The following is a 245,425-nucleotide window of genomic DNA, read 5'->3' as shown; positions in this document are numbered from 1 at the left end:
CACTAGTAGCATTTCCAAGGAGCAAACCACAGAAGTCAGTGTGTTTTGCTACCAGCCTCCTTCCTTCTGGCAACCACCACATCTTTAGACTGAAAGTAGGAACATTTTATGGAGCACCTGTAAAATGAAAGGGGTGAATGTCATGGTAAAGTTGCATCACCACTGCTCTGCTGGAATTGGTGCCCTCAGCCAGGTGCAGGACATCACAAAGACTCTGCAATTCAAGGCAGACAGCCACTCAAGGAGCCAGGAGATAAGCAGACTGTTAGAAGAAACTCATCTTTAGGCATATACAAAGCTTCAGCCAAAATTTGCTTCGTTCCTGAACAAGTTAGTCTCCTGCAAGATTTGAAAACAGACAGCATGCCAAATTCTTATCAAGATCTCCTGCGTTCTAGCAGCAGAGGTTATAACTGAGTGCAGTCCATTTTATTTAGTCATCTACCTGTCCGGGTAGCAGTGAAGAGATAGAGCACTGATGCTTGCTTACCAGGTAATGCCTCATAACGGACTATCCCTCCTAAACCAGCCATCCTGCCAACAGGCAGTTTAATGTCTGCAGCGCTCTGGAAAACACCACACTGAAATATAAGGAGAGAAATGGGTTTATTGGTTTGTCGAAGTCTACTGCTGCTGCTCTCCTCTCCCCCCCACCCCCACCCCCTCTTTCTTTTTTTTTAATATTCAGGAGATGTCATTAGTTTTGGTAGGGTCTGAATGGCTGCTGAGCTCAAGTAGCTTCTGGTAAAACACTTACAGGCTCTGTGCAGAAATATGGTTTTGGAGAAGTGCCCACGATTCACAGTCCTTATGACTATCAAGTTTCTTCTTTTTGAAACACACTTAAACAAGCCTCCAAGGGTGTATGACAAAATGAGATGCTCAGAAGACACACTAATACCCCCATACAACCACCTTTTTGTCAGCAGCCCCTCCACTAGCAGACAGACCCGGAGCTGAGAACTGCAGGAAATACCAGCTCCAGGAGGACCCTGAACACCTCCCCACAGACTCAAGCCCGCACAACCTACTTAAAATGAAGTAAAAGCCTGTAATGTGCCTGTTAATTCACTGATGTTTGTATGCCTAAACGTGATCCTAGGAGGAGAACTTTGAAAAAGCAGTAAGAATGTATTCTTAAATGCATCGCACAGCACAGAGAAGTCTTTTGCAACAGAAATAGAGGAATGACTCATTTCCTCTGGAGCTGCTGCTCCAGCACTTCACTTGCACAGGCAGTGGAGCGGGTCCCTGTGCCATGCCAGCAGGAACTGGGAAACTCAAAAGCACTTTCCAGCATGTGTAAATCTAGCTGAATTTTGACCAGGACTTGTTTTTAAAACCAGTGATCCGAGATTGTCATCTGGGATAGCACAGGAGACAGATTCTCAAACTGTTTCCAAATGCTCCCTCCCTTGATGGGAGTATTGTATTTCAGCATTTTAATTTTGCACAGAATAAAACATTGGGAGAGAGAGCCAGGAGTTGCCTTCTCTCTTGCCCTCCCCTGAAGGGTGGCTAGTAAGCACACTGATTTGCCAGTGAATTAAGCTCTAAGTTTCTCTTCTCTCCTACTTGAAACTGGAAAGGATCAGACTGAAATAGCAGTGGAGAAGTGAGCTATGTTGTTGGATTTTGCTACTGTTCTTCCTCTGTTTCTACAGCTAGCAGGTTTCTATCAGTACAGTGGGACTCTTCAAAGCAACTCATCCACTTTCTCCATGTGGAGGCCATCATAAGGGTAATTTTTCTTCTTCAATTCAATAGCTAGTAACCTTCACAGCATAATCCATGTCACTCTTCTCTTCTCCATTCCTTACCTCCCCTCCTGTATTTTTTTCCCTGCCCAGATTATTGTATGGACTTTGTGGCAGTGATAGAAGCCAACAGAGGATCACAAGTATCACAAAAATACTAGCAAACCCTAATTACATCCAGTCGGGCCCAGAGGACTGAGCATTCTCTATGCAGCTTTGGTCCTGGTTTTAGGGAGGAGGGGGGAAATTCCCAGGGGTCTCAAGAAATGCAGCATGTAACTTGAGTGCACAGAAATTTTCTGAGTCTCTGAGTCAGCACTGCTATCCTTTAAGAGGGAAAAAATGAGGCTTCCTTAACACAGAAGACTGGTACACAATGACATTTGATGCATACGCGTTTGTAACAACCTTTAAGTTTGGCGTGTAAATTGTTATTTGAATCCTAACAGACTGTCGCACAGATACAGAACATACGTTATCTATAGCTCTGTTGGTGATTGAGTATTACAGTGTTTTGACTCTCTTATAAAGCAGTTGCAAATATGCCAATTCTTAGTTACATATTTAAAAAAGGACACTGCAGGCACACACAGGAAAGTACAGGTAGTCTCTTAATTAGGCATACCATATGTTTGAGAAGCCCATGATGGTAATAGAATGTACAGGCAGATCCATCTACAGTCAGCCCTCCATAGCCTGCTCGTTTTAGAGTTCGGGGCTACTCAGACCCCTTCAGCAAGCAGAGTGCTGTGCTCTGAAGCATCAGCAAGCACTGAAGGCGAATCCATGTGCTTAAAGGGATGCAGGTCCTTGCCCCTACATTGACCACCAGCTTCCCTGTGCTATCAGCCCAACAAAAGCAGGGCTGGCTGCTTTTCTGCCAGCTACTCAATTATCACCAGTCAGAATGTCACTTACCTCAGAGAAGACCCATCCAGCAGACATTTAAAGAGGTGACACAGGAAATAAACCAGCCTAGAAAGCAAATTTCTCATGTCTGTACTCTTTTGGAACCTTATGAAAATGGAACGCACAAGTCCCTTCCCCTCCAGGCAGCTTTAACTTGCATTAGCAATACTTAATCAGCAATTCACTACTGACCTTGGCTGCATTACAAGGGAGGTATTTGCACAGGGATGGAAAGATTTTAAACAATTTATCCAATGGGTTGGATGCAAACAGGCTTTTCTTTAAATACCAAGCATGAAGGTCCTTAGGCCAGTTAATTTTTTGTTAACAGATTTATCACAAAAGGAAACTTCTGTGTTTCTTTAATGATTTTCTGCTGAACAGAAACTCGGGCTTCAAACAGAAAAATATTTCAGAGCAAGGAATGAATGGCGACCAGAGGATAGTTACTGATTTTAAAGGAAGCCATTAATAAGAGATAATGTTATTAAAGAGGTAAAGATCTAAATACATTTCCTCCATGCTGACTTGGGTGACTGAGTGTTGACACTAAAGGAATGACATTCTTCCAGTCTTTGCCGGCGAGAAGCCTGTTAGCCAGCTGGGCTGTCTCAGCACGGTACCAACAACTGCTGCCCTGCCTACAGAAGCTACTCCCCACAAGGTAAGAGGCAGGCACACAAAGATCTGGAGATAGTTATTTTCAGCCTAGCTTTGATTTAATGATTAAAAAGCTAGGGGCCTTGCTGTTACTTCATTCTTTAATAGGGAACATCAGCACCAGCCGTGAGTGTGTAATTCTGGCATCTTACCAAAGACTAATAAAGGACAGGTAACTTGCTGGCCCATCCACAAAACTCCTGCTGGCTTCAGCAGGACTTTTTCCATATTTAATAAAGCATGACCTATGCGGTTTGGCACAAAGACGTGTCTGTACATGCCACATTGAAAAGTTCACACAGATACTGTGAAATTAAGTCCTAGCTTTTCATTAGCACCTAAAGAAGCATATTTTATACAGCGACCTGAATCTGGAGCCAGGGAAGCAAGAACCAAATCTTTCTTAACCTCTGAGCAAGGCAGCCACAAACTCCAATGTGCTTCATTCCAGAAGTCAATGCCACCACAGACAGTGCCAGCCATGCTCTGGTCTCTCTCCTGGCTCTCCTCCCGTATCCCTCTGCCCAAGTCCCAAGGCGTGGACCTCCTGCTTTCCCTTGGCTTTGCCTCCTTAGGAATCTCCTCCTCAAGAGCATATAAACCTGCCGATTGCAGTTTTGTGGCTGCAGGTAGCTTTTACTGAGAAAAGACAACAAGGAATTTAAATCTTGAGGCATAGATGCTTTCAAACAGCTGTTTATTACTACAGTGAAATATTAAAACAAAACCAACAACTTTTTATGGAAACAAAAGTGCAAATGTATTTAGATATTAAATAGGAAATGAATTTATAAACTTTTAATTAAAATGGGCTGACACTTTGAGCCTACAAACACTTTTCTTTTTTAAAAACAATAGCAGCTGAACACTTTAGTTTAATCTTTGGTCTGATTATTAACCAGCAAAAAATAGTTGTACCAAGAATGTCCATTACAAAGAGACACTTAAAATTTACATTACTCTGCAGAGATTCAAAATCAAAAGAGGAATGTTTTCGAGATATTTAGTCAGGTAAGAAATAATGATGTCTTTGAGAAATACATAGCATTTTTCAATACAAAACAAGGTCACATATACATGTTTTGGTACTGTAAATAAACTTATTCTCTTGCAGGTGTGACTCCTCTTCCCAATCAGTATTCAATAAAAACAACTTCATTTGCACAGAGTCTCTGCAAAACTAGGTTGCAGACAAAGAGAACCAAGAACCCACATTAGTACTAAATAACACTTTCTTCTGTGTTTGTGTTTCAGTTTACACACACAGAGGCAACCAGGATGAATCTATGATACATTATAAGAGTTACAACCTTAACAAATACCTATTCATAGCCCTGTTCTGTGTACAGCATCCAGGGGTTGGGAGAAGAGGGAAAAGGCAAAAGGCCCGTGGGATTACTCAGGCAGGTCAAGTTCTCTATACAGCTTCTTGCAGGTAAGGCCCTATAACTCCAGCACGCCCCAGGTAACAGTGCTGGTACATTTGTTGTGGAACAAGATGAATGCCATTACAGAACCCAACTTTTATCAGCTCCTTTTGTCAATCGTATTCATGAATGCACGCTTTATAGCGGATAAAGAAAATACACTCAATATCTCAGTTGTACAACAGAGCCACAAGTTAGTCTGAGATTTTCTCAGACCTCAATGCACATTGCCTTACTGGCAGGAAGCCCCCTCTTCTCAAGAAAGCTTGCCCAGGCCTCAGGTTAGAGCAAATGCATACATATTACCCCATCACCAGCCATCAAACACTCAAAATGCCTTGCTGAAGAAGTCACACTGAAGATCTACCTACATGACTAATCAACTGAGGGTTTGCCTCACTGTTCAGCCCTGATGGATTCAACCACTTTGAAAATATTGTCAGAGCAAAACCCACTTCAGTCTCTTACCTCTACACTCCAAATACACCTTGCTTTCAATAGCTCTCCTCCCAATTTTATCCCCATGTCCTGTGGTTTGTTTGCAGTGTGTCTTCACTGAGAGTTTACCATCATTCCCACTCAACTCTCAGCCCAACTTTCATTTTCTAAACTATTTATATTCTCCACCATCTCTCCTTGTCATGCATTTCCTGATGCAACTGTCCTCTCCTGGCATTACTGCATTTTAGTGAGAAAGCCCTTACCAAGTCTATTACAGATTTCCACGTATTGCAGCAATACTAAATACACACCACATGTGCATCCCCTTTCAGTGAAAAGATTGCTTTTCAGACACAGGGATGCAGGGATGTAAATGAACCGGCAGCTTACTGAAGTGGTTATGATGCCAGAATTAACAGCTAGAGGGTTTTTATGTCATGAGTTCAGGCAGCCACAATACCCTGGGCTGATCATCTAGTCCTTCTTTGGGCAAAAGATTTAACTGCCTTGATTGCAGAACTGCATCTTATTTCAAATACCAAGTAACACAAGACTGCAAAAATAGTATGTATCATGGTCTACTACCAAAAAAAAAAAAAAAATCAAAACACTAAGGTAGCTCATTTAGCCTTAAATACCATGTGCAAAGAACATTTGATCAGACTACCTATAAATACAATATTTGTATTTGTAGAAAGAAGCACAGTGCTTCATATGTAAAAATAACCCAACTTGCGGGTGTGACCTAGGCTACAATTACCTGAAAATAAGACTCCAAGAGCAGTTAAAAAAATAGACAGAAGTAGGCAAACATCTGCCTAGGGAGTGTTTCCATTTAGAAAAATAGATTTTTATAAAGCTTCATAGGTTTCGAAAATGTTTGTTTTGTGCTCTGATGCATAGAAATGTGAATAAAGCACACCGGTATCTCTATGTACATCAGGGAGAGGAGGAATATATTAGTAACTCCAAGTTATCCTAAAGCTTCCCAGAAGTTACACTTCATCAGTTATAATTAATTTTGGACAGCCCACTTAGAACACAGTACAGTGGGGTAATAAGGCACACGCTCACCTTCCTGAGCACCAGCAATTCAGCAACATATTTTGGGTCTTAATACATCAAATACTTGAGCAGTGACCCAATAAAGCAAAGATTTGAAATTCTGAATTTGCTGACAACCTGGGACATGTCAGGTTCCCACACACCAGGTACCTGCACTGGGAGCTAAGGACACCTGCAGCGCTGGCTGCATTACAACTCGCCAGGTTATTTGAGCAAAGTTATGGGATATAACCAGGCATGAAGTGGAAATTATCTGGATGACATTTACATTTAGAGGACACCAGAATCCATAGCCTAAGACTGCCACTGTACCATGAATCAGTGCTAAATAATTTTGAAGTACCCTGAAATATTTCACTTCCTCCTCCCCGCAATAAGATAAAGATCTGCTATAGCACAGCATGAGAAAATCCCATCAGGTTATTTGGTCAAAACACTGCCACGAACAGACAACTGGTTAGGCAGTCATCTAAAAATCCCACCAAACTCCTACCAGAGGGCAGGAAGGTGCAGCAGTCAGTTTACAGCACTGAGATTTGAACTGGCTTAAGGTTTGTTCCAAAAAATAATACAGAATTTGTTTTGTTGTTGGTCCTTGAGGTAAAGCAAGTTCTAAGAAAATAATACTTGAAGACAGAAAAAATTAATAAAACTCAACAAGAACCCACAAACAAATGAACCTCCATGTATTTACTTAAAAGGTTTTCTTTGGGATAATTCAAACGCAATTCCTTTAACAAAATACTAATGCCTCCTCCACAGCAATATTTAGTGCAGCCAATTATCCTAAAAAGAAGGCCTTTGTAAAAATAAAGTGCTATTTGTTTCCTTTTCTCTGTATTTCAATCCTTCAGTATAACCTTCATTTGAACATGGAAATGTGCAACTAGATTCTTCATACTGTTATGGGAGAGATTTTGCTTCTTCTCTCAATTTGACATTAACACACACACTATATTTCTATTCAGCATAATATGTTTGATTGCATGGGCAATTTAAAGTATGTCGTTGAGCATTTCAAACTCTGACCCACACTCATACTCCAGAGCTTATCACATTTTAAGAGCATCTTGGTACATTTTGGGGGGAAGGGTGGGGGTGTTGTTTGCATTTAGAGGATTTTTTAAATCCCAAATGAATTTTGTATCATAAAAAGCAGATTTCAGAGAAGGGTCAATTTTGCTGCTAAGACAACAAGTTAACATGGATTTCTAGAATGTCAGTCTGAGCCTGTTAAATTTGGGTTTGCAGCCAGCCAGCTGAACATAACACTTCTCGACTGAGGCGCTTCCCCAGAAATTTCACAATTTTCCTATGAACAATGAAGAAATCTCATGAACATGAGATTAAGAAACAAACAAACAAACAAAAAAAATCACAATTTCATTTCAGTCCTGGCCTCTGGTTTCCCAGTATTCTCGGGTCAGGGACAACAAATGCCACCGAACCACATTTAAACGGGTCCCACCTTCCTTGGGCAGACACAGGCTCCCGACGGCCCAGCGGGCTGGGAGCACGCGCTGCCCCGGCTCGCCCAGCCACTGGCTCACTCTCCCGGCGGCTCCCGCCTGGCTTCGGCAACATGCCGGCACAGGGCGGGCACTGGTCGCAAGTACCGGGGGCTGCTGTACATCCTGATGACGTGCGGGGCCTGGATCCAGGTGTTGATGAGCTGGAAGGCAGCCAGGTCCAGCGTGGGCCCGTCAAAGGCGGCCAGCAAGTTCACGGGGGTGGCTTCCTTGAGGAAGCGGGGTAGCGCCACGGCCTCGGGGAGGCTGGCATTGCTCAGGAAGAAATGCATCAGCACCTGCTTGCGCAGGCAGTCCCTGAGGTACAGCACCAGGTCCTCCAGCCGCTCCACCAGGAACCGCTCATCCCAGGCCTCCAAGGGCCCCTGCAGCAGCAGCGAGAAGAGGGCTGTCTTCAGCACATAGGAGGAGAGCACCCTACCCCACTGGGAGCAGAAAGGCTCCTCCAGGCCCTGCCCGCGGAGGTCCCGCAGGCCCTTGAGGATCTGCAGGCACTTGAGGTGGCAAGAGGAGGCCGGCACCTGCTCCTTCAGCCAGCTCAGCAGCCGCTGCTCCTGCCGCGACGTGTTGAGGCCCCAGAGGGCCTCTGGGGCCGGGGGGGCCCGCGGGCCCTCGGGTGGCAGGGCTGTGAGGTAGAGCGCGTCGCCGAGAGGGATGGCAGGGATGAGGCGCACGGCCATGGAGATGTGGCAGCAGACGTAGTCGGAGCAGGGCAGGATGTGCAGCGTGGGCGGGTGCCCGGGGCAGGCTGAGAGGCTGATGCGGCAGCGCTCCTGCAGCCGGTACCGCACGGCGCCCAGGCAGCGCTGCATGTGGCCCTGGAACCAGCGCAGCACTAGCCCCGAGGAGAGGTGGCTGCGGCCCTGCAGCTCCACACAGAAGCCCTCGGCGAAGGGCCGGTGACGGCGCGGCCAGCCGGCCCTGGCCCGCAGGCCGCAGACGAAGGCACCGCACGGCCCCAGCCCCTCGGCGCTGCGCGGCTGCGGCTCCAGGTGCGGCGGCAGCCGCAGGGGCACCAGGATGTCGAAGCAGTCGGGGCTGCGCACCTTGTGCTGCTCGTAGGCGCTGCCGATGCGCACGAAGTCCCCGCGCAGGCTGAGGGCCAGCGGGCCGGGCTGCAGCCCCTGCGCCTTGGCGGCGCGCACCAGCTCGGCCACGACGCGCCCGACGTGCGCCTTGCTGTGCCCCAGCACATGGGGCGAGAGCCGCAGCTGCCGCGCGTAGAAGCTCTCCAGGGCGCCTCGCCGCGCCCCCGCCGGCCCCGCCGCCCGCTCCCCGCCGGGCCTCGGGCCACCGCCCGCCGCGCCGCAGCAGCGGGCCAGCAGGCAGCCCAGCAGCAGGAGCGCCGAGCCCTTGAGGAGCGGGACGGAGCCCGCCTCCGCCGCGCCCTCTCCGGCCGCACCGCCCCGCAGGGCCTGGTAGAGGCAGAGCAGCGCGGTGCAGAGGGCGGTCAGCAGCGGCCAGAACACCCGCACGTTGAGGGTGTAGACGGGCACGGCGCGGCGGGGCCTCGGGCCACGGGGGTGGCCGCCGCCCGGCCCCGCGGGCGGGGAGCGCCCGCCCCCGCCGCCCCCGTCCTCCGCCCCGGCCGCCCCCAGCGCGGGCCGCGCCGCTGTCCCCCCCCCCGCCCGCTCCCGGCACGGCGGTAGCCGCGCACCCCCCTGCCTGCCGCCGCCGCTCCGCTGCGAGCCTTCCTTCCTCTTCCGAGGGAAGCGGCGCCGCGTCAGCCGCCCAGTGAGCTCAGAGGAAATGCCGCGGGCGGCGGGCCCGGCCGCGGCGTGAGGGCCGGGGGCGTTGTCCGGCCGGGCCGGGGCCGCCCGCGGGGCGGGGAGCGGCGGCGCCGCCCGCTCCTTCCCGCCGCGCTGAGGGAGCGCGGCCGCGGGAGGAGCGCGAGGACGGCCGGGCGGCGCCTTCCCCGCCGCTCCCGGTGCTGGCCCCGAAAGCGAAGCGTGAGCCGCACTCTGAGCACCAAACACACGTTCCCCTGACCCCCTCACCGCAACGGGACACTGCAGGGCGGGTATTTGGGTGTAAAACTGAGTGTTTCTGTATCCTCACGTCAGGGGGACAGCTGTGACGTCGGGGAGTGCTGCTGCCCGGGCAATGGTGCCATGTCACAGGCTCCACGTCACACATTCTTCCTCAAATAACAGTGCTAAGGGTCTGTCCTGCTGCAGATGAGTCTCTCGCCTTCACAGCTCTGAATAAGGGTCTCAGTGCCAAAGGGACAGCATAGTCATCACCATTAATTCACCAGCATGCGTGTGGTCCGCTGCTGTACTAAGAGCTGCTTGCAGTCAAATCATTCAAGAGCCTGTTGGTTTTTTCCCATGTTCCCAAATTGTTCAGATGCTGACAAACTAAAAGGAAAGAAAGAACCTTGGGAGAAGTTACTCATGTGTCACACAGGGACTTCTGGCCTTACCTGTTATATGAGAGCCAGTATGATATCAGGCCCACTGTTGTCAACTGTGACTGTCGCGACACTTCTGCCCACAGCATCACCCTCAGCCTGAACCAAATGGAAGAACTGAGGATCCATCAGAATTACACACCCAGCACTACCTCAGGCGTCACCCCAAGCCCATGAACAGCAGAGCCAAACATTCAGGTCAGAAGACAAGCACAAAAACATCGCTGCACATGCAAAGCCTCCAGGCACTGCTGGGGAGTTGAGCAGTCACATCAAACCCCATAGAAACCACTGGGACTTGTCTGTCACGAAGACCTCTTCACCCAAACTACTTAACCCAAACTGCTTCAGGGTGTTTCAGACCTGAAGAGGCCTTTAGGACCTGCATTTTCTCATATGTGTCTACTGCATGTTGGACACAACCTCGCTGCAGCTACGCTGTATTTCTGGATGTGTCTCTGTGTATCAACTAGCTTTAGCTTGAAGAGCCCTCTACCATGGTGATGATGATTAAACTTAAGAAATTAGCATTATAAACTCCTGCCGCTGCAAGCCTTTGAAGATTCCAATTACCTGAAAATGAAAAGGCAGCATTTCAAATTTAGAGAAGAGGAAAACCGTGCTGCATAGTACCACATAGATCCAGTCATCAAGGTGGTCTGACATTTTTCCTGTTCAGGGCAAGACTTCTTTATATAGCATTTGACCATCACTGTGTTTCTTGACCACAGGGCTGGATTGTGCATTGCTCTTGTTTTCTTTCTAGCATTCATCCCCCCTGCGTTCTGCACAGGTGCTTAAGATAATTTTTAAACAGGTATTTTGCTGGATGTATGTTAGTTCTGTTGCAGATGTTGATGGGGACAGGATCATCCTCTTCAACTTCTGTTTAATAAATGTTTACTGAGTTTTGAAGACTTTTGCTGAAGTTTAAGGGGCATCCATGAAAGCATTCTGTTGTGGTTTAATTTCAGGTGATCAAGTTACTACTGCGTTATTGCAACTTGCTGCATGGGTGGCCCCATGAAGGTGAAGGAGCAGTGCTGGAATACAAGAAACTGAACCCTGCAAGCTGAAAATGCTGTAACAAGGAATGGGTCGGAGAACCAAGTGCAAGAGAAAGGCTGTACAAATGTTTGGTTATGTAATTTGTCTTTATATGAAACAAACATAACTTCAAGTACGTAAAAAACATATTTCACAGAAATAAGCCTATATTTTATAGCTCAGATGCTGCACTCAAAGTCAAACTACGTAACCAAGGTCGAGCAGCCTGAATAAATTCACAGGCAACAAAACCAGGGTGAGTCAAGAGTACACTTGAAAGCTACGAAGAGATGTCCTAACCACGCCAACACTGACCCTTGGAGTTATCATCAGAAGTGTTGGAGGGGTTTTTTAAATTAAAAATAAAGCAGGTGTAAAGGTAAGAAACCACAGGCAATTTTATAACATCTCAACCAGCACAATATTCCGTGCCCCAGGACCAAGAACATATTTCTGACAGCTGTAGATCAGCTGAAGCCACAACCTTGCTACTCAGAAATGTCATTCCACAACAGCCATATCTTTGAAAACAACCAAGTGAAAAGCATCTTTCTTCCCCACTCCTTGTTTCATGTTTTCCTGTATTTCTTCACAAAGCTGGAAAAGAGGACAAAAACATTCATCATGTTGCTTATGATGCTCTCTTTTCATGCAAGGTTGATTCGATTAGCTGCATGTCCGCGCTCAGGAGACAGCCAGCCACATCTGCAGGAGCTGGCACGGCCCTTCGTGCCTGTCAGGCAGCTGCTGCCCAAGAGGTGACCTGGAGCTTAGCAGCACGGCAGTTATCCCTGTGGGACCTGTGGACAGGGGACAGGCTGCAGCCTCCCAGCCAGCTGTGGGCCCCACAGGCTGGAGAACATGCAGATGTCACCCCAGGCAGTGGGACAAGCCCAGGGGCCAGCTGGCAGAAAGCGTGCGACCGGCCACGCCAGACCCACCAATGCAAACACCAGCTCAGCACGTGCTTGTATACACGCCAGACAGCGCTGGTACAGGCTCAATCAAGCTGCAGAATAACAGGTTGTATGCTAATAACCATGACCTCAAAATCATGACCAGAGTGAATCCACAACATTGATTTTTACTACCGCTGTTTAAATTACCAGCTAGTCCTTTCTCACTTCCTCAGTCAGTGGCAAGATGAGAGCTGTAGAGCCTGGGCTGATAAAAGATGGCCAATAGCCTATTTTCCAGGACCTTGGCTGCTTCGTGACTCCCTGAGCACAGGCTGGCTCTCTGGGAAAAATGCTAAATACACCCAAGGTGAGAGACTTCACAGCAGTCTTCAGCTTTACTATCCAGACCTTACTTGGAAAGGGTCAACTGAAGAGCCACTCCGTCTATCTGCTCGCACGAGCTAAGGGCATTTGATGGCTGCTGTACCAGAATTGAAGTGGTCATAAACACAAAACTGCTTTCAGTTACCAAATAGCAACAAGCATCATTCCTCATTACCCATCATTCCAGTTCTTCTGGAACGGGATGTTGCAGGGGCTGTATTTACTTTCCAATGGGTACAGTTCATCCACATTATCACAGCTTATCCGTAGTTCACATTTTACAACCCATCACAGAAGAAACAAACCACATTATCTTGTTCAGAGTACTTTGCTCCTCTTGTCCCTTAGCAAGAATATGTTGAATCGGAGAACAAGTTGCAGTGATGCACCTCACCTTTCCTGCATGGTCTTCCACCACTTCCCAGGAGCTGGACCACATGCAATAATGCTTACTTCTGTGGTGGCTATCAGATTTGTTTTCCTCTTTCTGTGTCTCTCAAAGAAGTAGCAGTTCATTTGTTTGGATTGAAATATCTATAAACTCCACTGCTAATTTTAATACTGATGTTCCTTGGTTTTCACTTAAGCAGTGGTCTTGTTCCTGTTTAAAACAACAAAAAAAAAAGTTTATGAGGTTTTTAATAGCAATTGCATACTCCAGACAAATAATAGATTGTACACTAATAACCATGACCTCAAAATCAGGACCAGAGAGAATTCACAACATCAATTTTTACTACAGTTGTTTAAATCACCCATTGTTTAAATAGATGTTATCTAAACACTTGCTTCAGAATGCTCCATAACCAGGATATCCTGTTCACTAAATAAGGAATAATGTTATACTTATTCACATATAAGTCTGAGCTAAAAATAGGTATCCCAGTATATATGATCTGCATGATTTCTCCGGAGGAGATTTGCAGAGGTAAAAGGAAGTCTTGGGTATATATCACCCATTAAAGTTTCTCCACAGTTAACAGTATTTCATACAACTGTGTAACTGATCTGTTAATGCTACAGCATGTCAGACACTGTCTGAGATGTAGGACAAGCACTCTGCACCAGCAATTTCACCATCCAAATAGGTAGAAGAAAGTGGCAGAAAGACGGAAGGCACAGACAAGGGATGGCATTTGTGTGGTGCTTTCACAATGTACCTGACACACAAGCCTCAGACTTCTTACCAGCTATCCCAGGCTGGTATCTGCCCTGGTGAACCAAAGCTGCACATCGTCTATTGCAGGTACAGGAGGAAATATATGGGATCCCTTCCTGCACCTCTGCTCTTCTACAGCGAGTGGATTGCACCTCCAGCTTATCATAATGCACTATTAGACAGACTATAGCAGAAAAGTACAATAATCAATTGCAAAATAATACAAGTCTGAAAGATTGGTCACCTGCCTTCATACCCCAATCATTACTTTTCTAAGTATTTCCTCTGAAATAAAGCTGCTAGCACATCTCCTCCCCCAGCCCACTAGGTGGTCCTGTGAGGGAGATTCCATGATCAAAATAAACACCCTTCACTTGCCATTCCTCTGACCCCCAGGTTTTACAGGATACTATTCATTACAGCACCAGCCAACACGACTGGGCAGACATGAGTCCATTTGGTACTGTGGACTAGTGAACCTCTGCCAGTCACAGCAGCAGTGTGACTGAGTCCCCATTTCAGGACGGGAGAAATGGAGAGGGTGTCTTGCTACCACAAACAGCTGAGGAGACTCAGCAACCCAGGACTGAGGAGAGCCAGACCTCCAGAGCACATGCAAGGACATGGAGGAGTGTAAGGATAGGGGTGTTACTGCACATTCTCTCTTAAAATATTTTTTATTTAATAAGTGGGATGTTCTTGCCACCTCTGCCAGTCTGTTTGCTCAGTAGCTATCAGTAGGGTGTAGCACTTCTTAATCAGTGAGCCTGCAAGCAGACCTGACTGCTACAAACCACATATAGCCCAATACAGGATTTCCTCGCTGTAGAAGGATGGCTTCCTGAGTAATTCATACAACACTTTCTTGCCCGAACCTGTCCATATCACAGTCAGAAATACTCTGGCTCTACACTGGTGAACAATACCAGCATCAGCTGGCTTATCTCCAGCTTGTCCCACATTGTTAGAAAACCCTTGAGGATTTTTTTTGCATAGAAACTTGTGTGAACAGGGCATTTATGCTTGCCCATTACACTGGCATTCAGGAAGCTGTGCCTGTAAGTTTCCAGCTAAGCAATGAAACAGGAACAAAACTCCCCAGCCTGTCTCCATTAGTATCGGCTGGCATGCCGAGTTCTGTCTGACAAGCTGGTAGCATGGGAGACTGCCATCACATGTTCTCCAGAAAGCTGAAGTTGCTGGTATTGTGGAGAAAGCCAACTACAGCACCCTGGAAAGGAAACACCCTTCAGCAAGGGGAGTGCAAGTATACAACCATCACACAGAAGGGGAATCAGCAGTAATTGTTTTTTACACTGAAAGATGTTTCTTTCAATCAGGAGAGGTGTTTCTTACATTGAAAATGGAAACATACACTCTCCCGCTCAAGATCATAAGTCTTGCACTTCCTCTTTAAGTTCAGTATTTGATGTGATCCACGTATGAATGACAACAGTCATGCTGGTGTATAGCTTCCAGTGCTGTATCTAAAGGCTCCAGTAGACAGTGCCAATCCTCCCACCACCCTGCTGAGTGCGGTGCCAAAAATCAACCCTGTGGCCATGCCTTATCTGTGGCAGCTCAGGGTCTTACTCAAGAGCTCAGGTGGCAGGACAAGGCCCCAGCATGTCACCCTCCCCATGCAGGGCAGTCCCTGGGGTGCAGGAGCCTGCTCAGCCCTTCCTTTTCCCCACCACCCCCAGGGCTTAGCAGAGCTTGTGGGTCTGAGGACCCCCAGGATGGAGCCAGGTAACCCCCAGGTTTAAAAAGCATCAGGTAGAGCCAAACCGTGCACGTGCTTGTGTTAAACTAGTTTAACAAAACCCAGCTTAATACCAATCTAATTAAATCTGGATATGTGTGTTCAAATGTAAATTTAATCACTGACTGAAATGGCTTACCCTAATTAATGGTAAATCACTTGACCATGTATTTGTACCAAAACTTGCTAAACTAATAAAAACTGATCACATAGTTGAGCCTTAATTTGCTGATTAAAGTGAAGTAATTTAAATAAGGGTTGTAACAGTTTCATTATACCAGTTTGGGGTTATTGTGCCATTTGATTTATTTTAAAATCAATTTAGCAAGATTGGACCATTCTAAATAGGTTTGGATCTTTAATGCCTTTAAAGAAAGGACTTGGGAAAGAGAATTTAACGCAGGTTTCAACTTGCTACTTATTGTTCACATTACGGGAACACACTTTTCCCTTTGCTTTCCAAGGAAGCTCCGCTGCTTGTCCAGCACTCCCCCTTGAGTTAACTTTGCAATCAATTTGGTCGAAACAGGCCATTGGGAAGGAGAGCAGAGGTCCAAAGCATTAATGTATGCAATTTCATACAAGAAAGATCCTGTTAAGGTCCTCAGGCTGCAGCAGTATGTCAGTGCTGCCTGGCCATCTCACTCCAATTGAGAGCAATAAAGCCAAAACTTCATCAGCTGCTCAGAGAATCACCTGTTCTTTTCTAACTTTAAAAATACAAGTTTTCACAAAGCAGGTTCAAACTTCCCTCACCTTCACCGCTACATGTATAAATCCTGTCTACCAGCATTTGTGAATTTATCCTAGTGGAGAGTCTCGAGTCGGGCTCATCTCACAGCTTTCCGCTGGTCTCAGCAGTGCCGTGTCTGTGTCACTGATGGCTTTTAAAGAGCAGCAAAGCATCAGCAGCCACCTCCCCTCCAGTGACTCTCATTACCAGGTCCCAGCCAGGAGCCTGCTTGGTCTCCACATCTTTCAGCTCTGGGCTTGCGTACCCCTAAGCTTGCCATGAAACTAGAGAAGGGGCTTTGTGCCTGACAAATCACCTGCAGCAGCAAGCTGCAAAGATGAAGCTTCATCACAAAGCGATGAGATACAGCATGCAGAATCAAAGACGAGCGCACAACAGGGAACAAACTCTGTTACTGGCTTACAGTCTCAAATAATGAGATGATCCTGGCTCAGCTGACACTACTCCTGATGAGCCTTGGCTGGATCACCTACCCAGGGAAAAGGAGGGGAAAAAAAAGCCTGAGAGGAAGCCTGAGTGAGGGAGGATCAGTCCCGGGAAAAGGGCTTATCAGCACTTGGCAGTTAGGGTGGGAAAAGCTGATGCTCTGGTTCACAGCACCCGTTCTGCAGTGCTGGAAGGCAGTAGTAGCTCTAGGAAGCCTTGTCCTAGACCCTTACCTCATTCTGTCAAGGATAGAGAGGGGAAAAGCTAATGGCTTAAAAGGAAAGTGGCCTGTAGAGAAGGAAAAGCAACCCTTAACTGCTAATAGGGTCTGAGCCAAACCTGTTTGTCACCCCTGTGTTCTCAGAGGGATGGTAGCAGGGGTCCTTGGGCTCAGGGAGGTTTCACCTCACACCTATGCAAGGAGGCCAGCAGCAATCCCCAGGTGGCAGCATCTCCATTGGGAAGTGCCACCCCAGTTCCACCAGCCCACACAGGGCAGTGTCCTCTGCACTGCTCCTGGCCCACCTGATCTGGGTGGAAAGATGCTGGGGGCACTGCTAGTCAGCAGTTGAAATGGAAACCTTGCAGCACAGTGCCTGGTTATAGATGTCTGCACACGTTGTTTAAATCGTGCCTAAAACCCCAGCCTCACTCGTGTAATCTTCCTGCTCCAAAGGAAATTCTTTACCTGCTCATCTGCCCTGTGGGGGGACCAGCATTACAGCACTGGAGCTTGAAATCCCATCAAGACTGCTAAACCTGATCTCTCCCCAGCATCCCTCTGCACCAATTCCTCAGGCTGCACCCCTTTAAAATTAAACATTCCAGAGATCGATGCAAAGCAACACAATTACTTTATTAGTAAGACAGCAAGCATGGCATATACTTCTCTTTGTTTAAGGCCAATCAGATGAGCATATTAAATGACAGCTATTTTTACATCTGCTGTCATAGGTTTCCTTATTATTACAGTGCTGATGCCTTAAACAGAAGTAGGATCATCTTTCATGTCCTATGTAATGCAATTTAAATCTATTTTTTTTTAAATTTATGATACAGAAGGCATCATATTTGCGCCCTGGAACTCCAAAATATGAGTTGTCCTTCCCATCTCACATAGATAAAAATGCAAAGCAAACCCACCAAAACAACAAGATCCGTACAGGCTCACCTAACAGAGACTGAGGTCAAGCGCAAACTGGTTTTACAACAAGTCAGTTCACGGCTGCATTTTATTTCTTACTTTACCTCCAGGAACACATTCTGCCTCCTGTTCCCTTTGCCATCTCTGAAGTGATACCTGCAAACAGGGGAGGAGAACAGTGAATGCAAAAGGTTGGGTTTCCCCTATCTTGGCAGCAGTGGGAAGGGACATGCCTGTGACCCATCTGAGTTCCTACTATTGCAAGTGAGTGGATCCCTCACTGGGGGTTTTTACAGTGCTCAGAGAAACTGGTGGGAGGTTTTACAGATGGGACATGAGGGCACCTTCCAGAGAAGCAAGGAGGATGCTGAGACGTCCTTGTCAGCATTGGGCTCATGTTGCAGTGCCCAAAACCACACCCTCCCTAGCAGCAGAGTCACCAGTGCCTCTGGGATCTGTGTGTCTGGGTCCTCTCTGAATGGAAAAGAACATGCTCATAATTAAAGACATAAATGTTGGAGAAAGCATGGAGCAGTAAAAGACCACAGAAAGTGTTAAAGTGAAACACCATCAGACACCATTGCAGCATCACATGTTAGGGACCACGGACATGGCACTGCAGAGTGGAGATGTCGCCAGTCACCCTCACAATAATTTGCTGATCCTCACAGTAGCAGAAAAAAGGGATACCCATAGCGGCCAAAGAATTAAAAGCTTAAACTGATAAATAAAGAGGAATGGTTACCTATCCAAAAACACGACTTCTGCTCAGATCACAACTCTTTACATGACATGACATTGTCCTCATGTGACTGTATTATTCCCCTTCCATCTCTCTGCTCTGTCTGCTGCCACAGCATGACAGATGACAGAGGCTTGGGGAGAGATGCCTCAGGCTGAACAAATTTCAAGCTCTAAGAGCACTTTGATATTGAAGGTTATACATTTGAAATTTCCATACCTTTCGCTCCACTGCGGTTACACTTCTTCTGGGATTTGACCTGATGGGAGCTTTAACAACTCATCCCTGAGGGAAGATTTTGAGTCATTTAAGAAGTATGAAATACCATGAGTTGCATCTGAACCCACTAAGAGATTTCAGTTCACACAATTTCAACACCGGACTTTGGCCCTGGAATAAATAACGTACCCTCTTTCTAGATCAGTTTTTTGTCAGGTTTATGAATTATAAGCCTAGGAAATACTTTTTAAATATCACTCCTAAACATATTAGAGTACAATGAATTATTCATGATGATTGAATGCTTCATTGAATTTATTTCCCTTGTTTTAATGAATCATTCATGGCCTTTTGGACATTTATCTTACTTGAAGCTGTTCATCAAATACTTTGAATGAGCAATTTTGAACCAGCAGATTTCCTAAACACAATTTGCTTCCAGTATCCTCTGTCATTTGTAGTTTGTGCTGTGTGTACAGCTGCATGTGTGCTACAGCACTGATTTAGCTGCCTGAGTAGATAACTAATTAAATAATAACGTAAGACTAATTGAAGGCAGGTATTTGTACAAAGAATAGGTATCTCCCAAACAGCCAGCCAACAAGTCCATTTATACCCTGACCATTGATCAAAGAAGGGAGGGGAAAAAGAGAAAGAGCAGAAACGAACATAATTTAGTTTTAGTGATCATCTTTATCCATCAGCAAAAGGCAAGCCATTCAGGTCAAAATATACCTGAACAGGGCCTAGTGGTTCAGTATGTGGAGGCTTAATGGCAGCCAGGTTGTCCTCTCCTGGCCTCCAGCCACCTTGCAGGTCATTGTAACAAGAAACCACCTCTCCTGTGCTCCAGGGCAGCCCAGCTCCTGCTCAGCACTGTGACCACACCATTCACCACCAGCTCACTTAGAAGGGCTGGAAGGCTTTGAGTCCAGGAAAGGCATAAATATGCCTGTGCCCTCTCTCCATCCCAGGAGAGCCAACGAAGAGCACCCAGCAAACTTAAAGGTGTGGCTAGTAAAACGGTCTTACCAGCCCTCCTAGATGTAAATGGCTCCAACTACAGCTGTGTTCCAGCTATCACCTGTCCACTTGTCACCTACCCAGGCAGTCGACTCCACACCTGAACATGGCTCATTACTGGTGATCACAAGAGGGCTGTAGCAGCTCTTATCTTAGTGAACACTCACTCCGAATAAAAGGCACATGGGTCATTCCTCAGCTCAACAGAGATATATAGCATTAGCAAGAGGCACACACTTATGTGCATTTGTATAGATACTCTCACCCACCCATCAATAATCAAAATCAGTTGTCATGATAGTATTTGCACTTGTAACCTTCAGCACAAGTTTGATTCTTTCTGTAGCCCCCTGAAGCAGAGCACTTCTGGATAAGGGGCACAGCTGGACTCACCCAATAACCTAATGATTCAAATCAGAAACACCTTATAAAATAATTTTAGAAGCCAATGAAAGCAAAGCCTGCAAAAACATCAGACCAATCTTATGCCCAGCAAAGCAAAGAAAAATTAAACGCCTAAAATCCATTTAAGAAGTTGCCTTTGCCTGATTTAAGGCAAATACAGATGGGTGGTGGATACAACTTCTGAAACTTCACAGCATGCAAGTCTAAACAATGGGGCAAAAAGCAGGGGCACAGGTCCAGCTCCAGAGACAGAAGGGACTTTGATCCACTTTGGATTCTTTATCCTTAACAACAAAAGAAAGCAAGCAAAAACAGCTATTAAATCAAGTCTACGATGGTGTGTTGTAGCAATTTCAGATTGGTGACTGTTTGCATGAGAAACAGATTAGTATCTTGGTATGTGGGAAGAACTCAGGGTTGAGTAAGTGTTGCTTAAGATGAACAGGGTGAACATTGAGTAAGAGCAGAGTGTGGCATATTAATTACCAGATGCGGCAAAATTTATCTTTGTTTTTACAACATGGATGAATATTTTCTAGGAAATTTTTTCTCTAAACTTTTCCTCTTGGCTTTATGCTACATTTTCATACCTAAGACATGCAGCTCGTACATAATTCATTCTATTAGTTTCTCTTGACTGCGACAGTAAGATTTCATAAGTGAAGTGTTTGGGAGTTTGGGTTTTTTTTTGTCAGTAAATCAGAAAGACAAGTGTATTGGAGTTCTGCTGATTATTCTTAACTCATTACAGCTCAGCCTGGAATAAATACTCAGAAAGAGATGACATACAGAGGGTGTATTATTAACACATCTTCTAAAAACAAAGCCTGTATCAGTATCACATACATTTTGGTAAGGGCAGAGAAGATAAAAAAAGAGGGAAAAATATAACCATGTATTTTCTGGTTATAGGAAAGTCATTGAAAACAAGACCCAGGGCTTTCACCACTCTGAGTGGTGAGTTATTTCTGTTTGAATACTAAGTCTATGGAGAGCAATGAGTCGATTGGAGAGAAATATTGAACTATCAGGTCATGGTACAGGTCACATCAAAGCACAAGCTTCAAGTAAGCATTTTTATCCCAACATTTTTGCAACATCATATCCAAGCAATGTATCAGGTAAGTCCGGACGGCTGCTTCAGCAGTTATGAATTGCCAGCCATGCCAGGCCATACTTTGCCTGCTCCATCAGGGATTTTTTCCATAGATTAGGCAAACAATACCTGGGAAGGCTCAAGGTTACTCACACCATCTTACTAGAATAAATCCTCTTGCTGGTCATCAACCTGAAACATCCAGTGAGCATTACGATTCATGCCACATCTGTTGAAGAGGAGCATATGTTCCAGCTTATGCTGTACTAGTACTTTGTGCTGCAAGGCTCCACATTTATGACAAATGATAAGCAAATACAGCCAGCTCTGGAGTCTGTCTATAAACACATGTATCTGTCATCTTCCTTTGCAAGGCTCAGCTCCCTGAGAAGAGAGAACTGATTTCTCATGCATTATCCCTCTAAACATATGCCTGATGTCTTACTAGATTCTCACATTTTGTGCAAACAATAGCACTTGTGTCACTTAAAATTGAAATACAATTATTTCTCATTAGGAAATATTGATGCAATATTTGGGTTGGAGGAATGGAAAAGCAGACAGTTGTAATGTTTTTTTAACAATCACAACATTTCAGGCACCTTCAAAGTCTTCAAAGTAAACTTCATTTTTCCTGCTAAAGACAGAACAATGAGGGCTGACAAGATGAGATGCGTAAGACAGCTCCTCATCCATCACTAGCAGTTAGCTTTCCAGGTCAGGGCCGGAATTGAGCCATTAAGCTATACTTTCACAGAACAATCTCACCAGTGATTTTTAAGTCCTGCTGCTGTTCTTTTGCTGGATAAAAACACTTAAAAGCAGTGAAGTCTGCACATTTTTACCAGATACCAGGAGTGCTATATGGTTAATACAGACACCTGGGAGGTTCAACTCCTCTCAAATTGTATTTTCAGTGTATTTCTGCCACAGACTTGCTAGATGGCCACAGCAAGTCACTAAATCCTCAGAACAAGTTTAGCCTGGAGCATCCAATTATCCCTGTTGCTCTTGGGCTTAGACCTAAGCATAAACTTACACTGCTGGTAGACGTGTACCCAGTAGCCTTCTCTTAATCAAGCCCTAGTGCAAAGCCCCTTTCTCATGAGAATGCTGCGGGCTGCTGGAGGAGATAAATTTGTTAAATGTGATAGTGTCACTGCTGAGAGGAGAGCAGGAGTCTGCTGTGCTTGCCTGAGGACAAACAGCCATCGGTGCGGGGAGACTTGGGACAACACATCCAGAGAACAGAGGCCTCACTGTGTTTCAGCATTTGGGCACTAGTCCTGGGAAAGCAAGTTGTGTATGTTCTCCTTCCTCAGAAGCTGGGTGTCATTGCTGGAGCATATCTCTGCCCCCACAGGAGGGAGGAAACAATCTATCAGCAAAAGATAGCTTTAAATTAGACATAGGGTACTGTTTAAAGAGGAAATTTACTTTAATACAGGAATAGCAACAAAGATCAACATTATTGAGTCATCTGCCTTGGCAACGCATGTCCATCTGCTCCTATAAGCAAGTGCTTTTCACTTCACTAAATGTTTTATCCATTTGCATACACAGTTAGCAGCCTCTGACTATACAGCTGCCCTCAAACAACAAACTTGGGAGAAAATCATGACAGCTTGCTAACATGCAGCTGGAAGAGCTTGCCTTCAAAATGCATCACAAAAATCTTCAAATCTTCCTCACCCACTGCTGCCTCTCCTCTGACCCAAGCAGTCCCTGGCAGGTGGCTGGCCAGAGGCCACAAAGACAACAGAAAAGCACTTTAGTACCAGAAATAATATTTTTATTCTGCAGTCCAAAACATATATTTTAAATAGGAAAAAACACCCACTCTGTGTGTATGACTTGCTTTCATTAATACCTTGGTCTATGTGTGTCCATCTGTACCATCAAATCAATAAATCCAACTGTCCTAGGCACAGGTAACATTAAAAAAGGAATCACTGACATGCAAACAGTTGGGTAGAAAATACCTGAAGGGAAAGAAGACAGCTTCAGGTGTTTATATGAAGCCTGGAGTCTAAAAGAAATAATGAGGCTGTCAAGGTGGTCAGTAGATCCATCTCCTACTTTCCTTTGTGCCTGGTCAGGAAGCAGGCATTGCAAGGAGAGCTACAGCTCTGCACCTTCCTTTCTGGGGACACAGTCCCACCAGCAGGTACCTTTCTCTGTGAAAGCCATGACCACAGTGCAAATGCAGCACGAATGATGCAGCCATACAGAGGAGGAGAGGTGTGCACCCCAGTCCATGCCCCGTTTCCCCACCACCTTGCTCACTGCCTCCCAGGCTGCTTTTTTTGCACAGGGCTCAGTGGAGGTTATGTGCACTGAGAAGGTGAAACCTGAGTGATCTAATAGTTGCCTAAAACTACTCAAAGAGTATTTACCATGATAGCGGAGGCAAACTCTACTCCATAGTGCCACATGACATAAGCAGCAGTAGCAGTCACAGTCTTGGAAGGTTCAGGATGGATATCAGAAAGAAAAAAAGGCATCACTGGTAGGGGTAAAACAGCACTGGAATGGGCTGCCCATAGAGAGTGTGGAATTTCTGTCCATGGAGGTTTTCATCACCTGGCTAGACAAAATCATGGCTGACCTGCTTTAGTGCTGGCCACAGTCTTGCCTCCAGACCTCCAGAATTCCCTTCCAAGCAACACTGCGTGATTCCTGGGCTTCCATCAGAACACCATTTCCTTCCAGTTAAGAACAAGCACAAATAAAGACAGTGCCACAGCCTTTATTTGTGAAACAAAGATATTTAACACCAAAAAATATAATCTTCTTAAATATAAGCATAGGTGTATTAATCTGCATCTTAACACGATGAAACGATACTGCTGCAGTAAGCTGTGTTACTGGACACAGAGGTGCCATCCCCTGGTCTGCTTAGGTTTGGGTTCTGCTCTGTAAAACTGTAGTATAAGGTGGTACTTCTCAAAAACACCTGGAGTGAACATGAGGCTGCACTTACTGAAAGCACCTAACAGCAACAAATGGAATTTTCCTTCTAACACAGTCAAGCTGGTTTAGAGATGTTACCTACTGAACCTGTTCCAATTAACTGTTAATTCACTTACTCAACATTAAATCAGCTCCCCAACTCTAAACAGGAGTGTCAGCAACCTTTCTTTAACACAAGTTAGGATCTGCCACTCTGGCAGTACAACTGCAAAGCTGCTGTCATTCCCCTAAATCTATCCAGATTTTTCATCTTAGCCACTCTGGGAAAACTGAATTAACAAATAGAAAAAACAGTCCCCTTAAACAATCTCCTCCCTTTCATACACATTCCTCCTTTAAACTGTCCAATATTTTTGACTTAACCCTTTAAGTTTCCCAAGCTGAAAATCTGTGCAGAATTCAATGCAAGTGACATGCCACAAGTGTGAAGCTAGTGACAAAAAATGACTGACACACCATTTGAAATTTTATCTTCCCTAAAGTCAAGAAACAAGGCAGGCACAATGGATTGTATAGATCAAATAACCCCTGAAATGCTAAGAGAAAATTGAGATACACAATCCACATCATCCCCTGCATAGGAATTGTATGGCATATCCTCAGTCAGTCTATAGCAAGCCTAGCTCTATTATGCTCGAGTGAGCCACACAGATTTCCTTCAAAGATCAAGCCCATTAGATCCGACATGTCTTCTATCTGTAATATTTATTATCTCAGACAATGATTTAGCTCTCTGCCAAACAACCTTATGAGTCCCATTTTACATAACTCATGGCATAAATCCATTCAGCTTATGTCAGCATCACCACATTAATCACAGCCGTGGGGATCTGATTTTTGCCTAGCCTAGCTGTGACAGCAAGAGGCTGAAACACGTACTGGCACAGCCAGCCCTACACCACTGTGGCATCACGTCTGCCTTGCCACCCTGGTAGCTTTCTAGAGATGTTACTGACAGGATACAGATCTTCAGAGCTGCTTTGAATTTTCATAACCATCCTTCTTGCTTTGTGAGACAGAGCTGCTGTTGCCTATTTGCTTTCCTTTGACGGGCTTTCCTCCTCCCGGGACAGTGCAGTGCCTACAGACAGTGCGGAGATCCTGCTTCAGAGCTGTCAGAGCATCAGGAAGAGCCCCAGTGCTCAGCACAAGGACCGCACCATCTGGCTGTGTCACTCACCTCCAAGCACCATTGTTGCCTTAATCTCCAACTCAGAAGAGCTTTGGAGAATAGGGGCCAGATAGTCCCCAGAACTGACTGCAGGAGCAAACAGTAAGAGGCGAGAAGCTGATCAAGGAGCAGATAACAGCCCTATAGTCCTACACACACTCACAGACACCCGCTGCACCTCCTCACTGAAAAATAAAACTCTCTCCTTCTAGAGGAGAAAAATCAGGATCAAGCCCTTGGTTATCACAGGAGCTAGAAGCAGCCCTCATTACTTTGAAGGGAAGAGTTTCATCCCACTGCATACTACAAGACCCAAATTATGTGCTTATCTTATAGTCCAGAAGGGTGCCCGAAAACCCAAAGGCAGTGAAGACCCTTTCATCTTCGCCATTCCTTGTTTTGAAAATGCAGCATTTCACAGCTTCCCTGTCTAATCCAAGTTCCTTTTCCTCTGTCAACACAGCTGAGAATCACTACCATAACAGACTTGTATAAGCTGTATACTTTGGCCTCTGCCTGTAATTAACTCCTGCCAGGATAGCTGACATCAGTCAGCTTTAGTTCTGCCTCAAAATAACATAAAAAAGAAACTACAGCTTTGCAGCAGCTGTACAATAGAAGTTCTGTATAGCACTTGAGCATCTCTAGTCCTTTTGTAGTCTTTCAAAATCTGAAAGAGGCTTTTAAACAACAAAAAAAGAGTCCATTTTGCATAAGAAGAATGAAAAGCAACTCCATTTTCTATGCTCACCCACACTTTCATGACAGGCACAAAAAAGCTGCTCCAGTGAAGAGAAGGAACAAATCCTGATTGGGAGCATAAAGCAGAGTTGTTCTCCCGAATCGTATTTTATGCTCACGGCTAGAGACAGTATTACTGCCTGACAGCCTACTCAAATGTGCAGGATGTTTTCAGCTGCTGAGGACAAAGAACTCGCTGTGATACTGTAGACATGGCCAAACACACTGACCTTATATGGTGATTTCCTGGTATTTGATGTTCCCAGCCTTTGGCCAAACTAAATGCATTAAAAATTAGATCTGTCTCTTAAAAGTTGTTGCCTCAAGTGAGCAGTGTGTGATGGTCTTGGAGGCCACCCACATCTTGGACAGCATCACATGAACATATCTCTGTGTCAGCAGCAAATCCCACAACTGTTAAACACCACCTCAGACATCTTGAGAATCTCTAACCACTGTCCTGGGGAGTGCCAGGCTTCAGCTGAGCACTGTCTATCTAGGAACACCTCACAGATGCCTTGTCCAGTGTTCAATCCTGATGTAACAGCTGAGTGACCAGGAAACTGGTTCAGTTTCCAGTTTACTTCACAAGACCATTGTATGCATGGGTGTGCAACTTTGTTTTGAGTTGAAACATACTGTGCCCCTCCCTCTCCAGCTCTAATAATGGACTTATAAAAGACATTGCCTCTGTTATTAAAGACTTTACAATGGATTATTCATCGAGCAATCTTTTTTATTCTTTTTACTCAATTATTGAAGTCCATGACTTACATGACTGCACTGCATGTTCTTTCAACACCACTTGTAATCCCTTCAGTCACTTTAATTAACTATTCTTTTGTGCCGACTGCTTTTTTCTTCAAATTACCTAGAAATTTTCCACATGCCAGCCTATCAAATGCTTTAGGGAAAGTAAGGCAAGCAATCTGCTAGACGTAACTTTTGTTCAGAGAATTGGTCAAGGAAGACATGTTAGTCTAATATGACCTTTAGTAAACTCATGTTTACATGCACACTGCTCACAAACGTCTGGGGCTGAGGCACATAAAAGGAGAATCTCTTAAACCTGTCTTCTTACTACACAGTCACAAAGAAACACGTGATTTATGTGAGTTCCTCAAGTCAAGTTATTCCAGTGGGCGTGGAAATCAGTAACAGGTACAGAGCCAAACACTACCATGTTTGGACAATATAAATAGCATCAGTAGTTTGAGTGTAACCAGGCCAGACTTGCAGTGGTGTGATATAAATTCTTCCATACAAAGTATCAATCATAATACAGAAACTCTTGTATGATTTATTAAGATTTAGTTTCCAGTCTAAGCTCCTTCACAAAATAAGGGGAAATAATCCTCTTTAAGAAGTCTTTCACATCAAGTTACACACCAGTTAGTACCCACAAACACTAACAGAACTACTCAAAAAGGTAGACTCACACATACCTGGATTAAAAGCTCTCCAAAGCCTTACCAAGCTCCCACAGGCTTGGATTTGAGATGCTCCGAATGCTCCCACAGGTCTTGGACTCCTGGTGGCAACTCTGCACTTCTTATCCTCCTCTGGTCTCAAAGCAGCTACAAAGTCAGTACATAGCGCTCAGCCAGCACAACTGAACTGGAACAAGCACATAGCAAAACTTAATCAAATTACTTAACTGGCCTCAATGTAACTGTAGTTTTGCCATATAAGGTAGAAGACTAGCAATGTTGACCCCATTTCTCATGACAGTGATGGGCAACTCTTGCTATTGTTTTAATTTCTTGGTTTCCAATTCTTTCTTTTTTAACCATGTTTATACCCGTTACATCCCACATCCATAGCTGACCTGTTCAATTATTTATACCCCATTGCTTGGGCTAAGAAATACTCATTTCTAAAACATCATAGCTTTTAACCAGAAAACAAGATGCAAGAAGTTCTGCTCCCTATTCTGTCAAGCTTAACTATTCTTAACAACAACAACAACAACAAAAAAAAAAACACAAATAAGCAAAACAAAACCCACAAACCTATAGAAACTGGAAAAAATGTAAAATTGGGAAACAAAAGTTTATAGCAGTTAAACAAGCTGCATCTCCCCAAAGTTTTAGAAGCACAGATGTAAGGGGAGAACCATGGATATGTGGTCTCTGTGTGACCTGCAATATTATTCAGAGGATTTCCCTGCCTTGAGACATCTCATCAAAAGATCATGCTTCTCAGCTGTAAAAATAGAAGTCTCTCACAGGAACTTTAAATGTTTATATCATGATATCAGCATATTCTGTATTATCCTCATGCATTCAGAAAGTTAGCCCATTTCCATAATGACGCAATATGAAAAGAATCGAATGATCAGGAAACTTTTAGGACATAAAGAGTGAAGGATGCAATCTTGCATGAAGTCCCTTTCACCCCTATCGGTTTAAAACACACTAATTCCACTGCTGGACTTTTATCATCTTTGATTGGTGTTTAACAGAACAGACATGCACAACCTTGTCTTTTTTATTTCTATTGCTCCACGCCAGGATGCCAGCAGAAAGTGTGAGGAAATCGTTCAAACATAGACAAAGCAAGAACATCTATATTCTAGAGCCACTAAAGACAATAAGCAAAGTAAGATAAACTTGAGAGCTCTAACAGTATTAAGTGCAACTCCACAGGCACTCCAAGCTGCTCTTTCCACCTGCTTTATATCAGGGATCAATTCCCTACACACACTCAGGACAAAGAAAGAATATCCCAAAACCCAAAACACCAACCACACAACAAAAAAACCCAGAGGAAGAAAAATTCTTAATAATATTTAAATAAAGAATTCAGAATTAAGCCTAAAAAAAAAAAACCAACCAAAAACCCTAAACCCACCACAAAACACCAAAAAGAAACCCCCCAAAAATGCCAAAACAAGTCTTCAAATTAAAGCCTTATAATACCAATTTTTATTCACACAGGCTCAAAATAAATACTATTACTTCATTTACTTAGCCTGAAAATAGAACTCAAAAATATCCTACTTAGTCAGTATTAACCATTTTAAAACAAGCTGATGAGCCCCAGCTCATTTCAAGTACACATAAATTTGAAAGCAAAAGAAAAAATATTTATAATTTTTATATGTGTGTATACATAAATACACATATTATATATACAAATCATGCATATACATACATATTTTGCTGCCACCTTGTGAACAGTCTCTGAATATGGAGGTTAAGTTCATACAGACCCAATTCTGCTATCTTTATTCACATTTAGCTCAACTGACTTTAACATAGATACTTTTTGAACAAGTACTCAACGTGACAAAGGCTGGCTAAATCAGATGCTTAGTGAAAAAAATTTTAAAAGGCTGAATAACATAAGTGTAAGTCTTCTGCAATTTTCATTCACTTTTGTGCCAGTTTATTACCGCAAACATTACAGAAAATACCACTAAATTCTTTCTGATAAAAATATTGCAGCTTTGCATCCAAGTTGTATAGCTGTCTTCAGAACTGAGTAAGCCGGTGCCTGCAAAACAGAGAATAAAAGATTAAATACATCTAATGAAGTGTTTTGTTTGAACCAGATTGTGGTAAGGAATAGTAAGCATTACCTAAAAACCAAAACCACAAAACAAAGCAAAAAACAAACCAAAAAAACCCCACCATCAAAACACACCTGTATTTGTAGCCTAATCTACCTTAGAGAAAACTAAATCAAAAATGATCAACTTGACAGAATGTTTCCATTTCTCCACAAATGGAAGTCAAGAGGAGAAAAAAAAAAAAAAGGTCATACATTCCTCTTACAGTATTCAAGGGAGCAGAGTTTAGTTCAGTATTTCACACTTTCTAACATGGTTGTGTTCCTCTACCAAAATGATGCCTCAGGTTCCCAGCTGTATGGATAGCACTTATTAGCCTTATCTTAAAAAAGTATTAAATCCAAACTTAAAATAAAATTAAAAACTGTGCAGAGGACACCTCTCAGGAAAACACAATCACTTTAATTTTTCTAGTACAGAACTGAATCTGTTGGAACTCATGTCAAGTATTAAAGCTATAATATCCAGTGTTTTCTTATATATTTATGCATGTATTTTTGGCAAAGACTATCAAGCACCTTATTTTCTATTTCTCAAATAAAGAGCATCACAATCACTGGATAAGTGTCCTGGTTTCAGCTGGGACAGAGCTCGTTTTCTTTCTTAGCAGCTAGAATAGTGCTGTGCTTCATATTCAGTATGGGGTTTGGTATGAGAAGAATTTTGATAATACACTTATGTTTTTAGTTGTTGTTAAGAATCCAAGGACCCTCCAACTCTCCATTTCCTATCTGTGCACAGGTGCACAAGAAGCTGGGAGGGAGCACAGCCAGAGCACTAGATCCAAACTAGCCAATTAAATATTCCATATCATGTAACATCCTGCTCAGTATATAGGAGAGGGTTGATTGGGAAGGAAGGGACTCTCCCTTGTTTCCAGGATTGTGGTTTTGGGATCTTGGCTTCTCTGGGATCGGGCTGGGTATTGGTCATCAGGTCATGCGCAATTGCATTGTGCATTACCCATTTGTACTTTCTATTACTGTTATTGCTTTATTCTATTTCAGTTAAACGTTTTTTATCTCAACCTACAAGTTTCCTTACCCTTACCCCTCCAATTCCCTCCCCAATCCCCTGGGCAGGGCAGGGTGAGTGAGCAGCTGTGTGGGGTTTGGCTGCCAGCTGGGTTTAAACCACAGCAGTAAGGAAGATAGGACTATCACACCTACATCCTCACTAACAGTGCCCATCAGTTAGCATTGTACTTACTGCTTCTGCATCATGCTCAAGCCCAATGTCATGATGCTCCCGTTCATCATCCCGAAATTGTTTTATTATCTTTAAAAATAACAGTTAATTAGTAGGTCTACTTGACAGAGAAATCAAGGCAACTAGTATACAAAACTACATGCTGTTGACCATTGTATGCACCAGGACAGGCATCTGAGGTCCAGGTCTCTTAAAAGCTTCTCGAAAACCCGAATCTCCAATTAAGCAAGAAATGAATCCTTTACAGCATTTCCCAAACCTAAATTTCTTTTAATATGCTCAAAAAAGTATTTAAAAAAACCAAGATGACGTTTAATATATCACAATGTTTTTCACTGTTTTGAGAAAATCTATAGTCATAGTAACTCGTAACACTGATTTTCACACATACAAATTATTCTACATTTAAATAATCAAATTAAGGTCCCCGGCTTGCTAGACAATCCAAAAGGGTGTTTTCCTGTAAGCCAACAGGGCTTTTGTCCGTTCTGGCATACTCTAAAGAACACTATTTTTCTCTTCTAATTTTTAAACTGGGACAAAATGGTTTTAAGAACTTTCCCTTGAGATACCTGTAGATAACTAGGATTGCTTAATAAAGTGCTCAGAGTTTACAGACATCCAAGCACTGTCCCTACCCAACTGATTCATATCACTTTTGGTTTCGTCACTAGGTCTCCTCATATTGGCAATGTGAATAACCTTGCTGCTTAGCTTCTTCTCTTTATTTTGTGCCCTCTCAGTTTATAATCTATTTTCAGGGGTAGTACTTCCTTTGTGCACATGTGAGCACAACCGAAGTTATTTCAGATACTATCTCTGTAACAGGAGTTACCAGAGTAACTGGATTAACCAGACCTGGCTACATGTTAAACTAAGCACCACTGAACATACTGTTGGTCAAAGATGGAAATGAACATGTGGGCCCTAAAACAAGGTCCTATCAAACAGCACAAACAAGCTCCATGTGCTGCATGTGGAAACAAGTCTGTCTCTGACAAGCACCCAACAGGAACATATCCCAGTCTGATGCCTAAAATACTTCGGAAATCATTTTCTTGCAGAGCTAATAAACATTAACTCCCTACATGCTCTGAATAATATTAAAGACTAGAACTATATAGTCATATCCAGTATAAACAAAATGTTACTACACATTCCCCTCTAAACCCTTTCTTTCAATTAGAAGTAATCAGAATTCAAGCACAGTTCTCCAAGTCAAAAGGAAAATACTGAATTACTAGAAACATGCTGAAGCTAATCCATCACACATTTTCATTTTGATGCTTGATCAATTTGGTGCTGCTGAAGGAAAAATCATCCTTCTAACTTAAAGTTTCTGTTGACTTCAGCATGCTAAGCGTTAGAACAAAGAGAGATCTACTGTAAATTCTCAGAGCATATAATTTTTAGAGACTGAAGTCTCATCAGATGATTTAATGAATTTTTTTAAACTACTTTTTAAGTCAGCTAAATACCTGCAGTAGTTCTTTGTACTTGTCTGGGTCTTCTTCCATAAGAGTTCGGATCTGGCTATTGTAGTGATTGGATATACTCTCCTCCACTGCCACTGTGCAAGCCATCGCACCTTTCTTTCCAAGTAAAGCACTTCCAGCCCCTGTTGTTGTGGTACCAAACATAGGCAAGCAATTAAGTCTGAAGCAATAAAAATAATTTACATATTTGAAGACTTTCTAAAACAACAGAAACAGTAATACAAACTCACCTAAAACAAAACCTGCTACATTCCAAAAAGGCAATAAAACGGTAGGTCGAACTCTGTATGTAACCATTAGTTCATTGAACTTTTTCAGGTGGTCTTTTTCTTGATTCCACATTTGCTGCAAAAGAGCCAGATCACAGTAAAGTAAAAAAACAGAAAAATTAGACATTTCCAATAAGACTAATAAACCAAAGAAAACCAAAACAGCTCTGGCCCTTCACACTAACTGCAGAGGTAACACGATTCACATCACAAAAAGAAAATGGTGAAGGGCTGATGAGGATAGTTATAAATAGGCAACATAAAAACATTTACAAAATAAGAGTCTTTGTGACAATGCTAAAGAAATTGTAGTACTGGTAACTCCCTTATCAAGTAATCCCACCACTCTTTATAAAGCCACATGTTTAAGCATGTTTAGAAAAAGACGTACCGCTCTCATCTTTCAACTTCATCCCACCATCGTTAACCAAAGGCAAATTAAACAGAAACACAGCGATCGGTTCTAGGGTCACTAACCTGGATGATCGGTCCCACGCTTGATCTACCCAAGACGGCCATCTGCCCCGCATAGATGCGGTTCGCCCCGTACTCTCCCGCGTGGTCCACCCGGATGATGCGGTCTATGACGGGCTTGTTGATGCCCTCAAGAGTTACCCGCGTGCTGCAAAGCCTGAGGGAAACCCCTTCGGCGGGCAAAGGCCGCCTGCCCCGGAGACCTGCCGGAGAGACAAAAGTGACGCGAGCTCTGCCGCCGCCGGGGCCTCGTCCGAGGCGGGCGGGCCCGGGCGGCGGTGCGAGGCCCGCGGCCAATCGCTCAGGGCAAGCCCGGCAGGGCGGGTGGGGGGGGGGGGTGGGCTGGCGGGCGCGGGAGCCGACCGAGCCCCTACCCGCCTCGCAGCGGAGAGGCCGGTAATGCCGCAGCGAGCGCCGCGCAGCCGGGACCACGGCGGCGGCCGCCAACTCCATCCCGCCGACACGGCGCCTCCACCGGCCCGGCGCGCTGCCGAAACGTCATCAACGCGGGCCGCCCGCGCCGGCCCACACATCACTCCCCCCCGCATCGCGATCCCGATTAGCTCCCCCGCGCCGCCGCACTGGAGAGGGGAGCTGTCAGTCAGGGCCGGCGTCCCTCGGCTGCCATGGTGACGGGGGCGGGTTACCAAGAGGACGCTCCATCGAGCGGAGGCAAGAGCCACCGGCCACCGTCCCGCCCACGGTGACATCAGCGCCTGTTGGCGCGAGCGCTGGGCGAGAGAGCTGAGGGTCCGGGCCCCGGCAGGTGCGCGAGCTCCCGGCCCGCCCCCTCACAGGCAAAGCAAATTATTTTGCTTTTGCCTTTTTTTTTTTTTTAACTACAACGTCTGATGATCTTAACAACCCAAACCTTTAGTGAACGCTCATTTATTTAAAATAAAACCAGAAAGGATTCCAAAACGTTATATAAAAAGAATAGTGTCTCATACAATTAACTAGCAGTATGCTACTGGAAAATTTCAAGTAATAAACACCATTCTGTACAGAAAATCCTTAAGCACAACCTTTAAATAAAGGAAACAGTATACTGTCTACTTAGAATTACTGTTCCCTCTCAGTCACACAGCTCCATCATTTCATTTAAGCGAGAAGAAACAAAATTAAAGGGTTTCAGAATGCTGTATTTCCAAACTATAACTCTCAAATATTCACATTTTAGAACAAAGAGAACAGTAGTCAAGGTGTCTGTACAAGAATAAAACACAAGTAATGCCCTAACATTTAAAAAAAGGAAAAAAAGGCTACTGCACAGTAGTGAGGTCGATACCCAGGCAATAGCTTTCCCTGCAACAGATGTACACCGTTCAGTGACCTGACTGGTGGTCTCTTCCTATTCCCAGTGTTTATTCAGAACTCTTTTTATCAGCTTGTTTACTCAGCCATTTTGTGAAGTTATGCAGTGTTCAACTGCACTTGATATTTCACAGCAAAATAAACATCAAAGTACCTTCTCTAAAAATATTTAGAAAACTGATTTCAAACCCATGCCATATTTTCCTCTCCTATGTACTATTTCTAAATACTGACATATATCTCTCTTGGTTTGGTTTTGAAAGAGAAGTGAGTTGGAAACATGTAAAACCACACCTTTTCGCCTCCCTCCCGATTCTTAAAGCGTAATTTGTAAAAACAGTACAAAGTCTTTAAACAGAGTTTCAGTTCTGATCATATTTTACCCCAAATCCCTGAAAAAACAGGGACCTAAACTCCTACAACCCTGAAATTGCAGCAGCAGTGCAGCATCCTACCATATAAATTTTTGAACAGGTCTAACAGTATAAATTAACCAAATTTCCAGTCTTGGAAACTTTGAGGCCCACTAGCATACACAAGACTAAGATCATAACATCCATTACACGGACCACAGTGCCAGGGTGCTCAGTTTTTAGGTGCTGCATATGCTTCTGCTCTTTATCTAGTGGTTCTGCAAGTTTCAGGAAGTCAAGCTCTTGTGGCTTTTCATGGTTTTCAAGGATGTCTCTGAGCTTCTGTTATCTTTTTAATTAGGAACAACTTGTCACAACCCACCTGCAAAGACAGAACAAAAAGTATACTCTAGATGAACAGAAGTAGTACAAGTTAACTATGAACAGCTCATTTCTTTATTAGAAATAAATAGGTGCACTCACCACACTGTACTCTAATTAGTGGCTCCCAGAACCCTCTGAACTGCCTGAATAATTTTAAGTTTACTGTAGTCTTGACTTCATTTATCTCATGTGAGGTTACATATTAACAGTTCTGTGCTGAGCCTAGTAAAAGCATCTCAACACCTAAAAACTTAAAACCATACTTCCAAGAAGCCTAACAACAGTGAATGAAAATAAAAAGCATGCAAGAATTTTCAGAATTCCTTGCTGACTTGGAAACCCCTGAAAAATCAGTAAGGCTTTTGCTCCTAAATTCCTTACTCTTCAAAAATCTCTTGCCTGCAGAGTGTTTTTCTAACGATGGGTCATTAAATGCCATATCTAAAAGCAGCACACACCAAGAAACGGGCTACTTCCCAAGAAAGTGAGAAGTCTTACTAGTGAGGCCAAGTTCTGGCCAGAGCAGAGTCTGACAGACCACAGTATATGTATGCTGTCAAACATGGCAGCAGCTTTTGATGGCCACAAAGCAGCATATCTGCACTGGCACCATTCTCCAAAGGACTAGTTAGTGGTGACTTGCTCCACTGAGTACCTCTTGCACGCAGTGCTGGGACCTGAACAACCTGATGCAGTAGAAACACAGGCCTGCAGGGAAGGGTAGGGAGATGGGTGCCTGTTTGTGAGACTGGAGGAGGAAGAGGTGAGGGTTGGGTAAGATGGTGGAGGGGACAGGAAGCACAAGATTCAGGTTCTTGTTTGGCCATAAAAAGCCATGCAGACAGGCAGATTTAAGCAAGACAACAGATGAAGAACAAGGACACCACTTCTCACAGGCATATCTCATGCACATGTGTTGTCTGATATAACCAGACCTCACTGCAGTTGCAGCTGATACATAAGAAAACCAACTACATTGAGAAATACTATAGCGCTTCAGTTATTTTTCCTGTGTAATTTGTAAAACATTCTTCACTGCCTGTGCAAACACCAAGTACTCAGAAGACTATGAAAACTGTTATTCCTCTGCATGCCCAATTACTGTCACAATGAAGGAAACTTCAGGAGTACAGAAAAGTGGATTAAATCTTACCGTAACCAGTTGTTCCCTCAGCTGCTCAACCACTTGTTTGTGTGCTCTAGCCAAGGCAATAAAATACAACATGATGAGGCTGCAAACAACAAACCAACATTGTATGTTATTGCAAAACAGAATTAATCAGAAAATGGCTGTTATGGGCTAGAGGAATTGTCAGTTTGTGCATTTGCTTTGGATGAGAAGCTGCCGGAGGTAAAAAAAAAAAAAAAAAAAAAAAAATCAATATACAGCTAGGGTAGGTTGGGCATAGCTCTGCTCAAAAGCATCCGCTGAAATACTTGTGCTGCCAGCGGGCAGGGACAGAGTGCTAAGGGACACAGAGGCACAGCCACCTTCAGATGTTCTGACAGATGTTCTGCGTTCTGACAGCTGTTTAGACTGTCAGTTCCTGCCCTGCTCAAAGTGTACATGTTGAGGGGTTGCTCCTCAGAAATTAAATTTAATGAGGTTTTACTGCAGTAGCTCTTTGCTCCCACTGGGATTTCTAACTATGGTGAGCAGCCAGAGATCAGTATTGCAGCCATTCCTTATAGCACATATTCCAGATGTAATCTGTGACCCAGGTTATCTGCAGTGCATTACATGATGAAGAGCAGCAGCAAGAACTAGAATGGCACAGATGCCTATATAAATCATGTATTTTCTTTTCCATATAAGTAGTTGGGTAGCAGTTCAAGTCATCCTCTACCTCTTACACAGGCTTTATGATAAAGGAAAAAAAAATGAAAAGAACAAACCAAACCAAACCAACAAAAAGGACTTGATATTTCCTCTGTATACAATAACAGGTTCCATTGAGGAGAACACATAAATGTGTTATGGATGAAAAGGCTGGGTGGAGTCTAGAATAAAATGCATGATTTCTCAGGCATCTAAGTTGTAGAAGATATGGGGTAACAAGGCTCCAAGATCTGAAAAAAGTTGGGTTAAATTGAAATGCAAGAAATTACACTTAAACATAAGGAAAAAACCCCAACTTTTTACTCCAAGTGACCAAACACTGGAACAGATTACCCAGAGAGGTTGTGGAGTCTGCATCTTGAGATATTCAAAACCTAACCGGACATGGTTCCCAAGCACCTGCTCTACTTGACCCTATTTTGAAAGGAGGGTTGGATTAGATGATCTCTACAGGTAACTTTCAACCTTAACAGTTCCGTGATTCTGTATTGAATTTTATCTTACAGAATGACTGTTTTGAGGGTTTTGTTTGTTGTTGTTTTTTAGGGTTTTTAAACCAATGTTTATAGATAGGATTTGTGATCAAATGGCTTACAATACTGATTTGCAGAATGATTCATAGTTAATACTTTCAAGAAAGACAAGTGTGGGATATCGGACATGCAAGAGAAAATGGAATAAAGCTAATGAGTGTGAACACACAGGCAAAGACTTATGAGCTGAGGATTCATATGGGCTTTGATGCTTTTGACTGCAGATGGAGAATCTGGTCTAATAGTTGTTCGGTATCAGTTCAGTAGGGAAGGAAATGAACCATGCAGCTGCATGACTGAATCAGGTCTCCATGTTACTCACCAAATGACCATAAAAAAAGGCACTGCAAAGGCTTCTGATGCTATGACATAAAGGACCTGCTGCAGACCTGTCGGAAACTCAAGTATTGTAGCTGGAACAACTGCCCATGAAGTGTTAAAACTCCTGAATGGCCCACATGCCTTGGAGGAGGGGATACTGCCAAAGAAGAAAACCAGAAAGGAGATGCTACACCAAAATGTAAAGATAAAATAAACCAACACAAGCCCAGCACTATTTTGATGATGGGGTGAAAGTGCTCTTTGTCTTTAAAACTGTAATTTTGTTTATATGAACTAAGCTATAATTTATTATACACTATGTATTTTATTCCAATTTATCATTCCAAATTGTGTGCCTGTTTGTAGGGAACTGACAACCTTAGAACAAATGTCAACTTCATAGAAGTTAAACTGTCACTTACTGTGCTATGCTGATTCCCAAAGGAATAAAAGCCAAGACGAGCCCAATCAACAGCACCACCAAGAAGAAAAAATTGGAACTTGATGCTCTGATAGGCCTAGCTGCAGGTTTACATGTGTGTATCAAACTGATCTGAAGAGGGAAAGTGAGCAAAACTGTTACCAGTACATCTAAATACATACATCCAAGTATACTTTCTCCACCAACTGAATTCTTCATTCTCAAACATGCTACCAGCTACCACATAACCATTCTTCTGTTGATGTACACGGACTGAAAAGGGCTAAGACAAGAACGCTTTGCATTTTGATATAAGTCAATGTCTCCTATTTTGAGTAAGAATTTGATCCAGAGGGCTCCATACACTTGCAGAGAGTCAACTGACATAGTGATCTGGTGTATGATCAATGGCACAGCCACATTGTTCTGTCACATCTCCACTGGATATACCCCCTCTGATAAGAACTAAAGTATCAGTAAGAATTTGACGTACATACGTTTAGACACACGTATGACTGTGTGGTCATAAAGCAAAGCTTCTGATATGCAGAAATCACATCCTGAATATTCAACCCAGCCTGGACTTTCCACTTTGCTTCCAAATTGTTAGCAGCCTGGCAAAATTTTGTCTGAGTTCTAAGCTGTGTTGCTAGTAAATAGACTATTGCAGAAAAGCATTATAAACTAGCTTTATTACATAAACAAATTTTATTAACAAAATAACTGAAGAGATAGTTATTAAAATGTTGGTTTGCTTGATTTCAAAGCAAAATTCCACCTTCTCTTAAAAGCAAAAAACCTACAGAAAATTGAATGCCATTACCTCATTTTCCAGTACACCGCATCCTTGGGTGTTTCTAGGGTTTTTTCTTTGTTTTAAATTGATTGCATACCTATATTAGAAAACCCACAGAGATGTGATCAATTCTGTTTGTTTACCACACACCTTCATTACCTTTTTAATGTAAAAGATGATGAAGTATTTTATAGTTGCTACTGCAGGGAGAAGTGGTGAAAAGAAGGTTCCAATCCAGCAGATAGTCTGCCCATAAATGATTTCCAGGACATTGTCAGAAATTCCAAATTCCTGCAATCCACACCACTGAACTGGCTTGCAAGAGCAATGAGTAACCAAAAGCCTAAAACCAAAGAATACCATTAGTTCTAAATTGAAGTTACAAAGCTTAGCTGAATTCTAACACATTTGGAGTGCACTGATATTTAGCATTTAATTATTAGACAACATAACAGGAAAACGTCTGAAGGAAAAAAAAAAAAAAAAAAAGACTCAAATATCAAAAACTACACAGCCACCTGAAGAGCAAACAAGTGCTCAAACCACCAGAAATATGTTTATGTTTTATTTTAAAACTGGTAATCTGGTGAGAAATATGGGGAATTAATAACAGAAAAAAGAAAATGTGTTTCATATGTCATTTGCAAAAGTATGCTCAAAAGGCAGAGATACTTACTTTCTAGGAAAGTCCACAAACACAGTCACGGCAAGAATTATAATAAAATCAAATATCATCAGTTTATACATTTCTTGCCCAACTTCAGATTCCCAGCACTATAAAAACAAGTCAGGAAAAACAAGATTAGGAGTCTAAATAACAAGTGAAAAATAAGTCTGTCAGTCACTAAAGCAACAAACATCTCAGTGAACACCATAAAGTTCAAACTCTATTAACAGTAATTTCTAAAATATTTAGGTGTTTCAGAGCTTCCATGCCAAGCTTTTTATTTGTTTGTTTTGTTGGGTTTTGTTTGGCTTTGGCTGGTTGGTGTTTTTGAGGAAAGACCATTTGCTGTCTCCAAAACAGAGCTACCTCAAACAATCCTCATGATAGTCAGAAAGTCTATGCTAAACGATAATCTGCCACCAGACTAATTCTAATCAGAGTTTTAGACAAACAAAAGATATAAATAAGAACTGTACTGGTTTCCACTGAGCAGGAAGAATCAGCACCGGGTATAACATGAACAGCAACCCTAGGTCTGATTCTAAACACCTGCAGACGAGCAAGTCTCATGGAAAACAAATCTCTATTCACAAGTTCATATGATTAAAGACCAAGATAAATCTGCTTACAGGATAGAGTTCGTAATTGTATCCACAAGCCTTACACATGTCGGTGGCACAGTAGGAGATCTGACTCCACAGTGAGAACAAGAGAACACCGATATTGGCCAATCGCACAAAGACACACCTGGAAGAAAGGCAAAATCCAATTCCAAACTTGCTGAAAAAGAACCATTCTAACACCTGGCTCAACTTGCACAGGAGTCCAAGGAAGGCTTGAAATACAAAAGGGTTGTACAGAGCTTTAATGGAACAGCCAGCTAGATAATAAACACATTTCCTTCCTCAGTAGTAAATTAAATCGCTTTTCACCTTCCCTGCTTTAGGCTACAGTCCCTTGTTTCTTTTCTCAGTATTGTTCCTAGATCATCCACTTCAGTTGTAGACCTTGATGCCACAACAGGCTGTGATTCTCTCAAGTACAGCTTGAGAGGCCAGGTGACATCTCTATGTGTAGCATTTCCCTCTCAGGCGGCTTCAGGCCTTCAGAGGCATGTAGCCAAATCAGAAATACAAAGCACAGGGTCTTGCAGAGTTCAGGTGTGTCAAACTAGATCTTACTGCTTTAAGCAGCCAAATGCCAAGTCTTAATGCTCTCACACTGAAGTATCCTTTAGCTCAAAACTTTTTACTTCTGCTTTGAGCAAAGCTGTGCTTCAGTCACTGCTGTACACACAGATTTTTTCTTTCAAGGGACTGTTGCACACAAAGTGGTGTGAATCCACAACTCTGCAGCCACCACTTCTTCACTGACTATTTATTCAGATTGTTGAAGATGTCCAGATTACACAGCTAAATGGGAGTGAGAGAAAAACTTGGACACTAAAATGACTGCACTGTACTGTCATCAAAACAGGAGATTGTTTCCAGACTTAAAAATTAAGTTTCCAACTAAATGCAAGTCAAACAATGCCTGCTTGGCTTCCAGTGTCCAGGGCCTCCAGAGCAGAGAGTCCAACCTCTCTGACTCCTGATTTTCAATGTTTACAACACTTATAACCTACCAAGAACAAGCTGTTGAAACATCCAAGGCCACAATAAAAATGTCTTTACCTCATGAGTGTCAGCCTGATTTCAAAGGCTGGTGAATAATCTTCAAATCTGATCAGAAATGAGAAGATCTGAGGAGCAATGAAGTTGGCCAATGTGATCACCATGGAAGGCAAATACTGCACTAAGAGATTAGCCTGGAAGTTCATATTGTTGACCTCCTGTACAAGAAGAGATGAAAGAAAGATAATACTCAGAGAAACACACCTTCCTGACATAGTGCTCCCTCCAGCTACCCACCAGCCTCTCTCATCCAGGATTCAGGTAACATCTTTTACTCTGTCTTCATACTCTACCTATATTTGGAACTACAAACCTGACCACTGCTATCTCTGCAGTCTGCCGCCACACACCCTTGCTTTCTCCCACTCTCTTCACCAGTAACTCCCTCCACCTCCAGGTATGAGTATTTTTTTTTTGACTTCCCCAAAGCTTCTGTTTGAAGAGGCTCATCTCACCAAGGCTTGTGTCTGACCGTGCTGTCTAACCCAGCACTAAGGCTACCAGCTTGTACACCTATGTCAAAGTGCAGACACTTTTCAAGTTATTTTCACTGGTGCCAAGCAGCTCCCCTGACTTTCCTACCATCTTAACAAGGTCCTCTACCTACTCATTTAGGCAAGGTGAAGATACCAACCCTTATACATAAAGCCCAGAGCAGGTGAAGCTGCTTTTTGAGTTGTTCAGTGTTGTGCTATCCTCTTTCTCTGTCCTCAAACAATACCTCTGACACAAACACTTCTTTAGTCCCCATTTCCTACTTCTCTCTCTGCAATCTTGACAGTTTACAGAAGTTAGGTCCACCATGAAGACAACTTTCCTCATACAGAGCCAGTATCCATCAGATCACCAATGAGCAGAGGGAAGAGAAAATGTGTGGTCTCCATTCACATCAGGCTAATTTAGCCCTGGAGTCCTACAGAGAAGTCAATTATTGCTGCAAAACTGTTGAAACTGTTGTCTGTTCTTGTTGCTCTGCTTCTGAACAACTCTTCCCATTCACTTGTCCTGCCAGAGGTGAACAACCCCAGCCAACCCAATTCTTTCCACTGCTGATGCAAGAACCTTCTCTTCTGCAAAGTGCTCTGTGTTCAAAGCCTTCCTGTTTCCCCACACAGCTGTAACTCAAGACACAATACAGATCATAATCTTTACTCTCCCCTTCCCTCACGGTTTATTTTTGCAGTTGAGCAGTGAACCAGATCAAGAAACCAATCACAACAACGTTTGTTTTAACCAGATCAGTTCCCCCAGCTAGCTCACTGCTCAGACACACAAGCACTTGTACTAGCAGATCACAGTGAGGTAAGAACAGTTACACAGGAAGGAAAGTGAAGGCTGCTTTTCTTGTCAGCTGCATTAGCTCCAAGGAACACAGCACTGAAACCTCTGCGAAGGGAGGCATCACTGGGTTTTTTTTGCATACGGTTCTTGATCTTCCTTGGTCTCTCCTACTAAAAAAATTCTAGGTCTCTAGAAAGCATTTTCAGATCCCTTGCATGAAAGGTGCTATATTAAGATACTTGACGCTTTTACAATAGTTCCTCTTGCTGTAATCACCAGCCCCAACTGAATCTGTCCCAACATCATCTCTGATACTTACATTGGAGTTTTCTTGAGAGAAGACAGTTGCTCTATAAATAGAGTAAAAACATCCTGATAAAACTGCAATGACAATTATATTTATAAATATCCTCAGAGAGTAGATGCGTAGCTTTTCTTTCATTGTCCTGTCAGCTATTTTTCGCCTCAGTCTTTCTTCCTCCAAGTCTGTCTACAAACAAAAGAAAAAGGATGTATAGTTTTCTAGTGCAGCATACAACACCTGACACCATGTCTTTTACCTCTGGGACGTTGTCCTGGTTTCAGATGGGATAGAGCTAATTATTTTTTTCCTTCTTAGTAGCTAGAACAGTGTTGTGTTTTGGATTCAGCATGGGATTTGATATGAGAAGAATGTTGATAACGTACTGATGTTTTCAGTTGTTGCTAAGAAATCAGGGACTTTTCAACTTCCCATATCTTGCTGGTACACAGGTACACAAAAAGCTGGGAGGGGGCATAGCCAAAGCCATGGACCCAAGCTGGCCAATTAAATATTCCATATCATATAATATCATGCTCAGTATATAGATAAGGGCTGATCAGGAACCTCAGTCTCATTTCTGGGATCAGGATTTCAGGATTCTCTCTTCTCAGGGTTTGCTAGCTGGGAACAGGCTGGGCATCGGTTAGTGGGTGGTAAGCAATCACACTGTGCATTACTTGTTTGTATTTTCTATTATTACTATCATTATTATTTTAATTTTACTTCAATTATTAAATTGTTTTTATCTCAACCTACCCTTACCCCTCTAATTCTCTCCCCCACTCCCCAGGGTGGGAGAGGGTGAGCAAGAGGCTGTATGGGGTTTGGCTGTCGACTCGGTTTAAACCACAACAGATATGCAAATCCATAGTCAGCTCTAGGAGGGTCACTCTACCACCTGCTCAAGCACACTGAACTGAGAGTGCCTTTTCATTGACACGAACAGGCCCATCCAGGAGTGGAAGCCCCTGTGTACTCAGTCTCCTCTGGCTGAGGGCCCTGTAGCCAAAGACAAGTGTCTCATAATCCTTTTATCTCTACTATATCAGCAACGCATCTCCTTGAGGACAGAAAGACAAGTTGCCTGTTTATCATGAGAGCCTAATCTCAGATAGCTTGGTACTAAACTCTAAAATGGGTAAATCAGCCCACTCATCTCCTTACTTCTGCAGGTAAGTAACCAGTCCTCACCACTACGGCTGGAATTCCCTTCTACTCTTTGTAAAGGAAAATTAGGGGATGGCACAGAAAGAAAGTACAGTCTTGAGCAGCTTGACACATTAACTTGGTATGTTACACTTTAGCTGATGTGAAAATACAGTATCGTCTGTGAAGGCAATTTAACCAGAGAAAACTCACAGAATAGCCAGTTATTTTCTGCGGATTTATTTGCATGAAACAGTAATATTTAGGGGCAAGTTTTTCTAAGGTGTGAGTTCTAGAGGCAAAAGGTAAGCAAAGGAGACTCTGGTTATATGATGAAAAAAGATGACTGAACTTTACTAGAGCAGAAAGCAACTCATTGTAATTTGTGAAATCTGTAATTACTGCTTTGTGGTTTGAAGTGGAAGTATCTTTTCAAAGGCAATTTTCACTTCACAGATCTCTGCTTCCAGCGTACAGAAAGCAAAAAGAAGGTACTAGTTTCACCAAAAAAGCCTTTCAGACTCTCTTTTCAGAGAACTTTATGATTTGGGAAATCTACTAGCTGCATCAGCATTTTCTATGTGCATGAGTTTCCAAGACACCTAGTGAAAAGCTTTCAGTATCTTACTGCAACAATGCTCTCAAATTGTCTGAAGAATACAATCTGAATTTTATTCCTCCCCAAACTACTGCCTACCACATTGCTGACTTATAACCCAGTACACTCAAACTAATTCCCAACAGTATGAGGGTTTCGCCCACAGCTGGGATAGCTTTTCCTGTTGGAATATGCTGAGACCAACACAGGAAGCAGGACTGGAGTGTGAGGAAGAGGCAGATAAGACAAGCAGCTAACAGGTTGGCTTCAGTCCCCAGTGGATGGGGGTAGGGCTGTCAACCTCCATACCAATCCTTCTCACGTTGCACCACAACCCTAGCTACCTAGAAATCATGCAATAGGATGTGGGTTGCTGTGCCGCTAATATAAACTACTTCAGTCCTTATCCTTATTCCATTATCTGCAGAATTATACACCTCTCTCTTTTAGCCATCTAAACTATATGAAACCGTAACCACAGAAAAATGGAAGTTACTCACCTGGAGCTCATACTGCAAGCTGCGATGTTTTAGCTGTGCTGCATTTGGATCTGTAATGCCGAAGTCCCAGCCTGCAAAGACTTTATTACAGTAACTCTGAAATTGATCACTGCCATGCACCAAGTTCTGCCTAAATCCTTTTCCAGACCTAGAGAAAAATGCAACTTTACTTCATTCATGAAAAGACATTACTTTATCCACAGAAAACAAAACAAAAAACCACACCTCGAGCAAACTGGCTTATCAAAGACTAAATGACTCCCTGCTACGAGCAGTCACATTTTCTTTATATCAGCAAGTCTCCGGGAAGCTTTCAGTGTGAGGTTCTGCAGCAACCAAAATCAGCTGAAGCCATGACTGATACAGATTACTTCCCTCTGCACTCAGCCCACAGTCATACCTTCTCACCTCAGCCAGGGCTTCTCTGATTCTGCAAGAGCTGTCTTAGGAAACTGAGGTGATAAAAAAAAATCAACCAAAAAACCCAAAAGAAAATCCTCCAGCAACTACTGTATAGTTGAAGATCTTTTTTTTATATGTATGCATACATATGGAAAACTAATACTTCAAATTTATTTATTTTTATTTTATTTTGCTGGCTCAGTTTCCCAAACACAGACAAAAGCTACTGTGGCACTGTTCTAGAATGCAGCATGTTCCCTAAAAGCAAGAATGCAATGTAAACTGTGCAACAGGTAGCAGTAAGTAAACTATACCAACATCTTTACCTTGTTATTATCCAGAGGAGACTTAATGCAAGGTAGGCGAATGTAGACAGCAGATATGCTAGTGACAAGTCGTACTTCAAGACACCGAGCCATACAGCATCTATTGTGTAATAGCCATAAAACAAACTTGTCACTTCAAGGAACCCCTGTGAAAACATAAAGTTTAAATAGAATTCGTAACAGTAGTAGAAACAGCCCAGTTAAATCCAACCTGGTATTAAGCAATCATTTTTTAAATTTAAAATTACTATGGGGCCCCCAGCAAGCTACAACAGTCTGTAGCTTCTAAATACTGCCATTGTCTCTACCAAACTGTAATGCAGACACTACATGCTTAAAACCCCTCCCCTCTCCAATCAAAGAGCCCTATGACAAGGACACCGAGACCCTACACAGACAGCACAATAAGCAGTGTGCTCCAGAGTACGTAACGTTCAGCAGCTGGGGCAAAGAGGCGCAGGCTGCAGCACGTGGCCAACAAGGCCTTGTGGACACTCAGTAGCCAAGTTTGAAAACTCATCTTCTCACAGATAATAAAGGCTAATTTTACCCCGGTGATCCATATGCCTTATAATTTTTCAAAATTATCAAAGTTTCATTCCTCAAGTAAAATTTTTTCACATTTTACATGTTGTGCAAGACACAGAAACTTAATTAAAAAAAAATATAATCACTTACAGTGCCACTGAGCAAATCTTTGAGGTAAGTATAGAAGTAAACAAGTCCCTTATTACCACTAGGTATATAAACTGTGCAGTGAGGCTCTGTCAAAAGAAAGGCAGGAAAAGTCACTCGAATGGTAATACCCATTGAACTGCAAGATCAAGTTAATTCAAGCATGGCAAGTTCTTATAAAAAAAGCATTTCTTTGTCCTGGGAGGTGGAGGAGAAGCTGAAAGGGAAAATCTTACAAACAACAGCAGTACACAGAGAAAATGTTTACCTATGTTCTGTGGAGGAATTTTAGCAAAGCTACTGTTGAACATTCCATATTTAGAAATGATGCTGGGAAGGGTAACAAAACTGAACATCAGGATAAAAATTAGAAAATTCAGCAGAACCAGAAAACGCAGGAAGGAGAAGTAGGACTGGATGCCAGTACCAAATTTCCCTGGGAATAGAAGAAACATGTGCCAATAATTAAGATGATAAAATTATTGAAAACATAGAATGAGATTATCATTTCAGTTACACTGAGTTAACTGATAAAACATTACTAAAGCTAGTTTTAACTACTGCAGGCTTTCAGCAATGTAACTAAAATGGAAATGTGACTGTTTAATAATTTTCTCCAGTATAGTTCCTTCTAACCCATCACGGATTTTAAATCAGCAATAATAAAGGAAGCAGGAAACTTCTTAAACGTACACAGTTATATCTGAAACTATGCTCACACACATAGAACTACCCATAACAGAAGCAACTTGAAAGAGGAGAAGTTTACAGAAGACAGTAAATACCTTCTATGCTGTGAATATCATGTCGCCAAAGCTCCAGATAAGATAACAAGTCCTTGACTTCATTGAGGACTTTTTTCAATGATTTTCTGCTAGCTCTTCTCCACTGCTTCCATCCAGATAAATATGTTATATCAGCCTGCTGACAGTCCCTAAGAATCAAGAAATACAGTTACTGAGGACAAGAAATACTTTTTCACTACATGTTACAGGGCCTAGCACAACTCAGCATGCTCGCAGTCTTCAGAGGGATAGCACGGTGCCAAAGTTGGAGTAACACAGACTAGCTGTCCCCATCTGTTTCTCCTGATAACTGCGACATCAAGTTAATTCACAGAAAGCAAGTCCTCTCACAGAAAACACTTGCCTCTCTTGGAGATAAAGAAATATGCAATTGACAGTAGTACACCACAGAAAAAATAGACAGCTGAACTCCCCAGTGGGATCTCAGGGCAGTTGCCATTAATGATTTCATATTTACAAATAGCCAGAAAAGGAAGAGAAGATTCTTTCCTAAAAACTTCTGACCAGAGCATCTTCACCAAGAGGCTCTTCAAAAATTTCTCTAAAATATTTTGCTTTCCTCTTTTAATGTTATAAATGCAGATGTTCGAAACAGAAAATTATTATTTTGTAGAAAATTCACAGATCTCGAGATCAGAATGAAATGTCAGAAGATGTTGGGGGAAAAAAAAGCAAAAACCATATAGAGTGCGCTAAAGAGGCTTAAATATTTCATTTGGATTTTATAACTTTTGTGTCACATTCCAGTATATAACAGAAAACAAATGTTATTAAAATGAATCATTTTAATATATCAGTTTTTATACCATTTTGAAAAAATCTCTGGAAAGTGCCAACTCAATTAATTTGTCAACATGTGTGGGGGTGTACTGTTCTAATAAGCTGCAAACAAACATCAAGGATGTGCCACAAACTGTCTAGAATTTTTAATCACGTCTCACTTATAGATTTTCATACTATATTCATACATTTGCATTTTTAAAATTGCTGCATGGTCAGTGACAAAATCAAGGTGAATTCTGAGTGACTCAGAGTTTGCATTTCATTTTTTAAGAAACCTTAAAAACAGACAAAACTTCCCAGAAACATAGCTTGAAGGTTGACTTGTATGCTGCAAACCCTGTTCCAGCCTCCGATGTCACTGAAGAAGGGCAGCAGTCAAGTAGCCATGAGAATACCATGCTAGAGTAGAAGCTAAAGGTTTCAATTTTACAAGACTTTGTACAAAACTCTATTTAAGTGCCTAAGTGACTCACTGCCATGCCATGCCACACTGCCATGTATGCTGTATGTTGACAAAGCTTCCACACCTTCTCAGCTGAAAGTAGAATTAGCATTTCAGCAGGAAGCCGAATTACACTCTATAAGCAACAATTAAACAGGCAGCAGATGACCTCATCTTTAAGTGAAAATACAGATACTCTCAAAAGATTTCATTTTGTGGGAACTACAGGCTGCAGCATGTAGTGTTTTAAACAGACACTTTGGAGAACTATCTGGCCCGTGTTTGGTCTGCATTTTAAATAGAGGCGTGGGCTGCATATTCATCTGTGTTACAGAAGTTGAATGTTCAGCTTTCAGGACATTTGTATCAAGCATTTTGTGTTGGCAGCTGCTGCACAATACATACAAATTACTGATCTGTACAAGTGCCAAGAAGCCCCACCAGAATCTCAGCATGAAAATGTGTAAACAAGTGTGGGACAACCCAACTCCGTTCCTAACACGCACTGTGGCCAAAGGACTGCAGTTCCTTTTTCTTGAAGAACTGAGCTTTAAGATACCCAACTTGAAATAAAAATTCTGTGTATTGAGCACCTTCCTTAACCATGACCTGTTCCTTGTATAAAGGATGCAGGGTTAAACACAACGCCAAGGTCAGGCTGTAATCCGTTTCCCACTGCTCTTGCAAACGAGTAACTCTTGCCCTCTGTGGAGCACCAGACATTAAATGTACTTTCACCTCTCTCCTGGTTCATAACCACAACTACAAGGTACCTGATTTAAAGTTGCAGCCGTTCCCTGACAATGTAAAAACACATACTGTATCCTATCTCCTCAAAGGAGCTTTCAGCATAGCGGTAAAACCCGAGACAACAAATAGAAATACAGGCAGGGCAAAGCATGCTCTTTGCAATCCTCTCCCTGCTGGGGGTTACCACAAGAGGGGCAGGAACTGCTTACAGCTCACAGCAAAGAGCAATTTTAAAAGGAATATAGAATAATAAAAAAAAATAGTCCTAGAAAGCTTCTTTCCACGTGTATTGAGCCACACCAGAGAGAGTACAATGTGTTTTGGAAGAACTGCTGAGAAGCCTCAAACAACACTTGCATAGCAGAAAGCGGCTGCTGGTAACTGATAACCCACAGTGAACTTTAACAGCACAACACCCCGAGGCGAAAAAAAAAAAAAAAAAAAAAAAAAAAAAAAAAAAGGAAGCCAGTGAGAAACGTGTTTAACTGCTGCATGTAATTCCCAGGTTTGACTCATTTCTTCCAATTCAACCTATTCCTCCCCCCCCCCCCGGTTAGCTACTCCCTCATGACAGCCAGGAGCACCCGGCCACATTCCCGCAGCTGGAGGTGCCACTGGGAGCCTGCCACGTTTTGGCATGAGTACCTGGGCAACTTCTTGCCAACATGCTAGAGGATGAAACAGATACCAATGAGCCCAATTCTGCTTCAGCCTTCCATCTCACCTGTGTTGTGTTTAGGAAAAGGTAATTAAACAAAAAAAAATTAAAAATAAAAAAAAAAAAAACAAAACGTGTTAAGATTAACCTTAATCTCCTCTTCTCCGCGATACACACGGGGTGTTCTCTTATAGGGCGAGTAGTCAGTTCGCCTCCCTCTTGCTCCAGCCCCAGGGCCTGTGCAGCGCGGAGCCCCGCGGAGCCCCGCGCAGCCGCCCGCCGCTCCTGGGTGCCCCCGGCGGCCCCGCGGCACCTCAGCGCCGACTGGTAGCTGGGCAGCTCCTGCAGGAAGCTCACAGGTGTGGCGCCGCGCGTCTCCTCGGGGAGAAAGACCTCTGCGAGAGGGAGGAAGCACAGGGGCTGTGGAGTGGGGTTCGTCACAACATGGCAGCCGGCCGGCAGCCCCCACGGCCGCTCCCCCGGGACCCCGCCGCGCTGAGGGAGGTGAGGCGGGCGCAGCACCGCTCCCTTCCCTCCGTCCCTCCCTCCCGCCGCCACCTGCCAAAGGCGCCCGCCGGTGGGTGCTCCCTCCCTGCAGCGCTCGGTGATCGGTACCCGCCTCCCCCGCGCCCTTACCGCTGCTGCCCGGCGGCTCCGCGGCCGCCCCGAGCCCGCTCATGTCTGCGCGGGGGAAGCGGCGCTCCCCCGTCGGCGCTGCCATTTCCGGGCGTTACGGAGCCGGCGGAGCTGTGGGGCGGCTGCCGGCGGGGAGCCGCGGCCGCCGGCGGGGCTGGGGCTGGGGCTGGGCTCCCCGCTGGGGCCGCCTTCCCGGGGCGCCTCGCCGGCAGTCGCCCTCCACCTCAGCCGGCGGGCGGCGCAGCGGCCGGGGCCGCGCTCGCCCCTCAGGCGGGTCCGGCGGCGGGGTGTCGGCCCCTCCCCCGGGGGGGCACGGCTGGCCCCGCCTCGGCGCGGGCTTCTGGGGGCCGCGGCGTGCGGCGCCTCGCGGGGAGGGGCTGGGGCGCTCCCTACTGCACCGTATCTTAGTCCTGGATCCCCTTCCTCCATGGCATCGCTTTGTATCCTTGGACTCGTAGATTTAAAATAAGAGGTTCATGTTTGGGGATATCAGAGCCTTCCTGTTCTTCTTGTCCTGGGCTTTCTTTAAAAATACCGTGAAGAAAGGCAGCAGGGTGTAAATGCTACGAGCAGACCACCCTCTCGGTTTGCATGAGGCAAGGCCCAAGCACCCCATGTGCAGGGCGGTGGGGTGCTTGGACTGCTGGGCGTTTCTCACAGACGTTTGGCTTAGAAACAGGCTTTGTTTCGGTGTCTTCAGTTACTATTAAATGTCCATGCTGGTGTTGGGTGCTATAAAAACTTCCTACAAACTCTGATATTTGGTCAACTCCCGTTAGGTTGCAGGCCCAAACTTCCTACCTTTTTCTGAGTGAGTGGATCCAGTGACATTGGCTGCAGTGGAAACAACACAGCTTTACCCTTGAATGTGAAAACAGTATGAAATGAAACGTTGCGTGGATCTCTTTTTTTCCATCTGACAGGGTGTTTTTTGTGCTAAGTTGTAGTAAACACCCCTGAGACACACTTCTTGGAATAATTCTTGCCTTTAGTGTGAAAATATCAGCATGCGTGCTGAAATGGAAAATGAAATCTCCAGTAGTTTCAACAGTATTACATGGCGGGGGGGGGGGGGGGAAGCATTTATAGCATTTTTTTACTTTGTTCTACCGGTAGTTAAATCGCTAAACAGATTTTTCTGAATGTTCCTCATCTACTTGCTGCAGTACTTTTAAAAATAAGTCATCACTAGGTTTCAGAATGCTGAATCAGACATAAATGAGTATATTTCTTCTCTCAGCTGTGTGTTAGCATCTCAGGTACGTGATTTTCAAATTGCTTTATTGTTAATAAGAATCTATGTGGATAATCAGTTTTCATAATCAAACCATAAAATGTTATTGAAACAAATGTAAGTTCTCTAAGTAATTTAGAGGTACGTGTTTATGATCAGTAAGTTGATGTATTACTGGCAGAGGAGAAGGATATCTTAAGGGAATTGTGAAGTACAGACACATGGAATTAAAGCTCAGGAAGTTCCTTATTGCACTCCAGCATGATTTTTCCCAGGTGGGATTTTTTGTATAGCAAAGGCTGATGCTGCATGACTGTCTGCTGCCCTTCTGAGAGGCTGGGCTGTACCTCAGCTTGAGAGCATGCAGGATCGGCCTGTTTGTAACAGAGCTGGAGACCTCAGTGAAGCCCACTTACACAGGTGATTTTGTTTCCTTGGTTGAGTGTCACATTTAATGGGCTTCATTTAAACAACTTCTAGCTGATCATTCCTGAAAATTCAGGAGATGGAAGTTGAAACCCCTCGGTAGCGTTCCTGAAAAATCATTTAGTATTGTTCAATGTTCATGCTAAGCGTGTGATTCATATGCCAGATAGGAATGTGTATTGCACCACCAGAGCCGAAGTACCAACTTTTATTGGTCCCTCAAAGCCAACCAAGCATGGGCCATCTTTGTGTTTGGCTGTGAACATAGAGCAGGGCCAGTTCTGCCTTAAATATGAATATTTATGGTGTAAGACTTCTCTAGGGGGTATCATCTGGGGTGTCGGTTTTGCTTTTTATTTATGTTCCTTTTCTTACCACTAAGAATACAAAGAAGAAAGGTAATACACTTGCTGATTAATTAGACTCTGAAACTCCATGTACTGGAAAAGTATTGGGTTAATGACCCCGTGAGAACAAATTTAAATAAAGATTGGAGGAATTGAAACAAGATTGACTTCCACAGGAATTCTGTGAGAACATTTTCAATTTTTTTTTTTTTTTTTTTTTTTTTTTCTTTCTCAGTTGGGAAAGCTTTCGAGACACTTGGAAACGTTTCAATGAATTTTATGGATCACAGCAATCCCAAGTGGGAAAACAGGAAGACAGGCATGCTGAGGAGGAGAAAATGGATGGTTCTGCCAGAGCCTGACAGTCACATTCAAGGAGTGCGGTAGGTTCCTCTCGTGCATTTTTTGTCCAAGGTACCATATTGGCAAAAGCAGCAGTTTGCAGTCTGTGCTGAGCATGGAAGCCAGTGCCATATACTGGTTCCCGTGATGCTGGAGATCTGTTGCATTTAGTAACACCATGCATTTCCAGAACACTTTTTTATTTTGTATGGTTCCTCTTCGCCATGCCACAGCTCCAAAACGCTTCTAAACATTCAGGGAGGTTTTGAGTGATTGTTTTGATTCTGGGTTATCTTGCGTTTGACTACCCCTGTGCTTTGACCTGTGGCATATGCAGTGTGCAGGCAGCTCCTGGATCAGTACAAGAGATCTGCAGACAAGTCCTCTGCAGTCATGCCAGGAATGTTGCTTTGGGCAAAACATAATCTTCAAGTAGCATTAGGAAACTTCACTTAAATGCATGTTGAACGCGTCTGGTACAGGATAGACATGTTTTACCCAGTTTAGGAGCTGGAAAAGCACTAGTCATTTGGTAAAAGTGATCCTCAGCCATTACAACAGCACAGCTTTTGAACACAGCGTGGATTGATTTGTTACTAGTTCCACACTGGCTAGGGAGAGTACCTTCAAGCCAAAGGTTGACAGGGGTGTTTTTAATTCATTTGGTGTTTAATCTTTCTGATCAGAGAAGTTACTTAGGAATAGATACTGTTAAAATGTGTGTGTTTCTGGGGAGATAAAATATGCCAAAATGGTGTAACAAAACGTATTTAACGCAAAAGTGGCTGGGGTTCTATAATTCTGTACAGTATCAGTAAAAAGGGAAAAAAGTAATGGGCAGACCACAGGTCTGGGACAGCAGAGTCAGTCTTGTCCTTACCTTGTTTCTGTTTTCACCAGTACCTGTCCAGGTGGTGGCTGTTGGGTCCCACCATTGTGTTTGAGGATGCTTCTCTGTTCAGATGACAGCATTAGCCTTTGGGAAGGGCACTGGGCACCAGCCTGGCAGTGACTGTTATGTGCTGGGGTATCCCTCAGTCCAGCTGCTATAGAGTAGTTAAAGTAACAGAGGCATCTCAGCTGAGCTGCTTTGGGACAGAAATTTCCACAAGAGGCACCACCCCAGTGCTTCATTGGCTTCTCTGCATTGCACCCCGCTGGTGCTCAGCTGGAGCTTTGGCCAGCCCATACCTTTGCCCGTGTCTGCTTGAAATGAAAAAGGTAGTGAGAGGAGGAAGACAAGAAAAATCAGTCTCTCAGTGTCACACTAAATGAGAAGTAGTTCCTTCTGGTCCCTACGGAATACAGGAAGACAAGGCTGGTATTGAATTCGCCATCCAGCAGCTGCTAATTACTGCCTGTATTAGCATGAACTATTTTTTTTTTTCACCCCTAGATGAGCCTTCCTATAATACAGGTAAAAATGTGTGAGGTCAAGATTGTTCTTTGCTCTACAAATGATTAATCCAGGGATAAAGGTAACATACTGTGTCTGAAAACCATTTCTGTCTGTCCTTTTGTTACGGTGTTGTGGCGATCCATGCCAAAAGCAAAGCATGTTTAAACTCATGGAGGGTCGGAGACTGTCTTGCAGATGAAACTGCAACGGAGCAACGTGTTCTATAGCGTGTAACACGAGGAGGACTTTTTGTTGTTTTCCTTTCCCTCTCTGAGCAGCAGGAGCTTAAGCTCCCCCGTTCCGGGGGGCGCAGTGAGTGCACAGCCCGTTCAGGGGGAAGCAAAGCAAAGCGAAGCGGGCGGCCGCGGCGGCACCCCCCATCGGGGCTGGAGGCGGCCTCGGCGCACCGGGAGGAGCCTCCACCGCCGGGGCGGGGTGCCGGTTCCCGGGCGGACGCCGAGGCACCCGGCGAGCCGGGGCCGGGCAGCCCTCTCCCGGCGGGCAGGCAGGTAAGGGACCGGGGCCAGGCGGCGGCGGAATCCGGGGCTGCCCCCGCGCCCTCGCCGCTGCGGCTCTTCCATTTCGGCAGCGGTGGGTAGGGTCGGGGTCGCCGGGGGCTGGAGCGCGCCGGGCTCCGAGCAGGGTCTGCACCAGCTCTCGGACGATGTGGGGTTGGAAGGTGGTGTTGGCGTGCAGCTGGCCTGGGGGAGTCACCCGAACTGCCTGGCGGGCGGCTGCAGCTTAGTAATGCTCGCGGTTAGTGACGACTGTTAGGGCCGGACTGCGTGCATGTGGTCCATCGGGGGTGTGCTTGGTGTCTGCTCTCTGAGAGGTAAATAACCACACAGAGCGGTGCCTTGAGCTTGGCGTTAGCCCTGCTGCATGGCACCTCACAGCTTTATCGCCCCGTTACTCACATAGGAGCTTCTGCTGTTGTCAGCTGGAGGGATTGGTTCCATGGGGAATTAACAGCCACATCCTTCCCTGATGTATTTAGCCAGTGTGCCACACTTCAGCCTGGGAAGTGTTGCAGCCGCCCTGCTGGGATCGGTAGCTTCAGCGTGACATCTGCTTTTGCTTTGGTGTAGGTTGTGTATTGGAGTCTGCTAACTAGTGAATGAGCGTGTCACTGCATTTTCCAAGTATCAGGTTGTGACTTTTGTATGTTACCACAGGTAATGGGAAGCCAGAAGTATTTTTGTATTAAATAGGTGGGAAAAATCTCAGGTTTAAGTATTCATGTTCGTTGTGATTAATCATTCTGTCACTCCTTCAAAACACACAGGCTTACTATTTAAATACTACTCTCTCTTTTACTTCACTCTCAGCATTACTTTTTTTTTTTCCTCTTTATGCCCTAACCTACAAAAGTTGAAACATTTCTATGCAGAAGATTAAATATACATCTAAAAGTGAAATCTTTACATTTACAAGATTTTATTGATGAATCTCTGTCCCTGTTAGTTAAGCAAACCTGCAAGCACTCTGTGGTACTGCATGGGAGCTGTGCTAACTTCTGCTTCCACTCTCGTGTCACTATGGTCTCCTCTGCCAGTCCTGGGACTGACGGCAGCCTGATCCTGCTCTGTGTAGCAGAAGCAGCCAGTCGGTAGCTCTAGAGCCTAGTTCAAGTTGTGATGCTTCAAGTGTGGGTGTCGTGTCAGTCCCTGCCTATGCGACGCAGCCCTGGCATAGGATAAGGAGAGCAGTGGGCTGCCTGAGCTGAGCAGTGTCGTTGAAATGGCAGCTGTTCCGGGCTGATATGTCAATACTCCACCCAAAGCAATGGATTTCAGTTTCTTGGTTTAGGGTTTTTTATTTGTTCTATACCCTTCCCTTTACACACACACGCACCCACCCACCCAGCTAAGCTCATTAGGAGGATTTTTATTCTTGCTATGGAAGTAGTAAAGTGGTGAGGTAGTGTGGTATGGCTGTATGGGCTGATATAACATGAACTAGCACTCTACAGCAGTGTCTCCTTTCACATTTTTTGTGAAAAAGCCTCTGTGACTTGTATAGTCCATAGCTTCTGTATGTTCAGTGTAGAATAGAAGTCTAATGTACTAACATTACATGGCGTTTTAATGTAGCTGCATTTTTTCTGAAAAAAAAAAAAAAAAGTATTTGGTTTGTGTGGAATTTTTTGTCCAACAATTTGAAAACTGCATCTAAGAATTTTGAAGAGTAGGAGAAACGTGTGACGCAACTGGTTCTCTTTCCTTCTGACTGGTTCTCAACCATTTTCTAGCTTCTTAGTTGGTTTGCTAGAATATTTTGAATAGCTATTGTTTTCCCTGAGGGTCATCTTAAATGCTGCTTGTGCAGCTAGTAATGACATGACAATATCCTAACAGGAAGTTAAGCTAGAAATTGCAAACAGAACAATGCCTCTTTTTCAGTTCAGCAGCAAGCCAGTTGTATAAAATGACCATATGTGTAGTTTCTCATAAGCTTTTCCAGTTGAACTTGTGAATGAGACTCCTGTAAGTGATACTGCTCATTAAAGTGTAATTTGGAGGTTGCATTTAAACTAGATAGGTATCCATTGCAAGTTCAGAATAAACAAAGCTTTCTTTTAAGGCAAAATGTTAGAACTGTTATAGTAAACAATATCTTGTGCCTCTAATAGACCTGGTGTGGTAGGCTGCCTTTCCATGGAAAGCAGAAAACTAATTCCAAACAGGTACTCAAAAAGTGCTTTTTTTTTTTTTTTTTTTTTTTTTTTTTTTTGTAACCAGACATTTCCTTCACATACAAGTAACTGGTAATGTTGGTTAATCAACAGACTTTAAAAATGTGTTTTGCAAAGCAAGGTTTAGTCCTAGTATACACAAAGAACAGAATAGTCTGCAGTTTGGAAATTTAGTCACAAGACTGACTTGCACTGATAGGAAGTGATTCTCTCCTCAGCCTTTTTTTCCCTGTAATAATGCGACTATGAGCTAGGTAATGTCTTTCAAGTGTTAGAGAGATAATGCAGAGTTCTGGTCAAGGTTTCTTATTCTTGTTAATCTTTCTGCCCTCTGCCAGGTATACTGTTCTTACTCTTCAGTTCCCTATTTATAATTTTAGTGGTTATATATAGTTGATTGTTCCTCTTTACCCAATGCTCATAGTTCTCCCAATGGATTAAGTTTGCAACTTGTGGTCAGAGTTAAGAAAATAAAAAGCAATACAGCAAAGGAAGAGAGACTTGCTCTCAAAGGGGTCTCTGGGGAAAGGATTAGATAATGCAAAATCACTGTGATGTGTACATCATTCCACAAGAATTGTGATTCCTTAGGGCCTTTTTGGGTGGAGAAGCAGAGATTTGTATGGTAGATTAGGGAGAGTACTATAAATTTCACAAAATTAATATAGTATCTGAACTTTTATCTGCTGCCATTAAGCAAAAACATTGAAGAGTGTGACACACCTTTGCAACAGTTTATGGGACACTAAAATTTAACTATATGTTGTAATGATTTTTTGAATGTTTCAGGAGCATGTTTATAATAAAGGTGTCTGAACTTTGGTGAAGAAGTAGAATTCTGCTTGAGACACTGCAAACACAAAGTAGTCGGTAGTACTCCAAATGGCTTATCTAAGCAGTCACAGGTGATGGAAGGAATTTAACTTGCAAACAAAGTGAACAGGATGAAAATATTAGAGTCTTACTATATTTGGGGGGAAGGGGGAGTAGGAAGAAATTGCAAGAGGAATGTTAAATGGAAAAGACAAGGTAAACAAGAGAGAAGGTGCAAAAAATGGATAAAGAGCAAATAAGGAATAGAGCTCATGATGCTGAGGTAGCTGGAGGCAATGGGAAGAGCCAGCTGAGGACAGGGATAGTTCAGCAGTAGGATGTTCCCTGCATCAGACAGACACTATTCCACCTGCTTCTGCCAGCCTGCCTGGCTACTCTCTGCACCCCACTCTCACCAAGATGGGCTGGGGGACAGGGAGGATGGGATCTGAATTCTGGTAGGTAGCCTTGCACTATAGGACTAGGAAGTACCTTCCTTTGTGAGCTTGAGATCCAACAAGTTGTTGGGAGAGACAGCAGCATTGCAACTGTAATGGGGAGGCTGTCACTTTCCTTTCCATTCCTAGTTTGGTTGTCTGCCCCTTGCCTATGCAGTAGTAAGCAGGTAAGTCTTTAGTGCTACCACATCGCTTGCACTGGGAAGATCTTTTGTAGCAGAGGCACAATTTACATTGCTGAAATTGATCAAAGGTCTAAAATAACAGAGTTGACGTTGGCTCCTGTAATGGACCCTGCTGATAGATAAAAACACAATGGAAGGCCAGTAAGAGGTGGTGTTTGTCAGTGCAGACTGAGTACTTTGGCAATATGCATAAAAGGTAAGTGACTTTCACCTCTGTGTATGAGTCACGCTTGTTTCATAGCTAATATGTCAATTAAAGATCAGGTTTTATTGAGTGTAGTGTTTCATTAGTGTCAATTCACAGGCTCTTTAGATTTTCCGAGAGGCTTTCCTAGTTTGTTGCAGAAGTGTTGAAACTGGTGGGATTGAGATAGTGGAAGAGTAGTGGTCAGTACTGGAACCTAGTTGCTGAAGCAGCATGTAATCCAGTTTTAAATCTGGTCTGTGTCTCACACTCACTTTTGGCTTCCAGCAATCAATCTGATTCTTTTTCAGTATGAAGCTGTGTAGAATGTGTTAAACAGGACAGGGTTTTCATGAATGAAAATAACTTGAGTGACAGTGAAGCAAGCCCTGACAAGTTATACCCTAAAAAACTGGGAGATCCTCATGGAAATAGAGCATATTCAACCTTCTGAAGCAGTTCTGTGAGTTCTAGTCTCTTCGTTCACTGTTGTCAACTATGATGTAGTTCTGGAACTTACTATTTCCATTCCTCTTTGAGACTTGTGTGTAGAATTTACTTTATGTAATCCTTTTTACTGAGGGATTCCAGGTAAAGGACTTGAAGGTCTAAGTGGCTTTCCTGAAACTTGATACCAGGACAAAGTGTTATTATTAGCAAGACATTCATGTTTGATTTGTGTTCTAAATGGGGATTAGTGTCTATAGCAGATAATTGCCTGTATGGGAATGGATGAAACTTACCTGGAATACTTTGTCAAGGCTGCTGGTGTGTGATGTGAAAGCAGTTATATTTCTGGGAAATGATCCAGAAACATGAGTCTGCACTGCTTGGAGCTTCCTATTCTATATCATTACAGTGTGTGTTGAATGATTTAAGCAGAAAGCACCCACTCTCCACCTATTCTGTAACTTACTTACATATTAATGATTATTAAGCCCACTGATCTTAAACAGTTCTGATCTCCGGAGGGAAAACACAAGATTTGTCTAGTTGCTTGCTGAAATCCAAAATGTCATCCAACAAATGGACACCACTTTGCAAAGGGAAGATTTGTCAAGCTCCTGCTTTCTATCTTTCACAAATGACCTCTGTTCTCCAGCTATTTTTTTTCCTTCTGGAAAGCAACTCTTTAAAGGGAAAGCTAAGTCTAAATGTCATATCTTTTCCTAGAGCTATGGTCTACTGCGTCCCATCATTGGTCAAAAAGAAGAAAGAGATGGTTTAGCTTTAGCGTTACCTGCTTTGGGTTCTTTCCAGTGAACTACGACTGGTCAGAAATTTGTAGACTGCCAGTCCATCAAACCCCAAACCAAACTTATGATGTAGACATCTGACTTGATAAGAAGAGCTTCTCACAATCTTTGGGTTTGGGAGGGAGGAAGTGGGTGGATTGGTGTGCTATCTGCATACACCCTTGGCATGCTATGTGTACACCCTTGGCATACCACCTGTACAGCCTGAGCATGTATGCTCATACACACCTCCATCCCCACAGCATTTATGTACTGGGTAGCACAGTAATCCTTGAATGACTACAGCTTCAGTCAAGAAACATTTGGGTTATCCATGTTCACATTCTTGCTCACTCTGAACGCATCAATGTTTGGGTTCTGGTCTTCTCAGGTAGTAAGAGGAAAATCTCTAGCTTTTTCAGGAACAAATGCAAAGACTTGAATTTGCCTCAGTGTGCATGGGGACTTTATTTAAAATCCTTAAAACTTTGGGAGTGGAGCAAAACCAAAGTGGCCTCAGACGCTGGGTTCAGTGTTAGAATGTAAATGTCCTTGTGAATTTTCACAGAAATCCTGGCATAAAGCGCATCTTAAGACTCAAAGGAGATAAAGTGGATAATGATGGAACCAATAAACAGTCTGTCTTGGGTGTATTTGAGTGTCTTAGCAAGCCTTTATGGATATGTCTAGAGGTCTTTAAAATGAGTAAGAGAAAGAAGTGATGGCTGTATTTTTCAGTCAGGCTGATCTGTTTCGTCTGGTTGGTTGCACTTGAGGCTGCCTACCAGCTTGCTTCTGGGCAATGCGGATTCTACACAACCCATACATTTCCATCAAAATATACATTCTATCTACAGTTTGAATGAAGACCAGGCAAGTTGATGAGCTGTTTAGATCTGTGCTCAGCTTTCCAGCTGCAATGCTGGCAGGCTTCCCAGCTTTCTGGATGGCTGAGTCTAAGTGAGATGGGTTCCTGTTCAACTGGGAAACCAGTTGAAAAATAGAAAAATGTAATTTTGCACACCCCTCAAAGAGAATTGTCTGAGAATTTTCTTCCCCTGATAAAGTAATCTTTTCCTCTTCAGCATTTCATTACAGTTTGAAATGTGAAACACTTTTACAGGGGGAAATCTAGTTTTCCAATCAACTCTGCAGAATACCATGTTTATAATTTTCAAGAATTGTTTCCGTGCTTTTTAATGGAGTATAAGGACAGAATGTACTAATTCCCGAAGTCTTTGTATAAAACTTCAGGTATATTATAATCTAGTTCCTGAAAAATCACCAAGAACTAAGTGGTTCCTGTGAAAGAAAAACTTACCTCTAAGGAGTCACAAACTTCCAATGACTTTTATGTAAGAAATCCTAGATTTCTGGAGTGTTTATTAGCTTTCTTTGGAGATAAGGGGAGTAGGCTCTACTAGTTACTTTTCTGAATACATGAGGATCTCACTGTTTTTGTAGGTGCGAAGTTGTTGCTTGAAACAATACAAGTTTCACCTAGGAGAGACTGTGTTTATAGTTTCTCGTTGACAGTAATCACATTCCACTATTTACAGAAGGGATGGGTGACGCAACATGTATTCAAATTGCCCTGTGTGCTTTTTCTTACTGAATGTTTGCTGAAGATGTGGGCCTCATGGCATGCTTCATTATGCTATAATGAAAGCGTAGACAATGTTCTGATTAAAATGTAGGACTTTGGATTCAATCAACCACCTGTGCTTATATGCAAAGCTCTTTGCAAGACAGTGTGCAAAACCTGGGCAGCATTTTACAAGTCTGTGTCACACTGCAAGATTTTAGACTGTCTTCCAAGTTCCTTAAGTGTGTAAATGTCACAATAGTAATCTAAGAGCTTCTTTTGGCAAAATGAGATTTTGATAAGCCTGCAGAAACTAGACGCTGTACAGTTATCCATTTTGAAGATACTTTTTTTCGTGTGATACTTCCTTTACTGCAGTAGAAGTTGCAAATAAAAACCATTGCAGACAGAAAAGTTGGTTGAGACTGTACCATTAAATGAGATTCAGCTCTGCTTGTCTTAAGAGTGGAGCTGAAGTAAAAGCAGGGCCTGATAGGTTTTGCTGGATGTGTCCTTTATAATTTATTTTTTACCTTCCCTGTTGTTAAATAATGTGCCAGCTGATCAGACTTGGCATGGTGCCTTTAAGAACAAATGCTAAAAATTGCTTCCTTTTTGAGTATGACTTTTGATTAAATAGGCAGTCCTTGCAATTAATTAGGATTCTGCTTTTATAATATAAGGTTCCCTTTTCACAGGTTCATTAAACTCTGACCAAGTCTGGTTTGCTTAAGACTAAAATGGAGCGCTCTGTGAGAAATAAAGCTAAACCCAAACCAATTTACAGGATTGAGGCATTAAGTCGTTAGAAGACTCCTCATTAAGAGTAGGTCTCTAAGTAATGTCAGCTCTGTACATAGCAGTGGTCCTGTGGGTCCATTGTTCACAACTAAGGTTTAGAGGTGCCACTGCTCATAAGGAAGTGGGCAGACTTCACCTCTCCGTTGGTTGTGGAAACATAGTACTTGGAGAAAGTTGGTGTATTTGGCTTTTCCTGTATGAGGAGGAAAGAACTTATGCTTTTAAAACCTGGCTTCATTGTCAGTGTTGGGGAAGACATCATGTGGCACTCCAGCTCCTTAGTTTGGTAGAGAGCTTACTGTATAGAGTTCCCATTTTACCTGCAACTTCTGGTGGACCTTTACTTCCAGATGGTAACTAGCATTAAATTAGATTTATATCTGTGATTTATATTGTTTCATGTTATTTGTTAGCAGGGTGACAAAACCTTCTAACTAAGGAAGATTTCATCCCTCAAACCAAGAGCTCGTCATGTCTTATCATTACAATGAAGCCTTTGAAAATCCTGACTACCACTTCTCAGAGACACTGGAAATTGATAGAAGGTGAGTTAATTTAATTTTGCTGTTGTGACTGTGCCATAAGAAATTAAATTCTCTATATGCAGGAAAAACTTTTTTTCCCGGATTTTAATTCGTAGAATTCTTCTAATCCCTCCTTTATGCTTGCATTCAGACACAGATTTTTAAAGCTGTTATCAGGAAGGCAGCATTGAAGAGAAATTACATGTTTATTTTTTACATGTTAGATAAATATATCAGCTAAATGTATTTTAGGATTTATGGCATAATGTCATGGATGTTTTTGAGTTCCAGTAATTTTCATAATGTGTAACCTTGGATGTCCTCTTTTTCCAAGCAGTTATGCCTGTTTAATTAGAGTCCAAGCTAACTTTAGGTGGAGAAAAGTTTTAGTCTTTCTAATTCCATTGATGACTAAGTCAGAATTGTGATGTTGGAGTTCTAAATACAAAATACCACTCAGTATCAGAGTTTGTTTTATAATGTACTCAAATTTGGTGATAATAGGTAACAATTTATTAAGGATCTCTAGTAAGAGTTTTTGTGGCACTCAGGGTTTTTCTTTTTGTTGCTCACACAGGAGGAGTTCTCAAAAGAATCTGTTCTCCCACCAAGCCACTGATTATTCTTCACTGCACGGTTCCTACGGAGATGACAATGAAAGAAGACAGAATTACCCTTACCCTCTGGCCATACCAATGGCCTCCATGAGTCATGGCCCTGAACACAGAGAAGATTTACAAAGGGTTAATGTCCTAAGAAGAAGTCCATGTAGAAGTTCCATGGGTATGTAATTTCTCATATGAACACCTTACAGAAACACTGGAACAAATAATGACTTATTCTGTCCTGAGGGAGTCCTCAAGCCCTGGAAAGCTCAACTCTATATGTTTGTACATAGTGGCAGTGGGGCTTTTTACTTTTTTCCTAGAAGTAGTTCAGATGTTACGCGAACAGATCCATGCACTGTCTGTTGTATTAACAAATCGGTAAATACCAACTTGTATGGGCTGCCTAAATCGAGTACTAGGATGTACATCGCAGTGAGGTAAACGAGTCTTGTTAATGGAATATATTGCTGTGTTTGCAGTAGGTCTGTCTTTGGTCAATAGGGCTGATATTCTGTGTGGTAACTGATCCACAGCAATATACAACTTTCTGTGTAATTCTCATTGCCTTCAACAGATAATCTTTCCTTTGAGCCTGAGATAGAACTGTCATACAGCTTACCTTCTACCTTCCACCTGCCGGATCGCCCCTATGCCTACAGAAATTCCAATGTATCAGAAGGTAAGACATAAAGATTGTGGTGCATCAGAATATTGCATGTCTCGCCCTCCATAAAATAATAAATATTTATAAGCCTTCTGGTTCAACTATGAAGATCGTCCTGTAATAGAAGGAATCATAAGACATGAATTCTCTTTTACTATCCTACACCGTTGTAGCTGATCTTTTCAATATCTTTCTGAAGGTCATGATTTTTGTTTCTTGAGCAATAAAAGATACATTGCTTACCCATTTAGACCTAATTGCCCTATAAGTGGGTCAACATGAAACAAATTTACACAGTTATCTGAAGAGACTCATTGTAGGAAGAAATAAGGGGAGGATAAGATGCGTTTTTGAGACTGTCTTTAGTTAATTTTTCACTATATTTCCTCCATGTAAATTCTAGACTATAATAGTAATTAGAGATTTATATTAACTAAAATACCAGGGGTCTGGAATGGCATGATCTGGGTTCTGCTTTAGGCTAGCATAGTAGTTTATTGTTCATGTTCTGTGTAGGAACTGTTCTTCCCATATTGTGTAATTTTTCCTGTTACAATCAGTTTGGTTCCTTTCTGCTGCTTCTGGAACATAATTAAGAGTTCTTGAATTGTTACCTAGTTGCACTGAAGGAACCATCTCTCTGTGTCCTGAAAGTGAGGGTTCTTGTTTGGTTGGTTGTTTTTTTTTCCTCTCGTTTTCGTCTTTAAGAACATGGTCTTTAAGTTAAGATCTTATTTGGCAAAATCCCGTGTTTGTATTAAAAAACAATGATTTTATTGGTACCTGGGAATGCCTCACTCCCTGAGTGACCACAGAAATAGGACATTCCCAAATATTAACTACTGTGCATGGTTTTAATACATGGTAGGAGTATGTATTTCCAACACAGTCAACTAGAGGATAAATGTCTGGGTGCTGAAGGTTCAAGAAGTACTTTCCACAAGGAGGCACAGATGTTTTTCTTTTTTGGATTCTTTTTAACTGCTGCAAAGGAAGTTGGCTCAAAGTGGAAATGACACTAATGTCAGAGAACCATTAGATCTAAATAATAAATATGGTGAAGGAGCCTGTACAATGTTCATTAACAGGCTCATCAGTCAGTTGGGGTCTTCTGCACCAGAGGATTGAGCTCAAAAAGGTGATGTAACATTGCACAGACTGGCCATTAGCTTACTGGGAAGGTGAGGCAAGGAAATCTGTGGCTAAACTCATATGCTTTGTAGCTGGAAGGCAGATGCATTTAAGGAATATAATCACTCATGTTTGTATAATTGGATGAAAGAAGATTGACAGAACAGTTGCATTTTGGCCCCAGGGAAATGGGAGTCTGGTACATATCAATTATTCAGCATGATTGAGTGTGATTCTAAAACAATCCCTCTGAAGTCAGCAGAAGACTTTTTGAAGAAAGGACCTGCCTTCTAGGAAAAAAGTCTTGTGTACTTTTTATGAACAGGTTAGATGACACAGTTCTCTATGACATCTGAGGACTGGGCTCAGAACCTCTTTTCCAGCATGTATCTGAAAAATTGCATAGGGTCATCAAGCATAACTGGAAAGAAGTGAGTGGGGGAGTATATATTTGCATGTAAGTAGTGAGATTGAGGAGTATACTTTTAAGTTGTTTTTATGAAAGTGAAATTTGAATTTCTTAAGTCAATTTGTTGGGAGTATCTGGGCTTACTAAACAGTGCATGTTATTTAGACAGCTTTATTCAGAGATGCAACAGAAGACCACCTGATGAGATCTTCAGTACTTCTTCTAGCCTTGAAACAGATCCAGTGTGCAATGGTAGGAGGTTAGATAAGTAGTTAATATTAAATAGCATCTTGCACAAGGATGGTGTGGTTCGTACTATTCTTGGTTTGTCACCAGAATTGCACATACAGTCTTTCTGTGGTTATGGGAACAGCCTGGGTTTGTGTTAATGCTAGTGATTAATCTTTTATACTCTACTAGCACACTAAAATCCCATGATAAATGAAGTACGGTGCCATGTGAATATGTGTTAAATTGTAGAAAGAAAAGCTAAATGCTTTATTAGAATTTGTTTGACCAGCTAATGGATTGTTTTCAGCCACTGTGTCTGGAATTAGCATCAAATTCCAACTACGCAAAAGCAGCCTGATTGTCAAGTAATACAGTTCTGTCTGTTTCATAGCCAGTGCTAAGTTTGGGTACTGACATCAACTAAAATTGTAGGATAAATAAAACAAAAGTTTAGCTTTCAAGTCAACATATAGCATCATAAGAATGTAACTTGGAGTTTGTCGGTATTTTGTTTTCTGTTGTAGCTCTTTGTATTAACATTAAACAAGCATCAGACAAGTTACACTTATTTTTTTAACATTCAGTATTGTACTACTTACACCTGTATTAGAGTACTGATGGACCTGAGGATATTCTGGGGAGTATTACTAGGTCTCAGAACTTGCCATATATTGGTAGCACTGAAAATGGGGAATGTTGTGATACCCGTTTCAGATTTTTGCATATGATACTGTATTATTATGCCAACGTTTGGATTTTTCATGGGTTTTATGCAGAGGATAAGTTAGTTGGAAATCTTGCAAGTATGCCCAGCAGTGAAAGGATTAAAGCAATCCAGAAGATGCCAGAGACCATGAAAAAGAAGAGAGAGATCAGGTAAAAATAGAAGTTTATCTGTTTAGTTTTACACACACTACACTTTCAATATCTAGCTATCAAGTATGGGTGTTTGCCATCTGCTCAGCTTTGGTTTGTCACTTTGAAAAAAAACTGGAAGTATGTTTTAATGCACTTTTTAAAGTTAACATCTTGCAAGGAAAAATAATTTAAAGATAGTTCATTGTTCTTTCTTTGAATGAGAAGAATCTCCCATGGCAATGTAAAACAGAGTATCAAGGCCTTGAGATTTGATTATGAATGATGACTTGTGCTTTCTTTCCAAAGGAAACTTGAATGTTGGCGATTGAAAATTGAGAAGGGACCACATGGTCTCAAGCATCCTTTTGTCTCCTCACAGAATATATTTAAATTTTGTTCCCAAAGTGAGTTAGTGGAGGGGTTATAACATGCTGTCATAGCATGGACAAGAGCCATGGTATCGGCTGATAGAAGAAGAACTGTCAGAACATCTCAATGTTTTATTAACTCTGTTCATGTGCAGATGTGTGAAACTGTATTTGCAACAGCTTCTTTGGCTTCTTGTTTTAATTACAACCCATACTGTAATACTTGTCACTCCCTGTCCTGCTCTTCCACAGGAATAAAGTTCTAAAAGAAATAACAAAAAAATCAAGGCATGACTGTATTCAACTTTCCTGCTGTATGGAGTGTCTGCAGGGAACAGTAGTGGTAAGTGTTAGAAAAGTCTGTCAGTCACAACAGAGTAGCCCACTTGAGCTGCAATTTTACGGCTGTTTCCAGAGGTATGTTGCTTTATGTTAATTAACAAAGAACCAATTAATTGCTGCTGTGTTCATTAATAATTATTTGCAATATGGTAGCACTTAGGAACACCAGTTAAGCAACTTATGGTGCATGTAGTGGAGGAAATGTGTTCTTACTAACAAAATGGTACTGTAAAAAATGTTAGGCTTTATTATGTGAATTTGAGTCCTGTTTAAGACTGCTTGCTGATATTCGTCTCTCTCTCCTCCTTTGCACTTAAGGCTCTTCGGCGATTTGGAAATAGCTTGTCAGAGTATTTTCACCTACTGCAATTGTGGCACAAGACTCTGAAGATCATTGGTGCTGAGTTTGGAAAAAGTGTTCTTTCTTACTTTATTTTCTTGAAGTGGCTGCTAACTTTCAACCTCTTCTCGTTCCTCATAAACTTCAGTTTCATCACAATCCCTCAGCTTGTTGCAGCAGAACCAAATAACCTTTCATTCACGGGTCTGGAACTGCTCACTGGAGCTGTAAGTATGTAACAACAGATTTGTATTAGTACTGTGTACAGATCTACTTTAAAAACCAGGATAGACTAAAAAAAGTTAGTATTTATTAAGAGGTGGAGTTATAATTTGATGTGACTAGAAACAGTATTTAGTATGTATTTGAAAAAGAAGCTGCAGCAAACATTGTCTCAGTGAGATGAATGGAACTCACTCTGATGCATTTGTCTCGCTGCAAATGATTGCTGTGTTCAGTAATATTTTGACTTTCATCACTCAGAAAGCAGTGGAAGAGACACAAAGGAAGCCAGACCTTCCAGAGATGGCTACAATAATCTTCAGTGGGACATTTTTCCCATACTAATTTTCCTCTGAAAATACAGTGCAGGTTTCCATATGCGATCCTGTGAATTTTGCTTATTTCCAAAGTTTTATTCTTCACAGGAGCACACAAGGAGATCTCTCTCAGCAACCTGCTGAACTTCATGGGGCCTGGAAACAGGAGGATTTTTTCATTGTGTGGAGATCTTTACACTCAGCAAATAAAGTACCAGACAGTGTTTAAAGGAAGATTTTGCACTGCTTTAATTCTACTAGTATTCATCAACTAAATGATCTGAGAAGACAACTTAGGCTTTTTTTTTTTCCTCCTGTCTTTGCTGTAAAAAACTTGCCAATTTTATTGTTATTAAAGGATTTCTCTAGTTAGTAAGACTCTGCTCTTACTAATGCTTAGTTGAGAGATCTTTTTTAAGAGGAAAGGTGTCAGCCATTTCCTTCTAAAATTGCTTTTAAAATGCTGTGTTTTGTAGTAATGTTGTTCAACTTTGCAAAGTACAGTCACCTTTGCAGGAGTTCAGCTATAATGTAGTTACTCTAGCATTGAATGTTATGTGCTTCCTTCCTGATTACTTCATAGTTGATACAATTTGTCAGTACAGAACCTTGCTCCTGAGAAAGAAACAATTAAGCCTTTCTCTCCTCAGGAATTTTCAGAAAAGACCAAATCCTGCAAAGTTGTCGAATGCTCATGGCCATCCCACATGAGTCTCAAGGAGGATACAGGTCATTTACATATCTGTAGAAGCTCTCAAAACTATGGAAGATGTTTAGCTGATAGAAGGAAAACAAAGGGCCTGATAAATAGAAATTTAATCACACCTGTGATTTCACAGTTGGGAGTGAGAGACCTCCCACTTCCATTAACTGAGCTTCAGATGATGACACTCCCCACCATGTGCAAGTGATAGGAAACATTCTGAATTATGTCCCTATCTTTTCAGGGTTATTTTCAACAAACACTACTCTACTATGGCTTTTACACCAATGCTACAATCAGTAAAACAGAGAATGGTCCATCTTACAACATGCAGCTGGCCTATATTTTCACCATTGGAATATATTTTGTCATGTGGTTTTTTATCTTGTTGTTCAGGTAAACTAGCTATATATTCTTATTTCACTTATATTAAGGGGAAAAAACAAACAAAAAAAACACCAACGAGAAAAACTCTACCCTGTTAGTGGTTGACAGTAATAATTACCTGAGTATGTTTCTGTAAGTCTTTATTTCCAGGTCTAGAGTTTAAGTAGGAGGTTCTGCTCAGAAGTCAGTCTCCAGAAATCAAACCTTTATTAGACAAGTGAAGAATAACTGCAGAATAGTGAGGGACATGCAGAGAATCCTAGTTCAAACCAATGAATATCATAATCTCTCTTTTGTAAGCTGTTGCTCCTAATATCTTCTGGTATTGATGTGGTTTTCCAGAGGTAAAGATTGTCAGCAACAACTAGGAAAAGGAAATGTAAGAATTGTTGCTTGCATTTACTTTCCATGTTGTCTTACGTGACGTGATCTGACATAGGTCCAGTAACCTTGGCATGGGATAGAAAAAATTGTAAATCTCCTTTCTTGCCCTGCTATACAGACTTGATGTATTTCACTGTTATGCATCTCACAAACCTAATTTTCATTGCAGCATGGCAAAATCCTTCTGCAGGAACTTCATTAACCCTCTGACATACTCTGGAATTTCTAACAAATTTCTCTGCACTTGGGACTTCAATATAACTAATGAAGAAGCTGTGAAGCTGAAACAAAAGAATCTCAGCATGCAAATAAAGGTACAAACCACAGGACTTACAAAAAGATAGAAATATACAAAACTAGCATACATGAGTCACTCTGCCAGAGACTTACCTGTGCATACAAATTTCTGTATAAACGTACAAGTCTCTGGCAGAGTGGCTCAAGCATGCTAGTCCTGTTCTTAATAGACTTAAGACTTCCTGACTGTTAAGTTTGATTTGGTTTAACTCCTCAATTGGCTTAGCTACTTGTTTTTCTTTTCTCTTTAAGCTACATATAAATATTTGTATGCTTCTGTTGTACTGAATGAATTGCTGTGACTATTAAATATTTGCCAAACAGAATATTTCTTCTGGTTTTCTTTCCTGTTATTTAACCATTTTGTAAAAAAAAGGCAAGCTTGTAATATTTGTGAAATACAGTGTAACTGTCAAAAGAAAAGACTTTTAGGACAGGAACACAAAGTTGTCCAGTAAATGCTCCCAGGCTATTACTCTGCCCATCTTATAGAGAAATAATCTTTTATTCAGTCTGTCAAGTAGTTACTTGGAACAAGTTTTGCTTTATGATTGTGACTAAGGAATTCTTCATTAGGAATTGTTTCCTTGCAGGAAGACCTTGCTAAAATAAACAAAGAAGTTCTAAATTTTTCTGCAACAGAGAGAGTTGTTCGTATTGTTATTCATCTTGTTTCTTGGGTTGCTTCGCTGGGAACAGCAGTAGCTGCTTGTGCTGGTGTTTACTTTCTCTCAATTATTAACCTAAAGGTAAGGACAGATCTTGCAGTCTGTTTTTGGGGATGTGTTTTTCCACATGGGTATCTTACACTGAGTGCAAGCAGTGGTCTGTTCACCACTAGGACCATAGGAAAGCATAGCTGTTGTTTCTGTCAACGCAATCACATATTCTCTTGTACCTAAAAAGCTGGTTTGCAAAGGCTTGCACCACTGCAGACTATGGCAAGAGTGTAGGAGCTGAGGGGTCTGAGTAAACCTGCCCCCTCACCCAGCAGCTGCCTGCCTGGGCTCATGGCTAGCTTAGGGGTAGTGCAGCTGGTCACCGTGAAAGAAACAGCAAGAAGCCTTAGCAAGGCCTGCCTCTCCTTTGCCTAGGAGCTGCATTTGAGCTGGGGCTCCCACCCTTGATCCCATGTAATAATGCAGGGGAAGGGGAGAGGGTTGCTGTGCTGCTGGACACGGGCCCATAAAACGTGGTAGTCTCTAATCTGAGAACATATAGGGAGGTGTGCCAGGTGTCTTCCCTGTGGACACAACTCGAGGCAGCATTTTGGTTAAAGGTCTAAGTTGAGAGTGTTCTGTTGTTTTGGGGTTGTTTTTTTTTTTTTTTGTTTCCCTCTAAGGTGTTTGTGAAAAGGCATAAAAATGACCTAGAGAGCCAAGCTGCCATGTTGGTGCTACCTGTTATCGTATCTCTCCTCAACATATTTATCCCATTCTTCTACTCGTGGCTTGGACACCTGGAGAGATTTCAGACTCCCGTATACCAGATATATGTCACTATTACCAGGTATTTGTTGCTACTACCTCTTAGTGCCTTTTGCCTGAAATTATCTGCCTCTTATTTTTGACAGCAAGCTGTGTCTAGGTGGTGTGGTGGGTAGTAGGGAGCTAGGGAGGAGAATTCATCTTTTCCAAAGGCTTCTGTACACTCTTCCCTCCATGTTTTGTTTGTATTCTGTGAGCCTTATGGCATGTTACATCTCTGCATGAGGACAGGGTATGGTTTCCCTCTCAGTTAGGCACACTGTGACACTGGGCATGGCTTTGTTTGTAGCTTCCCTAGGGCTGTTGCCCCCCCAGGGAAAGGTAAAGAGGAGTGAGGAAGTCTTAATTAAATACAGATGCCTGGAATTAACACTGCATAACCCCCAGTGCCCCTCAGACCTTCCTCCCCTGTGGAGCCTGCAACACCCAACCCAGCAGCTTGTTTAGCAGAGGCTTGTGCCAAGGTTGTTGTGCCCAGCTCCCCTTCTGCCAGAACAATAGAATAATGTTGCACCTAAGCTAGGGGAAGAGCTGCTGCTAGTTCTGGCACTCTGCAGTGCTATTGTTCGTATAAGAGGAGGTAATAAAGTGTAACCAACGGTCTTGCTGCTGTCTTTCCCTCCAGTGATCTGAGGGACCAGCTGTTGTTATGACCCAGACCGGGAGCCCAGGGAGTCATAAAGGTTCTGTGATCCCATCAGATTAAATTAGGGTGAAATGACACCAAATGTCCAGTTAAAATGTTTTGCTTGCAGTAGAAACAACTTAAGCTTGGAAAAGGATAATAAGCAATGTGGTCTCTTACTGATAAATCTATAAGAGAGAGAAAAGAAGGGAGAGGAGAGGGAGAGGAGTCTAGTTCACCACCCAGGTTCCAGCATTGTCTCAGGTTGAGTTAACTTGGGTAGTGGGTGCACACATAGCAAAGTTTTCTGTCACCTTTTAAGTTCATCTTTATCAGCTGATTAGCATATTATACCAAAAGAGGCAAGTATTCCACAAACACATTTCCATGAGAGATAAGGAGCCTGGCTTCTGTGCATGCATTGAGGGGGAATGGGGTGCACCAACCCCATGGTCCTGCTCACCCCTGCCCCTCCCCCCCCTTATTTTTATCTCAGTTTTTCCTTGGGGCATTCTGGTGCTGGTTATTTCTCTCTCTTATCAGTTCTTCAACCTGAACATAAGGTTTCACTCCATCCACATTTCTCTCCTTTGAAACTTATCTAAGGAGTTTGGCAGTATAACCACAAGCGAGTGAAGCTGTGCATCCTTCTGTGCTTCCTTGGGCAGTATTCCTTAGACAAATCACAAAGGCCACAGCTTGTCAAAGTTTTCAGTGTTGATGAATGCTTGAGGCATTAACTCCTTCAGTTCCTTACAGCTGTCAGTGCAGTTACTGTTACTTTTTCTTTTTAGAAATATCATCCTGAAAATATCAATTGTTGGAATATTGTGCTACTACTGGCTTAATATTGTGGCTGCATCAGAGTCACAGGTAAAGTTTCAGCAATACAAATCTTTGACTTACAATGCCAGGTTAGGAACCACTTTGAGAGGCTTGCTCCAGCAAAGAGAAGTACATGTAGTGTCTTGGAAAGCTGAATTTGCCACCTCAACATTTTTTATTAGCATCTTTAGAGAAGTGAACTTCAGGAAAAAATGAATCACCCAACTCGGGTCTCAGCTGGTTTGCAGCACTGTTCAATGAGAGGTCGACTATGATTAGTCAGGCTGTTAGCAAATCTTTGATCTGTAGCCCAAGTTTTAGATGCCCAAGCATTTGGGAACAGTGTCAGAATTGCATGATTTTTGACTTCTACATATGCATTTTTATGTTTTTTCTTCTCTTTATTTAGTGCTGGGAAACTTTTGTTGGCCAAGATATTTATCGTCTTGTTTTAGTTGACTTCATATTTTGTTTGCTTGGCTCTTTCTTTGGAGAGTTTTTACGGAGGTGAGTACTACTTTTCTTATCTTATTTTTATTAACTAACTCAAAGACACGGTCTTTTAGTCCAATGTGAAAAAAGAAATCCAACAGAAGCATGGCTGTGGCACCACTGGAGCTTCCTTGGTTGTCTCTATCAGGTGTAATCTCTGGGTACATGCCCTGCATATAGTGTAGCTCCTTCTTGGGAGGAGGTTAGAGTGTGTACCATTCTACTCTCCCAAGGTGTCCTTTTTTCCTTTGGAGATGGAAATGCAGGCAGGGAGGAAGCCACTGTACTCCAGTGGATCCCCTGAATGGGGTGACAAAGGACCATGTGTCTCAAGCAGAAAACCTTGCTTTTCTGCGTATGCACAGGCACACTGCTGGCTTTCCTTGGTATGCCTCCCTGTAATTTTTTTTCCTCTTACAGCACTCTATAGAGTGCACACAAATTTAAAATCTTATTTTAATCAGTCTTATTAAGGATGTCGTATGACTCTCAAGTGTAGAGTTCTGCAGCGTGGTCAGTGAGAAAGCATTTTTAACTGAATGTGAATACAGCTAAGCATGTAAGCAATAAGTTATTTACTTCTGACATCTACTCTATGTAGCTTCTTATTGCCAAACATTATTTATGACTTAAGGTAGAGTATATAAGTGCTTGCCAGCTCTTAAGAGCATTTAGGGTTCCTGGCACACTTGTGTAGGAGATCCATTGTTTGCCCTTTGCACATGATGTGAACAAGACTGGTGTACAAGGTCGGACTTTGTTAACTTCATGTTAACTTAACAGAAAACAACATTAAGAAGTCCTTGAAGACTTTCCCTCCACAGGTCTTGTCAGTGTACTTTAATCCTCCTGTTCTTGTGCTGTTCAGATAGGAAACCACCTCCCAGCAAAAGGTCACAGTACGAAAACTGCAGTCAGCTGTGACAGATGTCTTCCTCTAAGCTGTGCAAAAGCACCCGTTTTACAGCCATGAAAGATTAAAAGTATAAGTGTTCATATTTATTTGTATGTATTCAGAGTAACTCCCTGAAATATCTCAGCAAGATGAGATAGTTACCAAAACCTTTCTTGTTCTTGCTACAACAAGCAGAAACTCAATCTCCCCAGCTCAGGAAAAATGAGGTGATAAAAAGGGGTTGTTGGTCCTCAGTAGGAATTGTCTGAGTAGTTACCTGTGTATGTCTAAACTGCTTGCAACCTCAGTTAGTTTGAAGTAGAATATACTCTAGGTTATTTTAAAAGGATCAGTCTACAAGATCTAGGTTCTTTTTAAAGGATGAAAATTCTCAGGACTCAGGAACTGAAAAGCTGGTACAATTTTGTACTGAGGCAACTTGCCATTTCAACTGTTCAAGCATAAGCATGCTTTTGTGATATAATTACAAATCCTTTCTTTCCCCTATTTTCTGGGTGTTTTTTTTTGTTTGTTTGGGGTTTTTTTGTTTTGTTTTTGAGTTGCATGTAAAGATATTGTAGGATTTATTTCAATCCTGCTGTGTGCAATGGGAGTCTGCGTTTGCCAATTTCTATTTCATTTTTGACGTGCTGTCTAATCAATGAGCTGTGGCTGCTTTGCATGACGTGATTAATGCAGCCCCTAAATAATTTGTCACCGATGCTTGAATTCAGGAGGTCATTTGTAGTGATTTCTAAAAAGGATTTTATCGTTTAATAAATTCTACTGTGCTGTGTTTGGTTTTTTCCGCCTCACCCCCAGAATTTTTGGAACTATAGTCTTTGTGAACCTGGGATTGCCAGTATTTGATATCGGACGAAATGTTTTAGATTTGATCTATGCACAGACTTTGACCTGGTAAGTGTTACCTTTATAGCCAAGACTTCATTTGCACTTAGAAATAATGTGGAACATTCTTATTCTGACATTTCTGGGTGCTTCTCATCATGGGGGGAAAGAGCAGGATAAATGCCTGAGAGAGATGATACATTAAGTACCTTTGTAAGGGCTGTGACTTGCCAGTTCTCTTTGTACTTACACAGGTGATAACAATAACCGTAGTCAGTAGTTTGACCTGTGGCCACCCTGTGGTGTGGGAGAAACCTGTAAAAGGAGCATTCTAGAGTTTTGATTACTTCCCCAGTGGAATGGTGTTGAAATAGTCTCAGTACTAAACCCTAGAAAATATGCCTTATTTCTCAGAATGAGTATGTTACTCCAATTATATATGAGAGTTTTGCAGATGTGTAGATAGATATTTATGTTTGCATTTGCATATTCTTAAAGGTTGATTTACTGTTATAGGATCAATGTTAATATAAGTACATTTCCAAATAACCAAACACTAACTGTATATGAAGTTAGTGTGATATTTTCTGCTTTCAGTGCACTGAGAGCTGTGTGGTGAATAGTCAGGATTTAACTTCTTTCTTACAAATCCTTTCTTGTAGGATCGGTATCCTCTTTTCACCTCTGCTGCCTGGTATCCAGACGATATCATTTTCTATAGTATTTTATGTGAAGAAGGTAACAAGCTTTGCATGTATTCATCATAAACTTACATCGTTTGAAATCTGGGCAGAATTTATTGTGTTAAAGTGCTGGTTTTGCCTGGATGTTGTGGGGCTTTGAATTTAGGGGAGCAGTTTGGTTGATTGTTTGGTGTTTTCTTTTTTTTTTTGGAGGGGGGGATGTGCTTTAAAGGAACACAATTTAGATACACACCCTTGAATTAACAAACTTGTAACACTTGAGAGGGGGGAAAAGTATGGAAGGGTTACAGGAGAGGTTAAGAGCACAGTTAGGGAGGGAAGAGAATGCAGCAGTAAAATTACAAGCTGAGGAGTTAACAGTGTACAGATGCTTATGTCAATACAGACACTCAGCCTGTGGCTGTGACTTTGTATTCCTGCTTAATCCCCAGCACACTCCAAGTTACCTAAGTGTAAGCAGGGTGATTCAGCTAAAGAGCAAGGTGGAAATTTCTTCTTTTCAGAATTATTTGTCTCAGTAGTATGACTATATGATAGATTGTTTGTAGGGTCATTAATAGTTTGTAGGGTCATTAAACAGTTTGTAGCGTTGGGTTTCTGTATCCAAAAACATATTTCTGTATCCAACGAAGCCAAAGCTAGACAGAATGATTCGAACTTCCCTGAATGGTGGGTTTGCCTATGCTACAAAAGCAAACTCTACCCAACAGAGTCCTGAAGAACCCATCAGAACCTCATTTTGCCTCTTACTGTTTAGAGACTACATTCTTGAAGTTTTCTAAAACTACAATATATCTATCAAATTCATATAAAAGAAGTTCTTGAGAACTTGATAGATGCTACTCCAGCAATTGCCACCAACAGTTTCAGTGGGATTAACTTAAACCGAGTTGAAGTGGCAGGTAACACTATTCCAAGAGTCAGTGTACTTTCATCTCTTTAAAGGTCAGCCTGATGAAGAATTGCCAATCCCCTCGCAAAGTCTGGAGATCTGCTCAAATGACAACATCCTTCATATTCCTGCTGTTTTTCCCTTCTTTCGTTGGAGTTCTGTCTGTCATTGCAGTCACTGTCTGGAGGTATGGAAGATCACTGGTATTGAAGCCTGCTATATTATGCTGTGTGACCTGATTCCAGGCAGAGGAATCTGCATTTTTCTATAGAAAAAAGCTAGATTACTTGATAATGGAAGGTGTCAGATGTCCACGAGATTCTGTATTCTGAAAACAAGATGTAGTTAACGCAGTAATTTGTCCCAGAAGAAAGTAGGAGGAGAAACAAAGTTACCTTGAAGTTTTATTTAAATGTCACAGCAAATCTGGCTTTTCTTCCTCCTTAAAAGTTTCTGCAGCCTAGTCCTAGTTCCCGGACTAGTTTATGTTATGGGCCATACTGGGTCTGCAGTGGAAGAACACCTGGAAAAACTCAACTGAGGTTAACTTTTGGTTTATTTATGAAATTCAGAGGCCCTTTTTGCATGGAGTGCTGACCTCTGCAGTAATGCATCTTGGTTGTTACCAGTATTTTAAAGCTGCTTTGTTTGTGTGCATGTTACTCTGGTCACAGTAATGAGGGCAGCATAGATACTCTTTTTCTTTTTCTTGGAAATTCTCAGCCACGTGATTTCAATATTTAGTAAGACAAGTGGCTGCACATGAAACCAGGTGGGACGAACTATTTCAGAGCAAACATTTCTAGATGGCAAGTGGGAATTTCAAACCGGAGTGGTTCATTTTCAAAGCAAACATCATTTTCATATTTCAGTCTACCTGGAAACATTAATTCTTGCTATGGGCTGCCTTAGTTCACCACATCCTGTTGTTAGAGAAAATCTGTAGTGACTCATGTCCTCGAAGACACGATGAAATAATGGTTCCTTTAAGCACCTGTGGTGAAACTTTGAAAAATCCAGATTTTCAGTTTGCTGTAGCTTGCACTACAGTGATTGACTTGCTACATTTAGGTCAAGATTGTGCTCACAGGGTTTGGTACCGATCCATTGCAGTGGGGTCTCTTATCTCTCGCGGCATAGTCTGGGGTGGGTTGTCTGATGGCTGGAGAGTGACCCAAGTTAAAAATCAAACGTAGATCATGGAAGTTCCCTGAGGGTCCAAAGAGAACAGAGGGCTATAGCAAACTAATGAGCATCTTGATGTACAAAATCACAATATTAACTAAATCACTGGTTAATATATGAAGCTTTAAGTAGCTGTTTTCTCACACTTTCAGGTTAAAACCTTCAGAAGAATGTGGTCCTTTCAGAGGTTTGTCTTCTATGTATGCTGCAGTCTCTGAGTGGATAAAAATACTGGAAAATTACACTACCTCAAAGTGGGTAGTGTGGATCTACTATAACTTAATTACAAATGAACTTTTCTTCTTCATCCTCTCCACGTTTGTCCTGTAAGTACCTGCTAATGAAAAGCACCAGAAAAGAATCTGAAGTGGAAGAAACTGGCTGTGCCATAGCCATTCTTCATTTAAAAAAAAATAAATTGTAAAGTGCATTTTAAAGCATCGGAAATGGTTAATATATTGGAAATTCATGTATTTGAAGTACGTAAGTTACAAAACCTATTCCTTTTATGTTAGGATGTCAGAGCTCTTTACAAACCAGCTTCATGCAAACCCTAGGATACGCTGCTTTTAACTGAGTATTTCTAGTTTACTGCTACCTATGCTCCAGATCTTATTACCACTGGCACACTTAGCTTTAGGAACATCAGAAAAAGGGAACATGCTGCATACAGCTGGCAGAATAAAGTGTCCATTTTTTTTTTCTTCTTTTTTTCCCCCAGAGGTGAATAAATCAGTAGGGAAAGAGCAAGCTTCACGAGCACAGGCAGTACAGGCCAGATCTATACTAGAATCCTGAGCAACACAAAAACCAGAAGTTTGGGAGATGGTTGCTTTGTCTTTTCTGACTATTTCTCATCAGTGGAGTCTTTAAAGGAAATTATATCCTGTTAAGAATAGCTGAACTACTTGGGGACGCTGCAGTGGAAGGGTGTGGTGGTGCACAAGCAGCATGTTAAAGTGATTGCACCGTATGGGGAGATGCTAGTATGTAGGTTGCAGTCTGCTTCCAGCTCATCTCAGGTAAATTCACATGCTGTCCCCTTGGATGAAGTAAGTTATTTTGGCAAAACCATGCATATTAATCTGTGTGCCTACTGGTAGGGCTTGATATTGTAGCTCTACTGCTTGATATTTCTAGCATGGGCCATGCACAGTTAAGAGCCCAAACCTGTTCTCATAAAACAAGTTCCCATTCACTCTAGTGGTTCCAGGATCGGCCTGAAAGCAGTAAGTGCTCAGTGGTGTGATTTAAGGTCTGGGCATGTGTCTAAGAAAACGACACAAAGTTGGATAAGAGCATAAGGTTCCTCTTTGTTATCTGAAAAGCACCTGGTATTGCTGACTGACTTTAATTGTACCTCTTATCTTGAATACAAGTCCATAAATTTTTGTGTCTTTCCAAGAGAAAATCATAAGCAGTTTCATGTGTTTGCTATTCCTTGTGTAACTCTAGACATGCACTTTTTATATATGTGTCTGTATATATATGTACAAACATATATGTATACATATGCATATATATATATATATATATCTTTTAGTGGGTAAAATAAACAAGATGACTTTATGTTTAGCCAGTGACTAGGAGGAAATACTCACGGGTATGAATGCTCATATGTTGGGCTTTTTTTTTGTTTGTTTGTTTAGAGTTATTACTTATCTTTACTGGCAAATAACAGAAGGAAGAAGGACCATGGTCAGACTCTTACATAAGCAAATCCATAATGTAAGTTTGACTTTCGGCTTTATCTTTTTAAAAATTTTGCTTCCTTGTTGATTGTCTCATCCTGCTATTGTGGAGCTGTAATCTGCTTTTTCTGTGACAGTTCAGGGGAGGGTGGGAGCCCTCCCCCATGTGAATTGCAGAGAACTTAACTCACAAATAGAGTTGTTGCAGAATAATTTTACTTTCAAGCTGTACTGCTGCAGCTGCCTCTCTAGACAGATTATTTATAAATAAAAGATATTTTGATGATTATTCTGGACAATAGTTACTTGTAGGCCTTGAGCTTCTCAAGAATGATTAGTCCATTCCAGCTAATGATCAAATGTGTCTTGACCATAGGGAATAAAAGATAAAAAGTTTTTACTTGAAAAACTACGGGATCTGCAAAGGGGAAACCAAAACCCATCTGTGCCAAGAGGACAAGGCCAGCAGGTCAGTTTGGTAGTTCAGGTACTGCTGTTTCTATTACATGCTTGGTATGATTCCATGGGGTTTCTCTGGCCTTGCAAATAGGCTGCCATTTTCGGATAGGTCTGTATTTAAAAGTTCATGTAAATTGATTGATTACTGGTTAACTCCAGACAGTAAAAGGATACTGTTGAAATTCCCTAACTGTTTGCTGCAGACTGGAATTTAGCCCAGGAAGGATATAAAAAACTCCTTACCTGCACGAGACATTATTTATGGTTATAAAATTGCAAGAAAACATTCCTAATCTAGGAGGTACAAATGGGGAATCAGAATAGCTGTTGGAATACTCACACAGACCTGCTTAAGATCTGGAGAGTACGATTTTGTTCCAGGTAACTGGTATCTTTTTAAATGCAAGGTAACAGGCATGTGAGGGAAACATCAACCTAAGTCTACTTGTGAATTTTGTTTTCAGTGCCCTGATGCTGTTGGGATCTTGAGGGGGACTGGCTTCCCACTAGGTAAGCAACAAATGCTAAACACAGAAAGCAGCTCTTAGAGGCTCAGCTCAGTAAAACTGTTTGATACAGTACAGACACAGCATGTAACAGCTTGATGGAAAAGACACAGAATTTTAGCACCTTGTATAAAGAGAAAACAAAAAGACTGGGTTTCTGGGGTAAACATTATCTATAGGATGTGCTTATTATTAGCTTGTTGCAGTATTGATGGTGACTTCTGAAGATTGATCACAAGTTTCTGTACACCAGAGTTTAATTTCTTTGGGTAAAAGCCATTTCATTTTATTCTTGCCTGTGGCTGCTCCCGTATGACATGACATTAGAGATATGCTTCACATCTTGGTGTGAACCTCGGAGAAGGTTATTAATGGTGTAGAGTCCCTGGAACATCATATGTCTGGAATAAAAAACAGCTATGGAAGCTTGTGTGGTAGCTGGAACTTCTCATGGTTTACACAGACATGTAACTTCATTCCAAATACTTGACAGATGAGACACTTGAACGGCGTGTGGGGGTGGGTGTACCAGCACAGATAACATTACTTCCTTTCTGAAAAACAGATTCAGAGGCAGCCCAGCCCAGTGGCAGGCCAGGCGTGTCTGAGGCAGTGGCGCTCGCTCTGCGTGCTCGAGAAGCAGCTCAGTGGGAAGATGAAGATGACGGCAGACTTTTGGCCATGAACAGGCAGAAACAATACTAAACGTGAAGTCATTGGCTGATGTTCTGCAGAAAATGATACTCATTTGCACTGATAACACTTCTTACCCCTAAATGGAAGGAAAAATAGAAATGCATCTCAAATGTAATTTATTGTTACGCTGGGGAATATCCTGTGTGTTTGGTTTGTTTTTGAAGCAGTGATATACTGGTGACAGCCAGCTTTCCCCAGGACTGGCCGCTACCTCGACACAATAAGGGTCCCTCCACAGCTGCTCACTTCTCCTTGAACATAAGGGAACTTGTGCCTATTGTAAATAAAAGCTTTGGTCTAAAAATACTGTTATATCCATTATATTGTTCAAACTGCTTTTATCTGATCTAAATCAGAAGTGACGTATTGGTCAAATAACAATAGAAGGAAAGTAAAGTGTAGTTGTTTTTAATGACAAGAGACCTTGTAATGGCTGTAAAGTAGCTTGTGTGAACCAGGTTAAGCTTCTGTTCCATTTTCAATTTTCTGACCTACCTGTACAGTTTTACAGTTACTCAGAAGCACCTTTGTGTTAAGAGTTATCAGAACCCTTTTTTACGAGTGCTTATCAAAATTTCTCATCTGTGTAAAACCAGTGCTTGTGAACAAAAAGTTTATACCTATCTTTTCCAATAAAGGATAGATTGGAAATAACACAATTGAGATTATTTTTTTTTAATTATATCTGACTGAGATACTTGATGCAGCTTCTTTTTATTCAGAGCCACAATTTTGCCATGATGATAGGTTTTTTTTAAAGCCCATTTTTCTAGTACTGCCTGCTTTACTCCTCCCTCATTGCTTTGGGCATAAAAATGCTTCAGGAAAGAGGCACATCTTTTCCTCATGCTCATAATTTAGGTTAAACAACCCCAAAACACCACCAAAGGGACAGAAAAAGGACAAACTTCACATACAATGCAAGACCAGCGATTCAATTTTATTATGTCTTTATGTATGTAAAGTGATGGAGTCTGGCTGTGAGTGTTGAATATGAGCCTAGTTTTGGCACCGAGGCTCAGTGCCAGCAACTCAAGCAGCAACAGACAATGGACCTTTGGAGCTGAGATCATTTGCCATGATGGGACATGTGCTCTTCTGCTGGCTGCTCTGGGAGCGCCTGCTCAACACTGCAGCGAAGGCAAAGGCTGCAGCACTCCTGATATGGCTGGAGACCCTGGTTGAGGGCATAACGTACACATGGTATAGGGTATGCACCTATAGAGATGGTTGGTTCTGCAGTGCAAGGTGGATGAGTGATGTGAACCGTCATCCTGACAGGAAAACCCACCTCCTTATTCCTAAGTTTCTTTGTGCTTACGATACAAGCAAACACTCCCTTACCCCTTGCAGAAGGTAACATTAATCTGCTGCTAGTTGAGAAGTTTGGACTTAACTTGGTTGGGACAATTGTGGAGTTCTTCCCACCATTGACTGATTTTTTTTCATTACTAACCTTTTGCCTCTTTTATAAAGGTTTTTTAGAAGTTTCAGTTGGGTCTGTGAATAAGAACTAATTCTAACTTTGAGGCATAGTTGCCCCAGCCCCTCCTCCAGCCATCACCAGGGTACGGTGCAGCACCTCACCTGAAACAGCACTGCCCTCACAAGGGAACACTGAATTCCACACCACTGGCGCAGCACAAGGCACGACCTTACTAAAACATGGTTACACTTCCCGGGCAAATATCCAAATCCCTACACGGTGCAGCCTGAGGTATCTGGGGAGATGATACCTGAATAGCCTGCAGCCCGTAACCAAGCAGTTAAATGTTTAAATTCCTCATTTCTGTTGAAATGAGTATCACATTCTTCTGAAATTAAATTATTAAACTTAGTAATTCCATTTATTGGCCATTAAGAAAAGGTGAGCTAATTTATATCAGGGCTGGCTGCAGTTTTCTGTTCTTGCTAATCTTGTAAATCCTTGCTCCTTCCCGAGCAAAGCCAGAATTGTTCATGGCCTGTTGACAGCTGTGATGAGAACACCCTGGGGGTTTTACTTGTTAGAAAAAACAGCAAGCAACGTACACTAATTTTGACATTTTACATCAATCTACAGGTGTACAGCTGATAAAGAATACCCTACCCCTGAGCAGTCAGATACTTACCTATTGTAACTGCAGACTTTTTTGATTTCAAGTTAAGTCTGGATTAGTTTCCCACATATCCTTGTGAGTGCCTTTCAGTCATGAAAACAATAAGCAAAGTAAAAAGACAGTGCAGCTCTGTTTGTTCTACCTCTACCAGCACTCATTATACAGCTTTCTTTGAAAAATAAATACATTCATGTGCTGCAGAATTAGAAGAATATATCCTCCCTTGGTTCTTTTAAAAAGTCTGAAAGAAGATACTCAAGTTTTATTCATTAATTCTCACAGTCTTTACATTGAACATGGGACGTTGGCTTTCTTTTCCTCATCAAGATGCAGCACGGTCATATTTCAGTGCAGTAGGAGGGAAATACACTCACTGCTGTTTTGGCACCATTATTTTCAGCTTCTGTTGTGAGAACAGTAATGTAAATTTTTTAAGATGCCGTAGATCAACCTCAAATTATTATATAGTTGTAGAACAGCCCATTTTAAATTACTAAATTCAAGGTATGTTTTTAAATTTTACTACCAAAAATTGCTGATACGACTTTTTAACCAAGATGGAAACAAAGCAGAGGAACAGTGTGAGAACTAAGGCGACCTGAACATACAGGGAATTGCCCAGTTAGCTTGTCAAATCTGCTCCTGTTACATTACGGCACGATCTCCTCTGACTGCAAATGGCTGCACCTCAGCTTTGTCCAGTGTTGCAGCAGAGGGTTTTTCTGCATTTGAAATCTGACCATACAGAAGTAAGCTACTGCTCTTCCTTTTCCCAGAACTATCATTAGTGGTCCCACCTGCACCAGTGGATACCCGCTCGATGGAGAATTCAGACCTGCCCAAGTAAGATAGTTTATTCAGGTTGGTGTCTACCAAGCACAGGTCTAGTAGTGAGGGTCACAGTCTTCCACCAAGCTGTCGGTGATGTAGCTGGATACAAGGACGCTTTCATAGTAGCTTTTTTCTGCAAATGTGTTCACTGTCCAGGCAACGACTTGAATTCCTTTTGAAGACCAGTGCCTCACATACTCCCTGCAGGGAACAAAGACACCGTACGAGGAAGGCTGACACTACCCTATTTAAGGCAGACAGTGCTGAGGCTACAACTGAGTTGTAGTCTTATATCAGTAGCACATCAAGAATAACAGCGCATCATCTTTTGCAACGTCATCTTTTTGTGTTTTGTTACTGTAAACAGGCAAAAGCAACAGTTTTCTTCCCCTTTGAGATTAAATCTAGGATCTAACATAAGATAAAAATACAGATTGAAAAGATAAAGGCTTAAAATAATAAAATAGCATGTGGTTAAAGAAACAATCTAATGAACCTTACACAACACTAAATGGAACATACTGATGAACGTACACTGTTGTTAACTCTATACTAACAGAATGCTATTGCCCCCCTGATACATTAGCAAGCTTTAACACTTACTGAGAAACAAAATTTTTCTGTATGAGGAAAGCTGAAACCCCACACAACCGCCACAAGAAAGCGTGTAGGCTCCAATCTAGAATGACATCCATCATCATATACAAATAATGTTTCCAGGAGGAATTGAAACGGGGTGTCCCATCTCCAAAATGACTCAGATGCCAAGGCCTGTGTGTTAGTGCTGTTACAACATTTCTGTCAGCTTGTCTCATCTGTAAGATCAAAGAGAAAAGACTGTAATTCATACAAAAGCCAAGCTGTGTTAAATATAAACTGGAAGAGGTTAGATACAAAGTGCTAGCTTGCATTTGCAGCTCTACCAGAATCCTTCTCCTCCTCCCCCTCAATCCTTTTGTAACTCTTTTAGAAAGCAGTTTATGATATTTTACTGTTTTCTATTTAAAACCTACTGAATAAGCAACTGCTCTTCTGTTAAAAAAATTGCATAACCATCAGGCAATAGAATAAGATACATAGTAAATGGACTTGGCAATGAGAATTAGGAAACAGTTTTAAGAATTGTCTGCTTTTACATCAAAATATGAAGTTTATTTAACAGGTACCTTGCCCACAGATACCTGGCCATATGCCAGCTGTGCACTTTTTTCTATGCAGCTTTCAGAATGGAGAGAATTGCTGTATATTTGTATGTGCAACTAATGAGGACAGAGTGATCTAACAAGGTTATGCAAGAGACTTATGATTTATGCTTCATTTTTCAAAAAAAAGTCTTGGCAATTTTAACAACCCGAAAGTCACCTGGGACTGGGAATTGTATATTTTACTGAAATTCCCAGACAGAACTAAAAAAGTCCAAAATAAACTTTTAGGAAACCTCACCTTATAAACAACATCTGGCATGAAAGAACAGACTACGCTGCTGTTATACAAACGTGGAAATTCCAGATACAGTTGTTTCAGGGCATCAACTGCCTGCCAATTAGAAATACACACACGTTATGTTCATACATTTGCTCATATAGACTTTACATTGCAAAGTCATTTTAGAATAATCCCCTTTAAAAATATTTTCTTGTTTTGTGTAACAAGATTGAAATGGAAAGGGGGAAGAAGAAAAACAGCATCTTGTTTATACCATTAACACAAATGACATTTTGGGTTTTTTTTTGCAACAGAAGTCCTTTTTGTGATTCTGTTTACAGCAGCAAGTGGCATTCTCAGTGTTTGAAATACCTTTAAATATATTGTGGATTAAATTCTGAAGTACTACACAGGGTTTAGTTCAATATTTGCATAAAATGTTAATGATTGGTCATTAGTTGAAGGCTGAAGATGAGATACTAGCTTCCCTTGGCACAGGCAGGGAATTCACTTGGCTTTGTTTCATCATGGTGCTGGGAGCTGAACTCGACACTCACAAGCCTCATGCTAATTTTAAGTTGCAGCTTCCCAGGACAATGGAATGGAACGAGGAAACATATATTTGCTTTGACAGCCCAACTTTGGGTGACACAAATATCAGACCCAGTCTCACTTATACTAGAGAATGGACTGTAGCACACATATCTGTTTGAGACCAACAAAAAAAAAGCAGGTTAGAAACCCAAAGAAAGGGTGAAGGAAGCTGTCTTAGTACAGTAAGTGGTACCTGATTTGCATGGCCTTTGACATCGAAGTAGATTAGAAGATTGTGATGCATAGACTCCACAACAGCTTCTCTCAGAGTTGGTACCGTTTCATCCTGGAATTTGCTCCTGCAGAAACAGAAAACTCCTCACTGGAATGCAGTCAAGACACACATGCACACACACGGACACACACCTCCCCCACTATACAGAGCTGTTTCCTAGAGATTACTGAACATAGTTTGCTGGTACACTAGTATTAGAGGTGGGATCAAGCACCACGAGCAATAGCAGTGAGGCTCTCTTCTCCCAGTAAAAGGCTGAACATGTAGAAGAGTATGTGCCCATCTCCTTTGTCCCCAGGATCCCACTAGACAATGATATCCTTCCAAATTCAAGGTCTAATCTGATGCTCACTGACCCTCTGTCCCACACCAACACATTAACCTCAGTTCTTCACCTCCTTTCTCAACTACCACAAATAAGCATTCGGTCCCAGCTGCTGACCACCTTCACCCTGCTTGGACTGTGCTCCCTAGCCCTGAGCCAGGAATGCAGATCCTGACAGAATAAGCAAGACAAGCTGAGGATGTAGGAGAAGCAGCTTCACACATCAATAAATTATTCCTGATAGGGTGGCAGTGAACAACAGCTGATCAAGAGTAACTGCCCATGTGGAAGCTCTTGCTGAGTGGCTCAGGTGATCACCTTTCCAGTTATAGCTGGGGAAGATGCTACTTGTTCCATACTCAGAGGTGGTACATTTATAGGAATCTGGAAATCCCTAATGCAGTGTCTCAGAAATGCAAAGAACACACATTAGTTCTTCTAAAATGGATTCACTTATGATATTGTAAAAGTTGCAGTTTCATCTAAATTTTAGTAGTATATAAAAATATTTTTCCCTGCTTTCAACTGGGAAGGGCCTGATCAGTTGCTGGGGTCACAGCTCCTATCTAAGGCTACCCAGGAAATCTGTCTGGCTCCTTTTCAACAGTATAATCCTGATGTTTAGAGTCCCCAAGGCTCAGTCAATCAAGAAATATATGTAAATAAAATTAATTTTTGAAGTAATTACTCAAACCAATTTTTACATACTGTGAAACTCCCAGCATCTTTGGGGTCCTGCAGTCAATTCAGGGGAAACTTATGTAGAGATTAACCTGTTTCACAAGAGATGCCTGTGGATTTTGTCCTTGAAAGCCAATTAGCTTGACCCAGCTTCACTGTTCCTATTGCAAGGATGGGTAAGGAGATATAGTCTCACACACCTCTAAAATCAAATGAGAAGTTATATGTGGAATTAAGTTTTAAATTTACAAAAATTTTCATCAGTGATAGATCAAATCAGTTTTATTTATCGAGAATGCTTTTCACTGTTGAAGCAGTAGTTTCAGAATAGCAATAGTTCATTTACCGTAGCCTATGTTTTGCAGATGGATTAAGCCTCCTAACTTCATCAAAAGTCAAGTCACGCAATCTTCCAGACCCATCAGTTGTCCTTTCTACAGTTTCATCGTGCATTAGAATGGGAACACCATCTGCAGTAAATTCAAGATCCAGCTCAACACCCGTTGCTCCATTCTCAGCTGCCTTAAATAAAATAAAATAAAAAAAAAAAATCACATACACAACATAAGAGACAGATTTATCAATTTAATACAGATACAGTTATACCTAGTTTGTGTTCTGGTAAAAAAAATAAACTATGAATGTTCTTTTCAGTAAGCTTGAACTACGTTTTATCCAAGTTACTATAAGAAGCATCCATAGATCAACTGAAAGCATATAATCTATTTTGCAGATAAAAGCATAGTGATAATGTCTTGGTTTTGGGACTGTTTCAGGATAAAAATGCAGAAAATAATCCTGCTCTCTCCTTCTGGTCTAATGACTCCTAAGCCCTAAGGTTATGTTACTTTCTAAAAGAGAGGGGAAGCAAATGCCAATAGTTTAGGTAATGTATAGAGTAACACTTAGAAGCCAAACTCAGAGCAGGCCATCAGAGCATGAAGTCCTTGCTTGCGCAAGGAAAAGCTATCATCTTTTTTTTTTTTTTTTTTTTATGGTACACAGGTGCAATATTTCTTGTAAGACTCAGATTTGCCATTCATGTGCAGTACGGTTGATCCACCATATACGGTAGATCAGTAGATACAAAACTTCCCAGAAGCACCTCTCACCATGCTTGCACTAAGGAGTGGATGTGTGTAAGCAAATCCCTGATCCTAGCTGAGGAATCCCTGTATCAGAGAGCATTAAGCAGCTGGGCTGCCTTAGAACATTTCATAAATCCTGCTCCTGCCCTGGCTCTTTCCCAGGAACTCATCAGAAAAGCACCTGAGAGAACTGCAAGCAAGACTAATTATTCTGAGCTCCAAATGCCCCCCTGGGAAAAAGGTCAATGCACCAGAAGGACAAATAAAAGGTATGCACTAGAGGTTGCTCTAGAGGTATCTCGCAAGTAAGAATCCCTATTGTGCAGCTTCAGAATTTATTATAACAAAGAGCCCTGACTCGCCCAAAGGTAAGAAACCATCAGAGCAGAAACATCATCACAGATACACTACATTTGAGAGACTGCTAATCACAGTGCAACTAATTCTCAGAAACAGATTTTGAACTCTGGCTGCTGCTGCCTTGCAAATGAGGCAGCAATAAGCTTCATGGCAGGGCTGTACACAGTGAAATTCTCACAATACCAGATTTTCTCATAACTGGATTCTCACTACAGTTGCTGTCCACTCTATATTCTGTTGCAACATCAGCAAAATACAGAATTTTATTATTGCTACACTGCTAAAAATATCCACCAGCACCAAGGATATAACACTTCCAACAAGACTCGGATCTGGCTGAACTGCTCCAAATCGGCGTGGGGATGAAGGACTGACAAGCCACACAGCTTCGTGCGGCAAGTCGGAAGAAGCTGGAGTTATTTGGGGTGACGAGGGTTTAGTGCCTACTGAAAAGGCAGATTATCAAAAATAACCCACAGACTCGCATTACTGCCTGCCGATTTCAGCCTCACCTACCAGATCCAAGGGGAGACAGGCTCCCCAAGGCTCGCTCCCCACGGAGCATTTGGGATATTTCCCTCACCCTTCTAACCTCGCCCCAGGCCCGGCGCGTCCCTCGGCGGCCGGGCAGGCCGAACGCGCCTCCAGCGCCCCGCGGGCCACGGCCGGCTCTCGGGGCCGGGGAGGGGGAGCCCGGCCCCGGGGAAGCCTCTCCGCGCTGACCTGTCGGATGGCCGCCAGCGTGTTCTCGGGAGCATCGTGCGCGCCGCCGCGGTGGGCGATGCGGGCGGCGGCGCCGCGGGGCCGCAGAACGCGCTGGGCGCTCTGAGGCGGGACGGGCTCCAGGCTGAAGAGGTGCAGCACCAAGTAGAGGCCGGCCGTCACCAGGCAGGCCAGCGCCGGGCTGCGGCTCAGCGCCAGCACCGCCCCCAGCAGCGCCGTGAGGAAGCTCAGCACGCCCTCCCCGTGGCACAACATGGCGGCGGCGCCCACCACACCGGTACCGGCACCGGCATATAAGCCTGGCCGCCTCCACCACCTCCCCTCAGGCCGAGAGCAACGTCCGCAGCGCTGCGTCCGGCGCCAGCCAACGGGCACCCGCCCACCTGCCGCCGGCAACCAATCGGCGCCCGCCGCTCACCCGCTTCCCGCTAACCCGCGGTCGGCGGCTGTCAGCGCCAGCCAGTCGCCGCTCGGCCCCGCCCGGCCCCGCCCAGCGGGTGGCGCTGAGGGGCGGGAGGGGGCGGGGCCGCGGCCGCGGAGCCGGCAGGTTGCCGGGCTGTGGGACCCCCTCAGGTGAAGACCAGGGGAGCGCTCCAGGAAAATGTGGGTTATTCCAGATGACAAATGGCGCTGATAAAAAAATATGTGGTGTTTATTGAAGGAAAAGCATCTCTACTCAGACAGTCGTGGAAGACCAGCGTGTCTGGAGAGCGTTGAGGGGTTTTTCGGCTATGTCAGCTAACTAATTAGAAATATAATAGTATTAGTTATTTTCCAATTGGTTATTGTATTTCTATATACAGTGCTCTACACTGTATATATTACATAGCTGGCTAGCTATATTATGTAGCTAACTCTCTACTGATGCCTGCTGGTGCCCTAAGCCCGAGGCCAGACAGTGCTGCTGTGAGGAGGCCTGAGCCGCTGTGGGGACGGCGGTTCCCCCCTGCCCAGCTGAGGCTGCTGCTGGCAAGGGACGTTTGCCGCTCTCAACCCAGGCATGAACCATTGGAAAAAAGCCAGGGTAAAGAGCAACAAGAAGTTGGTGAATGTTGAAGAAACCGGGTTACTTTGGTCTAGAAATAGAATAGCAAAGCACAGGGAATAGCAGTTTGTGTTAACATAAATGAGGATTTTGCCCTTTTTTTTTTTTTTGCTGGTGTTTTCTGTGGGAAGGATGCGAAGAAACTGACTTTGCAGAAAGGAAATCTTGCCAACCGGAGGTGGGACAGGCACCAGGAAATCTTCTAAACTGGATTTAAATTATTTTTTTTAATAGCCGAGATAAGTATTTGTCATATATTGATTAGCTAGTTCTGAGTATTTCAGATATTCTTTTCTGTGTATGGTTTTGTGTTTCTGCTGGGTGTACCTGAAGAAAAATCAGACATATATATGCAGACACATAACAAATCCTGGAATGTCTAATTAAATGTCTCACATACTTAAAAATCTTTTGATAAACAGCAGCATTTGTTAAGATTAAACATGAAGATTTCAAAGCCCATTAATAATATTTAACATATTGAAGACGTAACAGATGAAGGTGTTGTTTTTTGAAACAACAGCTTCAACATCTCTAAATGTTCGCTGGGAACTAGGTGTTTCCATAAATTTAAATTAATTTTCCCTGCACTGAATGCTGGCAAACAAGCTTGCGTTTTCCACCTGACCTGCCTCACGGGTCAGTATTCTCTGCTCCGCGGGTCAGCTGGACCGGCAGCCGGCTGCTGCTCAGGTGGGAGGGATAGGATGTCTGCGGTGACACCGTGATGCTGTCCTCACAGAGCGTATTAACAAGTTCTCATGTTTATCTTTCTCATCACAGTGTGTTCAATGAAACGGATACCAGCTGGCGGCACATTTGTGGTCCTGACTGTACAAGGACCGCACTGCCATATGCTATTTAACGTGCTAGAGCACTTCACCTGTGCTCGTAGGGTGACCTATGGGTGGAAGTCACTGGGAATCAGAGCAACAGCACAGCCCTCAGACCCATCCCATACTGCTGAGACCTGGAGCTACCAGTCCCACCTCATACCGCTGAGAATTGGAGCTACCAGTCGCATCTCATACTGCTGAGAACTGGAGCTACCTTCGCCGGGGAGCTCGCCCAGAAATGCCAGACGCGTCCCGCGGGGCTCAGACACGCGAACAGGTTCGTAGATGGAGCTCACGTCCTTTCCTAGGCCGAACGAAGCAGCCTACTTCCTCAATTCTCGGCCCCAGTGCAGGCGGAGCGGCGGCGGGGCCGCGGTGCGCGCTGGGGTTTGTAGTGCCGCGGGCGGGCGGGGCGGTTGCCGGGCGGCGGCGGGGCCGCGGGAGGCGAGCGGGCCGCGCCGGGGGCTCCGGGCCCCGCGCAGGTACCGAGCGCTTGGCCGGGTGCGCCAGGACCTGGGGGGGGGGTGAGGGGGCTGTGCGCCGGGCCGGCTACCGCGGCTGCGGTGGGCGCGGAGGGCCGCGGGGCCCGGGCCCGGCCCCGCCGGTGCCGCCTGCCCCCCGGAGGTGGGTGTGGGGCCGGGGCGGGGCGGGGCGGCCGGCGGGAGAGCAGGGGAGAGGCGGGGCGTCTGGGCCCGGGAGCGGGGGTCCTGCCGGGCTGTCTGGGGAGGGCTCGGTGCGCCCGGGGCGGTGGGAGGAAGGCAGAGACCAGCGAAGGGGTGTGCGAGGGGAACAAAAGCGTTGGCAGGCCTTGGCAGCCGGTGCTTGGCTCTGAATTGTGACTCCGGTAGGGATGGGCAGTGTGAGATATGTAGGCTCTAATGTATTCTTTTGGTGGAAGTGTTGGCGTCTGTTCATACAGGGATGTGTCGAGGAGGGTCATTGGGAGCAAGACACAAATTCCTCTCAGCCCCCTAAATATAAAAAGCTAGTCTTCCTTTAATACTAGCTTAATTATATATATAAAAAAAAAATTAAAATGGGCTGCAATTTTTTTTTTTTTTTTTTTTTTTTTTTTTACAATTGGTAGGATCCATCTGATAATTGTGGGAGACCTTAAAGGTTTAGTCCTTGATGGAAATGGTTAAGATTGTCTGTATCATGTGTTGTAAATCTTGATTATCTCAATGCTTTCTTTCTTCTCAGTGTACATCTATTTTTGCTCATATATGCAGATTTTATTTTTATATGGGAAAAAACCCAGCTTTGCAGCTTTTGTTAATGATGGGGAAAAGAGAAACTTAGTTCAGTTTTCTAATGTATAATTTGTTTCCTAGAATATAGTGATACAGAATTAGTTGTGATGATGTTTTCTCTGCATGGTGTTGGAAGCACATGGAAGAGTAATGTTGCTATTCTTTGCAGCTTAGTTAACATGAAGATGGAGGACTATGAAATATTCTGTAAGAAGCATCTTTCCCGATTCCAAGAAGAGGCAATAAAAAGAGAAACCTCTTTCACTCTTCAGCAGAAAAATATCTCCCTCATTCAATTCCATGGAGTTCCAGTGCTTTCCCCTCTGGTAAGGCTTTTTTTTTTTTTTTTAGTTTTTCTTTTCTTCCCTGGTGTGCTAACTGTGCTTTTGGCACTAGCTTTGATGTCCACATGTAATGATTCTACAGAAGGTACAGCTCAGTATGAGGTATCATCTGGCCTGCTGCTTAATGTATTCTAAGCATTCCTAGCCTTAATTTTACAAAGGGATAAAATGTACTTTTTTGCACATAGACTACATTTGCTTTAATTTCTTGAAATTTGTTATCATCACAATGGGAGTAAAAATATTTGTGGTATTAAATAGATTAATGTTATTGCTGGGCTTAACTTCATGTAAAATCATACTGACATTCGAAATATTGAACGTGCAAGTTTGTTTCAAAGTGTCAACAAAAAAGAAAAGTGAAAGTACGAAATACTGTGATAGTTACAAAGCTTTTAAGTAAATTTTTTTTCACGTGTATTTGCAGCTTCCTCTAATGTATTTCATAGGCTCATCAATTATGTTAAGTCATTCTGTGCTTAATGCAAACAGACCCAAGCAGAAGACTGTAGGGAGTTTGTGCAGTAATGCAGCTGACTTCCTTGTTTCAGTGATGAGAGGTATGAATGGAGAGACTCTAACAAAGGTGTCCAAAAATCATGACACTGATATACATTGGAGACTAAATATTTTGTAATATTTTTCATTTACAGATGGATGGATATTTCAAGGTTTCATAGAAGAAATGCATAATTTGACTTGAGACTATTTAGTTTGGTAGAACTTTGTGAAACCAATTTTTGTAGATGTAGTTTTATAGATTTAGTTTTGACTTTTATCCAAACAACATATTCTAAAGTAGTAGTTCGGAAGATTTTCAGATTCTGATTGTTGAAAGAATCCAGAAGACTGCTTGCGTACATTTCTGTCTTGTTGTGAAATTCACCTCTGGTTCAAGAGGGCAAGTGTGAGCTAGTCCTTCACAGACCTTAATAGCTTGAGTATAGGTAGGAAGATCAGTCACAGAGGGCTCTACAGGATGCCCAAACCTCCCATCTCCATAGAGGACCAGGAAAGACCTGTCCTGCGGTTTGAGTCCTGTGTCATTTGAAGTCCATACTATAGTATGTAACGTTCATGCAAATTTTTTATAAATTATCTTTTAAATTCATGTTAATTTCCATGTGTGTCAAGAAGGTATTTTATTCAAGACTTTCCATTTTAAAAAAGTGTAATTGGTTAAAAAGAAGCTGGCATTTAAAGTGTGTATAAAGTCTCAACTTAGATGATGATTGTTCTTCTATTATTTCGTTCTGTTGTTTTTCTTTCTAATTTATTTCTGTAATTCAGTAGTGAAATTTGCTTTTAGTGGTATAAACCATCTTTCTTACACTCTGTTTTGCAGCTTAGCCTTGAAAAGAAAAAGGAAATACAGCAATACAAACAGAAAGCACTGGACCTAGAAAACTGGAGACAGAAATCCCGGAAAAGAGCTTTGTTGAATTGTGTACAGGAGATTATAGAAAATGTTCAGGTAGCGTTGGTCCAAAGCTGCCTTACAGCATTTTATAAAACTTCTGCTTCAGTTCTATAGACATTTTGAGAAAGTGCTGAGGTTTAAGTATTCATCAATACAAACATGAAATTAATAGCAGTTAACTATCTGGAACCAGCGTGTGCTAGTATTTTGTGCTATGTGACCTGATAGTTGATTATTTAGTGATAACATCTATGTTCACTGTCATGCATAGGACTTGCTTTTCACTGCTTATTTTGGTATATTCAAAAGACAGACCACACCAGATAACTGACAGTTGCTTTTGTAACTGTTTGAAACAAATGGATTGTAAAAACAAATGAACAAAACACCCAGTGTTAGAACTTGCTTTATTTGCAAGCTTATAGTTTAATCAGAAAATAATCTATATTCAACCTCATGATTACAGAACTAAAAATACCTTTGTGATAACTTGTAATTCTGTCGTGTGCTTTATAATTTTACTGCAAATATTTTGTTTTCTTTGCTGCTTCAATGATGAATTTAATAGAGGTTTAAATTGAAAAGAATATTAAATACAACTAATCAAGCAGTACTATTTGTCTTTTAACGACTATTGCAACTGTTTCAATTAACCTCTTGCTTAAACACGTACAGTTAGTACTGGATTTGTTGAGTTACTGAAGTGGCAAACAAAACCTACCAGTTTGCATTGTTTACTGGAGTGTACATGGCAACAGTCATCTGGCTTGGGATTTCAAGAGCAGAGTATGTATGTTCAATACAAAAATAAGTTAGCTTTTTTTAAAATTTTTTAAAAAGGTGTCCCCTTGATAATTGAGTTGCATCACATAGGATAACCTATAGGATAACTTGAGTGTGAAAATCCTTTTAAACAAATGCTGGCTAGAGGTAGCATTTAATTCTCACTTCAACTTGGTTTTCCAAGTACTTGACAAATGAAAACTTGTATTTAACTGTCACTGGATTTGTAAATAAATGAACAAATTATTTTATAGTTCCTGTATTTTTATTATGAGTTTTGTTGACTTGCTCTTAGTCATCTATAGGTTTGTCTATATTTCATGCTGAAATTTTTCAGTTACATTTCTTATTAAACATATTTTAATATTTTAAAAGGAATCTTGCAAGATAATTTGAAGCCATAAAATTATTTGAATATATCCAAATTATCTTATGAAAAAAAGAGTGTCTTCAGTCAGATACTTGGTATCAGTAAAATTGCCAAGTGGACCATCAAGTTTATATTTTAATTCCAGTAACTTTTTCCTCATTGCAAAGAGCTCTGTATTGTAAGTAATTTGTAGGAAATCAGTAACAGTTGAACTGAAAATGTTTATTGGTTTTAAGGTATTAGCATTCTTTTTTTTTAAATTCAGGTGAAGCTTGCAGGAATCTGAGGAGATTTCATTGAAAATACATGACTGTCTTCAATTTTTATTTCCAGACCAGGAAGGGAGCTAGTGTGAGTGATGTGAATGCACAGGAGGCTGAGAACACTTGTCCTGATTCAGATTCAAAAGCTTCGACTGACTTCACAGCTCTGTCAGACATCAATTTGACATGTTCTCCTGAAAGGCATGGTTCCACAGAGCTAGAACTTACGCCAGCAGATACTACTGGGCAGGTGACATCAAATGTGACAGAAGCAGTTAAAGCAGCAGAAGAAAATGTTTTTTCAAAGCAAAGTGAGAGCACCTTCTCAAAAGGCATACCTTGTCCAAGAGTTGCGCCTCCTGACAACATGCATAATAAGCTTGCGTCACATGCTTTGCAAAAGCAAGAGGGACTAGGAGTGCCACCGTTGGATGAGGAAGTCCAGGATCCATATGTAATGAGTCTTCAGAACCTGATGAAGAAATCTAGGGAGTACATAGAGAAAGAGCAAACCAAGCGTACTTCAAAAAGTAATTCAAAGAGAAGTATGAGTGAAAGTCATTCAGATAAAGAAAATGATGGCATTAAGACAACTGACTCTGTGAAAGAAAGAGTAAAGCTTACAGGCAGAAGTTGCACCTCTCTGACACTTGATAAACCCAGTCTTAATAAATCAAATACTCTTCTCCAAGGTGCCTCTACTCATACAAACAACACAAGTATGTCAACTTTATCCAGTTTTTCTAAAGTGGACATACCTATGAGAGTCGGAACGCCCCCACTGGTGGATTCAGATTCGGATGAAGAATTTAAAAAGACTTCTATGTTTGATCATGACAGTAGCATTGTCAGGAGCCTCACAGGCTCTTACGCCAAATTGCCGAGCCCAGAGCCAAGCATGAGCCCTAAAATGCACCGAAGGCGCCCAAGACCTTTATCAATGGGACACATTGTTATAAATAACCCTGTGAATGCTTACGAGTTAAGTCCTAAAGGCAAGGGTAGAGCAATGGATTTAATCATGCAAGATATTGCTGATAAAAATAATGTTTCTGAGTCAGTGCCAAAGTTCATGGTGGACTTCACTATGGTTTGCCCTAGCAGAGTTCCTGGTGTCAACAGGAATTCTTCAGGTCCTTGTGATGGGTTGGGCGTTGGGAAACCAAATCGCCGTTCCTTTGGGCACTTGGAAAGTAAAGGAACGTTATCGGCTACAGTGGAAGGACAAGTAGTGATGGACAGCATAGGGCCATATAAAGTAGAGACTAGTACTAATATTGTAGCTTCAAAACTGAATGAGCCATTTGCCAGCAGTCAGTCTACAGTAACACAGAAGCTCCTAGCTGTGAATGAAACCAAACCATCTAGTTTGCTAGAAAATACTAAATGTAATTCTCCAGTAGAACTCAATAAATCTTATGATGTAGAAAACCCATCCCCACTACTAATGCAGACCAAGAATGTGCAACAGCAGATGGACACTCCAAGTGTTTCCACAGCAAATGAGCAGCTTCTAGAAAACAGTTTTGAAAAGGTAAAACGTAGACTTGATTTAGACACTGACAACTGCCAAAAAGACAACAGTCCCTGTGTTCTAACAGTTGGAATGGAAGAACAAGAGAATCACTGGTTGCAAGAGCAGAAATATCCTGTGGGATCCATTTACATTACCAAGAATACAGCCCCTGATTGTATGGCAAAAGGTAAAAGATTTTGTGTAGTTGAGGGGTTTTCTTAAACTTACTTCTCAGTTTATAAATCTTTTAGAAAAAACCCCAATGATCATTAGTCATCGATGTTTCTAGGTATGTATATATATATCAAAAGACTAAAATTTTATTTAGTGTGAATTATTTTTTTTTTCAGTAACCTCATTATTTCTCTAATTAATGACAAATTCTGAAATTTAACTTGCTACTTGAGCTGTTTTTAACTGCTACAGAATGGAGTAATTGCAGTCTTAGGAGTCAATTGGAGTCAGAAGTCTTAGAACAGTTATTTGTAACAAATACTTGATTAAACAGTTTATAAGGAAACATCAGCTAAAACATTGTGTATCAGTTTTGTGAATTCTGTATTTATTCTCAAAGGTATCATTTGACAGCACAAATATTAATCTCCAATTTGAATGTAGAAATTGGAATTTAGTTTTATTAAGAAAATTATGTCTAATTCCATGATGTCTCAATAAGACTTCTAAAAGAAAAGATAGCCTGTGAAAATTAAAAGAAAGTATCTTTCAATGGGTTGCAAATCACTATAGGTATTTTCTTCGGATTCCAGACTGTGTTACGTCTGTCTGTGTCTGCCAAATCAAGCTGAAGTTGCATAAATAATTTTAACTCACTCAAGCAAGTGTAGGTATACTGTTCTTAGGGCTAGACTTTTTATGTTCTTCCTTATTTTAATAGAGGCTCTGTTGGTGTTACTGCTGTTCCATTCACATGCTTATCCCACAAATGCAAACATGCAAATATTTTGAAGGACTGTAGTAACTGATGAGGTTCTTTGCAATACATAATGGAAACCTGATATCAAGGTTCTTTGCAATACATAATGGAAACCTGGTATCAAAGATATGTTGCACCTTTTTACTGATGACGCAAATTACTCCTGTTAAAAGCATGTATGGCTGTGGCAAAGATCATACAGAAATTATTTAATACTTGATTCTTTGTAATGTATCTTCTCAGAAGATATTTTAAAAACTAAAATGTTGGCCTTGGAAGAAATGAGGAAGAGACTTGAAGAGCAGCATGCACAACAACTGTCAATTCTGATAGCTGAACAAGAGAGAGAACAGGAGAAATTGCAGAAGGTAAGGTAAAAACGGAAAAAATTCTAAGCAAAGGGCATATGTGTTGTATTGCAGTTTGTCAGGAAGCAGTTGGTTTTAAAATGTATGTTCTGTTGCTTTGCAGAATTAGAAAAATAGTTTCATAGTTGATTCTTTCTTTTGTAGGAACTGGAAGAGCAGCAGAGAAAGTTGAAAGGAAAGAATGTTGCTACAACGGAAATAGAAATTTCCAAAGTGAATATTAACAGTAGGATGGAGTTGGAGTGGAGGAAAAAAACAGAAAGTGGCTTGCTGGAAAGTGTGCAGTCTCAGCTGGAGACAGTCCATAATGCAAACTCCACCAGTATTGGTAAAACTGAGAGGATAAAATATAGATTAAACAATATGATATATTTTGCTCTGCAGTGCTTGACTGGACCAGCTGCCCCACTGTATTGATAAATGCAGTGTTCCTGTCATAGGGCACTTGTTGGTCAGGATATGTGGGCAGCTGCTGCCTTCAGCTGACAGCATATGTAAAACGAATTCTGTGTTGTGTCTTTGTCTATCTGGCATTTAGCAGTTCCAGCCATCCTTGTAGTGTTCCATGTATTGCATTTGTTATATAATTGTTATAGGGCATATTTGAGGGAAAACGAGCTAAGAGTAAGCTTATTTGATCAAGGATGAGGATGTGGATTTGCATCATGTCACAGAAGGTTCATTCTCATGGCACACAGCTGAACAGCTGTGGGCCAGGTGTTCTCGTTTGTGTAGGAAGATTAGAGGGGCTCTGCCCAGTGGTCTTGACTGCAAGGATGTACTGCTGTAGCTGATGGAACACCTCTCACCTGTTCCAGACCATTACGAAATGCTTTGTTTTGTCTTCTGTTCAGCACATTTTGCTAGGAAAGGAATTAAAAATATTCAGATTCCTTCTTGCCTATAAGCAACCTTGTAAACAAACCTGCTACCTCTGAGCTGAGTGTATATGCATGCATAGTCATTACTTTATGGACAAAAGTGTGTTTTGAACTGTACGTTCTTCTTTGTGTGCAGGTTTTGCTCATACTACAACACCTAACACCTTTGCTTCAACAAGTGAAACTTCATTCTTTCTCTGGGGACCATCGAGTAGTGGTGTTATAAAAACCTCAGTATCTAGGCCAAGTAACAGGATCAAAACTAGGTGGACTCAGGTAAGTTAAAAAAAGATTTATTTATAGTTTATAAATCCCTCTATTTTCTTTAAGACACTGGTAACTTTGTAATAGCTGTGCAGTAATAAATCTCACAGAAAAGTTTTGTATCCCTTCCTATATTGTCTTTGATTACATGAGAGAACTCCGGAAGATATTTTTCTTATTGCTTATATATGCAAAATAATCATATCACAGTATATTGCTTCTGCTAAGTGAATATGGTGAGTACTTCTGGCCTAGCCAAAACATTTATCAACAGCTTGTTTCTTACTTGAAAACTTAAGTCACATGATTGATGTTATTTGAGAAATAATTCATAATTCTTGCTTTTTTATCAAATGTTTAGAAAACAATGTGTTTTCTTTTAAGGTTTTCAGTTCAGAGATACAAATGAAGTTTGATAAGATCACTGCTGTGGCCAGAGGTTTTCTCACTCGTAGACTCCTGCAAACAGAAAAACTGAAACATCTTAAGCAAACTGTAAAAGTAAGATCAGCATTTTTATATTATGCAGCTTCTCCTGTTTGTTTTTGTTCCTATCTTCAGCTGAAAGATGAAATAATGCATTTTCTGCTTTCAGAGGAATTTGTGAATGTCTGTCATGTAAATATGTTTGTTGCGTTGCTTAGAGTCATAAGGTCCAGATCAGACAAAGAATATATGTCCTACATGTATAGTTTGTAATGATTGCTTTGTTGTGAAGGACTGTGCTTGGTGCTTAATCTTATTTTCCCATCTTCTCCAGGATACTATGGAGTTCATAAAAAATTTTCAGTCTGAAGCCCCATTAAAAAGAGGAAGTGTTTCAGCACAAGATGCATCACTTCATGAAAGAGTAATGGCTCAGGTGACACAATTCAAACCTTTTTTTTTTTTTTAATTCTTTCCTATCTGTTCTGCTTTTGCAGTATAAATACCTAAAACCTCCACAGTGACTTTGTTGAAAGTAAAAAGTTTAAACTATGGCTGTGAAGATTCTACTTCTGTGCTGACACATTAAGAAAGATTTCAAGATTATCTTCTCAAGTGTTTTGTTTAAAATGAAAGAGAGCTTAATGATCAAAACCATGTTAACTTGACTGAATATTTTATTAAAATTTTAATTATTCTTTCCAGCTGCGAGCGGCTCTGTATGACATCCATGACATCTTTTTTACGATGGAGGCATCAGAAAGAATGAATATTTTGCGTCATGATCGTGAAGTTCGTAAAGAGAAGATGCTCAGGCAAATGGTGTGTTATATTTAAGAGAACTGGTTTAAGACTTTAAGTATTGAATCATTTTGCTTTTAAGAGATTATTTCTCACCCAGTAGAAAGTTTTCAAAATCTCAATTGTTGTTTAATTATGCTTCTGTACGTAACTTTCTTCAAATAAAAAAAAAAAAAAAAGAGGTCAGTGCAGTAGGAGATTATTATGGTGAAACTTTTAATGTGTAGATATATAAAAATTAGAATGAGAAACATGGTGAAAGTAATAACAAGAACTCCATAACAAGAATTGGTTATGGCACACTACCCTTTTAAATCTGTTATTATAAGGAAAATCCTTTAATTTTAAAAAAGAAAAAACCCCTTGAATTTAGTCTGAATGTGAACTTAGTACTGAAAACAGTGTTGGTTTTGTTGTTGGGGTTTTATTTAAACTTTATTTCTTTAAGTAGGGGCATATCAGATGGGGTTAAGCTCAATAAGAGCAGTAACTAGTGTTATTGTTGGTTCTTTTGCTTTTTTAGGATAAAGTAAAGAGCCCAAGAGAGAGAGCAACACTTTCAACAGCTACACAGAAATCTCTGGACAGGAAAAAGTACATGAAGTATGTGCAGCTCTCCCTCTGTGGTGGTGGGGGTGGGGGTGCAAGAGAATGAGTAGTAGGCATTGGAAATAGTGAAAAGTTTTTGGAGTAACAGCTTCTTTGCAAACTAACATCTCTCCTAGAACGGAGTGAATGAAAAACTGTCTTCAGGTGTGTGGTATCTTACTAATAGTAGTTTGCTCTTACTTTTGAGAGATTTCTTGTTTGTATGAGAAAAAAATACTTGTCCTTGGGTTGTGTATTTCTGCTATATTCCAGTGGTGAGCACTGTTTATGGTTGATTTTTTAAATTGTAAATAATGCTCCAAGTTATTTTGTCAGTCTTTCTAAAGTGCCCAGCAATAGAGATACTTGATAGAGTATCTCTGGCAAAGATTTTTGGAGGGATGGTAGCAGTCATTATCCTGCAACACAGTGGACTGAACAGTTGCATTTTACTTGCTTATGAGTAAAAAGTGATAACCTGTAGTACTGCTCTGGCAGTATTACATGTAGATGTAGATCCTCTTGTAGGTTTTCTCTTATTGTTTCTGTTGAAGACCTAGATAATGATTTTATAATTCAAATATGTTTCAATACTTTTGTTTCTCTAGGGCTTCAGAAATGGGAATTCCCAGTAAAAAAATAATAATAAAACAAAAAACTCCTGAAAGCCGGTGAGTGAAGTTTACTTGCATTAGGATGCTTTTAAGAAACTGTCTTATAATGATAGGTTCTTTGATCTGTGTTGCTGGTTTGCCATCAGTCAGCTCAATTCCTGCCACTTATGATGGATGGTAATGAAATCTGATTTAGCATGGTCTGAGGAGGGTTTTTTTTAGCTTATTAGATAGAAAAGGTTTATTTTCTTCAGAGTCAGTTCTGAAATTTTATCTTCAGAAATTATTTATGGCTTCAAATCTCTGTGCTCAGGTTCAAGGTTTTTCTCTGAGATACACTATTAGTATGTCTTAAGCTTCAGTGTGACATTACTTTTCTTAATACCCTTTACTTTGCAATGTAATAATTGATATGCTTATCTGTAGAAAGTTGTCAGAAAAGTGGCTTTCTGTTGTGAGGAAAAGTTCTTGCTTCTAGATCGTGTGACTGCTTAAATCACAGAAATTAGTCTTCAGTACTTGCTGTTGAGGAAGAAAGCAGCCTTTCTCATATGAGGCCTATCTGCACCTTTCTAGTATAAGAAGTCAGATACCTGGCATCCTTTAAAAACAATTTTTATCCCATGCTTACCCAAATGCTTTGAAGACATGCTGTCTACTAATATAGTTCAATCTTGAGTGACTAAAGCGATTCAGTCCTTTTTTCCTGTATGTTCTTATCAGTGACTAGGAGCCCAAGGCACTATTGAGGGAGTTTTATCAAGTTCTTTTTTATTTCTTTGCTTTAAATAGCAGAAGTAGTAATCCTATTCTGGAATTTTAATTTCTGCCACTTCTGCCTGCGTGTCATCTGCATTACAGATCCTGCTAGCCTTTCTGAAATTTGTTATGTGAAATAAATGCATAATTCCATATTATTTATGAGATATTTTTTTTTTAAGAAAGGAAAAAGCGCTAATAAAATTTTGTGTTTTGACAGTGTACTTCAACCAAATCAAGGACAGAATGCCCCAGTTCATAGACTGCTTTGCAGACAAGGGTAAGGGCACAGCTTGTTTATAGCCTAAAGATGGAAGTAAATGCAAAGTGCAAGAGCACAATGATTTTTGAATAATATTTACACATGCTGGTGCAGCTGTTGTTCAAAGTAAAAATAATTACTTCTCACAGTATTCTGAGAGATTGATGAAGCTTTGTTTACCTTATTCTGCAAGAAATATTTAGCATTCTCATCCTCTTGTGTATTGTCTCCATTTACACTGTGTTCCAACATTTCTATTTGTAACATTCATTCCATGAAGCTTTGCTTCCACTTAATGAAATATGTATATTTTTATATGTAGACTGTAATGCCAGTGTCTGAACTGAATTAGTTTCTTGAATAGAGTTTTAAAAATCTGTTCACGGGGAGATGTTCTCCTATTTAATGCATCTATGTAAGCCATAATAATGTCAATAGGAATTGTACTCAGGAGGAGGCTCTGTGGGAAACTAAAAATGTTTTCATGCCAAACACAGTTTGATAGTGTCTTTATATTTTTGGATACAGCCTTTCAACTTTGTTGCAAGTGACTTATTAATTTTTTTATATTTAATTAGAACCCCTAAGACCTCAATGAAGGGGGTTGAGCAAAATAGAAAGAAGGCCTCAGAGAGCAGAGTGTCTAACAAGGCTGTTTCAGGTGTGTAGAAAATTGGTGCTTGGATTTTATAGTAAATAAGTTACTAGAATCCAGAAAAAGTAAATGGGTGATATATTGTTTTCCTTTTGTTGTGCACCTGCTTTGCTATGTCTTAAATCTAACCTATCTCTTTAAACAAACATGTGCTGGTAACTTAACCATCCACTTTCAAATTCTATAAACATTGTATATAGAATGTACTGCACAGCTCACTTGCTTTCCCTCACCAGATGCCCAGTCATAAGAAAGCTTGCCAGATATATTCACTGTAGCTATTTGAGAAGGTAATAGTAGTCAAAATAGACGTGGATTAGAGTCTTAATGTCATTTGATTCTTCATTCTGTACACACACGTAACTTGTCTTCAGCACAAAGCCTATTGAAAGAACAGGAAGGACAGTTTCAGACTTACTGTTGGGAGTTCAGTCATGATACAGTCCTAAAACTATATGTATTACTGTAGAAATTTACAGAATGTTTGAGTATTAATGACCTAATTTTAAAAGTGGAGTATTCCTGTACGTACATACAGATACCACCGATTGGTTACCTTTTATTAAAAAAGTTTGATAATAATGCCAAACCTCTCAGTTTTCAGCCTGTTCAGGCACAAAGGGAATAAAAACCACTATGAAACATCTTACACAATTTCCGTTTTTTTTTAATCAGATTTTAAATGTAAGTAACAGGCCTTAATTTATCAAAAGGTAAGGTGATTTATAGGTTTTAAAACTGTTTAAGATCTTAATTACACTTTGCTCTCAAAGTGGAGTTCCACAACTCAAGTATAAGAATTGGGAAATTTGGGGCTCAATAAGGCAAATTTACAATGTGGTAGGATTTCAACTGTTTTCCATAGTCATCTGAATTATCTTTATGTATTAAGTATCAAACCTTTCCTATAAGGGAAATTCTCATTTATTGCTGCCCTGGAGCAATGCTGGCAGGGAGCATCTGCAAATTTCATTGCAGTGTGTGCACTGTTTAAATGTGATGTTTTCCCAGAGTGTTTGGTCTTTTAATAGTGCTTCGTGAAGCCAAGAGGCCATAGAAGGATGTATAGTAAAACTATGCATACACATCTGTAGTATTTCAGATTGAAGAGTTAAAAAAAAAAAAAAAGGAGGGGAAAATACAAAAACAAACTATGAGATCACAACCAAGGTTTGTTCATTTATTCTTCTGTTGCCAATTCTCCTGGCAGTGCTGTCACCACTAAAGTGGAGCAAGGCAGTTGTTCAGCTGCACCCAGTGACACTACAGAAAAATAAGCAGAGGTAGTAAATACTCTCTCTGAAATATGAAGAAGAAAATAAAGGAAGCAGTATAATTTTAGCAACCAGAGGTAGCCATTAAGGCAAGTATTCATCTGCAAGTTTGCAAAAATGTGTCTGGTATTAAGTAGTAAATGAAAGTATTGAAGAACAGGGACAACAAAACACTTAAGACCTCTATGAGTTACACTATTACAGAGGTTGTAAAAGAGTAGTGGTCGTGTCAGTGTCAGGTTTAGCACTGATTTGAGATTTGGATGCCATCCCCAATCTCCTGTAACTCATGCTCAGCTCGTAATGATCCACAGTGGTTTTTACATTTGCGTTTGGCATCAGACATCCAATTAAAGCATTCATTCTCACTCTTCTGTGTTGGCAGTGTGTGCTGCTCTAAGTGCCTGAGTCATAATTATCTAAGTCGTGACAGCTGATACCTGGCAATGAAAATAATCCTTTGGGATGTATCTCTAAATTTCTCTTTGCCTTTCCTTATTGCTATTTGTTGAATATCTGGAAAGCTCTTTAATGCCTTTTGTGGTGGCCTTGGAATTTATAGCAGATGTGTCTAAGAAATTGTATGGTGCCTAGTTCTGGTTGCACAACATAACCTCATTTAGTGTTTGGACATTGCATGTTTTTCCATGTAATACTAGTACTTCTGTATGCTCCTTTATAAATACCATAGACTACTTGTACTAAATTAATAGTGAATTAATTCTGAAATTATTAGATGGGGAACACTTGGAATGAAAGAAATAATCTGCATAATTTTGCAATAATGAAAAAAACTCAAGTTGAATTCATTTAAATAAAACATGGTTTTCTTTATATATGGATAAAATGTGAGTAGTGAAAGGGTTGCCAGTATGTTGAACAGGGGGTTTTTGTTATTTTTTTTTTTTTTAAATATGGTGTTTTGAAGTAATAGTCTTTTTCAAGAGAGATGCTTCTCTTATTTTAGTAGAAGTGGTGTATGTCAGAAAACAAAGACTTGTAGCAGTGGCTTGGTCTAAGCAATACAGAGATGTATTTATATCTGCAATGATACCAGTCTGCTGTATGCCTAACCTGTAATATTGTTATTTAATTTCTTGTCTTCATTTATCCCTGAATCCCAATTAAATTCTGCTTATTAAAGGGGCGAAAGGGAAGGAGAATTAGTAGAATACTGTTATTTTTAATATATTAAAATTAGGCATGAGACAAACCCTCAGAAGAAAACAATAACATACTTATGCAGCTTCTCTTTTTTTTTTTTTTTTCCCTTCTTCTGATTGTTTTAAATTCTGTCTGCAAAGTGCTTTGTAGCTTTAATACCACTCTTGTCTTTTTCTGCCAAGAAGGCATTTCGCTTTGGAATCAACTGGTGATCCCAAAATTAGTTTTTGTTGTTTTGTACTCTTTCAACCCAAAGTTCTGTGCTAAAGAAAAAACCACAAACTAATAAATCTGTAAAGAGTCTTATTTGTTGAATTTTTTTTTTTTTTAATTATTTTAAATAGGACCAAGATGTTTAGTCAATAGCCTGCAAACTATGCCAGGCAGGGCATTTAATGTCATCTGATTGTGTTAGAGAGAAGGTGGTTGAGATCAGGCAGCTGCTACAACTAGACCTATTAATCTCCTTTGTTTCTGCCCAGTCTGAGTAAGTGTTGTGGAAAAGAAATATGGGGCATGAGGCACACAGAGTATTTGGGTGGCAGCAGCACTTGGCCAAGCGTGGTCTTTCCTGCATGCCTGTCCAGGCTGAGCAGGGAGCAGATTGCCCGTGTGAGATGGTGTGTGCTGGCATTCAGGCACTTCGGGAGGGTGTCAGACCTGCTATGTGTGAATAGCTGGTCAATGGTACATCACAGGAGAGGCCTCACGTAATTGCTCCCCTTGCCATTGGAAAAGGTTGGTTGATAATTGTGTTCAGGAGGGCTGTAATGTTTTAATAAAATTTGGCTTCTTCAGTTCCTTAGCCTAGATTGCTGGGATTTTTAATGCTTCCCTTTATTGTTCTATTCTGTATGTGAGATTTTGATACAACTTGGAGTGCACTTGAGGAGAGTTGAGAGTTAGTGTTAAATCACTAATAAAGCATCATGCCTGTCAGCCTGGTTGTTTGTCCCAGAAGATCACAAGTGAGCTGAAGAGTACAGCACTGGAGTGCTGGGCCAGCAAGAATGCCTTTTTGTATAGTGGGAAACAGTGTTCAGATGTGAGGGATCCTGCTGTGGTAAGGTCTCTGTGGGCATTTCCAAAGCTGCTTTGCACTGTGCTGAATGTAGCCCTTGGGCACCTGTAAGTAACCATTGCAACTCTGCCAAAGAGTAACTGAAGAGCCAAGAAAGGACTGGCACTGAGTTTGTCACATTCATTTAATTGCCTGGTAATTATTTCACTTCCATGGCTGTCTTCCATTTCCACTGCTCTGCACCATGCGGTAAATGTTTGCGCACATTGCTGGACACTCTCAATAACTGCCTGAACCTAATGAATGCTGAATTGTGCTACTTTTTAGCAGTCTGCAGTGCTAAAGCCTTGTTACTGGAAGATACTTGTGCTATGCATAGTATAATATGACTTTCTAAATATATATATTATATTTATCCCATGTGGAGAGTTATATTTATTATGATTTTTATACTTGAGCAGCTTTCCTTTTAAAAGGGCTCTGTCTGATGACCTTATTCATACTGCGCTTTTAATTCTGGTTGTGTATATCAACATATGGAAACCTGCAAATGTCTCTCAGTTTATTAATGTGGCAGCTGAGAAAAAAGAGTTATCTTAAATATTTGACTTGTATTATATTTTTTAATTGATAGTTTGTTTGAAAGTAGTACATGGCATAGTTAATCTGTCTTTGTGATGTGACAGACTTTTCTTTTAAAAAATTGGGAATTGTAGATGGTTCAGAGTAACCGACAAGAAGATGAAATAGTTACTGAGGAAGGAAATACTAAAAAATGTTGTTATTTTCAAACCAATAGGTAATTTTTGTAAGGCATTTTGGGTATAATGTTATGAAAACTGTAATTTAAAAAGTAGCCACTGAATATATGATACTGCTTTAAAAAAAAAATTTGTCCTAAACTTTTTCAGCTATTTTTGTTGGATAACCCCGTTACAAAACCAGTACTGATAATTGTAAAATGGTAATGGTTTTACTTCATTTTTAGGAGCATATGCAGGAAGAACCCAAAGAAAGAAGCCAAATGTTGTGACAATTTAAGAAGACAACACTCACTGGGATAAGATGGCTCTTTTTAAATGATGGCATTCTCAGCCCTGGTTCAAGTATTGCATCTTCCATATGTATATTTAGAAACGATAAACATACTTTGTCATTTCCAGACAATGATACTTTAATACAATCATACTGAAGTAATAAAAGGCTGTGAAGCTCTAATACTTGTGGAAAAATTGCATGTTAAAACTTATTATATATTCATACTGCTGTACACTTAAGATTCATAATCTTATTTCAAGACCGCCATAGGGCAAGATTAAGGTGATTTGTGACTTTTTCACACTCTCCAATTCCTGTGTCTGACATACGCTTTTTGCATTACTTAAACTTGCAGTTTCTGTGTATGATTGCTGATATAAATAAGTCGTGTATATATATATATTTAGTTTCATACCATGAAGTTAAATCAGTTAAATAAGGAAAAAAAAAAATTCAAACAAAACCGAGCTCTTAATCAGTGAACTTGTCAGCAGCATTTTTGAATGTACTCTCTGTACGAATGAGATTAACCTCAATTTTAATATTGATGGCCTAAATGTTTTGCATTTCTGCTGAGTTGGACAGACATGGATCCAGATTAACTCCTGGGCAGACAGACATACTTTCGATGACTATACCAAAATTGCTCAAGTATACATGTGGTAAATCAAACCGCTGCTGGAGAAGTCCTAGGATTTTTTTTTTTTCTCTTGCTGCCTACTGCATTTTTTAATGGAAACTACTTTTGGCCAAGATGAAGACAAGTGTATCTTCTACAAAAATTTCAGAAGGCAAGATTTTAATTGTTTTACCATTTCTGACTTACAAATGCTTGTCCATAATAATAATTCAGGTATCTTGTGTTTCATTGATGACAGTTGCAGTTTTTTAACCAGTTTTTCTTCTACTGTGATCTAACAGGCCCTTGTACCAAAATAATGAATGTGGGGGTGGGGAGGGAGCAAAAATTCCTACCAAATCCCAACAAGCACACTTATTTTTATTAAAATCTAACATTAAAAGATCATGCTCATATTTTGCCTTGGTCTTCATGCTGATGGATATTATTCTTCAACTTGAGGGGAGCAGAAGTCTGTAACTTTTGTCTTTTAATGAACTTGAGACATGACGTTAATATTCAAAGATTAGCAGAGAAAAGCTTTACTGCCTTCTTTGCAGAGCTTACTGTTGCTCTGTAACAGTAATAGTAGAGAACTGTCTACTGGGATGTGAAAAGGCTAGTATTTTACTGCTTTGCCATTGTCGATACAATGCAACACCCTAACTTTGGAGGCTTTGTAACATACTGACCTGGGTGTAGGAGAAAAAGACTGACCGAAAATTTCTTTGTGTTAAATAGTCAGTGTGAATGAGGACCATTAATGGTGGGATGAGAAGAGTATCTTCATGGGGAGTGACGAGTGAATTGACTTTGTTTATGGCACTGGTTGTGGCTTTTATCTACCACCAAATCTGTCTTCTTCAGCTAGTGGCATAGTCCAAAACAAATGTTTTGTACCATGCAGTAAGTTACCCAAATTGCGTCTTGGAAAATGGCAAAAATGCTGCCTAAACACTTGGAAGAATGACACTGCTCAGTGGCTCTTTACAGTGTTGTTCATTTGAAAGCTTGGGGTGGTTGGGGCTCCCCTAATGATGTAAATTTAAGTGTTTACACCAGTGGCTGACCTGCCTCCTTCCTATAAATGCTATGGTTCTTTAAAAATTTGGATGTAATGCAGAAAAGGCCCCTCACCCAATAGGCATTAAAGCTCCATTTTGGTTCCAGACTTTCCTTAGGAGTGGAAAGCATCTTGAGAGGGGGAAATTTTACCATGTCAAGAGTAACCTGGGTCACAAAATCTGCTGTTGATATATCAGTGCTAAAGATTGATGTTTTCAAAGGATGTTTTATGTGCTGCATTTATTATTAGCATAGTCAATATATTGATGTAAAAATAGGTTTAGTTTAACCGTTAGTGAAACTGAATGCTTACCTTCTGTTCAGGTTTTACATCTAGACCTCTTCCTTTAAGCATGCTTCCAGTATGTGTAATAAAACATTGTAGCACAAGGGTTTTTTAATTTTCACAAGGCCTTTGACAAGTGCCAGAATTTGGTTTTGTACTTGATGTTTTGTATTTATACGTTTAATCTTTTTATTTTGTGTGGAATTGTAATATCATAAAAGTGTATTTATTTTTGTACTTTATTTCATGTTCACCAGTCTTGCTTTCTACTTAAAACACACTGCACGATAAAGTTTAAATCTTTAACAAGAACTGTCTTTCTTTTATTTTTCTGAGTTGAAGTGTCACTTCATGTAAAATTAGGAAAAGGTCGACCCTAGGGTGCAAGGCCTTCAGCCTCACAGCTCGCTGCAGTTCGTGTTGGTTAATAAGGGTTTTCCGACTCGTCCATGGAAAGTTCTGCCTGCGGCGTTCTCCCGCTGTGGTGTTTTACAGGAGACCCCAAAACCCCGGCCCGGATCAGGGCGCGGTGGCGGCCGCCGCTCCCCGCCCGCCCTGAGGCGAGGCGCTGCGGGGCGGGGCGGGAAATGGCGGCGGAAGGCGCTGCCCGGCCGCCGCGTCATGTGACGGGGCGGCAAGATGGCTGCCTTCCCCTGGTGAGGCTGCGGGAAGAGCGGGCGAGGGCGCCGCGCTCCTGGCAGCCCTGACGCGGCGGTGCGGGAGGGCAGGGCCGGCTCGTGGGCGCTGGGGGGGCCGCGGCTTCCCGCGGCTGGGTGAGGGCAGCCGGGGGCGGCGCGGAGAGCGCCCGAAGGTGCCAGCGGGGAAGGGCTGCGGGTCTGGTCAATCCTCGCCCTCGGGAAGCGAACACGCTCGCCGCCCCCGGGGCTGCTTCCTGCGGGGCTCGGGGCCGCTTGGCCCGGAGGGGCTGGAACCTCCGCGAGTGGCGGGAGGGAGCCGGGGCGCCGGGTACCGCGGCTCCGCTGGCGTGGGGCCTCAGCCCGGCGGTTCTCTTGGCGGCTGTCTGGGGACAGCGGGAAGTGGAGATCGGATTTACAACACGCTGTTTTCACATGAAGCTGCGTGGGGTGCCGGGGCGGTGGTACAGTTCTGCACGACGTTACGTGGGGTTCCCGCGCTGCAGCGGGCCCTCGGGGTCCGTCCGTGCCGCCGAGCCGTGAGGGAGAGCCCGGGCGGGAGAGGACGGCCGCTTGTCCTCGCGCGCTGGCGTGGGTTTATTTTCCCCACACTAAGCAAGCAGGTCACTGCCGGGCTGGTGGCGCCGGGTTTGCGGTGTGGGGGTGTGGGGTGTGCGCGATCCTCCCGCCGCTCCCGGGCGCTGTCGGTGAGGGTGAAGGTTTCCTGCAGCGAGTCTAAGTTTACAAGCACGGTTTAGCTTCTGTTAGTTATCTTTCACAAGCTCTTTAGAAGAAGGCACGGTGTTTACAGGCTGTAAACTGAGGAGGCTAAGTCGGCTTCTTGCGACATGCAGTAGTTCTACGGGAAAACTTGGTGTACAGCTGAGGAAGCTGCACTGCACTGCATAGGACAAGGAATAATTTACAGCCTGGTGTTTGTTATGGAAAGGAAGGGTAATGTAGGCACTCTTTCTCAGAGTAAGGGAAGATATGTTAATAGTTCATTTTTCTTCAAACTTGTTATTGTTTGCGAATGAACTGATTTTCTGTTTGTGGAAGACTTGCTCTCCTTAGGCTGTTGTTCTTTTAACACATTGAATATATCAAACTTCCAGGTTTTGATGTGGCTGATGGGTTATAGTCCTGAGTAAACTAGAAATCAAACCTAATATGGAATCAAGAAAAGTAATATGCAGCAGTTAGAGTCTATTAGAGCATTAGGATGCCAAAAAGTTTTCCCCTGATATACATTGTCATGCCTCACTCTTTCATGTATGTGTGAGCAAACTTTCACGTTTAATAAAAAGTGGAAATAATTGGTGAATTTAAAAGTCATTGTTAATGAAACCAGTTGAGGTTTTATAAAAACATCAGAGATATGCTTTTAAAAATAAATTCACTGGGATATGAAATGCTTTGAAACTTGAATTTATGGATCTAAGAGGGTGTAAGATGACTCTAACACATCAGTTGGCTGTGGGAACTGTTGGTACTTACTCTAAGTGCAGTAGTGTCAGTGGAAACAGTGTCTGTGGTCAGTGACCTTGCAGAAACAGAAAGGAATGAATGTGGCTGCAACTTTTGAGTTTCTAGCAGTACCAAAATATTATGAAAAACTAAGGACTGCAGCCACAAAGCAGAGCAGTAGGGATGCTGATAAATTGATTTTTATGTGATACAGCAATGAGGTTGCAGGCTAATAAGTAGGTCTGGTAACACTGATGCAGAAGTGGCCGTGGAGAAATAATGAACCAGAGTAAAATGTTTTAATGCATGTTTTTCTGTAATATGGAAGATACTGTCATGCTACAGGGTTCAGTAGAATGGTAGCTATTTTTATGCATTGTTGGAGGCTAATTTTAAAGAGGTGTTTTGCTGATTAATTGTCTGCATACTCATTAGTCTTCATACAAGGAAAAAAGTAGCACGTGTTGGCACTGAATATGAGCATCTTGTATTAATATAGTGTTCTAATTAAGAAAAATATTGGTTTAAAATTTGTTAGAGTAGTAAAAAGAATTGTCAGATGTATGAAGTAATTTAAAACTTAGGGCTAGAATTCATGGTTGTAATAGCAATGTGTAAATATCTAGATATATTGTTTGGATTTTATGTTTAATATTCAAATAATGATAGGGACATTCACTTGGGGGATGCACTTCCTTGTATGATCAATACCAATATATGTATATGTTGTGTTGAGAGTCTTTTCCATTTTGCATGCCTTGTTTGTGCTCCCTGTAAGCTTTTTGGAGCCCTTGGTTTAGGATAAGTGCTGGCTCCAGGTGGGTGCTGGGTGCCTGGAAGGTGTCATGTCCAAGAAGGGGAGCCGTGCAGTGCAGGATGGTGGTTCTGCTGCGCAGGGGCTGGCTGCCTGCTGAACCTGGAGCGCGAGGGAGGCACCTGGGTTTATAGGGTGTGCTGGGTGCTAGAAGAGCTTCATTAACTTAGAGGGTAAGGAAGAACGGTGGTCCCAGGAAAAAAGATTGTTTACCGGGAGGATAAGAAGGTTGGCAGTCTGGCAAGTGTCAAATGCATAGAGTGGTGGCAATTGCAGTGATGCTTATGTGTGTAAAAAGGTTGAACCCCCCTGTTAAAACAGTACAGCAGGGGTGTAGTAAACACTGGGAATGAAACCCTGGCTTGGCTTGAGTTATTTTTATTTACTCTTGGAAGTTGGCTACACTGCTGTGGCTGAGACAGGAATGCTTAATCTCCTTTCCCTGGAGAGTAAGTGGAACATAATGTCAGAGCAAGCCTGAACTTGTCTCCCATATTAGCTGTGTTACAAGCTGTCTTATCACTTGAACAGCCACACTGTAAATGTACTTTTTAAAGACTTATTTGCAAGGTGAACAGCTGCTCTTCATTCCCACGTGTGTATAAGATATGTACAGTTGCCCAGTAATGCCTTACATTTTAGTTAGAGTATGATTGATTTTTGGCCTGAGAGTGGTATGCCAAGTGTGAGCTGTCAGTGACATCCTTCTTTACTGCTGTTTGGAAATATCTGTAAAGGAGAGGTGTGGAAATGCTGACAAAACTGTAACCGAGTAATAGAAATGTTATAATTATGCAGCCAGAAAGAGTTTGAAAGATTTTTCACCCAAATGCTAGTTAACCCACGAAGCAAGTGAGCAAGGAGAATCATTGAATCATGGGACAATAGTAAATTAAAGCGATTATTCATATATAAATAAAAGGAGCTGGAGGTCAAGAAAACAAAAGGAATAAGCACGTGGATTTCACTGGACTCTTTCTCTTGCTGTATCTCATTAGATGTCAAAGCTTCTCCTTGGAGTAGCACAACTGTAAATTAAACTTATTCTTAATTTTGTTTATTAAAAGGAATCTGGGCTTTTTTGGGGGTCCATAGTATCTGTAGAAGAGCTGGCTGCTTGGCACTGCTGAAATGCTTCCTAATGAGTTAGGCCTCTGAATAGGAATGGAATTCTTTGAGTTTGGATTAGTTTTTGTGGGAAGCACGTGTATTATATGGGGAAATGCTGTTTGTTTTCGTTAAGAGTCTGATTAAAGAAACCTTTGTGTATCCACTAGTTTTACTCATTCAGCAAAGGCCTTAGTGTGTGCTATAAACATTCAGGGTCCTGGATGAAACAGGAAAGAACAAGTTAGCTGCTCTGCATGTTTCAAAGACTAAAAGAGAAATCAAGAAGTTATGGAGGGTAGAATGCAGAGAAAACATTTTCAGATATATTTTTCTAGATTTTACTTGGATCTCTTTCTGCCTTAGTACCTAACTATTGCTACCACTAAAGGAAGGTACCATGTGGTGTCTATGATGGCAGTTTTGGGAAGCAACTGTCCTATGTATTTTTGTGAGTTTGTATTTTTATTTCCCTGTTTAACCATTACTACTACTCCATACAATTAAAAGGAATTATTTTAATGTATTGATGTGTTGTCAGAGATATTAAAAGGTGTTTGTAACTCTTAAATCTATTTTGAAATTGTCATCCAGTGCTAGTCAGGGAAGTTTTATTCCCCCCTTTTTTGCCTTCCTACCTTGTCAAATGTGCTTTAAAAGCCTTTTAAAATATAAATTTATATTTGAGCAATTAAAACCAGGATGAATGATCTATCTTAATAAAAGAGCAGTGTCCTTAAAGTAAGATTGATAAATTAGTATATGTTACTGTTAGTTCCTAGTGGCAGTGTTGTTTTACTCAAATACTTATGTTCTTTTATGGAATTAAGTCTTTTTTAATTAGATGTGGAGGCCATAGTTCTCACAGTTATCTCTTCATATCAGATTCAAAATAAAACCTGAAATATATATATTTTTGTGATTTATTTCACTTAATGGCATACTTAATTTTCATAGGAGAGACAAGGCTTTTATACAAGGATTTATCCCCAATGCAAACATATGAGTATGGATAGTTTTTTCTTATAATTTGACTCTTGCAACTGTTGTTATGAGTACAGTGAACAGATAGAAATAGATTTCTCAGGGAAGAGCTTTGCAGCTACAGAAGTTATTCTGTATAGTCCCTCATTATATTTGTGTGTGGTTGCTTTGATTTTTCCCTTGTGTTTTCACTCTTAACTTTTTCTTTCACTCTGACTATTCAGTTTAAAAGATGTGTTTGATAATCCCCATCAGCCTGCCACACATACAAATACTTGGTTAAATTGGTCTTTTGATGTCCAATGCAGTAGAAGAGAGTCCAGCTGTAGAGACAGAATACAGTTGAATGACTGAAAGTAAAATTTTTTCAGTTTTAGTTTATGTATCTCAATAGAGAGAAAAATTTTGGTCTTTACCTTGCCTTATTTTTCAACATGCATTTCTTTTTGTAAATATGCCTGCATCATATAGGCATAGGATACGTTTCGCTGTTCGTCAGTATGCATGTATACTTTCCCTTTACCCTTACTTTTTAAGGCATGCGAGATCAAGAAACTATGTTTCAGAATCTGAAGTGTGCAAACTGGAATCTGTACCCTTGGATTTTGGCGATTACCATCCACTAAAACCCATTACAGTGAGTTTCTTTTTGTGCTTTTGGAAAATTAATGTGAATTAAAACTGTGTTCCCATTCTTACTTCCACTCCTTTACAATTAAAAAGCTTTGAAGTTGTTGGTGGTACTAGTGAAGTTTCTTTCTGTGTTAGTAGCCTGCTATTTTAGAGGCATCAGGGTTTATTTTGTTTGTCTTTTACAGAAATTGGTGGTGCTGCTATGGGTCAAAGAGAATCTCCTCCTGACTAATACAGCATTTCAACTTGTGGGTTTTCTTGGTTGCATTAAATGCTGAATAATGGATAAGTTTAAAATCAAATTGTTGCAGTACAAATAACCTGCGTAATTGCTTGATGTAAGATTTGTTTTTGTGTTAACTTCCAGTCAGCTGTATGCTTTAAAACATTTATAACTTCTTTAATGTATGAGAGGCTTTTAAAAATGTGGCTGTACAAACAAATCCAGCTTCAAAGAGATGATAGTCATACATTAATGAATGATAAATGGATAGCAGCTTCTACACAGGAAGGTCAGTGGGGAGATAAGATGAAGGCCATAAGAACGGATTTGATATTTCAAGCTTGAGTATTGTACAAGAAAAGTAAAGATGAGACTGTTAGAGGAAATCAAATAGCAAAAAAGAGGTTGGAGGAAAGGGAGAAAGACAATAAAATAGAGGTGGGGTACTAAAAAGAAATTTAGAATGGTTATTCTTATAGTTCTTTAGACCCAGAATTGGAAGAAAAAAGAAAAAAAGGAATGGAAATGCTAGTGCAGAATGCCTCCAGATTCAGGGGAAAAAGAGGTGCTTCAATTTAAATGGGAATGCTGATTCTAAGGAGTTTCTTGTAGGTGGGTCCTTGCTTTCATTGCAACAGGACAATTTATGTAGTACATATTTTGATGATTTATTAAAGAAAATAGGGGAAAGAGAAAGTATTTTTGTTTAACAATTTTGATGTTTTTCTTTCAGGTTACTGAATCCAAGACCAAGAAAATGAACCGGAAAGGAAGTACTTCTTCTACCTCCTCCTCTTCTTCTAGTTCTATGATGGATCCATTGAGCAGTGTATTGGATGGCACAGATCCCTTGTCATTATTTGCAGCAGCTGCAGATCCTGTGACAACTACTCCTACCATGGTAACGCTGGAGGGCAGTTATCTCAACTAAATAAAACTAAAAACCAAAAACAAAACCACAAAGCCAACCCTGGATAAAATATATTTGTTTCCCCAGTTTGGAAGTTAACACAAATAGAAAATACACTGTATTAACAGAATAAAGTATTATTTCTTATTTACCTGTTTTATGTTGACATGTATTTTAAATATGGATTATGTTTTTTTAATACTGTAACTTTTTGGATCAGTAAGCACTTGAAATGTTAAGTTGACCTCTATCAGCATTCTTTTTTTTTTTTTTCTTATCTATATTTAACATTTGCACTTGTACTCCCACCATAGGATAGTACACGAAAGAAACGGGATAAAGATGACAGCTCAGCAGTAGGAAGTGACTTCGAACCATGGTCAAGCAAACGTGGTGAAATCCTTGCTAGATACACAACAACAGAGAAGCTCTCTATTGTAAGTGGCAGCTTCTCCAGTTTTATTTATTTGTAGTAGACTTTTAATGGATTTTGGTTGTTGCTGCTTTCCATGAGTAAATACTGGTCCTCTAAATTTCAGTTTTAATGTTGTAGAAAGCTGTAGCACAAGCTCTCACTTATAATGACTGTTTTGGAGCAGAGTCCAAAAGTCTGTTGATACTTAGAAGCCATCACTGTGTCTTTTTGTAACAATACATATAACTTCTGGTCTTACGGCTATTTCAAAATTATTAGAATCTTAATTAGCATTGTAATTACCCTGTGCATTCTTGGAATGCCAACAAGTACATGTTTTCTAAAAGTCTGCTTTTTCTGTTTCTTCACAGAATTTGTACATGGGGTCTGAAAAAGGTAAGCAGTTTCTTTATAACTTAACAGTAACAGATTTTGCTTGAGGTAGGTTGCAGTGACAAGTTTGTGGTCAAGAATAGTTGAAATGCTATTTCCTCTCCTTCCACCTTTCTGACATATAGTTGGATTTATGGTTTTTTTTGAGAGTAAGGCTTCTGCTGGATTTTTACTTAATTATTGAAAACAAAATACCCAACCACTTTGTCTTGTATGCCTTGTAGGCTAATGAATTTGTGATTATGTGTTGTGGAAGGAAATGGGATTCACTGCCTTGCACTGTAGCTTGAAACTTTCTTCCATTTAAACTGAGCGATGATATTTTGAGGATCATGTTTATCAACTCTTCTGCTTGCTAGAAGGGAAGGCAAACAAGTCCCTTGGGAACTTTTGCAGTTATTCTCTTTACATGAAAGTGAAATGATTTCAACTGTATGCTGAGTGTTCAAACAAAGAACCAAATATTAAATATTTCATGTTTTCTAGTGAAGCAAATCCAGGCTTAAGTAGTCATAGCTGATTGTATAGTAAATCAGAATTTTTTTATGAGTAAACGTACTGCATTTCAGCTTCTGAAAAAAAAACAAAACAAAATGAACTTTTTTTTTGAGAATGGTCATACACTGGAACAGGATGTCTATCGAGGGTGTGGAATCTCTATCCTTAGATATCATTAAATTGACTGGATGTAACCCTGTGCGACCTGTTAAAACTTAAAAATTGGACCTGCTTTGAGGAGGGGAGTAGGACACAGTCCTCTGCAGGACTTTTCTAACCTAAATTTTTCTATGGTTCTATCCAGTGGTTCTTTCATATCCAGCAAAACTTATAAAAAAATCCATTTATATTCAGTTTTACTTACTTGTCATTCCTTGTTCAAAGTGAATGAACTGTAGGTAGTTTTAAATGAGTGTCTTCAGGAATAGCCATCAAATGGATCAAAATGGTCTTCTGTCATGGAAGCTGACCAGTTGTCTGAGTCTGTCAAGCTTCTTTATGTTTCTTTCCCTTTAGAGAGTCCATATGTCTAAATGTTAAAGAAACTCAAACATCTAATTCTTTATAGGAAAATCTGCAACTACTGGCTCAGCAGTTTCTGAAAAAGTGAGGACAAGGTTAGAAGAACTGGATGATCTGGAAGAGGTGAGAAAGTTTTCTGATCCAATTACATCACCATTTTAGAAGTGAAATAAATTTGTGAAATAGAAACATTTTATGAAACCTTTTAAGAAGGTCCTGGTTCTGCATGTGCTTATGCAGTGCTTAGACAAATACATAGTTTCCATGGGATGACTTCAGTAATTTCAATCCTTATTGTTACAGAATTCAGGCAGAAGCATATTTTTGTAACACTAGAAACTGTGATTGAAAGTTCACCTGATCTACTGATGTTGATTTACCTCAGTACTGTGTAATGTCTGCAGCTGCTATCAAACTTCATGGAGCCAAATAGTCTTAACATCTGATAATTTTGTTTGCCCCTGTTGTAGAAGCTGCATACTGTCTACCTGAGCTTAATTAATGTTGCATTTATGTGCTTGGTAGAAGTACTGAGTACTCAAGTTATTTCTTAAACTGCAGTATTTTACTGTGCAAAGATGAGGTGTTCTGTAACTTACTTTCCTAAAACTTGAATCTGTGGGGTACTTCTAGAATTATTTTGGGTAGTGTTGTTTTGAAATGCCTGCCTCTCAACTAACTTCAGATTGCCTGTTGCCTGAGCCAGCACAGTTCTAATAGTTGCATATCACAAATGAAGGATTGAATTATTTTAGTAGAAAAATAAAATACCCCTTATCGTAAGGAACTATGCAACCTTGTGTGACACTAATTGCATTTTTGCATTTGTATTTTATCTCTTCATCTGTGATTGTTTTTACTGATGGTTGTTTCTAGACTCTCATATTATAAAGTCTGTTTTGTAATGCAGCTTAATAAACTCATCAAAACTAGTCCTGAAGGTAGTTTTTAATGTCACTCATACTGCTGCTGAAAGCTGTTCCAGAACCACTTTCTGATTTTTCTAAATGCATTTAGAGCCACTTTGTTCCTGTGTCAGTTTGGTTCTAAAGCTTAAACAATTATTTCTGCTTCCAATGTTTCACCAGTTTATTTTTGATATATAATGTTTTTATAAGGTCTGTAAGATCTTCTGAAAAAAGATCACAAGAATGCTGCAGTACTGAGCGTGAAATGAAGATAGTTTTATTTTCTTACTGAGGGTGAAGCATAGCCAGATTTGTTTTGCTGTCAACAAATTTCTTAGGACCTTGCTGGCAAACATTTAATTTCTTGCTGATACTGCTTCTACATAGATGCTAGTATGCTTATGTATAGTGTTAGTGTCTTGACTATACCACAAGTACAATACCACTGAATTAGTCCAGCATTTCTGATCTCATGGACAACTCTGGGTACTAGCATGTATGTCTCTTGAAAACCAAGGCAGTTGTGATGCACTCCTGCGCCAAACACCCGCGATATTGATGCTGCAAAGATAAGAAGGGAAAATTAGGTAACTCTGTAATTTTTGTGCATTCCCCCTGCTCCGGTGATTTGACTTTATAATAACGGCACTCTCCTTCCTTCCCTCTCTTTCTTTTTAAGTAGACTTGTGTTTTCTTGCCAGGGGTCACAGAAAGAGCTGTTGAATTTGACTCAGCAGGATTACATGAACCGAATTGAAGAACTAAACCAGTCTTTGAAGGATGCTTGGTCCTCGGATCAGAAAGTAAAAGCTCTGAAAATAGTCATCCAGGTCAGTTTTACATTTTTACTCTGTACAGAACTGGTGAGCTTGGTGGTGTGGCTTGTCTGATTTCTTTCTTGGGGAAAGAAGACTTTGTTATTTTTTTGACTATTTTCTTCTGTTCTTCACTGAAACCTATTTCTTTCAGTGTTTTATGACTTCTGAAAATGGTTGGATTTTCAACTTCATTGTTATATATGGATTTTGACTAGGGTATGTGGGATGGAATTCTCATTAAAGAGAGTGGCCAAGTGACAGATATGGAAATTTTACCTGGTTAGGGATAATTACAAAAATAACATGTAGTGATGCCAACTCTTTCTAGGACATATAATTTCTTGTCCTCTCCTCTTCCCCCTCTACCCCCTTGCCTCCATTCCAAATAATACCAGAATGAGTTTTTGAACGTCAGTGGTTTCCCCATCCAGACTTACTAAGTCAAGTGAATAATCTGATTTAGGACCCTAGCAAAGTACTGAAAACAACTCCAGATTTTGTAAGTGTTTGTGTTTGTGTTTGGGTTTTTTTTTTTTTTTTTTTTTTTTTCCTGTTTGTTTGTTTGTTTGTTTTGTTTTTATTTTGTTTTTTAAATTTCTCCACAGTCTTCCTCTGGCTTGTTTGGGGTGATGGGCTCTGAGGCGGGTGGGGAGGAATAGGGAAATTAAATGCACTTCTGTTTGGCTTGGCCTTTAAAAAAAGGCCAGAGAGAGAGTGCATCAGTGGACTGAGGAGATAATGACATCTGTAAAAGTTGTAAAACTAATGTAATGCTAATAGTCATCAAGTGGGGTTATATAAAGTCAGGATTTTTTTTTTTTCTCATGCTCAATATTCTTGTGAACACTGCAATAGTTTCAGCTTAAATTGTGGTAACGACAATAAAAGAAATGAAACATAAATGAAAGGAGATCAGAAAATGATATGTGACTTAGCGTGACTAATGTTCTATTGTAATATGATGAAATCAGCACTGTTATCCTTTAAAAAAAAATCCATATATAGCATTGTGAAGTGTGAATATCTTGGCGAAAGAGAATACAATATTAAAAGTATGGAGGAGGAGAAAAGGGACATGGATTTACAGTGCACATGTATATATACAGTGTCTGACATGCAGTGGTAATCTATGCATTAATACTTTCATGTATTCTTTTACAAATGGTTTCACAAATGATTTTGAAATAATGTAGTTTATAAGATGGGATTTAGTGCTTTCTTTTAGGTGGTATTAAAATTGCACGTTTATCTCTCTTAAAGTGTGGTCTGTGTATTGTTCAATTTGCACTTGAATTTCGTGCTGTAGATGCTCATCACTAATTGAAAGACGAGGAGAATGAAAGAGGTGTTTGGGTAATTGACATGAATACAAAAATCTTTCATAGAGGAGACTAAGTAACTAATAATTCTGTACTTATAAAGCAGGATAGGGTAGAAACTTGACTGAGCATTCCTTGTTGTGGTTCTTCCTAGTAAATAACATAATTTAAGAATGTTGTATCCTCTTAAAGAGCTAAGCAGTTTTCTTGATGTCAGGCTGTGATTATATATGTAGTCTATCATTATTAGTACCACATATGATTTAGTGTGCAATAGGAGGAGTAAGTTTGGCTTTTTTTTTTTGGCTGTTATTTTCAGAAATGTATACTGGGCTGGAGAAAGCAATTTTTATCTGAATGCCAGAATTATCTTGATTTAACAACTAATGATGAAATTAGACAAGATCTTTCATTTGGACATTGGGAGTGGAGCCTTCATTCTCTGTATGAGAGTTTTACAGAGCTTGAAGTGCAGGAAGAGTTCTGGTTATTAAGGCAGGCTCTGAATTTGTAACGTGAATTCCTCAAGTACGCTTTTACAAGATACTTTACTTGTCAAGATGGCATAATCTAAGCTACTTAGAGTAACCTGAAGTAAGTTGATGATGTACGTGAGCTCTAAGAAAAGTGGTAAGTGTTCATGGTGTGTGTAGGTCCTAAACAGCTACTGAATTACCTTCCTTTGAAGGTGACTGATCTGCCACTCAGTAGGGAAGATTCTGCTTTGGTTGCAAGATGTGAATACTCTCACCTGTCTTTCTGGTGCACTCTTAAAAGTTTCTTCCTGAAGAATAAAGCAAAAAGATTAAGTGTGCCATTCATTTAAGCATGTTCAAATGTTGTTATTTTCTTGTGTAAACAAAGCAGTCTTGCAGGGTACCAGATTGCTTCCTGGAATTTTGAAATGTAATGAAAACTTGAACTTCATTTATTCCACTGAGATTGAAGAATTGTCTCCTGATCAAGAAGAAAGAAGGGACAGAGATCACAGATAATACTGTACTTGTCAGTCTTAAATAGAGACCAGAGAGGACTCACGGTCAAAAAGCCATGTTTGGCTCGTGGAGGGAGGAGGTGGCTTTCTCTCCCTAGTCAGTCACTTGCCTGTTTTCTTCGGGTGGAAGCTGATTCTTCGTCCCAAAGCTTTTGTCTGCGGTTTAGTCTTCAGTCTTCACACTATCTTGGAAAACAAAGTATAGCTTTATTAAATACCTTTAAAAAATCTTAATTCCTCACTGTGTATTTTTAATTTATATCGTAAATGGTTCCTACCTGGACTTGCATTCAATGAAACTAGAATTAAGTTGGCTAATATGTTTTCAAATGTGGCTTTGCATCAGCCATCATTATAGTCCAACTGCCGTGATCATGTTGGGTGCCTGTGGGTGGTGATTGATTACAAATTCCTCCCTGGAGCTGACTGTGGACCAGCTGGCCTGTTATTGAAATGTTTGAACTGGTTATGTGAGCTGCAAAGATGTGTTGAAAAGCTCATTGGCTAAATTTTTAAAAGTTGTTTCTTAGTTTAGTCGATATTAAAGTTTATATTTGAGATGAATGTTCAGAGAGATGGTGAGAAACTGAAAATGTGCTTAAAAAAAGTTGTTTTGGAAAATAAGTGTCTTTTTATGCTCTTAGGAATTTGTCTTGTCTGAACAAATACATGTATCTGCATGGTCAGCTGAAATTCTGAACTGCAGATTAAGTTGTATAAGGGAGAAAAAGTTCTGTGACTAGCTCTGCTGGAATTGAATAATAACCTGAAAAGTACAAAGAGTACCATGATATGTTACGTTAGACGTTCTTGTGCTTTTTGCTGCATAGTTGTTCGTGTTGGTTCTTTCCACTCATCTGTTCCAGCCTGTCTAGAGTAGAAACACTAACTTGCATTGTCCTCTAAAAATCTAAAAATGTTTTTGTTTTTGTTTTTTTTTTTTCCTTCTAGTGTTCTAAGCTTCTTTCAGACACAACAGTAATCCAGTTTTATCCAAGTAAATTTGTTTTAATTACAGATATCCTTGATACTTTTGGTAAGTATTTAATGTGCCAAACTTACTACATGATTGTTAATAAGATGAAAATCAAGTTTTATAATGTTAGAAAACATTGAAGTTATCTGAAAAGTGCTGAAGTGACTCTCAGTTTTAACACTGAACTTTTCCAACATATTTCTCATCCACTTCATGTAATTCTCTTGTTTTTCTGCTATGTTTTGGAAAGTATTTATAACAACATTCAAAGTTGAAGGCTATTTTGATGTTTAGCAGGATATATGACATAGATCCAATTGTTTTTTAAGGTCTTGCTTCCTCTGCGTTCTTTGTTGCTTACTGAAAGTTGCTGAAGATAACACAATATCCAAACCAGCAAAGGCAGGACACCAGCTGTCCTTTCCTGGCCTAGCAGAAATGTGACCTCTGTGCTACCTCTGCCCTTACAGGAGCTGGATACATTTTTTTTTTTTTATAGTGTGCAAAGTGCTAAATTCACACTTAACATTTCAGCCTCACTAGAGGGCAGCAAAATGTTAGTGTTCTAGAAAGTTTTGTCCAGCTAATTTTAATGTATGTTGGAGGGAACCTTTGTATTAGCATTTTGTGTTTTACAGTTTGGTAGTTTGTTATGAATGACTTTTTTTTTTTTTTTTTTTTGTATTATTAAAACAGGAAAACTAGTGTATGAAAGAATTCTGTCAATGTGTGTGGACAATCGCATCTCTTTGCCAGGTAACTTTGCATTTGTTTCTACTGTGGTCCTGGAAAAAATAATGTCTGAACTAACTTGAGAAAGGTTAAATGGGACCCATGCCGGTGTATCTCCTATGGAGAAAGTTCTGATTTGAGACGAGTAAATTTTAGTTTTTAACAGAGTAAAATCCATTGCTTATAGCTTCCACCATTCACAGTGTTTATGAAAGGTTACATTTTGACTGTCAGGAATATACCTAAGGTATAGTAAAATGTGCCTGTGGCTTTGATGTTATTAAATGTAAACTCGGTCTTCCTGAGACTTGAAATCACAGAATGATATACAAGTAGATGGATAATTAAACATTAATGGCTGAATTAGAATAAGGAAGACTTTGCTTTTTTCCTTTTTCCTTATCATTTGCTCTTTTCGGAAAGTACTACATTTTAATAGCTTAAAGGTAATGGTACAAAATTAACAAAGCTAAGAGTCTCAGTTATTGGTAAACAGGTGTTTTTGTTGCTACATTGGGAACTTGATAGTTTTACTTTAATTAGGAAAACGTTTTGGAAGGAGCAGCAGGCTGTCATTGAGTTGGTGATCAGCTTACTAGGATAGCATAATCTTTCTAAACTGGGCCCTTTTCATTTTTTTCAGTTGAAGTTCCAACACAATGTAAAAGTCAAATTTGACATCTACAGTACAAATGTATATGGAAGAACCTCTTTTGGAAGGCACTGAAATGTTCCATGGAAATACAGGCATTTCCTTGCAATTTGGAGTGTATTAAATGCATGTCCTTGAAATAGGAAACATTCTTACTCTGTAGTTGGCAATGCAACAGTACCATTAGGTTGCAGTTAAATCTGTAGAATTCGAGCCAGAAGCTTGAAACCAACCAATATTTAAATTTGAAATAAACTTACAGAAAATATTTAAGATAAATGCAGTTGTTGCAGATCTGACAAACTGTTTTTATAAACATTAACAAAGGCAGACAATTCCTGTAGCATGTCACAATTCCTGGGCACACTTAGCTCTGTTCTGGAGAGCTGAGCTCATGCTGCAGTTATACAGCTGCTGGGGCCCTTGCTGATGGGAACGTCCCAGGCAGCTATAAAAGTGGGAGGGAGTAGGAAAATCTGTGCTGTGTTTGCTGTGCACAGCAGTGAGAATCCCCAGGGATTTCGGGCCCAACCTCCATGCTCATCCTGTGGGAACCAAGCAAAACAAAGTTGGATGAGAACTTCTGTGGACCTAGATGAGAAAGAACGTCTTCCTGCATTCAGTCAGCATCTGGTGTGTGGCTTCTCTAATCTTAGAAGTTGGAAACTTTCTTGTGGAGCTGGAGCTTCTCACCTTCTGGGGGCAAGGATGGGAAAGCACTGGTATTTAAAAACTGTTTCAGAAGGAGTTTATGAGAAGACATTCACAGCAGAAACTGCTTATGTAGCTTTTTCACTGAGAGAAGAGGGACCCATCCTTCCCAACCATCTTGCCTCAGTTTCTTGATCCCAAGAAACCTATTTTTGCCTTCTGTTCGACGCGATCTAGAGAAAGAGGAGGCAGGCAGCCATGCAACTGCATGCCTGCCTGAGCAGAGCACTGTCCCCCTAACCCATCTGTTCCACCCCGCGGTGGCAGCTTTTTCCTGCTGGCAGCTGACACAAATAGTCCCAGAGCTCGTGAGGAGAGAACTACACTGCAGTGTTAGATGTTTAGTGTACAAAATCAAGTGTTCTGTCAGTGTTTAATATTTCCTACTTCTTGCGATATAGTTTTTAAATAATATTTTTTTTAAAATTATATTAGCCTTTTAAAGTAAAGAATTTGAGTGATTCAATTCTTTTATATGTATGCATTTGTTATAGATTTATGTACATGTACTTGCTACAGATTCCCAATATTTTTTTTATAATTTCTGCTTTTGGGGGGAAGCAGAGGTTAGATTTGGCTTTGAGTGCTTGACTTCAGCTTCTGAAATTTTATTTAATGCAAGATGGAAGCTCTGATTACCTCTTCTTGCTGTTTACGTACTCAGCTCTTGCTGCTGAATGAGAGAGCTGAGAAGCAAACATACTGCCGAGTTTATTATGGTGCGCCTAATTTTTTATTGAAAGTAAAGAGAATACAGTGTTAAACCTAGAATGAAAAGTAACTTCTTTCCAGAGAGAATGTAACTATTTCTGGGTTGTTGGTTTCTTCCCCAGATAATTTTTCTCCAGAGTGTGTTAACGATACGGCTAAAGAAACTTGCTTAAACTGGTTTTTCAAGATTGCTTCAATCAGAGAACTCATTCCCAGATTGTATCCTTGTCAAGTGAGACTCTCAGAGTGTGTCTGCAGGTTTTTCATAGACTTTTCCAAAAATGAACGTTTGTTTCAGTAAAACCCACAGTGATCTGATGTTTATCCTGACTTTGTTTTGTTTGTTTCAGGCTGTGTGTTTTGAATTTAATTTTGAGTCATGTTTCACAGTGAGTGAATGCTGGATTATTGGCTAGGAGCAGCATGGCAGTGACAAAGTAGAGTCCATGTGTGAAAACTTTTGAAACAAAGTTTCAAAATCTTGTAGATAAATTGTAAAAATCAACAAAGTGCAGTGAGATTAATTACAGTAGGCCTTGAAATAGTTCATTCAATATGTATTCAGTATATAAGTTTGTTTTTGTGTTTTTAAATGGCATGCATTTTAGTTTTGTTCCTTAACTTGGCTTCATTTTAGTTACGTGGAAGCAGCAATACTTAAGTGCAATAAGTTCCTATCCAAAACGTAAGAGTAAATGTTAAGTATGGGAAGGACATGGATTGGGCTGGCTTATAAACCAATTTAAGCAGTTAAGCATGGAAGTTTTGTGATTAATAATGGATAGGGTCTCAGCAGATCTGAGTAGTAGTAGTAGTACTGGGAGGTTTTGGAGTTTTTAGTGAGAATGCCATGGAAAAAATCAAGGTGAAATGAGATACAATTTGAAATGCAATAGTTCTTGCATTTAAAAAATATATGTATAATTGTGTCATCAGGAGTTTGCAAATTAAAGAACAGTGGCTTCAGATGGTGGAGAGGGAGGCAAGATTGTTGAGATGAGTGTGGTGAAAAGACGGGATATAAAACTAAAAGGAAAATATTGATGTGTTGGATTGCTAGAGACAGAGTTGGAGAAACAACTTAAGAGCAATGAAGCATTATCTATTGAAAGTCTTGATATAAGCTTCATATGTTGCCAAACAGTGTCAGTTGCTGAGCTGAAAATGTTCTTTCACATGTAATCGTCCTTTTCCAGTTATATTTTTAAATGAGTATTGTAAGCCAAATTGCTACTATAGTGACAACTTCATTATCCTTAAGAAGCAGTTCTTTTACTGGAATTGATGGGCCTCATCTCCAGGCACTAGTACAGCTCTGTCAAAAAGGACCTGTGGGAAAATGAGACATATGAGGAGTTCTGCCAGTTCTGCTTTAGGAGGCTGCTTTCTTCACATTGAATTACAGCCCTTCTATAGCTCTGCAGTTCCTCCAGATGCAAGGAGGAGTTTTTTAGCTCTGTTTGTCTTTTACAAGCCAAGCATCCAACCTGGCTATCTGTGCTACTCCTAATGGCAAAACATGCAATTTGAATATAGGATATGTGTTACTATACACGTAAAATTTTACTTCTGCAATAAAATTTTATGCTGATATGCTGCTTCTTTGGTAGGTGTTTCTGTAACTCATGCTCAATTGTCAGTCTACAAAGCAGCCACTGAAGTTATCTGTAGGTAATGTAATTCTGTTATTGATTATTAAATCTCATTTTCATTTCTGAAAAATCTTAACAGGGGGATTTCGGAATGTCTCCCACGGTTAACGTCTATGATTAGAGGAATTGGAGATCCACTGGTTGCAGTCTATGCAAGAGCATACCTTTGCAGGGTAGGCTATCATTTAACACTTCAGATCTGTATCAAAGATTTACTGCAGCTAGCTCTGCCACTAAAGGAAAATTTCTTCTAACCACTGTTCCTATATGAAATAGTCAGCAGCCTGTCTCTTTCTTCCAACAAACCAAAAAATAAAATTTCTCTTTTGTTTTAACAATGGAGAGTCTTTCTTTAAGCATTTATAATAAGCAAAAATAATAATATGTGCTGCTTATGCCAGTTTTTCATCTTCAGGTAGAGCAAAATGTTAAAGACCTAATAGAGGGCAAGTTTGGACTTTGAGACTACATGCTATTGTCTGATTGCTAGGCACTGCTTTGCATAGTTAATATATGCACTTTCCCTATGTTTATCTTCCTCCTTCTACTGTTAGAGTGTATGTGTCAGGCAGAGGGCTGGCAAACTCCTTGGCAGAGAAACCACTTGGTAAAGTGTTCACACAGTGGATTTTTGTCTGACTGCGCAGTGTGGCTATGTTCTTATCTTCAACTACTCCTGCAGTTACCTTAACAGCTCAGCCAAGATAAACTAAACCAAGAAGAGACCCTAAAATGATTCAAAAAGTCAACAATAGTGGAAAAATGTTTGTGAAATACGATTTTGAAGTAGTGGCAGAGATCTCGACTATAATTGGAAAATGGTAGGGCTGCTAATTAGCAATACTTGCATGAAAACAGCTGCCATAATGAAATGCAACAAGTTTGTTCAGTGTTGATATATCTGTTATGCTTGAATAAACTGTCCACTATGCTTTTCATATACTATTCAGGGGTGTTCATATGAATTCCTGCATCTGCAAGTAATCACTAATCTCTGGTTTACACAGATAGATGAGCTGCTTAGTTTATTTGAATCCTGAAATACAGTAATGTCTGCATTTTTGTCATAGTCATATAGTCATAATCATTCCTACTACATAGTGCAAGGTTTCTGAAGGCTTTTTAGGAAACAGTTTGTATGCACAGTCTACCTTTTTACTGCTCCTGATGCAGCTAGAAGAGATGCATAATTATAGAGCAGTTAGGACTAATAATCTAGTAATAGTAATTGCAGTTATGTAGGAAGGAAGAGCTTAACATGCTCCTTTTTGTTGGCAAAGATAATCATACGAAATAAATAGTGAAAATTTTCTTGGAATAAAATACTAGCTGTTAAAATCCTGACTTTTGTTTAAAATAAGAAAACTTATTAGCATGGAAGACATTTAATCTTCTGTATTCCATCTATTGACACTATATTCGTAATTTCAGAATGAAGATAATGAAAATAGGTTTTTTTAAAAAATAAATTCTGGAATAGGAAGCCTGTAGTGTCAATATAAATGATGTTTAAAGCCTCAGTGTAGTAAAATGTGGGAATAAACACTTGCATGAAATCAAGGAACCAGGTCTTTACACAGCAAGGTGATGTGTTTCTCTTTAGCCCCATGGTTTGAAAGGAAATAATATATAAAGAAAAGTGATAGATTACTGGCTTGGCTTTGTGTAAGGTGCCCCTGGGTTTGTTTGAAGAGGGGAGCCTTAAGCTGTTGAGATGGATTTGTTTGTGTGTGTTTTTAAGCCTGATCTGTCATTAACTTCTCATTTACTTTTGCATCTTTCTCTTTTCTTCAGTAATATGCCACATCTTTATTTTTTGATTTGTTTTTTATCTGTTATTGGAAACAGGTCTGTATTTATTAGTTTCTTCTGCAGTTCCAGCTTTACTATACAGGCCTTGTGTATGTGCATCACCTTGTATTATTTATCAATATTTGATCTATATATTCATATTTGCCTTTGGGATACTTGCTTCATTCTGTCCACTGAATAAATACACATGGTTTTAAACAATTTCTGAACTTGAACTGACTTTTTAAATGTTCTTCACTGTAGGCTTTCTGTATACATTGAGTATAGGCTGTTGCAGTGCAGGCACTGAGGTAGACATTGATTTCCACACTCTTTACAGATACTTGGAGGTGATGTTAGGAGAACTGTGTTTAAACACATCTGTAACTATCTCAGAATAGTTGTCAGTGGACATGACTGTAACAGTAAGCAATGAAATAATCAGTCAAAAGCATGTGATTCAATGCTGTTTGTTGATTTGATATGTGTGAGTAGGTATATTCCTCTGGAAGATGCATTTTTGTCTTTCAGTTGAAGCAGAACCATAGGTGATAGATACAGATAAAAATCTTTCTCTTTATTTTAATACAGGTTGGGATGGAAGTGGCACCACAACTCAAAGAAAGCCTTAACAAAAATTTTTTTGACTTTCTTCTGACATTTAAACAAGTAAGCAAATAGGGTTTTTATTTGCAAAATCACATAAATACACTCCTTAACCAAACTACTGCATATTTTTAAAAGATCTTTGAAGTTCTTAAATCTGGTTTTATAGATGTTTCTGTACCTAGATATAGTGTGGGAAACTTTATGTACATTTTGATAAGTTGAAACTGCTCTACTCAGTGTGTTACGAGCTTAATGTTTTTTTCCCTAGCATGCAAGGAGTGCTTCAGAATATCTGTATCTTTGTAATCTTGTCTGTTGTCATTTCCATTCATACACAAATTTTGTTCAGTTTATCATAGCTCCTGTTATGTACCTTTTCGCAGCAACATGTTTCTGTCTTTTATTTCAACAGATTCATGGGGATACAGTCCAGAATCAGTTGGTAGTACAATGTGTGGAGATTCCTTTGTATTTGACTCTATACTCTCCTGCTATAGACTGGATTTTACAGTGTATTGCATACCATGCTCCTGAAGTAAGTAAGTGTGGTAATGCTTGGTACTAAAGAAAGTGTTGACGTGAAGAGTTAATTTTGCCTGCTGAAAAAAACCCTCAGTCAATACTTACTTGAGTGTGAAAGCAAGTATAAAGAGCCTAGATATGATTGTCTGTTTCTGTCTTCTATACGGGAAGATTGTTCATTTCCACAAAGCTTGTTATAGCACTTTAAATTCATAGGCAGTATTCCTGTTTGTTTCTTGCTGTCCTTTAGCTAGTTTAATCTTTATTTCCCAAATTCATTAGTTTCTTCTGTTATACAGATGTAAAAATTATTTGAGTAAGCTATAGCTTTGTAATTGCTTAACATAGTCAACAGGCTATTTTAATTTCAGTCAGTCTGTTTTGCATTCTGTGGCAGAGAGTTGGTAATCTTACTCTCTCCTGCCAGAAATAATTGACCTGGCTGGCAAATAGTAATTACTTTGAGATATGGCATGGCTGAAGGAGTGCAAATTTGACTTCCATAAAATGGTGGTTTTGATTAAAATGCTGCTGTACCTAATACACTACGTGTGTTTTATGTTGTACTACACCATTGTTTTCTTGTGTTGTAAATACAGGATAAGACAGGATTATTGGAATGTATTGGGCTGTTAATTAAAACAGCTTTTGGTAGACTTCAGTACAGTAATTAAAACTGAATTTATTTGCAGAGTCTCTAATCACTAAATTTAATAAGTAATTCTTACAGGTTCTGCTTACTGAGATGATGGAGAGATGCAAAAAATTGGGGAACAAGTAAGTATTGCACAATGGAGAAGACACAAGTCTGTAATGCGTACCCATGACTCCCTGTAATAAAATTCTCTCCCATTTGAAAACACTTTGGATGCATAGTGTAGCTTTTGTTCTCCCAGTAGCTTACTAAATCGTCATTATGAACATCTATTTTTTCCAGAAATTAACTCTGAAATATGGTAGATTACTTGTAGAACAGAAGTTAGTTAATTTAATTTGGTTGCTCCTAAGCCAACATTTAGGACACGTAATGTGTTCTCCATCAGCCATGTCTCTGATTCATGGTTGAGCTTCATTTTTCCTATTTTCCTCCCTTTCCTTCCCCCTAGCCTCCACTGGCTACAGTCAGCCCATATATGCATTTTGCAAGGGAAGTTGTAAAGCAGCTGACACCTTTGGAAGATGGTAATACTTAGATGACTGCTTTTTTCAACATTAAAATTAGTATCCCAAATGTCTCCTAGAAGTCTGTGTGCAGACTAATCACCTTGAGTGAAGGAAGATGGTCTGAAAGTTTTGGATGTTCTTTCTGAGCTGTATGAATGAAATTTGGCCTGCTGATGTGCTAATTTTATTGGATTAGGTAGGCTGAGTTCTGTGAAAGTTTTCAGTTACCTATTTTTTTTCTTATGTGCTTTGCACAGCCCAGTTCTGCAGTGGCAGAGGAACTAAAATATGTTAGTCACTGAGGAATGCCAGCATTAGCATTCTGTGACTGAGCTAAGGATTGTGGGGAAAGTGTGATTCTAAAAATATGATACAAAGATGCTGTTGTATCAGAGTGTATAATATGGGTAAAAATAATCAAGGTACTCTGCTGTATTAATTATTTTGTAAAGGTGTTGATTTGTTTTGTGGAACTTATTTTTAAATCACCTTTTAGCATTTCTTCTTGAAGAGACGGCATGGGTATCTCCTCTTAGTGGCTGTTTGTTCTTTGAAGGAAGGACAAAATGTTGAGTATAATGAGGGGATTTTTAAAAAAGAGGTTTTGGGACATGTCTTTTTTAAGGGGAAGTTGAATAATCCAGTTTAGATGATCTATAAAGCCCAGACAGTTTATTTTCAAGTGGAGTTCTGTGGTTTTATATCTTCTTGTGACTGTCAGAATACTACAAAGCAAGAGGCAACAGTATATAAATCTTTAAATAATCTCAGTATGTTCCATGAACTATGTTGCAACCATTTAAGTGAAAAGTGACAGCCTGCTTCCCTGTATGGCAAAGCATATACCTAGTGAACTGGAAGTACTTGTCTAATAATAAAATGCACATTCCAGTCAAATTGCAATGGAACCACTAATGCTCTGTTAGAAACACAGAGGATGCTGGGCTATTTTAAGTGCTCCATAGAATTTCCCTCAAGGTAAACTGCTCTGTATTCAAACTGTCTGTTTCAGACCAGTGAAGGACACAGTATTTTATGAGACTCTTCTGTGCTAACTCATGGCTGAGTTTGCCCAAAGGAATTGCCTTTTGAATGATACTAGATTTTGTTTCTTATCTTTGCATAATAGTATCAGTAAACTGTTTTTTCTGGTAATTCAGTGAGTTCACTCTTCCATTGGTATCTTTGGCTTAACAGTAATGCAAATACGGGTCTGAATGATTAATCATAAATGTCTAAATATGTCATTGCCAGTTATCATATCATACTGACTGTTTGGATTTATTTTAATCCTAACAGTGCAGCTGCTAGGAATCTGACTTTTATAGTGCATATATATTTTAAGTCAGTGAGGAAAACTTCAATAGAGGTTTACCCTGCCAAAGTGTACTTCTGAACTGTAGTTAGAAAGAGAGAGTAAGTTTCTAAATGTATCAGCACTTCCTGGTTTACTTGATCTTTCTAGTAAACTTCTGGTAAAATGATGGCTTCAAAAAAACCTGTATAGAACAAGTTTTCTACAGATTGGGTTATCTTTTCCTTATCCCATGGTTTAATGTTTTCTTGTTTTGCTTACGCACTATTAATTCTCATCAATGCCAACTTGATTTGTGAAGGTTTTTTCTTCCTTATCCCCCTTTTTAAAATTTAGAATAGTTGCTAGACAGTTTTTAGTCTAAGAAGTTCAGATTAATGTAAATGAAGGCACAACAGCATTTTGGTTGATGTTGAGGTGTATTGATTTGTGTTATGTTCATTGTAGTGCTTTGCTGCTGAATTCAGTAATGTCAGCATTCAGAGCAGAGTTTATTGCTGCAAGATCTATGGACTTCATTGGCATGATTAAGGAGTGTGATGAATCTGGATTCCCAAAGGTAACTATTTGTATGTAATTTATAACAATTCCTGTATGTTTTCTGACATAGTTTTTTATACTCTTAGTTGTCTATATAGCTTGCACATCATTTAAATAAAAGGTATTTTGATCCAAAAAATCTTTCTGCAGTGTATCTGCTAGAGCAGTGCTGGACAGACATACATCTGGTCCTTTTAATTTAAAATTTCTCATTAACTTTCAGCATCTCCTCTTTCGCTCCTTGGGTTTAAACTTGGCATTGGCTGATCCTCCTGAAAATGATCGCCTTCAAATATTGAATGAAGCCTGGAAGGTTATAACAAAGCTGAAGAACCCACAGGCGAGTTATTGTCCATTCTGTTACCTACTGATTCTGTGGTTAGGGCAAAATTGTAGCTAGTTGCTCAGTAAGCATATGCTTAGTTTGACATGATTTACCTTTTCTAGGTACATGCAGTTGCCAAAAAATATGATGCCTGGTAATATCTTTATATGATCCCTGCTTTTTGAGTTCTACTTAAGCATAACTTAATTCTACATAAGCAACTTTTGAGGTTTGTCATTAGTGCTAGATCTTTAGGTCTGCATGAGTCATACCTCAGTATTGTTAATTCTTTTAACTGCAATTTTTCTAAGTGTATTTCTCATAACCCCCTTTAAATATTGGTAATCAAAAGACATATGTATTTCTAGGATTATATCAATTGTGCTGAAGTGTGGGTGGAGTATACGTGTAGACATTTTACGGTAAGTGAAAATTACTTTGTTTCCTTTGAAGGCTGTCTGATACAGAGTAAGTGACTATACAGTCAGTTTGGTATTAAGAATTGAAAAGCTGTGACTGTTCAGTGTAAGTCTGTAGGACTTAATGGGTGAATGAAAAAATGTATTTCCTTTCATGAAAGATGAATAGGGACAAAAGATGCAGCTTTGAAGGAGTCTTCACCACTCCCCAGCACTGCGTATTATCCTTTTATTTTAGCGGCAGATGAACCAGTTTAAGTAAGGATTTACTGGTGCTATGGCTAAGGTTCCTGGTTTAACTAGACCTCTGTAGAAAGCTGATGCTTTGACAAATGGAAATTAACTGTCCAACTGGTTGTCAGTGACTTGATTTGATTTCATTACTGTAGTTTGTAACCTCATTTTTCACTACACAGAAGCGAGAGGTCAATACAGTTTTGGCTGATGTTATCAAACACATGACTCCTGATCGAGCATTTGAAGATGCTTACCCACAGGTAAAGAACTTATTTTGCTAAATCTGTAAAAATCTGATGTGCATTTTCTTAGGTGAAATTAATTCTTGAACATTACTAATGTCTATTACCAAAAAATAATTCTTTTTAAACTCTGGCTATAATTTGGGAAGCCTTTTGGAACAGTGTAATGCTATGATTTGTTCCTCCTTTTTTGTCTGCACATCAGTCTTTCAGTTCGGAGAAATGCTGAACCAGAATTATTTATGTATTTAGAAGTAACAATAGTGAACTGTTACATCAACAGTGGTATTCTGCTGAAGAAAATCAGCAATCATAGGAGGCTGTTTAAACAGAAGGAAGCCATAAAATAATCTCTCTACTTGGCCTTGTTAAGGCTAGAGTGAATTATTGTGTCCAGTTCTTGAGACTCCTTGCCAGGTGATACGGATTGGTAGAAGAGATTCTAGAAGAAGGTTTCTGTGGTGACTTGGAGGGTACATAAAAGTGCCTACAGAAGATTTAGCAGACTGGTTTGCTTTTTTGTTTGTTGGTTTATTTGGGTTTTAAGTCTAGAGATCTGGAGGACTTTCAGATTATAAATTGGAAAAATATGCTGAACTATAAGAAGTGAACAACAAATAAAGCCTGGGCAGGCTGGTCAGCCTCTCTTTATAGAGTCCTGAAGAGCATGTTGGAAAAGCATCTGTTAGGAACAGCATAGCTGCAGTTGATCCTGCTTTGGGGAAAGAATCGATGAATGCTTGTAGTGTAACTAGAGAAGAATAATCTCTGGTGTGGATAGTTCTAATTTCACTTGTGTTACAATAATTTTCCCCTTTTTTCTTTTCTTCCCCTTTAGCTGCAGTCAATTATTCAGAAAGTTATTACCTATATCTATGACTTCTCCCTGCTTTTTTCAGTGGTGAGTGACACTGCTTAATAAATTTTTAAGAACTGTCTTGCACTGTTTCTGCAAGAGAATTTACCTGTCTTGGATATTTAGATTGTTTGCAAGTTAACATAGTGAGAGGACTTTTTATCAAGTAGATAAGGTCAGAAACATTTTGGAAGCTCTCTGCTGCTTACTACTTAAATATTAATTATACTAATTCTAATTTTCTATACCTTTTTCTCCTTAGGCTATTAGATTCTCTGAGTTTGTTACTGTGGCATAAATGACAGTCAATAGAAGATAAAATACCATTTGTTTGTGTGTGTTCATGTAACTGCTGATAGCTGTTTCTGTTATGATACATACTTAACATGCTCTGTCATAGGGCTTAAGTTTGGCCTTGAAACAAAGTGAAACTTAGGTTAGAGCCTGTATACGAGGTAGAGAAAGAGTAACAAAGACAACAGTTGTCAAAGTACTGAAACCAGTTAAATTCAAGACTGACGCTGTGGATTTGGAGTCAAGCCTTGTTCACAAATTGCTCAGATAATTCTGAAAAACTTACCCTCGCTATATTCCTGAGATGATACAAGAACTAAGAATTTCCGTATCTTAATGATTTAAACCCTTATCTTTGAAGAAAATTTGAATGTTTTGGATCTCCCTAAGTTGCCCTGGATACATGCAAAATGGTTGCTGGCATGTGGCATGTTTTCATAGTTTTTAATATTCTACCTTTTGTTCCCATGGATGTCTGAATTTGTCATGAACTTAAGCTGTTCTAAGCATATGATTGTCTTTTTTAAAATTTGCAAGATTTGATTCAGACAGTTCTGTGTTGTGTGTTTTATTCCGGATCTCTGCAATCAATACATTGATACCTTTCAGCCATCTGTGCTTTTCCATTTGTCCTACTCTTCCATGCTTCAAGATGAATTACTGTCTTCAAAACAGATTAAAATAATTCTAACTAAACCAGCTATGATTATAAAACGTATCCAAAATATTTATTGTTTTAGTGTGGTGTTTGTAAAATATGTAATTCTACTTGTTTATGTATTTGTACTTTCAGGAGAAATTCTTGCCATTTCTGGATATGTTCCAGAAGGAGAGTGTGAGAGTGGAGATTTGCAAGTGCATTATGGAATCTTTTATTAAGTAAGTGGAGAATATTGAGATTAAATGCACTCTGGAGGGTCTGGGGAATGTGTTGAAAGATTGCTAGGGAAGATGAGTCAGTATATAGGCCACTTAGCTTGTGAAGGTGTTCCAGACTTACAGGAAAAAGAAAAGAAAATGTGTCAATTTTGTTAAAGAAGGCTGAAATTGAAGTAATCATATTGGTTTTGACTTGCTGCAGATTAACAGAATGGTTGTTCTCTGAGCTTTTTAAAATTTATGTTGCCTTAGTTGGTTTATGAAATTATTTGGCATTCTAGCTGATGTGACAGCACAGAACTGTTACCTTGGTATAATGGAGGAAGAGAGACAGTCTCTACATTTCTCCATGTAGAAAAATGGGTATTTCCACTGTTGAAAATAAATTTAGAAGATGAAGCTTCATCTTCAAATATTGTAAAAGTCAAACAGTCCTTTTCAAATAATTAACAGGTGATTTGAAACACTTTTTTCTTTCTCCCCTTTCCTTCAGGTATTTATATACGCTGCTAAGCCCTCTACCCCCAGCCTTCTATTCTCTAGGCTAAAGAGTCTCAGCTCTTTTGGTCTTTGCTCATATGAGAGTTGCAGTAGCCCCTTAATCATCTTAGTGGTGCTCCACTGCATGTGTGTCTTTGTACCTAAACATGACATTTATCCTTCCTGTCTGTCCCTCAGTAGCTGAGAAACTGTACAACTTCTTGGTAGATCTAGGATTGCTTTGTTTTGATGTTCTTAGATCGCCTCAGCGTATCATATGTCTAGCTTGCTGAGTCCCTTACGGAGTCAGATTCTGTGGCTTGGCAGTAAAGTTCCGTATATTAAGATAATATTTCTAGACTGGCATGTGTTGGAATTGTGCATCTATTAACTATGTGATCTTTGGAGTTCTGTTGGTTAAAAAAATGAATATAAAACTTCTGTAGTGTCATACAACACTGATGATTGGAATTATGCATTAAATTGGTGTTATTCTATTCATTGTTTTTCATTTTGACAGAGCAGGATTTTTCATCACTTTCTAAAATATTTTGTAGGCATCAGCAGGAATCTACAAAGGATCCTGTTATACTCAATGCTCTTCTGCATATCTGCAAGACAATGCATGATTCTGTGAAGTAAGATTAATTTTACTCATAACTGTTGTTTATGAAAAGTATGGCTTCTTGGTGTACAGTTTCACATTTCTGAGGCTGTTCGTTTCATGGTGGATTAAGACATGAATCCAATTAGTGGTGAGGGAAGAGCTGTGCAGTGAAGTGACAACATGTGCCATTTGCTCTTTAATTACTGCTTGATTTTGAATACTGAAGCAGAATTTTAAAAGGAATGTAGCAGTGGTTTTGTAGAGTCTTCTAGTGAAGCAGAGACACTAAACCACCTAATCTTTAAGAAATATTTTTGAGAGTGAAATGAATGTAATCTTTGAGTTATAGTGAATCATAAAGTATTTTTAAGTGAATACGTAGCATTAAAGCACTGGCTGCCATACTCAATTATGTCCTTTTTTTGGGCCACTTTTTTTCAGCCACTGCAAAGGGGTGTGAAATCTTTAAAAGAACACTTGGAAGATCTCTAGGAACTTGAGCAGGGGAATCTAGAACAGAGGAGAAGCTCTTGAACCATCTGTGTCTTTCTCCTAAATCCTCCTCTTCTCTTTTCCCCTTGACTTTGAGTGCCGTGGTAGTTAGGGATCCTGAGTGCCCTGTGTGCACCCTCACTGTATAGCAGTTGTGGGATGTGGAAAATAGCTGTGGTTTGTAGGTAACTTACAAAATATCACACAGAAATCTGTGTCTGACTGAAAATAGACCCAGAATCACAGTGCTGCAAATTTTAGATCTTAAGAGCAAAAATTTTGGGTTTTTTCTTCTGGTTTGGGTTGAGTGGAATTGTAAGTGTACCATTTCCTTTGGCACTCTGAGTCCAGAGCCTCTTAGTATGGCAGATTCTGTGAAGGAACTTGTAACTTTCTCAGTCTTGATATGCCATGAATGATTTATTGCCAATAAAGAAGTTGGATTTGGCATATAATTCCAATTTATACCAGCTAGAGTGCTTTTATTTTGGGTTAGAGCACATTGTTTGGCTGTATGTTGCACTAAAAACCACTTCAACCTTTAAATAGAACAATATATCAAAGCTAAAACAGCTTATTAAAAAAAATTAACCAGTTTATGGCAATCCCTATTTTGTGGTTCCTCTGATGGTTTGCCAAAACAGTTTGATAGTTCACTGGGATCCTTAAAATCCCTTAAACCGGCAGTGCTTTTACCTGAGATAAGATGATGTACATCGTTAGCTGTTGTGTCATCTCTTACTGGCAAATCGTCATAAAATCTAACTATCTTAAAGTAACTGCTGCATCTGTTTTTACATCCTGGTTCAGGAAAGTCCCAACCCACTGTGTGGGGTGTGCTGACCCCTGTAACAGCTGTTGGATGATAACAGCCTTTAGACTGGTAGGGGTCTGATTCAGAATTGAACTGGAAACCTGTGACTGACCCAGAGATCTCATTACAAGTTTTCTGAGCCTTTCAGAGCCCGTCAGTCGACTCTTTTGATTGGCAATGCTCTAATGAGCTAATCATGCTGAGGTTTTCTTTACTCCTTTACTGAATTTGTATAATATAACTATTGTTCTCTTCCCATCTGGTGTCTGAGCTAGGAAATTGGTAACTGATATACTAAAGGTCAGAGTTGGAGCCAAGTATATAATAGTAAAAGGATTAAATTGTGTTAGTTAATGAAGTTTAACTTTCTGTTCATCAATTTTCAGTGAAACAAGTTTTACTTAGTGGATTTTGACATGATGTAAATTTGCATCAAAGCAGATTTTGACTCTTGCTATAGAATAAATATCTGTGATAATCTTGAAAAGAAACTTTCTGTGTATCAATTTGGTTCAGTTCCTACCAAGTCATCAAAAATGCAGCACTGTAACAAGGTAATGCTAATTATTTTGTAAATTGTAGCAGGGTTCGTTTAAAAACAAACAAACAACAACAAAAAAACCCAAAACAACAACAACCCCCCAAAAAAAAAAAAAAACCAAAAAAACCCCACAAAACAAAAAATCCACCAAGAAAACCAAAACCCACCAAAAACAAACCAAAAAACTCAAACCAATAAACTAATGTTTCTAAAATAAATACATTAACTATTACATATACTACTTAAACTGTATTTTTAAAGTTTTTTGTCTTAAATAGGATACCTTCATTCTGAGAATAGATTTACTAATTTCTTTAGGCTTTTATAATTGGTTCCTACTCAAGTTCTCATGTTGTAACACAAGACTAAAGCCACCTGCTTGCTGCAGTAAAAAAAGAAAAAGTAAAGAAAGTTTAGCATCCTTCTCATGCCAAAATCTGAGTTTCTGTAAAATCTGAAGACTCTCTTAGCAATTTTAATGTTGTTTTTTTTAATTTAGAATTCTGTTTGATGAATGATTGGTGATATTCACATTAAATTAAGTTTTACTGCTTTATAACTAAAGTCACAAGCTTAGTGGTCTTAGTGTGCAATAAAGATTTTATATGGACATAAGGTTTTATAAATTATCATGTGTTGCTTATACCTTTACAGATAAATAAGATAAACAATATTCTAAAATTTACCATATAAATTTTCTCTTATAGTGCACTAACACTTGAGGATGAGAAAAGAATGTTAGCAGCTTTGATAAATGGATTCATAAAAATGGTGAGTGACAATTGTGTGCAACTGTTGGGGTGTACCTTATTGCTCAGATTTTCATGAGATCCCCGAGAAAAACAGGTGCCTCTGTAGCTGAATCAGACACTGTGTGTCTGACTTGCTTAAGACCTTTGAAAACTTCAGCCAGTGTATTTTAGTGAAATAAGTATACATGTGTTGAAAGAAATATCATACAATGCTGAAGCTGACATGGTGCAGTATGAGAGTTACACAGTGCACATGTTTGTTTAATCATATTTTATGCTAGCTTTTAAAATCTCATGTAAAACATGCTGAGTATTTAAAAGTTAAGCAGCAATTAAATTCTCTCCTATTATAGCATCAGAGAGGTCAGAGAGGTCATTGATGTATGCGAATGAGTTCTACTACCTAGCTCTAAATGGAACCAATACCAGCTTTAAAAACCACAAAATAGAACTTGTACGTTATTCTTATCTCTGTTTATCTTAATTTACAAATAAGGTAATTTGTATCATCAAATTAGTAGTCCCACAAAAACTCCAGTTGTTTTGTCTTGAAATTAATTTTTAACCTTTCTCTCTCCCTTATGCCAATAAAATCTTTTGTTCTTGTCTGTTGTGTTTGAAATGTCAGAATGTTTTAGGGAGATGTTCTCAAGCCTTTTTATTTTCTAACCAGGTACTCTCAATGCTTGTCTTTTCTTTCACGTAGTCAGAGCTGACAGGCTTTGTCTCTACTTGTCCTCTTTGTTCTTTGTTGTAATTATATGAATTTATCTCTTGATGGTTTCTTTATCTTCAGCTATAATAATTTGCTATTTAATATGTTTTAAATACAGTTTTGCTTTATTAAGCTTTATATGCAGTATAATATATAATTTCCTTTAGGAGGATTTCCCACATGTAATAATATTTGATGTGGCTTTATAGTCTTGGTTTGGGGGGAAAAAAAATCCCATAGCAGCAAAATGACTAGTTATGAATTTTAAACCAGCACACATTAAGATATGAAGGGAAAAGCAGTTGTAACAGTCATCCTTACAGTCAGGGTTTTCTGTGGAAAATTTTATATTTTTAGAGAAGTTTTTCTTGAGACTAGGACTCAAGAATCAGCAGTTGTAGAAAAAGAGGAAAGGTGAAGACAGCTGTCTGTAATGTAAGAAGCAATCTTTTGTCTTCTGGTGCAATTCCTTTCACTGTATAGATTAAGCATAATTTTTAATTCTCCAAAAACTTCTTTTGCATGTGGATGGAGAAATAATAAATAATGCAACCTTTACTTCTATTAGAAAAAAATTCCTTTTGAATACATAAATGTAGACTGCCTGGAGACTGTTTCTCTTGCTGGGCTTTTAATTGACAGCTGAGACACTCCAGCTGACAGCACTTGTTTTTTTTAAAATCTGGAGGGTTAGAAGTAGGCTGTTGTTACCCAAGCTTTGTTTTCTGACTTTGCTTCTGTCCTGCCAGCATGCAAGGTTGCAGGCTTTTGCCGTACTATATAAGTATATACTTATTAACCAAACTTGAGGAAAACCTGTTTTTCTTACTGATATATACTGTTAGGAAAATGCTAATTTCTCTTGGAGGCCCTTTATCGAATAGAAATTACAGTTATCTGAATACAGAATCACTGATCTATATCTATTTTTTCTGGAGATTTTTTGTTTTTCTTTTTAAGTATGAACTATACCAAGCCTTTGTCCCTGTTATGTAAAGAATCAAGAATTCTGCTAGTTTTGAAAATACTTCACGAATCTAGGATTTATATTTTGTTTTCTTGACAAATACTTGATCTGTATAGTAGAAGATAACGTGAAGTATGGACAAAAAAACCCTAGCAAAACTTCTGAGTTTCCCTGAAGGTTAAGTACTGGAAAGCAGTTAAAAGCACAGAGATTCTTCAGGTACTGTTTTGTTATTAATGTTTTTTTTTTTTTTTTCTTAGTAATATATGGGGGATTTTGAGTATCTGTGGTTTATCTGCATGCAGCTTTATATTTCTTAAAATTAATGGCCTACAATGGTAAAATCTAGGTGTTTTTTTGTCTTTTATAGGTTTCATTTGGGCGTGACTTTGAACAACAGCTGAGTTTCTATGTTGAAGCCAGGTCAATGTTTTGCAATCTGGAGCCTGTTCTAGTCCAGTTGATTCATGTAAGCTGGAGTTTATCTCCATTATCTTAGTAAGTGGGGATATATTTGCAGTTCTCCCATTCCCTGCTCAGATTATTGGTCTGTGTCAAAATAAGTCTGAAGTCTTTTTATCAGATGTTTTTAAGGTGGACTTTGATCTCATCTTTCATTTTATCACCCTAAACTCTCTGAAGTTCTTGCTTGACAGGCATGCATTGTGTCTTTGCAAAAAAGAAAACTGGCTATCTTACAAGAGAATTCATATCTAATAAAATAAATGGCACGTTTGTGCATTCAGAATTTGGGTTCCCTCTTCTATAATCCTCCATCTAGGAGAGATTAGACTGTGTCTGACTGCAGATATAGTCAGAGTCCTGCTGTGATTGGGATGGTTAATCTCTTTACTGTATTGATTCACATGTCAGGTGAGCATTAGCTGCATCTGATTTGTTTGCAGCATTGCATCTTCTCCTAAATCCTTTTATTGTTTTGGCTTTGTTTTTTTAATATGTGTGTTAGCTAGAAATGATGATTTTTGTGCCAGAAAGGAGGTGATGACAGCATTTATAGCTAGGAAGCAAAGGATGATCTAATGCCTTGAATAAATCAACAAGTCTACCTCTACAAGCCTTCAGAATCAGACTTGCTTTAAGGAACAGTCACTAAAATTCTCTGAGTAAAAACTAAATAGCACAGTAAGGGCACACTATATCAGGGTCCATTTTGACATTTTCTGTTCTCTAAATGCATGCAGTAAAACATGTAGTTTGTTATTTGCCTAATAAATCTGTGTATTTTTCGTAATGATTTGCTTTCATTTTTTGTGTAGTCTGTGAACCATCTAGCAATGGAAACAAGAAAGGTGATGAAAGGAAATCATTCCAGAAAGACGGCTGCATTTGTCAGGGTAGGTTTGACTCTAATAAACTTGGAGCCTGCCTTCTTAGCAGATATGTTATCTGCCGCCACCTAAGTTTATAATTTTTGCAAAAATTTTTTTGACACTGTTTGTTGCCTCATTTTCTCCTATTACCATTGATCTTTACACTCTAACACCAAATGCTGGCATTTAAGAAAAAAAAAAAAAGACCCAAACCATCAAATAGCAGCTTTGTGTTAAAAAAGAGCAGCAAGGTTGACTTCCTCTTCAAAGGAAGGTTCATTGAAGAGATGTTTGTGTGAATTCTAGAAAGCTCAGTTTTTCGAATTATATTTGAAATAAAATCCTTAGTTTCTATGTAACTCAATCACAGAGAGAATGGAAGATAGGGAGAAAAGAATATATTTAAACTTGTGTCTCGTAATATCCATGTTGATATGCTGAAATCAGTATTTGAATTTCTAAGTGCTCCTTTTGGCTTTAGTGCTTCTGAGTCTATATAGATATGGTCAAATGAGCTTTGAACTACACACAGGCTATGCAAGTTTCTTGTGTTCCCCTCTTCTCACCTGAAACATGGTAACTAAGATGTCTTTATCTTCAAGTATTGGGAAGGTGTTTGCGTATGCTACCATTAATGAATGGATTTTTGTTCATGGCACCTGTGCATCATGTCCTGGACAAAGGGATGGCTAGGGTGACATGGGCCAACCTCTGTATGCCTGGGCGCTACTCGCTCCACCTGGGAGTTTGGGCTGTTCCAGTAGGTTTAAAGCTGCAGCATGCTGCACTAGATCTGCTTCTTCCCAAATATACCCAACACACCTGCTTTGACCAGTTTCCTTGAGGACCAGTAGTCTGCTTTTCTAGTTAGATTTTGGTCTTGAGCTGCAAGCTGGTTATGTGAGGAGAGTGGAACCCTTTGAGCTAGAGTCATAGAGTAAGTTTTGAGCTTATCTACTCATAATAACAAGAATTAATAATAATAATAAATATTGTTAAAATTATTGAAATAATAATGAGACATTTTAAGTTGCTGATTTTCTACTTCACTTAGTACTTGCTTTTTATTGGAAGCCTTTCTCAAAACAGATTTACATATTTTGATTCCTAATTGTGTATAAAATCAGTAATGATTGCTATAACCCTGAGTTAGAAGTTTTCTTCAGTTTCATTTTTTAATTTGATTTAGGCTTGTGTTGCCTTCTGCTTCATTACAATTCCATCTCTGAGCAGTATCTTCACACGTCTTAATCTGTATCTACACTCTGGACAGGTTGCACTGGCAAATCAGTGCCTTTCACAAGGTAAGGCAAGAATTTGTCTACTTAAAGGTTCTCTTATTTTAGAAATATTTCGAACGGCGAATAATATCTTGATTGAAATCATAAGTATAATTATATTTGTGATATAATTAAAATACAGCCCTGTTTCAAGCATTGTTGCATGCTTTAATATGACAAGTGAAAACAAGATTGTCCTAAATTACTTAGAAATTATGGAAAGCATGGAATGTGTTTCTCCTGCATAATTATGCAAGCACTCTAATCACAAATGATGTGCTTTATTATAACTGAATGTCCTGGGTTGAGTGAGTGGTGGAGTTTTTTGGTGGCAGGGGAGGGGGCTATAGGGGCGGCCGAAAAAGAAACGAGTTCATCTGCGTAGTTCACAGATAGACAAAATCCTGCAGTGAGCTGGAAAAGAATTAAAACCTAGGTCAATGACACCAGAAACTTGTTATCAAAGCACAGGCATGATAAGCACCTAGCTAAGAAAATATGTGACTACATCACAGTGAAACAATGCAGCAATACTGGGTGATATGAAAAATGAAAAAATATGGGGTTTTTTGATCAGATTTGGTGATTGAACCAGGTCCTGAGTATAATTTTTAGCCGTCCTGTTAGCTCAATCTTATGTAATTGGAAATTCTGACAAAAAGTGATTTGGGGAAAAAAATTTAAGCTACTGAGGCACCAGAATGAGCATTAAGTCTGTATCACCATTTCATAAGATCTTGTTCCTGCTCATATCACAAATGGAAGACAGAAAGTCTTCTCATACTTTTAATTGTTTGCAGTATTTTTCTTTTCCTTTTTCAAGTTATGTCATTCTACTCTGTTTTGCAATTTTGATACTGACTTTAAATATCTGATTTCCACAACAGTAAATACTTCTCCTTTACATGCTTTTGGTGGAACTGTGAGAGTAATAAATTGGATTACTTTGTAACATGTTTTGTTGTGGCTATTAATTCTTTGTTTTGTCTCTGTGCTTCTTCACTAGAGCTTGTTTTCCAAGCTCTGCCTTTACCAGTAAGTTCCAGCTGCACAAACAAGCTGACTTAGGGTGCTGATTAAGACTTTTTAGTACAGGGTGACTGTTGCATTTCTTTGTTTTGAATCTGATGCTGCCCATATAGCAAAGCAGAGGGATTTAAAGTAAAGCTGGCTGTTGTGTCCAAGTATGTTGTGCAAATAAAAGATCTGCAAAGTCTGTTGTTGTGCAATTAGTATTGTGCAGTTTCTTTGTAGATAACAGTGTTTACCAAAAATGGACTAGCTTTTTCTTCCTGTGGTGTTTTGTTTAATTGATCAGTTTACTTTATCCTTTGTATCAATTTTTGATATTGTTGCTGTATTGCAGTGCATCAGTTTTTGGAAGCAAATCCAACACAGTTTTTCTGTAATATTTGGCCTTTTCTGTAATATTTGGTCTTTTTTTGCCCATGTTGGGACCAGCTCTGTGATTTAATAATCTTTGAATTTATAAACTGCTTTTCCACTGTTTTTGTGATTCAGATCTTCTCTGAGTGAGACTCCTGGGCCCCAACAATTGTCCAGATTTTTCAGTGTGAGAGTTTATATAAATGTTCACAGCTGTTGTTTGACATGTGTGCACAGTACACTCACTAATCAATTAATAGGATCCCCATTCTGAAATCTTTTAAGTTGGGAGGTATATGCAAACTGTTATGCACTCAGTCTCTAAAAAATGCGTATTTATTAACCATGGTCTCCTGAATTTTAGACCTACAAGCTAGAGAGAGGAGCATTTGATCCTTCTCACCTTTTGTTGAAATGAAGCATGTGCAGAACTCCAGTGTTCAGTAACTCACTTCATCTACCAAGATTTTATTGTTATACACTTTTTTGCTTCCTTAGGAAAGCTATTTTGGGCATAATTTCTATTCAGAGACATGTCACTTGCATGAGTAATTTAGTATGTGTTAACCAGTTAGGGTAACAGTGACACCAGTCTTGAGACACTTCTTGAGAACTGTCTTTGCATATTCTGATGTATTGTAGTCAGATAACATGTCATTGGAAGTTACTTTTAACACAGTTTAGTCTATATCTCAACTGAAAGCATTTCATGTATATAAGTAGTACTGATTAATTCAAAACATCAAATTTAAATCCAGTCTGTTAACTGAGTTAACTGATGCCAATTAGACACTGATCTACTAAAACCAATGCAGCATGAAGTGAAGTTTTAAGAGTGTGCAATTAACAATAGCATTAGGCTAGGAAGTGAAATTGTGCCTTGCATACAACCTTTATTTCATGCTGATTGGAATTAGCTTAATCGGTTTAAAATTGGGAAGAGAAATAAAACCGACAGGTAATGTACCTGATCTGATGGCTCAGTCAGTTGTGGGGCACGTGTATTCATGTGCATGCAGTTTCTGTTTAAAGATTCCAGCTTTTGCTTTTAGCAAGTTAAATTCTTGGATTTTTTTTAAATTTAAAGTTCCTACAGGGAGTCTAGGTATTTCAGTGAGTTGAGTTTTCACTTAAACATATAACAAAATTAAATTTCACAGGATAGAATTTTGCTGGCAGTAGGAAGATTTTTCTAAATTGCCCATGTATCTAACTTGAAAAAGGAGTAAAATTACCTACTGGGATAGATAAGGGGAATTGAATATGTTGCTTTTTTATAAAGAAGATGTGCAGGTTCTAGCAGTAAATTTTGCCAATCTAGGATTGCACTGATAAACTACCAACAACTGGAGAGCCACAGCTAATCTGCTTCTAACTGGAGGAGTTTGTTTTTTGCCTTGTTCCCAGTCTCAAGGGGCAGTGATGATAGACCATCAGTCCTAGGCCTCGTTGTTACAATTTCCTCTATAAAATCAGAGGCTGGCTGCCTGGGATTTGTCACACTGTTAATCAGAGCAACTGTGTGGTTCATGTTTGAACTCACTCAAATACTTCAGTATTAGAAAACTGTAATTGTAAATTTTCTTGGAATAGATTTTCTTTAATACAATGAAATTGGGTCAGAAACATGAATTTATATGCTCATGAAAAATCCAGTATTAATACACTGAAGGATGTCTGTCCAGGTATGCTGTTCAACATGTATTAGACATGACTATTGTGTCTTTTATCTTCAGCTCCCAAGAGATGCTTTAAATAAAATTAATCTGTAATAACACTCAGCATGTTTTGACTGATTTTGCCCTGGATGCATAGTTTGTACCTCTGAAGAGCCCTTTAAGAGCCCACCTTAGAAATGAAGATGCTAGATTTTACAGAGATGTGTTTTTCATTATTTTTAACAGAACCACAGAATGCTGCATGCTGACAACATAGAATAATAAATTCCCATCGGTCATGTTTTCTTTCATAGGGAGTGCTCGGACTAAAAAGAGATTAAACTCATGTTCTGTTGTGTCACTCTTCTGGATTTTTGAGATATAGGTATTATTTTAATTGCACATATTTCCTCTCTGTGGAAATGCTGCTTTTGCCTGTCAAAGGACAGACAGCATGATTTTTTAATTATTGGTCACAGCATTCAGCAGGTGGGTAGAGATGATGCAACTTTCTGATGATGTGTGTTGAGCGGCATTTTTATTTTAAAGGCTGTGAAATCCTTGCCTTGCTTCACAAGTAACATGCTGGGTGAATAAAGTAATTCAACTGATTCTGTGTGACTAATTTCACTGGGATATTGTCAAACATAAAGTGTTATAAAAATGGAGAGTCTTTGTCCCCCAGATCAACTGATGCAGATCTTTACTTTGTTTAGCAAATGCAGGTGTTAATTCTGAAGCATACAGTGCTTAATGTACTTCTAGATATTTGTTCTGTTCTTCAAATGTGTCTGAAACACAGTTTCACTGGTAGATTGCAAAAGGAATTTCTTTTTCTACCTCAGAAAATGTTACTTTTCCACGAATGTTCTCCAAATGTGGAAGGCTTCAGCCGTATTTGGACCAAGTATGATATGGAATATCTAATAAGTAATTTTTAATCATAATCTAGTAATGTTTTAGTCTATTTTTTTCAGTAGCATTAGATAACAATTTTTAGTGCTCCTTCCTAATCTCCTGAAGTCTTTATAGATCTGAAAAAATTTAAATAGAATATAAATAGAGAGAATTTGAGGTAAAGAATTTAGAGAAATAGGAACCCAAAGAAGTTCTCTCAATTACAGATTTTGGGACTGCTGGGCTGACATTTTTCTGGTGAGACTGGTATATGCTGTCTCTGTTATCTTTTTAAATACTGGTTTCCTTAAAGGCAGCAAAGTAGCTTTGGGGGAAACAGATGAGATACTGTTTTCCATGCTAGTAATACTAAATGTTGCTTTATTTGAACAAAATTATGACTTGTACTGTTACCTGAGATTTTCATAGCTGGAAACTTCTCCCATTCACTGAGCTTTTTCTTGTTTCTCTTTATCCCAGCCAGTAACTTTTCCATAAGATTTGAGAGAGATGACATCTCTGTCTCTAAGGTTTTCAGACTAGGATTTCCTATCAGTTTGTCAGTTCTTCAAGTCTGTCTAGCCCATGACCTGTTTTTGAAAGTGTCTAGTAGCATCTACTAAGGGAACATAGAGAAAACAATAATGTGGAATGACGCTTCTTAGCTTTCAGCTGCAGGTGGTCTAAATACATCCTTCAACAATCGTGCATATGGACCACAATATTTAATAAAATAGTCCAGTTCTTAGGAATTTAATTTTTTAATCCACTTCTACTTTGTGGCCTTTGTAACTTCATGTGACAGTGAGTTCCGCAGTTGCATGCTACTTTGAAATCTAATACTTAGGGATTTATTTCTGTATGGTTTTTAAACGTTAGCTGAGTGTTTTAGTACATGCAGCTGATCTGCTAGTGATACTGTGAAAAATTAATTCTTGATTCATTTTCTTCATGCTACCTGTGAGATGATGGAGTTGATAAGTTCCTGAAGAATTTGTGTCATATGGTCTTTTCTAATAAGGAAACGATTCCATGCCTTAGCACCTTTTTTATCTTTTTATCCTTTTGGAAATGGGAAGATCAGGACTGTATTCTAGGTATAAATGCACAACAGCTATATAAATGATACAATGACACCTCAGTTTTCCGTTACAGTCCTAATGATTCGTATAATTGCCTTGCCTTTTTGACAGCTGTTTAGGATGTAGTTTTCAGGAAACCATCTATAAAGACTCCAAAGTCTTTCATGAGTATAAATAGCCTATTTAGAGCTTCTCTTGCTATAGTTATAGCAAGAGCTGTTTCTTTCCCCACATGCCTTACCAATATTAGACTTCATCTGCTGCTTTATTGCTTAGAATCATGAGATCCATCTGTGATGATTTGCAGTCACGTTCCAGACTAGTCTGCAAACATTGTCACCTCCCAGCTCATTATAGGGACATGTCTCTCTGTAAAACATTTAGTCATGCCACTCCACTGTGAAAACTTTTTATTCCTGTTCCTTTCCCCCTCTACCACATCCTTTATTAAGTTAGGAATCCTCAGGAGGACTTCCCTCCTTATCTTTTGTCAGCTTAGTTGTTTTAAGAGCCTTTTGTAAGGGGGATATTGTTAAATATTTTTTTTAAATCTAAGTGTTTGCATTGGCTGGGTCACTTTTAAACACAAACTTGCTGGTTCTTTGGAAAACTTGAGAGACTTCTGAGGAATTATTTCTCTCTGCAAAAACCATGTTGACTCTTCAATGTGGTACAATGTATTTCCATGTGTCTGCTTGTTTGTTATTTTTTTTCACTTCATAATAACTAGAAGAAACTACAGTATTTGACTATGGCATTTATTATTTCAAGGTTTCCAGTATTACTAATGGTGCTCCCTTTAAAGACTGCTGATGATACTCTACCTCACAATCTTTAGGGATTACATGGAATTTAGAGAGCAGGCTGAAATTTGTGGTGGTTGTTTTGTTGATTTTTTTTTTTTTTTTGGGGGGGGGTGGGGGGTGGGGAGGTGCGGTTTTGGGATGTGTTACATTTACTAATTAAAGCTTAAGAATAAAATATCTTGTATCCAGTGTTCTTGCTCATACTGTGTGATCTCCCTGTATGAATCTTCCCTTCCACTTACGCCTCTATATGCCTTTTGAACTACTAAGGCCTTGCTAACAATCTATAATCAAGCTGTTCCTAAAACTAGCACTAGCAAGCTTCATCCACATAATTACCTTCTTTATCTGCAGTTAATTCATAGTATGAAGTAGTGTGAATTAACATAGTACATTCCAGTTCACCAAGCAGCAGCACATTAATTTTCTTGTTTCATCTTTGTTACTTCAAATAATTCTTTGTAGTTTCTGAAGTGATGTGCAGAGGATTTTAAGACAGAGACTTCAATAGCTCAAGGGAAAATCACATTTCAGCAATGTGGCAAAATTCTCACAGTGACCTCACCAATGTGAGAAGAAGGAGTTCCAAGTGTTTGCAGTGCTTGGTCATCAAAACAGTAATGCATTAATTTATTTAACAGAAAAAAAAAATACAACAAAAAATTCCATGCTTGCTTCCCATTAATTTTTTGCACTGGACTACAGGGCTTCATTAAATTTTCAACATCTGTCAGATACTGAAGCAAAATCTTCAGAGTATTAAAATGTTTGACAGTATTGTAGACATGAATGTGGTGTGGAATGAAGAAGACTGTGTACGGTCCCTGGTTTTATTCTTTGGGTGGACTTAACCTTGTGTAATTGTATCTGTGACTAAAAATAGTTCATGTAGGTATGTCAAACTCACTCTCTTTTGCTCTTTGAAGGTGGATTTAAGGAGCTTAATTGTTTTCCTATCTCTAATGGCTTTGTTCCTCCTTGCTTTTTTGCCTGCCTGAAATCTTAAATTAGTACAATTTAATTGACTATCATAGCTGCAGCAAATACAACGTAAGCTAAACTTTTATCTGTAGAGAGATTGATATATAGCAATATATGGAGTTGCATATATTTATGTGCTGTATAATTAAGTGTGTGTGTACGTGCCATCATGAATATTGACAACAACAAAATATTCAACACCAATTTCACTTGCTTTTTCTGTAGGAGAGTTTTATTGGAAGTGCTGACTTGGAAATCCAAGACGGTTAGTTTTTGTAGCCTGAAGGTCAGCATGTATGCTCAGGGGAAAGATTTATGGGATTATGGTCAACCAAAATGAAGGAGCTGCTGTGAAAGGATAAATTTAGTGAAGCATGAAGTATGTCATGTTCAGAGCACTGCACAAGATATTAACAGCAGTCTAGGAAGACTTTATCATGATGATTTGTTGTAACGTACAGGCTGCTTTCCCCTTATCCAACCTAACAGTGGCTCACTTTAGAAGCATTATCATACTTTAGGCAGATAACAAAACAGCATCCTTCACCAGAAAAGCAGTTTTAATCGTTATTTATTTATTAATCAAAACCATAACATCGCTGTGGTTTTCATTGCTTTTTTAAGTGGTTCTTTTTTACCTTTGGAAGCCGGGAAAAGTGGGTGTATGGTTTTCTCTTGAAGCATCTCTACAGTAATAGCTTTATAAATTGACTTTTAAAAGATGTAGAGAAAGTGCTATTGCATAACCTCATAATTAGTGTAATTCAGAATTAAATACCTATGCTCATTTCATACTTATTAAGAAAATAGCATGTCTGTCACAACCTATTTAGTGAACTTTTCCTCCAAACTCGGAGCATGTGATTCATACTCTGACACCTCTCTCTACAAGTGAATAGGGTGGTAGTGTTTGGAGGACAGTTATTTTCTGCAAAGTCTCTAGTAAAACCTTTGCACTTTTCTTTGCTTCTTATGAAGCACGTATACCATGGGTTAATGTGCTTTCAGTGTTCTAGCGTAAGAACCATTTTGTGATTAGCCCAAATTGGCTGAGCTTGTAGCAAAATTAACATATTCTCCTTTGCTAGTACTTCTGGGTGTACAAAAGTAAAATATTCATCTCTTTAATAGAAAATGCAACTAACTGCTTTTATGCTCTATTGGGTTTTTGGTTTTTTTTTTTTTTTTGTTTGGTTGGTTGTTTGGTTGGGTTTTTTTTGGCCTGCCTTGCTGCGTTGTGTGGGACAGGGGGAACGAGGCAAGGAAGAAGAATTAAAAGTGGGGGGCAAGAGCAGCAGCCTTGTGGAGACAGCAGGGAGGCAGTGGCTGTGTGACTGCTGTGGTTAGGGAAGAAAAAGATGGAAGCACGGAGGAGTTTGTTTGCAGCAAGGGCAGGGCCTGGTGAGCAGCCCGTGGTGTGGAGGTGTCTCTCCTTATTCCCAGCAGCAAGCACCTGCGGAGGAGCTGGGCGTGCTGCTCGGGTCTCACCAAGGAGCTCCTGTCTCTGAAGGTGCTCAACCAGGTGAGAACACAGGTCTCATTCGCAGCAACGGCAGGAGGTCAAGAAGAGTAAATTGAATCAAACTGCAGTTGTTCATAGTGAAGATAAGAGGTTTTGGTTTTGTGCTGTGGCAAAAGTTTAGAGGCGAATGTCTAGGACTGTGATTGCTGGGAGAGCAGGCAGTAAATTAAGGTGAGGTACTTTGCAGCTCTTCTCTTTCATTGTGGAGACTGATGGCTGCACAGATCATTCCTGTCCTGTTATGAAATAACTTCAGAAGGCAGGAGTATTCTCTGCACAGACATGGGTACTTTGGTATGCAGACTATTTTCTGAGACACATTTTTTTCATCTGTCTGGTCATATGTTTTTATTATATGGTGATGTGGGGCATGCACTTTTTTATTTCTGCTGAGACAACTGTGGAAGTGACAGTAATTCATTTACTTGCACTAGAATGAACATCTGCTGCTGCTTTCCTTTCTCTGATAAAGCTCAGAGAAAGATTACTTACCTTCCTTTGGGCTGGCTGTGTAAACCTATGTCTTGTTTGAAATAAATAAAAAACATACTTTCACCTTAAAATAAATGGTCATAATAAAAAGAAGTATAATGTTTGACTGAAGGGTCTGTATTGTAAGCACTGAAAAGTTCAGAAGGGCTTGAGTACTTGTGTGCTGAAAAGAAGTAAGAGTCAGAAGAATTACAGTTTTCCCAAAGTACATGTTTCCCTGTTATTCCTCATAAGCTTAAATTAGATATCAGTTGGTACTATATTTAGCAAATTTACTTGGAGTCTCATGTGCTCAAATGAATTTTTCCAGAGCAAGCTGCACTCCGGGAAATGCCCATGCATACCTGTCAGTGGTATCTCCATCCCAGCCATGTAATAGCTCTTGGCTTTCACCAAGAATTCTCTTTTTCTCTTCGCTAAAATGTGATTTCATGGCCTCAGTCTCTGTTCCTGTAAAATAAAGATACAGTATTAATTCTGAAGGATGCTTTGAAGTATGTGGCTAAAAAACTTGAGTGGGGTTTGGATACTTGGGTATTTGAAATATAGATGACAGTGCAAAAGAATGTTGCTGTCAGAAATTTTTTTGTGAACTCTTAGCATATATAGGAGGCCTTCTAGGTTAAGAGGGAAAATGTTGTAGTTTTAAATTTGTGAATATTAACTACTTAAACTGAGGAACAGATGTTCTAGTGTTTTGTGTTTTTTGTTGGATTAGAGACATAATAAAGAATTATGAAAAACCTCTTAATAACTATTTTGCCAAGGACATAATGGTGGATGGTTTTTGTAATTACTGTATTGTGATTCTTGGAAAGAATCATTTTATCTAGGTAACTAGTAATACGTCAGGTTTTGGTATTATATTAGTAATTTAATGACTGTAAATACTTCGAGAAATTAAGTTGGCCATACTTCCTTATAACTTTAACAGCCCTTTGTGAATGAATGAATGAATGAACAAGATAGCATGATCTTTTTTCCTCCTTTGGGTTCCCCATTCTCCTGGCATAAGCATTTATTTAGATAAGTTTGAATTGTGCGCTAATTTTTTTTTGTTATTATTATATATGCAATATATTTGAAACAATTGTGTCCTCTTGTTAAGCAAATGAGAAGAATTATAATTTCAGAAGTCTTGAGTGATGTGGGAGCCTCTTTTGAAAAAACAGCATCACTTGAGTTACCACAGATTTTGACTGCTGAGTCTTGAGTTTTCTTTGCAATTAACCATACGTTCATTTTCTGTAGTCTGTTTGAAACAAACTTGAAGCAATTATTGGATCACAGGCATGACTGCCATCACAGTTGGAGTGATAATACAACTATCCTTTTATTTTGTAGCTGATGCTTTTTTCAAAGCTGCAGTGAGCCTTGTTCCTGAAGTGCCAAAAATGATCAGTGTAGATGGAAAGATGCGACCTTCTGATGCCTTCCTCCTGGAATTCCTTTGTAATTTTTTTTCCACATTATTAGTTGTTCCGGTAAGTTGTGTGTGTATGAATAGCATATAGGCTATTGACTTTCCCGTTTAAAAATTTAGAGTAGACTGGGCTTTCGGTAGTGGGAGATGCAGTGGTTAGTTTTCCACAAGCAAGCTGAACTGATTTGCTCATTGGCTGCAAAATCACTCACCCCAATGCAAAATGGGGAGGCCAAACAATTGTTTGGAGGTAGACGTACAGCACTGCCTATCTCAGTCACACCTTGCACTTAACTGGATTTGGGCTAGAGTGAAGTCTTGCCATCATTTAATTGTGTAAACATCATTCACTGTTCTAATAGATCATTGCAGAAGAGTGGTATTTTAGCTAATACATGAGGAGGGGAAAAATATAGACCTCTAGTTTCTATTAGTTTCAGTTACTTTGTTACAGGTTGCCTAATCTTTTGAGTGAAAACAATAATTAGAAGATGTGTTTTGGCATAACTGTCCTTTTCTGATGAATATTTCACAAAATTCTGCCATTCTACACTCTTCCAGTTTTTAAACAAATGTCAAGTTTAGCAGTATATATGTAATTTTCCTTCCTAGATTTTCAGCTATAGCTAAAAGATGAAGAAAAACTGTAAATTAATCTGGAAGACCTGAGATAAAACTTACATAGCCAAGGTATTTTGTTGACCTTAGAGAAGACAGGCCTCTGACTCTCAAGATTTCACTGCAGTGTAAACCTAATGCTTGAAGATTTTTACCTCCCTCTGTTAACAGCTCTGAGAAGATTCTTCTTTCCCAGCAAGGGTTGGCTTAGTATCATGGCATGTTTTTTTAAAAAAAAATGTTTCAGGTTTATTCATTTGTTCTTGGAGAGAGTAGGTTGTTCGGTTGTTCCTCCTCACTGAAACACTCCTTACAATTTCCTCCTTCCCTTTTTCTTTGACTACATGTTTGATAAAGCAGCACACAGCATAGTGCTGTCCAAATCCTCATAATCAGAGCAGTGGATTTTCCTTTTTCCAATGGAAGGGCTCTCCCAAGCCATGCATGGTCAGCATCGTGGAGGTGCTGTGTTGTTAGAAGCGAAAGGCCGGTTGCCACTGTGATGTGTCACTGCTGTCCCCCGACTGCAGAAGCGAGCCTTTGAAGGAAGGCCATGTCAGAACTGCATACTGCTCAGGGAAATTACTCATATCATTAACATATGATGGAAGGAGGGATATCCAACCTCTCAGATTCAGTAATGAAGAACAACTTTCAGTGAGATACCAGGATTCAGAAATTAGCTTCCATAATTTTTTCTTCTATTTACTTTACAGGATAAATGATCAGGAGGAAATGTCCCCAGTGGTCTGTGATTTGTCCTACGTATTTTGGTATCATTTCACCAACTGCCAGCTTGAAATAAGCTGGATGCAGCATTAAAACTGCTTGCAAAAACTCATAGCTTATGTAAAGCAGATGCCTTTATATTCCTTTCATATTAAAAGATTGTTGATTATCTGTAACTTTGACTTCCTAGTGTAGGTGTTCTTCTGAAGCTCATAATTATATGAGTAATATACTTGTTTCTATAGCATACAGACATTAATTTAATACAAAAATGTACCCAGTGTGTTTAATTTTAGAGGCTTAGCTGTTAAGAAGCTGACAATTAATTTTGTACTATTCCCCCTGTGACTAGAAAACAAAGCATTTCAAAATTTGTCTGCAGAGGCTGCCTCGATCAAGTTTATGATTATTGGTCAAGTGGGCGTTTTAGAAGGAAACTGGAACACATTTCTGAAAGGATTTTACAGGAAGTAAATTTAAGAAAAGTAGTTGTCAGCTTTAATTATATTGTACTTTTTGCTAATATTGTGACTTTAAACCCCTGAATGACTGCAAATAATCCCATTTTTATTTTGAGGTGGTTGTGGTTTTGGTTTTGACTTACCTTTTATCTTTTCTGTAGGACCATCCAGAACAAGGAGTGTTGTTTCTTGTGCGAGGATTACTAAATGTGATCCAGGATTATACTTGGGAGGATAACAGTGATGACAAAATCAGGATTTATAGTAATGTTCTGCATCTGCTGTCTGCAATGACTCAAGAAGCATATATCTACCATCTAGATAAAGGTAATATGTAAGGGTGGCTCTGGATCCTTCCATTCCACCACACAATTTGTAGTATTGTGTTATCACTGTATCTAGTTAATGAAGATCAGTGGTAGTCAATCTTACAGAGTGGATTATTTTCCTGTGCAGGTCCAGGTATTGTAACTTAAAGTAATCACAGAAGGTGGCTCCCAAACATATACAGTGAATCTGTGCAGAGTCGTTTACTTTGTTCCTGGTGGTGTTGGTGTAACCACTTAGAACTGTGAACTTTTCAAGTGAATATTAGAACTTTATGTGTATGGAGAGTTTTCTTTTAGTCTAATGTGTCAGCTTGATTTATACTTACCGTTGGTGTTTCATTCATATTTATGAACAACTCCAATTTTCAGAATGTAATGCCTAGTCTTCATTATTTAGATGATGTATTTGCTGCTTTGAAGGCAGGCTTTCAGTTTTAGAAATCGTAGTGGTAACTTACAAAAATCTTCAGAATAGCTAGAAAAAAAAATCTTAAGATTTTGCAATTTATAAAATGGCTGTAGTGTTTTTGTAATAATATTTTGATACGCTCTAAAATTTGAGTGTTTGCCTACTGATCATAAAGAGGTTACTAAATTAAGGTAGAGTATTAATCAAATATTTTTAAAAATACTGGCAAGATTAGTTAGTCTGAGAAGCCAAGCTAGTTTTTTTTTTCTTTGGATAGGGCTTTCACAAAGAGGTAGGCTGGAATATATTCTGCAGTTCTTCTGGTGAACAGTCTGTCAGCTACCAACCATAACAAAATATCACTTGCAGTTAGCAGCACAGAAAACCATTGTCAATTGAACAACTACTCTATAGTAAATTTGCTGTTCAAAATCTGTAAGGAATCGTGGTTTAGCTGATTTTTCCTTTCACTCTTTTTTTTTTTTTTTTTAAAAATGACCAAAGTAGCTGCATAATCCCAAAGTGAGATATTTAAATGAATTCATTTAAATGGAGAGAAGCATAGAAATATAAATTAATAATTTTTCCTCTCTAGTTAGATGATGGGTTTTTTCCTAGGTGGACCATGTACTTCAGGTTCTTAAAATTAAGTTTACTTGGAAACAGGGGATCATCTTTTATCTTATGTGTCCTCTGATTTACCCAGAATACACTTAAACTTACAAATTTCTTGTAACTTCTTAGTAAAACATGATAAATGAGGCTAAAACACATGTTTAAAATCACGATTATGTAAGCTCTAAAACATTCAAAAACTCCCTGCCTCCAAAACTGAAAATACACTTTCTGAATTTCTCTCCATGACTTTGAGGTAATCAAGGTTTTATTTTAGGAAAAAAAAAAAATACATAAAATGCAGTTTCCTTGGAAAATCTTGTTGTTTTCACTAAGTAAAACATAAACTGTTTGGCCCAGTCTTGCTGCCTTTGAAGATGATGGCCATACTCTTCTAAACTGATGGGAGCAGGGAGTCTGTCTGTGGAAAAAGAGAAAATTGACACTATGTGTTGCTTTGCATTTGAGTCTAGCAGATACTTTTGAACCTGGTTGCATCCAGGAATACAGGACTGGCTTTAAGCTAGAAGGATCTTTTCAGTGTTTTGTCCCTAAAACCAAGAGTACATGGTAGGCACTTAAACAAGATTGTTCTGTTTGTGTTTCATGGAGGAGGGTCATTTTATAACTTTCAAATCTGGTGGTCTATAAATAGCTGGTGTTTTCAATAGCAAACAAATGCATAGCTCTTTAGCCAGACCTGAGCTTGAATTCATCTCTGCAGTTGATTCCAATGATACCCTATATGGTGGAGACTCCAAGTTCCTGGCTGAAATTAATAAACTGTGTGAAACAGTGATAGCACAGATCCTGGATCATCTGAAAACCCTGGGAAAAGAAGAGGTATGTTCTTACTCAGTTTGATTCAATACAAAACCAAAATTATTTTGGAGTTGAATAAATGGACCACCTTCTTGACCAGGCATCGGTCTCTTAGAAAGCTCTAGGAGCCTTACAACAAGAGGAAATTAGGTAATTTTGCTTGTTTAAAAAGTGAGTCAGTCACATAGGCAGGCTTGTGGTGGAGAGACCTAATGATGTGAAAGAGATCATGTGGCAATTATAATAGGTTTTTGAGATGCAGGGTAAAGTTACCTGCTTAGCTGTATGCCATATGTGGATAGTCTGATAGAACTGACAAGCAGTAGAGGCTACTCTGTACTCTGTGGTATCGATTGTGGCAGTGCACCAAAGGATATGATTTTGCTGCAGTACAGAAGAATGATTGCAGAGCAGCACAGTGAGGTTAGAGTTAGCTTTAAATGAACTGGCTTGAGTCCTGGTGTAGTCTGGTTGTGGAAATATGGTGCTCGGTGTGGGATAACTTTTTTTTTTTTCTGAGAGTCTTTCTGACTATAATGAGCTCTGCGATGCTGGTATTGCAATTATTGGCCTAAGAGAATTGGAGACAGTACCACAGTCACTCTGATTGCAGTACAGTTAGGCCTAAAATCTGCTCCGTGTCCAGCCTTCCTCTTGCTTCTTCCTGGCTGTCAACTTTCTCTCTATGTAAATAAACCATTACTTTCTTGCCAGCTAAGTTTACAGTAGCCTGAAATATCCAATTCTGTAATGGGCAAAGTGAGAATTCACAGTTACTCTGTTACTGGGTAAAATACAATGGAAACCACCTGTAATTGGTAAAAGTTTTGGATCCCAGACAATAGGATGAAGTCAGGAGAGAGGTGAAGAGGGAGGGAAAAGGTTTTTTGGCTTTACCCTGGTTTTAGTACAGGGTTATATTTATTCAATGTAAAATTAAGAAAACTCTAGGCAGCTTATTGGATTTCTTGATTGGAGTTCAGAGGCTCTGAGGAATCAAATATAGTTTCATGAATTGTATGTAAAAGGCAGATGACTAATGTTTTCAGTATTACTGAAATAGGGAGAACTTACTGTTCTCACTAATGTACCGGTTTCTGAGATTGAACCCCTCCACAACTTCCTGATCACCCCTCACTAAACTGCTGTATACTGTTAGAAATCTTGTGGCTTGTAGACTGAACAGGGAGGGCAGGGGATGAGTAATTTGACAGAATTTGTTAGATAGCCTGCTCGCACAGCAGCCTGTAGTGTTTGCCGATACAGAATGTGTTAAGTGCTACGTAGTTGGAGGACACTGTGCTAAGTTTAGCCTTTTATCGGCTTTTGCTATTCTGTTTATCCTTCCTTGAGCAATTGTAGAGATGCAAGATGAATAAATCCTTTGCTCAAATGCCTCTACATCATTGTACACATCACTACAGTGAACAGCAGTTCTTTTTCAGAACAGTAACAGCAGAAAACAACCATTCTTGCACAGCTAAGAATGTCCAGGTGTGTACTGGAAGGGGATTTTTAACGGTTTTTCAGACTGTGGGTTGAATATTAAGGATTTGTTGCATCTGATTCCTGTAGGGAGTGTGTGAGTGGGAATGTTTGTAGGGCTTGAAATCTGTTTGAAAGGCGTGGTTTGGGTTTTTTTTTTTGTTTGTTTTGTTTTGTTTTTTCCTTGCTTTCAAGCTTAATACTTCGAGTAATGAGATCCTGCATTATTTCACGGAAGCAGTTGTTGCATAGCAAACTGGATTTACAGCTAAGCAGTGTGGATATAGGTCCTTGCCCTGCCTTTGCCTCTGCAGCCTTGAATTTACTCCTATGCTCATCCTTATTTACAAAGAGGGAGCATTTATTTTTTGTTGAGTAAAAGTTCTTGAGAAATTTAGATAAAAATTGTTTTGTAAGAATGAATAGTTTTTTGAGGAAGCTATTGTTGCTGAGGAAATAGAGACAATGAGAATATCGTCAGAGACCGCCATTTGTGCTAAAGTAGAACTGATCATAAAATCACTGTGGTATTTGGATTGCTTCAGCGTTGGTGACCTTATATTCTTCTTCTTCTTGGCTTCTCATTTAAATGAACAAGCCTGTGATCATTCTGCGTTTTTATTGGTTCATTTCCATTAAAAGCTATAAAGGAAAACAATTTTTTCTTACAATGAATTGCTTTCACCAAAATGGCAATTTGGAAGAGAACAATACATCTTACGTTGACACAGCATGGTCTTTTTGCAATATTAGAGAATGCTTCATTTATATGACAATGTTGGAATGGAAATTTTCAGTTCTGGACAGTTCTGTAAAGTTCAAGCTGTTTCTGGTCATGAGAGCGTATATCAGTGAATCCTCTCTGCCTTTGTGTGGGTGGAAGACTAATCTTATGCTCCAGGTTTCTTAGAAATGTAAATGCCTTGCCTCTTGCTACTCAGTGATAAATGTCCAGATGAAGTATGTTTTATTCAAACACAACTTTTGATCCAAAACATTAGGAGCATGTTGTTGTGTCCCTGGCAGTGCCATGTTAGGATGGTAGTCTTCCCATGTACCATATGATAGATACTGGACTTTTAATAATAAGTATCAAAAATGGAGCAGTAGAAAGCAATTCCTGGGTACGCTTTTGAAGCTTCTTTCAACACATCTAATTTTTAAATCTATATAAACTTATAAAAATTTAAGTTGATCTCACATGTGTTTGAATACTGAACTAGAAGCAGAGTTTGACATAGTTCTCTGTGCGTGGGTATGTTTTAAATTGAGAAGAGGTAATTCATCTTGAAGAATTTTGTGTCCTTGGCCAAGATTTTCTGAAGGTGGTTAAACATTATGTTCCTCTTTGGGAGGAAAGCAAGAGAATTTACCTGCTGCAGTTTTCAGAAGACACTGCAGGTGGTGGAGGTGCCTGTTTTGGCACACTTGCAGCTTGCCTGCTGATGGCTCAGCAAGAGGATGGGCGCACTGCAATAAGGAACTGTGGCTGGTGAGTGCATATCAACTCCACTGCTTTGTCTCAGAGTTGGAGAGTCCTAACTCCCAGATTAATCCTTTTATTACACCATTGTCTCTGGCATGCTGGTGGAGTTTAAAGACTAGAAATATTTTAATTGGGAACATTGTTTCTGCATGTTTGTAAAATACTTGGTAAATGATGGAAACCAAAATAAATAAATTGGGATTCTGCTAGTGGTCTACAGCAGGATTACTGAGTATGGCTTTGGAAAGTATGGTCTGGTCCTCCATGAACCACAAGTTCCACATGGAGTACATCTTTGTTGTCTTAATTTTAGAGGGAAATCAAACTTACGTAAGCAGCACTATGAGTATTGAAAACTTTAAAAATACATTATGGACTTTGAAATAGAGATGAACCTAACATGATGCCACTATCGAGTCAGGAGTGAAATGTTTCAGCCTGTCTTAACTAGAGGTGTGTTACTGCACCCTGAGCCAGCAGAAGCTATCACTGAGACTCTGAGTGCTTTAGAGGGAGTTTCTGGACTGCTCTTTCAAGGATTGTATCCAAAAGAAAGCACTTTCTCTTCTGACTATCTCAGTGTTCTAAAGGCGTAATGAAATGAGAGATACTTGTCATCTTGGGTGGTATATGAGCTCTCAGCTGCAGCTTGGTTCTTGGTGTTTTCTATTCTCAAATCATTATTTCCTTTTATTATAAATGAATGTGTATCAGCTGCAGTTGATGCTAGGTGCTTCATTTATCCCATGTTAGGACAGTTGTGTAATGAGAGATTTGAGCACTTGGTCTGCCCCATGCAGCTTGTGATCTTTCCCAGTGCATTAACAGATGTTAAAAGGTTCCCAAAGGGCTTCACATGAAGGCTTGTAAGGAAAGACAAGGCTGCCTGTCATGGCTTTCTTTAGGAATATCTAGATTTGGATCACAAGGATTTAGCCACCAGCATCACAGTAATGCTGGAATTAATTTCAGGCTAGGTAGTTCAGGTAATACTAGCAAACAGATGCTATATCAGCATGGAGACTCAGCCTAGACTGATATATTTAGTACCTTGGAGGATCCTTACAGGCCATGCTGAGCTCTGTGCTGCCACAGATGAACTGTTAAGAAGTATCAGAGCCAGTTATTTTAAAGCTGTACATGGGAGCAGCAGCAGGCTAGACCCGCTTTCAGAGGAGCAACATATTAAATGCACAGATGCTTTTCTAACAGAAGGCTCAAGGTACCCTTATAACATAGATGCCTGGAAAAAGTCACTGAAAACCAGGAATGAATATTTGAAATGCTAGCCAGAATTTTGCAAAATACAATGTTACATGATCCCTTGTATGAAAGATCCTATTTTTTCTGTTAAACTGTACGAAATTTGGACATTGCTCTGCACTTTGGTGGAGGGGCTAGGACACAAGGGGGTCACATTCTGGGATGATGTAGTTCTTTCTTTCATTGTCATCAGCATTATTCCAAAGATGATGGAAAACGCGCTGCCTAGAAGGCTGGCAATTCTTTTTGGTGTGGGAATTGCTAGTCCCATGATGTGTGTTGTTGCCAAATAGCTGAGCTGCTGCTTTCTCCTTGCTGCCTGCAAATGCATCCCATGAGTTGGAGAGCCACCCACAATTCAATCTCAGTTATGTCAGCAGGCTTGGCAGCACGCTGGCATCGGTAGCTCCCTTGGGTTGGAGGTCAATGCCATGTTACACAAACATTCTTCCTGTTCTTCATCATGTGAAGCTGTGTCTGCCTTTTCTTGTTCGTTTTCAGACGTGGTGGAATTTACTGCATACCTGAGCCTGCCTCTCTTTTCATTTTGCATTGTGTAACTGATGACTAGGTGCCAAAATCCTGTCTGCTGTACTTACCCCAATACAATGAGAGTTAGTGGGCATCTCATTCTTCTGGCTTTTTAATGTGTTTCCAGATCCTTTTTGAAGTACATATGTTTCAAACTAGTCAAAATGTCATCCTTATTTTAAAGAATGGATTTTGCATTTGCATTGATACTCCCTGGAAAACCTTGCTAGTTGATATTCAGACTGGCATACTGCTGCTTTTGCATTCTACCCAATAACTGTCCCACTTCTGGTGAGGAAACCTCCAAGCAATTCCCAGGAACCTCTTCGAAGTTTGTGTTCAGCAGTTGCACAGGCATTAGATGGTCAATGGAAAAAAAATGTCTAGGTAATACAGTTTACTTTGCTAATCCAGGATATATGGTGATATGGCAGGATGCCTTGTGAATAATGTGGCAAAACATTGACTAGGTGGCTGTGCTCTGTGTCTGTTTTCCCCTGAAGGATGTTAGTTCTACAGGAGAAATACTACAGTAATATTTAAGCATAACTACTTCCCTTTTTACTGTCTTTTTGAGTGGTGCTTCTGCTTTTTGTGTTACTGCTACTGGACTAGACTGATCAATTGTATTTCTCTATCTGGTAGGGAGTACAGTTCAGTGCTCCCAAATGGTGGTTGTAGTTTTAGCCTATAAACAGGTTTTGGAGCTATTGGGATGGAAATTGCTAATGTAGGTAACTGTTACAAGAAAAGCTGCCTTCTTGGTAGTTTCATGTAATTAATTTAGTGCTTAGGGAACTTCTCCTGGGGCCTTGAGCAGCTCTGGACATTGCATATGTATGCATGTCTGTGTGTGGGTGCATGGTTTCTGATGAGTCAGATTTTTTCTGTATGTACAAATCTACAGAGTATTTCACAGTAGCAGTCTGATGCTTCCAGTTTGGGGCATGCTGTGTCCTCTTCTCTAGATAGCCAGTTCTTTAAGGGCATGGTTTTCCCTTTTCCATTTTTATCTGGAGGACTGATAGCTCACTGTGTGCCATTTCTTTGATTAATAACGTCTGATTTATCTTCGGCTGGCAGTGAGAATGGAAATTAATTTACTGTTGGTGCCTTAGAGAAAGGGCAGAGGCTGCATGGCTGCATTGGTATCATGTCAGGAGCGCACAAGTCAGAGACTGCACTCCTCTTACCCCAATCTCTGCCTCATTCTTCCTGTAACTTCATATCTGAACGCTGTATGTTAGCTACCCTAGCACATATTGAACTGAGAGGGCTGAAGTAAAGTATTAATTTAATTAATCAAGGCGCTGAGCTGACAGTTTTAACTACTACTCTGCTGCTGTGGTTTCTGTGGAAGATGGCGCTATGCTTTTATCAGTGGTCTTTCTTGAGAAAAAAACAAGGACAGCTGCAGCAAAGGAGTATCAACAAATACTACATCTTGGACGTGTCCAGTAATTCATCCTTTTAGCCTTTTAAAACTTACTCTGTAGAAATAGGAAGAATCTGCAACAGCATTCTAATTACTCCTGTTTTCCACTCACCCCAAATCAGGGTGGTAGCACTCTGCAAACTCAGGGCAGACTTGTCTGTGCCCCAGAACTCCTCCACAGAGACTAAAGGGCATGGTGCTTTTCCATGGTAGATCACCATGAAGCAGGGGTCCACCCTAAAGTCCCTCCTCAGCAATTTTAGGGAAAGTAACTGCAAATATGGTGCAAATATGTTACTATCACCAAAGTTTCAGTGAAAGAATAGAAGGGGAAAAAACATCTTTGGTTAAATAAAAGTAGATTAGATTGCTCAAAAAAGCCTGAAGTTGCATTTATCTACATTGATGATAGTGATCTCTAAAAAAATACATCGCTATGGTGATGTAAGTGCAAGGTTGATTGGTGAGAGGGTGATTTCTATGCAACTGTAGGGAGCCTTGAGTTAAAAATGTGTCAGAGCTACATACTCTGCTGTGCCATAGTGGTATCAGATGTAGAAGTCATGTCATTATTTTATCTACAACAACTTGGGTTGATTCATGTCTATCACCAGTTGTTGGATTTTTAATGGAACGTGAAAACTATGCCCATATTCTTGTGTCTGTAATTATCACTGTGTATTGTGAAATTATTACCTTCCTCTTGTACTTCTGAGAGTTCAGAGAACCCAGCGAGGTTATGCTGGCTATTTTGGGATGACTATATGATAAATGTAGGATTTTTTTTTTCCATTATAGACCCTAAAGCGACAGAGCCAGTTGGCACTCTATTTCTTTAACACTATTCTAGCTCATGGGGATCTACGAAACAACAAACTAAACCAGCTTTCAGTCAATCTCTGGAATCTTGCTCAGAAACATGGCTTTGCCGACACCAAGACTATGGTAAGGAAAACAGATAATGCAGAGAAATTTTAGTTCTTAACATCTTTTTCAGCTCCTCATTTGGGAAAAAGTAACGTTTTCTTGATCTGAATAAACCTAATCTCTTTAGAAGAAGAATCTCTTAAAAAAAACAAAAACAAAAACCAAAGCAACCTAAAAAAATTAAATGAGCTTAAAAACCCCCACCTTATTTTGCGAATGTTGGGTGCTATAACTTTTCTTTGAATACAGCATTTTTATTTAGTGGAAGAACTGTATGGTGTAAATTTGGAAAGTGGGCATTCTAAAGCCTTTAAGACAGATATACATGATAACGAGCTCTGGAGTAAGAAATGCAAGTGCTCATGTAGCCAGTGAAATTTAGGGAAAATCATGACTGTCTATTAAAACACCTTCACATAGATTAAATGACGATCTATGAAATGAAAAAAGGCAGAGACACTAAAAATCTCAGTGTCTTTCTTTTCATACCCAGGTGAAAACGCTAGAATATATCAAGAGGCAAAGCAGCCAACCTGAAATGAGTCACTTCACAGACTTGGCCCTTCGGCTTCCTCTGCAGTCCAGGACCTGATGAATGCCTCTCTTCCGTGGAGTCATCTGTACAAGACAGCATGTAGCCAAGGCCAAAACGCACTGATCTAGATCTTGACTGGAGGAGTTCCGTATATTTTTGTTTCACGTAGTGTGACAGATTTACTTGGTCAGGTAAAGGTAAAACTGTTGAGTGCAGTAATTTTACCTGAATTTCTGTCTCCAGTTTTACCACTATGTTCTTACTTTAAATGCCAATTTAAATTCAGTAAAGGGTATTTTGAACCTCTGTGGTTGCAAAACCCTTTTAAAATCTAATCTGTTGTCATTTTAGCAACAAAGGAAGAAGATAATCTGCACGGATCAATTCACAGCCTCCAAACTTCATCCCACTTGCAGAATAGTCTTTCTCCTGTGTAGAAAGCTGCATTTCAATATAATAATCCTACTAAGTCATCTTTCTGCTTTGGGATGCTGCCAACATTTGTTTGGTCAGTTCAGTAAAAGAGAAAAATGGCTGAGGTGTTACTATTGTAATTTCTACAGTACATTTTCACAGACATGTCTATCGTTTCATTTTAATTCAGTGGTGGTTTGTAAAATGGAAGGGATCTTTAAGTGCTGTCTGCAAAGGAAAATGGAAATGTATGCAAAGTACTCTATATTCACACAGTACACTATCACTGAATAAAACAATTTTCAGTTCATCTGTTTGTTCTGGGGGAGTTTCTTTGTGTATACAAATTTATCACCTTACCCTTGTGCAATTTAATTACATGTACTGCTATTACACCTAATAAAGTTTCACTCTCACCACTCCTGTCTCACGGTATGGAACCATGTTGAGACCTCGCATTTATTGCTGCTTTTGCTTATTGGTAAGTATTTTAATGAGCTAAATACTTACATGGATATTAGATATATTTTTGCACAAAAATATTTTATTTTGTTAAGGCTAAACAAGTCATCAGTTTTGATAGAACCATATATTTAAGGAGTTAGCAAGCTGGTAATAAACACTACCCAAATTATTAAACCATACTTGTTGCATGTTTTTCATCATTTACATCTAAAATACATATTTTGTTAGGGGTGTAAAGAACTGAACTAGGACCCTTTGGTCCTGGTACAGACTGTATCTGTAAGCTGAGTAAAACTGCAGTACAAGAGAATTACGAAGTGGAATTGATACAGAACTTTTCCAACCTTTAGTACGTAACTGTTTTGATTATACTGACCTTCCTTAAATAATTCTGTATAAAGCAAACATAGATAAGAAATTACAGTACTGTGTATGTTATCATGTCCCACTTTAATGTAGCTTTCATTCTTGCTGCAGCTGCACAAAACGGCTCTCTACGGTACGTAGATGATTCTTCCTGTTGGGCCTGGAAACATAAACCATGAACTGGGTAAGTGGGATTAAACTCAGAGCTCTCTAAATTGCCAAGTGGGTCATGCTAAGCAGCTGTGGTATGGCAGAAATTGCCCTCTGGGGGCAAACGTACTGCTCTAAACCCACTGTGGAATTGTTCCAGATTCTGTAAAATGGAAACTCTTACAGCAGGCTTCCAAATGTTCCAACTGTTCCTCTTCCCCACACAGGCACCAATTTTTGCCTGTTGTCTTCTGAGCACAGTAAAACTTTGATTTCTTTATTGATTCAAGACCGCCATGAGAAATGTTTTACTACTGTGAGTTATTTTTGCACTAATAAAAAAATGACAGGCACAAGGCTCTGGTTAGTTATCAGGAGCAAACTCTGAACATCTAGCTTAGAAGCTAACCCAACCACCCTAATAAACTGCTTCTGGCTTATTTCCATGTTAGAGCACAATTTAGTTAAAGCACTGTACTTATGAGACCTCCTCTTTCTTCTGTATATAGCAAATATACAGGCCCAGACCAAGTTTGCTTGAAAAAACCCTGAGCTTTTTCCCCAGGTATGTGTCTTGTTTTAAAAACTATACCATCTTCATGTGCACAGTATTATCAAGAGCAAGGTGCCAGGCTTGGCACACAAAGCACACTGGTATGCATTATGCAATTAGAGATGGGAGGAGGAGTCCTTATCCAAAGGCAAGGCTGTGACTAATATTACCTTCACCATCTTTGTCAGTGGCAGTGCAAGGCCAGTTACTACCTATCCAAGATTGGCTCTGCAGCAGAAAGCTGTACATGCTGTCCCTCTCCTCTCCAGTGAAGTCACCAGTTGATATTTTCCTACCTGCTCCTTTTTTTCTTTTTTACCAGGCAAGTAGCTAAGGGCCTGAATTCAGCATTTGTCTGAAATTAGAAAACAGAACCTCTGCTATCTGAATTTGACTAGAGCAACAGCTGAAGCCAAGAAGGGCCGGCTGAAGCCAGTCACTGAGCTTTGAAAGCATGGGTGCAAAACAGACTCACCTTGAGGCAGTGGTGGTTTTAAATGACACTTTAAAGGAGATGGTTTCCTCAAAGACAAGTTCAGACCCTGCAGGAAGTGGTTCAGCATTTCCCTCTTCCCAGGTATGAAAATGGATTTGTGGCAAGCCCTTAAGCTAGTGCCTCTGCATAATTCTCACTTTCTCTCAGGAGTTGCCCAAAATGCATTGGAACCAACCCCTGTTTTGTTAAGTGTATGTTCTGCTGGAGGCAGCTGCTTTCAGGTAGAGGGGCCCACTGGAGAAGACTATTGTGGAAAGTAAGGTTGCCTCAAAAAAGCAAGAAATTTAGTAGTTCAGTTGGCATGATCTTACCAAAAGACAGGAAATTCATCAGAAAAACAAGGACATGGGCAAGTAGAGATAGTAAACTAATTCTGGGGGCCTGGGGTTTCCCTGCAAGTTGTCCACTATTGAACTACTGCAGGCATGGACATGAGAGATGAGCACCTTCTTCTGCTTAAAAACCACAGCTACACTAAACTTAACAACACTGTCTCCCATAACAAAGGGCACAGCCAGTAATAAAATACATGACAGCTTTTCAGTCTTTTTGTAACTTCAAGCAAGGCACTCGGACTGCTCTGACTCCTGAATTCTGAACATGGATGTAGTCTCATATTTTGTACTCTTACTAAAAAGCCACTGAAAGTGCAGGTTGTCTGAAAACCCAGAGGTTAGAAATTTCATTCAGATTGACATCTAAGGAACCCAATAACCACATTATTAAAATTACATTGCTTTCTGTAATTTAGGAAATCTATATCCATATATTTGGTGTTACTATCCAGAAAGTGTTTACCTTCATTTACAGGTAACAGCTGCTGCTTGAAAATCCAACTGCCAAAGCACAGTTAAAATATAGAGGATGTTTGACACTATTCATTAGTTTAATGGAAGATGCTAATATTTAAGAAACCACCAAGTTAAAACTCCCCCCTCATGAAATTTGTAGGCATACCCATGGTGTTTCTTCAAAGTAAAATGCCATCACTTTGTACCACTCACTGAGTGTAAAAATGTGAAGATTTTACAGAACACTACAATCCTTTTGAATTGCTGGGATGTAGCTAAAAATAAGTTTATGAAATCAACATTTTAAAAAAATTTACTAAGTTTCACCTTGTTGCAGGCACTGCCCACATATCTTGACTCTTTGAAAGAGGCTGTCTCTTGCCTTGTAGAAAACATTGTAAAGGTTTCAAAAACTTACTGTTTAGCTGAAGTGAGGACCCAGCTTCACATAACCTGGCGCATGCAGTTGAAAACTGGTCCTAAAAGTGCCTCATAAATAAAATTTCTTAAACACTTTGTATTTTATTTAAAGATATGGAAAGTAAAAGAAATTTGCCTGTTGAATTTTCATTCCTTTTATTACTTCAGAGTTTTAATCTTCAAATTTTATAGATCTAGATGTATATTTGTCTATGTATACTTTTTTGTTGGCAGCAGGTTGAAATCCAAGACCAATTCCTCTATGTTGCTTCAAGTCCATTGCTTTATCGAATTCCATCTTCAGAGCCTGCTGTAACTTCTCCTCCCCTTCCCTGTTCAGAGCCATGTTCGGTTTCTTTGTAGTTGCTGGCAGATTTTGGATAGGCACAGAGCCCTTTTTAAAGCCACCCATCAGTCTAAAAAACTTGTTTTCTTCCTCAGAACTTTGAAAAGCAGCTGTACTCCACTGGCCAAACTTTGTATCCTGTGAAGCAAAACAAGGTTAATGCTAAAATTAAATAATACCAAGACCAAGGAAGACTGGCTGTGTACCATAAGAACAGAACCAGCTACAACGTGACAGGACTGACAAAGCTGGGAAGCAGTCATTCCTCTTGAAGGACATGATAAAAGAATGACATAACCCTGCATGACTGCATCTTCATTAGCATTTCGGTTCATTTAACCTGGAGACACGTCTTTAGGAATCTTGGTTCTTCTGCTCTCTGGATAATACTTACCTGGCTCAAAGTGCCAGATATTGCCCAATCATTTCTCTTAGAATAAGACAACTGTCAGACTTAATCCTCTTTCACTCTCTCACTTTGTACAGTTATCTTTTCATTTTCCTATTGCCTAGTTAGGTAGCTGTTGGTTCCAGCAGTGCCTTATTATGTTAGTTTTGGAGAAAGCATTCAGTCTGGCTCATACAGTTTTCATTTGCATTCTCATCCCACTAATTACCACTAATAGTGCATGGGTGCAAAAACTGACGCCATACCCTTTTCCAAAAGGACTAAATATAGTACTCTTAAAGCCTCCCCTCCCTTGCAGTTGGCTATATTCTTTGTATTATTAGCTGTATTCGCCTTTCACTGTATTCTTTGACCAGTTCACTCCTCCAGGATTTTTCTTTAGTCTGCAGATACTGGCTCCTTTCTGAGAATATAGGTAATGTCCAAGTAATATCAGAGTTCAGCTGTTTGTGGATAACCTGAGTTATCATGATTAAAATAAGTTTATGAATTTTTGGCTTACCTAAGAACAGGCTTCGTTATCTAAAGATCTTATTTGACTCCTGAGCTACAGCTAGGAGCTAGGCAGTCATTTATAGCTATTTTTGGCAGGACTGCTACTTCCAATTTTTTTTTTTAAATTGGGGATGATATTAAATGGAAGGATGTTTCATCATTAAGTAGACTGAACTGGCTACATCAAAGGAAAAAAATGTGAATTTAGTGGTGTGTTTATGTAAGCCTGAAATCCTTCCAACTGAACAGTTGTAGCTTGCATGAAACAGTCATACTCCACTAGACAGCCAACGTGACACACAACATGCTACACAATATTGCAGGCAAGCTGTAGCAGGTTTTTAAAGTTAAAAAAATGCAAGGCTGGAGTATAATGCACCATCACAGACCAGAATACCTGCTAATAAAAGAAACTTATCCATAATACTTCAGTATTTTTATCTTGCTTAAAGCCAAGTTGCTGTATAAGCGCTGGTCTGCAACACAGACACATGCACACATAAATGTATGTTCTCCCTTTGGAATGGGAGACATTTGCACAGATGCAAAAATAATTATGGCTTGTCAAGCCCTGTAAGTTTTTTTTTTTTCAAGTGAATTGCTGGCAGGCACTACACATAGCTTTTGCTGCAGCATTTCCAGCTCAGTCTTTGTGAAGCTGATGAATTAGTTTTCATAGCTTCTATTCTTCTGCATACTACTAAACAGAGACACATCAGTACCAAAGCATTGAGATTCCCTGCCAAGAATGTAATTTTTCTCAATGACTTCAGCAACTATTAGATAGTTGCCGTTCCAGAGCTATTGCAGTCTGCCTCCCACTAAGTAAAAATCTACAGGAGTTGTTTCTGGCATTTTTTTGAGCTGTATGCCAACTTTCTAGGCATACTGGCAGTCTTGTAAAACAAGTAAGAATCCTGAATTACTACCAAAGCTTTCCTGCCTCCTGAATCTTATTACTCCTGCTAAACACTACTGCAACTGTTTGCACTACCTTACTGTAAATCAGTCAGAAGGCAGGCTGAGTAGGATGCAAAAGCAAAGAATAATCTTCCAAAGAAGTAAGACTGTAAATCTCACACCCATGTGTTACCAGTTGACATCCCTTTTACCTTTCCACGTGCACCTGTTTCTGAATGCCTGCAACGTCTTCCAGATAACTATGTGGATACAATTCGGTGACTGCTATATCCATAGCCTAAAATTATTTGTATTTCACAGTAAGCAGAAAATGCTTCTGTAGCAATTTATCCTGGCTCATTCTCCAGAGGAACTAGAGAAAATGTTGCTTTTGAGGACTGATGATGGGAATTAAGAGCACTGTAACAGGCCAACTGCTCTTGGAGTTCACTGGTCAGCTCCCAGGCTCTCTTGGGCTTGTACTAACTTGTTCTATAGCCTGACCTTGAATTTACAGTCAGAAGGCAGACTGTTGTGCCAAGACACATTACCTGATTCACATACAAAAAAAGAGCGCAGTGCCTTTTTCAGGAACTTACTCTGGGACACAGTATTTCCATCATATCAAGGTCTAAGTTCATACATACCTGTTCCACTTTGGGACTGAAAACCTTAGTTTTGCCAGATTCTCTATCAATTTCTTCTTGCAAAGCCTGCCGCCTCACCTAGCAGGCAGAAAAAACAGCACAGGACACTATCTTTTGTGTGTTAAGTGACAGTTACGTACTTCACAATGAAAAGATAAGGGAAGAATAAAATAACTAGTTATCTCCAGAATTTTGTGAGGGTAATTAAAAAGTTGCATGTGAACCTTTCACATACTCAACCTGAGAACTGTGACTTTTTTGGTGATATTTTAAATGAACCTTTTTCAGTATTGGATATGTTTAATCTAACTGCAGGTAACAGCTACACTGAAACTGCCAACATTGATGAGAGGCAAAGAAGCCTATATGTAACCTAGTAAGAAGTGTTTCGCTTTGACTGGAGCTGTACATTTTGGACTTAACCCATAGAAGGTAAAGCACATTTTAAGCAAGGCTCTGTTTAGGGAAATCTTGGCATAGGTGAGCAACAAAGCAGGTTTTTTGTTATAAATTCTATGCACGCATTAAATGCTAACTTGTATTAAAAATTACACAGTTAAGACAAAGCATACCTTGTCTATGTTAACTTCATCACAGTTTCCTTTTTTTTCCTGCACAATAGTTACATCATCCACATGTTCCTGTAAAACAGGAAGAAGCCTGTATGAATATTTTTATCCATTTTGGTTAATTAGAATTTACACGGCTCTCACCACGGAAGTAGTAAAACCACTAAGCAATACTATTCTGGGGCAAGAAGAAATAGTCAGATCTAAGCTGAAGATGCCAATGAAACCCATGTATTTCTGTGGAAAGACTTTCTCCTCAAGGAAGAGATACGTTTTTTAGCAAAGAGGATAAGGGATTTTTTGAAATTCACACATTAAATTGGACCTTCCAATATCACTGGCACATACAGTAACATTTGCAAACAGGGTCATTTCCAATTAAACTGTTTCATAGAAGTTGAAATGCATACTTGAAATAAGGGACAGAAAGAGTGAAAGAAAAAAAATAATTAAAAAATTGATGGTAAGATAATTGGCCCCCCTGAAGGGACAGGACAAGATTAAGGCATGTTGATCCCACTAGCCATTAAAAAAAACCAAAAAACAAAAACAAAAAATTGAGAGGCAGCTGCATTGTGCTCCATCTTGTACAAATGCAGAGTAGATGATGGTCCCCAAGGAGCTTCCAGTCTGGAAAGAGCACAGAGAGAGGCATGACACACATAAAGTGTCTCCCACAATGGCAGGAAGCAGCATGTTACTCCCACGTTTGAGAACGAGGAAGGGGGGAGCTGATGTGAAGAGACAGAGCAGCTATGGCAGGAACGGATGGGGGCAGAATGGCAGGAGGCAGATCAGTGGTGGAATCCACAAGCAGCCAGATACTCGTAACTCCCATGAAGTGCAGCCCATCAGCAGCTTTTGCTCCCACTGACTGGTGTTTCTAGATCACTGCCCTCAGCCTTTCTTTTCCAAATTTGTAATAAGGCTAAGATTTTGGGGCATCCAGTATAATAGGATAAGTAGTAAGTCTAGGATAGTGGTAAATTAGAGCCATAAGCTGTAGACCAGCCTGGAGAACGTGGCCAAAGGGAAGATCTATTGATACAGCTAACATAGTAATCCAAGCATGAAATAGGGAACATTAAGACAAGAGAAAGATTTGTAACATAGTCCTGTCAGCAGAAGCTGCTGTTACTTTTTTGCAGATTTACAGTTTTAAAGCCATGAATGATTTACCTCATTTTTCAAAGCTACCTTTTATACATTGATTTCACACATGCACGAGTATATGCACCATTAAGAATGTGAGAACACTGTCTGCAGTAGGGAGAGCTCATTCTCTTGGATGAAGAATAAAAAAACAACTGCCCCCCGCCGATTTACTTCTAGATGGCCTGGTACTGTCTTTTCAGATCTACTAAAACAAGCAGGAAAACTGTCGTGACAAGATTCCGCAAACAGCTGCAACATATTTTCGTTTTAGTTGGAAGGTTAAGTAGCAGACAAGGAGGAGCGTGCATCCCCATCCCAGCTAATTCACAGCACGTTGCTGACCTGCTGAAGGCTACTGCATGGCAAAAATTACCCCCTCCAGAGGTTGCCCCCCAACTTCATGGAAGGGGAGCACATTCACACACGGTAGGATTACGCTATCTGCAGGCAAGCAACTTCAAAGTAGTACACCAAGTCCTCGCTCCTCCTTACTGTGCCCAAGTGGACTTGGCATCCAATATGAAATAGATAAATTAAGTGGGTGTCACTCCACATTGTCTTTAAAAACTTAACTCTTCTGCTGCACAGGCCTAACAGGATTTTTCAAGGCATGCAGCAGTGTGTGTGACACTGTAGACTAGAGAACATTTCAGGACTATGGCACAGTTAAATGCAAGACAGATGTTAACAGCCATTTATTACAGCAGTGTCTTTGGGCCTGGCAGGAACTAGATTTCTCTGGAACTGATTCACCTAGACTTCTCAATCTTCAGGACTATTTCTCTGCAGTACTTTCTATTATTAAAGGACAGAGCTGAATATGAGAAAGAAAAACAAAACATCCATAACCCTACACCTTTCTCCTCAATTGTTTGCAAGATATTTGCTGTGTTTTCCATTGTAACTGGTCATGCAAGTTTACTTGTCATTGTTAGGCTTATCTTGCCACCACAGAATGTCAGCAGATACAAGAATCCAAATAATGTCTAAGTCTCAAAAAGGCAATGTCAATTTAATTAGAGAATATATCCCAACAATAAAACCGCCTTGTCCTTTGAAAGATCAAAAGGAGAAACCTAAGTAAAAAGCCCCAAACATCTGCTCACCTAATGGCTGATAAGCATACACACTCCCAACACAACCCTTCCTGGAAAAAGCCTGTATCTGGGTCTCCGGGAAGGCTGAAGAACCTGCTTATATAAATCTGTATTTAATTATTAGCACTAGGCACCAGAAATCTGCCAGGTTTCCACAGAACATGAAGAAACTGCATATATGAGTGCGTAACAAAGCAAAGTGCACCATGATGTGTGCCTGAGAGGCAGCTAGCGCTATGGCTTGCTCTAGCCCTAATTTACAAAAATCTTCAATGATGCTTTATTAACTAGTGCTTGACTTTTAAACAAGCCAAGTATAAAAAATTCTTGATAAAAAACTGGAATGCAGTTTCCCATTACCTGTGAAAACAAAAACAAGCTCCTAATGAGTTGTAATGAGCTCTTTTCAAAGTTGTTTAAGCAATTATTAACACAGATAGATACTTACTGAATTTCAGGGAATCTCACAGCTTAATTCCCAATGATATCAACAGAGGTTAGGCATGTAGGTACTAACTTTAGGCACTTAAATAGCTTTAAAATAGGACCCTAATCAGATAACAAAAAAGAAAGTTTTTTTTAAAAAAAGTTAAAGCAATAAAACCAGATCTTAATATTTTAATTTTGGGGGGGAAAAAAAAAAATCAAGGAAGAAGCCTCTGTATTTCAAATCTTTCATCAGTTCCTCTCCATGTTTGTTTCACCTCAGAAATGGCAGTACTGCAAGACTCTGGGATGGGATTTCCTTTAACAGTCCGTCTGGATACAATTCCAGTTACCTTCAGCTATAATTTACACAGCTCTTTTATCTACTTATTTTCTTACATAATTTATTTTTTAAGTGAGAATTTGTGTTTAGGTTGTTCTTCAGTATTCTTCTATCAGAATTTATACATCAGTGCTCTAGGCCTAGTCTACACTTACGATTTTCTCTAAAGTTTTGTCCAAGTTCAGCAACAGGTTTTGGCTAAATTTCCCCCTTGTTTCTAACACTATGCAATTCAAGCATTAACAGTAGCAAAAGCCTGAGGAAAAGTCTAACAAACACAGTTAGATGCACTCATGCTTCTAATGTTACCAACCTGCTCAGGCTAAATGACATCGTATTAAAATCCTATTTTATAAGTGTGTTGCCACTTTGATAAGAGCAACTCAAGTAGGGATAGAATAATATTTATGACTCTACATACTAGTTTTCTTTCTGTGCCAATACTTGCTGTTAGGTGTAATATTTACATTTTCGTAATTGAAACACTAGAAGACTACAGCAGTAGGCATTAAAATATACTTTCCTGCGTTTCACAACTATTCCATGCTGAAAGCTATAGATCAGCTGATCCTGCTTCTCAAAATCCAGAGGCAGCCCCTACTGACCTACATGTAACCCAAGGGTCTGAACAGGCAGAACAGGACTACCTAAAAACCTTTCAACTCCCTAGGAGGAGGGTGCAAAGACACCCTCTTTAAAACTTACCAGTGCCTCATTTCTCATGTCTTCTCTTTTGATCTTTTTCTTTTTTCTGTTTGCTTTTGAACCTGGTTCTTCAGCAAAGTCCTGTGGTACTTCTTTTTTTCTCCTCTTTTTCTTTTTACTGTCACAGAGCACATAATTACTATTGCATAATATCCTATCTACAACATCCCCTGTGAAACAATCAGCTTGCTTCATTTCACTCTCTTTGTTCTTTTCATGGCTTTCTAGTTTTGTTCTTTTTTGCCTTTTAGATGCACTGTCATTGTTTAAAGAAACTTTTGAATATCTTGTTTCCTCCTTCTCTTTCTGAATCTTCTTTTTCTTTTTCTTCTTGATGACTTCATTATTATCCTTGATGTTCTTCCTGCCTTTTTTTCCAGAAAGTTCTTCTTCCTTAGACTCAACTTCTTCTTGTGCTGGGAGATGCATATGGGGAACTCTGTGCCTATAGTCTTGATTATCTTCACATATTAAGGAAGAAACATCTTTGCTTCTCTTCTTCTTCATCTTGGTCTCTCTGATACTTTCAGAGTTCTCAACAGTGTCCTCTTCCTCTCTATTTGTCATTGTAATTTCCAGGGAATTCTTTCTTTGCCTTTTTCTGAAGTCACTCAATGCAATGGGACTATCAGGAACTTCATAGATGTTGTCCTGATTATCTGATAGTGGTAAAAAGAAGTCAGACTTCACTTTCTTTTTCTTTCTCTTCTTTCTTCTCACATAACTCTCCCCATCATTCTGGATAATATTGGTTCCATGGTTTTCATCCATAAAAGCTTTTTCTTGTGAAATGTATTTGTGTGCGTTTTTACGAACTTTTTCAGATTGTTCATGTTCACTGTCCTGGATATCCTCTAATGAAAAAGAAAAAATGCCTTTCTTCTTTTTTTTCTTAGTTACTTCACCATCCAATTCCAAATTCAAAGCGGTATTCTTTATGCTTTTTTTAAAAACAGATTCATTTTCCTTAGTACCATTTGTATGATGACTTGAAAGCTCCACATCACTACCCTGATTATTCTCCAGTGATAAGGGGCAATGACATTGGACTTTTTTTTTCTTCTTTTTGAGCATTTTAATTTGTTCCTCTGATTCTTCTCGAGGTTCTGAATCCAGATGGCCTTCTACATTCACACAGCTTTTTGAATGTGTTTCTTTCAGTAATTCAGAGCCAACCTTCTTTTTCTTGTTTTTCTTCTTCTTAATCTTCAGTTCTAATAGGTCTATATATTCATCATCTTTTAAATTTTCCTTTTTCCTTACCTTTGCTTTTGTCTCAAGCTGGTCGTCATCATCCTCAGTTTTAATGACAGCTTCAACATCTTTCCTCATTGTAATGATAGTCTGGCTACTACTACTTTTCACCTTTTTCTTCTTCTGTGTAGATTCCTCATAAACTTCTTTTCTCTTTTTCTTTATTACCATTCTAAAACATGAAATTAAGATGTTAGTGCACTGCTTCAATATGATGGTGCTAGCCCTAGTCTATTTGGTGTTCCTTTATTCTGAAACCATTCCGTATCTCTCACTGTTCCCAGCACTCATTTTCCAATTTCACAATCTGCTTCCTGTGATGAAAGGAACCAGAACTGCAGGACGAAAAACATAGCCCACTGGAATGGCCAAGGGATGATTTTCCTGTCTTGTTCTTTAGTGCTGTCCTAGTTAGTTTCTAACTTTCTATTTGTCTTTTTGACAGCTGCTGAGCATGCCATTTTCAGAGAAACGTCTGCCCTCTAAAGATCTTTCCTAAGTGACAAAACATATACTTATCAATTGTATATAGATGTATAGTTAAGGTGATTTTCCACATATGTATGCCTTTTCACTTATTTAACACTTAACTTCCCATTACTATTGTCCACTTAGCGTTACAAGATCCTTGCAAGGCACTTATTACCCTGAATTTGTTTCTGTTTGCAATTTCTCGTCCTTGCTATCCGTTTCTTTTCTCGGGACATTTATGCCCATGAGCAGGTCACAGCAGAGATGCCTTTGGAACCCATCTAGTGACATCCCTTCCCTTTGCGGAGAAACCTATTTATTCCTACTTGGTTTCCCATCTTTTAATCAACATCTAATCCACATGATTTAAGCCCCTCTTGTATGGCGCCCCATTAAAATCCTTTTAAAAATATATCTAAGTATACCATAATATACCTGCATCCACTATATGCCTGCTTGTCAGGGCTCTCAAATAAAGCCAGCAGACGTTCGGGGCCGCCGCCCGCCCCTCCTGCCAGGCTGTGCCGGGGGAGCGGGGCTGGGCCGCAACCCCCGCGGCTGGGACCGCCGGCCGAACCTCATTTCAGGCGACGCGCGGGGCGAGGCGAGGCGGAGCCGCCCCCCGTCCCGCTCCCCTTCGGCCCCCGGTAGATGGAAGGAGCGGAGGGCGGCGGCCACACCTCGCTTCCGCCCCGCACCGGCACCGCCCGGCCTCGCCACGGCGGCCGCCCCGGGGTCGCTCCGGGAGCGGCTCCGCCGCGCAGGCCTGGCCTGACCTGGCCCGGCCCGGCCCAGCCCGCCGCCGCTTACCTGCCGCGGCCCACGTGCAGCGCGCCCCGCCCCGCCGCCCCGGAAGGGGAACGGGAACGGGAAGGGGAACGGAAGGGGAGAGGGAGCGGCGGCAGCGCCCGCCCCGCCACGGGATTGGCGGAGGGGTTGCCGCAGCAACGCGGGGCGGCATGGCGGTGGCGGGCGGGCGGGCGCCGGGCCTCTGGGAGCAGGTCTGCGCAGGTGGGAGCGTCTGCTCCGCCGCTGGCGGCCCCCGGGGGGATGCGGGCCCCGGCCCTGACCACCCCCCGCCGCCCGGGGAGAGGCCCCCGGCGTCGGCCTTCGCCTCGGTCACTCGGGTGCTTCTGGGCCGCTCCGCGTCGCTGCCTGGGCCAGGGCCAAGGCCAAGGCCAAGGCCAAGGCCAGGGCCGGGGGTTTCAGCCCCGCCGTTGGCGCGCCCGTTCCCGTGTCGGTGCCGTGGAGCCGGCCCCGCGGAGGTGGTGGCAGCAGCACCTGCTTCGAGGGGGGCTAAAAACCCCCACTGCTCACTGCTGAGAGCGAGTTCAAAAGCGTTTCTGCTCACCAGTGTTACCTTACTTTTGATTGTCGTGATCTTATGACAGGAGCGTACCTTTGCACATGTCTCTGCTGCCACTAGGGCCAAAAGTACCCACCTTACTGCAGTAGCGTCCTGGCCTCGGTGCGGTCATCTGCACCCTATGTGGTGGCAGCTTTGTGGGTTGTCCCAGTGACAGATTATTGCTCTTGGAAAGCAGAGAGGTGACAATTTTGTTGCTATAATGCAAGTTACGTGAATACAATACTTAGTTATCAGAGTCCAATTCTAATAGCAGAATTCTTAATCTTCCTAAAATCTGAGTGCACTGAGACCGATTGCAAAGCAGAGAGACTGTCACTGCAGTTTTGTGGTGCCCAAATGGGGGGTTCTCCTCGCTTAGTACTTTATCATGCCTTAAAGTAGGTATTTTGTGTTAAAATGGCCATTTTTAATGTAGGAATAATGTTGCTTATATTAACAATTCAGCTGAGGCATCTGTACTCCATGTAGAAGTAATGATGCCAGTAAATCTGCTTACAGGGGTAGAATGGTAAACCTACTGGGTTTGGCTGTAAGGCTTTTCTGTATTGTGTAATCTGTGTTTTGTTGTTTTGTTTTGGTTTTTTTTTTTTTAATATCAGATTCATTGTCCTCCTTTATTTTTCTTAGCCTGATTTACTCAGTAATCTATGTGGGTCATATACTGCTTTTGCCTTTTTTTTTTTTGTTTTGAAAGTGGAGACAATAATACTTAGCAATGGCCTGGCGATTTAATTGCTTATGGAGGAATTCAAGTGGAAAAGCACTATTGCATACTACTAAAAACAATGGCTAATTCTGTGCAAGCATCTGCATTTTACTTACATTAAAATATTTCAAATTACTATTTTGGTTTAAAATCTTTTTCCCAAATTTAGTTCACTGAGACCTTGAACTTGACTAAAAGCCAAGACGAGGTTCTAAAGTTCTCATTTGTTTTAAAACATTAGATTTAATGTTAAATATTTGTTGTATACTAATTTTTGTTCTTTCAAACTGGAATAAGTACCTTTAGAAAGTAATGTTTGTTTAGGAGAAAAATGAGTATGTTTTTAAAGTCTTCTGGATAAATATTGCACTTCTTTTTACTTTTAGAGTATGAAGCAGAACAGCCTCAATTTCCAGATGTTCCTGAATCAAAATGTGGATCTGTGAGTATCATTCAAGTAAAAAGATCTGCATAAGGCTGGTTTTAAAAGATTTCAAATAACTAAATGGGAAAATTAGGTACCCACAGAATAGACTCATTCATGAAATGAAAGCAAAACTACATTTTGCAAACAACTTTTGTGAATCAATAAATGTAATATTCTAAATCATTGCTTTTATCTAAAGCAACTTGGGTAGCACTATCCTAAAATTAGATTACCAGCTGTGTTTGGTTTGTACATCTCGCTGTCTTTTTTTTTCTTTGACTGTCTGCTTCACAGGCAGGACTCTGAAGTGTCCAAGGATCTTCTTTGGGTGGTGTTGCAAGCAGACAGAGCACTGAAATATGCAGGAGAGGGGAGCAAGCACAGCAAGGGAGTTTTCACCTGTATGATAGGTCACTTAGATGTGGCAGTTGAAACCAGTGGAATTAAACCTGACCAAAGTTGTTTGAAGTCTTACTTTGACCAAATAAATTCAGTCTAGAAAGACTTGTTTGGTAGACATAAAAACTCAAGAAAGACAAACCACTTTAAATCTTTGTCCCCAGTGGTTGCAGGAGCAGCAAAATGAATTGTTTTGGGCATCACATACAGAATTAACTTCCATTTAAATCAGGCATTTGTGTAGATGTTTTAGCTTATTATTCGGTATTTAGGTTACTTTGTTATTTTAAAACTGCCTTAAGATGTTGTAGTTTAAACTGACAGTTGGTCTGATTAGACCTATCCTGTTTTCCCAAATGAAACTGGCTCCATTACAGGCTGTTAATAAATTTGAGTGGTGACCTCTGCTTGGGGTATTAGTCTGGGCATAATATACTGATATGTTTGAGCATCAGAATAAAATAATATACCTTTTTATGTTGATGCACTTTATTTTAATTTCCAAAAGGATCTTTTTTTTTTAAATCTTGCATGTGTTAAAAAGGAGTCTGTCTGCGGTTATTGATGTGCAGTGTATTAAAAATGTAGTGGCCTGATCCCCCCACCTGCTTTTCAGTAGCTCATAAAGCCAACTGAATTTTAAAGTGAAACTGTTTAGATGACATAGTTTTCATAACACATTTTTATAGCAAACTGTAATGGTGGTGCATTCTTGGGGATAAAAGGGTCTATCTGCCTTTCTATAACAGGTGTTGCTCAGTGTCTGTTAGAAGTATTCTTCTGGATCAGTGTAACAGTTCCTGTACTCCTAAAAAACATATGTAAAATTATGGACTCTGTTTTTTCATGGTATCCATAACTGTTTCTGTATGTGGAAACTTAACATTTGGATTTGCATCTGCTCTGAATATATCTGTTTGTGCTTTGTTTAGAAGGAAAGTTTATATTATTAAAAAGGTGAGTGTCAGGACTTCTGAACAATACAGAAACAAATTTATAAGCTTCTGAGTGGAAAAATACTTATTCAGAAAATATTGCAAATTTTAATTTTCAAACAATTACTATTTCTTACAATGACTAAAACATTTTAAAAATATTTTTAAAGTTGTGAAGTCTCACCATATTCTCTTAAAAGCAGTCACACACCTTCTGCTAGGTTTGGATCTTTTTATTGTCCTGGAAACAATAATTTTTTAAAGTGTAATTTTTTTTTTTCAACAGTACTCAGAAAATACTGAAGCAATTTAATAATTGAATGGGAATTTATAATTCCATATTCTTTTAAATGACCTTATAATTTTTCCTGTTGAATTGGCCTCAATATTTTTTTACAGTCTGATTGGGGGTATTTATGTAGGTTACATTTATCTTGAACAGGTGTCTTTGGAAGCAGGAATATTGCAGCCGTCACGAATGGAACAATTTTATGCAGCTGATACTCTTTTCCAACAGTTGCTTCCCATACCCGAGACAGCCCCCTTTCCAGAACCACCTGATCCAAAAACGTGTAAGTAGGGGCATACTATCTTGAACCCTGTTGTGATTATTTTTCTAGTATTTGGCAAGGGTTTGTCATTTGTTGAATTTAAAGTGTTGACAGCTACAACACCTTTTCTTCAGTGGAATTTCCAAATTTAGTTCTCTGGTCTGTAAACAGGGAGCCAGCTTGGCCACTTGGTCAATGGGAGAAAGCTGAAATGGTTCATGACAGATCAGTAGCATTGTCTAGGTGTTAAGGTAGTTCTGTTCTCTTTTGAATAAGTGACTTTTCATTTAGCCACTTAAATCAGAGAAAGGCAAGAATTTCTTCTTCTAATTTCGTAATGTAAAACTGAGATCAATAGACTAGACAATTGAGTTTGAAAACTTCTTTCAAAATATTATCTTTGCCTGGCTGATTACAAACTAGAATGGAAACAGCTCTAAAGTTTTGTCCTTCCATTTTTATCAATTTCTATACTTTATAAAATTTACCAAGTAGCAATGTATTTTTATTATGCATTTTATCCCTCCTTTTTGTCTTCCATTCATTCTTGCTCATTAGGAGTTCCTGTTGCTAGTCAGAAGCAGTGTTACCCTTGGCTTTTATATATATGGTGTCCTTCCAATTATGAACATTTTCTGGCTGAATATGAACCAATTAAAGGTACAAAGCAGAGAATAAATTCAGTGTTTTGTCTGTGTTGCCAAAAGCGAACACTTCTGTGACTTCTCATTTAAAACTAAGTCTGACATCTCTGAGGCACACTGTAGTTTGCAGTTTTGATGCACCTTCACTCTGAAAATCACTCAAGTTGATGTTGTCTTGGCTGAAGAGAAGTGAAGATAGAGCCATGGCTGTATCTGAACTGAATGAATCTGTTTAGTTCAATCTATGCTGCTGTTGATAAAATGCCTGATACTTTGTTTATGGTTTCTTATGTTTGTCTTTTTGTGAAATCTAAGTGCTTACCTGTAGGTGAAGGCTGTACTGTTTTGTTCAGGTTCTCCTCAAGAATACTTAGAGTATTACATATTTCCAGTACTCTTACCTGGAATGGCTGAACTTCTGCATCGAGCAAAGAAGGAAAAGTGTTTTGAGGTTAGTTTTTAGTTTTCAGTTCAAATCATTGGCAGGAAGTTACAACCTTTTATTTCACAGGCTGTATTTATTTGATCTTCTGAAAGAAAACCAACCACGATATGAAATAACGTATCATGAGTTGTTTTGGATCTGTCTTGAATGTTGTTTTCTCCAGTAATTCAGAACAGATTGCATACTACACACACTTAATCATGAGAATCTCTAACTCACAACGAATCCTCCTTAAATATCCAGTTGTATCTGTCCTGAATAGTGTTGTATTTTAGAGAAATGGGTTTGCTTTCAGATTAATACGCATCACTCATTCAACAATGACGTAAAGAATTTAATTTTACTTCATTACTCTATTATTTTTGCTGGGATGGCATGCAAATAGACATACCTTCTGTGTAAATTTCATTTAAGTGGAAAGCAGGGTATTCAGCATTAATGAGCTTATAAAAAATGTACATTAAAAAAATCATTGTTTGCTACATATATTTTTTTAAATTTGTTTTCAGTGTATGGGTGCATAAACGTATTTGGAGAGGCATTCCTCATTCTATATAGAGAATGCTTAAAAAAGCATTAGAAATGGTGCAAAATAAATCTCATTGTATCACCATAGCTTAAGTCGTAGACCCCCAGCAATAGATTAGGTTCTGGGAGTTGTGGGGTTTTCCCTAATTTCTGCTATTTTATCCAACCATGGAAGTAATTTTCTATTTCTTTCCTACTTTTTGTCTGCCATCCATACTTTCCAGTGCAAAACTTCTCTATATTTTTATGCCTGCATCTGATCCTCCTATTTGCAGCTTGATAATATAAAGAGCAATTAATATAAATGATAATGAATGTATCTCCTTTTTTGTACATGATGCACATCTGAGGAATACAGTTTGTGCTCTTATGGAGATAGATTAAAATGATAGTGAAGTGAGGAGGACTTTGTATTACTAGTGGGTTATTAATCATTTTAGGTCTTGATCCACTGCCTCTCCAACTACTGACATTGACTTCCTGTTATAGGCATGTGTATATATAACAGAGATGTGGAACGATTTGTAAAAATTATGTATATGCTATTTGCCACTGACCTATACATGTCTGGCACAGCCAAAAATACACAAAGCTTACCAAGCTTGAATTCGGGACACCCCAAGCTTGCATTTCAAATCCAAATCTGTACATTTAATAACAGTAAATTATTTACATTTTTGCTCAGTCTTTATAAGATTTGTGTGTGTCTATAAACTGATTGATTTATATATGTGTATATTTATAATCTGTGATTAATACAGGTAGAATAGGAAAATGGTTCGTTTACATGTCATTATGGTGTGATATCTCTGTACATCACATTTACATTACCTAGCCAAGAACAAATTGAACACGTATATTATTCATCACACTTTTAATGAAATTTATATTGATTAGTTGGGTTTTTTTAAAGGAAGCACATGACAAAGGAGAAAGACATGCCTTACAGCTGGCTTAAAATACAGTCCTTGATAGATGTTACATGTTTCTGAAGGCAGTAAAACAGCACTTAATACAAAAATATAAGAATTCTTAGAAATATTTCAGTTTCAAACTCAGGACAAATCTAAGGTTACTTCATATATTTTTAATCTGAGAAATTTTGCAGAACTTCAGTGGTATATAGATTAGAAAGTATCTGTTCTGAAAATGGATTTTGTATGGATCTGTGTGTTGCTTTATAGTACACCAATAAAACCAACTATTTTGTAATGTACAGAAACTTCATTAAAATGAGCACATCTTATCAAAAGACACTAAGTGATTTTTGTTGTTATATAGAGAGATATCATGCTATTGGGGGAGGAAGTTTACGAAAGCAAGCTTGTGTCAGATGATCGTTTTCCACTGTGACATAATTTTTTTCTCCTTTTGAACAATAACTAGTAAAACAATAGCTCTTTATGCGTGCCATATAACTGAATATTGGTGTTCTTTTCCATTACTGTCCAGGTGCTTGTACTTGGACGTTCTGTTTCCTTATCTGACTTAAATATGTAATTTCTAATTATACTTTTGTTTCAAAAGAAATGTGTTGTTCTGTGTGGATTTGGAGGAAAAAACATGCTATAATTTGCATTAAAATGGTTAATGCCATAACTGGAACAGATTTTTAGGATCAAAGCCAGTCTTTGGCAACCCAGCAAAGGTTAGGGAGAGGGAAAAAGGATCCTGTGATAAACACACCAGAAGATAACTTCAAAAAATAGTAAGAGAACAATGAGTAGAAAGATGCATGGAATTCGTGAGAGAACAGGAGAGAAGCATGATTAATTGTCATTAAGCTAACTGAAATCATGAAAGATGAGAATAGAATAGTGGGTTTGAATTTTGGCTAGACATGAGTCATTAAAGCCTGTAAAGGGCAGCTCCAATCGAATAAACCAGTGGAAGATAAATGGAAGAAGTGCTGGAAGAAAGGGAGGAACAATCGAACTGACTGCAGTCAATGTTGAATGAGCCTGGGAGAAGAGAGAGGTAATTGCAAGAGACAATGAAGAGTGAGTTTTTCATGAGAAGAACTAAAGGTTTTCATGTTTTGAATGGAAATGAATGAGAAGAGAATGAAAAATTAAATAGGAAAGTCATTTAACAATTGAAATGGGGGTAAAGGAGATCAGATCATGGGACCAACAGAGGGATTCAGGGAATAGATCAGAAAAGACACATCTGCATCCATGTCTGGAAAAGAAGGACTGTGGAGTCAGATGGGAAAGTCAGGAAAGGGAAACAGCTGTGCTGAAAGTAGTCATTTACGTAGGAAAGAAATCGGCAGGATTTTATTTGGAAGGTGATATAGAAACAACTTAAACATTTAATTTAAAATAGGGTGTCTTGCATTATGTAGTGCATATGAAAAATCTGAAAAGCGAAAACCTAGAAAAACCACCAGCTGCTAGATATATTTGCAGACTTCAAACTGACATAAATGTAAGCACAGTCTGAAGAAGCTTTGTTTTTAAATTAGAGATGAAAGAAACCTATTCTCCTATTCCTATGCTGTATTTTTTTCCCTACAATAAGTTCTCCTGTGCTTTACCCTGCCTGCTGTCAAACGTCTCCAGGGTAAAGACTATTTTCTTAAATCTTCTCTCATGAGAACTGAGTAATGCATTAATTTTTCAGCATTAAAACTGATCAATGTTTAAATGTTTTTATTAGCATAACTCTGATTTTTCTTTCTGCTTATCGATCACAGAAGGAGGATGCTGTATCAGATTCTGTAGTGGAATATATTATATTTAAAAGTATGATGGATGAGGGAAAGTGATAGGAAGAAGGTTTCCTAATGACTTTGCCATCTCCTGCTCACCAGTATTTTTGCATTATTACCGAACACGTCCTATTTAAACTGAAAAATGGAAAATGAATTCTGAATAGTTTATAAACACATCTGCAGGTTAACAATGCACATTGTGCAGATATTTCCTGTGTTTATCCTGATTCGTGCAGCATAGGAGGAATGTGTCAAAGGCAGGTCAATTTGTGTAATTTTTTCCCTTCTATAAATGTTGACTGCTGTGCAACTAATGATTTCATTCACTAGCAAATGGAACTGTTTCCCAGAAAAAAAAAAAAAAAAAAAAACAAAAGAAAAAAATACTCAGCTTGACTAAATTCTTCCCTGATAAGTTGGCTGGATCTAACAAGGATAAAGTGAGATGAATTTGATTCCTTTGGTGATAACTGTTTTGACAACACTGTTCTGATCTTTTTTTCCTGTTGCAAAGGAAAAGCAATTTTCTTCAAACAGATTAAATTACAACTGCTAGATTAAATTGAATTTTGTTGTCAAAGTATAGAATTTATTCTCTGAAACAGTTCACTAAGTAATGGGACCCAGTTTCATACTGTGATTGAAAGTAGCTGTACAAAGACAATCAGACTCTGCTATTTGTTTTCAGATTCTGTTCAAGTCAAAATTTGTCCATTTCACTTCTAAAATGACCTGCAGAAAGCTCTCCAGTTAAAGTGTTGGTCTGTTAAAGCTTAAATGTTTGGCTTCTTGAACAGTATCTAGTATTAGCATGACAAGTGTGAAAATTCCTTAAGGAGATGTGTTTCTTCACAGCCAAGCACTCTAATGGAGTGCAGTATGAACCCCAAAGCTTGTGTTGTCATGAAACAGATCATAAAGGCACATGGCATTCAGGACTGATAAGTATTTTGCAATGTTCTCCTTTTTTATTTCTTCTGATTTTTTTTTTTTTTTTAAAGAAGTTCTCTTTCTTTTCTGTGGGAGTCAGACTCTGTGTCTACCAAGGACGAGATTCACTTAGAAAAGTAAAGGCTTTCCTGCGTATCACCTAGGAATGCCATGCAGTCTAGCTCTAAACTTCACATCTGTCATCCCCTGACTACTTGACTACCCTGTATTCTTCACTATGGAGTCAGCATGTCAAATAACATTCCCTTTCCACTTCACCTGACCCCCAAGTTATGAAATTATGCTATATGCTAATACCCTAAACTTTGAAAGAATTATGCCATGTAGAGCACTTGTTTTCTGCCACTCTGTTCACGTCCTCCAGTCTTTTTTGTATTATATTCTTGCAGTACAGGGGGAAACGTGGATGGTGAGGATAATACATAGAATAAAGTCATCCATCATGCCCTAAATTTCCAACTATGTATCTATTGTATTTTTCTTAGCAAGCAGTAGTAGTAGTACCTTAATTTCTTACACTTTAATCAAGACTCCAACCTCTTTCATGACACTTAGCAGTTTCACAAATGTATTTGACCAGTGTGAATTGTTTTCCTAAAAAGTAATAGTTGCAGTTGATCTCCCATTTGACAGGGTAAGTATTACTTTCTGGATGGGAGCTAGACTTTCTCCTAACTAAACAGCTGCTATTTTGATAAAGTACTCAGTGTCTGTGTTCTGCAGGGGCTTAATGTCTTTTAGTGCTCACTCTCTGGCTGTGTACGTTCCATAACACATCTTGTGTAAGAGGCATTCAGAAGATATACTAGCCAAGCTCTTCTGTTATTCCAGCCAGAAGTCTACATTATATTCTCCACATCATAGTTTCTCTGATTTGTGAAAAGCAGAACAAGCATCTGTACTCTTTTGTACATTCAATCTGTGAAGATTGAATGCGGAGAGAAAAACCCTAAGAAAAGGAGGGCCCTAACCATTTCTGTATTAATCAAAATTAAAAGGATGAATTTTGAATTTGAAATGTGGTGTTCACCTAAACAGGTACTGGCTGCATAAGTGATTATTGATAACCGACTGCAAGACATTTTGCAAAATTCTTGGTGGTGGTCAAGAAGTCTTAGGATTGAGAGCAAAGAGCACAACTGTTTTGTTCTGAAGCTCCAGATTTTGAACTTTTTACCTGATTCTCGGTAATGTCCAAGGTATCTGTGGCATATATGCCTTGTTTCTGCCTTTCTGGACTATTCAACAGACAATTTTATCTGAGCAACCATACAATATTCTGGTGTGTGTGTATTTCTCAGTATGCACAATACCTTCAAGCTGGTTCCATGCAGGAGGAAACAATATTCCATCAGTGTTCCTTCTGTGCCTTGGAAGTTATGAAGTATTCTAAGTATGGTAATAGAACTTTGTACACAACTGCAAGTAATTTACAACATATTACCATATATGAGTTCTGTTAATTTATTTGTGGTGAGATTGCCACTTAGAACACCATTCAGAGATATTTGTTATAGCTATACTGCAGCAAATATCAAGATAGTATATGTCAAATTTTCTCACTCATTTTTTTTGACATGACTTGAAAGCATTCCACAAAATTTCTAAAATTTCGGCAGAGCCACTGACTGTTGGCAATAGCAATATTAAAGTAGACAGAGTAATGTACAATATATTTTATTTAGTAAAAGCAGTCAATTTAGTTTCTGTTCCTCTCCAGTAGTAAAAACATGTGACCAATCCAAAGATAATAAATAATTTGAAACTATTTTCTATCTTTAGAGAAAAAGGACCAAATTTATTGCCTGTGATTTCTTAACTGAGTGGTTATACAAGTAAGTAAATTAACAGTGTCTTTTACTATTAATTATGTTCAATGATTCAAAGGCATTAATTCGCAAATAGACTAGCTGGAATTTAAATTAATATCAGTTATTTTCTTTTTTTTTTCTCTTTTTATCAGCAAGAACCCAAAGAGGAAAGATGAATCATTCACAGAATTCTTTTCCATTCCTTTTGTTAATGACTGGCTAAAGGACCAGTAAGTTATTGCAGTACTCGGAGCAACCTTTTCTCCTTTTATTCTTTTTCCCTTGCTATTCCAAAAAAGTAGTGGACCTTTGATGCGTTGCAATTGTGCCCTCTAAATGCCCTTTACTGTGTGCAACAAAGAACTATGTGATGCTTTTTAACTTGGTAGTGTGTTAGTTACGAGGTATTTTGTACCAGAATTGCTCACAGAGAAATCAGTTTAGAATTCTTAAACATTTTCACTGTAGAGTGCAGGGCATTTGAATAGTCTGGTAGTATTGTGAATATTACTGTACTAAGGAGCAAAGCAGTGTTTTCAATGTCATTTCCTACTATGGATATGTTAGAGGATATACAGTCTAGAAATTCTTCCTCTAACTAAAAGCAACTGTTTTAAAAATACCTGTAATAATCCCTGGTGTCAGCATGCATTTCTGCAGACATTTATGACTTTGCATCTGAGAGTTGAACACCTGTTTTGGCAGCCTCAATCATATATTCCTTTTTATTCCTGTAGAACCAAGCTTCACAGTAGTTTTGAAAGAAATGTTACTGTCCCTTAGCCTGCGGTTTGTTTTACAGTGTAGGTGTTGTATGAGGAAAGAAGAAAAGTAAAGCGATAGTCCACAGTGAGAGAATAAGAAAATTACAGTAGTCAGATTTTAAAGAAAATTTTCCATTTGAAGACTTAATTGGAGGCTAGGTTGGTGGTTGGTGAAAACTTGGAGATTAGTATCTTTGTAGATACGTTTACTTCATTACACTATGTAAGTGGAGATTGAGCTTTCTTGAACTCTTGTCATGTGAAACTTAGAACGCTTGAGTAACTCATCCAACAAGAGGAAAGCTCCTTGACATTCACGGGTCTTTGGAGACAAGCTGGTGATTGTGGCATGAACAGTTAACTTTGACTATCTTAGAGGTAGTCATGTGGTCAGAGTTGTGTAGGAAGTTCCTGCAGTAAAAGACGGACATCTTCATAGTGATCCATTTCATGGCAACTCTGATATATTCAGGTACCTGGTACTGCATCATACTGCCCAGCCGCTGTTGTTCAAACCTACCACTGGTGGTTCACTTCTAACAGTTTCCTTCTGTAGATAACTAGGTCTTGCCAACAAGATTCCTGTTTAAGGGAGTGAATTTTGTAGTTTGGAAACTGAGTATGATCTGCACCAAGGTTGTCATCCTCATTCTCAAGCATGTTGAAGAGCCATTGGTTAGTAAGACCATTTTGATACCGCTAAATTGTGAGGATGGATATTTTGCTCAAGATAAATAACTAAGATCACAGTTTTACAAATGTTTATTTTGGAAATAAAGCTGACCTAAATGTTTCCCTGCTTTCTCCTGTTCTCCGCCCCAGCCTCCTTGCAGGCAACCTAATATCACCCTTTCTATTTGGTATGATGCTTGGTTATTCAGATCAGGGATCTCCTCCAAGTTAGAGATGTCTCTGCCAAAATGTGAGAGGAGGATTTGTATAGCTATTTAAAATATAGATAATTTCTCCAATCTGGTTCACCTGGGAGCCCGACAAACCTTTGTATTGGCACAAACAAAGTATTAAAATGGAGGGCTCAGGACAAGGTGAAGAGAACAAATGAGTTGGTAAGATATAGAGGTGGTGGCAGGAACTGCTTAAGTCAGCTTTGCCAACAAGAAAAATACTCTGTGGAATCGCAGCCTGAATGACTCATAGTTTCTGTTAGTACTTGTGCTCCTAAATAATGTAGTGACAGCTTTGCAAGGACACTGAAGTGTCAAAGTCCTACTTAAATTGATACACACTTGATCTTAAATCCTCTAAACAAGTAGGCCTTTGAAAAGAATAATTATTAAAACCCAACTTTTTGTGAACTTATCTTAAAATTACAGATTTCTTAACAAATATTGCTTATGAAGTAAGCATTATTAGAGAAAAGTGAAAGATTACAATATTAAATAAGAATAAAAATGAGATAATTTATTATTATGTCCTTCTGGTTATGTCATAAGTAGTTTAGTATTACATGCTTCCAGATATCACATGTAAAATGTAATTGATTCTATGCTTTCTATTGTAATTTCCATTTTTATTTGTAAAGGAGTTTTCATTTTTTATCAGGATGTATGAATATATACAGACAATACGCTAAAAAGTGCTGGTCAAATTTTGATGGGAAACATCATTATCCCAACCGTTTAGATAGTATGATAAGGAAAAAGAAGTAAAAAGTGTTGCTGCAAATTTAAGGGGTAAACTCTTGTGTTGCTTTTTCAGTTACTTGTCTAAATTTGGGAAACATTCTTGGAAGGTCTGTTAAATAGGAATACATTTCTATACTGTGTTAAAATAGGGTTTATCAGTGGAAAGTGGTCTTCATGCTTAATTAAAAAAAAAAAAAAGGAAAAAAATCCAGAGGAATAAATTTTTGTTCTATCAAAGATACAGCTTTTTTTAATGTATTCCATACTTGAGTATGACTTCTTTGGCTCTCCTCCAGTGCCTCCAGTTTTTTCTTTGAAGCTCAATTTTTTTTTAAGAATAATCAAAGCCACAGTCTTATGAGCCTCACTCTCTGTATGATGTTTCTAAATGAGATCTTGCAGCCTTCTTTTCCTTTATAAGGAGCCCCAAATGCTGCATTGGTTTCCAGAATTTTAAATGCAAACATTGTACGTTCAGAAGCTGGTTACTGTAGGTGAAGGAGTAAAATCAGAATTTGTTTCCACCTTTAGTATTTATAATAATTGCTATGGCATCAGTAAATAAAAGCCTCAGTGTAGTTACCTTGTCTTCCACTGGTTTCTCTGTATTACCAGTAGCAATGACAAAATATTCTATCCCTTGGGAATCCTTGATTCCTGAAGCAGATTTCAAATGCAATAGAAGGAGCAGCCTCAGCACTGTCTGGTAATCTACATTTCGTGTCCAGGAGAATACAAAACATTTCTGTTTTCTTAAAGGATAGCTGTACCTTTCAGTGGACAGGAAAATGGAGTTTTAACGAGAAACTAACAGAAGTTTTTGGACGCTTGCTGAGTTACTTGCTGATGTCCCTATTCCTACATTCAAGACTGCTGATATAACCAAGTAAAGTAAATAGAATTAAGGCCTTGAATGTTTTGTACTCCTATAAATATGCTAATGAGCAACACAGTTGCCTTTTGTCAGCATTTTCTAGTGGTGTCTCTGGTTGAATAGCAGTGAAGCTAATCGCAAGTAATCAAGCTGTATGTACTGAATCAGGAACAGGGAAAGAGTATGATCTGTGTTTGTGCCCTAATCCCCCTTGAATTTTACTTTTCTGGCATAGATAGGCTGACTCTTTATTCTGAGCGTTATGGGAGTATCACTACCCAACCTTCATTAGCATGTTAGTGAAAAAAGTATGAAGAAAACAATAAAAAGAAGCTCCACTGCTCTGAAAAATACTGATACCATAAAAGCCTACTGTCACATTAATTTAATAATATGACAGTATTGTTCAAGTTCACCTTCAACCCTTACATTCAATGAAAGAGAATAGTATATGAATTTAGGTTAGGAATAAGCTGAAGTATTTTCCTGGCTGTTGAAGATCAGACTTTGTATGCATATTTTACAGGGATTACAGGAACTGAAGATGTATTTTATAAATAAACATTAATTCACAATAATTTATTTTTCTTATTTTCTGTATAGAGGTATTTACCTGATGCTAAGTTCATGAGGACACATTTATTGGGTTTAATCGATCTGTGTGTTCCAAAACAAATATGAAGGTACAGGATAAATACATTTATCATGGCTTTAATGAAGTTGACAGCTAAGATGTGTGTGTATATATATATGTCTATAAATGATTAGTAAATCTGAAGTAGTGGCTTTTTGCCAAATATCTGTATATGTGTATATATATATACATTGAATATTTTTTCTCCCTCATCCCCCAATACTCTAATTAGGTGAAGTCTGTTGGTCTCAGCTGCCTTTACAGTTGACTTCATTGTCAGTTCTCAGATGGCCAATAGGGATAATTTTGCATGGATGGCTGATTTCTTTCTTTCCATAGTGTTTCTACAATTTCTACAGGCTTTTCTTTCTGCACACTGCTATATTTCACTTGCTTCTATCTAAACCAGCCACATTTAGAGTATATTTGATTTGCATTAAGTTTTTTCTTTCATTTTCTTTAATAATCTGAGCTTTAATTTTTTTTTTTCGGGGGGGGGGGCGGGGAGGGGAGAGGGATAATGAGCAACACATTTAATTGCAATAACAGAAGAGTCCAACAGATATCTGTATGGATGTTATTCTATGTGGATCCAAGTAAAGAACTGCCATTCCAGTAATGTGGCAGAATTCAAGTTAATGAAGGAGAAATTTTTTACTTAAAAAAGTACAACTATGTTGGAAAATTGCACAAAGTTTATGTATAAAATATTTATATTGTGTAATGGTGTTTTATGACATTGAAGTTTTATAGCTACAAATCCTAATGCAGTGTTGAAACTTGCCTTAATTTCTGTAAAGATTTTCAAAAAGGGAATGAGAAAATTGAAAATGAGTTAGTGGTTTGTGACATCTTCCTGATATTGCTGTTAGAGCACTAATTGGAGGCTGTTTTTGCTGCTGTTACTTACGTTTAGAGGATATGAGGTCTGATCTAAAATACACAAACATAGATGGAAATTTCCCCATTGACATGAGTGGACTTTGGAATAGGTCCATGTTTGGTTTCCTTCAGCCTAGGACCACAAACAGTCTTAGAGAATCCATAAATACTGGTTCTATGAAAGAGAAAACTGAGGTAACACATTGTGACTTGCAAAGTATGTAGCAAGTATATAAGCATTGAAGGAGGAATGAGTTTTATCAATAAAACGGGTAGGTCCTCTCCAAGTGGAGAGCATATTAAGAGGGAAAAAAGGCACTATAGTTTTCAAACAGAACTTAAGACAAAAGATACTTTCTCATTATTAAGACTTGCTGTGCTTCCTCTAATTCCTCCTGCAAGCTTGTTAGCATTCACCTGTTCTGCCCCATTCTCCTGTCCATTATATGACCGCCTCCCCACTTAACAACTTTCTCTATGTTAGTTTCACACTTTTCTTTTTATCATGTATTTTCTTCATTCTAAATAGGTAAATAACTATATAAATAGTTTGTATGCGTTAACAGTTGTATGCATATTATCACTATGACCACTTTGATAATACTTCTGAGTATCTTTTTATAGTTTTATTATACTGTAATATTTTGCATCATATTTTGTGGGGGGGGTTGTTTTGTTTGTTTTCTTTTTTTTTAGAATTGTGGCTGAGACAGAAATGAAACAGGAAATTTAAAAGTGAAATGTCTTGTTTGTTCACAGCCTATAGCCTTTATATTTGAGGATATTCAAAACACAAAAGTGTATTTAAAAGACCAGCGAAGGAGTAGAAGGTGCAGAGAATGGAAGGGGAAAAAAGAGTCAAAATATATTACATTTTATTCTTTATTTAGCTATTGACAGTATCAAGGAGCTTTTATTTGGAGAAGGTGATAGAGCAGAAGAGTTCAGACAGGTGGCATGAGTCAGAGTTCAAAATTCTGCTTGTTTGCACTTCCTTTCTTCAGAAGATTAGATTATTCCCACATTCACAGTCCTTCAAAAGTGTACCCTCTGTATAATGCACAAAAATGTTCTATATTGTAAGGATTTTTTTTCTCCCAATACTTTTCTCTTATTCTAGTACATTTAGATTACTGCAAAAGAAAACTGGTAGTTAGTAACGTATTTCTGACTGTTGAATAGTTGAATTAATACTAACTGTTAAAAAGAAAGCTTCGCACTCAGTTTGACCTGTGAAAATGTTCCAGTGTGTTTTTGTCAAGTGTCTGTGGGAATATTTCCCTCTAATCCTGTGAAGCTCATACAATAATAGTGTAGTATATGATTAACATATCTAATTTGTTTTAAATAGCAGGTCAGATAAGTCAGGACTTCAGTGTCTGATTGTTTATGAACAATCTTTTTCCTGCTTTTGGGCTAAATGATCCTAATAGTATCTATAAGCAGAGATTTTTTGAGACATTTATTTTGAATCAAAGCAATACTTTTTCATTGTTGCACACATTTGCAACTCTGGATAAGCACATAAGAAAGTCTTAATGAAGGCAGATGCTTCTGTAATATTTCTAGATTCTCTGAGCAGAAATAAGAAATACTGAAAATATAAAAGAAAACTACTTTGAAAAATTTCTAGAACATTTTTCTTGTTTTTTCAGACTAGCATCTGAATTTTTGGAGTACTTTCCAAACCAAAGGCTTCCTCAGAATCTGTTTTTTAAGAGTTATGCAGATCTCCATGGTCATTTACTTGCATGTCTTATATTTATCCCTGTTCTTTATCCCTGTTCTTTTGTCCTTTAGATTATGACTTTTGCAGTGACTATGTCATTGCCTGTGTTCATACATGATATAAATATTCAAGAACAATAACTATCACAGTCTAATTAAAGGTGAAGTGGTTGTGGCTGTTTAATATGGCAGTGGCTGTTGTATTGAGACTTAATGGGCCTCCAGAGGCCTGATTCTTGTTGTTAGGGTTGCGTCAGTGTTTGTAGAGACAAGCTTTCTAAAACCAGAGAGAAACCCTGATTATCCATTGACTGTACCTGCTTGTCCCACTGTCCCCTGCACAGCATCTGCCCCAGGCACTGATGCTCTCTGTAGCTAGCACAGTGGTCCTGCGGGCAGCTAGCTGTAAGGCCAGAGGTTAAATCTGGTGGTTGTCTGTTACTGTTAGGGAACAGATTTGAATAAAATGAGCAATTACAAAATCCTCAATTCTATATAGTGAAAATTTTGCCTGATTCATTCAAGGAAGGAATCAGACCTTCTATTTGTAGGCCAGATTGGGAAGTTAATGACAACTGGGGTTTGACATTTCTGTGTGAAAATACTGACTGTATACAGCGTCCATCAGTGGGACTGTGAACCCATGTAGGTTAGCTTGTCTATTTTGGTGACAAGATAATGTCACTTTTTCCCCCCTTCTTGAAAGTTCATTGAGAAATCCAGCTTCTGGCCACAAGGAAATCAGATACACAACTTCAGTAAGAACCTTTTTCAATACCTCATATATTTATTTAATACAACTATGCCTTTTATTTTCTGGGTGCCAAGTTCCACCTGCATAATGTAATATAATTACTAAGTTTGTCATAATCAGAATCTGTACAAGTTTGCTCAGAAAGCAAGAAACATGTTTCTGGAATTTAACTCTCTTTTGGTCAGTGTCTGCTTTATTCAGATTTGGTAAAATACAATACTTAAGAAAAATAATTTTACTGATGCTCTTTTACAGATGCAACTTATGTTAAACAACATATCTGATCTATATATCAAAACAGATATCCATTTGTTTGATGTGTGGGATTTTTAGATTGTGCGTAATCAAAGACTAAATGAGCAGAATATAGTTAGTGTACATTTAACTGTCAGTTTTAATCTTCTTGGAGGCATACAGCTGTCTTCTGCCACAAATGACACATTCCCACTTTTCCTAGTTCACTGCTGAGGGGTGATTGCCTCTGCTCAGAATCTATTTTTGTTTGAACCGAAGCCAACTGCGTGTATCCTCTCAGACAAAACTGGAAATGGCATGACTTCTCTGCTTTAAAGCTGCCCTGTTGAAATGATTGATATTTGCCAGTGACTGTCATACCGAAAATTAAGTCCTGTTCCTGCTTGATTTTTATATTGGTTTCTCAAATGTAGTGTTGGATTATAAACTAGATATTTTTATAATTTAAAAGTGAGAGCAAATGAATGCTAGAGTCGACCTTGCAGGGTAGGGGAAATCTCAGTTTGTTCTTTGAAGATGTACTTATTCTTAGAGAAAGTTCAATGTCTTTGATATGAGTGCTTTAAAATATGTAGGTCTTTCTGTGATTTTCCCACTCTAAGTTTTGGTTTTCAAAAAGATCAAAAATAGAACGGAGGATGAAAGCCTACCAGCCAAACCAGCACAGTCCAACTTCATATTTTGAAGTCTGATTATAAGAAGCCAATAGCTCAGGAAGCCTTGCTTGTCCAGCGCTTATGATGTCCCTTGAGCAGTAAAAATGCTAATTAATTTTCACAGAGCTAAAACTGTTTAGCTTAGCAGAGAGACTTCTTTTTATTTTTGTCTTATTTCTACTCTTCCAAACAGATTGTGGTTTTCTTTCACATTAAAATAAATGTAGGCCAAAACCCAGCTGACATGATGATGAGACCAATTTGACTGAGTACACAGACTAAAACGGTGTAGTCAGTGTAGCATTAGATAATAGTTAAGATTGTGCTCTAAGTTGAAATGCTCCTTCAGTGAAGACAAGCCCTAAGAGAAAGATGTCGGAGAGCATAGGAAGCTTACTAGGGTAGTGACTAATACGAATGAAATTATGTGAAAGGAAAATGTAAGCTGTCAAGCCTCCTAGCTTGAGCTGTAATATGCTGTAAAATAAATTTCCAAAAGAAATGGCAGAATTAATGTTTTAGCCAGAAAATATAGGACTGCATAAATAGCTTGTTAATTGATGGTCTTTGCAGTATATATGTCTTTGTGGTATAAATACTATAAATAATATTCCTGCATAGGTTGCATGTGTCTGTAGATGATTGCTGCATCCAAATGCATAATGATGTGGTCTTCAGAGTCAAAGCTGTGTTCAGCCTGGTTTCCATGCAGGGAGAGTGGCTCTTAGCAGCCATTCTAATGCTATGCCAAGTCTACTGTTTATAACTGGTATCTTTAGGATTTTCAACATTATTTCCCTATAGTTCATTAGCTTTAAATTACATTTATTATAAAAGAAACTACATAAATTAATTTTGTCTTGTTCTTTCCAGTGTATGCTTTCTGATCATTGTGTGTGAGAAGTAAATCAACATCCATAGATAAATGGCTTTTAGGAAGCAAGATTTGATAGAGTGACTTGAGTTTTTGTTAGTGATAGCCAAATTGTAATTATAGTTTAGAGTGTTTCCCATTAAAATTGGTATCAACAGAATCATCAAACATGCTTTCAAAATACTCTATCTTTTGGCTGAAAATTGTTAACTTCACATATGTATTACTTTCTTTTATCACCAAGCAATGTGTATATGCTATCAAAAGTAAAATTTCAGCATTTTAAGAACTTGCTTAGACATTTCTAAACATGGATCCATGGTTATGCAGATATGACAATTGTTACTTTTTTCAGTACATTTTAATTTTAAGTAAAATAATAATGTAAATGTAAATTAATGGACTAAAATATATTTACATTTTGTGTATTTAATAATTTTATAAACATTTGTCGTAAGTCTGTTCATTGTTGCATGCACACTAAAACCTCCTCTGCTTTACAAATGTCATGCTTACTTCTCTTGCCCCCATCCTACCACCACCCCAAACCTTACCATACTAGCAGGAGACTGAAGTCCATGTAGACAAATAAGAAAGATTGCAGTGCTTGATGTGCCATTTGTATATCATTGTTTTAAAGAAGAAATGATTGTAGCATACATAACACATTTTATGTGCACATTTTATCCTTGGAGCAGTAAGAAATTGTATCTTTCAAGCTTCTGAACAACATTCCTCTTTTTTATGAAATACACTCTTAGGGAAGAAAGTATTTTACATTTATAGGCTGTCTGTTTACAAAACTGTGTTTTTTTTAAGTCCTAGGCCACCAATTCCTCTCTCTCTCCTTCTATCAGAAGAAGAAGCAAGCATAATAATTCAGTCCTTCTGGAGAGGTTATCGGGTAAGAGTAATCTATAATTACTTTGCTTGATGTTGAAAACTGTAGGACTGTGAAGGCCCCAGGGAAAATCCTTACATAAATTTTAAGTAGGGGATACTAAAAATAGCTGCTGAGACCCCCATGGTTCATTGGCTTTGGATGTTGCTTTGCCTTACGCCTAGTGACTACAGTTTTTTCACAGACATTTATGCTGATGTAATGTCACCGTTTTCCTCGACAACAGAAATTCCACAGAAATTTGATTTTCAAAAGTACAATTAACACTGAACAATTTTTGCCTTTTTTTAGTTGAACTTTGGCTAGTTGCTAAAGGATGGAGTGTTATTTTGCTTCATGCAGGGATATGTGAGTGAGTGTGGAGATGAACAAGGAGAAACGGTGAGGTCTGTTAAGAAATAAAAGCATACAGAAACAAAGGACAAAGAATTGAGGCCCAGAATGAGACAGGAGATGTAGAAGAGGCATGAAGGCTGTTATTCAAGGAAAGAGACAACAAAATGGCCAGCAGATGTTCCAAGCTGTGCTAATAACACAATACTAATGCAATCCCCAATTTAAGGGGGAAAAGCAAGGCACGTAAAATAAATACAAAGAAAATTGGCTAATACTGTTATTTTGGAGGATAACAGCCGTGCTAACACTAGGGTATGAAATAGGTTATTTTGAAAATCCCGAGCAGATTCTGTCAAATATTTCTTTGAAAGGCTTGGAAAGAAATGGACTTGAAATTCAGGTGACTTTGATGACAAAGGAATGTCTTTGACTGCCTTTATCAAAATTTAAGTTTGTAAATAGCCTCCAGATATAGCAGTAATTTAATTGTGATGGACAGTGAGATACCTCTGCCTGTATGTCAGGCGTTCTTTAAATAACAATTGGTATAAATAACAATCAGTATAAAACACTTCAAGTTCTTTACTACTTTTCAGAAGCATGAATACGTAAGTGGCTACTATAATGTGCCATGCAGACAAAGATGATGAAACACCTTGAAATTATTTTCTTGACTGACAGATTTTTGTGGCACTTTCTGCTTGTTCGTTTTCTTTCATTTTTCTTTTTTCAGAGATGGCATTGACACTAACATTAATTAACACTGACAATATCACTGCAGTCACCTTTACAATGGGGTATTGCAAAGGCAACCATTATCCAATAACAGTTATGTTTGCTGAACAGTTCAAAGATGCTCGGATTCATTGTGCTTCTGCCAAAGCTTCTGAAGGGCACTATCCTTCCTTGCTATATTATTAACTTCAAAATTTTCACAGTAGTATTTATCATTCTAAACCAGTTCCCAGAAATGAGAGAGAAACTGTACTTGTAACAAGTAGGAGACATCAAAAATAATACAGACTATAAAAGTAGCTGTTACATGTTTTAGCTTATTAGAGCTAAAAGATCTTGGGTTTTTAAAAATTAAAATTTAAATTAATATCAGAATATAAAATAAAAATAATTTGTAACAAGTTACTACAGTGGGTAATGTGTTATCCTCGGGCTTGTAAATTAAGAGAATACTAAGCTTAAATGGGATTTCATCACATTAATGATAAAGTATATCATGAAAATTTACCAAATAATTCAGATGATTTGCTTTTAAGATAAACAGCTCTGTCAGCTGACACTGATTTAACGTGGCAACAACTGAGCACTTACAAATAATGCCCTTTTGCATTCTAAGGATATTATTGCCAGTATTTCAAACTCTCTTCTGATATTTTTCATTAAACCTTGTTTGATAATTTGCAGAATTTCGAACTTTTAAACACTATTATTGAAATAGAAGTTTACACATTGTGATCACATTGAATAATTAAACACAAACACACATACATGTTTTACATGGCACTGTGGTAAAGGAACAGTGTACTTCATCATTTGTCTTCTCAAGATACACTTTAAAGGACATAAAATCACATGCCATAGGTACTTACTTAAGAGATGGATGGAGAAGGATTCTGTGCATACTGTTGATTTCAGAAAAAGTAAAAGGCTCAGAAATCTGAGCAGGATAGTTTTGTCTTTAACAATGCTATCCCAAATGTGAACCTTGTATTTTTTTTTTCTTAAACAATGTCATATAAAGTGGGAGAAACCACAGCAAGTTATTTTTCTCAGACACAGCTTCTATGGACTCAGACCATTTTTGAGCTATTTTGTTAACCATATTGATCTAGGTAGTAGAGTTTATCTTGTTACTGAGCATCATGTCTTCTCATGATACTTCACTTGTTTCTGACACATCTAGCTGTCTGGGTATGCCAGTATCAAAGCACATGACAATCAGCAAAAATGGATCAGGCAGTAAAAATTCTTCTATTTGAAGAGAAAAAAAAATTATAGGTACAGAATATTGAGAACTTTTTGGTAATAAAGCATGATTGATCAAAGCAAAGCAGTCCATTCATCCTTACCTGAGGCAAATTTCAGAAAAATACTTGGTTTTGTAGTAATAATTAATGTCTGCCATCAACAAATTCCTTGTTACAATCTTTCATTCAAAAACATTGATGAGTACTCTGCAAATTATAAATCAAGAATTAAATTTCAGAACAAACAGCAGTAGAAGCTACAACAATTAAGGAGATCAGAAAGGAAGATGTCATCTTGAAGGGTCTCTTTGAGGGCAAGGTGGAGCACTCAAGTAAGACTTGAGACGGATCTGTCATCAGAATTCTTTCTCTTCACTTCTCACCATCCTCCTTTATTGAGGTTTCATTCATTTGTTGTGGGCCAAGGCAGTAGTCAGTATCTGATGAAAACCCTTGATTGGTAGCTATCCATTTTCCAGACACTTTTCCAATAAAAGATGATATATTCCTTTACCTCTTTACTGCAGAATCTGTGCTTAGTGCCATTTATTTTACAGAGTATTTTTAATCTTTACAATTTGCATAACTGTTCTAGACTGAAAGGATTTTTCATTAATACAATTTCCTCTAATGTCTCTGGTTGAAGCCTTAGTGTTATCCTTCTGCTGTTGTGCAACATGTTCTCAACTAGCCCTGAAAGCTGTTTATTTTTACTAAATCTTGTAATATCATGAAGTTTAAATTGGTTATCATTATGCAAATATTTATAGGTAAATATTGTTTGACCAAAAGTTAAATCAGAATTGAAACAGGTTTATCTTTATATCTTAAAGCGGTGCTGTGCTTTTGCTATCACAATTTATATTCCTTTCCAGCCAGTTATGGCTACTAGCAAAGGCTCAAAGGCAGGTCACACAAATATTCACTGTTACTTACAGCAAGTGTAGGTTCAATCCAAGTGACTTGGGTAAGAGTAAACTCTCACTTCAGAGTTATGACCCCTTCAATGCTTCTTGCATTGCTAGTCTGCAGGAGAGACACATCAGATGTTTGGAGAAGACCCTTGACTCTCTTGCTTGCCTGGAGATTTTGCTGCTGTGTCATGGCTTTTTAATCATGGTAGAATTGCACTCCGATTACAAAACAGACTACTTTCTGAGAAATTATCACAACTATGTTAAATTATAATCTGTTAAGCATATTTGGAACATGTTGATAGTATTTTGTGAAGCTTCTGTCACCTGTTTTACTGCAGGTGGCATATCTGTGTTCCTTTTTCTTTCACTTTTTAAAAAATTACTTTGTTCTGGGAGCCCATGTTCCCTGCTTGGATTTCATGTTGGACTTTGGAGTATTTGAATCTATCTGACTCTGCCTTTATCTCAGAACCCTGTATTTTGCTATGTGTTTCACTATACTTTCACTGGTTTATTTATCTAGGGGGAGTATACAAAATCTACTATACTTGCCTTTTAACTGTTAAGAGTTACTGTCTTCATGTTCAGTATTCGAAGATCATTGGCCCTGTCATGGGCCAAAATACAGGTCTTGTGTAGCTGCGGTTGTCAAGGGACACTTAATTTTTTAAAAAATTTTATATTTAGATGTAATGGTAGTAATTTCTCTGTCTTTCTGCCTCTTTTCTATTACTGCCATTTACATGTCCCGTGATCATTCCTTTAACCTTTTCTTGTGCAGGTAAAGTGACTCCATGTAATAGGGAATTATGGGTTTTATAAAAGCATACATAACAGTATAAAAGAAGAAAATGTCTCTTGCAAGCCTAAAGAAACTATCAAGTGATTGGGATTATATTTTATTTTTGAAAATAGTATTTGATGAATTTAATAGAAAATGGTTTTAATTTTTGTACAGCTGTACAGACGATCACTAGTAACTTTTTTTAATTTTAAAAATTTTATATCAACCTAGTAAGAACTTATTATAACTTTTATAGATGATAATACAGAACTATATTAGTATAACGGGATATTATTAGAGGCCTAAGAGGTATCTGATGTCAAGTCACTGAGTAAAAGTCTTGTCTGTCTTTGTTGATCATGTGACCTTGTATTATTTTTCTGCTCTGCCAGTACACTATCTGAAATATTGCAAGCTATGTTCTAAGTGGATTGAAAAATGCTGTGGGAGTTCATCTACTGTCTATTGCATTCTAAACTGCACCATAAAGGAGAAATTCTGGGTGGAAAGAAAACTTTTGATAAATAATTTATATTGTTTTCTTTAACTAGTGGAAAACTAAGTCCTGTTGTTTTGCTCTGTATGTATCTAAGTAAAGTGGGAGAAAGCAGCATAATGGAGTAATAGAGTTCAAATCATAGAACAAACTGTATCATGTAAGAATAAACTAAATATAAGAAATTTTCTAGAAAACTAAGTAGTCAGCTTCCTGAAAGCAAAAATGTGTCCCAGAGAAACCAATCTCATGGCTGCCTGTTTCTACCATGTTATTCAACATCAGCCTGAATTACTAGGACACTAAGTCCTAAAACATAATGACATTTTATATACAAAACATTTAGAAAAAACAGAAACTATATTTTTTATATTTCTATTATAATTTGACAATGACTTTAAGGGAATAATTGCTTACCAATCTCTAACCTGATCTAGCATGTCCCCTTCCCACTGTTGTCAGAAGGATGGTATCTCTTCTGGATTTTTGTTCTAGCACTGGAAGGTAATTGTGCGAGTGCCAAGGTAGACAACTGGCAACACACTGCTAATTAATCAAATTCTGCTTAGAACAAGTTTAAGTGGCAGAGCAGTAAAAGTTGTTGATGCAAAGCTAGCTCTTTCTTATGTTACTAGGATCTACACCAGTACAAAAGCAGTAATAGAAGAATTCAAGTTAAATCTTAAATTGAGTCAAGGCCTGTGACTGTTATAATTTTATGTGGAAGCAGAATTACACCCTTCATAGGGATGATTGACTGACAAAGAATAGATATAATATAATGCATTCCAATTACTTTAAATAACAGATTAATGGCCCTGCTGTTTGTGAAAATTGTATGGCTGGGATTGTCAGTAAGCCTATTTGCAGCTGATAGCAGGTGTGAATCAGTTTGCTGGAATAAATTTCCTGCTGTATGACCCTTCATGCTCCTCTTCTGCTCTATTATGTTGGTCAGTGGGTTGGTTTTATAGTGTTGTGGTTTTCTAAAGGCACTAATACTGTTCAGCATAATGCTTTAAATTTTAATTAACTCAAAGAATAAATGTCTCACTGCAATCACATTCTCCTTGATAATCAAAATTATCCCCTAATTGGTGTATTTATGTTTTCAGTGGGGTTTGTCAATTATGTGGGTTTTATTTCTGTATAAGTTGAAAACTGTAAACCTCTGGGATTGTGCTTTTATATCAGGCCCAGCAAAAAGGATGGATGTCACGTATTTTCCCAGCCACAGCCCCATGAAAAAAATTGTACTGTTATCTTGGCTAACATGAACGTATATAATTTTCATTACATTTTGTTTTGCCTTTCCCAGGTCCGCTGTGATACTGAAATACAAGAGCTACGTCAGTGGCAAAAGCAGTTGAGAGAGGACAAAAACATTTTTGAGAGAGTGAAAGAATTCTGGACTAAGCAGGAAGCCAAAGGTAAGTAAATTAAATTGTGTAGTTTTTAATTTTTTTTTTTTTTACATTGTGTTGAATTTTTACATTTCGAGTTGTATAAAAAAGTAAGACACACAGTAGGACACTAATCCTGAGAATGGAAGGTAATGTCTGGTGGAAATGCCTGGCTGTTTCCTTACAGTCACTACTAACTCTGAGTTAGTTGCCTGTATAGCTGAAAGTGACTATTTAAAATACGGTACAGGGCCAAAACTCAATAATTTCAGAGGACTGTGACAATGTGTTGGCACAGTATTTCCGAGGGCAGGATCAGACCTCTACCAGCTACACAACATGTCAATACTGATTTTTACCAGATGGGTTGTAGTACAGTTTTTCTGAACTGTGGGATTTCTATCTGGTAAACGTTCTGCTGGCATTCTTCTGTAGTTATTTATAGCAGAAGTTGGCCTGTACAGTTCTAAAAAAAGAAAACAAACCCAAACAACCCAATATAATTGCCAAGGGAAATGAGGCCAGATTGCTTTAAGACTGACACTGTAATATGTTTCCTTTTTGCCCTGATTGTGGACAAGGCTTTACTGACAGGGTCAAAGTTACCATTCACTTACTTGGACACAGTGGTGTAATTATGATTATTTGCCCAGCCTCTTTGTCTGCTAATGCAGAAGGATTCACTGCCTCCTCAACCACTCTACATTTTATCAGCCTCTGTGGGCTGGGCTCATACGTGTTACACATAGGGATGTGAACTACACACCTAGAGATGAAGGTGAGAAGAGGTTGTTCAGCTATGTTGTTCATGTGTTGAAGAGAGGGAAAATTATGTTGTACCAGTCACCATTGTGTGGTCCTTCAGTCTGATGCCACAGTCACAGATGTGTTCTTGAACGGCCAGTCTTTGCCCTGAACTATATAAGAGCATTCAGGGTGCAGTTTCACACAATCAATTGGATCAAACTGGGAGCTGCCAAAAGGGTTGATCCCACTCTGTAGTTCTTGCACCAGTTTTAGTGATTGTGTAACTGTACCATGGGTTTGGATCAGTGAGGGGTTTTGATACAGGGCAGGTTAGTTTTCCACAACGTTGTTGCCACATGATTGTTAGATCTAAGACAAAGGAGAAAGTGAACTGGGGAGAGAGAGGAATAATGACTTTCAGCAGCCCACAGGTTGGTTAAATTGAGCAGAATATGAGATGGTATTCTCATACCTGGTTACTGTTCATGGCTGAGGAAGTGCCAATCTCCAGGTGGTTGGCAGGAGTTAAAAACCAGGGGCAAATCATGGCTTAGACCTCTTCAGCTCAGTACACTAAAGCACATCTGTCAATGCCCTCATTCTGAACCTGTTTTTTGTGAGATTTCACTAGGAAAGGGGGGACTTAAATTTGAATCCCTGCATGGTGAGAGAGTTTAGAATCAGGTTTCTCTGAAAGGTTTTAAGATGCTGAGTCCTGCTCAGTTCGATACCTACTATACAGAAAAATCTACAACTCTGGATTTCAAGTAACAGAAAATTGCTGATGTGCGATATGGAATTAGGCAGCTTACTGGGAGGCCTCTGTCCTCTGTGTTGCCTCATGGCCTGGGCAGCTTTTCACTCAGCATTGAGTATTTGTGGGTCACCATTTGGAGCTCTTTCTCTTTGCTGCCTCTATAGACCATGCCACTGTTTCATTGGTTCACATTTAAAGTCTTAAGTTGAGACATTGAGTATGTCCTGCTGGGTCTTTGCTCAAATGTTTTTTTCTTTCCTTATTCTCTATGCAACTTAACTGTTCCTTTGAATTAAATGGCGATATTGTACTCATGCACAGATACAAAATAGGGTATTCTGGAATTAAGTGTTTTGACATCCTCACAGTATGGTTTATTTTAGAAACTACAGTAAGAATGCCCATACATAAAGAGTTCTTATTAACATCACTGCTGTGGCAATCAGAGCTTGTTGTAAGTGACTAGAGCCTTGCAATTCTTCAGTAACTGTAGTCATCAAATCTTTTGTGGTTGTTTTTAATTTCAAAACTGTACTGCCTTTTAATAGATGATATAACTAAAACTTCACTATGAAGCATTTTAATTATAAAATAGTCCATGCTCTGTAAATGTCATAGGAATTAACAGCAGTCAGGTCATTAACCTGATGCACTGCAATTATTCTTTCACTTTTTATTGTGCATGTATTTTGTCTGTCATTAGTTGTTACAAGCAGATCAGGCTAAAAGGATGGCATGAAAGTCCCCCACATTTCTCTTTCTGCTTGCAATCTTTTGAAATTTTTGCCTAAAGGTGAAAGGAGTTTCTCCTTTCACATATGTAAATGGATAAATCTGTTACTGGTAACGATCATTATGCCAACGGGATTATGAAATAGCCCCTTGTTTTCAGTTTCCCTTATTTTGATGTTTTTTCCTTCACACAAAATAAATGCAATAGGCACTTGGAGTTAATAATATTTTAAACAAATGCTAGACTTTTTCTTGTGTGAAATCCCAGCACTTCTAGATGGGCTACTTTTTATAATACCAACAAACACAGAGTTATAGATTTACAAGTTCTCCATGTTTTCAAGCTCCCCCACTGGCAAATTTTTTATTCCCTAAACTTCTTTTTTATTATCTCCTATTTGTACTTGCATATCTGTTGGGTAGCATTAGTTTTTAGGACATCTAGTCAGGGTAATGTTGCAGTTATACTGTGTTAAGTTTGCTGTCAAGCCTTCTGAAATGTGTGCAGAATGCCAACTAAGTCTGCCATCAGAATTGGATAAGTAGGTATTTCTATTGGATGTTTTCTACTGAACACAGTGTCCAGTAGTTACAGTTTAAATCTTTCCAGTAAATGCCTTAATATATGGTGCTATTGTAACACAGTTTCTCCTCTATTGTGTGAAGTGAAACAGTATTTAAACCCAGTCTCACACAACAGCTGTGCAGAAAACTCTGCGTAGTGCTGGGAGCAAACATTTTAAATTGTTGCTCTGGGTTTCTGAAGTAATCCACATTTTGTCACATAACATGAAGTGAATCAGTGGCAACACTCATCCTCTAGGACAATGTTCACTGTTAAAAAGCTGCCTCTATGTGCCTCCTCCTTTAATCCTCTGCAGTGCTCACCTGCCAGTCCCACGCTGGTACACAGGGTGATTTAATATTGGCAATTGAGAAAATCACATTCAAGTACTGCATCGACTGTGTTCCCCAGGGCCCAGACAACCTCAGCAACTCCTCCTGGCTTGCCTGTGTGAGACAAAGCTCTTGCACAGAGGGAGGTCTGTCTCTAGTTTTGCTGCTTTCCCTGTGATGAGAGCTGGCAACTGCAGCAGCAGCTACTGGATAGTTCTGTGTTTTTGCATCTTTGCAAGTACAAGGAAAAGCATTTTCCTGTTGAAGGTACTTCTCCTGCCCAAACAGTGGTTCTTTATGATCTCCAGGGAAAATATGTGGGCTGGATTGAAGCTCCTACTGGCTTGCTTCAGCTGCATCATGCTATTTAATAGAATGTGTCCAGTAAAATCTGCTTCCATTGTAGTATTGCACAATGCATACTATATGTATTACACCCTGAGTTCATTAGAAAATATCCAGTGGAGAAATCTACTTTGCCAGTTCCAATTGCAGAATTAGTTGGTGTTCTTTGTACACTTCAAAGTGCTTAACACTCTTCCAATGTTCCTTCACAGCGCTAGGAGTTCTTGTCATATGGAGGAGTTTGCATTGATACCGGTAGTGATACCAGTACAAATAGCAGTAGATTTCTTTGAGTAGATATTTAGATACATTGAGAGGCAGGCTTATAATTAGCAGAGACAGTAACGAATGACAACCCCAAAAGCAGTTCTGCATATCTACACCAGCAGCAGGACCACAGCGAAAGCTGTTCCTGCAGGTTGTATTTCAGCTGTGAAGGCTTAAGTATGACTACAGTCTGCAGAATTCTCAGGGTATAATTTTTTAAATCATAAAGACAGTTAAGTATCAGCTGATATCAAAGCTGTCATAAAAGAGTAAGTTTTCAGAAGACATTGTTTTTGAAACCTTCCTTTATGTATCATGGCCTCCTTAGTTGCCTGCTATTACAGTATTATATATTGCAGGTTGTTATGAGCTGACACACTTTTCTGTGTCTGCATTGTGCTGTGTGCAGGACTTTTTGATCACTATTTCACTTAATTATGAAATGTTCAGAACAAGAAGAATAGAAGACTTTTCTTCAGGACATTATACATTATAGTACAAATACTGAAACTGGAAGACTCTCACAATTTTTTTTTTTTTTGGTCATAGCAGTTTGTTATACACTTGCATAGATTTTCCAAACATTTATTCATACTTATATTGCAGTTTTAATCCACAAAAGATCAGGGTTTTTTTATGAACCCATGCAATTGCCTAAGGGATATTTTCTAGGTGAAAAGAGTTCATTCTGAGGAGCAAAATTGTACATCACAACAGGAAAAAACTGCATTTATATGTGTATGTATATATATGGGGTGTTCATATGCAATGAGTGAAGTAGAATTCTTGGCTTTAGTAGCTTAGAGTTAGAAAATTAAACAAAGTAGTAACTAGTAGCAGTATACAAAGATGATGAAAAATAAAATTCATGAGACAGAAGTTGTATTCCATCAGTTTTGACGGGTCTGTAAAGAAAACTTTGGCAGAGCAACCAAGGTTTTCTTAAAGTCTTTGTGTAATTTCATAGCCTATTTACTATGGTTTACTAAGAGTTTACTTTGGGAAAAAAAAACAGTAGGCATCTTTTTTGTTTTTTTAAAAAAAAGAAGACATAAGTAGATCTGGTTTTGAAGATCTGAAAACAGTGGATTCAAATTTACTATGATAAAATTAATCTCATTATAAATTTAAAAAATAAAAGCCAAATTTGTCTCTGTAATACATGTTTAATTCTGTCAGTGTTCATTGTTGAAAAATTGCATTCCTGATAGAAGTTGACCTGGTAGGCTTGCTAATTAATTTTAAATTATTGCAGTTTAATGTTTGTGTTCTGGACTCTGTTTTCAATTTGTTAGCATTTACATTATCTCATCAAGGCATGTTTTTTCCTCATGTTCCATTGTCCACAATACCCCTCGCAGTTACAAATGCCTATGTTTCCCACTTATTTCTAATAAATAAACCCATATATTTACAACATACCACTGTGAAAAAGGATGTATATGATATTAGATGATTATATAATCATAGTTTACAGTCTTCATGCATGTAAAATATTAAAGGTGAGAATTACAAGTGCATTTTCAGAGAACAAGATGAAACCACTTTAAAAATGTTGCAACTAAGAAAAGTAGGGGCTACAGGCATAGTGGACCATGTCATTTGGCAGTTGATTCAAAAAACTCCTGTCTCTAAAGAAATTTAATCGTTCCATAAACTGTATTTATGTTGCTTTGGAGAGTAATGTACTGATAAGATTTCATTTGCCTCCTTTGCCTTCTTTGCCAATTGTTTCAAAAGGAAAAGCAAATTTCCTTTTAATCACTCTTAGAGATTTCCTGTCATCAAATCAATTATTTTAGGACTCTAGGACACAGCTGTTTCACCACTTCAAATAAAGTTGTAAAATTGTTTTCAATTTTTTTCTTAAACCAGTGTAAGTTCGAGTTGCTTATATCACATTAGCTTTCAATATTATCACATTGTTTCTGTAATTCCTTAACTGAGCTCTGCTAAGTTAATTTAAGTGTATCCATACATAAAATAGCCTTGGGGCCCAGACAGATGGCTGTGTGGAAACAGCTGTACTAGTTTGAGAAGTTACTGTCCAGGGGTTTTCATTATCACTCTCAGCTGTGATGCCATAATTAATTCTGTTAGTGCTTCAGCTGTTCTATTTCTGCTATTCTGCTGTTTATTAATGTTGTTAAACTGTATTTCATTGTAAAGTCAGCAAGGTTAGTTTAAACTGCATTTACCAGTGATTCAATGTAACCCAGCTGACTTTGTGCTGAAGTGGATTGTGAGCACTCATTCAATAATGAATAGCATAATACTACTTCTTAACCTTGTCCTTCTACACATTTGGTTTAACTGAATTAATTAACTCAGTTAATTTAATTAATCCCCTTTAATTAAACCACTGAGCTCGCTGCATCAATCAGACAAAGTATTTATTGTTACTAAAGACTCAGATGTCACAAATAAAGCATTAAGAATCACGATCAAAGGAAAAAGAAGAAAAACATTTTAAAATAGATACGGCAATTTATTACAAAGTTAACTGCATTAAGAATCATAATGAAGTATCTCTTAAATTTGTATGAGACTAACCCTGTTTATTAGATGCTGTAAACAGTGTTGAATTTAACTGTAGGAGCCGAATGGTGAACTGCCAAATAGCTTTTAGAAAATGCTGACTTGAGCAGTAATGTGATTCTATTGACACTACTAGAAAGATCAGCATACCTTCCATGAAAATATCAGCCAAAGACTCAGTTAATGTGAGGTAACACTCAGATTCTGCTTTATTGTGGCTTTCAGCACAGTGCTATATAGACCTTATTTCAAGGGTATGTTTTAGGCAGAGATGTATAATTTTATGAAAGTGTGTTTGTATAATCTCGACTAGTGTGATACTTAAAAAGGATATTAAGAGGAAGTTAGAAATGTAAACTGATTGTAATCAACAAATCCAAAGGCATTCTTAATTTATTTTTCTGGTTTCAGAAAGTGTGTTAAAACATGTTAATTATTATTGAAATAAATGGTGAAGTTTTAGTTTTCATTAGAACATACACAGAACAAACATGTGTGGAATTTTTTTCAGGTAGGGACCAAAAGTCTGATTTTACGGGGCAGCTAAGGTGATCCAGCAACTTCCCCATTAAAAGGACAGTCCTGTGCTTCCTTGGCCAAGGCTTCTGCCACCTTTTCCTTTTCTTGGCACTAGCAATCATGGCTTCACGGTGAGTTGGTTCAGCTGCCTGATCTGAGAGAGAACTGCTCTCCAGTTCTGTTCTGCTGCCCCTCAGGTTAGTTTTCTGCTGGATCAGCCTGATAAGCTGATTTATCCGGTAATGGCACAATCCTTACATCCAATATAAGGGAAATGGTGCAACAGTAATAGAGGAAATGAAAACTGCTCATTTGTGATGGCTGCTCACTTTTAGAGCAGCTGATCTGTCCTGTGCCTGCTCTGTCATGTGAAACCATACCCTACATGGTATGTCTGCTTGGTTTGGTAGGCCAGGGTATAATGTAGCCTCATATAAACCACTGATTCTCCCCCCTGCTTCACAGCATGTTTAAAGTGTCTTTTTTTTTTTTCTTTGTTTGTAAGTCTTCATTCTTCTTTCATTCTATCTTTTATAGTATTTATTACTAGTTTTGAAAAGTGTTCTAGGATAATAGAAAGTGTGAACACTTTGCATGAAAATTACTGTATAAATTTATAGCATCTTGCAGGACTAATGACCTTTTTTAGTGCATATGCCTCCTAAATTTCTTTTAAGTGCAAAGAAAAAGGTATGTTTATTTCAGCCTTTACCTAGGATCATAAAGCTACAGCATTCTTATCTGACATTTTGTTTCCTGTACAGCTCCACTGCTGTAACATTGCATTCCACAAAATGTGTGATAGTCCTTACTCTTAACAGTTTCTACTTTCGGACTGAAAATGTAGAGAGAAGCATGGCATTCAGGACTTAGTTTAGTGGCTCACAGATTTAGACTTGTAGGGGGAAAGAGAATTCTTCCCAGTATAGCACAGCTGATGGGATAAATTTGTTCCAGGATATTTTCCAGAATTAAAAAAAAATATATATATAATGTTCTACAGAAAATACGGCTAATTAAAAAAAATAACCGCCAAAGGATGTGAGTGAATAGCAGATGAGCTGGGGCTTTTTTTTTCTCTCTTTTTTTTTTTTTTTTTTTTTTAAGATGATGTCCTTTCTGATTTTATTAATCTGGTTTGCTGAAATTATTTGAATGTAAATGTATTTAAATAGGTGATTTAATAACCTGCATGTTATTTGAGATCATGTTTGACAGGATGTTATGCAGTGGCACGCACATAGCAAGACCTGCTTTTGGTTTCCTGAGGCTGATGTTCTACCATGAGATTGTCTGTTTAGGAGAACTTCTTTTGCCAGTGTGCATTTATCTAGGGCTGTCCATAAAAGTTTTGTCAATATCTGCAGCCTAAAACATCCATTTGAATTTGGACATGCTGCATCATCTTGTTTTCTAGCTGGTATCCCACACAGCTTCAGTCATATTTTTCCTTTAATATTTCCAAAAAGAAACAGGCCTCCGCTTTTTGGTTAATGACCTGGTTAATTTGATTTGTGCCTCCATGCAGTGGACAATCCCCATCTAGTCATGATTCTGAGAAGTGTGTTGTGCAGATGCAGTACTGATGGGACATCACTAGAAATTAAAAGGTATCTGCCCTACAGAGAAAGGAATTTGAAAATATTTGAACTTTTAAATGAAAATACCTAAATTTTCATTCATCACTTATGTGAACAAAACACTTCTGACACTGTCTGTTACAATGGTTATTTCACTGCTGGTGTGCTGTTGGAAAGACCGTTGGTTCTGTATGCACTGCCTAGTACCCTCAGCTATTTTATTTCCTAAGGGCTTTCGTTTCTTCTTCTCACCTGCATAAAATTTGTAAAATTTTTATTTTTAAAAAGCATTGTTCTTGGGGAAAATAGTAAAAGAAATAAGTATTTCAGGTTTTTTGGCAAAAACAATTTGGACCCTATTAACTAGCAGTTCTTACAGAACAACCATAGCCTTGGCTTTGCAAAGTACTTTGTAAACAGTGAATGTACGGAGTGTGTGGAAAATCTAGTTAAACCAAACTGAGAAAGTAATCTTCACAGCAGGTGAGGCGTTGATTTCCAGATACAGGAGGGAATATTCCTTTACATTCCATTTGATTTTTCAAGCTGTATTTCTCCTTTGGTAGTAGAAATTATTGCTCACCTATACTAAGAGCTTTTAAAAATACTTCTTTCATGGAAAGAGTCTTTTCCCTTGGGAAGATACAACCAGCAACATGCTAAAGAACTCAAAATATAGGTGTTCTGTCACTAGATAATCCTTGAAAATATGAATGAGATTGCTGATAAAGGGGAGAATGGGCTGCATATTTTAGGAGCACTACAGCAGGAGCAGATGCATACTGTCAAGACGCAAGGAAATGCAGTCAGTCACTTCTTAAACAGCCGTGATGTGTCTCCACCTGAATTATGAGGAAGGATTCGAAAGCTAAATATGCTTACCAAGTTAAGTAAGTTAAACAGGGTAGTCTAGTCTGAATACTTTTGAAGGATGGCTGTATGTACTTGTATCAAAGCAGAATGAATTGAGGAAGGGAAAATGTTAAATTCAGTACCCAGAAAAAAAAAGGCTACACTGTGAAACTTCTTGGAATTCATTCCATAAACAAATAAACATGAGTATAGTCACGTGCTCTAATGAATCCTTATTAGTGGGGCCATAAATGAAGTTACAATCACACGCATATTTGCAGGACTGAGTAGTTTCCCAAGGAAAATATTGAAAAGGGGGTGTATATATAAATGGGACTTCTTACACTAGGCCTAAAAAAAAATATTTAAAATGTACTGTAGGTAATAATGCTGGATTAGGAAAAGACAGTCTGAATAGCTAATAGGTTTCTTAAAGACTGAACCTCTGTGGTTTATTTAGGAAAATTCAGCTCAGTAAACTGTAAGGAATTCATTAGTTTTATGTGAGTTTCTTCCTTTCCTTCTTTCTTTTCCACTTTCATCAAGGGTGGTTGAAATATAGTCATGTTTTAGGAAGATTTTAAGCAAAATAATTTGTTTCTAATTTAATCTGCCCTCCTTTTACTGTAGCTGTAATTCTTTAATTAATCTCATTATGGAGCTCAGCTCTTGTAAGTGGTGACCCCTCCATATTCCATGGTTTTATACTTTTAATGTATGTTATATAATATACACACACACACACACACATATATGTTAAGATCTGACATGTTGAAGTTATTTCCTGAAATTCTTTTGTTTCAAACTGAGCCATATAAACAAGTTTAAAGTGGAAGGCTACTTACTGTCAGTAGGACACTGCAATTGAAAGAATTTGACTGTGTTTTTTTTAAACAGTACAGATATTCAGTGTTTCTTTCCGAAAACGAAAGTGCTGCAGTCAAAATGGTTTAAAATAGGTTCATATATGTGATTGCTTTTGATTTAAAAGCACATGTATAAGGTTTAAGTTACACAAGAGATCTTTTTTTTTTTTTTTTTTTTTTTTTAAGAAAATCCAAGAACAAAGCAGTGCCGATAGCTGATATATGGTGGTTTCCATCAAGCCTAATTCAGGATGCTTGAGATGTTTCTGAAAGTTTAATCTTGGCACTAACAGCTGAGAATGTAGTGATAAAAGTCATAAGACTCATGATGCAGATTCTGCTTTATTGGTCCACACCCCGGACTCGGATGTCTTTGAAAGTTACAAAGATTACAGTAACATTAAATTTCTGCAACTATGTTGGGAATGCTTTAAAAAAGAATGAAATGTGATCATTTAGATAAGCTACAAAATATGTGATCTTCTGAGCTGTGCTTACACAGGCACAGCAGTGTATCTGCTAGCACAAGTCTGAACTAATCCTCCAGTACCGAAGCTGTATTTTTACCCATCACTCTGCAGTTGTTAATAATGATTTGTAATGGAAAAAGACAATTGGAATTTGGTGATTTTTCTGTGATTATATAAACACACTTTTTGTTTTTCAGTTTTAGAGGAGAAATTCTTCATGGGTTTTGCAATCTTTTTTTTGTTCTTCTTTTAACCTTTTTTCAAGATAATAGTGAAAAAATAGGAGCATTTTTATTGACATTTCTGTTTGTCATTTAGATATGCAAAACCAAAATTTCTGTGTTTAACTGAGAGATGCATTAAAAGCCAGGAGAAAAGGCTGTCACATTAAAAAGTAAAGCCAACAAATAGTCCTGCAGCAAAACTAGACTTGAGACTTTTGTTAAAAAAAAAAGGGGGGGGGGAGGGGAGAGCAGGGAAAGAAAGACCATGAACTGTTACTGGGATCTTAAAATATGATTCAGAGATGAGCAAAGAAGTGGGTGACAGATTGCAGAACATACAAGCTACTTACCCCAGACTTCCCTATAAACCCAGATTGTTGTATTAGTAACCTGGATGTCTTTTTTTTTTTTTTTTTAACCTGGTCATTTGTTTTAGTCTGTGTAAGTATTTAAATTTGGTGACTTTACAGAACCTATCCTATTTCACAAGTAGGAAACATTTCAGAAATGAGAGGAGCTAATGGGTGTAAATGCAGTTTTTATGAAGCTGCCCAGCAAATCTGGCATTCCAGTTTTCTGTCCATGTTGGCTGCTGCCTGAAAATCCCAAAATGCTTTTTCCTGGGGACCTACCACTCTGGAATGACGTCTCTTCACTTCTGGTCAGTTCTTTCTATTTTCACCATTCTGTTTTTATAGCTTGACTATTTACATGGAAAAAAATCTGCATTACTCAGATGCACTGAAGATGCACTGGTTGCCTTCATTCTGGATTTTCCTCTCAGTCCAGGGTCTTCTTCCCTAGACTATTGTGTTTCTGTGGCTGTCTCTTCATGAATCTTATGTCACTGAAAGATTTGGAGGACACTTGGGTAATCAGTAGCAGTAGTGTCTCCAGTGTATCTAATTCTGTGTAGCTTGTTCCCTCCTAAACTCAGGTGTTCATGTCAGTTGTTCATCTAGTCTAATGCTTCTATCTTCCAGTATTTTTTTTCTCTTTGCACACCCTGAATTCTAAAAATGACATCTAGATATGTCCAAATGAATTCTTAGTCTTTCTGTCAAATATTAGGAAAGTGTGGTGCATTGTACAAACAAATTCTGCCAGAAATCTTTCAGTCCTTTTTTCCCGTCTCCATTACTTGGGAGTTTCCTGTATGTCAGCTCTTGTTTCCCTAATCTGATACTAAGTGAATTAAAAAATGTCCTGAAATTGTTCTCTAAAGTCATGGAGGCAAGACTAAGCATTTTACAAACTCTGTTGCTGATTTGGAGAGTTTGTCCCGTCACTTTTATGTATCAATTTTATAGAAGTCTCCTTTGATGAGTGATCCTCTGACAGTTCGATTTCAGATTCATGAGTAGCAGGAATGTCTATGGGCATAATTTCTGCTTCATTATTTGCTTGTTTAATGTATCTTTTTTCAATACATGATTTTCCTATTACTGGTGACTAAAGATTTCCTGAAGTGAAAGGTTTCACTCATAATTGCGTGCATACTGACTTCCAATAGTAAGAGGTTAAAATTATACACTTTATAAAGAACTGTCTCTTTAAAAGTCAGGTCATATTTCAGAAAGATTGCTGGTGGCTCCAATTTCGTGTTGAGGCTTCTTTGGCATTTCATTGGGAGGCTAGGGGTGAAACTCCTTTCTATATATATATTTCACTCTAAGCCCCTGGTAATAAATTATTCCAATAGATTTTCTTTAATGGATTTTCATCTTCTTATAGTCTGAGTCTCTGGTATTTTTCATTACTGTTTTCAACTGTTTAAATTACTAAATGTAATTCTCATGGTTCTTATGATTTAAACAAAATAAAGAGTGTGGGTGTATAAACCTTTCATAAGCTACTGTCACAAACAAGTTGTATTATACAGTAGTGCATAAAGTAGGTCATAGTTTGTTCGCTGTTATGCTGAAACAACCAAGTCTCAAACCAGAACGTCAGTCCTGATTCTGTATTAGTACATTAAGATAAGGGAAAATTGTGTCTGTTATCCAAAATGCATAGTAAAGATGTTTGAACTTAATCCATATATAAATAGGACAAGTGCCAATCCTCAGATGTCTAATAGGAGTGCGGATTTTTGAGTATTCCACTCCCAGGAGCTAACCAAAACAGTAAATCCAAATATATTCAAAGCCAGTGCTTCCTTTAGCTGTCAGCTGTGCCTCAGCATTGCAACAAATACATGATAAACTATGTCAAATGAGCCGCATTTCCATGGAACGTGGCAGACAAACTAATAGATAACTTTATTATAGTAGGAGCAGCAAGTCAAGAATAACAGTTAACAGTTGTGCTCACCTCTTCAGAGCAACCCCCACCTCACTTCCAAGGAAATGAATCACAGTCTCCACTAGTGCTTATTATTGTAGTAATGGTTATAGTGTCCTATGATTTAGAACACGCATGTGACTAAAGTGTAGTTTAATCAGATTCACTCTGTGTTAAAAAAAAAAAGAGTAATGACACTGAAACATAGTGCTAACAAATAATAAATTCAGCTGTCCTGACAGTAGGAACCATATGACCTAAATAGATAGAAACCATAATACTGGAAGTAAGGGAGATGTGAGATTATTTTTCAACTTACATTGTCATAGCATTTAAGGGCCTCAGTTGTTCTGTCTTAGGATTTAAAACAGCAGCTGATGTTTTAAAATTATATGAAATACCGTGATCATGCTGCCAATGATCATGATTGTGTCACTTCCATTTACATTTTATGTTGCATCTCCTTAAATTAGAGATTATGCATTCTCTGTAGATAATTTTCACACATTCTGTTACACAAAGATCTTTGGAGTTAAGGTGTTTGTATTTTTCATGGGAGCTGAATCCAGCCTTCTGTGAGAATGGTTTTCTTGGCACTGTCCTGAGACTGGCATCAGTGCACAGTTGCATTCGCCACTGTGTAACTGGCATCCTCGGGCAGTTTGTTCTGCCCGGTTATGTCCATACGCCTTTCCCCAGCATGCAGGAAATCTCTGTAAAGAAAAAGAGACGGTCTCCACTGCAGTAGAATCACAGTTCTGCAATGGTAGGAATCTGCCAGCATAACTGCACAGAATGACTAGGGGCATAGAGGGATAAAATGGGAACTGTGCTGTTAAAATTAAACTTTTACTATTTTTTTTAAATGCAACTGAAAATAGAAATGAGTCTTTCTCTTGCTCTGTTGAACGAATTATAGGACTCCTAAGACTGAAGTGGTTAAAAATCACCATATGAATGGCATGGTTGTAAGCTAGCTTTTCATACTGAGATTTACACTGTTCATTGCTTTTAATATGTGTTGTCTGAAAGAAATGGGCTGGATTATCAGCTAGTATAAATTGCTCTAAACTTCACAGGAGCTATGCTGATATATAAACTAAACATCTTCCTTAGGCATTTCAAAATATTTTAAGCAAGTTAGTTCAATTTGAGGTGTCACAGCCTGAAAAACGCATTTTTTTCAATGGAAATTTCTAGTGAAAAGACTTAAGTCAGGCAGCTTCTTTCCCCATATTTCCAGCTTATCTGAATCCTAGGGACATCTTACTTTTCTGTCTACATAGGAAGCAAGTATATGTCAAAAACTATTTAAATAACTGCCTGAAATCCAGATTCATGCTGACAACCTGTGCTTCCTGGTTAGTGTGATGTGATTTGAAATTCTATGCTTAAGTAACACAGGTTATGATAAGACATGGACACTCCTGACTAAAAGCACTGCTAGCAGCTACCTAAAACACCTGCTCATTTTAATGCAAAACAGTGTGTGTGAGCCCTGGGCTTTTTGAACTTGTTGCAATTTTTATGAAGTATTTGCAAAGGCCAGCCTCATCACATCAAAAAATATTAGATAAAATTCAACACAATAGTTAATATTTTCTATATGGGACATTCATAGTAACATGGGATATTTAATCCAGTCTGATAGTTTTCCTTACCAGCTGTACGAGCAAAAATCCTAAGATCCAGAAGGGTCTTGTGCCACCAAGGCAGTGGGCACATATTGCTTTGACCGTTGTAGAACATAGGGTGTATCCTGCCACTGCAGTCGTATTTTCAGTTTCTAAGGTTTTGTCTGTGATCCTCATCATCATATATCACTGATGTTTTCTATAAACTGTGATCTTCCAGGTTGGTAGCACATTGAGCACCTTAAATTAGCACATGGGCCTATCGCAGCCTGGTATTCCGGGTTCGTACCAAGAGGATTTTGTTTGCTGGTTTTCAGTTGCATGCCTTGGAAGGGTGACTAAGCTCTCCTGAAACTGCATGTACAAAAGGGGATTTGGGGGGCTTATTTGGCCTTCTTTGCCTCTAGCATTACTTTTATATATAAATCTCCCAACAAACTTGCTTGATGTGAAAGGTGTACAGTACAGATGCATCTTCTGAAGTGTAGGGAGTAGAAAAACAGATTTTTAAAAGGCAGTTTGTAAAATATTAAAACATTAAGAACAGAATATGACAGCTGAAATCACAGTAGTAGACTGAGGAACCAGACTGTTGTATCAACAGAAGAAAAACATTAAGTTAATCTGTATTACAGCACTCTGAAAGAATACAGAGCTTTGAAAACAGCTTTCACTAGGGGGTGGGACATTTTACTTTTATGTAGAGCTTTTGTTCATTTAGAATTGTTTACTCCAGCAAGCAACCCTGTGCTCTTTGTTTAACTGATTTTTCTCATTTGGCAGACCCTTTGCAATCACATGGATAACATTCTTCTTTCCACTGAGACATAGAAAAACTATTCTTTATTGACCTTGCTTGTTGTCCTAGATGACAAAAATATATTTATATACTAGGTGAACTGTATGACTTCATCACTGAATTTTAATTGAAAATTCTTCAAAGCAAAAACCTCAAAGAGCTGCTTTCATTTTTTTCTGAACAATCCACTAACTTCTTTCTAACAAACAGCTCTGCCCTCAGCTACACATGCACAACTCCCACAGATGGCACTGAGAACTCTGTACAAATATCTGAGTGCCAAAGCTGTGTCTAAACAAAAAAATGCCATGCACAGAAGAAATAGGTTTTTTGGGTTGGGTGGGGGATATTTATTTATTTATTTATTGAACAATAGATTATTTGCTGTACAAGTATGGATGTTTACTTTTTTGTTTCTGTGGATGTTTTGGAAAGTTTTTAATGTTTTATTTTGTATGGTTGCAGTGGGAAGCAAATTGGAAGACTCAGAAGAACATACACAAGATCATTCAACATCTCAATTTTAGTTTTCTCACCAATATCACAAAACACAGAGCTCATGGACTAAACTTTGTGGTACTGATTTAGAAGCACTCTTAGCATTAGTTTTACTTTTTCATGTAGAGGTGGTATAAATCAAAAAGAGATTATGTAAGGACCCAGCATCCCAAGACAAAATTTAGTCCTAGTGTAAGTGAGCACAGTTCTGTTAAAACAGATGGAATTGTGCACATTTAGCCAAAATTTTTGAGTCTGTGTTTATCTTGTGTTCCTGAATGCTCACTTGCAAGCTCTTCTGACAGGGCCAAAACTCTGGATGAAATAAATGGGCTTATATCCACACATAGGCATATGTGAAAACTAAGTCAAAAATCTTCATTTAGTATAAACTGGAATAGCTTTACTGACTTCTGCAGAGCTGTGACAACTTATACAAATCCAGGCTCTGTTCATAATGGTCTAATTTTCAGAAAGGCCATGCCTCTGCAATTCCAACTGAAGGCAAGGAGAGCTAGGGTTGCTCTGCATTTCTGCAGGGGAAAAATGTCAAAGACCCTTTTGTTATCACTTAGCACATGTGCTGAGAAAGTTAAATTAAGACCTCGGTGATAGCATTTTCAGCGATCTTGTGTATGTGTACTTACTTACATAAGGTGCAAGCAGAATAAAAATCAGATTGGGCCCCCTGGCTAAGGACCCCTCATTACTTTTTTAACTCAGTCTTGCCAAGAATAGTCCTACTCAGGCCTTTATAATTTCACAGTTAGAGAATGTATTTGCAGTTCTGCTACTAATTTCATACAAGTAAAACAAAGATCTAGTTGTTTTGAATTAAAGCATGATAAAACACAGACACCTTCTAGCTCTTGCTATAGTTCAACATGGATTTCTTTCATCACCTACCCAGACTTTGTTCTCACTGCTATACCAGTACCTACCCCTCAGTTTTTTCCTGGTTGGTGATGCTGGTGGTTGTACCAGATCAGGAAAATCAAACCATTAGAAGAAAAAAGTCTCAACCTACATTCTTCAACCCCAGCTATATGATCCTATCCTCTCCTTTTAATAAGCACCAGCAATTGAGCCAGTACAGGAAAACACTAAGACAACTGGGAAGAAAAGTATCACTTCCAGTGTTAAGAGTTTGGCTGCTCAGCTCCTTGACTGGCTCGCTGTGGGTTTGATAGGTGTCAGAGCCAAGGGTAAATGTGAGGATGTGGCCAGAGCTGGAGGAAAGTGGCTCTAGCCCCTAGGAGCCGGCTTGCTTTAGTTTGACTTGGCTTATATTTCAGAATTGCACCCATGGCGTCACCACAGGACAATGCTGGCTGTAGCACCATTAGCTTACTGTAATGGAAAATTTTAGGTGGATTTTAACACCAAGTTAACACAAACATTGTAAGTAAATAGTAAAGCCTTTATTCTTGTTAAGAACAGCATTTTGAAAATAAAACTTTTGCCCATGCTTTACAACCTTTGTAATTTTGTATACTTATGTACAGTCATCATGGTACACATTGATTGTCTTGAAAATCCTTTAAAGATGTACTTAGTAAGATACCAGTATGCAACAATCAGCGGAAAAAAGGGTACGTTATAAAACACACATTAATACATTTAATAAATATATATATTATCTATCAAAAATGAGCTTTAGCTCTCATCAATTAATAAAAAGCACCTGCTTTGTAATCCTGGAAGTTGGTAGAATAGTCCAATTGTTTTATTATAAAAGCTACAATGCTCCCTTTTGCATGGCCTTTGGTTAGACCCAAGGCATCAAGCTCAAAGCCAACCAATACGCCTGTGTTTAGAATAAAACCAGAAACATCTAGTTCCATAGTATTTCATGTACCTTGTTTATGAAAACAACTGTATGTATTGAGAGTGTTCTTCTGAAGATGCTATATATTATCTGGCAAGTGTCAAATACCCACAACACATCTGAAAGCAGGACAGGATCTGTAAAGAATGGCTTTGAACTTTTTTCCAGCCATTGATCAAAAGCCACTTATTATAAATCTTGTTTCAGTAGTAGTTTTTTCAGATGCTTTACAATTTAATTTTTCTGCATGGAAACACCATCAAGGGACAACATAGTAGCTTTTATAGTATAAAAGCTAATTATAATTAACTGAACTGTGAAAGGCTTGTGCTTACTTACTATGTTGTTCACAGATGCTCTACATTCTAAATCACTTTCATAAAAGGCAAAAGTAAACAATTTGTTTACTGTAACAAAAATAAACGTTAACATAAAGGTGCCTTTCTTCAATTACAGTTTTATTTGGGGCATTTTACATCACATACTAGTGACTTACAAAAAAAAGTTGCTTATTACTAATTGTATAAAGTTGGAAAATAAAGACCTTCCTAATCTATTGCCACACTTTCACCACCACAAATTAAACCCAATCCTGCTGATTTTTAATTTTGTGAATAGTCCACATGACTAGCCCAGTGAGACTAGTCACATGAGTAGCAGTTTGTAGGATCTGGCCATATCTTTGCATAAGGCCTAAAATTCCAAACAACATCATCAGGAGCAGGATTGGAAACTCTATTTATCAATTCAGTCACATCTAGAAAAAGAAAAAAAAATGTTTCTTAAGATAACTGTCTTGTACAGATTTTGTCCAAAGTCTGTAAAATGTATATTATAATTCATAAATCTTGGTTGTAGCATGATAAACTTTTAAAAAGAAAGCTGTCCTACCATTTATGCCATGGTCATCTTATACATTTTTACAATAGTTTTATGAGGGGTTTTTTTAATTGGTCTTTAAAAGCAAAATTCTGCAGGTAAGTGATGGTAATAGATTTTTTTATTGTTCCAAATGATGTATCTTCTGGGTAACTATCATTATCTTAAATACTATCATATTTGATCAATGCCTTGCTTAAAACAAGTAAATTGATTTCTAAGTCACTGGATAGCATGCAATATCCACCCCTACCCTACTTGGTTACTAAGGCCATCTAGTTACTTACAAAATAAAATAAGCAATCCTTAAGCACATGCTTCCTTTGCTTCGAGGAGGGAAGGGCAGGGGGGAGCTAACATACTCCTTTACTCATGCATGACAGAAAAACATTGCTTCTGGAAGAGAAGGGCATTGAAATAAAACCCTGTAAGATGATCATGGCAAGAATGGCAAAATATATTTCTTCCATATATATATATACACATATATATCTGTGTGCAAGACTTAGGGACTGGTCTTGCAGCCTCTGTACCTGTATGCAGACCTACTGGTGTCGATGGGACCACTCGGGGGAATACAAGTCTGCAAGACTAAGTTCCTAATTCAGTAGAAATGGAGGTACATGAAGAATCAGGAAGACTCTTGAAAAATAAAAAGCTTGTCTTTCTTTTGCAGTATACAGCAAGTAACTTCTTTATGTGAAGCTACTAAGCTATTCAGTTATTTGTACATTATATTTTTTTAGTTTGAAAATATATATTTTTATTATAGCATATGCAAAGTTTAATTGTTACATGTTTCCTATGCCCTCGAGTAAAAACAATTAGCTTTTAGTATTGAGGAAAGCTAAGATTAACGTTGGCCAAACAGTGACGATACAATGAAGTTTTCAATGTCCGATATGTATTAAATGTTAAATAAAGGAATGATTGCTTAAACATAATGAAAAAACATGGCACAAACAATGGGCAATGGGAACCTTTTAAATAACCTGGAAAAAACAAAGATAAAAAGCTTTGAGAGTCTGTTTTATATCAACTCAAAAAAGTGGAAGTGAGATGAAGGAGTAGGGAAGAAACCACCTTAAAAAAAACAAAAACAACAACAAACCACCTCCAGCACGGAGATTCTACTAGCTAGGCACTGAAATGCACAACCACATTTAAATGCACAAACAACTGCAGTCAAGGGGACTACTCATATGAACAAGGATTGGAAAGGGAGGTCTCGACCCTATCTGCTGCCGAGTTTCTCCTGAAAGGTGGTCAGTGCTTCTCAGCTGCCACCGTGTTCCTGCTCGGCAAGATCAGCCCAACAGACCAGGCTGGCTCGGCCATTACAGCGGGTTGCTTTTCATCCACCATCACAACGAACTCCTGGCAAACTCGACTCACGTTCTCTCCCCAGCTAAGTCTCTGCCAAAGCGTATCTCTCCAAAGTTTCACTTAATGGCTTTGTCTGTAGGAGAGGCGAGAGTGCACGGCTCTTCACTCGCACCCGGCATTGAGGCTGGAATAACGGGGACTCGATCCCACACGGCCAAGGAGAGCTGCCTCTGTGCCGGACCTACGCTTTTTCTCTCTGCCTCAAGAAGCTCCATAACTCGCATGAAACATGCATAGACCTTTCATCCCTCCAGAACTGCATTTCCTACGCCAGCTTTTTAAAGAGAATAGTATCAGCCTACAGTGTAACGGTAATATAGTTGCCACAGAGTGACAATGCTCGACTACACATGATGCTACGTGACTATACAATACAGCTAGATAATGAAGCAAACAAAGTACTTCTCATGACATTTGAAATGAAGGGAGAAAGAGCAAAACAGAAAGAAATCCTGCATATTTTCACACTGTAGTGGCAATCTCTTGTGGCAACATGAATTAAGTTTAGGCAAGAAGAGGGTATTTTGCAAGCAACTGGCACCCAACAAAAACAGGCTTGCCTCGCACACTAGTTACAGACGAGAGGAGATCTTACATTTCAGAATACAATATCCCCCTCTTACAATCTAAGGTGTGCCTACTTCTATTTTAAATCAAATTCAGCTTCAGTTTTACAGTTTTGTTTTTGCAATTATAAGTTCAATGGTGTTCACATTTAGACAAAATCCTCTGTAGGATTTCGAAAGCTCCTGGATGTTTTGTTGCTTTGTTCTGGTACTGTTATGGATTCCTCCCTCAAAGACAAACTGCCAGGGAACAACATCTGCAACAAGGATTCTTATTCTCTACAGCCTACAGCCTTTCACCAGAGGTGTCGTCCAGTGTAACTTGGCGGAGCAGTTGGTATCTGGAAATAAGGATAATAGACCCATAACTGAGAGATCTAGTCTGTTCAAAAATCAGTGTTATCATGCTACATGTACATGACAGCTTTCAGCCAGTAGTTCCAGAGCAAAGTGATACAAGTAAACTCATCTTCCACCCATACAGTACATTTACCTTTCTGTAAAAACCATGACTATATATACACACATTAATCTCTCATTTTACTATATGATATTCTCCATTAAGCTTTGTATCCACCTCAAACCAAAGCAAAACAATGCAAAACAAAACAAAACAAATTCTACAGCTTACCATCCTTAAACGGCCTTTTCCCTGAACTGTATATTCTGGTATCAGAAAACATAGGCATAGATGAATCCAAACATCAGAAGGATGCTATTCATTACTAACAGGAAAGCACAAGCCTTAAGTTGATATGTTTCCCACTGTCTTACCCACACAGCAGAACCCTTGTATCTAGTCCCTCTTGTTCCCTCAAATCAACCAAAACTTTACATATTTAAAAACAAAGAGACACCTGCAATCAGTTCACATTATTTGTTTTTAAATGTAGAGGTTGAGTTATGGAATCAGCTCATGATTCAAAATAAAGAAAACCCAACTCACATGAGTATAAACTGGCTCATGGGTAAATTTTTAAGAAACATGTAGGTATGCATGAAAAATATGGGGATGAAAATTCTTCTTTTTCAACAGTGTACCTAGTATATGAAATATCTTCAAGTACAAATTACACATTGTGTGAAAAACATTTAGAAAGTCTGTTTGGCATCAGATCACCAAGCCTCTCGTACAATAACCAGGCTGCAGAAAAACAGATCTACCAAAGAATGGCATGCCAAACCATGGTCTAAGAAAGAAAAAACAATGATATTAATTTCAAAATATTCTGTATTCCTCTTTCATGAATCCCTTTCCCAGAGACGTACACATCTGTAACTTACTTACAAAGAATTACATACATTTTACAAGAAAAATCCAAGATATGTGAGAGACCACCACTATCTGCAACAATGATTCTTATTTAAAGTAATGTACTGGCCTTGTAAACATTTGTTTGACTCACATCATCTTGAAAAAAATCAGGTTAGAAATTGTGTCACTTAATAGTTATGTTAAATACCTTAACACAAAATTAATTCGAAAGGGTCACTGAATATGTGGTCTCACCAAAGAACTTGGTTAACTCAAACTGCACTGCAAAATGTGAACAGCCAAGTAAAAACATGCAAAATACTTGGTAATTACATCTTTTCTAGAAGGGAGGCATTACATGCATATTTGCTGCCTGAATTTTCATTTATGGCTTTCCCCCCTGCTGTGAATAAGCTAAAAGCAGGTTTTTCAATTAGTAGTGGTTGTATATATCAGTGCATATCAAAGATTTCTTAAATCATCACATTGTGATACTTACAGTCCCACCATTTAGCACAACTGCCATCTCAGTTGGCTGATAAACATTGCTTCTAAAAGGTGCACTAGGTCGACTTCCCAAACTGCCGTTTCGAAATCCTGCCGTTCTTAGCGCTGTGTTTAGAAAAGAGAGATTGTTCTTAGGAACACAGATAATGCTGTGCATCTCCTTTGAAATCATAAAAGTAACTTGCTTCCAGTTTAGTTGTTGGGAACTTTGCCATTCATTTTAACTTTTGTGCTGCCTTACCAGTTTTCACATTGTTTTTGAACAGCAGGTTTTTTTATATAGTTGGGGATGGATCACAGAAGAACCAGTTTTACATAAAATTAACTGTTTGATGTGGAATGGGAAAAAATGCATTGGAACCAAATTTTTGAAGTTTGCTTAGTCACATTTCAGTAGGACCTAAATGTCTTCAGTCACCGAACCTTTGATATATCTCACGCAATGTATTTTGCAAAGTGCTTACTGTACTGGTCTGGATACTGTGGGGTTAAGTAAAATGATACTACATTTTGCTTTCTGTCAGATTCAAAGGACAGGGATCCAAAACATTGCTCGAGCCAGTAAGCATGCTCACAACCCCCCTGAGCATTACTTCAGCATGACTAGTGTATAAGGATTTTCCAGATGTTTCAGATTATATTTACTCTGAGAAACTAGAAATACAAAGTAAATATTACTTTCGAATAGCTTAAACATGGCAAATGACTGAAGCAAAAGAGAAGATACTGATTGTCCTTCTGAATGTTTATACTAGAAATACATCAGTCTCTCCATTACTTTTAGCACACTTTTGGATTAAAGATGTATACTCTTAACAAGAGATATGCATAGTTAGGGATATGTTTCTTTCTCTCTAAACCAGTCCAGGGGTTGGCACATATAAACTCCCTTTTTACATTAGGGGGTAGATAATGGCTTCACTGAATTCAGATGTGGCCAGGGAACAGAGCTCATTTATCCACACGACTTGCGTGGTTACAATGGGCAATACTCATCTGTGAGCTGGTAAGTAGAAACGCCTAGTTCAGGCACCTGGGGCAAGAATTTATCTTATATTTAATTCAAATTACAGTTCCACACTCTCTGGCTGAAATTGTGAATGAGCTGAAGTTACAAGAATTTCAGCATAGACTCTAATGAAGCCAGGATTTAATATAGTTGCACTGTGTGGAACAAGATTTAAATGGGTCCTACTGCCATATGCTATCCTCTAGCCACTGCTACTCCCCTCTTTGGGAGTTGTACAGAGGTGAAGAGCAGTTTTGATTTATCACAGAAATTTAGAAATCCAGCCCTGAAAATGCTCAGTTATTGATTTCAGATACACACAGGCTCTCACTTGCTCTGTATTTTAAAATCAGGTAATTTTGCAGAACACTGGGAAAACAAAAGATGAAAATGCCTAAACTATAATTATGTATATTTTATTTTATATTTAACTATCTCAGGGTCAGTAGTATTCTTTCTTTGTAGTCTGGCTTCTTATTGTGTGTTGAGCACAAATGATTGCACTGGCATTTGCTAGTACACATAAAGAAAAATATCTCTTTATAATGCATACTATCATTAAAATATTTACACATTTACACAAAATATTTACACAAAATTTCCATGGCTCTTTCAAAGTTATCTTAAAGAGCCAGTAAATTCAAGTTCATATTGCTAAAATTTCCTTCCCTATTATTGCAATAAGTGTAAAATTGTTTTAGTATTAGAATCAGAGACAAAGTTTGTGGACAAAATATTCATTTTGGAATTTTTTTATCATACCTGTTTTGCCATTTTTCCTTGTACTTTTTCCATTATTATTAAATACATCTACTTGCATAAAATATGTGTAGGTTAAAAAAAAAAAAAAGTAGCGCCAAGAAGATTTGAGTAAATGTCACGTCGAGGTCCCCTTTTAACATGCATTTCAAACTTTAACTTTGTTTTTAGCTATTGGCTCTGAGGGTGACTGGTATTACTGAAAATTATTAAATGAAATTCAGTGAGTACCGGAGCTGCTTAGGCTCGGGTTTCTTGACAGCTGTAGCATTCTACATTTTGCATCCATATTTTTCATGTATAAAACAAATTCTCTTTGCCTTACAGAAGTTGCCCTACTAGCGTGCACTGCACTTCCCGAGAGCACTAAGAACTCATTCAAGTTGCCTTTTTCCAAGCTTTATAAATACTTTACTAACATTTTTACAAGACACAGGTATGAAAATAACTCTTCTAAGTAAATATTACAACTTATCTATCATGTGAATATTAAAATCCCAGATTTGTGTGCTGTTTAAGTAACTGACTTTAAATTAGTTTTGCTTTATCTGGAATAGAACAGCTCTTGTTATGTATAACCTGGAGTTACACTGTGCTAAGTAGGAGAGAAACTAGAACATATGCTTGCTTGAACCTGTAGTTTAAAGGTGGTTCAGACTCTTAAAATGTTGCTTAAAATCTTAAAAAAAAAAAAAAAAAAAAAAGGGTGAAATTACTAAATTACTTTATACAAGTATTGATGGAAATAACAAGAATTCATGGAAAATATATTTATCCAAGTGTTTTCTATTTAAAGCTAACTACTTACTAAAACAAATATTACATTCAGGGAACTAAGAAGTGTTTTCTTGTTACCGTGTCATCCAAAATTTTACAACTAGTAGATCTTACATTCTTACACAGAATTGAAGAAAGTACCCTTCCTTTAATTTCTGAACTCTTAATGATGAATTCCTGCATTAAGGTTAATTAAATGAATAAAAGAAGAGAACATTCTCTACATACCTGCAGAGAGCCAATTGCTAATAGATTCCAGGTGCTTAGCCACTGACAACTATCAGTGCAGTGATCTGACTTAATTTAACACTTGAGCAGCCATAATATGGGACTTGAATATTATTACCTGTATTTACTTCAAGTGTCTACCATACCAGTAAGTTTTGTCTCCAAACCCTGTTGTCACAAGTTTTTACTTAAAGAACCACTGCAAAGGAATAATGAGTCTGTTTTAATTTATTAAAATGTATGTATCCTTTTCCCACAAGCCATAGGAATAGGAATGACATGCGTTTATTACGATAAATATTAATAAGGGCATCAGATAAGAAAATCTATTTTGTATTGTACTGCATTAAGATTCAGATAGATTAAAACAGAACAGAAATTACGCTATGATAGACACTATAATGATTTTATAGCTGTCATACATCTATCTATTTCACTAAAAAACTTAATCACAGAATGATTAGATCAAAAAGGAGCTTCCAGTTCTTTTTTTAAAATGTGTGCATGAATGAGAACAATATAGAGTGAAAGATCTAATTTTGTTCTTAGATCTGCCTTAGTCAGAAATAGCTCGCCACTGCAGTTACCTTACTCTGAAATTAATTTAACGGGAGATGGAGGATGGGGGGCGGGGGGAAAGAGTGCTTTTATAGTCCATTGTGAAGCTGCCTCCGCTGCTCTGGAACATAAGGAACAATGTTTTATCCATGTGATTTTTGTTTGTTTTATCACTGTGTTTGGTATATACACACAGGATCTTAACTCCTTTGTGTTCAAAGCTTCCATATTAAGAGACCTTTAAAGCTCCTGCTAAAACACTTAGAGGGAGAATGCCTTCCTGACCCTACATTGTGCCAAACAAGAGTGCTGTTTTCCTCTATATCTGGTCTATATCCAAAGGAAACATCAAATCCAGAGGAAATCAAAGATACCTGAAGATGAATAGGAAGGTGAAGTGCCTGGACAATGTGCCTTCTCTGGGGGCTGCCAAAGCAATTTGGCAGCTATTGGCTGGGATACTAAAGTCCTCAAATAGAGTGAATAAAAAGCAGTGTGACTAGTAACGAAATCCTTTATCCAGCTATGGGACAGCACCAGACAGCAACCTGCACTACAGAATACCACTGGGCTCATGCTTCCCATCGCCAGGCAGATAAGCAGCCCTGTGTATCTTCTGACAAAGGTGGAATGTTCAGCAATGGTTTGGATCTCTTAAGCAACGAGTTGTTGCTGACACTTTCAGTCATCACTGAAAAACATTTTCATTGCAAATTTTAATGACGTGTTATCACACATTGTTCTATGTCACCAAACAGCTATGACAAGGAAAGCAACCATTACCTTGAAACCTCTTTTCTATGCATACTCCATTGCCTTCAGAACAAAGACTGTCTTTGAACTTGTCTGTATGCCACTTTGCATTTCCCCCCTCCCCCCCAGTGTCACAAAGTGGCACTAAATCCCATTTTAATGGAAATATAATTAATAATCATTATTTTGCTGCACAAGAGGCTGAGCACTTTGTAGCATAGAGCACACACTTGATTTTTTTCTTGGGTTTTTAGAAAATTTCATATCGAATGTTTTTAACTGATAATGACAAAAAATGCCCTTTAAACTATTTTAAAACAGAGGTTATTTTTTTCTACAGTTAATTTTTTCAGCTTTCAGTGTTGGCTTTGCATTTGAAATTGTTCAGTTTTTCAATGAAAAAAACAAAATGCAAAAGAATAATTTTAACCAAACACAAGTATTTCCTGTATTGTATTTTTTTAATGTTTTTTCCCCACTGTTACATTAATGAAAATTTTAGAAGGGAACTATATATAGTGTGCAAAATATACCACTTGTAATGACCCTTGTTTTGAACACCTGAAAAATGTGTTGTATGGATGATTTTCTTTGCTACCACAGAAAAATATAGTCCTCTATAGTAAATTCTTACCTGCATTATGTTCATCCATTGAAAAGGCTTTATTTTCCATATAGCTCCGAGGAAGCTGTATATCTTCCTCAAAAGCAGTTTCACGCATCCTTGGCTGTGAAGTATCAAAATAATTGGGAGCGTTTTCCTGCTGTGATGGAAGGATGGTACAGTGGACCTCTGGGATGGCATGAAAAATAACAAACACCCAACCACTGGACACCAGTGCAATAGCAAGAGTTGGATCACTCCATTTGTCTCTTCTCTTTAGCTCAGCATTACCAAAGAGATACATAGTCATCCAGGCTACCCAAATCAGAATGGAGAAAAAAAGTGTTATAATGAGGCATACTCCATTTTTCTTCCATTTCTTAAACTTTCCACAGAGAGTGAAAAGGGAAAATCCCATGGTAAATACCATCAGGAACATAACATAAATCAAAGCCATAGCAAAATCCATTGGTTCGTAGCTGCAGGCCAACTTGTTATCTCTGACAATCGTCAGTATTAACCACTCGGTTGCAATAATGACTTGAACGAGCATCAGGCAGATTGCCACACCAGCTAGATGCCAGCCAGATGGACTCTTCCCATGTCGAACTAGTCTGCGAAGTCTCCAGGCTTGAGCTAGCAAGCATGAGAAGCACAAAGCAAAGATAACTCCCCACAGAAATCTTCGGGTAGAGCACACCATTTCATCTTCTTGTATAATGAAAGCAAACGTCAGCCCAAACAGTCCGAGAGTCCCAAAAAGGAAGAGGAAGTGCATTCCCAGGGGGCTCTTCTTCTCTTTGTCCTTGATGAAGGGCAGCCTCACCAGCAAAATCAGCATCAGCAGTAACGTGGTCAGCACACCTGCCCCTGCAACTGCCTCCACAACTATTCCCCAAATGGCATCCAGGTCGCAGAGGTAAACGTACTGAGGGAGCAGATCCAGTCCGCACCCTCTAGACGTACTTGAGTTTTCAGAAGAGCCATAGCTGATCACGAAGAGGAGGAAGAAACCAATGGCTGGGTAGGTTTTCATTTTTCTGTCTGAGACAACAAAATATTTGTTTGTTTAGCTACAGTTCACTTTGGAGGATTTCACACCAACTGGAAGCACAGCTTGTTTCAGTAGCCCATGTTTACTGTTTTTTTGCACTGGATTTGCAGCTGGCATAGCCCACCCCTAGTGCCCTTCGCTGCCCTCCCAGAAAGCTGCTTCTGCCTCTTGTACTCAGAATGCAAACTGACTCATTTCTGTGTTTGCAGAGATCGAAAACAACGTTTCCAAACACTGCCCCTGCAAATATCCTAAAACACAAAGAAGAAATTATGTATCTTGTTGCAAAAGAATACATTATCTACAATACTTTTATTGTTCAAATTCAGGTGCTTAAAGTATGTGTAAATTGCACTGGGCTTGATGCAAGTATAAGTTGTATCAGAATGAGACTAGTTAAGAGACTCGCTCCTTTTGCTGGAATAAAGGAAGAGTCAAAACCACTTGGTTTTTTTTAAGGATACAGGAGTCTCAGAGAAATAAACATTGTGATTTTTTTATAAAAGGGAAAATCTTGGTTTCATGCTTGATCAATAGACGGTTATAATATTCACTCTTTTCATCCCCTTCCAAAGCCCAGGTATTAGATTGCATTTGCAAATGGGAATAGTTGGCTAGAGAAATCCCATATTCTGTGACAATGGGGCACACATGCAGTGTCATCAATCAACTAATCAAAAATGAATGACTCATTGTGCTTCTTAGCAAGTCTAAAGCCATTCAGAGGAAACAAACAACAAAAAACAGAGCATCACTTTCCCTGATGCAGACAGTGAACAATGGTAAACTCTCTAGGAACACAACACATCCCACTCGACCATCAGGACCGAAGACCTGGACGAATCCCAACTTAAGTTTTAGGAAGAACACTGGTTAGGTACTTTAAAAAGATACATGTTACCACATTTGCTTTTATTAAGCAAAGTAGAGCAAAGGAGATGATTGCTAAGAATGTAACCTTTAAATGAACAATTCACCCTGGCAGTAGCTGCCCTGTAAGGGCTGTCTCAAGTGAACACTACACGTACCAGCTACGAAACCTGACGCTGCTAACCTTCACTTGCATGAAAACGTTCAGAGTAAGACTTCCATTTGTATGGTATGACCATGTGGAAGAAAAGCACCATATAAACAGGAAATAATGTTAGTCATATAGCTTATGTGACGTGTTTAAGATATAAAGCAAGCAGCACAGAAAATGTCGGTAGCTCTTTTGTAAGTTAGACAAACAGCCTTAAGTGATTACCTATCTAAAGATACTTCATAAATCAGAAATCCATTTAATGAAAACATCAAAAAGTTTAATGAGAGTTGAAAATGGTTTAAAGTAATGGTGCAATGTTGTACTGAACATGATCAGTCATAACCAATACAAAAACTATTTACATAGACAGCCTTAAACAGTAGAGATTCTCTTACAGCTGACAGCTATGGGTTTTCTTCCTGTGCATTACATTCCTGTTAAATCTTGAGGATCTCAGTCTTCAGACTAATGTTCATTCCCCTTTCACTGTGAAATGACCAATGGCCATTTTCAACCTCTGCCAGGAGACAGATGACAGAAATTATGCTGTTTCCTATTAGAGGCACCAAGACAGCAAATGTGCCAATGTAAATGTGTAATGACTTTATGGTCTTCATTCATAAGACAGACACAAAAGCTTATTACAAAACTTCATCTCAGGAGTGGAACTGTGACAAATAATGTGATCTGGGATTGGACAAACAGGAAAAGGGTAATTGGTCATCTTTGCCTGCCCATAGAAATTACACTTATTCTTACACTATTGAAAAGGCTACAGTGTTCTAATGATGCAATGACATGCTGCTAGTGACTAATGATTTTTTATTTTTTTTCCTACCTAGCTGTAATTTACTTTATGGTGAACTGGTAGAATATTCACTTGTTTATCTCTGATCTGTATAACAAGTTTCTCAATGACTCTGTCACAACACACATTAAAAACACTGCCTTTACAGACAGAAAACTAATCATCAGTGAAATATTAATTTTTCTATTGAATATGGTTACACTCAATTAATCTCCTTGCCCTACAAGTACATAATTAACTAGAAGGAAACATTCTGAAGGTAATTCTGCCATTCCTTCTAGCACAGGCAGTTCCTACTTCCAACTAGTGCATTTATGCTCTAGAATATCCAAAACATCCTAAAAAGTGTGAAATGATCAGTGTCTGCTGACACAAAGGGAGGAAATCCTCTAGGATCTGCTAAGGTAATGCTACCAACAACTAGTACCAATTTAAAGAAGCAGGAGGTCACATGCAAAATTTTTCAAAATTTATTTTAAATGCCACCCAAACTGGAAACAATAAACAGACCTTGAGTGAGGATCATGTTAATTTTCCACTATCACATCACTTGCAAATTATGATATGCATGTACTAAATTGGTTTCAATACTAGCTTTGTTTATTAGCTACTCTCCAAAGACCTGAGGGATAATGAATTAAGTGCAAGTATCTCCAGTTCTAAGATATTTTCCAGTTTTCTGGTTACTTTATTCATGTCATGTAACCCTCATGTGATTGAGCTATTCTAGGACAGTCTGTTTCCATGGAGATTGTGCTGCATGGGTAAGCAGTCATATTGTCAGCCCATCATTTGTTTCCTCTTCCTATTTGGAAGTGTTTGGGAGGGGGAAGGGAGCATTAATGAATTTGGAGTATTTCCCCCTCCACCAAGAAGTTGTTTCTTGTGGAAGGGGAGAATTAAGCTGTGATTAAATATATTGAGAATTCAGACAAAATATATATTCAGAAATGCAAAGGTGTTCAACTTGAGGAGTTTTCCCAAGTTACTTCTAGTTGTGAAATTACTCTTGGGAAAGCTGCTGGAGATAAACAGTGGTTCTCTTGGAAAGCTCCTAGACAGCTATAGTATTGACCAAGAAATATCTAGGACTGCTGACAGGTATTCTTGGCATTAAATCATACTGCTACCAAATGTAAGCAAGTCTCGCTAAACAGTAGATCCTGTCCACACCACAGTTTGCAAGTAGGGCTCAAAATCTCAAGGAATCTTTTCCTCATCACTGCTATCAATATAGCCATGTTTGCAACCTATTTGCTATGTATTTCCGCCACTAGGTAAAAATTGGCAATGTTAATAATCAATCCCCTGTGATGATACCAGCCAAAATCCTCTTTCTAGCACTGGTAGTCAGCACTGAACTCAGACAGCTGTACAGACAAGGGAAAACGCTGCATTATAACATAAAAGTTTGGCAGAGGAATACCACAGCTTTAGCTGAAACCATGGATTCAATAAATTTAAGGGAAAACTATAAAGTCTTCTTTGCCAGAAAAGTTGCTTTGGAAAAGAGAAGCCTATCAATATGGGGTTTTTATTAAAAGTGTCTTCTTCAAGCCTGCGCTGTTGGTAGAATGGCAGAGTCCTGTGTCTCTCCAGATTTTGTAGTAAAATCTTCCATCTGCACATTAGAACCAGTAGTTACCTAAATCAGTAACTGTAGAGGAATAGTATTTTTACCTCTTTATGTCTAGATTAGCTCTTAGCAAAGTTATGCAACCTCATGGTAGTAACAATAGCGCTCTATCTGACTGGCACTTCACTTCTATTACCAGAGAGCTACAGCAACAGTAATACAGAAATGGCACAGAAACATTCCAGCACAGATATAGTCAGTGGCACCGATACATCCCCCACATAGTTGAATGGAACTGTTCATACAGAAGGAAATCAGCTTGAGAGGTTTGTTTGTTTGGTTGGTTTTTTTTTTGTTTTTTTTTTTTTTTTTTTTTTTGTTCCCCCCCCATCCCCTTCCAAAATTATATTTAATTAAAACTATTAAGCCAACATACCTGAACAAGCAATCACAAGCACTTAATCAATAAGCCTTACACATTTCAGGCAAAAGCAGCAATTAGCAGGACAGCTTCCAAATCCAGCCCTCAATTTTTGGTCCAAAATCTGCTCTCAATGACAACAGTTCTAAGTCCACTGTTTTCAAGAGAGTGAAGTCCCCTACATTATCTGGCATAGAATCACTCCAGAAATGGCAGACACAAAGCTGCCCCAGCGGGTACAAAGTACAATTACAAGCAACTAAGCAGAAACAGAAAATCTCACAGTTGTCATCAGAAAGTTGTCACGGTTAAAAATCAATGAGGCTTTCAATAGCTAAAGTCTTCTGACCAAAGATTGCAAATATCTCTCATCTGGTCAAAAAGATACTGCTGTATGCTGCTAGAGAATATAAAGAATAAATCTATAACCACACAGAGATTTAAGGTAAGGCTATTCACGGTTAGATGTATTACCTGTTCCCCTTTTTAGAGTCCTAATGTTCATCACTCAATACAGAAAGATGCACACAATCACAGAGAAGAAAAACAATCTAGTAAATAAAAGCAATAGTAACACAAATAGTAACCTGCTCTGCCACACATAGGCAGAAGACTGGTTCACTGTACAGTTTCTGAAAGAAAACCGCCCCCACCACGAAGTGTTGTGGAGAGATGCTAGTGAGTGAGGAATTAATCACAGCACGGGATCTCTGCCAGCTCCTTTTGATCAAATCTGAAGAATGAGCTTCAGGACTGATAACAGAGCAGCAACAGCCAAGCCGAGATCGGACTACTGAAAGGATGTATTTCCAGAATAATAATTAATAGTGCAATTGTGCATTGTATGCAAAAATACAGCAGTGATTTAGACATCCTCTGCATTAGAATAATACGCATCATGCTACATACATCTGCACAGTTACAGAAAGCAAGACCCCACTCCACAAAGGGCATGTAGAAAAAGTATTGTTTGCATTTAGAAATACTTTGCAGTGCTGAATATAATATGAAACGATTTTTCTAATGTTCTTAGTGCTCACAATTCCCTTTGGTCATATTCTGTCTATCACCTGAGCCCAGATACTTCTGAGTAGAATGCCTGATGTTCATTATACTACTGATAGCAATCAATGATGGCAATCAATGTTTTTATTTGCTTTGCTAATTCTGACCATTTCTATTCATTTCATAGTCTCATGACAGATGGGTTTCCTTCACCTGATTTCTTCCAATGCAGCGAGAGAATACTTCAACACCGACACTCGGTGCTGGTAAGTAGCAAGCATATCACTGACAAATACACTCAGTGCTACAGCGACAATAACCAACCCAGGCGTTTAGGTTCAGCACGCAGGAAATCCTGTTAGCCTTGGGATAAACATTAGATCAGGTGTAAACAAAGGGTTCACATAAGTGCTAAATCCTATCGTTATTTGGCTTTGGGGAGAGGCAACACAGAGACGGGGCTTTTTATTAACTAGAGAGAAACCGGCCACTGCCCCCAGCCCCTGCGTGGGGCTGCACAGCCCCCAGCGCTGCGCACCCCGGCCCGGCCCCAGCAGCGCGGGGCCCACGCGAGGCTCCTCCCGGCCGCCGCTGCTGCCCGTGGGCTCCCGCCCCGGCGCGGGCCGGGACACGGCGCGGAGGTGCCCGCGGGGCTTGGCCGCACCTACCCCGTGTGCGCCGGCAGCGCGGGTGCGGAGCCGGGCAGCGCGGGTGCGGAGCCGGGCAGCGCGGGTGCGGAGCCGGGCAGCGCGGGTGCGGAGCCGGGCAGCCCGCTTCGTGCGGGCCGGGACGCGGCTGCCTGCTCTCCGGGCTCCCCTTAATCCGCCCGCAGCCTCCTCCCGGACGACGTCTATCCCGCTCCAGCCTCCCCTCTTTTGTCTGTCGGCTCGTTTCTCTCTTCGGTTTCTTTTTCCAGTCCCTCCCACCCCGGCCCGTCCCCGCTCCCCTTCCCCATCCTGGCTCTCAACTCCTCTACCAGCCCGCTTCCCCGCGCCCCGCCGTCCTGCCCTATATCCCACCTAATCCTCACCCGCCCGCCCCCGGACTCTCCCAGATCCAGCCTGTCGTCTGCTCGCAGCCACCGGGCTAATTCTGCGGGCAGCGCACGGAGCGGAGCCGGGCGAGCGGCTCCATCGTGCCCCCCCCGGACCGCAGCGCTGCCCCGCGGAACCGAGAGCGGGGGCCGGTATCCCCCCGCCCCCCCCCGCCCGCTCCCTCACTCACTCACCCGCCGGCTGCTGCGGCCGAGGGCGGCGGGGCAGCTCTGTCCGCCAGCCCGCCGCAAGTCACATCCCGGCACCGGCGGCTCGGCGGCTCCGCGGCGGGGAGCGAGGGCAGCGCCGTGGGCTCATGAAGCGCCCGACCCCGCTACGCGGCGTGCGGAGCGCTGCGCTGCCCACCGCGCTCTGCGCCCGCCGCGCTCCGGCCCCGCCGCCAGCCCCCTCCCACCGCCCCGCCCCGGCTCGGCTGGGCCGGGCGAGCCCCGGGGGCAGCGCACCTCCGCACCCCCCCCCCCCCCCCCGGCCCCGGGCTGCCCCCGGGGAGAGGGACATCGGCACGGCAGGGGGGTGCGCGGCCAGGGCCGCACGTGCGGCGCGGCACGTATGCGGCTCCATAAGCGCAAATTTGCCCAGCCGGACACACGGATGGGCGCAGCTCTGCCGGCTCCTGCAAGGCGACGTGAAGGCAGGACACCCGGGATGGCGTGAGCAGGCACCCCGGGCGCTCCTCGGGGGCGCAAGGGAGGGCGAGGGGAAGGCGGGCGGCCCGGGTTAGGAACACACCTCCCGGGCGCGGCAGCTGCGTACACACAGCTCCGGGATTTCAGAGGTGAGAGGTTTTGGCAGCCCTCTTGACAGTCAGGGGGTTTTGCAGGCGGGCTCGATACCTTCACCAGATCTGCTTGGAATGCGTGCGTCTAACCTGCTGCTACCTTAGACAGCAGGTAAACATTTGGAAGGGAAAAATGTTAGGTGCCTCCATATTGTCCAAGCGACATTTTACAGTCTGTTTATGCAGCAAAATTCAGGAGCAGGCCCTGCAAGCATGTGAGGCCCTGAAAAAGCAATGCTGGGAACCATTTGGTATCTGCCTCCCACCTCCCAGCGTGCAGCTAGCCTCCTGCTTTCCAGTTTCTCTACAGTTCAACTCTGAGACCATCAAAACCTTTATGCACAGGACAGGGCTTCCCACAAACTCCAGGAGGAGTTATCTGTAGAAGGAAAAGACAGTCGGCTTCAGCCTGTGGTGTTCATGAGCAGCAGAAACTTGTTTACCTCTTCAACCGGTTACAATACGTTTGTGTGACACATCTGTGACTGGCAGCCATCTGGTATTGTGCATCCATGGTTTTGTGCTTCCACTTAAACCGCTAACAAGAAACTGGGCAGCTACAGCTGACAATGGTGTTATCGGCAGGCAGTGACTGACGCCTGTCCTTCCTGAATGCCGGCAGCACGCTGCCCTTCTTGCCAGGTTTCCGTATCCAGAGCCTTCCAAAGGGAGACATCTGCACTGAAATGTGCCTTCTTCAGCACAGGAGAACTGTAACCTTTAAACAGGATCATCCTAACATGCGTGGGCTTATTTAGATGTCACTTATTATGCCTTGGGGGGTTACCTGAACTTCTCAGCATGGCTGACATAGAGTAAATAGGATGGTGCAGTTGGGTTGTAATGGCCTGTGGTTGGGCAGGGTGGCAGGGGGAGAACAGATGAAGCAGAGAAACAATTTCACATTTCTGCTTCTTTCTCTCAGTTTCTCTGCCTTGCTGATTCTCAGTTTTAGGCATTGGCTTTATTTGAGTCATGTGTAAGCAATACCACCTTGCCCTTGCATCAGTCGATCTCTATGTGCTATTCAAAGTAAAACAGGATAATTTTACAGAAACTGAGGTGGTGAGAGGTGAAGCAGCTGTAAACTGCCCAAGGTCACTCAGCAGTCTGGCAGGAGAGTAAAAAATACTGATTCACCAGATCAGTCTGTACCCCACCTCTGACTTGGGAGCCTGAGCCAAGCACCCAAATACTACAGTAACAAGCAAAGACCTTTTTGTCTATAAATAAACACATAGAGTTCTCTGTACCATGCTGGATACAGAGAGGTAGACCAGAGGGAAGGATGAATCACAAGAATTCATGTGCTGAAGGTCTTGGCCCGCTCACAACAGAGCAATGTACTGAGCCCTTCAGCAAATGCAAATCTTGGTCATTGTTCCCTTCTTTCTGTGTGTCTCTAACACAACCCGTGGTACGAGTAAAGGAAAAGGACTCCCCCATTTGCCTTTTAGTGATAGAACTGGGAAGATAATGCCCTACTCAACTATTACTAGTGGATTATTACCAAGTAAGGCTGATTTCTATCCAGCTGAAGCAGTTTTTAATGTCAGCTACCATGAAAATGTATAGGACAGACCACAGACTCATCAAGCAAAATACAGGAGGGCTTCGTAGAGTAGCTGGACTAAATTACAGTTCCCATTGCATTGCTTTTCGTAGGAGTTAACTTTGAAAACATGCTCTGAAAATATGCTTTTATTAAGCAGAAAAGTATTTCCATCAGTCAACCACTACCTCATCATCAACTTCAGCATTTCCTCACCTTGAGAGAGCTGGTAGGAGGATGGAGTAGGTGCTACAACCCAGGCAGACTGTGTGAACTCCCTGAATTTATGTGGTGCTCCCAGCTCCTACAACAGTGCCTGGGACCCTGCAGCGGCTGCAGCCCGCGACTGCCTGCAGCGAGCACTGCCTGGAGGAGAGTGGGGCAGGGGCGAGGTGTGCAAGGCCAAGGTAAAGGTGAAATTTAGACAACTCCGCTTACTCCATGGAATAGTTCCCAGAGCTGATGACTTAAAAAGATGTAAGCTCAATGCTTTTGTTCATCTCTGAAACAGTGAAGAATACATACGTTATCTTTATTTTAGATTGGGCATATAGTATGCTCAACTTCAAAAACCCACCACTTTTCAGTAATTTTACTATTTCCTACAATGCACATTTAATCATTGAACAGATTTTTAGCTTTTTTTTTTTTTTTTCAATATTTGGTTTCCTGCTTATGACAATAGGTAAACAAAGTGTCTGTGTGATGCTGTATGTCCCCAATTTTTTCTCTTCTGCAGCAGTGCTCCTAGCAGGATTTGACAGCAGAGAGCAAGCGTGTTACAGCAGGACTGGGTGGATAGCACTCACTCATCAAAAAATGCCAAATCCATTTTGCCACAGACTGTCATCCTCATGTCAGAATTTTTTCTGTGTCCCAACCTGAGATCAAAGGCAATTTCCATCCTCTATTCTCTTCCTTCCCTTCTGAACAAGAGCAAGGTGTCATTTACTGCAGGAACAGGCAGCAAAACTGCCAACAGTATTTCACCAACAGCTTTCCTATTGAATGGCAGGTCCTGCAGAACCTTTTCACTTGGTAGACTGATTTTGTGGCTCCTGCCAGCATGGAACTGTGCTTGAGCCAGTACAATTTAAACAGAGTATTTCATTAAGAGATCAGCAGTAGGCACATGGAAATGACAGCAATCATTAAGTCTGCATTACTATTGTTTGCATTAGGGAGCATGTAGAGGCCCTGGGCAGAGTCAGGACTGCACGGTGCGAGATGAAGCCAGCCCTCCTGTGTGCAGTGTAGTCTGTAAACCAGTTTGCT

At 39.4% G+C, this 245,425-nt stretch overlaps 10 protein-coding genes across 28 annotated transcripts; 4 read left to right on the top strand and 6 right to left on the bottom strand.

The window, feature by feature from the left end:
• Positions 1-4,012: 4,012 nt before the first annotated feature.
• Positions 4,013-9,326, bottom strand: ITPRIPL2 (ITPRIP like 2; the record flags this gene model as incomplete). Its single annotated transcript, XM_032983783.2, has 1 exon — positions 4,013-9,326. A coding segment is annotated over one exon (1,521 nt), but the record flags the coding sequence as incomplete, so codon positions are not given.
• Positions 9,327-29,050: 19,724 nt separating this feature from the next.
• COQ7 (coenzyme Q7, hydroxylase) lies at positions 29,051-33,686 on the bottom strand. Of its 2 annotated transcripts, XM_032983809.2 has the most exons (6): positions 33,543-33,686; positions 33,172-33,371; positions 32,656-32,770; positions 32,408-32,547; positions 30,930-30,998; positions 29,051-29,644 (listed from the first exon to the last, which is right to left on the bottom strand). In XM_032983809.2, the coding sequence occupies exons 1-6, from the start codon at positions 33,619-33,621 to the stop codon at positions 29,567-29,569; spliced, it is 681 nt and encodes a 226-aa protein (XP_032839700.2). In that variant the 5' UTR covers positions 33,622-33,686; the 3' UTR covers positions 29,051-29,566. The 2 variants fall into 2 exon arrangements, with proteins under 2 accessions (XP_032839700.2, XP_032839701.2); XM_032983810.2 differs by lacking the exon at positions 30,930-30,998.
• Positions 33,687-34,040: 354 nt separating this feature from the next.
• Positions 34,041-51,045, bottom strand: TMC7 (transmembrane channel like 7). Its single transcript, XM_042798838.1, has 16 exons — positions 50,778-51,045; positions 50,290-50,536; positions 47,488-47,636; positions 46,971-47,138; positions 46,706-46,791; positions 46,028-46,173; positions 45,300-45,447; positions 43,071-43,241; positions 41,471-41,628; positions 40,427-40,544; positions 39,807-39,904; positions 39,290-39,473; positions 38,336-38,466; positions 37,915-38,070; positions 36,373-36,451; positions 34,041-35,217 (listed from the first exon to the last, which is right to left on the bottom strand). Exons 1-16 carry the CDS (start codon positions 50,860-50,862, stop codon positions 35,158-35,160), a joined length of 2,184 nt encoding a protein of 727 aa, XP_042654772.1. The 5' UTR covers positions 50,863-51,045; the 3' UTR covers positions 34,041-35,157.
• TMC5 (transmembrane channel like 5) lies at positions 50,543-82,231 on the top strand. 6 transcript variants are annotated; one of them, XM_032983728.2, is made up of 23 exons: positions 51,128-51,217; positions 51,944-52,036; positions 53,020-53,167; positions 62,895-63,026; positions 63,583-63,788; positions 64,188-64,292; positions 66,825-66,924; positions 67,527-67,617; positions 67,935-68,183; positions 69,443-69,594; positions 70,139-70,283; positions 70,860-71,015; positions 71,609-71,775; positions 73,173-73,251; positions 73,613-73,710; positions 75,413-75,508; positions 76,102-76,177; positions 77,089-77,222; positions 78,373-78,546; positions 79,870-79,948; positions 80,288-80,398; positions 80,835-80,880; positions 81,442-82,231. In XM_032983728.2, the coding sequence occupies exons 4-23, from the start codon at positions 62,953-62,955 to the stop codon at positions 81,579-81,581; spliced, it is 2,478 nt and encodes an 825-aa protein (XP_032839619.1). In that variant the 5' UTR covers positions 51,128-51,217; positions 51,944-52,036; positions 53,020-53,167; positions 62,895-62,952; the 3' UTR covers positions 81,582-82,231. The 6 variants fall into 6 exon arrangements, with proteins under 6 accessions (XP_042654767.1, XP_042654771.1, XP_042654766.1 ...); XM_042798833.1 differs by lacking the exons at positions 51,128-51,217; positions 51,944-52,036 and adding an exon at positions 50,543-50,645 and having other exon boundaries at positions 62,898-63,026; XM_042798837.1 differs by lacking the exons at positions 51,128-51,217; positions 51,944-52,036 and adding an exon at positions 50,543-50,645 and having other exon boundaries at positions 80,288-80,380.
• Positions 82,232-82,486: 255 nt separating this feature from the next.
• On the bottom strand, positions 82,487-91,995 carry GDE1 (glycerophosphodiester phosphodiesterase 1). Of its 3 annotated transcripts, none has more exons than XM_042798842.1 (6): positions 91,968-91,995; positions 88,109-88,284; positions 86,715-86,820; positions 85,946-86,038; positions 85,106-85,317; positions 82,487-84,703 (listed from the first exon to the last, which is right to left on the bottom strand). In XM_042798842.1, the coding sequence occupies exons 2-6, from the start codon at positions 88,213-88,215 to the stop codon at positions 84,556-84,558; spliced, it is 666 nt and encodes a 221-aa protein (XP_042654776.1). In that variant the 5' UTR covers positions 88,216-88,284; positions 91,968-91,995; the 3' UTR covers positions 82,487-84,555. The 3 variants fall into 3 exon arrangements, with proteins under 3 accessions (XP_042654776.1, XP_032839622.2, XP_042654775.1); XM_032983731.2 differs by lacking the exon at positions 91,968-91,995 and adding an exon at positions 89,934-90,347; XM_042798841.1 differs by lacking the exon at positions 91,968-91,995 and adding an exon at positions 89,934-90,038 and having other exon boundaries at positions 88,109-88,280.
• A 9-nt stretch (positions 91,996-92,004) lies between these two features.
• CCP110 (centriolar coiled-coil protein 110) lies at positions 92,005-109,847 on the top strand. 5 transcript variants are annotated; one of them, XM_032983707.2, is made up of 15 exons: positions 92,005-92,091; positions 93,237-93,393; positions 94,757-94,885; positions 96,318-97,950; positions 98,941-99,065; positions 99,210-99,393; positions 100,083-100,222; positions 100,595-100,711; positions 100,971-101,072; positions 101,342-101,458; positions 101,961-102,040; positions 102,634-102,696; positions 103,619-103,678; positions 104,239-104,321; positions 108,763-109,847. In XM_032983707.2, the coding sequence occupies exons 2-15, from the start codon at positions 93,247-93,249 to the stop codon at positions 108,813-108,815; spliced, it is 3,033 nt and encodes a 1,010-aa protein (XP_032839598.1). In that variant the 5' UTR covers positions 92,005-92,091; positions 93,237-93,246; the 3' UTR covers positions 108,816-109,847. The 5 variants fall into 5 exon arrangements, with proteins under 5 accessions (XP_032839598.1, XP_042654762.1, XP_042654760.1 ...); XM_042798828.1 differs by lacking the exon at positions 92,005-92,091 and adding an exon at positions 92,208-92,296; XM_042798826.1 differs by lacking the exon at positions 92,005-92,091 and adding an exon at positions 92,247-92,315.
• A 1,510-nt stretch (positions 109,848-111,357) lies between these two features.
• VPS35L (VPS35 endosomal protein sorting factor like) lies at positions 111,358-168,644 on the top strand. Of its 5 annotated transcripts, none has more exons than XM_032983709.2 (31): positions 111,358-111,438; positions 116,327-116,426; positions 117,379-117,546; positions 117,870-117,992; positions 118,342-118,366; positions 119,430-119,506; positions 120,993-121,121; positions 124,374-124,458; positions 125,095-125,154; positions 127,327-127,423; positions 127,842-127,889; positions 128,936-129,029; positions 131,239-131,316; positions 131,669-131,791; positions 132,509-132,555; positions 134,705-134,816; positions 135,021-135,137; positions 135,491-135,544; positions 135,958-136,038; positions 136,859-136,921; positions 137,964-138,049; positions 139,087-139,167; positions 141,691-141,754; positions 143,788-143,886; positions 144,695-144,772; positions 145,938-146,052; positions 156,197-156,336; positions 158,245-158,410; positions 160,161-160,279; positions 167,257-167,403; positions 167,879-168,644. In XM_032983709.2, the coding sequence occupies exons 1-31, from the start codon at positions 111,422-111,424 to the stop codon at positions 167,975-167,977; spliced, it is 2,892 nt and encodes a 963-aa protein (XP_032839600.2). In that variant the 5' UTR covers positions 111,358-111,421; the 3' UTR covers positions 167,978-168,644. The 5 variants fall into 5 exon arrangements, with proteins under 5 accessions (XP_032839600.2, XP_032839601.1, XP_042654763.1 ...); XM_042798829.1 differs by lacking the exon at positions 111,358-111,438 and adding an exon at positions 111,603-111,621; XM_032983710.2 differs by lacking the exon at positions 116,327-116,426 and having other exon boundaries at positions 111,416-111,438.
• Positions 168,645-171,220: 2,576 nt separating this feature from the next.
• On the bottom strand, positions 171,221-181,279 carry KNOP1 (lysine rich nucleolar protein 1). Of its 2 annotated transcripts, none has more exons than XM_042798839.1 (5): positions 181,203-181,279; positions 178,668-180,093; positions 174,945-175,013; positions 174,373-174,450; positions 171,221-172,059 (listed from the first exon to the last, which is right to left on the bottom strand). In XM_042798839.1, exons 2-5 carry the CDS (start codon positions 180,090-180,092, stop codon positions 171,748-171,750), a joined length of 1,884 nt encoding a protein of 627 aa, XP_042654773.1. In that variant the 5' UTR covers position 180,093; positions 181,203-181,279; the 3' UTR covers positions 171,221-171,747. The 2 variants fall into 2 exon arrangements, with proteins under 2 accessions (XP_042654773.1, XP_032839602.1); XM_032983711.2 differs by lacking the exon at positions 181,203-181,279 and adding an exon at positions 180,828-180,933.
• A 72-nt stretch (positions 181,280-181,351) lies between these two features.
• IQCK (IQ motif containing K) lies at positions 181,352-227,153 on the top strand. Its single transcript, XM_042798899.1, has 9 exons — positions 181,352-181,403; positions 182,854-182,909; positions 184,671-184,800; positions 185,777-185,874; positions 191,846-191,898; positions 192,027-192,104; positions 201,761-201,845; positions 207,676-207,787; positions 223,736-227,153. Exons 1-9 carry the CDS (start codon positions 181,352-181,354, stop codon positions 223,795-223,797), a joined length of 726 nt encoding a protein of 241 aa, XP_042654833.1. The 3' UTR covers positions 223,798-227,153.
• GPRC5B (G protein-coupled receptor class C group 5 member B) lies at positions 225,168-240,303 on the bottom strand. 2 transcript variants are annotated; one of them, XM_032983530.2, is made up of 4 exons: positions 240,235-240,303; positions 234,908-235,921; positions 230,182-230,294; positions 225,168-228,768 (listed from the first exon to the last, which is right to left on the bottom strand). In XM_032983530.2, exons 1-4 carry the CDS (start codon positions 240,263-240,265, stop codon positions 228,724-228,726), a joined length of 1,203 nt encoding a protein of 400 aa, XP_032839421.1. In that variant the 5' UTR covers positions 240,266-240,303; the 3' UTR covers positions 225,168-228,723. The 2 variants fall into 2 exon arrangements, with proteins under 2 accessions (XP_032839421.1, XP_009962900.1); XM_009964598.3 differs by lacking the exon at positions 240,235-240,303 and having other exon boundaries at positions 234,908-235,945.
• Positions 240,304-245,425: the final 5,122 nt, after the last annotated feature.

This window comes from Tyto alba, unplaced genomic scaffold (genome assembly GCF_018691265.1).
Source record: "Tyto alba isolate M040663 unplaced genomic scaffold, T.alba_DEE_v4.0 Super-Scaffold_28, whole genome shotgun sequence".
In the NCBI taxonomy this organism is placed as follows: domain Eukaryota; kingdom Metazoa; phylum Chordata; class Aves; order Strigiformes; family Tytonidae; genus Tyto; species Tyto alba.
The sequence above is the reverse complement of the archived record's forward strand: the minus strand, read 5'-3'. Positions and strand labels throughout refer to the sequence as shown.

Excerpts from the sequence above, each read along its gene's own strand:
- TMC7 (XM_042798838.1), bottom strand. The coding sequence starts at position 50,862 with ATGGCAGCGCCGACGGGGGAGCGCCGCTTCCCCCGCGCAGACATGAGC. Across the intron at positions 41,629-43,070 it reads TCTCTCAAGAAAACTCCAAT|GAGGTCAACAATATGAACTT; the intron begins GTAAGTATCAGA and ends CTTCTTGTACAG. Across the intron at positions 38,467-39,289 it reads TCATCTTTTACATTAAAAAG|ATCAGTTTGATACACACATG; the intron begins GTAATGAAGGTG and ends TTCCCTCTTCAG.
- KNOP1 (XM_042798839.1), bottom strand. The coding sequence starts at position 180,092 with ATGGTAATAAAGAAAAAGAGAAAAGAAGTTTATGAGGAATCTACACAG. Across the intron at positions 174,451-174,944 it reads ATGAAGTTAACATAGACAAG|GTGAGGCGGCAGGCTTTGCA; the intron begins GTATGCTTTGTC and ends TCTGCCTGCTAG. Across the intron at positions 172,060-174,372 it reads TCAGTCCCAAAGTGGAACAG|GATACAAAGTTTGGCCAGTG; the intron begins GTATGTATGAAC and ends TTTGCTTCACAG.
- COQ7 (XM_032983809.2), bottom strand. The coding sequence starts at position 33,621 with ATGGAGTTGGCGGCCGCCGCCGTGGTCCCGGCTGCGCGGCGCTCGCTG. Across the intron at positions 33,372-33,542 it reads GCCTCTCCGCTGCGAGGCGG|GTCTCCGGGGCAGGCGGCCT; the intron begins GTAGGGGCTCGG and ends TCTCTCCGGCAG. Across the intron at positions 29,645-30,929 it reads TTGAGCATGATGCAGAAGCA|GCACCGGCTTACTCAGTTCT; the intron begins GTAAGTACAATG and ends TCTGTTTTGCAG.
- CCP110 (XM_032983707.2), top strand. The coding sequence starts at position 93,247 with ATGAAGATGGAGGACTATGAAATATTCTGTAAGAAGCATCTTTCCCGA. Across the intron at positions 94,886-96,317 it reads AGATTATAGAAAATGTTCAG|ACCAGGAAGGGAGCTAGTGT; the intron begins GTAGCGTTGGTC and ends TTTTATTTCCAG. Across the intron at positions 100,712-100,970 it reads ATCTTAAGCAAACTGTAAAA|GATACTATGGAGTTCATAAA; the intron begins GTAAGATCAGCA and ends CATCTTCTCCAG.
- IQCK (XM_042798899.1), top strand. The coding sequence starts at position 181,352 with ATGGCGGTGGCGGGCGGGCGGGCGCCGGGCCTCTGGGAGCAGGTCTGC. Across the intron at positions 191,899-192,026 it reads TTAACTGAGTGGTTATACAA|CAAGAACCCAAAGAGGAAAG; the intron begins GTAAGTAAATTA and ends TCTTTTTATCAG. Across the intron at positions 201,846-207,675 it reads CCTTCTGGAGAGGTTATCGG|GTCCGCTGTGATACTGAAAT; the intron begins GTAAGAGTAATC and ends TGCCTTTCCCAG.
- GDE1 (XM_032983731.2), bottom strand. The coding sequence starts at position 90,188 with ATGTTGTGCCACGGGGAGGGCGTGCTGAGCTTCCTCACGGCGCTGCTG. Across the intron at positions 88,285-89,933 it reads CGCTGGCGGCCATCCGACAG|GCAGCTGAGAATGGAGCAAC; the intron begins GTCAGCGCGGAG and ends ATTTTATTTAAG. Across the intron at positions 84,704-85,105 it reads CAGAAAAATTTTGTTTCTCA|GGAGTATGTGAGGCACTGGT; the intron begins GTAAGTGTTAAA and ends TGTTCCCTGCAG.
- VPS35L (XM_032983709.2), top strand. Across the intron at positions 118,367-119,429 it reads GTACATGGGGTCTGAAAAAG|GAAAATCTGCAACTACTGGC; the intron begins GTAAGCAGTTTC and ends AATTCTTTATAG. Across the intron at positions 119,507-120,992 it reads AACTGGATGATCTGGAAGAG|GGGTCACAGAAAGAGCTGTT; the intron begins GTGAGAAAGTTT and ends TTTTCTTGCCAG.
- TMC5 (XM_042798833.1), top strand. The coding sequence starts at position 62,953 with ATGTCTTATCATTACAATGAAGCCTTTGAAAATCCTGACTACCACTTC. Across the intron at positions 66,925-67,526 it reads AAAAAGAAGAGAGAGATCAG|GAATAAAGTTCTAAAAGAAA; the intron begins GTAAAAATAGAA and ends GCTCTTCCACAG. Across the intron at positions 73,252-73,612 it reads TGGCTGCATCAGAGTCACAG|TGCTGGGAAACTTTTGTTGG; the intron begins GTAAAGTTTCAG and ends CTCTTTATTTAG.
- GPRC5B (XM_032983530.2), bottom strand. The coding sequence starts at position 240,265 with ATGAACATTAGGACTCTAAAAAGGGGAACAG. Across the intron at positions 235,922-240,234 it reads GACTCTAAAAAGGGGAACAG|ACAGAAAAATGAAAACCTAC; the intron begins GTAATACATCTA and ends TTGTTGTCTCAG. Across the intron at positions 228,769-230,181 it reads TTGTGCTAAATGGTGGGACT|ATACCAACTGCTCCGCCAAG; the intron begins GTAAGTATCACA and ends CCTTATTTCCAG.